Below are 286740 nucleotides of genomic sequence, written 5' to 3'. Positions count from 1 at the left end.
AATTCCCAGCCGCTGACCTGCTCTTGCAGCAACAATATTTATGTGATTAGTCCAGTTAAGTTTCTGGAAAATGGTAACCCCCAGGTTGTTGATGGTGGAGAATTCAGTGATGGAAATGATATTGAACGTCGTGATGAGATCACTAGACTCTTACTTATTGGAGATGGTAATTTCCTGGCATTTGTGCGGCACGTATGTTACTTGTCACTTGCCTGCATTGTATATTCTTTGCTAATGTCTATTTACACTGTGATTCACTTGTAACCAGGATTCTCCAGAATTTTGGGTGTACCTGCACCAGATAGACTGCAGCGGTTCAAGGCGGCAGCTCACCACCACCTTCTCATAAGCAATTAGAGGTGGAAAGCAAATGCTGGCCTTTCTGGTGATGCCCACATCCCAGCAATAAATAATAAAAAAAACAGAAGGAGTAAGGCTATAAAGTCAGCCACATTATGTCTGTTCTCCATATCATGACCAATTGTAATTGGTTTACCCAATTTATACTTTAATGGGTACACCTATCTTTCAACAATATTCATAAAACATTAATATTGGCATATAATGTTCTAATTTAAAATAACTACCTGCCTTTTCTTTCCAGCATCTCTGGAATCACTTCTCAGTCACAGGCCAAACCTATCCTGACCACAGTGAGTCTTGCAATGGTGAGTTAGTGTAAGAGCAATGAATTTCGATGGGAACGGGAGACCGTTGTGATAATTGGTATGATCGTTGAAGATTTCCATTTCTCTAGCGTTTATTGGAGTGATATTCCAGTCTACACATTCCACTTTTCAGCTCAAGTTACAATTCCGGTCTACTGTGCATTTATTTTGTTGTACTTCTACTTGTAGTGTCGGCAGCTTCAATTACTGGTTTAAACGTGGAAAAATGCAGTTTATTTTGCAGAGTATATTGACTCCCACTCTGCCTCAAATTTAAACTTGGCATCCTTGAAATGTTTCAGATACGATGTTAAACCAAAGTCCCTTCTGCTCTCTTGGGGCAAAATCAAAAAAAATTCCATCACAATATTCCGAAGAAGAGCAGGTGAGTTTTCTCTTGACCAATATGGATTCCATCAATCATCATCACGAAAACAGATGATGTTCCCATTATCACACTGCTGTTTCTGGGATCTTGTGCACATTTTGGCTGCTGTGTTTCCTATATTAAAACAGTGGCTACACTTCAAAAGTACTTCAGAACTGTTTCTCATGTTCTGAGAATTCTCACTTCTCACTGTTCTTATCTAAATAGGGCTCACCAGTGTGTCGATTAAGAGATTAGGCCAGATTTTACAGACTTTGGAAGACCAGTTACCTTTATAGTAACACTTGGTCCTTCTGATCTCTTGGGCTGGTTTCCTTTGTCTGAGGGGGTCAAAGAGGAACTTTCTACAGTATTATCTCTTATTTGTGCTGAAGTTTTCTCTGTTTTTTTTGCTTCGTCCAGCAACGTCCAGTCAGGATGTTCGTCAGCATGAGTGTGGAGCAGGTGTGATGGACCAGCACGTATTCCTGCCCATTCATTTTAGATGTTCGTATACCATGAAGGCAGTGTTCGCTTTAATTACATGCTGCTTGCTGAAAGAGTACACTGAGACAATGATGTCTCTTGGCACAGTTGCACTTGTGTTACAAGGAATGTGGCGTTAAAAGCTGAGGAAATTTATTCTCAGGCTCAAGAATTCCAGTGTATTGAGTGTCCTGCCAATAATTGACTCTGTTTCTGTTCCAGTCATATCTGAATATCATTCTGAATCCACGCAGCAAAGCTATGGAAACAATTCAATTCGTGTAAGTTATAAATTATTCCCAGTTTTGTAGCAATGTTCTTGGTAAACAACTGCAATACTCCAGATCTGGGTTGAGTTAGTTGATCTCATCAGAGCCAACTGTATTATGTTGATAGTCATTTGGCAGTACCAAACTTGAGGTATTGCTGAAAAAAGAAACATGCCTTATACCAATATAAGGGGGAACAACAATTTATACTGTATGAGAAGATAGTGCTGATTGGTTGACAAGTGGACTCTGGTTGGTAGAGGCATTGCCATGGAGAATACACCAATTGATGGTGACTGACAGCTAACTGCCAAGCACTGTTTGAAGTTTAAACCAGACAGCTTGACCTTGATTAGTTAAAGCATTGCCCTGACGAATATGTCAGCAAATGGCTGTCACTTATTTTCTTTAGATGAAACAGGAACAATATGTGGACATGTTCTTTCTCTGTGCAAAGAACAGGACCTTGTATATTAATATATTTCCAGGGCACGCAAATGCGCCATAGTGTGAGCCCAACTGACAATCTTAAATTGGTTGTCAGCGTAATTCTTAGCACACAAGATTATTTAGCAAATTTTGTCCAATTGTGGAATCACATCTCATATTGGTCACTGTGTTTTGAGTTTTGCAAGGGTGGGCTGGTTGGGTACCGCCTGCAGCTTGCCCATTGTGAACAGCAGCTGGGACATGCTGTTAAATACAATCCACCAGTCTTCGGGATGTATGGCCTACATAGCTAGCATCACACTGGAACTGAAATCCATATACCACATTACTCATTTGTGTGATAGGCAGAATGTCTTTTTGGCTTGACAACAGCATCCTGTTAGTGGCAAACACTACCCGTGTTGCTTTTTTTTTATTCATTCACGGGATGTGGACTTCACTGGCTGGGCCAGCATTTATTATCCATCCCTAGATGCCCTTGAGAAGGTGGTGGGGAGCTGTCTTCTTGAACCGCTGCAGTCCATGTGGTGTAGGTACACTCACAGTGCTGTTATGAAGGGAGTTCCAGGATTTTGACCCAGTGACAGTGAAGGAATGGCGATACATTTCCAAGTCATGATGGTGAGTGACTTGGAGGGGAACTTCCAGATAGTAGTGTTCCCATCTATCTGCTGCCCTTGCATAGTAGCAGTGTGGAACAGCTAGCTTCACCTGTTGCTCAAAGCTTTGAGATACCTTGCCCTTCCAGGGTAATATAAGGTAGACTGGGCACTTTTCAGGGCCGAAGGTGATGGTCTTAGGCCCATGAGTTTGCATGATATATAGCGTGAAATGATCTGATCAGGATAGTCATTCTCCTACAGGATGCCTTTGATGTGCCCTTTCTCAGCAGCAAGCATGCATGAGGAGCAAATGGCTTGGGCCTTATTCACAAGGTTGCCGATAAGACAAATCTTATTGTGTGTGGAACAGTAAGAATCCCAGCGCATATATTGACCAATGATGGTAGGCTTGCAGTGGACGGTGGTAGAGAATCCCCTGGCAGATTTCTCAATTAGTACATCATGGAAGGGGAGTTCATTTGACTGCTCCATTTCAAAGGTGAATTTGAATGCAAGATGGAGCCCATTAAGGCATGTAAGAAAGGAATTCACCAAGGCTCGTTAGACAGCACCTTCCAAACCCACGGCCACTTCCATTCAGAAGGACAAGGGCAGTAGGTGGATGGGAATACCACCAGCTGGAAGTTCCCCTCCAAGTCACTCACCACCATGACTTGGAAATATATCACCGCCCCTTCATTGTCGCTGGGTCAAAATCATGGAACTCCCTTCCTAAGAGTACTGAGTGTACCTACACCGCCTGCCATTAATAAACGGGCTAGTTAAGGCCCATAAATCATCAATCGATGGTGAGTTTCAGACGTCCGTGCGCTCTTCGGGTCGGCGCACGGGCGCAACGGGCAGGCAGGTAAGAGACTTTTTAATGAAACTCATCCACGGGCAGGATAAGAGGACTCAGTGGGGTTGTCAATCTGGTCTGAGAGTATTTATTGCAGAAAATTTTTTAAGCTTGCCTGTAGCAGTTCAGAACAAATTCCAGCAGCTTTCTGTGTAATTTGAACCTTCAGGTCAGCACTCTGCAGTCAGTAATCTTTATCGGGCCTGCAGCTTTCCGGAGGCCTCCCTTTAGCCTGGGTATGGGTTCTAACATGTCCACTGGAGGCAGCTCCTCTGAGGAGAAAGAGAGGGCTGGAATAAGGAGGAGGCCAGGAGTGTACAATCAGCCTCCAGGGGAGCCACCTTTGGGAGGCCAGGCACATGCACAAGGGGCGCAGCGCCAACAGGTAGTCCAAGGTGGAAGGGGCCACAGAAGACGCCACTATCCTGCTGCCAGGGTACACAGGCAGCGAAGCAGCTATCTCAATATGACTGAGGTGCAGTGCCAAACGAAGCTCCGACTGTCAAGGGAGACACTCAACTACATCTGTCAGATGATTGGCACTGATACCTCTCCTAACTGTATGGGCGGACACCCCATGCCAGTGGCACTGAAGGTCACAGCTGCCCTCAACTTCTCTGCTTCTGGTTCCATCCAGGGCTCGGTGAGTGATCTTTGCTGTGTCTCCCAATCAGCTGTCCACATGTGTGTCAAGCAGGTCACAGACACTCTGTTCAGGCGTGCATTGACCTTCATCCATTGCGGCTGGGACCAGGCAAGCCAGGCACAGCGAGCCAGAGGCTTTACAGTGATCGCTGGCTTCCTCCGTGTCCAGGGTGCAATAGACTGCACACGTGGCCAGCAAGATGCCAGCAAGTGAGCCCGGTGCCTTCGTCAACAGAAAGGGCTTCCACTCCATGAAAGTGCAGATAGTGTGTGATCACAGGATGCTGATTCTACAAGTCTGTGCAAGGTATCCAGGCAGCTCCTACGACACCCACATCCTCAGACATTCCCAGGTGCCGGGGCTCTTCAGTGCTGCGGCACAGCTTGACGGATGGCTGCTTGGTGACAAGGGCTATGCCCTCAGAAGGTGGCTCATGACACCTCTCCGCCATCCAATATCAGAAGCTGAGCAGTGGTACGATAGGAGCCACGCCTCCACAAGGGCTGTGGTGGAGAGAGCCATTAGTCTTCTCAAGATGCACTTCCGATGCCTGGACCGCTCATGGGGCGCACTCCTGTACCCCCCCGATCGTGTGTTGGTGATAGTGGTTGCATGCTGCGCTCTCCACAATCATGCACTGGAAAAGGGGGACGCACTGGACGATGAAGACATTGACACAGTGGATGCGGCTGCACACACGATGAGTCCAGCACTGATTCTAAGGATGAGGAAGCACAGAGGAATGCTGAGAGGCTAAACGATGACCCGGGACTACACCAAGGAGGCAGGGACACCTGGGAGACTTTAATCCAATGAACCTTCAGCTAGCTCCACACAAATGGATCAGCAGAACCAGCCTTGCCTGGCGCTTCCATACTCAGCACTTAAGTGCTAAATCTGCCAAGTCATCAGCTGCAACTAAAGGCTTTGGACATAAACTTCAATGTCGACAAACACTCATGAACATGTATCTAAAACATACAAATGCAGAACAAAGGAGCTACTCTCAGCCATGGTAACACATCTGGTTTTAATTTTCACCTTCAGAAGTTCTCACAAATTCAAAACAAAACATTAATCAAGCAGAAACAAATAATAAGGACCTAATCTAGGGAGAGCACAAAAGCACCAGTGAGAACTCGTGGTGTGCCTAAGGTGCTTTATGCTTACGTTTATGGGTGCTACGTCTTGGTGCCGCCCCATCGCTCGAAGTGGCATCTGAGACAGCCTGCTGACTCTGCTGTCCTGTTGGCCTCAATGACCTTGACGGTCGTCCTCTGGCCCATGAAGCTTGTGCTGGGATCGCCTGGGAGGCATCTGCCAGTTCCACAGCTGGCACCTCCCCAGTCATTGCAGCCTCACCTGATGAGGCAGACACTGGGAGAGGGGCAGAGCCGCTGGTGCCCTCATCCAGAGCGCTGTGTGAGGAGCCTGCAGATACGACAGACAGCTGCTGTGCCGACGTGAGGTCACCCCGGACCTCCCTGCTCGCCATCGATGAATGGGCATTGAGCTGGGAAGCTTGAAGCCCACACCATCTCCCATATTGGCAATGACCAGCTGTAGCCCCTGACATTGTGAGGGCTTGCAGATCCAAGCGTAACCCCAGGAGAACCTGATTGTTCTCCTGGAGGCGCCTCTCCACAAAAGTCGCCACTCTCTCCATGGAGGAAGCATGACACACTGCCACGAGGCTCATTGCATCAGTGATGCTCCGCGTGGACTCCTCCACCACAGACACCAATCAAAGCATAGTCTCATGTAACACTCCCAGATGCTCCCACGCATCCGGCCGCATTTCCTGCAGCTGCTGCATCGCCGGTGGCACCAGAGGCACATCACGACTGAGCATGTGCCTGGTCCCCTGCAGTTCTCCGACTGCTGATGCCATCAGCACTCTGTCTCTGCCAGCTCCTCCAGTGATTGTGAAGTGCCCTCTCCATTGTGCCCCAGGACACTAGCCGATGTTGCAATGCCCATCGAGGTGCTAGTATCTGCGCTGGCGCCTGCCTCGCAGAAATGATGTGATGCAGGTGACACTTGAGGGCCCTCAGGTGTGAGAGGGGGCATCTGCAATTGTTCCTGGCAGCCAGGCTCTGATGATGCTGAAAATAACAACAAGGACAGTGGATCAGTTAGCGTGCATACAGTGATACACTCCATCCCTTTCCCCCTGGCTCATTATGCGCTCAACCTTCCAGAATCTATGGAGACGAATATTGGTGGGGTGGCAAATACCAGGATAATGTGCGCCGCACCACGTCATGGGAGCTCACCTTCTCCCAGGCACATTTGGTCATGTGGTGGGGCCTCCTCCTCCCATCTAGGGGGACCAACACTTCCCACAGTGCTGCCACCTCCTCAAGGAGGGCAGCAAAGCAGTCATCAGAAAAGCGAGGGGCACATTGACCCCCCACTGGCCTACCCTGCAGCCTGCCCTGCCCTCTGCCCTTTCCTCCAACTCTGCTCAGCCGACCCCCTGCAGTGTGACCTGGGAGTGGCCATTGTGAGCAGCCTACAGGTGCCTGCCAGGCCTTCCTTTAAACAGACGTCCGGAACGCCAATGGACCCGGCAGTCTGTGCACAGCTGCTGCAGCCCGCACACTCCTGCTATTCATGGGAGTTGGGAAATGCGCTGGGCGGGCCTTAATTGGCCCACCCGTGCAAAATGGCAGCACGGACCTGATTGCAGGCGCTGATCGGGTCTGCGCCCACCTGCAGCTGCTCCTGCTCTGCCCACCCGACAGGCAGAAAATTCTACCCCATGTATGCCCAAATAGACGGTGTTGCCATGGGATCTCCTCTAAGCCCAACTCTCACAAATAATTTTGTTACGTTCCATGAGAAACATGCTTTCGATGGAATGACACCTACTTTCAATATGTGGTTGATACATTCACTATATTTAAATTCGCAGCTGCATGTAATAATTTCTTCACATGTCTTAATGGGCTCCATCTTGCGCCCAAATTCACCTTTGAAATGGAGCAGTCAAATTAACTCCCTTTCCCTGATGTACTAGTTGAGAAATTCTGCCAGGGAGTTCCCTACAACGGTCTACCACAAGCCTACCTTCATTGGTCAATATACGCATTGGGATTCTTACGTTCCACATACTGTAAGATTGGTCTTATCGGCAACCTTATGAATATGGCCCAAGCCATTTGCTCACCATACAAGCTTGATGCTGTAATAAGGGCATCAAATACATCCTGCAGGATAATGGCTATACTGATCAGATCATTTTGCGCTGTATATCACGCAAACTCATGAATGGGCCTAAGGCTGTCACTTTCGGCTCTGAAAAGTGCCCAGTCTGCATTAAATTAACCTGGAAGGGCAAGGCATCTCAAAAAATTGAGCAACTATTGAAACTAGCAACACGAGCAGTATTCGCTACTGACAGGATGCTGCCATCAAGCTAAACAGATGTTCTGCCGATCACACAAATAAGTAATGTGGTAAATGAATTTCAGTGCCAGTGTGATGCTAGGTATGTAGGCCGTGCATCCCAAAGACCAGCGGATCATATCTAACAGCATGTCCCAGCCGCTGTTCGCAACAAACAAGGACAGACCGTACCCAACCAGTCCGTGCTTGCAAAACTCAAAACACAGTGACCAACATGAGATGTGATTTCGCAATTGGACAACATTTGCTAAATAATCCTCAGTGTGCTAAGAATTACGCTGACAACCAACTTAAGATTGTCAGTCAGGCTCACTCTGTGGTGCATTTGCATGTACTGGAAGCTACATATATTAATATAGAGAGTCTTGTTCTTGGCAGACAGAAAGAACATGCACACACATTGTGCCTGTTTCAGCTAAATAAAATAAGTGATAGCCATTCACTGACTCACTCCACAGGGCAATGCCTTGACTGATCAGGGTCAAGCTGCCTGGTTTAAATTTCTAACAATGCTTGGCAGTTAATTGTCAGTCACTATCAACTGGTGCATTCCCCATGGCAACACCTCTGCCAATCATAGTCCAACTGGTAACCAATCAGCACTCTCTTCTCATACAGCATAAATTCTTGCAAAGTGTCCTGAAGAGTGCAAGGCGAAAAGCTTTGACATGTCTCTTTTTTCAGCAATATTATACTGAATTGCACAAAATTACAGAATCAAACCATTAGGCCCAATTCCAGTGTTTGCACTCCACACCAACCTTCTCCCACTGCTCTTTATCTAATTCTAACGGCAGGTCCCTCTATTTCTTTCTCCCTTATGTACTTGTCTCAATTCCCCTTAAATACATCTATATTATTTGCCTCAGCTATTCCTGGTGGCAGCGAGTTCCATATTCTCACCACAATAGGGTTACTACACTTTGCCTCACTGCTTCTGCAAGCTGAGAAGGGGCAATATCAGTCAGGGTTCCTGTTCTGGATTTGTATTCGGTTGCTCCTGTTATTGTGTGTCTACATATGTTAGTTAAGTATAAGCCAAATATTCATTGAGTGTCCAGCGTAGAGAATGGTCAGTTCAGTGAGGTACTGAAGACCTAGAGGAATGGGTTCTAGAATGAATCATGGCCTGGGGCTTGCAGTCAGTACTGGGGCAAGTGCACACCACTGAACTCGAAGAAAGTTGCCCACAAAAATCTAACGATCTCTGTGGTTTGGTTTTCCACTTTCCGGATGGCAGTTTAAATCTGGTGCCAAGTGAAAGGAATCTTTTGACATATAGTGATGTCAGCAAGCAGGGTAGGCAGCCAATCACATTGAAGCATTCTCACAGAGAGCAAACTAGGAAATTAAAACACAATGTTCTTAATTTCTAATTTAAAATTTCAGATTTTAATAATAACGGTGATATAATATAATAATAATTAATAAGAATAATATCAAGGTATAAAAAAGTACAAGAGGTTCCACATATTGAGGCCATTCTTGAGTAGAAGGAATGTGTTTTGCTAGCGAGTCAGCTGCTTACCTGTGTGGCTGCTTGTATTCCTTTAATCAATTAATGAAATACACACACTACACACCAGATTCGTTAAATCTGTCAGAATCTCTCACAAAATGGGCGACTCAGCCAGCAGCAGCAACGTGTGTAATGTATTAAGGAATGAAAAGGATGCACAGAAGTGCAGGGGTTGCAGGGTGACCTGTCAACATAAAGGATCAATCAGGGATAAGACAACTGTGACACAAACTCAGGAGTGAGAATTCCATTCTCTGATTAGGTTAAAAAGCTATTGGGGATGTCATGCCCTATCTGTCTGTGATAACGGAAAATGGGGATTCTCCTAATGGAGGGAGTGGAGTCATTTAAAAACAGTGAGAGACAGTGTGGACGGCCAGATAGAGAATAAAGAGCTCTCTTCAGGAAGTCTTGTGGCGCAGTGGGTAGCATCCCCTCCTCTGAGCCAGAAGTTCCAAATTCAGGTCCCACCCCAGGACTTGATAGCCAAGGAAGATGAGCTCGTGGCATGGCCAAATAGGTTGACTGTAAATCCTTCCAATAGACCTAGGGCAAGTGGTAAGAGTGGGAGAGTTTCCTGGCAGCCAGAACCATGTGGTAGCTGCAGCACAACAGCCTCCCCACATTAAAAGACTCCTTGTGCGAGCTTTTGCCATGGGCTCTGTTGCAAGCGTCCTCCTCGTTTTGCGGGACTGTTAGAGAGAGAGGGAGAGAGAGAGAGAGAGAGAGAAAGAAAGAGATAAAGAGCTCTCTATAGTGTAGAAAATGGGAAGCTGTTCTGAAATGCTGCTCACTGCTGAGTAGAGAGGACTGCAAATGATGTGGCTGAGGCATGATACATACTGGAAAATGAGTTGATCTGAAACAGGGTAAAATCCTATTGTAATGAGGCAGTCAATGCCTGCCACTGCCTCGGAGCATTTTTAAAAAGAGATTGTTCTTGGGAGTACAAAGTTAACATTAACCCTTTCACACTGGAGAGAAGTTCACAAAGAGATCTACAGAACTCAGGTTGAACATTTGTGGTGCAAACTAGAGAGTTAGAAAAAAGAGAAGGAAGTTTAGAAACAAAAGCTAAAAATGTTGTAGAGTTAATTGTTTTCTGCATCTTGTGTTTTTATTTTGAAAGGCTGCTGAATTGTTTTGTGTGTTTAAAGATGTGAATGTTTGCTTCTGATGTCATGACTTTGAAAGTTAACAGTGATGTTACCAACTCATAAAATAAGCCATTGCTGTTTTCTGGTTCGCACTTTCAACTGATTTGGAGCAACTAACAAACTGAGTGCTTGATTAAATTATCAAATTATGAAACTGGTTTTCTGTAAATGGCGATGACATACAGCTAGTCATGCTCATAATGTGAGTAGTCCTTAGGCATAAAACTTCAGATTATCATGGAAGCTATGGCATTTTGAGAAGTTATGACCCACAGAGATCAGTATTTTGATAATAACACCCCGGCTTCAAAATACGATCTTTTAAGTCCTCCCCACAAGGCCTTGGATTAATAGCTTATCGGAAAGACAGCACCTACAACACTTCTTCAGAGTGTCAGTCTAGATTTTGTGCTCAAGTCTCTTGGAGTGAGACTTGAACCTACAACCTTATGACTCAGAGACAAAGTGCTACCAACACAGCCATGGCTGACAGGTGCTGTGAGACAGGGAGGGGTGTCAGATTTTGTTCTCTGAAGGACGTTGGTCGAATTGTTAACAATGCTTCAACAGCCTATGTGGTCATTTTTCTAGCTCCCACATAATTAACAGCTTTGCTGAGTTCAGTATTCCAAGGTGGAATTTGAACAAGGTTTTTAGTCCAGTACTGTCAGTCACTGGGACACCATATCCTTGGTATCCATTTTGGAGTCATAGAGTTTATACATTCCCCTGCCGGTGAGTTTAAAGACAGTGGGGGAAGCATGTAAATTCCAATGGAGGCCATGCCCACAATCTACCTACCTGCCCCTGCCCCCCCATCACAATTAAACATGGGATGTAGAGGCTGTCAGGCAGTCCATCGCCCTTGGCCTATTAAAGCCTTTAAGTGGTCAATTAATGGCCATTTAAGGACCTCATCCTTTTCCAGCGGGAATTATACCCACAGTGGGAGAACACTCACGCCAGTTAGGAAGTTTGGCAGCTTTAGCTGCAAGGGTGTGAGCTGGGGTTGTTTTTTGAGGGCCCCCTGGCCCATTGGTGACATCTCCCCTGCCCCCCACTAAAGTCATCTTTCCCCCACCTTTAACCCTTCCTCCCCTTGCCTCTTGGACACAGCCCCTCATCTCCCTCGTCAGGGCCTGCCAACCTGGTCCCAGTGAGACCCAGATACCACACTTACCTGAGCACCTCTGAGCGGTGGGACTGCCTGTAGTCCCAGCAGTGGTCACTGATCCAGGTGGCTTTGCTGGGACTACAGAACTACTGGCCATCCAAGTCCTGCCTCAAACCACCTAATGCTGATCCCAGTGTCAAAGGTCTACATGGTACCTGTCAGGATCACGGGCAGGCTCCACTGTGGCTCTTAAGCCTGGGATGGAGGTGGGGGAAACTAGTCATTACCGCACAGAAGGAGGCCACAGAGCCCACCACATGCATGCCAAAGGCAACAGTTTTTCTTTTCTTACCTGTCATAATATTCTACACCTCTATCAAATCTCCTTTCAATCTTCTTTACTCCAAGGAGAAAAAATCCAGCTTCTCCGACCTAACCTTGCAGCTAAAGTCCCTCATCCGTGGAATTGTCCTGTCTCCTCTGCAACCTCTCAAGGACCCTCACAAGCTTCCTAATGTGTGGTGGCCAGAACTAGATGCGATACTCGAGTTGTGGCCACCGCATTCCAAGGTTGAGATCTTATTGTAAAATTGACTGGTTTCATAAATCAAAACGCTCTTGTGCCAACAGGACTTTGATATCATAGAAAAAATTGTAAACAACATTATATCCAAGAGGGATTTTCCCCCGGATCAGCAAGAAAAAAAATCCAATAAGTTGAGGCAGGCTTTGAAAAATATTGTGCTGAACACTTCCATCAAGCTATGCAGCAACAGAGGATCAAGAACTTATTTTGGTAAGTGAATGGAAGACATTCTTTAACGTGATTAGCAGATCAGTAGCAGTGTTCACGTGAGTCAAATGATACAATATTTCATCAGGGATGTTTAAGTGTGACAGCAAAAATGTTACAAGAGGTGTGCACTAATTACAGGAAGCATGCACTATATGCTATTCCATTAATGTAGTTCCCCAGCACTTAAAACATCTACATTAAAAATGACATACACTTCTACTAGCCTATGAGCCATTTGAAATTTTAAAGTTATAGCATCTTTGTTTGCTCATTGATACAAGCGGGATGGGAGGAGTGTAGAGTTGATCTAGCCCCACTACCCCACAGGTCGCACCATTAGTTTAAAAGTTTAATTCACTCACCAAAATGACCAATTATTTACCTTTGCTACTGTTAGAACCAGAATAAAAGAGACTTTTTTAACCAGGCCTTTTTCAATAAACTCAGAATGATTGATTTATTATAAAACAAATGTATTTGTAAAACTAGTTGTAAGAACTGATTAATACAGAATTGTAATCTGGGAGTATAACTATCTATCCATATTAAAATTCACCAGCACACACACACACAAACAAACAATGGACAAATAGATAGGGTCTCTGCAGACATGGGTGGTTGAAAAAAAGACTATAAAACAAAGGACAAAGTTTGCAGGGTTTCGTCGCTGCCGATCTGGAGCTCCCTTGTGTGAAGAGAGATTGCTAGTCCTAGTAGGTGCCTGGAGGTCTGACCAATGGAGCTTCAGCGTGGAGGAAAATAGAGCCAGGTTAATTATTTTTGTCTCAGCCTCTTGGGCTCCCAAAGACAGACAAATTCTACTGAAATGAGGGTTCCTAGTTGGATACTAATAATCACTCTATTTCAGTCAAGGAGAGTGCGAGCTGGGTAGCTTCCCCTTCTCAGTTCATTCCTGAGTTCAAAAAACAAGCTCAAAACAAAGTTCCTCCGTCAGATGATTTTCAGTAAATCACCAGGCCTTTACCTTTAAAACAGTTTTTTTTCCCAACAAATAAAATGATTGCAGTTCAAATAGCAAATTGCTCTCCCCCCTCAAGTACCATTCTGGTCAGGTGATTTCTTGGAAAAGGCATTCTTGCTCACACTCCAAGGTGAGCTTATGACCTTTTTTTGAGGAAAAAAAAATCCAAGTCAACTTCCAAGTGTCCAAATAGTGCAAAGTCCTTCCAAACCTTAAAAGAAAATATTGTTCTGGAAGATATGGCTCTATCAGTCATTAGTTGGCACCTTTCTAAAGTACACTGAATGCAAGAACAAAAATAAATAGGTAAATAACTCCTGGTTCATCTTAATTACCTTTTTGTATGGAAACCCTTCTAAAAGTGCAAGATGATGCATTTAGGGAAGGGACACAAGGCAAGGAAGGAATCAGAGGGATCTTAAAGAGTACATGTCCACAGATCCCTGAATGTGGCAGGATTGGTGGAGGGGGTGGATAGGAAGACATACAAAATATTTTCATTTATTAACTAAGTATAGGAGAGATGGTGGGGGTGGGGGGGGCTGGTGCAGAGGGGGTGAGCAATTATGCTAGGACTGTGCAGAACACTGTAAAATGCTATGTAAAATCCAGTCACCATATTGCAAGAGGAATGTCATCGCATAGGTGGGTGTAGGGTAGAGATTTACGAGATAGAGAAGCTGGAATGGGATTGACTGGATTGCTTTACAGGGAGCCATCATGGGCTGAACCAAATTATCTCCTTCTCTGTCGTAATATGACCCCACTAAGTGAATGGATTTATCGATTGAACTGACTGCAGTCTAAATAAGGCTGCAGAGGGTCAAAGTAGAACTGGAAATAACTGGGCGAAAGATAACTCTAAGGTAGGAGGATCATTATTATATAATTTCACAGGGTCAGTCACAGCTTAGTGGACAGTGCTCTTGCCTCTTCACCGGTGACCTGGACACAAAAATCTAGGCTGACACTTCAGGGCAGTACTGAGGCAATGCTGTGCAGTTGTAGGTGCTGCCTTTCAGATGAGACTTTAAACCAAGTGTACTCTCAGGTGGGCATAAAAGATCTCAGGGCAGTATTTTGAAGAGGTGCAGCAGAGTTCTCCCTACTGTCATGGCCAACATCACTAAAAACAGATTATCTGGTCATTATCACAACACTGTTTGTAGGAGCTTGCTTTGTGTAAATTTGCTACTGCATTTCCTGTGTTACAAGAACAGTGACTAGTATTTCATTGGCTGTAAAACACTTTGCAATATTGTGAATGGCGCCATGTAATTGCAAATTCTTTAGCATACTGTAATAACACTGTCCCATTACACTGGTCATCACAGAGTGGGAAAATTTCTTTGTGTGAATGCAAAACCTATAAGTGGAGTGGACATCACGATGTTGGGTGACTTATTTGTTTGTTTCTCTCTTTTGTTTTTCTTATGTCCTCATCTGTTTATTTAAAATGAGGCACAGCATTGGGAGCACCAAACATCCACTGGCACTCAGTCAAGAGGTCACTATTCATATTTGAGTCCGAGTAGTGAGTGCTGATAAATAATCCCACTGTGAAGGGCATAACGGTCATGCCTGATCACCTAGTCCAAACAAACACAATTTCCTAGGGGTCCTACTATGGTAGGGTATGGGAGTGGGGATCCCACAATAAAAGGGTATGGGGGTGAGGTTCATAAAATGATATGGTATGTAAGAATCCCACAGTGGTAAGACCTTAGGGGTCCCACAATGATAGGGTATGAAAGGGTCCCATGGTGGTAGGGTCTAGAGCATCTCACAATGTTAGAGTATGGGAGGGCCCCCACAGTGGTAGGGTCTTCAGGTTCCCACAATGATAAAGTATGGGAGGGTCTCACAGTGGTAAGGTCTTCTAGTGAGGGGGAGACAACGTAGGGTATGGAAGCATACCACAGTGATAGGGTCTAGGGCATCCCACAATGGTAAGTTATGGAAAGGTCCCACAGTGGTAAGTTATGGCAGTCTCACAATGGTAGGGTATTAGGTGAGGGTCGGGGGGCTCCCACAATCTTAGGGTTAGGGAGCTGATTCCACAGTGATAAGGTACTGGGGAAGGTGAGGGTTTCACAATGGTAAGACATTCCTGGATTCGACAACAATAAGATAGCAACATATGTTCACATCTAGTGTGAGACTCTCAGGGGGAACTTAAAGATGATGGTGCCCCCATGATTTGACTACTTTTGTTCCTTCTTGAAGGTAGAGGTAGCAAAGCCAAAGTAATCTCCTGCAATGCCCTCTGGAGATTGTTGTACACTGCAGCCACAGAGCGCTTGTGGCAAACAGGGTACATAATATCAGTAACTGTAATTTCTAGGGCATAATGTGCTGATTCCGAAATTGATAATTCTACAATTGTAGCTAACGTCCAGAATTTTGGTTGTTTTCCTATCTTAGAAATTGAAGTTCAAGTTATTAGATTCAATGCTGATTGAAACATTGCGACGGCAACACTAACTGCTCATGATAACTTCGCAGAAATTCCCTGTGAAGTGAGAAATAGACAAGGTTTGGGTAAACTTGTTTCTTTCTCTACATTTAAATCTATGTATTTAAAAGTTTTGTCTGAACTCTTCTGTAGCAAATCAACATCATCATCATCATCCTGGGGGTTACTATTGACTAGAACTTGAATTGGACCAGCCATATAAATACTGTGGCTACAAGAGCAGGTCACAGGCTCAGAATTCTGCAGTGAGTAATTCACCTCCTGACCCCCCAGAGCCTGTCCACTATTGACAAGGCACACGTCAGGAGTGTGATGGAACACTCTCCACTTGCCTGGGTGAGTGCAGCTCCAACAACGCTCAAAAAGCTTGACACCATCCAGGACAAAGCGGTCCGTTCACCATTTTAAACATTTACTGTCTACCACTGACACACTGCAGCTGCAGTGTGTACAATATAGAAGTTGCAGTGCAGCAACTCACCAAGCCGCCTTCAACAACATCTTCCAAATCCATGAACAATACCACCTAGAAGAACTAGGACAGCAGACTCAAGGGAACCATCTTCAAGGGAACACCACCACCATCCTGACTTGGAACCATACCACTGCTCCCTTACTGTCAGTAGATCAAAATCCTGGAGTTCCCTTCCAAACAGTGCTGTGGGTGTATCGACATCACACGCACTGCAGTGGTTCCAGAAGGTGGGTGGTCTGGCACCTGTGTGGTACGTATGTTACTTGCCACCTATCAATCCAAGCATTGATGAAGCAGCTGAGGATGGCTGGCCTAGTTCACTGCTCTGAGGAACTCTGCCAGCGATATCCCAGGACTGAGATGATTGACCTCCAACAATCACAATCATCTTCCTTTGTGCCAGGTATGACTACAACCAGTAGAGAGTTTTTCCTCTGATTCCCTTAACTCCAACTTTGATGCCACACTCAGTCAAATGCTGCCTTGATGTCAAGGGCTGCCACTATTACATCACCATGTTTGGGCCAAGGCTGTAATGAAGTCAGAGCCGAGCAGCCCCGGCAGAACCCAAAATGAGCATTAATGAACAGGTTATTGCTATGTAAATATAGCTTGACATCACTTTGCTGATGATCGAGAGTGGACTGATGAAGCAGTAATTGGCTGGGTTGGACTTGTCTTGCTTTATGTGGATAGGACATATCTGGGTAATTTTCCACATTGCTGGGTAAATGCCAGTGTTGTATCTGTACTGAAACAGCTTGGCTAGGGGTGTGGCTAATTCTGGGGCACAAGTCTTCAGTACTGTTGCTGGAATATTATCAAAGCCCATAGCCTTTGCAGTATCCAGTGCCTTCAGCTGTTTCTTGATATCCCATGGAGTGAATCGAATTGGCTGAAGACTGCCATTTGTGCTGAGCACCAGGAGACCACCAAGATGGAACATCCACGCAGCACTTCTGGCTGAAGATAGTTGCAAATGCTTCACTGATTTGTTGAACTCTCCCATCATTGAGGATGGGATATTTGTGGAGCCTCTTCCTCCAGTTAGTTGTTTAATTATCCACCACCATTCATGACTAGATGTGGCAGGTCTGCAGTGCTTAGATCTGATCCATTGACTGTAGGATCGCTTAGCTCTGTCTCTCACATGCTGCTTCCACTGTTTGGCTTGCAAGTAGCCCTGTTTGATAGCTTCATTAGGTCGACACCTCATTTTTAGGTATGCCTGGTGCTGTTTCTTGCATGCCCTCTTGCACTCTTCATCAAACCAGGGTTGATACCCCTCGTGGGACTTCGTCACTCCTACCAATACTGTAATGGACAGATGCATCTGACACAGGTAGGTTGGTGAGCTCAATGTCAAGTAGGTTTTTCCCTCTTGTTGGTTCCCTCACCACCTGCCGCAGACCAAGTCTAGCAGCTATGGCCTTTAGGACTCGGCCAGCTCGGTCAGTAGTGGTGCTACTGAACCACACCTGGTGACGGACATTGAAATCCCCACCCAGAGTACATTCTGAGCCCGTGCCATCCAATATTGTTTTCTAAAAAATAGTCAATGAACAAAACAATGAGAGATCAAGGAGGAGGTGCATCGAAAGTTTAGCCTGATTCTTGGGCTGAGGGGCCTGTGCTATGAGGTGAGATTGAGCAGAATGGTCCACATTTTCTGGAGTTTAGAATGAGAGGGGATCTCTTAGGCTACTTCCCCGTGGCTGGAGGGTCCAGAACTAGGGGACATAGTCTCGGGATTGGGGGCGCCCAGTTAGGACTGAGAAGATGAGAAACTTCTTCACTCAGGGTGTTGTGAACCTTTGGAATTCTCTACCCCAGAGGACTCTGGATGCACAGTCATTATGCATATTCAAGACTGAGATCAACAGATTTTTGGATCTAAAGGAGTCAAGCAAAGTGGAGATATCGGGGGAAAGAGGAGTTGATGTAGAAGTTCAGCTATGATCTTATTGAATGGTGGAACAGGCTCGATGGGTTGTATGGCCGATTCCTAGTCCTATTACTTACATTCTGTTAAATCTCTGAACTATTAACTGTCAACAGATCTTGCTGCTGTGGCCTTCATCTCATACAATGTCACTGATCTTACTGACATGAGTTTGGACATGGAAGATGGAAAGAAACTAGAGATCTCACTCATCTCTGATGTAGTCACAGCCATAAAAAGCTGAAGTTTGAAGAAACCTTCACAACCAATCCATCTTATCTTCCAAAATAATCAGGTTTGCTAAGTTACAGTTTTCCTGAAAAAGATGTTCAATTGATATTCCATCTTGATGATACAGCATACTGATAGATGATGGTAATCTATAGCAGGGATGTCAGATATAACCAGCATTCTAACAGTACTGCACTAAAGTATCGGCTTAGTTATATGATTTAAGTCTCTGGAGTAGAACATGAACCCATTACCTTCTAACTCAGAAGCACACTAAGTCATCCCCATTAAAGTTAATATTGTGTAAATGTGTAAAAAGGGCATTATACCCAAAGCAGTTTGGTTCCCCACCTTTGAGTCAGGTTAAAACTGCACCTCCAGATATCTTACAATAACCCTAACTTCCTATTGGCAACATTTGATTGGTTTGTCAACATCCTATCATCCAAAGATGCCTTGAAACTCACTACAGCCATTGTTTGCAACCAAGCACAAAAAATGTTAGTAAGGCAGGTTTTAATTCATCTTTGACAAAAAAAAGTTGAGTACCTTGATATCCTCATTTATTCAAAACACTTGGAATTGCAGTTACATCACATGGCTAGTCCTGTAATCTCTTGCAAAGAAAAGATTTTGCAGATTTACTCGTAGGCTATGGAAATTATATTCACGTTATATTCATGACTACTTTGTGATTGCTGTCCAACAAGCATTAAGAGCCACACAAAATGGGGGTTAAAGCAATAGCTCTGCCTTGTAAGACAGACGAGGTCAGTAACTCAATGAAGCAGAATCCTCTCCATCCTTATCCCATTCAAAGCCAGGATCCAGTGCCAAATGAACTGCCTCCATTGCTAAATGTATATTTATGTCCCAGTTTCCTCTGGTAGGTTTATTCTTCAGCCCCATCTTTACTCTACTGAAGAATCCTTGAAAATAGAAGACGTGGAACTGTGAGTGACATATTTCACAGATATTTCACGGGAAAATATTAATAACTGGCACTCTCTGTTAAAACTAAAGAAATTTCACCCATCAGCTTAGAATCTACAGCTTTGACAATGAGATACGGAACTATCATGGATACCCCCTTTGTAGAGTTGGCTCTATTGTTCATCATTTCCTTCTTATACTTCTACTCCTCTCCTAAAGACAATGACTCCTTGCCAAGGATATTTGAAGTTAGCAGAAAACGTTAAGAAGGCTGCTGGAAAAAAATGGATCTTTTGCTTTATAAGTAGAGGCATAGATACAAAAACAAGGAAATTGCGCTAAACTTTTTATAAATCACTGGTTAGGCCTCAACTGGAGTACTGTGGACTATGTACACTTAGGAAATATGCCAAAACCTTGGAGAGGGAGCAGCAGAAATTTAGTAGAATTATGCTAAGAATGAGAGGTTTTATTTATATGGAGAAACTAGAGAAAATGGGATTGTTCTCCTTAGAGAAGAGAAAGTTAAGAGGATATTTAATAGATGTCTCATGTTACTTTCCTCTTCTTTTAACCATACAGAAAGTAAATGGATGTGTCAAATGTGTTAACTTAAATGGTGGAATAGACAACAACACTGCATCTTCTGAAGGCTGTGACACAGAACATTCTAATGTGACCCATACTGTATGCAACTGTAAACAAGGGTCTATCTTTGCTGTCCTGGTGACACCCCAACAAATAATGGTACAGTCTACAATTTAGGACAATGAGATGAATTCAATGTCAAATATCAGATTGATTGACAACTTCTCACCATAAGTTAAAAATAACGGCTGCAATGCATCACAGTACACCTTTGATTTACTGAGCTTTTTAACATTTTGTTGCAGGGGTGCTGTTCATCATCTGTCCTAACGGACATTGGGATCTTGGTGTCATTGGCGTGCGTTGCTATCACCCTCTTCACATTGCAGTCTGTCCAGATAAAAACCCAGTCATCTTTCTGAGTCTATTGCTGGTGGAGCTATCTGTTCTGGCAGGATTCGATGTATTTGGGCATGTAGCCGGAAGCAGGGTGAGATCATTAAATTTGTAGACAGCAGTATTTGCCAAAGACAGACTGAGCCAAGATTACAGAATGCCCATTGATTAGATTGCTGGCCAGAATCCAGGTTAGGGCTCATACAGATATAAACATACACAATTTAGAGTCAGGAAACAGCCCTGCTGGTCCATCAAGCCTACCCCAACACCATTTCTAAATACTTCTTCTTTTACTCCCTTCCCTCCCAGCCAGGTAACCTCCTGCGAGAGGCAAAAAAAAAAATCCATGTACTGTAAAAGAACAAATACATTGAAAAATTCCTCTCTGACTCCCTCGGGTGATCAAAAATGGTCCAGGTGATCACATAGGCTAAGTGTGATCTACAAAGAAACTTACTTTCTACATGATGTGATCTTACAGTGTGATGCTTTGCATTTATATAAATTGGCACTACAACTGGTCCAAGATGAAATGCTATAGTTTAATATTTTTATGCTTGCATTGCAGAATCATTTTAAGGACCGTAAATCGATACTAACAAGCACAGGTTTAATTATCTCGGAGGTGTGTCTCATAGTCACGATCTTCATTTTTACAAAATGCTCCTTGGGGAAAGCACACATTACTAACTCTCACATCCACCTATGCTGAACTTGTTCATCGCAAACATGCTGTTCTTAACTCAAAGTGATAGGGTTTGTAACAAGGTAAGACAACCCTGCACACCAAGGGGCAACAAAGCAGAAATGTTACCCCATATTTGATTAAATTAATTGAAAGTAAAAGCCAAATCTCCAGTTTGTCTCCACTCAGGTAACAAATAAAAGAATTGCGTAAGAACAGTTAAACACTAATATTTAAATAGCCTTATTTAAAAACTGGATTGAACCCATTCCAAACTCAGCCTGTGAATAAATGTGATATCACTGACTAACATCTAGAACCATAGATGTTTACAGAAACATAGAAACTAGGAACAGGAATAGGCCCTTCGAACCTGCTCTGCCATTCAATATGACCATGGTTGATCCTCTATCTCAATGCCATATTCCCACTTTCCCTCCATATCCCTTGATACCCCTAATATCCAAAAAAATTATCAATTTCTTTCTTGAATATACTCAGTGACCTGGCCTCCACAGCCTACTGTGGTAGAGAATTCCACAGGTTGACCACCCTCTGAGTGAAGAAATTTTTCCTAATCTCAGTCCTAAATCGCCTGCCCCATATCCTGATACTGTGGCCCCTGGTTCTAGACTCCCCAGTCAGGGGAAACATCCTCCCTGCATCTAGCCTGTCTAGCCCCATTAGAATTTTATACGTTTCAATCAGATGCCCTCTCATTCTTCTAAACTCTAGTGAATACTAGTCCAGGGCTAACCAATTTCTCCTCATACAACAGTTCTGCCATCCCCAGTATCAGCCTAGTGAACCTTCACTGCATTCCCTCTATGGGAAGTATATCCTTTCTTAGGTAGGGAGACCAAAACTGCACACTATACTCCAGGTGTGGTCTCATCAAGACTTTGTATCACTGCAGCAATTCTTCCCTACTTCTGAACTCAAACCCTCTGGCAATGAAGGCCAACATACCATTTGCCTTCCTAATTGCTTGCTGCACCTGCCTGTTTACTTTCATTGACTAGTGTACAAGGACACCCAGATCCCTTTGCACATCCACATTTCCCAATATAACACCCTTTAAATAATACTCTGCCTTCCTGTTCTTCACATTGAAGCATATAACGTCACATTTATCCACATTATACTGCATCTGGCAGGTGTTTGCCCACAGACACAACATGTCTAAATCGCCCTGAAGTCTCCTTGCATCCTCCTCAAGTCACGACCCCGCCCTTTTCGGCCATCATATCTGAGTTGACACTTTGCTTTGGTGGTCAATCCCAAACTAATCCCATTGCCCTGCCCACTTCCCATTGTCCTGTATCTCCTTGTATCTGCTTCAACTACCTATCCCATTGTCACATCAATGATGTAATGGTCTCTGCCTCAACCACTTGCCATGGTAAAACATTTCCAATTGCAAAGAAATTCCTCTGCAAAGAAAGTTCTCCTAACCTCTCTCCACTAGTGAGTTTTAAAATTGACAAGCCCCTCCTCAACCCAAGGAAAAGGCCATTCCCTAAAAAATTAACAAAATTGCGTCAGCTATGGCTTAGTGGGTAACACTCTCACCTCTGAGTCAAAAGGTTGTGCATTCAAATCCCACTCCAAAGTCTCAAACACAAAACCCAGTGTGGAGCATTGTCAGGGTTGCTGCTTTCAAATGGGATGTTAAACTGAGGTCCTCTTAGGTGGACATAAAAGACTCCAACAGTACTATTATGCAGAAAAGCAGGGGAGTTCTTCCAGTGTTCTAGCCCATATTATTCTCTCAATAAACATCACTAAAACAGAAGCAAAATACTGTGGACACTAGAAATCTGAAATAAATAGACGATGCTTGAAATACTCAGCAGGTCAGGCAGCATCTTTGGAGAGAGAAACTGCGCTGATGTTTCCATTTGATGGCCTTTCATCAGAAACTGCATTCCCGTTTTTATTTTACATCACTAATACAGATTTGTGAGAGCTGTCTGTGTGCAAATTGGTTGCTGTATTTCCTATGATACAACAGTGACTACACTTCAAAAAATACCCAATCGGCTGTAAACGCTTTGGGATGTCTGGAGGTTGTGAAAAGATAGAAATGCAAGTCCACGTTTTTGTATTAAAAATCTGTACTAGGTTGCCACTTAGTCTGCTGCGCTCCAGGATAATTAACCCTTGTATATAAAGTTTCTCCAGCTAAGTAAACTTTCCCATTCCTAACAACATCCTCTGTTGATTAATTGTACTAAATAATCTGTTAGCAAAAAGGCAAATAATCCAGCAATGTGGAGCTGACATGTTAAGTTGCACCTTTCTTTGATTTTTAGATAGTGTGCGCAATCACTGCTGGGTGGTTACATTACTTCTATTTAACGGTGTTTGTCTGGATGTTTCTGGAAGGAGTGCAACTTTATCTCATGTCAATTAACCTAAGGAAAATGAGGGTATCCAGCTCAGCCACTGTGCAGAAATAAGATACCGTTTTGATATTTTTTCCCTGCTGTGATAATGGCAGTTTCTGCAGCAACACAGCCCAATGGATATGGGTCCCCACTTGATGAGTGAGTATTGGATTAGATTTTTCTATTCCCCCATGACTTTGCCCTAAAGGCCATATCAAAGTCTTTGAATAATAATTCCACCCCACTCCCCGCCCCATCCCAAGTTCTTTCCTCTTTTCTCCTCTCCTCTTTTGAGCATCATTAAAAGTGGGTTATTCTGGTCATTATCACATTGCTGTTTGTGGGAGCTTGCTATGTGCAAATTGGCTGCTGTGCTTCCTACACTAAAATAGTGACTACACTTCAAGAGTACTGTCTTGGCTCTGAAGCACTTTGGGATTGTCATGAAAATATAATAATTTTCATAATATAATTGTGATTTATTGTAAAGGTAGGTTAATAGTGGGGTTTGGATTAGTTTCTGTGTGTGGGAGGATTTAATTGAATTGAAGGCAGCTGGTCTGAAGCTTTTGAGATATCAAAAGGCAAGCTAGGTTTGAAATGCTAAATACTTGAAAATGGCTGAACTTTTAGAATGTGAGGTATGTGGAACATTTGCATTTTTATATAAATAAGGTTAGTTTGAATTTCAAAGGGATGGTAAGGTGTTATACCTAGCCATAAGGAGCTAAACCAAACAGTGTGTTTATTTTTCCCAAAGGTTACTGATAATATGATTACTATAAAAGATATACATGATGAGAAAAGTAAAGTTGCAAAGAGATATTGGAACAATGGAATTTACATTAAAAAGGGAGAAACATGTATAAAGGAGATGAGGTTATGTGTAAGGGAGAAGGCATTCTAAGATCGAACACGTGTGATAAGCCTCCAGCCTCTATGCATCAAGCTGCTGTCTACATGAACCAAAGCTAAGAAAACTCACTGTGAATATCACTGTCAGAGGTATTGTGGCTTTGCCTGGGTCTGCTAAATCTATTTTTGTTTTACTGTTGCCTTAATGGAGGTGTATTTGGGAGTCAGATTAATTAGGGAATTTAGGAGTTATTATAGCAGTAATTTGTACACTTATGTACATGCTTAAAATCTTTTCTTTTGTTAATTGATGTTTAATTTAGTTTTGTAAAAAAACCTCAGTCTCGGTGGACTTATTCCTACTGAATTAAAGGCACGCATCTCGAAATAAAATACAAATTGCAAAACAGTTGTGGTAGCTGTTTCAAATTTCCCTCTGGGATTTGGGCAGCTCGGCATTTACCATCTGCTGTACAGACGGATGTCCTGAGGTTATGAAAGATGCCTGTGTGAATTTAAGCTCTTTCTTTCTTTAAAAAAAAAATCAGAAGGATGTATCTTTGCGAGGACAATCAATCAGTGAGAGTTTCTTGGTCTCTGTGTCCAGGTTGCAGTTGGAAAAACCAAGATTCTGCTATAATTTATCTATGTGGTCAAAAACCATAGCAGGCAAACTTTAAGAATTGCCTTGAATCCTCCACAAAGAGCTCCCCTGGTGGTTTATCAGTTAAATGCACCAAGTTGTGTGTCAATGCACCATGCATACTGCACAGAGTATAGTCCTGCTCAACTAGCTAACTCAATTTACCTGGGACTCTGCCTGGCCTCAGTGCTCCAAAACTAGATAGATTTCAAATCAGTCACGAGTTCAGCTCTTAATATCTATCCACAGACCCCTGTTGGAAAGGAATCACCTTGGGTGCTTGGCATAGCAAGGGTTAATGTGGGACTGGAGAACAGCACTGCCCACAGTGTGATGTAAAGAGTCACATGACAAGCGACCTGGGTCAGTCGGAGAGTATGCAGAGACCTGTATAGAACTAAACATGAAGTTAGCTCATAGTCTGGGATATACCTTGTACATAAGTAAATATTTATGTGTTATCAATAAATACTACTGTTCAACCTTACAAGCCTCTAAACTTCTTAGTAAGACCTACTGAACGAACCCGTACAACAGGTATTGCGTGAGGGCGGTACCATATTCAGATCTGATGTTCGCATAACCAAGTGTTCTATTGACACTGACTATTCAGGACGTGCTTGAAAAATGACTGAGGAAGAAGCATAAGGAAGAGCCATCACCTTCAGGCAAGGAAAGGAAAAATTCTTGGGGGAAGGAGGAGTATAGAAATCTTTCTAGTCATTGAAAGGTTGAAACTAATTAATGAAATATTCTGTCCTGGCAGTTACTTAGTAGTTTATTTATAAATCTATTTTGTTGCCAATATATCACTTTCATTAGAAACAAAGGCACTTGAATTGAGCTTGTGATCATTACAGCACAGAAGGACGCCATTTGGCCACTATGCCCGAGCTGCCTCTAAGCAAGAATTATCCAATTAGTCCCACTCTCTCGGCACCGGCCTGAAGTTTGTTTTCTTTTAAGTACATGTCCAATTCCCTTTTGAAAGTTGGAACTGAAACTGCTTCCACCACCCTGTCAGGCAGTGTATTCCAGGTCATGTTTCAACTGCTGTTAAAATCTACTTATCTTGTTCCTTCCATTACAGCTGCTGGCTACGGACAGGAAATCAGTGGTACTTCTCTGGATTTGTGTTACTGATAATTCTGGTAATCCTTAAAGCCTCATTCCCATTTCTACTACTTTGGTATTGTTCTCTCTCTCTCTCTCGTTCATCTTTTACTCTTTTCACAACTGAGCTGAACATGGATACAGCTATCAAACTGCTGATCCTCTTACTGATGCTCAGGTACATCCTATGGCTATGGCTGACTAGCTCTGAAGAAGTCATACAGACTCAAAACGTTAACTGTTTTTTTCTCTCCACAGATGCTGTCAGACCTGCTAACTTTTTCCAGCATTCTCCGTTTCAGATATCCTGTGGCTCAATGGGATGTACTTTTGACTCAGAGTCCAGAAGGTTGTGAGTTCAAATCCCACTCCCGGACTTGAGGACAGAAATCAAGGCTGACACTCCAGTATAGTACTGAGGGAAGTGCTTCAATGTTGGAGATGCTGTCTCTCAGATGAGATATTAAACCAAGACCCTCTCAGATTGATGTAGAAAATCCTGTGGTTTTTATCTCAAAGGGGAGTTCTCTTTGATATCCTGGCCAATATTCATCCCTTGACCAACGATAGTAAAACAGATTGTCTGGTTATTATTACGGGACCTTGCTGCATGCTAACTGGCTGCCATGTTTCCAACATTATAACATTCAAAAATACTTCATTGGCTGTAAAGCATTCTGGGATATCCTGAGGTTATGAAAGGTGTCATATAAATGCAAGTCTTTCTTTCATTGTACGCTGTGAATGTCATGTTATGTCACCATGCATTGTAAACAAGTCTAGCTTTCAGGGATGATGGGTATGATTGCACTATATGAAAGGTGAAGATTCAGTTGTAAGGTTCTGGGTAACTTAATGTTTGATCTAGGCAGAAAAGCTGGTCAGGAGAATGCTGGATGAGTCAACCTTGAATATAATGAAAGCATGGATTAAGGGATTCAGCAGTAATGAGGGGAATGATAGGGACATAAACAAACCATGACAATGGAATGAATGTGAGGTGAAAAACTCAGCTCAGTGAAACATAATGCACTCCATCAGATACACTGCCGTTTGAAGGAGGAGAGCCAGAAACATGGAGATAATGAGGGCCAAAATAGTGGATTTTGGCTATGCTGGCGCTGAGTTGGAGGAAATTTATATCAGATGTCAGAAAACCTTCAAGACAATCTGGAAGTGGAGGGAAAGACAAAAACAGAAACAGAAACAGAAATATCTGGAAAAACTCAGCAGGTCTGGCAGCATCGGCGGAGAAGAGCACAGTTGACGTTTCGAGTCCTCATGACCCTTCAACAGAACTGTTCCCATAGTAGTTATGTTACTAGCTTAGTGAGCCAAAGGCTTGAACTAATCATCTAGGCAACATGAGTTCAAATCCTAGTGGGGAATATAAATTCAATTAATTAGATTAAACCTGGAGTTAAAATCTAGTAATAGTGACCGTGAAATTACTGGATTGTTATAAAAACCCATCTGGTTCACTAATGGCCCTTATAACGAAGGAAATCTATCGTCCCTACCATGTCAGGCCTATATGAGACTCCAGACCCACTCGCAAACCACTCAGTTGTATTTAAGAAGCTGGCTCACCATGCCCTTCTCAAGGGCAATTAAGCATGTGCAACAAATGCTGGCCTTGATAATGATGCCACAAACATGAATGGATAATAAAACAACTTGCACTCAATAGAACTAGCTTGAGACTAAATAAAATTTCACACTAATTTCAAAGTCTTTCTATTAGGCATCCTGTGCTGCTAAAATTCCCATTGTATTTTAGGAGTGCTTCACACGTCAGCTCTCGGGTTTTCCAGAATATATGTTTCATATATGTTTCTGGAAAAGCTGGCGGGTTATGTTAAAATCCAGATTTTCCAATTGCCTTGCAGGTCAATATGATCCTGTTCGCTAAAACGTTCTGGAAATTGAATGAGCAGCTTTCTGAGCGCAACACGCAAGTATCAAAAATCAAAGATACCAGGTGAGTGTTGTATTGCAAAAACAGAAATTGTCCCTAGTCTATAAAGGAAATTCATCTCTAAGGGGTGCCATTTTACACTTCATTCACTTTCTTTTCCAAAAAGTGTCTTGGTAGATTTCCTATATCAAAGCATTACTTAATTCCAAGTTGATTTTCAATGACACTTTAAATGTGCCGTATACAGAACCATACAACACAGGCGGCCACTTGGTCCATCATAACTGTGCTGGATCTGTAAAAGAAATCCAGTTAGTACTAACCCATTGCCCTTTCCCCATAGCCCTTTCCCCATAGCCCTGCAAGTTTTTTTTCCTTTTTAAGTATTTATCCAATTCCCTTTTAAAATTACTGTTGAATCTGCTTCCACAGATGTTTCAGGCAGTGCATTCCAGAGCATAGCAACTTGCTGCATTAAAGCATAAGAACTTAACATAAGAAATAGGAACAGGAGTAGGCCATTCAGCCCCTCGAGCCTGCTCCACCATTCAATAAGATCGTGGCTGATCTTCTTGTGTTTCGATTTCCACATTCCTATCTAACCTCGATAACCTTTGATTCCCTTGCCTAACAAGAATCTATCTACCTCCGCCTTAAAAATATTCAATGAGCCCGCCTCCACCACCTTGAGGCAGAGAGTTCCAAAGTCGCATAACCCTCAAAGGAAAAACTTCTCCTCATCTCTGTCCTAAAAGGGTGAACCCTAATTTTAAAACAGTGCCCCCCTAGTTCTGGACTCACCCACAAGAGGAAACATCCTTTCAATGTCCAAACGAAGGCCGTTCAGGATCTTGTATACTTCAATAAAATCACCCCTCACTCTTCCAAACTCCAGTGGAAACAAGCCCAGTCTGTCCAACTTTTCTTCATAAGACAACCCACTCATTCCAGGTATCAATCTAGTAAACTTCCTTTGAACAGCCTCCAATGCATTTACATCCTTCCTTAAATAAGGAGACCAAAACTGTACACATTATTCAAGGTGCGGTCTCACCAATGCCCTGTATAACTGAAGCATAATATCTTTACTTTTATGTTCAATCCCTCTCGTAATAAAGGATAGCATTCCATTAGCCTTCTTAATTACTTGCTGTACCTGGATACATTGCAGAATTATGCAGCTGTTCTCCATTTAAGTAATACTCTCCTTTTTTGTTCTTCCTATCAAAGTGAACAACTTCATATTTTCCCACATTTGCCAGATCTTTGCCCCCTCACTCAACCTATCTATATCCATCTGCAATCTCATGTCTTCTTCACAACATACTTTCCTACCTACCTTTGTGTCATCTGCAAATTTAGCTACAATGTTTTCACTCCCCTCATCTAAGTCATTGATGCAAATCGTTACAAGTTGAGGCCCCAGTACAGACCCCTGTAAGACTCCACTCGTCACATCTTGCCAATCAGAAAAAGACCCATTTATGCACACACTCTGCTAGCCAGCCAATCTTCTATCCAAGCTTATATGTTACACCTACACCATGCGCTTTTATTTTCTGTAATAATCTTTAACGTGGCACCTTATCAAATGCCTTCTGGAGATCCAAGTACAGTATGTCTACAGGCTATCCACTACACATGTTACTCCTTCAAAAAACTCCAATGAATTGGTTAAACATGATTTTCCTTTCACAAAATCATGCTGACTCTTGTCGATTGCCTTGAGCTCTAAGTGCCCAGCTCCTCTTTAATGATCGATTCTAATAACTTCCCCATGGCAGACATCAAGCTAATTGGCCTATAGTTTCCTGTTTTCTGCCTCCCTCCCTTCTTAAATTGAGGGATTATATTTGCTACTTTCCCATCTGATGAAACCTTTCCAGAAGGAATTTTAGAAAATTAACACCAGCGCATCAACTACCTCATTAGCCACCTCTTTTAAGACCCTAGGCTGTAGTCCATCGAGGCCCAGAGACTTGCCAGCCCGCAGCTCCATCAATTTTCCCAGTATAATTTCCCTAGTGATTTCAATTTCACCAAGTTCCTTTCTCGGGTGCCCCTCCTGATTTGCAGCTATTACTAGAATGTTTTTTGTATCCTCTATAGTGAACACAGAAGCAAAATATTTGTTCATTTCTTCCACCATTTCCTTATTACCTACTATTAACTCCCCTCTGTCACTCTCTAGAGGACCAACACTTACTTTACTTACTCTTCCTTTTTAAGTACCTGTAGAAACTCTTGCTAACCGTTTTTACATTTCTAGCTAGCTTCCTCTCATACATGAATTTCTTCCTCTTGATTAACCTTTTAGCCATTCTCTGCCAGTCTTTATACCCAATCACCTGTCCTGCCACTGAACTTTGCAGAGTTGTATGCTTTTTCCTTAAGCGTGATGGTTTTCTTAACTTCTTTAGTTAACCACGGGTGGTGCATCCTCCCACTTAGAATTTTTCTTTATAGTAGGTATGTACTTATTCTGAACACTCTGAAATATCCCCTTAAATGTCTACCACTGCTTCTCTATTGATACATCCTGTAGCCTAGTTTCCCAGTTCACTTCAGCTAGTTCAGCTTTCATCCCCAAATAGTTGCCCTCATTTAAGTTTAAGATACTAGTCTTAGACCCACTCTTCTCCCTTTCAAACTGGATGTAAAATTCAATCATATTGTGGTCGCTGCTAACTAGCGGTGCCTTTATTCTAAGGTCACTAATTAATCCTGTCACTATACACAATACCAAGTCTAATATAACTTGCTCTCTGGTTGGTTCCAGAACATGTTGCTCTAAGAAACTATCTCAAAACCATTCTAAGAATTCCTCATCCAGGTTATGACTGCTTATCTGTTTCTTCCAGATTAAAATCACCCATGACTATTGATGACCCTTTAGCACAAGCACACAAGATTTTCTCTTGAATACTTTGTTCTACACTGTGGCTACTAATAGGGGACCTGCAGACCACTCCCACTAATGACTTTTTCCCCTATTCCCCATCTCCACCCAAATAAATTCTGCATCTTGACCTCCTGAACCAAGGTCATCTCTAACTATTGCACCAATGCCTTCTTTGATTAACAGTGCTACCTCTCCACCTTTACCTAGCTTCCTATTCTTCTTGAATGTCATGTATCCCATTCAAAGAGACTTTCCACTGATCTCCCCACTGGCTTTTTTGTGCCAATTTATGTTAAATCTGTGTCCTCTGATTACCAATCCTCCTATCAGAACTCCAAGTCACTGTACAGACAGCAGGATCAAGTTAATTGAAAGTTCCATCACCAATAGTGGAGTGCGGGTAGGGTGGTGAATAGAAGGTAATATTGGAGGAGTCAACTGATGCGGCTGGAATACTGGGCAAGAAGGTTTAATTTACTGAAATCGTTCATATTTAATTACTCAAATTCATAAGCTTTTACTTATTTAACATTCCTGTTGCAACAAAATCCTTAATAGAGATGCTTTGGCTTTCTTGCAGAATGCTGACATTTAAAATCCTTCTACAGCTGTTTATCCTGGGATGTCCCTGGATTACTGGATTTTTTAATAACAGTGAAACACTGGAATACATATTCATTATATTCACACCTCTCCAGGGTTTCCTGATCTTCCTTGTCCTGTGTGTTTTCAGTCCTGAGGTACAGTATTATAAGATTTGGGTATTGTACCTGACAGTGTAATGTTATGTTAAACTTGTACAGAATCTTGGTTAAACCACACACAGGGTATTGTGCACATTACAAAATATCACATATTACAAAAAAGATATAGGGGCACTGGAAAAAGTGCAAAAAATATTTACAAGGATGTAACCACAATGGTGAAGCTAAGGCTAGGGCTCCTTCTAAAAAAAAGACTGAGAGATGATCACTTAGAGATCTTTAAAGTTATGAAGATGTAGATGTAGAGATGTTTCCACTTGTGGGGAAAACAAAACTAGGGGAAGTACGAAACGTCAACTCTTTTCTTCTCCGCCGATGCTGCCAGACCTGCTGAGTTTTTCCAGGTAATTCTGTTTTTGTTTTGGATATAAGTATGTGCAGTTGAGGGGAGGAAGGGAAGGGGTTGTTATTCTGAGTCTGAATCTCAGTGAAGCTTTACTTTAAAGGCAGCTATATTATACCTGCCATTCAAGCACTTGATGTTTACACTGGGCGCCTGAAATGGGAAGTGTTTCACTTCTATATTTACCCTAGCACTAACATCCTTTCAACTTAAAGAGCAGGAAGGTAAGCGAGGAAGAAAAATATAATTTCTGAATCAGACAAGTACTACTCACATGCAAGTGGAACTTTACTAGTCAGCAGTGGTAACATCACTTTGAAAATCTGTGCGTGCTCTTTTTTTTTAACCAAAGGTGAGGGGGTAATGCAAGAAATGGTTTGCAAGAACTATGCCAAGGCATGACACATCCAGCTCATCAGTTTACCCTACTACCAATGTAACCCAAATCAGTCATGTGGTAAGTCGGTTTAGCAGTTTTCAGTCGCTTTGGAGTTGAGTAATGGGTTAAATGCTCTACCCATCCATTAAAGGTTCTTCCTTAAACTTAGCATATTGTCAACAAGGCAGCCTTTATCTGTCGCAGAATTAAGATATACTGCCCACATATCGCAATCTTGTACAATGAAAGTCCCAGAGGCAGCAACAATTCCAGGCTGGAATTTTATGCCAGCGAGATTTTACAGTCCTGCCAAAGTCAATGGAATTTAGAATGGCTCGCTACATTTTACACACCCAACCCTGCCGCAATGGGACTATAAAATTCTGGCTCAGATGTTGAACAGTCCTGATTGTCCCTTGTCCTACTTGTACTGGCATGCCATCTGTCGCTACCTCCATGTGATATCAAGTAGACCGAAGACAGTCATACTGATTTTTTTTTCTTCCAGAACATAACCAGCACATAGACCGAAGGAGTGGTATGAGTTATTTTTAATTCAGACTCAAGCAAATTATAAGTTCTGTGAAGAAGATATTTTAAATGTTCATTTCTTAAACAGTTTATTCTGTCAAATAATATTATTGGTAGTATCTGATCTTAGGGTAAATATAGAAATGAAAAGTGTGCTCAAGGTGGTGTGAACAACACTGACACGAGATTAATTTCCTGTACTTTGCTATGATGCATTGCTGTTAAGGCAAATTACCAGAGTCTACCTTTATATATTGAAGATGTTTTCTCAGGGTCATCATTCTCTGTTTCTCTTTTTAAGAGGAGCAAGAAGAACTTGAGAAATCATCTCACCTACAGACAGCACCACAGGCAGTGTTGCAAAGGAACTGTGCAGAAAAGCTGTCAGGATTTTTAACTGCCTTTTGCTGTGTATTTTTTAATGGACAGATTATATGGCAGTGCTGTGCCAAGTTTTTGTATTTTGCTTCCTTATGTTCCAAATAAATTAGAATATGTAGTTTAGCTGTACATTGTCTTTTAATGGTGTGTTATTTTTCCACCCTCTGAGCTGATGTGACACTTTGATGGGCATCCCATGTATTTTCCAGTGAGCAATGCAGGGTTAAGCCTGGATTGCACTCACCAATACCCTTCCCAAAATAAACACCAAGCTTTTAGCAGATTGGTGACTCAAGCTGCTTATGTAATCTGGTTGTGAAAATGGAAGTTATTTGGAAATAGCCCAAACTACAACAGTATATAAAACAACTTTGTTCCTATCTATTTGGAGGTCCAGAGGTGACACATGGTCACTTTGTGGTGTAAAGAATAAAGGCAAAAAATCAAATCATCAAAACACAGGAATAGGAGGAAGTCATTCAGTCCCTCGAGGCTGTTCTACACCATTCATTACATCGTGGTTATACTATAGTTTAACTCTCTTTACCAGACCTTGATTCTGTATCCCTTAATACCCTTGCATAATATAAGCATCAACAGATTTCACACTATGAACTAGTCAAGTATGCAGCAACTGGTCTACGTTATAAATGGCCTGTTTTTGAGTTAGTGATGATGATGGTCAGAGCTTACAATGAATGATACCATCCTGAAGAATCTTCTTCTAACAAACAGCCTGGTGCATCAGCAGTTTATAAGGCATGTCTGAGAAGACCTGAAAATTATCATTTTCCATTCCGAGGTCATCCCTCTTCCTCACCACCTCAAGGAATCACCAGGAGTGTCCTTTAGGGAAGAAAATCTGCCATCCTTACCTGGTCTGGCCTACATGTGACTCCAGACCCACAGCAATGTGGTTGACTCTTAAATGCCCTCTGAACAAGGGCAATCAGGGATGGGCAATAAATGCTGGCCTAGCCAGCAATGTCCACGTCCCATGAACGAATAAAAAAAAAATTCACCTTGAAATTTATACAAAAACGGCATTCTTTTGGGTTTGGTCACTGCAATGATCCATCTTCTCAGTTAACTGCCATCTTCAGAGCCACTGATAGAGCCAGATATCCATGTAGGATGTGCTGGGGAAAGTTTATGGCATCCCTCTGCGCTATATTCTCCAGCACACCAACTAAATGATTGTTTCTGCTGAATTGATTTTCTAGGTTGTCCTCCAATCTTTCGGTCTTTCTATCTCTATTTCCTTCAAGAAGCCTCTGATCATTCTCCCTCTCCAAAAACTCTTCAATCTCAGCTCTAATCTTAGCCAATTCCTGTGTTGAGAAAGGCCACATCCTGCTAGGGCTCTTCCATTTTTGATGTTCTCTAGTTCGTTCAGGACTATGGCCCTCTTCTGATGGAGGTGTAGATTCCCCTAAACTCTAACCACTGGAAGGAGAGGAGTCCTCGTAGATTGTACTAAAATTCCCCATCTTTTGTTTCTCTTCTTGTGTCCCATTACCACCACCTTTTGTCTTACACCATCATCCATTTTGTCATTTAGCCTTCTGCCCCCTAGCTTATCACAGACCTTCCCTTTTATTCTTTACTTCATCTCCTGCCTCCCTCCCCCTTTATACTTGTTAAAATCTGTTACGTCCTTTAACTTTCTCCAGCTCTGACAGAAGGTCATCAACCTGAAAGCTTAATTCAGTTTCTCTCTATACAGATGCTGCTAGACCTGCTAGGTATTTCCAGCATTTCTAGCCTCAATTTAAAGTTTCTAGCAGCTGCAGTATTTTGCTTTTGTTCAAATATAATCCCATGTCCCTGAAGTGTTCTGGGAAATGGGGCCATCAAGAACAGCAACATTGCAAGATTCCCGAGGACTGCTATATAAATACAAGTTCTGTCTCATATTGACGGCATTACAAACTACATGTCCCTCCAACAGTGACTATGCTTGAAAAGCAAAATTACTTCCTAGGCTGAAAAGTGCTTTGGGGGCCTTCTGAAGGTCATGAACAGCTTGATGTAGTTGCAAGCTTTTTTTTAAATGGTATTTTCTTCAAGAAATACATTCGCACCAAAGACTGAACTGCAGTGTTACTTGCATCAAAATCATATATCAACTGATCGACAAAGCCATAACAGGAGCTTCCATGGAACAACTTTTACTAACAGCTGTTGGTTCAGTGGGTAGCACTCTTGCCTCTGAGATAGAAGGATGAGGGTTTAAAATCCCACTCTAGAGATTTGAGGACAAAAACCCAGGCTGACACTCCAGTACAGTACTGAGGTTGTGCTGCACTGTTGCCATCTTTGGGATGAGATATTAAACTGAGACCTAAATGCCTGTCAGGTAGACATAAAAAATCTGATGCACTAATTCAAAGGACAGGGGAGTTATCTCTGGTGTCCTGTCCAATTTTTATCCCTCAATCAATGTAACTAAAACAGATTACCTGGTCATTACCTTGTTGCTGTTTATGGGAGCTTGCCATGTGCAAATTGGCTCCTATATTCCCTACATTACAACAGTGACTACATTGCAGTTTGGCTGTAAAGCAGTTTGGTATATTCCAAGGTTGGAAGGGTGCTATAAAAATGCAAGTCTTTCTTTCTTTCCTTTAGAAGGGAGGATCACTCATACAAGGCTTACACCTTTGACAGTTGGTTATGGATGAAGCAAGGTCCTCCAACACAGTGACCCCATTTTCTGAACTTCACTAGCTGCATGCCAGTTCCCACCATTGGTAATGGGGGGTGGGGGGACTGGGGCAGGGTGGATGTTCAGTTCATCACTCAGGAAGAGAAGGGAAATCCCCAAGTCAGTTTTCAGAAGTTTTTAATGGGAAGATTTGAAATAATTTTTTTTTTTTACATACATTAGATACAAAATTAGCCTTTATGTCAATAAATTGCACATTCCCCGATATGAACAAATTGTTAATTTCCACAGGGCCCATCATTAGATGCCTGTATTTTAACATCTACAATGCTTGCAATAATCAACATTCAACACTGAAATGATCATCAAAGTCTTTGGCGCATCAAGCTGATAGATCCATCCCCTACAGGCACCCATCTATTGCAGGGATTCAGTCAAGAGGCTCCAGGTGCTGATTCCTCTATGACTACTTTGAATGATGTAAAGTTCAGATGCCAGCTTGGCAGGGGTTTGGAAAGTAACTCTGTGCCTGCTCCCAAACCACCTCACCAACCTCGCTGAGCCATCTAGACAGTAGATGAGCACAGAACGCCAACATGCATTTGTGGTTTGTGCAGTTCACATGCCGCAAGCTTACCCACCTTGGCAACATTTTGAGTGAAACATGAATGAGGAGAAGCTGTTACACAAACACTGGAACTGGGAAACTCTGTGTTCCTCCAGTCTGGCCTTTCGTGTATTCCCCACTTCCTTCATCCCTAAACTCTCTTCCTTTAAGACACTTAAAAACATACCTCTTTGATCAAGGTTTTGGTCACTGTCCCATTATCTTCTTATTTGGCTTGGTGTCAAAATTTAATGCAGCACCTTTGCATATTTTATCACAGTAAAGGCAATATATAAATAAAAGTTGTTGTTGGTAGGAGTGCTGCCTGCATTTGTGACAGAGAGCTACAAGTTGGGAAATGTACACGTGTAGACATCAGGAAAGGGCGGGGGATATACTTCTCCCTTGGGTCAATGGCCAGTCATTAGGTACACAGATAAGTGATCGGCAGAAGGAAGCTTGCATCATCAAATTGTACCTCAACTTGGTTCACTGTGTATGTCAGCTGTGGCTGAGAGGGTAGTACTCCCAACTCGGAGTCAGAATGTTGGGGGCTTGAATCTCTCTCTAAAGACTACAGTAGAAACTCTAAACTGACATTCCAGTTCAGTACTGAGGGAGTGCTGCCCTGTCAGAAGTGCTGCACTGTCCAAAATGTTACCTTTCGGATGAGATGTTAAACAGTGAACTCCATGTGCCCTCTCAAGTGGGCATAATAAATCCCATGGCTGTTTTAAAGAGCAGAGGTGTTACCTTCTTATTTCCTGGCAAATATTTATCCCTTAACAAACACTGCTTAATAAATAGTTGATCTGAGTCATAAACACATTGCTGTTTGTGGGAGTTGGCTGTGTGCAAACTCTACATCACAAAAGTGACTACATTTCAAATGCATCTCATTGGCTTTGAGGCATCTCGAGGTTGTGAAAGGTGCTATGTAAATGAAAGGTCATTTTTTCTTTAAAAAGCCAAAGGTTAGGCAACTGTAAGTGGGTGTGTATAACCAGCAGAACAGTTTAATGTGAACTTTCTTTAAGCAAGCCAAGGCAAGGGGAGAAAATAAAGAAAGGCAGCTTGAGTCCCATTCTCCTTTCCCAACCTCTAAAGATCATAAGAAATAGGAGCAGGAGTAGGCCATTCAGCCCCTCGAGCCTGCTCTGCCATTCAACAAAATCATGGCTGATCTGTTTGTGGCCTTAACTCCACTTTCCTTTCTGCCCTCCTTAACTCTCAAGTCCCTTGTCAATCAAAGATCTGTCTAACTCAGCCTTGAATATATCACAGGATCACAAAATTTTAACAGCACAGAAGGCAGCTATTTGGTCCATCGTGTGCATCGGTTCTCCAAATGAGCATTACGACCTAGTGCCATTGCCCTGCCTTTTCCCCATACCCCTGCGCATTGTTTCTATTCAAATAATCATCTAATGCCCTCTTGAATGCCTTGATTGAACCTGCCTCCACCACACTATCAAGCAGTGCATTCCAGACCTGAACCATTAGCTGTGTGAAAAAGTTTTTTCCCATGTCACATTTGCTTCTTTTGCAAACCACTTTAAATCTGTGCCCTTTCATTCTTAATCCTTTCACAAACGGGAACAGCTTCTTCCTATCTACTCTGTCCATCCCCCTCATGATATTGAACGTCTTTTTCAAATCTCCTCTTAGCCTTCTTCTCTCCAAGGAGAACAGTCCCAACCTCTCCAATCAATCCTCACAGCTGAAGTTTCTCATCCCTGGAACCATTCTTGTAAACCTCTTCAGCATTCTGACCAATGTGTTCACATCCTTCTTATAATGTGGCGCCCAGAACTGTACACAATACTCCAGCTGAAGTCAAATGAGTGTCTTATGTAAATTCAGCATAACCTCCTTGCTCTTGTACTCTATGCCCCTATTAATAAAGCCCAGGATACTATATGCTTCATTAACTGCTCTTTCCACCTGTCCTGGCATCTTCAATGATCCATGAACATATACAACCAGGTCTTTCTCCTCCTGCGCCGCCTTCAAAATTTCACCCCTTATTTTATATTGTCTGTCCATGTTTTTCCTACCAAAATCCATCACTTCACACTTCTCCACATTAAGCTTCATCTTCCACCTGTCTGTCCACTCCACCAACTTGTCTATGTCCTTTTGAAGTTCTACATTGTCCTCCTCGCAGTTTATAATACTCCCAAGCTTTGTATCATCCGCAAACTTTGAAATTGTCCCCTGCACGCCAAGATCTAGATCATTAATACATATCAGGAAAAGCAAGGGTCTGAATACCAAACCCTGGGGAACTCCACTACAAACCTTCCTCCAGCCTGAAAAATATCTATTGACCATTACTCTCTGCTTCCTATTTTTCAGCTAATTTTGTATCCACAGGTGCTACTGTCCCTTTTATCCATGAGCAATAACTTTTCTCACAAGTCTGTTGTGTGGCACTTTATCAAATGTTTTTTGGAAGTCCATGTACACCACATCAACAGCATTACCCTCAACAACCTTTTCTGTTAACTCTTCAAAAGACTCCAGCAGGTTAGTTAAACACGATTTCCCCTTTAGAAATCCATGCTGGATCTTCCTTATCAACCCATATTTTCCCATGTGACTACTAATTCTATCCTGAATAATTGTTTCTACAATCTTGCCCACCACTGAAGTTAAACTGACAAGTCTGTAATTGCTGGGCTTCTCCTTTTACAACATTTCTTTTAAAACAAGGGCATAATGTTTACAATTCTCCAGTCCTCTGGCACTTCCCCTAAGGCTAGGGAAGACTGAAAAATTATGGCCAGTGCCTCTGCAATTTCTACTCTCACTTCCTTCAATATCCTTGGATGCATCTCATCTGGTCCCGGTGCCTTGTCAACTTTAAGTACCAACAGTCTATTCAACACTTCCTCCTTATCAATTTTGAACCCTTCTAGTGACAGCGTTTCGTCTGTCACCATGGCCTGGGTAGTATCTACCTCCTTGGTAAAGATGGATGCAAAGTGTTCACTTAATACCTCAGCCATGGCCCTCATCCAAGTGTAAATTCCCTTTTAGGTCCCTAGTTTCCCTACTCTTCCTTTAACCACCCTTTTACTATTTACATGCCAATAGAAGGCTTTGGGATTCCCCTTTATGTTGGCTGACAGTCTTTTCTTACAATCCCTCTTCCCTTCTCTAATATGATTTTTCATCTTCCCTCTGAACCTTCTGTATTCCTCTTGGTTCTCAATTATATTTTCAACCTGACACCTGTCATAAGCAGACTATTTCTTCTTTATCTTAATTTCTATCTCCTTTTTCATGCAGGGAGCTCTGGATTTGTTTGTCCTACATTTCCCTTTCACTGGAATATACTTTGGCTGTGCCCGAACCAATTTTTTTTGGAGATTTTCATTGACCCAGCCTTCACTGCTCTCTATGGAAGAGAATCCCAAAGATTAATGATCCCCTGAGATAAGAAACTCCTTAACTAAAAGACACCATATTTTTGAACTGTGTCCCTAGATTCCGTCACAAGTGGCAACATCCTCCCAGCATCTACCCTGTCAAGGCCCCTCAGAGTATTATGTGTTTCAATAAGATCACCTCTCATTCTTCTAAGCTCCAATGAGTACAGGCCCAAACTGCTCAACCTTTCCTCATGATAGGAGTCAGTCTAATACACCTTCTCTGAACTGTTTCCCATGCAAAGCCATTCTGCAAGTTCAGGAAACCATTCCCAGTACAAACAATGTAGAAGTCATCACAAAAATGGACAAGTTCATCTGATGCTTGATGAAAAATAAAAGCAGAGTCATTGTTTAATAAGGCAGCAGCAAGTTCAGGTTGGAAAACCTCTGGGGCTTTTGCCTCACTGTGCAAAGATTTTAAACCTACGTTCTACTAAAGCCGCTGACATCCCAGATTTTGGTATTCTGATTTAGGATTTATCCATCAATGACTAAACCTCCAGGCTCACAAAATTTCAAAGAGGACAAACCAGTGAAAAGGAATGAAAGCACAATTAGACAAGTGTCGCTTGGGCTTTGAGTCTCTAAGCAGGAAGGATCTGGGGGCTGCAACAAGAGGGACGCCCCGCAATAGGCAAATAAATTGAAATTCAAACAAGTCAGGGCAATTGAACTGAAGCAACATTGTTCCCAACTAAATGCGTTAGTCACTGCATGTGTACTTAAGCACCATAGAGTTAAAGTCTAAACAGGGGGCTAATACTCGCACATCGCCCTGGTAACATTACTCAAATTAGGTAACATGGGGTAGACTCTAGATCTGGAGTTTCTTTGTGCTTGGCAGTGGAGGAGCAAGAAAGTGGGAAAGAGGAAAAGAGAGAGATAGAAAGAGGCGGAGAGAATAAAGAAAGAGGTAGAAACAGAGCAAAAGGGAGAAAGGTGAGAAAGAAGGAGGAAAAGAGAAAGAAAGACAAGATTTTTTTGGATCAGGAAGTTCAACATCTATGTGATGACCAAAGGGCACCAATTGCCTATCTATTCCTCTCTTAGCCCTAGATCCTGCTGAACAGGAGGAACAATGCACAGAGAGCCTCCAGACACAGTAACCAAACAATTTGGGCTAAAGTAGTTGCATAAGGTCAAATCCTACAGTTGTACCCTGGAACTTGCTGCCTTGAGAGTGGTGGAAGAGGAGAGGATCAATGCCTTCAAAATGAAACTGGATGTGCACTTGAGGGAAATAAACTTGCGGGGGTTAGAGGGGAATGGGACTAACTTGTGGCAAGTCAGATGGGCTCAATGGGCCAAATTACCTCCTTCCGTGCATGATGATACAATTTACCTGCCCCACAAAGATAAGCTAAACGTAAAAGCAAAAGTTAATGTTATGTAACTCAACATTAACACACATACTGCCTCTCCTGATCTTTAGTTAATATCACTGGTCAGCTCCAGCAGTGGACGACAAGGGATGATGTCAGTGGGTGTTAAATGGCCAGACACACACAGTGCCCACAAACTATACTCCAGCATTAGCCATTATTTCAAATCATTATCATTTCCTTAATATCTTCTGTCTTCCACACAACCATCACTCCAACCCTCAATGACCAAAACTCATTATCACCCTGTTACACTTTTTTTAAAGGCTCAGCAAATAAATATTATGTGGTGACACGCATCTTTTTGTTTTTAATTGTTCTTGTGTTGTGAGCATCGCTGGCAATGCCAGCATTCATTGCCCATCCCCAGCTGCCCTCGAGAAAGTTGTGTTGTGCTGCCTTCTTAAATCGCTGCATCTATGTAGGTACACCCACTGTGTTGTTAGGGAGGGAGTTCCAGATTCTGACCCAGTGATAATGAAGGAACAGCAATAAATTTCCAAGTTACCATGGTGTGTGACTTGGAGGGGAGCTGGCAGTTGTGGTACTCCCATCCGCCTGCCACCCTTCTCCTTCTAGGTTTTATATGTTACAGATTTGAAAGGTTGTTGAAGGAGCCCTGACGAGATGCTGCAGTGCATCTTGTAGAAGGTACACATTGCTGCCACTGTGCATTGGTGGTGGGGGGAGTTAATGTTTAAGGTGCTGTGGGTGCCAACTAAGTGGGCTGCTTTGTCCTGGATGGTGACAAGCTTCTTGAGTGTTATCGGAGCTGCATTCATCCAGGCAAATGGAGAATATTCCATCAAACTAAAGACAGGTGGGCAGGGTTTGGAGAATCAGGAGGTGAGTACGCTCAGCCTCTGACTTGCCCTTGTATCTACAGTATTTATATGGTTGGTGCAGTTAAGTTCTGATCAATGTTGACGCCCAGATTTAATGTAAGGGGATTCAGTAATGGTCATGTTGTTGAATGACAAGGGGAGACTGTTAGCTTTTCTTTTGTTGAAGATAGTCTGGCATTTGTGTGGCATGAATGCAAACCTCCCTCACGGAGGAAAAAACAGGAAGTGGAAAAGTGTTGTTTGAGAAGTTAAGGGTGATCCTATGCAGTTTAGAGACAGGGTTAAAACATTGTAACTCCCTCTCACACTCCCCTTTATTCAGTTGCTCAGTGGGTAACACTCTCACTATGGAGTCAGAAGGTCCTGGGTTCAAATCTCACTCCAGGCACTTGAACACATACCTAAGCTGATGCTCTAGTGCAGAACTGAGGGAATACTGCACTACTGGAGGTGGTATTTTTTGGGATGACACATCAACCATCTGCATTCTCAGGTGGATGCAAATGATCCTATGGAACTATTCAATGAGGGCAATATTAATCCCTCAACCAACGTTTTCTACATTATAACAGTAACTACAATTTGTTGGCTACAAAGAGATTTAGAACAACATGCGGTCTTGAAAGGCGCTATATAAATGCATTTTCCCCTAGCTTTCCTTGCCGACTGCACAAATTTCTGAATCTAACATTTTAAGCTACCTTAATCCAAATCAACATATAACAACTGCTGGCACAGATTTTAATTAAACATTCTTTGCTTCCACTATACTTCAGAAAAAATAAGCTGCCTCCAGGTTTCCTTCCTGAAATCACTGCTTCAAATCTGATCTACCTGAGACACAAAAAAAAGTGTTTGCATGTTTGCAATAAAACTCCAATTACAAAGCAGAGAAGCAGCAGAAAGCTTGCAACTGCACATCAGGCCAAATACATCATCCAACACTGAGAGATTGCACCTTCAACTCACGGCATCATCTATTTTCACCTTTCAGTGATCTGGTCACATTTAATACCATTTCTGTTTATTCCTAAGCCAATAAATGGGCAAAGTACTAGCCACCTAGTGCTCCACGCTCACAGGCACTGGCTATCAAGTTATCCAGGCAAGGTGCAGAAAACAAATGACTCTGGATCGACTAAACCATTCTTCCTGGTAGTTTATCCTATAAGCCACAGCCAACACCAAACTAGCAATGCCAGAAGGGAGCTTGTGTTAACTGACAGTCCATTAAAGGGAGGGTATAGCAGATCACTAGTCCTAGTGAAGTGTTCACCTATAACTTGAATCTAATTCTCTCTGTACACCCCCAGGGTTTGCAGTTTCTTTTCTCCCTTTCACTCAAACATTTGACAGCACTCTGCACAAATGGATAACAAGTGGCAGGGGGAACATCATGATCAAGAACTTGCTCTGCCACCCAAAGGGGTGGATAGCCATTGTGCCATTATAAACCTCAGCATTTGCTGCATTTAACAACGTTCAATCATGATACTATAAAAATTTTCAGTTATAAATTTGTGGATAGTTATTTTTCCTTATAGAGAGATTGAATATAAATTATATTTCACACACATGTAATGATGCACCATGCACATGTGTGGAATCAGGAGTCTACTTGTTGCTTTCCTTCAGGAACGTCCAGATGAGTTTGTTGACCACATCGGGTTGGTCCTGTTGGACCCAGTGACTGGCCCCAGGCACCACCTTCAACCGGAACGTGTTCTGTATGTACTGCTCCATATAGGCAGTCATGCCAACATCCAGAGCTCCGTCCTTGTCTCCCCAGATCACCAGGGTGGGCGCCATCACATCGTGGCACTTTGCCGGGAGATTGCTGCAACAGAAGTAAGCACATTCAGTCAGCGAAGGCCAGCCTAGCTCAGTTGGTAGGTCTCTCACCTCTGGGTCAGAAGGCAGTGAGTTCATGCTCCACAAGATGGCAAAAATCAAGTACTTATATAACACCTTTAATGTAGTTAAATAACCTAAAGCGCTTCACAGAAGTGTTATGAAGAAAATTTTGACACCGATCCACATAAGACATGAAATCAGGTGATCAGGTGATCAAAAGCATGGTCAAAGAGACAGGATTTACAGAATGTCTTAAAGGAGGAAAGGTAGAGAGGCAAGAAGTTTAAAGAAGGAATGCCAGAGTTTAAGGCCTGATATGCAATAGGATACATGCAGTTATACCATGGTGCAGCCAAAAGCTTTTTTTTTAAATATGTCGTTTTTTTTAACCCCAGAAGTAATAAATAATAATTATTTTCCTTTAAAAGGTATTTACTCCAGGTGTATACAAAAGTGGAATTATTGACCACCAGTTGTGGCCATTTAACTTGCACCATTGGACACTGTGCAATCCTTTCCTAAGGCAGGCAATTTCTTTATCCCAACTGTTAACTTCTTCCCTGCCTTCCATTCTACCTACGTAACAGAGACCACACTTCCTTCTCAAGTGGTCAACACTTATCCCTCAACCACATAACTAAAACAGATGATGTTTATTTTGTTCCTGTTGTGGGAGCTCACCGTGCTGACTTGTTGCATTTCCTTCACTACAACAGCAATTACAGCATAAAGTGGATTGGGACGTCCTGAAGTTGTGAAGGGAGCGAAAACAAAAGAGAGGAGGGGAGATTTAAGATTGGAAAGGGAGCAGCCATGCCTCCTCAAGTGCTTTGTACTTCCTCTATTTCTGGTTCTCATCAAGGTCACCTGCCCTCCGAATCCTGACACTTTTGTATCTGTACACCCCTCATACTGAAGATTCAACTTGCCATGCGCTCTGTCCTGGAAAGGCAATAAGTAGCACGGTGGGTCATCATGACCCTTCCACAGCTATTTAAAGCCACAAGTCCTGTAGGTGCCAGGGTCATGCTAAGTAACATTTGGCTTGGGTTTTTCCTTCTATCCCTAGTCCCAACAGTTTGATGTATCACTCGCTAAATTATTATGCCATAATAAACAGATGGTATACTACAATTAACTCTCAGCACTCCTGTGTTATCAAGTATATAAAAAGACATGCTCTTGATTGCTTACTCAGTGATTCCTACAGCTTGTGTGGGCAGGGTAAGACTGGACTATGACCTTCATTCCCCTATAACCTCTCACAAATTCCTGCTGGAAGTTGCAGTCATTCTTACATGAGGAATGACAACTAGACAGCATCTGCCACATGTGGATAACATATCTGGCCCGAATCCACCACTGCAGGCCAACATGCATCACCGCACTTGATGGGTATAACTGTTTTCCAGGCCAACCACAGTAGCTAGTAAAACACTCAGCTAAATATGTTGCAGAGGTTGATGGCATGGCTGAAACGTCTGGATTTCAGGCTTCCCCAATTAGCGTGAAGTCAGGCTCTTGAACTGCTGCTGTAGAAACCCGGTTTGCAAAGCTCGCTGGGAGCCTCTAGTGGTAGAAACAAGATGCTGCAGCAAATGCAAGCTGAAAATCTAGTTGGGCTTTGATAAAAAGAAGAAAAAAGCTTACATAGAATTTTACAGCACAGAAACAAGCCACTCCTGCCAACTGGCCTACACCAGTGGTTATGCTCAACATGATCCTCCTCTCACTCAATCAGCATAAGGTTCTTACTTCTTTCTCCCTCACGCGTTTCTCTAGTTTCCCCTTAAATGTTACTCACCTCAACTAAACGCTGTGATAGTGTGTTCCACAATCTCACCAGTCTGCATGAAGAAGTTTCTTCTGAATTCCTGAATTCAATTTATTAGTGGCTATCTTATACATATGGTCCCTAGTTTTGGTCTTCCTCACAATGGAAACATTATCTCTACATTTAGCTGATCAAATCCTTTTGTTATGTTAAAGGACATTATTAGGCTAGCTTACGAATTCTATCTTGCACACTGGCTTGCATTCATAGAGTGACTTTCATGACCTCAGGATGTCATAAAATGATTTACAACCGATGACGTATTTTGAAGTGTAGTCGTTGTTATAAAATGAGAAATGTGGCAGCCAATATTGGTAGTCATTTAAAAATATGAAGGGTTTTGACAGCATAAACAGATAATTAGCAAAAAAACTGGGGAAAGATATGGGGTTTTTTTTAATGCAGCAAGTTGTTATCTAGAATGCACAGCCTAAAAGGGCGGTGGAAGCAGATTCAATAGTAACTATTGAATAAACACTAGAAAAGGAAAAAACCTGTAGGTCTATGGGGAAAGAGCATGGAAGTAGGACTTTCAAAGGGTTAACACACACATGATGGGCTGAATAGCTTCCTTCTGTGTTGTAAGGGTCTATGATTCTATCACATGGCACTCGCAGTCCCACCTCCCAACCTCTCCAATTGTAAAAAAGGCAAAAGATCCAGAGGAGTGGAGTAATTATTCGGAGGAATAGGATAGCCAGAGCATTTGAAATCAAAAGCACCTCGCAGATAGAACTTGCTTGGGATGATGCCTTTGTTGAAATGACAGTGAAAAAAAAATCTCACTTCTGGAACATCCTGTACCTGAAGCCAATAGGAAACAATCCTAGGAAAATGGGTAAGAGACAATGGGGGGATTCCAGGGAATAAGCATCTCTGTGCCGTCGTGAGTCACTGCCATTAATGGCAACCCATGACTAAAATCCATCTGAATCACCACCTAAACAGAGTAATCTGCTCACGTACTGAGAATAGCGAGCTGGTTACACTATTGAGAAGCACATTTAAAACAGCTATCACAGGGAACCTCTATACTGAAAAGGATGTTAAACATTTAATTCCTTACTTCATTTCTTACCCTTTGTGCATTCCTCCTTCCTCCCCACTCCCCCAACCCCTTTATCTGTATTTCCATATAAAGTGTTACGCTTAACTTTTTCTAGTTCCACTGGTTCTCAGTTTGAAATGCTAACTCTCCTCTCTCCATAGATTCTGCCTGGCCGACTGAGCGTTTCCAGCATTTTCTGTTTTTACTTCATCCGCTGGCTGATTATTCCAAAGCTGCGAGAGGCATTCAAAATGCAACTGAACTTTGCGCTGGGAGGATGGACTCAGTGGGATAGGAAAGTAGCAGCAGTAGGCCATTTAGTCGCTCAAGCTATCCAATCACAACACATCTGATCTGTACCTCAATTTCTTATTCATCTTTGGTCCAGATCGCTTACTAAACTTCAATGGCCTTTTATCCTCCTTGGCTGCCTATATCTCTCAGTCTGATGTCATGTGTTCTCATTTACATAGTGAAAGGTTTGTTAGGTAAAGGTACATAGGGATAGGGAGCTCAGGTGGGTAATTGGAAGTTGGATTGTTCAGGAGAGGAAGAGTTAGGCAAGCCTGGCGAGGGCAAAGTTACAAAATGGAGTGGAAAATGGTTGAGGAGGAGGAGGAAGAGGAGAAGGAAGAGAAAAATTAAGAGGAGGAGGAAGGAAGAGGAGGAGGAAGATGAACAAGTAAGGAGGAGGAGGACATTGACAATAACAGAGGGGGGGAGGATGATGATTACAACAGGAAAAAATAGCATTAAGAGAGAAAATAAGTAACATTGAACAAAATGGATTATATATACTATATATTGAATGGAATGACATCAAAAGCACACAATAACCTACAAACTGCAATAACATGAGTCACAGAAGCCAACTCAAATCAGATTAAGCCACAAAAGATGGGTTGAATCTTGGAAAGGTTATCATTATGAGTGATCAGGTGAATTCCCTACCTGAAGATGTTCCTGTAGTAGTTGAGGGGGCCCACCAATGCTCCAGGCCTAGAGAAGTTGTAAATGTAAGCCTCTAACTCTTCCTCAGTCAACCTGCTGCTTTTATTCTGGATTCCCATCTGTTTACTCATGTATGCGCTCTTCAGGGCCTAGAAAATATGGCACAGAGATAGATTTTATGCAACATTTATATAAAGAAAAATCTAGAGAAAAATAAGGTATATTAAATTATTTTTAATTATTATAAGAATTGAGGTGCAGTGGATGAATAGACCAGCAGATAGCAGGGTCCCTGCCTCATGCTCAGTTAACTGGTCTGAGCTGGGGTAGCCAGGGGAGGGACTACAGTTAGACTCAGTGCCCTTGGACTGCGGAAAGGGGCCAAATGAATCAGCCACACTTGGCTTCTGATTGATATCCAACAACCCATGCAAGATAACACGTACCGACAGAACCTTACAATGGAAGACCCATCGTGCCTGTGCTAGCTCTTTGTCAGAGCTATCCACTTCATACCACTTGTCTCCACCCCCCCCAAAGTATTCTAGAAAATCTTGCCTTTGCAAGTCCCTTATGAAGGCTACTATTCAATCTGTCTCTTCCATGCCTTCAGGCAGTGTCAAGTTGATTGGTGACAGGATAGGGCATGGCTTTAAGCCACCTCCATGACAGAATGGCCCATCCCACACACTCTAGATGCTTAGACTTGAGGAACTATATAAGGAGTTGAGGGCAACCGGAGCCTATGGAAATTGTCACCCAGCAAGTCAGCAATGCTTTCAGCTGAGGAGGTGAGCATTTACCTTGAAATCATCCATACACATGAAAAGCTCAGGAAGCTTTGGCACCTGGAAGAAGAAAATATAGCTGGACTTCAGCAGCTGGGATAGGTTCAGGTAATCTGAAAAAAAAAAAAACAACTTCCATTTATATAGCACCTTTAAAGTAGTAAAACATCCCAAAACACTTCATGGGAGCATCATCAAACAAAATCTGACACTGCCCCACATATTAGAATTAGTACAGATGACCCAAAACTTGGTCAGATATAGGTTTGAAGGCAGGTCTTAAATTATGAAAGGGAGCTAATTTAGGAAGAGAATTCCAGAGCTTAGGATCCAGACAGCTTGACGGCATGGCCACCAATGGCAGTGTGATGAAAATCAGGGATGCGCAAGAAACCAAAACTGAAGGAGCATAGGTAAATCAGAGGATTGTAGGACTGGAGGAGTTTACAGAGGTAATGAGGGGTGAAGCTATGGAGGGATTTGATAACAAGGATAAGAATTTTAAAATTGAGGCTCTGCCACATTGAGAACCAATGTGGGTCAGTGAACACAGGGGTGATGGGTGAACAAGGCTTAGTGCAAGTTAGGATAGCGACAGCAGGGTTTTGGATGGGAATATCTGGTCAGAAGTGGTCATCATGAATGGTTTTGATAGCGTCAATACAGAGAAATGATTTGTTGCAGAAGGGTTGGTAACAAGTGGAGGCAGATTTATGCCAATTGGCAATAGAATCAAAGGCGACACAAGGAACCTTTTTTATTTAAAAACACAGCGAACTGTACGCTCGGGAATGAGCTGACTGAAAGGACAGTGGAAGCTGATTCAATAGTAACATTGAAAAGGGAAAAAAGTTATGGGGTTCTGGAAAACTGCAGTGGACTGAGATACAATGGATTTCTTTACCACAGGCATAATGGACTAAATGGCCCTGGCCTCCTTCTGTGCTGTATCGTTCCATCATTCCAGAGTATGACAACAGTGCATCCATCCAGTCATGCTTTGTTCTCCCATCATTACTGAAAATAAACAGAAGCCTTCAGCTTACCTTGGAACACATTTGGATGCGGCGCATTCAAGATTATCAATCTGTCCACCATTTCTGGATTGCAAATTGCGAAGTTCCAAGCCAGGACGCCACCCCAGTCATGCCCCACCAGAATACAGCTGCGGTGCCCTAAGAACATCACAAAACAGGACCATCATATTGGCCAGTGAGGCTATTTATAAAGCAAAGTGTCAGCCTGACCAGCATTGCATTCATTGTATTCACAGACTTTGTACCATGTCAACAGGGTTAAAGTACTGTACTGCTCAGTCACAAGACCCAATGTACTGTTTGCATTGAGTTACCTGATTTGAGCCAGAGCTGCAATAAGGGAGATAGAATTGGCCTAAGCACCCAGGGATTGAGGAAGAGGTTGTCAGCCAGAGTTCCTTCCCATCGTATGTCCCTCACGGTTCTTGGTGTGATAGTTCCATGATGCAAAAAACTTAGGAACTGTCAGTTTCCAGGCAGCATCTATCTGTATGCGTCCCTATAACCCTCCTCCCTTCCAGGATCTTTGAATCATGCACTTAGGGAAGGTGGTTGGGATTAGGGTGGGGAGAAGGTGTGAGGGGCTCAGTGTACAGCTCCTGGACTTCTGCTCGTGGATACACAGGGACAATCCAGAATGAAGCTGTACATGGCAATTCGTTAACACAGGGTATGAGATCTCTCCATATTACTAACGGATCTCCCAGGACACTGTTCACAGTAAGTTAAGCGATATAATGGTTTATACTTCGTACTGCACAATGTATTAAACTGCTGCTCAGTGAACTGAGTCTTATTCAGGCAACACTATTATTTAACGCACAATCGTGCCTTCAGTTGCACACTTGTACCATCAGATAGAAAGCCATCAGTGCCAGAGGCGGTAGATACCCCTTATCTATAGTGTCACTTATACACAGAGAAATTTGCTCTATCCTATCTTTCCATTGACAATGCCATGCAGAGCCACGAGCTTAAAAAAAATCATAGCCTCCAAAAGTAAGCTATTTTACTGTGGGGTAGAGAAATCGCTGACGAGCCAGAGTTTTCTCTATGACTCCACATCAACGCTACCATGTACAGCGGACTGAAATTGCCCGTAGTGCAGGATCTCACAGCCAGGACATTGTTTTCCTGCCTCAGAAAAATTGCACGGGCCTGAGAGGGGGAACACTGCAGATTCACCAGATTGGTAAGGGGATTAAAGGACTTAAATGAACGGCATGGCACTAGGAAGTTCTGAGGAACAAAAGGGACCTTGGCGTGTGTGTCCATAGATCTCTGAGGGGGGAGGGGCACATTAGTGGGGTGGTGAAAAAGGCATATGGGACACTTGCCTTTATCAATCGAGGCACAGATTACAAAAGTAAGGTCATGTTGGAGTTGTATAGGACCTTGGTGAGGCCACAAGCTGTAGTGCAGTTCTGGTTGCCACATAATAGGAAGGATGTGATGCAGAGGTGGTGCAGAGGAGATTCCCCAGGATGTTGCCTGGGATGCAAGATTTAAGTTACGAAGAGAGAGTGGATAGACTTGGGTTGTTTTCGTTGGAGCAGAAATGACTGAGGGGCAACCTGATCAAGATGTACAAGATTATGAGGGGCATGGACAGGGTGGATAGGGAGCAGCTGTTCCCCTTAGTTAAAGGGTCAGTCACAAGGGGGCATAAGTTCAAGGTGAGGGGCAGGAGCTTTAGGGGGCATGTGAGGAAAAACTTTTTTACCCAGAGGGTGGTGACAGTCTGGAATGCACTGCCTGGGAGGGTGGTGGAGGCGGGTTGCCTCACATCCTTTAAAAAGTACCTGGATGAGCACTTGGCACGTCATAACATTCAAAGCTATGGGCTAAGTGCTGGTAAATGGGATTAGGTAGGTAGGTCAGGCGTTTCTCACGTGTCGGTGCAGACTCGAAGGGCCTCTTCTGCACTGTGCTTCTGTGAAATAATAAAGTACAGGTTGCATAGACCAAGCTTGCAGTCACTTGAATAAAGAAGATTCACGAGCACTCTATGGTGTTTAAAATGATTAAATGGTTTGATAGGGTAGATAGAGAGAAACTATTTCTTCTGGTAGGGGGTGGAGAAGTTCTAAACAAAAGTGGATACCTTTAGTTGGACTATTCAGGGCTAATGTCAGGAAACACTTCTTCCCATAACAAGTAGAAGAAAGCTGGAACTCTCTCCCCAGAAAGCTGCTGATTCTAAGGGTCAATGGAACATTTACAACTGGGCTTAATAGATATTTTTTGTTAGGCAAGGGTAGAGAGGGTTACAGAGTTAACAGGGTAGGTGAAATTAAGGTGCAGATCAGTCTTAGTCTAATTGAATGGTGGAACAAGTTCAAGCAGTTGAATTGTCTTCGTGTGTTCCTATGTCCTACCTTTGCAAGAGACAAGGCCACGACAAACATTGGTTATAAGTCTGACATATAACCAGGGGAAGTCAGCGTACCTAGAGCTTCAATAACATCTTTGACATCAGTCAGCAAACACTCCAGCTTGTAGTCACCTCGACCTGGGGGTGCATCTGAATCCCCATAACCACGCAAATCTACAGCCACCACTCGGTACTCACTCTTGAACTCCCGCAGTTGATAACGCCATGAGTACCTGTGACACAAGGAAACATTCAATATCACAAGAAGCTACTGCTAACACAGAAGCTATAACAGAGGGTATATGCTACATATTTTAGACCAGCACAGAGCAGTTTTCACATTCTGTGACAATGTCCCTGCAGTCACATATAAAAATACAGTAAAGAACTAACTGAACTGAACAAACAAGCTAGGGAGAGGCAGTGTGATCAGATTCTATTTTGATTCTAGCTTCACCCAACTTCCAAAACTCAAGATTCCTCGGACAGGTCATTAGACAGCAAACAGGTGCAAGGGTCTTTGCTGATTCTCTCCCGCTCCTACCCCACTCAAAGATCAACTTTAATGACAGTATTTCAGCTCAAACCAATTATGTAATCAGCACAAGCTGGAGATCAGACTTTGAACTGTTGGTCTCCTTAGTTGCTCCCAGGAATGACTCAGCGACAGTCGAGAGGTCGAAGTGGAGTTTTATAGCTCCTGATTTCTCAATTTTAAAATGCACTTGATGTACTTAAGGTTTCCATTTACTTTCAATGTTATCAGCTCTTTTTCAGGAAAAAGTACAGAACAGGTTCGTTGTGCAGCATTAACACTAGCAATGGATCCATTAGGCCTATTTCTCTGCTCAAAACACTGCGATAGGCTGAAGCTTACCTAGATTGTTTTGTTTTTAAATTCAACCAATTCACCCACATAAAACAGGAAATGTTGGAAACATTCAGAGGGTCAATTTTCTTGTTCATTCATGGGATGTGGGTGTTGTTGGCTAGACCAACATTTATTGCCCATCCCTAATTGCCCTTGAGAAGGTGGTGGCGAGCTGCCTTCTTGAACCGCTGTAGTCCATGCGGTGTAGTCCAGTGCTGTTAGGGAGTGAGTTCCAGGAGTTTTTGACCCAGCCAACAGTGAAGGAACAGCAATATATTTCCAAGTCAGGATGGTGAGTGGCTTGGAGGAGAACTTCCACGTGATGGTTTTCCTATCTTTTTGCTGCCCTATCATTGCTTGCTTGTCCCTTTCACTGCTTGCTTGTCCCTACAACAAAACCCCCCCTCCACTTCTCTTCCCCCCCCTCCACTTCTCTTCCCCCACTCCCCCCCCCCATCCCCTCCCCCACAAACACCTTAAACCAGCTTATATTTCACCCCTCTCATTGTAAAGAAAAATCAGTTCTGTTGGGTCATGAGGACTCGAAACGTCAATTCTTTTCTTCTCCGCCGATGCTGCCAGACCTGCTGAGTTTTTCCAGGTAATTCTGTTTTTGTTTTGGATTTCCAGCATCCGCAGTTTTTTGTTTATACCAAAGCAAATTCATCTCTTTTGGATTACTTGTGCTACTCAGAGTAGAGGTAGACTTAAGAACATAAGAAATAGGAGTAGGCCATTCGGCCCCTCAAGCCTGCCCTGCCATTCGTTAAGATCATGGGTGATCTGCCCCAAACCCCAACTCTTCTTTCATGCCAGCTCCTCATAACCCTCAACTCCCCGATATTTCAAAAATCTACCCACCTCCTCTTAAATACTTTCAGTGATCTAGCCTCCACAACACACAGGGGTACAGAATTCCAGGCATTCATTACCTTCTGAGAAAAGAAATTCCTTCACATCTCAGTCTTAAATGAGTGCCCCCTTATTCTGTAACTATGTCCTCTAGTGCGAGATTCCCCCACTAGTGGAAACATTTACTCAACATCTACCCTGTCAAACTCCCTCAGAACCTTGTACATTTCAATGAGATCACCCCTTATTCTTCTAAACGCTAATAAAGGCCTAACCTGTTCAGCCGTTCTTGATAAATCAACCCTTTCATCCCAGGAATCAACCTATTGAATCTCTTTTGATCTTCCTCCAAAGCCAGTATATCCTTTCTTAAAGACAGGGATCAAAACTGTTCACAGAACTCCAGGTGCAGCCTCACCAACACCCTTGTAACAAGACTTTCCTATATTTAAACTCCAACCCCCTACTAATACAGGCCAAAATTCCAATTGCCTTCTTAATTGCTTGCTGCACCTGCATGCTAACTTTTTGTGTTTCATGCACAAGTCCACCCAGATCCCTCTGTGCTGCACTTTTTTGGAGTCTCTCTCCATTTAAATAATAGTCTTCCTTTTGATTTTTTCTACCAAAGTGCATGACCTCACACTTTCCTAGATTAAATTCCATCTGCCAAGTTTTTGTCCACTCACTCAACCTGTCTATATCCCCTTGCAGATTCCTTATATCCTCATCACAACATGCCCTCCCATCTATTTTTGTATAGTCAGCAAATTTGGATACATTACACTCTGCCCCCTCCTCCAAGTCATTAATATAGATCGTAAATAATTGAGGCCCTGGGTCTGATCCTTTGTGGCACTTCACCACTTACATCTTTCCAACCTGAAAAAGACCCATTAATCCCGACTCTCTGTCTTGTGTGTTAACCAATCCTCAGTCCATGCTAATACGTTAACCCCAATACCGTGAGCTCCTATCTTGTGCAATAACTTTTTATGTGGCACCTTATCGAATGCCTTCTGGAAATCCAAATACACAACATCTACCGGTTCCCTTTTATCAACTCTGCTTGTTATATCCTCAAAGAATTTTAGTAAATTTGTCAAACATGATTTCCCTTTCACAAAACCAAATTGACTCTGTTTGATTGAGTTAAGCTTTTCTAAATGTCCTATGTCTTCCTTAATAATGGACTCTAGCATTGGCCATTTATAGCCGAGTTGGTACTCCAGGGCACTGCTGATGATTGACCAGCCAGCCTGGTCCACTAACCTGGTGACTGGGGCTAGAAGCAAGAATTCTTCCCACTCAGCTGCTAGCCAGTGCCCCAACGGACAGGATGCTCGTGGCTTTGGGGCTGATATGTTGCGTCGTTTTGACTGGTCGAACACCAGTGCCACCGCACTGTGTGTACTTGGCTAAGGCTTGGCTCTTTAACAAAAGCGAAATTCTGCAGAAGCTGGGAAGTTAGAATCAAAACAGAAACACGCTGGAAATACTCAGCAGCAATTATCCCTCCAAATGTTTGTGGCTGTGCACAGCTTATTTGCTATCTCAATGCTAGATACCTTTATTTTGTTTGCACTGGATGTTAAAGGGGGTGGCATGTGAGTGGCCTGCGCAGTACCTTAGTGATTGCTGCGCGGCTGTGTATGTGAGCAGAGGGAACATTGCTGAAGAGGTCAGACAGCATCTGTAGAGAGAGAAACTGAGTTAACATTTTATCAGAAACTCTGTTCTCTGGACTTGGGTAACTGGGCTGTGTTCTCACTGAAACACTATTGAGGGAAATTACTTTGGCTAGTAGTTTAAAACGGACGATATCAGGATCAGTCCCTAGTTGTACATCTCTCTCGATTTGTATCTCCAATGAAAATGCTGTATCAGGACAGCTGACAGTACTTTCCTCATGTTCTTTTCTTGTTTATATGCAGATGTTTTTTGCTGTGCATCTCCAGCAATTTTGACTCCTGCATCGTTCATTATGTGGGGAGGATGAAAATTTCGTGCTGCCTTATTAAACTGGGACTATAGTTTGCTGCACTAGCAACAGTAGTGAAAGCAAATGCCAGTTCTCTAGACTGAATGGAATAGTAGACTGGAGTCCTGCATACATATTCCAACACTGCATTACCACGCATAGCTCCATATGAATCACATTCAACCCTCCTTCTGTGCACAAGCATCCAATATACTGACAGCGTAACCAGTCCTGCAACCAAGCAGTTACATTGTTATTACTGAATGTGACACTAACATGCGCATCATTCAATTCATTCTATTTTTATCCACCCAATTTGTTGGGCTCCTCATCAACTGAAGCCAAGAACCAGGCATCTCCAGACATAGCCTACCATTAGGGAACAGTACAACAGCCATCCAGGTGAGCAGTCATCTACAGATTTGCAACAATCCCTGACAGTGATGTGACTGAGAATGGAACTCAACATATGCATGAACGTATGAACAGAGGTGCAAGGAGGGAGGAGGTAAAAAGACTTATTTATATTGCACCCATCACAATCTCAAGATATTCCAAACCATTTTATAGGCACTTTTGAAGTGTAGTCACTGTTGTAGGAAATGAGGCAGCTAATTTGTTTCCACAAATAACAATGTGACAAAGACCAGATAAATAGCTTTGTGATGTTGGTCGAGGGAAAGATATTGGCCAGGACACCAGGTACAGCTCCCCCACTCCGCTGATAAAAGCTGTCATGAGAACTTTTATGTCCACCCAAAAGGGTCTTTTCAACTGAAAGGCACCACCTTGAGAATGCAGTACTCGCTCAGTACTGCACCGGAGTGCCAGCCTAGATTTTGTCTTCAAGAGTGGGACTTGAACCTGCTGAGTCAAGGCATGAGAGTGCTACTATTGAGCCTGGGTGGAGATGGGCAGCAGCATTGGGCAGGGATGAAACAACAACCCTCTGTGCCCCACTAATGCAAATATAGTCAAGAGAAGCTCACACAAACCCCTCTCACTCCCTTGCACGTCCTAAGAATGTGAAATGTGTTATATCAATTCAAGTTTGTTCCTTTCATTGACAGGAATACCAATAACAAGCTGAAGGGTACAGGAAGGTAAAAAAAACGCACAAGATAGTCCAGCTTAGCACTTAGCTTCAGTGTAGCTAAAGTGCAAGAGCCCACCACAGAAAGGAGAAATTGTTAAATAAAAATTGAGGGAACAGTATTTACCAAAACTCAGGAAAGCCATGGAGTAGCAACATCAGTTGTTTGTTCCTCTCCCCAGCTGCCACATAATGAAACCGCAGCCCTGAATCCTAGGGAAAGAGAGACAGAGAGAGGGGGAGAGAAAGCAGGTCAGTGACTCGCACAATACAACTTCCATTTCAGTACCATTGCTATGCTTTGCAAACAGAGGCTGCCAACTTTGACAACTTAAATTGAGATAATACCTGTAACTATAGGAAAGAAGAGACTGCAATTTTACCACGCACATTCTGTCTAGACAATAAACCTCAGGTGAACGGGAAAGATCCCATGCCACCATTTTGAAGGCAAGAACGGGAGTTCTCCCTCGTGTCTTGGTCAATATTTATACGTCAACCATCATCACTAAAACAGGACTATGTGCTCAATTGTTTTATTGCTGCTTACTTAGTGAGATCTTGCTGTGTGCAAATTGGCTGTCGAACATCATTGACAAACTTCAAAAGTACTTCATTGACTGTGAAATGCTTTGGGATGCGAGAGGCACTATAAAAATTAGGGCGGATAGAAGTGAGTAGTGTTATCCCTTAGGTTTCAGTTCTGAGACCACTTCTGTTCACTACGTATATCAATGATTTGGAGATAGGCAAAGGAGGTGCGAAAATTTGTAGATGATACCAAAACAGGATGCCTGATGAATTCTTTACAAGATCAATTTTTAAAAATGCAAAAGGATACTGATAAGTTGGAGGGAGTGGGCTAATTGAATTCAATGTCAGTAAGTGTAGGGTGATGCATTTTGGTAAAAGGAATCTCTGCAGTGTTTATATGCTGAATGGAAATAGGCTTTGTGCTGTGAGACAGCAGAGGGATTTGGAAGTACAGGTTCTCTGGTAATTTAGCTAAGGTCCACAAAGGACCATAGGCATTCCTCTCCATTATAGGTAGTTGGTTATATAGCTTGAGGAGCACAACTCCACATCAAGCATGGGGCAAGATAACATAGCAATAGGAGGGAGCCTCCATGAACTACCATAGCCAGTATAGGGATTGAACCCGTGCCACTAGTGTTATTCTTCTCCACATACTAGCCATCTAGCCAACTGAGCTAGTAAAAGTCCTCATAACATTTAAAGGACTAATAAACTTATAAACTTTATTTCAAGAAGCACAGAATATGAAGGCAAATAGGTAACAATAAGCCTAAAAGAAATTCTCAAGAGCTGAGTTAGCATTCTGTATGTGGTGTTGGGCTCCAACTACAGGAAATGTATTGAAGCTTTAGAGATGGCTCAGTGCAGATTCATTTGGATCACAGGTCACAGACCTGAAAAGTTAACTGTTTCTCTCTCCACAGATGCTGCCTGACCTGCTGAGTATTTCCTGCATTTTCTGTTTTTATTCCATTAGGATGCTGCCTGGAATGAAGAAATCCAAACAAAGACTTGATAAATTGGCTCTTTTTTAATGTTAGAACAGCAAAACCTGCATTTATATAGCAAACTTAACATAGTCAAATACGTCAAGGCACTGCACAGATTTTAAGGAATGTATTAACGGAGGGGAGAATGGTAGCAGGACAAAGAGGTTTATTGCAGAAGAAAATCCAGAGTTTATTGTACGATCTTTGTAGAGACCGATAACTGGAAGTTCAAATCTCTTAAAAGTTATCAGCTGAAAGAATGACAAGGCAAGATTTCACTTTTTAAAACTTATACTGTAAAACATTATTTCCTTTTGTTTTAGGCAACTTATATTTAAAACTAGAGAGGAAAATTCCCCTTTTATGCTTATCACACTCTCCCGCAGAATGACAGTCATCATAGCAAACAATCCACAGTTGCTCCCAGCTTTCAATGGGTTCCCACATCCCCACTTTGCCAAGTAGTAACTTCGAGTGACCGTCTCCAGCTTTCCTCAGTTTTTGGATAGTTTCTTAAATCCACTGCCAGCATCAAAGCCTGTTCCGATAATTCTTCTTCCTCCTGGCCATGCCAGAACAAATCACCTGAAATCCATAGAAGGCTGCAGGATGTGTCTCTTCTATTAGAGACCATCTCTCTCCTGCATCAGGCTGTGGTAACTCACAAAGTCAAGCAGCCTTTTCTCTCTGTTAACCACACAGAAATTCTGCTTCTGATATTCACTGATTTGTACAGAAGCCTGTAACCTGATTTTGAAAATGGCTTCCTCTGCCCTGTTCCTCATGGCAACATGAAACACATTAGCTTTGGATCCAAGTAGAAATGCTAATTAGCTACCTTTGACCTCAATTTCCTTTCATTCTATAAGTGAATGAATAGTTGACAGCACAATTGTTTACATCCCAATGCCAACACCACCTTTCTGGAACTTTGGGAGCCTCAGAGTTTACTCAAGGTAAACTCAGAGACTGCTATCATTGTCTCCAAGTTACCTTGCACCTTCTTCTCAGTAAAACAATCTAAGCCTTCCTTTATTCTCTAACAATCAAGCCACCCAGGCGTACTGTCAGGCAGACTTCAGAAGAAGTTATTTGATCCCCTTAATTTACCCTAAATTTAAAGCTACAGTCACAAAATATAATCTTATAAACTTCATAATTGTAACATTAGATACAACCATCAATGGTGGAACAATAAAAATCAGGGATGCACATGGGGTCAGATTTGGAAGAGTGCCAAAATCTTGGAGGGTTGTAGGAGGTTTCAGAGATTCGGAGAGTGATACCATAGAAGGATTTGAAAACAAGGATGAGGATTTCTAAATTGAGGTATTGCTTAGCTAGGGGCCAATGTAGGTCCGTAACATGGCATGATGGCTGAATGGCACTTGGTGCAAATTAGGATGTGGGAAGCAGAATTTTGGATGAGTTCAAGTTTACGAGTGGTGCAAGATGACAGGCCATTGGAATAGTTGAGTCTTGGGTTTAAAAAAGGCAGATTACAAGGTGATGTTATAGAAGTCTTTAAAATTACGAAAGGTTGCAACAAAATAGATAGAAGCAGATCGTTTCCAGTGGTTAAAATATCAAGGAAAAGACACCATAGATACAAAATTAAATATGAGAAAGAAAAAAAGTGTAGTTTTACCAAATCGATAGCTAGAATCCAAGGCCAGCATTTGCTGCCTACCTCTAACTGCCCTGAAACTGAATGGCTTGCTGGGCTATTCCAGAGGGTAGTTAAAAGTCAACCACACTCCTGTGGGACTGGACCAGGTAAGCACAGCAGATCACCTTCCCTGAAGGACATGAGTGAACCAGATGGGGTTTTAACGATAATCAATGAAAGTTTCATGGTGACCATGAAACTGTGGCCAGCTTTCAATTCCAGGTTTATTAACTGAATTTAAATTCCACCTGCTGCCATGGTACGATTTTAAACCCATGTCCCTAGAGCATGAGACAGGGCTTCTGACCGAGTAACATCACCACTATACCACCGTCCCCCCTAAATTATACAAACTAGAATTTATACCCTGGAATTTAGAAGGTTAAAGGGTGATTTGATCGAAGTTTTCAAGTCATTAAGGGGAAGAGATAGGGCAGATAAAGAGAAACTATTTCCACTGGTTGGAGAGTCAATGAGTAGGGATTGTAGTTTAAAATTAGAGCCAAGCCTTACAGGAGTGAAAGGTCACACAAAGGGTGGCAGAAGTCTAGAACTTTCTTCCACATATGGCATTTGATCCTAGATCGTTTATTAACTTTAAAACTGAGATTGATATATTTTTGTTAACCAAAGATATTAAGGGATATGGGGGCAAAGAAAGATATATGGAGTTAGGTTGCAGATCAGCCATGAGTACATTGAATGGTGGAACAGTTCAAGGGGCCACAGAGGGTAGGAAAAGTTCTTCACACATAGAAAAATTAGGCTGTGGAATTTACATCCAGGGTCAAGATTAGGCCAGAGATAGGGCATCATTCAAGATTAGACTGTTCACAGCAATGTACCAAAACACTACAAAGTCAAAAAGGAATGAAACCAGATGGACCATCCAGCGTCGACCTAGGTACCAGTATTTTGGCATAGCGATGGTAAATGCTGAGCTGCTCAAATTCCAAAGGGAAACTTAAAACAACTGTCACAACTGTTTTGCAGTTTGTGTAAATTTTGAGATGCGTGTCTTGAATTCAGTAGTAATAAGACCACCGTGTCTTACAGGTTTTTTACAAAACTAAATTAAACCTTTATTAATAGAAGAAATTATTTTAAGTACACATATACATCTACAAATTACTACTATGATAACTTCTAAATCCCCTAGTAAATCTAACTCGCAGTTACACTTTCATTAAAGCAACAAGTCAGGGACACATACGTTTTAAAAGACCGAGGCAAAGAAACACGATACCCTGAACAATCCAATTCAAAGTGAGTTTTCTTAACTTCAGTTCTTTGTAGACAGCAGCTTGAGGCGTAGATGCTGAAGGCTTTTTCACGCTTGTTTTAGATCTTAGAATTCCTTCTCTTACACACAACCTTCACTCCTTTATACATATTTTCCCCTTTGAATACAAATTCCCATTGTTTCACTATGTCTTTGGATATTTACATCTCTAATGCTACAAATCTCTCACAGTACCAATATTACCAGTAATCTTTGGGGAAAATAAACACACTGTTTCTTAACTTTCCCTGGCTAGGTGAAACATTTCACCCCTCTTTTGAAATCAGTCTAGTCTGGTTTATTTAAAAATGCAAGAGTTCCCTTTGCACCGTTTACCCACTTAACATTTCAAACCTAGCTTCTCTTCTGTTACATCAAAGCCTTCAGACCAGCTGCCTTTAACTCAATTAAATCACACACACAGACATGGACACAGACCCCTTACAATAAATTCCAATAACATTATGAAAATTATTATATCTTCCTGACACCAGAAATGACAAGGGAACACCCAGCACTGTTGATCCTGCAAAGTCCTCCTTACTAACATCTGGGGGCTTATTTTCCAAATTTGGAGAGCTGTCCCACAGACTATTCAAGCAACAACTTGACATAGTCGTACTTACCTAACCATAACTTACAGCCAATGTTCCAGACACCACCATTATCATCCTTGGGTATGTCCTGTGCCACCAGCAGGGCAGATCCACCAGAGGTGGTGACACAGTGATATACAGTCGGGAGGGAGTTGCCCTGGGAGTCCTCAACATTGATTTTGAACTCCGTGAAGTCTCGTGTCTTCAGATAAAACATGGGCAAGGGAACAACTTGCTGATTGCCATCTACTGCACCCTTCCCCACTCTCTTAGCTGATGAATCAATGCTTCTCCATGTTAAACACTAATTGGAAGAATTCTTCCCAGGGACAATCCCTCAATGGAACAGCCAAAGGAAACGGCCACAGCCCCACCACTGGAAATCTCCAGGACCCACCTTTAAATTATTTCCATTTAAAAGTTTTCATTGTCAGGGCTAGCATCTCAGCAGGTCATGCCTGGTTTAGCTAGCACTACCTATATAAATGTTAGCAGAATACGGATATATGCTGACACAACTAAAACAGAAGCAGAGCAATGAAGGTGGCAAGGGACCTAATGTGTGTGTGGGGGACTTCAATATCCATCACATTCCTGAACTTTTGCCTTGTAGATGGTGGACAGGCTTTGGGGAGCCAGGAGGTGAGTTACTCACCAGAGAATTCCCAACCTCTGACCTGCTCACGTAAGCACAATATTTATATGGCTGATCCAGTCCAGTTTATGGTCAATGGTAACCCCCAGGGTGTTGATAGTGAAGGATTCAGTGCTATTGAATGCCTAGGGAGATGGTTAGATTCTCTTTTGTTGAAGTTGGTCATGTCTAGCACTTGTGTGGCGTGAATGTTACTTGCCACGTATTAGCCCAAGTCTGAATGTTGTCTAGGTCTTGCTGCATATGGACAGAGACTGCAAGAGATACCTTCTGCGGGAGAGGAAGAAAGAACATGATTGGGAAGATGCTATTAAGAAGCTCAATAGACTGGACATACAAATGGTCAAATTTCACTTCTAACAACATATTTCACTTCCCTACCCTGCAACATGACAAGCTGAAATCAGGTTCCCTGGCAGCAGGGGAAAAAAAAACTGGACCAACAGAGTGGGGAAGCAACAGCCATTGTGGAGATACTGTGGATGTAACAACACCGCAATGACTGCAGAGATGCAAGAAGGTGGCTCACCATCACCTTCTCAGGGGCAGTCAGGAAAACGTTGGTATTTCCAGTGATACCCACATCCCTTGAACAAATTAATTTAAAAAAATATCAAAACAGAATTAGATATATAATTAAAAGTTGAAAAATATAGGGTTATGGGGAAAGAACAGCGTCAATGAATTGGTGTTAATTCGATAGTTCTTTGAAAGATCTAGCACAGACAGAGATGGATGGGGCAAATGGCCTCCCTGTCACGTTAGGAATCAACCACCATTAAAGTGGCACAAATCAGCCGGGAGGGGGCGATAGCTTCTGGTGCGCATGCGTAATATTCAGGCTGGCTCAAATCAAAGAGGGCAGTGCGCAATGCGCACGCGCAGACACCCTAAAAAAATGGTTGGCGGGGGGGTGGGGTAGAGAAAGAGAGTAATTGAATTGATTTTTAAACCCGGTAGGTGAGCTAACGGCCGCTGCGCGCGGTACCTTCACCCGGACGAAGCAGTGGGTCCCCAAGGACGGGTCACTGAGGCAGGCGGGCGGGCTGTCCCGAAACCGCCACTGGAAAGCTCGGCCTCGCTTCCTGACGACGACCCAGGCCATCCGCAGCAGGAATAAGCAGCTGGCCAGGGCCGTCAGCGTGTAGACGGCGATCCAGTAAGCGGCAGCGCTGGCGGCCAACGCCAGGCGGCTGGGCAACACCAACAGGCGCGAGCACACCTTCGCCATCTTGGCTTTGTTTTGAGCGGCGGTTCAAGTCCCGCCCCTTCTCTTCCCCTATTGGCTGGGCCTTCTGACAGCTCTCGCACTCTAATTGGCCTGCGCTTATGGTCAGCCAGCGCGAGGTGGTTGATGCAGGTGTGTGTCAGGTGAGGGGGCAGGGGCAGGAAAAGAGGAGGAGACTCAGGCACACAGCAGAGTAAGGGTCTTAGGGACATAGCACAGAGACACAGAGCAGGGTCAGGGTACATAGAGTTATACAGCAGAGAAACAGACCCTTCGGCCCTTTGTGTCCATGCCAGCCACAGAGTAGGGAAAGAGCATGGGTGGAGGTGGGGACAAGATTGCAGAGTCACACAGCATGTGAAGTTCAGGTAAATTCAGGAGATACTGCAACAATCGAGCAGATCAAAGGCTTTAGTGTAGAGATACTGATCCATAGAGAAAGTAGAGGGTAATGTGGAGAAATGTGAGCAATTGAGGGGAGGAAAATGCACATTCCATCCATGATCAGTTTCGATTAGCCAGGTAAACTGATATTTTCACTCTCTGCCTCTGATTTCATGTGAACCATGGATCACTCAACTTTGCCAGGTTACACTCCATCGCAGAGCCTCAAACATGCAATCTAACTGACATTTTAGTGCAGGAGTGAAGGCATGTTGCATTATTGCAGATGCAGATAGTATACACCAAAATCTTACCCCAGGTGGTCTGTTTTTGAATGAGAATTTTTAAACTGAGGCTGACCGCTCTCTCAGGTGGGCATTAAAGATTACATGGCAATATCTAAAGAGCAGTAGATTTCTCCTGGTTCCTATTTATCCCTCATAAATGACTGGACATCATGTTACATTCAACAAGTGTGATATTTTGATTGGATATATCATACATTGCTTGCCTTACTTATAACAGGCAAAAAGAAAACTGGAAAACAAAAACAGAATTACCTGGAAAAACTCAGCAGGTCTGGCAGCATCGGCGGAGAAGAAAAGAGTTGACGTTTCGAGTCCTCATGACCCTTCGACAGAACTTGAGTTCGAGTCCAGGAGACTCCTGGACTCGAACTCAAGTTCTGTCGAAGGGTCATGAGGACTCGAAACGTCAACTCTTTTCTTCTCCGCCGATGCTGCCAGACCTGCTGAGTTTTTCCAGGTAATTCTGTTTTTGTTTTGGATTTCCAGCATCCGCAGTTTTTTTGTTTTTAAAAAGAAAACTGGACTTGGTTTCTTGTTCAATATACCATAGCAATTACTGGAAAATGAGAGTATAGACCTCTAGTAAGATCAGAATCATTGCTGACTCTGTCTAGGAATAGAGACAGTGTGCCCTCTCAGGTAGATATTTAAAATAGTGCCATAGGATCTTAGATAACAGGAGAGCTAACCCGATGCCATGATCAATATTTATTCCTTAACTATCAAGATTTTTAAAAATTCTGTTCATTGTGGGAATTCACTGAATTCAAATTGGCTGCTGCACTTTCCATATTACGGTGGTGACTGCATTTCAAACATACTTCATTGTGAAGCACTTTGGGACTTTAAGCTTGTGGGCAGTATTACATATGTGCAAGTTATCACATAGAATGAAGTCAGGGAGTAATAGCACAACGGGGATCTAGTGACCGATGGTGTTCCTTTCACAGTAGAAAGATGAAATGAAATATGAAAGCTGGAATAAATCGTAAAATGGGAGGAAAGATTTGGGACAGAGAATGTGAAACGATAGTGGGAAATTTTTAAAAGCTTGTTAAAGTTCAAACTCAATTTCTCTCTGAAATAAACATTGAGCGGGAAAGAATGCGTAAAACCTTTTTGAGTCTATGTTCAGGAATGTGAGTTAGTTAAAAACAAACCAAGAAATGCAAAGAAATTGATATCTTATAGCGGATATGAGCAAAAACGTACCTGATCTCCCTTGTTGGCACTCAGCTCTGGCAACACACCACACTCAACCCTCCCAAAGCTCTGGCAGGTGCTAATATAAGAAGCAACAAAGCCTATATAAAGGTCAGAATAAAGCAATGGATGCAAAGAGGTTAGTCCACTGCATTGATTCTTCAAATTGCATCAAAATGAGAGCAAATGCTGGGTAATCAACTCCAAGAGGGAGAGAATTGTGGCTCTGGTGGTCAGAGAAGAAGCATTTAAAATGAAAATGTGCTTCGAGAGTCAAAATTGGAAACATTTTGGAGTTTTGATAGACAGGCTGTGAAAACAATTGGTACAATGTTCATGGACAGTTAGGAAATATTAGGATGTGTATTCAAAAGGGTGAAACTTAATTCTAAAATTATATCTGGCCTTTGTGAGACCACATGCACAGTAATGCATACAAAGGAGGCTGCAAAATTTGATTGCAAAACTAAAGAGACAGACCTTTGAGAAGATAGCTGCCCATGGATGAGCAGCAGATGGTACAGCTCCATGTAAAAGCACTGAGAAGCAGCTCAGTATTACAATGCAGTGGGGCACAATCACACAGACTTTCATATCTCCTTACTATTACCAAAAGCTGGTCAATGTGTCCCAGTTTTGACTTTTGATTCCTGGTCTATATTTACTAAGATAGCTCATGATATTGAGACCATTTTACTGAGCTTATGAGATGGGAAACAATATAGCAAGATTTTCTGAATTGAAACCAGGAAATGCTCATCTGGCAGCCATCTGTGGAGAGATGAGAAACATAGTTAACGTTTCAGGTCAATGTTTTATCAGAAGTTATGGAAGATGGTGCTGTTTGGAACAAATGTGATGGAGCTGGAAAAACTGGGAAGAACAGAAAGCAAGTGAGACACTGTATAATCAATGCAGTTGTAGTAGTCAGTGGGCTTATAGTAGCCATTGGGTTCCTAGTCCTCATTATCGAGAAATCACCCCTCTACTGGATTATGTAGGTAGGATGTGGTCAACCACACACCCAAGGGTGATCAACCGTCCCTTATTTTACGGGATTGTCCTGTATTCAAGTCTACTGTCCCATGACCAGGGTTGAATGCTGCCAGGACGCTGTTTTCCCTATAATTCTATCCTTTAAATCTGACGCATGCGCAGTACCTAATCTCCCTTGTTGGCACACTCAGCTCTGGCAACACACCACACACAACCTTCCCAAAGCTCTGGCAGCAACCCCCACCCCTCCCCACTGCAATGCCAACTTGCACGTTGGGTAAGAGATCTGTGCTTTCACACCTCAAAGCAGAGAATAGAGGAAAATGAAAAGGTGGAAAGAGATTGCCAGCAATGTCTAATATAATACTAAGATACATTGAATCTGGGGTCTGTTGATCAATCTTTGGTCAGAGCTCATTTTGATAATTTCATCTACAGCTATATAATTAGCCTCAGAATCCTTGAGCTGGGAGTGGATGAAAGAGATCAGCCAGAATTGCCCTTCCCAGTCTCTTTTCTGCAATTCCAGCAGTAACATGCCTGTGTAGAGATCCTACGAACACAGGTGAGGCTTGAGTTGCGATCCTGCCCATTTCTCAATAGTCCAACACATTGTTTAGTGTCACAAGTGACCACTTGGGCAAAGCTAATGCCCATGAAACCATTCCCAAGTAAGGGTAATTGCACTCCAAAGGGACAACAAAAAAAAAATTGAACTATCCTTTTTATTTCTAAAATGACAAAGTCCTCATTGTTCCTATAAGAGATCATTTCTGTATCCTTGTGTGCTATACCATATCCTGGCTGTCAGCAAATATAACTTAGTAGTACTTCTCTTTTATTCTCTTCACATCACTGACCTCTTAATGCTTATTCCTTCATCCACAAATCAAACCTCCTTGTATCTGTCAATCTCACTTATTTGCCTTGTCTGAGGATCTCAAGGTTCACAAGGAGCCTTAAAGGACACAAAGTTCATAGATACAGTCAGCAACATGGAGTCATTCTTATCAAGGACTTTCAAACACCAAAACTTTTTTTTGTTTCCATTTTGCAATCAAGGTTATGTAAGTTACAGCCTGTACAAGAAATATCAAAAAACAGCCCTTGCTAACTATTGTAACTTGCAGTCTCAAGTTCCCATTTTCCTTAAGGGAGACACACGATAGGATTTGCTGCACATAAAATATGCTATAATCAGTGTGATTAATTAACAACCAGCAAGCCAGAGCAAAGTCCCCGAGTGAGAGCGAGAACCTACAGCAGATTACATATATAGTAATTTAGTCTTCAGGGAGGAAGAGATTTTCTCAATGAGCTGTGCAAAAGCAGAACAATTTTCTTTAACACTGTGCCGAGCCGATGTTCCACATCTACAAAATTGGTCTAATGGGAAAGCGCTTGTGCCACATCCTTGATGGTTAATTAAATCTGCTTTATGTATCACTTACCTGAGAGGGATGATGGGTCTTTTCCTTGAACTACTGCAGCCCTTGTATCGATGCTGCTTGGACAATGGTATGAATTAGATTTTGAACAGTGATGAAGGAAGGGATATACGCCCAAGTCAGGATTGTGTTTTCCATGATATAAGGCCAGATAAATTCAAGTGGGAGCAGGCCAGTGTGGAACATAAACACATGTTAGGCCAAACAGCCTCTCTGTACTGTAAAACTCCTTGTAATATAGTTGTTCTTGTTCTTGGATCAAAGTATCAAAGATTACTTTCCCAATTAAACATCTTTTCTCCTCTACACATGTGATTATGCAGATTGTAGCATGTACATGGCCCAAATGGCCAGTGCTTAACATGTATGTCTAGATACTGACCATCAATGGACTATTAAACTCTGAACATCAGAGCCAAGTTGACCCTGATCACACAAGTGTACAAGCTTTAATGGTAAGAATCAACTTTGGAGAATTCAGGCTCCTTTCTCCCCATCCCAAAGCCAGGCAACCCTTCCTATCAGTACAGTGATCTCTACTGCAAACTGTATGGGCGAACGTACAATCAGGGCAGAATCTAGATTTGCTGTAAATAGTATCCCCATACTATACAGTTTGTCAAAGTTCACAAATAACCCTTGGACTGAGGGCATTTAAGGTACATTATCAGAGTTCAGTAGAGCTAGTGGAGAACAGGAAGGAGCAGAGGGTCCACATTCAAAACAATACCAAATCTTCATTTAATAATATTCATATTCAACAGAATGTAACTTCGCATTCTCAGTCCTCAGCATTTGATTTTATATATATTGTATATTAGATGATGAGGTTGGGTATTCAACCTCAGTTCATTTTTCAATGCAAGCAGCTGAAGAATTTGATTGCACTAAGATTTTTATCCATTCACAAAGATGTTAGTAATATAAATAATGAAAAATCATGAAAGACCTAACTTTATGTCAATACTTAGCAGGAAACAATTAACTTTTGTCAATGCTTTTGTGGCAATTGAAGTGCATGGTGTTCAGAAGCAGGGACGGATTTTCTGACATTGTTTCTGGCGTAAAGTGAAAGTTGTGGTTTATGAACTAAAGAACTTTTTGAAATAATCCTCATCCACATTCAAGAATCACGTTGAACAATGTCAAGCTTTCTATCCAGTAAACTAATGATTGTATAGTTGGAACAAATTAAATGTCCGCTTCCATCACTGTGTAAGATTTCCAAACGCTACTTATGAAGTGGCTAAGCTCAGACTGACATGTATTTTTTTAAAAAAGTTGTCACCATCCCAGCAATCAGCCTCTGCCAAGTTTCCATTTGATTTCCACACTAGTTGCACAATTCAGTCACATTATTCTAAACTGGAATTACATTCATTCTATATTCAGTAAAAATGTTTATTTCAACAATTACTGCACAAAAACCTTAGAAATTCAAGTGGAAAAATCTAGCAATTTCTTTCTACAAATCTGAGTTTAATACAAGCATTTTCATATTTAACATAATTAGAGAACTCGGGCACTCGAGTACATGAGTGACATTTCATTGTTTTACATTACAAAAGGCTGACCATACCATTTAATTACTAGTTTACATCAGGTTATGATGCTTTCAATCTTTGCAAGTCCAATTGTCCACAAAACAAACATTAAATAATGTCAAACGTGTCCTGCATGTAGAGCACACAAACATGAGAAAAGGACAGCAAATATCTCAGACTGGTATTCGAAAACGAAACCATTGCATTAACTGAACAATTCATTTAATCTCTTCCAAATGTGTGGGGACTGGGGGTGGAAATCACATGAGAACCGAGGAACGAGAAACAAATAACACCACATTACCAAAGAATGTACCAAAGAGAGGTGGACTGGAGTACAATCTGTAAACATTTGTGTATAGCATTAAATTTTAAATGTGTATCAGAAAAGAATGAATATATCACCCAGTGTCTCAGACTGAAATGCTAATATATAACAATGAATAATATTAAGCAAAGTTAGAATACAGTTTGAAACAAACTTAAAGCCTACTGTTTCTAATGTTTTAATACAAATATTTTCTCTGCATACATAAATTATTTTATGTACAAACTGTATATTTTTCCCAAATTACAAATGTGTATTTTTTAAACCACTTGCAACCGACTGTGTGATGTACAGAGCTAACTGGTTCAAAAACATATTTACATCAACAATACCACTGTGTGCAAAGTACCCACTGAGCAAGAGTGTAGATCTCTTGCAGAAGAGAACACTTTTTATAAAAACAGCTAACTTGCTGATTGCCCTGGAGTCCCAAATATTATTCATGACTTCTGGAAATATTTGTAACTGCTGCTCAGAGGCACTCAAAGATCAGACATCTTGAACAGCACTTCCCCCAAAGTTGTCATGAGGATTTTGCGAAATGAAGAGGCAATATTTTTGGAAATGTTTCCCAGACCTTGATGTTACTCGTTAACAATGAAATGCAACTGTGGCACTTAGTACGGTACTCAAACCATTTCCTCCTCTTGAGAAATGACCGAGACATCACAAAACATACAGGTGAATCTCCCTGTATAACATTCAGAAGTGTTGGGCAATTAAAGAATTACTATATGTATGTGCCTTTAATACACAGGGGTTAAAGAGAGTCATAGAACATTGCTGCATTTGACCAGTCCAGATTTCTAGTAAGCATAGATCTTTTACTGCGTTTTGGATGAATAAATCCACATTACTGAACAATCAGCAAAGCATGTTGCAATTATGAGCCATTTTTAATTATTAGCTACTCTTTTAAAAGCCAAATCCAAAAGGTTTTGCAGACCAAAAATATTCAGCTTAAAAACAAAAAGCAAGTCACATCTCAGTTTTGCCAATAACTGGTTAAACAGACAATGGGCAGGAATTTTTTTTTTTAACCAAACTAATTGGAAACTTAAGGTAGGATTCAGCCAGCTCCAGCAATGAGGGGTGAAGCCACTTCAAAACGTAACAGTCTAACTGCTTGCCTAATTATCCTGTGTCGTCCTAAATATTACTGGTGACTTCTGGCAACATGTGCAATTTGCTGCCCAGAGATGAGCACACAACCCCTCATTTTTTCCTCCCCATCTCTTTTCTTTTTAAAAAGGAGGATAAATCTGGCCTCAAAGTGGTGCAGATGTTAACTCTACTCACGAAATGCTCTGGGCAGATCCTGCTGCAAGTGAGGTGAAAGGTGAAGTTATATTTCCATCAAGGCCTTATCCTCAAGACATCATTCAAAGCTTCCTCTCCGCCTTCCCCCCAACCACCCAGCGCCCCCCCACCCCCCCTCTCTCTCTCAAATTGCAAGGGATAGTCAACATTTAATATCTCGGTACTAGTGGAAGCAATTCTCATTGCCAAAAACTTTCTTAAAACATAAAATAACATACTCTCTGCCATATCAAATTCAAAAGTTTGGTACAAGCACTTTCAGGGCAAGAAGGCATTTTCTAAAGCAAGATAGAACCAATATTGGGGCTGTGTAAACCAACTACAATCCCAATAAATCATCAGACACTACAAGAATGCTGGGGTACCTTCAAAAACAAAATGTTCAATTCTCATACCTTCATAGTTTGTTTAAGTGCCCGGCAGATCGCATACAAGTATAATCAATGTTTCCATTACCAATGAACCTTCAGATGCAAATATTAATAGACCTCGTTCTATTTTAGGATTTACTCACTAATGCAGCAATAGAACTATCAGTCTAATCCAAACCATCGCTTCAACAAATTCTAAATTAGCATTTGTTTTAGAGTATGTTGGCCTTTGCATAAGTATGGATGGGCACGCAGGATATTGTAAATGCTAAGTCACGGATTAGAAAATTGTACAAACTGTGTTCAGACTACAGAGGAAAATTACATCTTTATATTTACATGATGCTGTGGAAGGGGTAGCCACTTCTGAAATGTTACTAAGGTGGTGAAAACTAAAGTCAAAAAAGTCAAGTTAATGTCAAATTAAACTTCACCAAACTTGGTAATCAAATCTCACAGGTGGCCAGTGTTCAGAATCAAGTAGCTTCAAAAACTGACTATTCCACTTGGCTGCCACAGACTACTGCAAACTGCATATTTGTGTGGGGTGAGAATCAAACACTAACAGCAATCCTATTTCACACCATTAAAACTCATTTGGCCAACTGTAAAGCAAATCATTGCTCCAGTACGAGTCCACTCTCCTCCTGGAAGAGGAAGAGTGGTGGTTGAAAATCAAGGAGTAATGACAATGAAGTAATAACTTTTTTAAAAAAAATTTTAAAAAAGTACTTCAATCAAATATTGAATGCTACGTTTCAAAAATGGAGGATTTCTCTGGCTTCTGGAAACTTTTCCACCATACAAGTTAAACCCCAAAGCTACTCTCACTGGTAATGCAATTGTAAGGTGATAATTCTATTTTAAGGAAGAAGTCAAAATATGGCATGAGAGTTTGGAAAAAAGCTAGTAACTACCTCCTATATGGTCAGCTCCTAAACATGTTTTTAAAAGCCCAACAATGCTCCAAATACTCCAAAATAACCTCAGCATTGATAAAGACAGTTTAAAGCTCGCGTCAAGTTGTGCAAAGCATCTCCTGAATGCCAAAAGTGACAAGCCATCCATGTAACCATAAGCTGCATTGCAAGGACACTCAGTCCCTCAAAACAGGAGCCTCCAAATCCTGCCGATGAAAAACATCTCAGTTTAGCAATATAAAATTCCAATGCTGAATAAAAAGATGACTAGAATGATATCAGAAAGGAAAGACTTTAGTTGTATAGAGAAGCCGGGTTTGTTTTGCCGAGAGCAGAGAAGGTTAAAGGGAAATTTTGAGGTGTTCAAAATAATGAAAGGCTTTGATAAGAGTGAATAAGGAAAAGCTCTTTCCACTGGAGGCTTATAACCAGAGGACACAGATTTAAAGATAATTGGTAAAAGAACCAGAAGGGATATGGAGATTTTATTTTCTTAAACATAGTGTTTCATGATTTTTTTATCAACACATTTCCAAGCTACCTGACTCTGCAAGTTACAGAGTTAATTTATTGAAAGTCTAAATTTATGTTTCAAAGATTAAAAGTTTTCTTTCAAAAATCGCATTGTATTTTACTGCTGGGATCAATTTAAAGCAGAAAACAAAAATGTTGTCATACCATACAAGTAGTAAACATTTATAGAATCATAGTAAGTTTATGGCACAGAATGAGGCCACTTGGCCAATCGTGTCTGCAATGCTGCCTGTGACCAGTTAATGGAAGTAATGTCTAAGTTATTCAGAACAATATGAGAATTACAAAAAGCAGTTTTATAAAGGTGTGTTGTTTTCAGGAGCAACTAAAGCACACCTTTAAAGATAGGTTTCTCCACTTCAAATTCAACTATCCAGTATAACAAGATAGTTATTTTTAAACACGGCCCCTTCCTTTTAAGTAAAAAAAAGTACTCCATGATATATGCATACAGGAACCAACATTAAATTGGTGCACAGGGAGTATATAAGGTTGCTGAAGAGAGACTGCTGCAATGGTAACAGTTCAGGCAGCTTGGAAGGGTTTTGGTTCCTTCACCAGTTAAAAAAAAACACATACATTTCTCCAACTGGATACGGTCATAAATCTGTTGCGATTTTGTGAACATTCACAGACATTTCCAAAAAAATTGGGAGAGAATATAGATGAGCCAAGCCTTCATTTCACTCAATATCATCTCCTTGTTAAATGGTATAGAATCCACTGAACCATAGTTCAGAGTAGGATAATGCCATTCAGCCAACATGACTTATCTAACTTGTTATTTGAGTAATTCAAAACAAATTCTAAATGCCTCGCACTCCTTGACAAATATATCTTTGCTACTTTCCATTAATTCATTAGCATACATTTCAGACAATCTTCAGTCTGGGTACCATTTACAGCATTATCTGGAGCAGGCCATTTAAAAAAATGCACCCTTGTCTTCAAAGCCATATAAGTTCTCAAAGACCCCAATGGAAAAAAGGCATGTGCGATTTACTTTAGCCGAATAGACTCCATTACTCATTGTATGTTGCATCAGAAGCAGAGGAATCCCATAAATAATAGATCATGTTTGAAAATATTGCTAGGTCCAGCACTTTCAAGATTCAGGTTGACTGTGTTCTTGCATTTGCCAATCTGGCTTTTTTGTCCATCCAATCAAGCTATTCACAGCTGACTGTTTCCAAGGGAAGTTTCTCAAAGCCACAGCTACCAAATAAAAGGTGCGTGACCAGATTATTTGCAGGAAGTTGTGTAAAAACTATATTCTAGATAATGTATTCTTCCCAAAAGAAATGTCTTCCTGCCTTTATTAAAGATGCATCATATCTATACTAAGCAACCATCACTGCACACTCCAAAATGGTGACAATTAATCATGGAATACCATCTCCAGTTTAAAAAACAGACACCAGCGTATTGTATAAAAGGTGTGTTTATTCAATAATCGATACAGACCAAATGCAATTTTTCTGCCTCTCAGTAAAACCGACTTTAAACCGAGGTACTTGCCAACACTGGATTCGCTGGTACTGTATAGTGGGTATTTTGGCACATTAAAATGTTCATTTAAAAAAAAGGGAAAAAGTTAAAAACAGCTGAAAAAATAAAATTATATTTAAAGGCAAAGACGAGGAATGGTATATTAATTTAAATCTTGCCATATAATAATAATAAAACAATCAATCACTCGTCTAATTCTTGCTGCGGAGTTTAACTAGGAGAGCCAGCACTTCACTTGATGCTTTTAGCAAATACGAATGAGACACTTGCACAGAAACAGCTTGTATATTTTGTACACCCCTCTGAAGGAAAAAAAAAAAAACAGGAAAGCCCGGAATCGACCATTAAGATAAAACTCACGCACCTGGGCCTCCGAAGAGTATTGAAAGTCTGCTACATGAATAAAGTGAGTGTTTAATTACAGAAAACATTCAACAGGTTTAAGCATCGCACACCAACTATACCCACTATACAGCATCGGTCGAACACTATTCAAAGGCGGCTGAAACCTCTGGTTACTTGCAGAAAAGAAAGTTAGCTCTCGTATCTCAACTATTCAGAGGGACAACAGTACAAAACAGTTTCAGCAGTGCCATTCAACATTCGTATCTCCTGAGGTAACGAGACAAACAATTTCACCTACTTTGGTTGGTAGTCCAGCTTTGATCCCAAACACTGCAGAAAAGAAATTAAAACAGGAAAAAAACAAAAGTTTTAGATGGGACTGCTGTTTAAACTCATAACCTCCGACATACGATTATTTTTTCCCTTTTTTGTATTGTCATAACCATCACATGGCTTGTCAGAACACACTGAGCCTAGTAACTGGAAACTCTGTAGATAAACAAAATCCGCAGACAGCACTATGCACTGTAAAAAAAAAAGTAATGAACACAAAGTCGCACTGCTTAAATAGTCCATCCAGATTATACTGTTGTGACTTAGTGAAGGGCCCGGTTTTCCCGATTACAGGGGAATTCACCCAACCTTTTTTTTTAAATATACCATGGCATCGCCCTGTTCTCCTCTTATTAGCAGTGAAGGAGACACACTAGATTTATAGGACCAACGCAGAGAAACCGTTCAGCAAACAGGGCCCTCACACGGCAACAGTGAAACCCTGTTTGATTGGATACATCAGAATGTTACTGTATCTTTTCTTACATAGTGAAGGAGTTTGGCGAGGACAGCCTTGCAGCTAATGGGTACACACAGCGCCCCCCCCACCCCCCCCTTTACAGTAGTATCATTCGGAAAGCTGGACGCACACTTGTGCACGTGTTTTCTAAACAACATCGATAAGTTTTTTTTGTCTATTTGTTCATTCCTATATTGTGGGTTAAATGTAAGGCAGACTTCTGTCCATCTGTGTTCGTCCATCCATTCAAGGCATTGACTGAATGATTCGCTCACTCACTGGGTCACACATGCAGAAAGACCGTGCACCAAGAACCTGGCCGAAACACTACGGTGCCACGTAACTCATGGAAAACAGTTTCGTAGTACTTTCAAGAGTCAGGATATCCAGCATCAGGAGCCCTCAGAAGAGATTCTCTTCAAATATTGCCATTAAGTCGCTCTGAAAATTCATGTCAATTGTAGCCGCCATCTAAAGCACAGGAAAGAAAAGTATGCAAGACAACATTAGTTTACACTGCTTCATTCTATTCTCCTATCCTTCCCTGAAATTTCAAATTATGGCAGACTGCACTGGTACACCACAGCCAAATTTTTGTCAAATAAAAGTATGATGGTCAGAGTCACATTTATGGAGTTTTTTTAATTCATTCTGGGGATACAGGTTTTGCTGGCAAGGCCAGCATTTATTGCTTATCCCCAATTCTCGAGGTGGTGCTAGGTCAGAGCTTAACCACAATCTCACTGAATGGTGCGGGACAGGCTCAAGTGGCTAAATAACCTGTTTCTACGTTCCTAAGTAGCGCAGGAGTCGCTCAGTAATGCAGTAACTTCACAAATCTGGGGCACGTTGCTTTTGGGAGTGGTGTATGCACCAGAAACTGGGATTCAGGTTACTCCACACTGCTCTTCCAAGCTCAAGAGCACCCAATGGAAGAGACCTGCCGGAATAGTGTGGGATGCATTAAGACTGGAAAGAGGGGGAACATTTCATGACAAGAGGCAAAAAAAAATGCTTCCTAATAAAACAACCTGAGCATCGACCATTTTCTCAGCAATGCAACACTACTGATGGCTCCAGGAAAAACTGAATCATTTTGCCAACAATGAAACCAAAGAGTAATTTATTATGAAATAGTCTGAACTGTCCTGTTTCTTATGCAGAATTGTCAGTGTGACAGATTGACCAGCCTATCAAGTTGATAAATCATAGTTATAAAAAATCTCCTTAACACTTGCAAGAAAAACATTCCCACCCATTTCAATGAACACAACAAACACAAACCCTGTCAATGATTTGGAATAGAAGCACTATCCCATCCATTTTAAAAATCAGACCTCACACCCATCCCCCTACTAGTGTCACACACTCCTGGCCTACTCTTCAGATCAACTTACCAAACCATGCTCTTGGTTTGGCCATCTATTTTAATGTGACAATGCAGAGTGAACTGCTCCCACCACACAATTGCTTGGTGTGTTGTTACAACTACTGTGCAACCTGAAATTTTAAAATGAGCCTCGGAAAGATTGTTGTAATTAACGTGGTGGAAATTTGTTCCACACCTTGAAGCAAATGGTGTGCACATTGTCTGTAGCTCCTGTTTTAAGATGAAGCATTATGGGGAAATTGTGGAAATTTGAAGTCACTACAAGTGAAAGCTCGTGCGAAAATGAAATAAGAGTTGTACAAAATGCAAGACAAAGCAGCTCGCACTTGGCCCAATTCTGAAGAAACATTTCACACCTTCCTTCCCATCCACCTTGTCAAAATTTCCCAAGCTTGGTTACATTGTTCTACAAGGTTAATATTTCATTTTGAAACTCCAAAAGTGCTCCCTTAAAGGTCTTAGACATTACGCTTGGCCAAGATGAAATTCAGATTTCAATGCATTTAAAGAACAAGAAAGAGTCAGCAGCAGCCAATTTAAAAACAAACCTTGGAAGAATTATTTTCTTCATCTTTGACAGGCACTGACACACTCAAGGTTTCTATTTCATGGGTGCTGAGAGCCTTTCAGTTTCCTTTCCTCAGTGGTTAATGGTCTGGTCAGTGACTACTGAAAGGCCACTTAGCAATGGAGATGTTGGGAAAATTGAACCCTGTCCCAGACTTGTACAATGTCCAGACTCTGTATTTCACAGGAGGGGTCAATGGATAATCAGGAACAGGAACACAAGCTAATTTTTATTCTACTTCCTAGCCCAGAAGTACCCAAGTCCCAACTGCAGTTGGCTTAACTACTGCCCACTCTGAGACCAAGTCAGTACAAACTGACTTATATCAAAGAAGCTCCAAGAAGCTGAATTAAGACTGGCCCCCATTTGGAAGATACATTGGAAACTTACCGCTTCCTTCCGCCTTCGTTCCTGTTCTCTCTTCCTTGCCAGCTCTCGCTGCTGATCCAGCATTGACTGTGAGGTTGGCTGAGAGCTCTGTTGTTGTTGTTGTTGTTGCTGCTGCTGCTGCTGTTGATGTTGCTGCTGCCTTCTCACCTCTTCGTGAGCTCTCCGAGCACACTCCAAAGCATCCTCCTCATCTCGACCTCTGCAATCAGGGGCAAAACATGGTCAAAACCAGGCTAACCTCTGTTGAGTTCTCACTGTCCTCGATCGCAGTTGTTGTGGATATCAAATTATCATATACCTGACCAATAGTGTAAACAATAGCCCAGGGTTTGCTAAGCAGGGCATCTAGCAGTCTGCCATCAGACTTGCATTGCATGTTTGGGTTTTAAGTTTCCGTGGGGCAGACAACTGAAAACTTGAGCTGATAACATCAGTGAGGGAAAGCAGGCACCCAACTTTTTTATTCCTTCCTGGGATGCAAGCACCTGTGGTAAGACCAGCATTTATTGCCTACCCTCGATTGCCCTTGAGAAGGTGGTGGTGAGCCACCTTGTTGAAACGCTGCAAGTCCATCCAGTATAGGTGCTGTTAGGGAGGGACTTCCAGGATTTTGACCCAACAGCTCAACCAGATTGAAGAACTACAAAATTAACAGCACTGAAGTGTAATGAATCAGTGAATTAATTGTTAAATTAGGTATAGAGGAGAAATAAAAGATAGATTAAAAAGCAAGAAAGATTGAATTGAGGAGAAAGTAAAATGCTTTCATTTTAAATTTTTTTTTAAATCACCAACAATGAAAGCATGAAAATTTGACTCCACACATTAAGAGTAAATTTTTAGTGACAGAGAAGTTGATTGGCAGTATCTAACAAATCACATTAAAAGGGTACTCAGACTGGAACAGAAAGAAAACTTGGTAGCGAGTTTAGTTTATCTACCACACGAATGCCACAACTTCACACTATTCAATGGCAAGGCAGACAGCACAATGCTGCTTTCGGGAAGCTAACAGGAGAGTGGCACAACTCATAGAAGAACTTTTGAAATTGAGTTTAACCGCGAGTCTGACACCTTGCCTGAAGTTGCTGTACTGCTTGCACATAAAGATCGGGTGCCATTAGCCTCATCCTTGTTTTGATAGGAAAATCTGGGCCAACATATTCCAAATCTCCAGCTGCACCCTCTGATAAAGGGCTGCAGGTCAGTACTGCACTTGAAGGGGCAGCTCAAGCCATCAATGAGTACTTATTAACTCATGGCAGGAAAGGTTGCTGATGAGACAGATTTTTTTTTCACTTCGACAGCTGTTGCTTGGTGCCCTTCAGAACCAAAAACCCCTCTGATCTGCAAGTTTTCCTGGCACCAGATAGTGCGAAAGATTCATCTATTCACCGGAGAGTGCGCTCTCAGGTGACAAGTGCAAACAATGGAAATAAGCACTTGCAGCCAAATGTAGGAACTACACGTACATTATTGTTCACATTTGGCGATGTAATTGAGACAAAACACAGGTTTGATAATTCTTTGAAGCTAAGAGCTAGACTTGCCTTTGCCTCTCCTGCTCCATTCGGAGACGCTCTTTTTCAGCTGCCTCCTGTTGCATTTTACGGAACTCCTCCTGTGCTTTCAGTGCCTTTTCTCGTTCCTCCTTCTCGCGTGCTGCCCGCCGAAATTGCTCAAAGCTGTCGCTCGACGATTTTGCCGTGGATGAGGGAGTAGAAGGAGTCTTCTTAACCAGACTTGCCCAAGAGCCCATGTTCTTGATCTTGAGATCCTAAAGCACACATATTCACAAAAGAACATGGAACACCATGTAGGATTCTCAAGGTGTAACGAACTCAAAGACACTTAACAATAATGAGAAGATAGTGTTTTTATTCAATTTAAGGTTACTAAAGAGAAGAAATTTCAAAAACATAAGCTGAAGTTAAGTTTTCAAACATTTTTCTTAAAAAATCATAACATGATAATCATTCACACGGATAACTAAGCATCTCATTCATTAATGCTTAGATTTGAAAGACAACTGGTTGGGGTGGAGAAAAAACCAAAATGCAATGAGACAAGTTATAAAAATAAATACATATCAGAAGGTAAATAAAAGTTCCATAATGGCCTTAAGAGTATAAAAGGCACTTTAGTGTAATGCTATTCAAGGGCAGAAAGTCCTAGTTCTAGTCTATGTTGTAAGCTTATTGGGGTCAGGGGCCATTTGGGATACTGTAGTCAGCCCCATAGCTCCTGGGCGAGGAAAAGGAAATGGAAAAAAAAATACAGGGATTCCAATTGCTATTTGGCAAACCTTGCTGGATAGTGTGTGGGTGATAACCATCAGGCCAGACTCATATGAAGAATGGTCAATCAGTCATCACTTGCTCAACTACATTTGGGGGGGGGGAGCGGAGGAGAAAGAAAAGGCTAGCGGCACACCAGCTAATGCATGAACTCACTCACCTTTTTGGGAGCAACAGGAGTTTTGGGCGTTTGTTGTTTCTGCTTGTCTTTGTCCTGAGGAGAAGGCTGCGTGCCATGTTCTGGAGGGCGAATCACTGGCCCAGCAACTTCCATGTGTTTCATCTCTGGTCCTGGCGGAGGAAAGTACAGGGATTGTTCAAATTTGTCCTGCAGTTGAATGGCAGCTATCAACATTTGTCCAGCACAATAAGACCCAACATTACTGGTTTTAGAAAATGGCTGAAGGCGCGGATTTATTTTAAGGGCTGCACTAGAACCCTAACTCAATTTACTGGCAGAACGGAGGCATCCGAAGTACAAAATGCAAGGCCATAAAAATTCCACAAATAAAAGGCTGGGACCTTTTGAAATTTAAGTTCCAGATGGTGTAACCATTTTAAACTTGATATTGGTACACAAGATTAGCTCTAACATGTTATGTTTTGAGCAAAGACTGGATCAACGCTGTATCTTAAACCACCCTTCCTCCCCACGCCCAACGACTGGTAAAATATACATGCAAGTGAATATATAGAAGACTGAATACAAATAGTTGCTTATTAGTTCAGAACTTGAGTATTGCAGTAAAAAGACATGGTGTTGAAGCTTTTCATCTTGTACTCATCAGGACAGACGCAAGAATGCCAAAATTTTAAAGGGAGCAACAATTTACACTCCATGAGAAACAGCAATGCCTCCACCAGAACCCGACTTGTCAACCAATCGGCACCTTTTCTCTTGCAGTGTGAATTGTTACTCCCTTTGAAATGTGGCATTCTTGTGTCTGCCCTGACAACTGCAAGATGAAAATTTTCGACAGCATGTCTCTTTTTACAGCAATACTCAGGACTGGAATAGTTAGAACATTGTGTCCTGTTACAAATCTTGTGCATCCTTACATTTGCCCTTGTACTTCATTTATTCTGTCACGCCTGATGATCACGCTTTCATGTCAACATTTAAACTTCCTTAGAATGGAAATTCAATGAGAGACATCAAAGGATGATACCAGAACTGAGGGGTTCTAACTATCAGGAAAGATTGGAAAAAAATCAGACTCAGAAGTGAGACTACTACCACATGATGTGTGCTGGATCCATCTAGCCAAGACGACAAAACCCAAAAGCCCTTTCAGTTGCACTCACTCCCCAGTGGTTTAAAGTATCCTTAAATGATATGTATGCAGCTTTGAGAGATCTTGATCGGTGTGTCATTCACTGGTTGATGTCACAATTCCACAAAGCAATCTTACTACTGAAAGGTGAGTGGAAAGGGATGGCAAGTCTCCTTATTTAAGGAGGGATATACTTGCACTGGAGGCAGTTCAGAGAAGGTTCAGTGGGTTGATTCGTGGGATGAAAGGTTGGGCGTATACTCATTGGAGTTTAGAAGAATTAAGAGGTGATATTGAAACGTAAGACTCTCAGGAGGCTTGACAGGGTAGATGCTGAGAGCATGTTTTTTTTTGCAGGGGAATCTTGAACTCAGTGGTACAGTTTCAGAGTAAGGGGTCTTCTATTTAAGATGGAGATGAGGAGAAATTTCCTCTCTCAAAGTGTCATAGATGCTTGGAATTCTCTACCCAGAAAGCAATGGAGGCTGAGTCACTGAATATATCCAAGGCTAAGTTAGACAGATTTTTGATCTATAAGAGAGTCAAAGGCTATGGGAGGGCAGGCAGGAAAGTGGAGTTGAGGCCACAATCAGATCACAATCAATAATCTTGTGAATAGCGGAGCAAAGTCAAGAGGCTGAATGGCCTACTACTGCTCCTATTTCTTATTTTCTTTTGCTCTTAAATGCATGCCCAGCTGAAAGTAGTAGTCAGGTTAGCGTTTCAGGTAGGACCCTTAACCATAAAACCTTTCAGTTGCTAATTCAGCTACGCTGTAATTTCCTGCATTTTACTGCATTCTGTACTTGATGGTGAGTCTCATACCAGTCTTGCACTTGTCAGTAAATTATCTCACTCCTCCAAGGAAAGGTCAGATCAGAGTAGTACTGCATATTATAGGTGCAGAGAGCAGCACCAGAGTGACAAAACATGGCTTGTGGCACTCCATAGTGCAAGTTCTGATCTCTGCATTGCAGGGAGTTCGGATGCTTCAACAGATGGCGGGACAGTGGGTGGAGAAAGAGGGAAGTAAAGCTATTTCCCTATTAGATCTAGAAATGATATAGGTACAGGGACAAGAAAGGTGATGAAAAACAATAAGCGTCCAAGAGCACAAAGTGCAGCCTTTCTTTCATATTTCCAGAGTCATGAACACATCTGCTAGCCTTTGTTATGATCCCTGTGGAGACCGATAACTTTTAAGAAAGGAATCCCCACAATGCCAATGGAAAGAAAACTGCTGGACAAGATTTCACTTTTTAAGACTTTTACTGTAACAAATCAACTAAAATCGACACAACTCAAACATTAATTAACAGGTCAAGGATATTTCAAATAGAAAGGTAAATTTTGCTTTAAATAGTCGATACAACAAAGATACGCCTCACATAGTTACAAGAACTCGCATTACTTCCCCCACGAATGTGACATCACGTGCAATCTCAGTCTTTCCACCTCAGCCTTCGTTTGAAAGGATCTCTCTCACTTCCCATCCAATTGTTTCAGCTCAAGTCGCATTCACCAGCAGCCATATTCCATCCGAATTTTCTGCACACGGTTGCTACCGACAAGACGCGCGTCCTTGAACCCTCTCTCTTTCGGGTCACGACAGTCCTGATGACATAGCATCCTGAGAAACTTCCTTCTCCGACCCATTTAAACAGTCTGGTGTGCTCTGGTACCACTTCAACAGCAGCAGTGGGTATTGTCCAATCCACAATCCCTCACTCTTCCTGTCTTCAGTGTTCTGTCCTTTCCAACTGTATAACACACAAAGTAACACAATCTCTGCTCTGTTCTCAGAGATCTGCTTCAACACCGGGATCTGTTCGACGGCTGCCAAAATGAAAACTGTTCCATTCGGAGAGAGCCTTGCTTGTTTCTCTTTGCATGAATTCCCAGTCCTCTGAATTGGGTAATAGAACAAACAGGCTGACCCTACCCCACTACAATTAACTTTCTATTTACCCTTTGTGTCTTAGTTGCTCATCCCATAGCAACCCTAGGTCATATGTGCATTTCTTGGAACCTAAGGATACCAATTAGCCTGCTTTCAAACGCTCCCCAGCACATTTTATTCTTAAAGGGACATCACAAAAAAAAAACCCAGACCTCTCCCAGTACATGGTCATCACGCCTTTCAAAGCTGGTGTGAACACTGCAAATTTGTCCCTGACATGGTTCAAGCTTAGACTCCCTTCTGGGCTCAGTGCAAAAGCTGTAAGACAGGATTTTCGTTTATAACAGGCCAACTCACCCAAATTTCAACACAATCATTAAACATTTAAATTAATACTAAAAGGAGAGGGGGTCGCAGCAGGAGGAAGTTATGACATTTAAGATTAAAATATAGTTCTGAGTGTTCATGCGTTTTTTTTTCCCCAAAACTTTCTATTCAATATAAACATTGCTCCATAAGAAGTTTGCTTTCATAGGTATCAGAAAAATATCTGTATTGCTATAGCGCCTTTCATGACCTCAATGCCTCTAAGCACTTTACAATCAATTAAGTACTTTTGTAGTGTAGCCACCATTGTAACGTAAGAAATGCAGCAACCAATCTGTTCACAGAAAACTCCCATAAAACGCATCATGATAGATGAGCAGATCATCTGTTTTAGCAATATTGGTTGAGAAATAAATATAGCCTAGGACCAGGAAGAACACAATTGTTCAGAAAAGAGGAATCCTAGCATTTATATTGTGCCTTATCACTGCCAAACCTTTTCAAAAACAATTAATCATTTGGAAGTAGGGCAACTGCTAAGTTGACAAACATTTCACAAAGCAATGTTCCAAAAACACTGAGATGAATGACCATTCAATCAGTGATATTTGAGGGAAAAACACGAGTTAGGGCACCGAGAGAATGCACACAGGAACAAGGTATTCAGCCCTTTGAGCCTGTTCTGTCATTCAACTGGATCATGGCTGATCTGTATCTTAATTCTATTTACCTTAGCTCCACATCATGTAATACACAGCAAAAATCTAGAAATCTAGGTTTTGAAATTTCCAATTGATGTCCAGCCTCAACAATCTTTGAGGAAAGTGTTCCAGATTTCCACTACACTGTGAGAAAGTGCTTTCTGACATTACCCCTGAATTTTTTTTTCTTCATTCATGGAATGTGGGCGTCACTGGCTAGGCCAGCATTTATTGCCCATCCCTAATTGGCCTGAAAAAGGTGGTGGGTGAGCTGCCTTCTTCAACCGCTGCAGTCCATGTGGTGTAGGTACACACCCACAGTGCTGTTAGGGAGGGAGTTCCAGAATTTCCCAGACCAAGCTCTAATTTTAAGATTGCGCTTCCTTGTTCTGGAGGGAGTTTATACTTAAAGCATCTAAAGAATTTCTTGCTCCTCTGGAGAGTGCCATATGATCTCCAGTGGCTATTAATTTTCAGGAATTCCATTGTTTACTTACTGTGCCCAAGATGTGGAGGTGGTTTGCCTCCCTCCCTCTGCTTTGATGGCTCCTGGCGCATTGAAGGGCTAAACGCCTCATTTCGGATTGCCGGTGAAGAGTGACTCTTCTCTTCTTTCACATTCACCATCGGCTGCGATTGCACTATTGAGGGAGTTCGGGGCTCCTATAAGACAATAAATCTTCATTAGAGCACACCAATCCAACCCAGGCTATTGAGATCTCCACAACTATTTAACCGTAAAGCTCGTGAAATGTTTTAATGTTTAAGTGTCTTAGTGTCTCAACCTGTTCCTCATGGGCACAGTCCAATGGGCGCTCCTAAAGGCACTAAGTTGCAGTACCAACCAGAAAAGAATGGCTTTTGGAGGAAATTAGGACGGTGGAGGCCCCCCCCCCTTCTGGTTACTTTTTTCTTAATATTCAAATCAGAGTAACTATAGAAGAAACTTTGTTCTATACCCTGACAGTTTATACTTGACATGGACTGCCAGACTTGCTAAAGTGAAGCGTTTCATTACCCAGTTTTAACCTCCCTTAATATATTCCCAGAAATAGGCATCCAGTCAAACCAAAGCTCAAACACAGCATTTTTCTGAAAGACAATGATAAAGTCCCTTTCTATTGCTCACAAGGCAGGACAATGCATTTGAATAAACCACCAGGCTCCAAGCATTGGAGGTCTGTGCGACCAAGACTCTTGACTGGCAAGTTGCTCCCAGGCAAAACAGGAAGATTCAGAAGGCAAATCACACCAGGCCATCTTTTACACTGCAGTGAATGACATGGAAAGTGGTCATTTATTGACATTTACTGCACAGTAGAAGTGGAGGGGAGGGAATTAAGAGTTAAAAACAGAGATGGGCAGAGAAATTGAATGCTGCATATTCATGTAGTCAAGGCAAGTTTCTGACAATTTGTCAGGTTGCAAGTTACTCTTATCGCAACCACTCCAGATAAAAGGATAACATGTAAATTTCTCAATGAATTTTCAGTTATTGTCTACATACTATATTTACACCTGACATTCTGAATAATGTTGCATGAGAATTATCAATATTAATTTGATTATCCAGTTACAATTTAACTATAGATTTAGAACTTGAGGGTCATGACCACTAAAACCTTAACTTGTTTCAGAAAAATTTGAATTTTGTCTCACTCCCATCATTAGAATCTTACAAAATGATTAAAAGTACGCAATAAAGCATACAGTGGAAAATCCTACCAGTTAAATGAGTACATCTTTACAGCAAAACGAATAGGAACTGACTGCATTTAAATTATTTCCCTGCAGTCTAACATTTGAACTGTTCCATTCGGCTGTGGCAGAAGGCTTCATTAACATACAGCAGCTTCAGGGAAAATGCAGCAGATATCTATAGTAACAGTCCCATGGGATGATGGTTCCCAAATGCCACCCATTTCAGACATGGTAGGTTGTGTGGGGGATGGGAAGAGAGGGAGCGGAGGCATTAACAGGCTGGCTCCATTTTCAGCATAGCCATCCCTGTTGGGTGCACACAGCCTTGTTGAGTCTTACTCCCTGGAAAAGGTCCAGCAAAGCTTTTGCTACTGGTTATGTAAATTGTGATTATCACTACCAACACTGTTGCACCTGACATTCATAATGCACCAGTGTTGACAGATACTTCACAAACAAAGGCGCCCCCCCCCCACCACCCCCCCCAACCCCTGCTGATCCCCAATGCTTCAGCTGGTTAGGGCAATGAATAGATGAGCCGTATAAACCACAAATGGCCTTAGGCTTGATCCTGAGTCTGTGCTGATCTCTGAGGGGGAATTAGCAGAGGAGTAAGACTGGTTTAGGGCTTCCGCTACTAATTGCTATCCAGTGAATCCTCCCTGAAAGTGTACACGCCATTCTTGTCAGGTCATAATATGATCTAGGCTCAAGTATGGTTTTCTTGTGGTTAATTGTGAGACAATGCTCACGTGTCTAGGTGCACACAATTTAAACTGAGTGCATTTCCGCATCCCCCCAACATCCATATGTCTGCAAGGAGAAAATATATTCAGAATACTGGCAGGGAAAGGTTGGAAAAAATAAATGCTTTCAGAAATATTGATGCACTTACCAGGCTTGAGTGGAATAGACTACACACAGTCGCATGTTACATTGTACTAAAGTGACTAATTCCAGTTTTGTTTACCTGCTTCTTAGTCTGCACAGTTCTTGGTGGTGACTGGACAAGGGATGGAAATTGTGGCAGCGGTGGGGAATGCATCAAGAGCGGGGAGGGCACATCTGCCAAATGAGCTGAGAGAAAAAGAGTATCAAAAATCAAAAGAGTCAAAAACAACTTTCCATTGAAACAATCAGTTTGTATGAATTTTGACTCCCTTCTCCCTGAATTACAAGTAAAGTGTGTTTCTGCAGTTGTGTACACAAGCAAGCTTCTGCAGGGTGAACACCTTGCAACCAGACATCTTTACAACAGAATAAGCCCAACTTTCATACACAAAACCCATGTGTTAATTAATACCACACCTGCCCATGTGAACAAAATTCACTCTTCCTGCAGAAGAGCCATTGTATTTACAGCATTTTCTGTTCATGGTTCAATGAAACATACGATTTAGAGAATCATACATCAAGGAGGCATTTGGCCCATTGTGCCTGTGCCAACGCTTGAAAAGAACTTTCTAGTTAGTTCCACTTCTCCTACTCCTTTCACATAGCCCCGAATTTTTTCATTTTCAAGTATATATCCAATTCCATTTTGAAATTTGCTCAATATATTCATTAACAAACAGAACATGAAAGATGCCGACACTCCAGGCCTCCTCCCAAGTATTTCCACATCTGTCATGCACAATTGGCAGAGATATTGTAGGCTTTTGCAAAACTTCTTACCTGTGGAATAGGGGTCAGGCTTCGGCTGTCGTGGCGAGTGGTGGTGCTGGATGACTTGCTGGGGTTTCGCCTGCTGGGGAGGCTGGTGCTGTGGTTGCTGTGGCTGTGGTTGCTGAATGTGGGGTGGAAACTGCATAGATTGCATATGAAGTGGCCTGGGTTGATGCTGCTGCGGCACCTGCTGCTGTGGTAGAGGCTGAGGTTGGGGATGCGGCGGAGGCTGGGTGAGGGGCAGTGGCTGGGGTTGTGTATGAGCTGGCTGGGGTTGGCTGTGGACTGGCTGGGGTTGGGGTTGGGATGAGGTCTGGACTGTTGAGAGGAGTGGGGTTTGATTCTGGGCCTTCTGTAGCTGCTGCAGGTACAGATGCATTTGACTAGGATGTAAGGGAATCGAGAGACGAGGTGGTGGCTCCTCTTCTTCCAACATTGCTGGCGGCTGCGTCATCTGTGGTGGCTGTAGTATAGGTTGTGGGACCATGGGCGGGGACTGTGCAAGAGGCCGCGGTTGTTTCGGAGGTAGTGGTGCGGCTTTCCCGCTGGGTCTGGATGGCTGTTGAGGCAGACTACTGTGCAAAGCTATAAGGAAAGATGTCACAAAAGGGGAGACCATTATTACATTGTTCTTTTCAAAAACAAGTTCAGTATACAGTAGAATCTCAAATAGTTATGGATGCGGATCATCTAAATACATTCAAAGAACCTCATGTCACCTCACTCTTACAGTATCCAGCTGTTTCTTAAATGATGCCAGGGTATTGTAACCCACTACTCTACCTGGAATTCTACTCTATAAGTTGATCGCTCCCAATGTCAAGAATAATTTCCTATCAACTTTAAATTGCCCTCAGAAAGCCACTTTTCTAAGCTGAAGAGCCCCCCACATTTGTTCATAATTCAACCCTTTGTCATCATTTTCTACATTGCCTCCATTCCCATTCCATCCCAATCTCTTCAAGGAAGAGGAATTGAACCTTAGCAAGTAGCTTTCTTTTCACATTTCTTCTAGAGGCTCTGAGCAGCACAGGTTAATAGGAATGAGAAACAGCAGCACAGTGTGTAGAGAAAGCAAGGATAAGCAATCTATTAAAAAATCAGCAAGGTAGGTGCCAATACATTGGTTAATGTTCGTAAATATGTACCCATCAAATCATTTATTTAGCATATAGTATGGCGAAAATAACAAAGGAAAAGAAAAGCACACTTAACCCACCACACTCGTGGATGCTATTCTGGGTTCAAGTGGATATAGTACGTTTCTATCCATCCAGCATGGGGGCACGGTGGTTTCACTGAAACCTAGTGGAAGGAAGGATAACTACAGAGCAGCTTCACAAAACCTTTCAAGTTTGATGCTGCACTTTCCTGAAAGGCTAGAAACAAAAGTGTGCACAAACCTGGAGGCGACACCACCGAATGCTGGGTGAGGTGAGGGGGCGAGTGCTGCTCAGGCGGCGGCGGCAAATGTGTCTGCAGCTCACTCTGGTGGGGAAGGTGCATCATGGGCTGCCCAAAGTGTGGCATGGCGTCATAGGCATTGGTCAATATCTGTGGCTCCATGATCGGAAGGGAAGTAGGTACAAACTGCGGAGGCGACTGCTTCATTGGCTGCGGCTGTTGATGGTGGTGGTGGTGCTGTGGAGAGAGGGAAGAAATTCATCAGACAGTGTTGAGCAGTGAATGCTACAATCGATGGTATAATGTTGGTAGCTTAATTTTAAACCCTGATCAGGCACTTTAGGCTTGTACTACCTTTCAAGATGCCATGTGTATTTTTCTGGGATTTGTTTATTATTGTTGAATTTCAGTATTTGCTCTCCAGCCCTCCTGGTCACCTCATCCAACATCTAATTCCCATCAATCTGTTCCCAGGCTTCGTATGATGTCACTTTGGAACAAGCTGCTGGCATAGTTAAGTGGCCCAGACAAGACAACTCCACTCCATTCCATACACCCCTTTTTTTCGCCAAAGCAGACAGCACCAGGTCTCCAACTTGCACATGTGCACAGTGAATGGGGATTGATAGCTTCCGAGGGCAGAAAGATTAAATCTTCACCTCCCAATTTCTCAGTTATAGCAAACTAGCCACTGCATTGTACAGCTGCACCACTCCAAAGAGTCAGATTTGTAACTTCAAAAAAGCGTGCAGCACATGCTTACATTTTGAAACTTTGGCCTTGGAGGGTGTTATACTGGTTAAGCACACAATCTAAAACTCGCTTTTAACGATTACTGCAGGGGCCAGCACAACTGTCTCACCCAGACTCATAGGCTCTCTTTGAGGGCAAGGCAAGATTAGAATCAGCTGGGTTGATGCTTTTAATTGACATCCTTCAGGGAAGGAAGGGGAAAGATTAGGGCATGGCAGGGGGAATTGATGTTAGCTCCGCAGTCGAGCCAGGCTAAATGCCAGTCCAATGTGCAAACCACCAATTCCCACAATGTGCTGTAAAATCTGTTTTAATGTGTTAGAAACCCACCACAGCCACTCTGTCCCTGCCCCACTCCCCCACCTCCCATCCAAAAGCAAGGATCTTGCACAAACCAAAAGCAGAAACAAACGTTTCAGTCTTATGGAGATACAATAGCTACCAGCCTCCATCTTTGGCAGTGGTGGTGCAGCTGGCTGAGCTAGGCCCCAGCTTCAGGAGTCCACAGCACCAACACAATAATAAAACAAAACATTACCAACAGGCAACCAAGCTTAGCTGAGTCACAGTTTGAACCTATTAACTTTTGGTTTCTTATTAAATTGAATCTTTACAACAAAACTGAGCTGATGAACATTTCATAGTTTAAGTAGATTTCACAAGCATGCTGCACAAAGGCATCTATTGGAGTGATTCTCTGATCAGATTTGTATTCCAGTGTATAGAAAATTTAGGGGTGAGCCGATCCAAAATGTTAAAAGGATTCAACTGAGTAAATACAAACTATTTCCTCATCCTGAGGAAATCACAAATGAGAGGATGCAATCTTAAAATTAGAGCCAAGCCATTTAGAAGGGCATGCAAGGGTACCTTTCCCCACAAAGGTCGTAAAAATCTGGAACTCCCTTCCCCCAAAATACTGTGTATGCTGGAGGCCATTGTAAAGTTGAGATGGAAGTAGACAAATTGTTGCTAGGCAAGGGTATTAGGGAAATTAAGTTGAGGTACAGGTCAGCCATAATCTAACCGAACAGCAGAACAGGCTCGTGGGATAAGTGGCCTAACTCTCTGTGCTTAAAAGTGTTCCTAAGATAAAAGGGGATATGCATATTACAAAATGTTCCAATTTACAGATTTTTGATGTTTCGTTACCAGCAGAGTTGATAAACACTAGGGGAAAAGAGAAGTCGGCAGGTCTCAAACATCTTCATTTAAAACACTTGGAAAGTTGACATTTACTGAATTTTACCTTTCAGCATGGCACATTTATTAAAATGCTTTGAGATTTTCTACATTTTTCAAACTCATGTAACACCGAGCAATCAAAAAGCAAAGAAAAGCATTATTCCAGCATCTTACTAGGCTTTCAAGCTTTTGAATTCGTCTAAAGGAGCTAGATGGAAAGAAGTTTCTTTTTAAATGAATACTATATTACAATTTTCCCCCTTCCAAATGGGAAAAACACATTTACAACCCCTTTTCATCTTTGTTATGCCCTTCAGCATTACTTTTTCTGCACCAAACCCCTGGCCGAGGCCACAAAAACCTATTCAAGTCCTTTGATGGTGTCACTCAAGCCCAGCATTAAGAGGTGCAATGGAAATGACCAGAGAAGACCCAGGCATCAGATTTCCCTGCTGCAAAATTAGCCCAGCTCAGTGAGCTGAGCTTGTGAACAGCCTGTGGGTACAATATGTGGAGGAAGGGGGGACACAATTCTACACCTCTGAGACGCATCATATTCTAGAAGTCTGCAGTTTCCTATACATTTAGCTATATTATACCTAGCAACCATCACCAGCCCCCCCTCCAAACCCACCCACACCAATAGCAGTATCTCGAGGATAAAGCCATCGTGATGGGCCTTGCTATTATGCCTTAAGTGGAAAGGGCAAGCTGAAAGATCACGCTCACAATTGCTGAGAGCTCTCATTCTCAGGGGAACTACAAATGGACCAATTTTTAAATACATCAGGAGAGCTGACTGTCTGCCTTTTCTCTTGGCTAACAGAGTGGTAGAAACATTAAGCTGGGGCGTGGGGAGGGGAAAGCAACAGAAAATGTAGTCGGGGTCATAACAGCAGTGCAGTGTCTTATAAAGTGACTTAATTTATGCAGGTTTTCAAAGTAGCAAATGAAGAGATGCTAAAAACCCAAAACCACCCCACAAGCAAACAAAGAGCACGCAGTCTCAGCCCATCAGTTATTCCTACCTTCTTCTGCTCCCGTCCAGAGCGACTCTTGTGGCTGCCATGTTTGGCTTTAGGTGGCATCTCTGCAGAAGAGAGTTGAAATTGAGATGTGCTGGCTGACGGACAACCACATCTAATCCATACTGTACACAAAAGAGCTCCAGCTGACATTTTTTTCTTTAAACAGCTCCAACAGAGGACCTGCTCTCAGCAGATTACAGCAAGAGTTGTGTTTACATCCCAAAAAAAATGTATAGCAGCCTTTGTTGTAGAGTAGGAATTTAATTTTGAAAATAGGGCTAGGTGTTACAAATTTTTTCCCCATTTCTTTGAATTTTCACCCGATTTCATCCACCTGCAGCCGACAAGGTAGGCACATGTTGTGTCATAAACTGGCACGGTTTGCCTAGTTGAAGTTCTCCCCTCTGGATTGTCCCTCCTTCCCTTGGGGATCTGAATTATGCCTCTCTATGATGGAACAAACATCCCCAGTCCTTCCAGCGCCATACTTGGTTATACTTTTAACGGGAAATCAACTAGTATCTTATAGAAATACCTACAATAGAAACCTCTTAATCAGGACCTCTTGGTTAGTAAAATCTTATTAACCAATCACATTCTATTAAGATTTATACTGGCTGCACATTAATCCATCCCCTCTGTGCTTAAGAGTTAAACAATTTAACAGTTCTTCAAGCTTGATCTTGCACTTTGGGTGCTGTCCTCTGCTCCTCCCCAATAAATTTTGCCTTCTTTTTCCATTATAAAGGGATATAGGCAACGTGTTTCTAGGTCTTGTTGTAACTAGCTGCAAGCAGACAGCAGTGGCTGATGCCTCACTTTCTCCACCAGCAAGGAGGTGGTGTATCAGTCGACAAGTTCCCTTTCTTCAATGTCTCCCCGCTGTGGGGCAGCTGTGGTTAAGTAATCATTATGTGGGTAATTGTGAATGTAAACCCGTACCCTGCAATCCTGTAGGCTGATTGCCCCATCTCTTGCAGGGTTTACTTACTGAAACTGACAGTTTCATAACCTCTAAACCCTGTTCAAGCTGTGTCTTCTAAATTCAACAGCAGGCAGTTATGTAATAGCAACTTAGTTGTGCAAACAGTATTTTGTCTGCTCATGAAAAACAATGAGCATCGAGAGTCACTGGGTCTGGTTAACTACATGCACAAAACTGTTTTTGTCCATTGTGCCACCAGCTGTTGATCCAAGGATGAGTGAATCTCAAAATCACTGTTTCCCCCAATGTAATGCAATTGGAATGGCTGTTTTTGAACGGTTCATTTTAATTAGCATTCTCATTAACAGGATACATGTAGTACTGTCCTGTAGGTTAACAGAATCAGAATCACAATCAAATACATTAAGAATTGCTTCTGGCCCAGATAATAAGGTGATTTTTGAATGCAGGTTCAACACAATATTATAAACAAGAGTCAGGTCCACAGGGGTTAAAGAAACACTCAAATGCTTACACCTTCATGCACATGAGCTGCATTATGGAATAATGTGGGCTTTGTCTTTGTTTATTCCTCCCCCAGAGAGCATGTCTACCACATAAATCTAGGTGGAGCATCTAATTGTATTATCTTGTAGAAAGGATCTAGTAAATGATTCAAAGGCTTCTTTCAAAGCAGGTTACAGCACATTTGATTACAAGTGCTTCATACATGCTGAAAATTTACCAACAAAATGATGTCAAATATTTTCCACTATTGTTGTCCCTTAGCTGCTGTAAAAATACTGGTGGCCCAAAACATGAGTCGAAAGCAGTACATGTGGAAGGAAGCAAAATTAAATTGTTTGAGGAAGTCTCTTAGCTATCCTGGCCCCATGTGAAGTGCCTAAGTCACAATATAGTTTCTAGTCGTCTCCTCCCTCTATCCCCAAAACAACTTTGTTATCTTCTACATAAGGCAGAAAATTATAAAATCTAAAACAGGAATCATGCGCACCAATCATGATCTTAAAACATAAAATGGACAAAGTTCACATGCACAGATGACCTCAAGAGAAATGTATAGCTTGTCGGTAAATATCGCATGTACAAACGTTCAGAAGTTCACAGGTCATACAACAACTTGCATTTATATAGCACTCATCTCATGGTGCATAGAACAAATTTAATACCAAGCCAAGAGGGGAAATATTAGAAAAGGCGACCTAAAGTTTGGTTATAGTAGTAGCTTTTGAGGAGGAATTTAAAAGGAGTGTGTGTTGGATAAGTTTAGAACGGGTGGCTTTTAAGCACAATCTCACTTCAAAACAGAACATTGAGGAGGTTTTTCAGAGTTCTCAATCTGAACAACCCCCTACTTTTGCAAAGCTCTGTACGAAGCAACCCATTAATAGAAGCTGAATTCTTGATTAAACTAGTCTAAATAGGCTAAAATGATTTGTACACCAAACTTAAAGCTGGAAACTGTTGCAAAAAAAAAATAGCAACATTGAAGTAACACTTGTTAATTAGATAAAATATTTCACTGCAAATTGTTTTGCAGGATGTGAAAACCATTGGACAGGCTACAGGACATCCTTTTTAAGTTAGTCATAAGAATAAATCTGACAGGCACTTATTTATGAGATCCACTGTTTTCTCGCAGTTGTGTTTTACCTTCATTTTTCAAGCAAACAGCTGCTCAGATTTTCCTCCTTCGGGATAGCACCAATGCAGTACTAATACCACACATTTGCCCCAAACCCCATCTTTAACAATGAACTGCAAAGTAATGAAGCTTCATCAAGCACCTTTCAAACCTGTGATGTACCGTAGCTGTTAATTTTTATTCTGGTTACACATGCAATAACTGTATAACAATGACTAGTCATTTGCTGTGAATGCTATCATGAATCAGTGGTATGGAAATGTGTTGGACAGCTATCCGAAGAGCTTAGTTGATACATGCAATGTACTGCGCCAGACTGGTGAGAAGGGTCTTGGGATTAATGTGTTCTCTCAGCTGACAGCCTACAATTTGCCTCAACATTCCTGGGCTAAGGACAGCAAGAGGAGTCAAGGTTCTCCATTTCAGTTCACTCTTTCCATAAAGTCACACTGGAAAGTGCACCTGTGTGAATGTCGGGAAGATGCCAGAATCAGGCTGCCAATAATTCAAAGTAGAGATTAAACATTAAGAATGGCCACTTGGATGAATGGATTCCACACATTTGGGGCAATACACAACATCCAGTGTCTTTAGAGGAGTGAAAAAATCCGAACACATGAAACATAACTTTCATTATCCCCGATTTAGTTTCAAATCTGACTGTTCATCGAATTGTTTTTACATTTGTTTATTGGTAGCTAGTGTGATGCACAGGACTCAGGCATTTTTGTATGTTTTCTCTAAAACTGGGCATACCTCAACATCCGACTGAGAAAACCAATCAAGCTGACTTTGAAGTTGCTTGTAGCTACCTACAAGATGTAGGTGGGGAGTGATAATGGCAAGTAACCAAATATAAAAACAGCTTCAGTTGCTCAACACCAGTTATTCTGCATCAAAGGTGTCCGAGCAGAATGCGACCGTTGCAAACTTCAGCAGGTTGAGTCTTCAATTTGTCTTTATAAGCAGTTAAAGTTGCTGAGAGGCAAGCCAGCCAAAGGTGTACCCTTATTTACATTCTGAAAATGTCACCATTATATAAATTCCATTTCACAATTCCCCAGCCAGTCTCCTTTATACACATCTGATGGGGCTCCATACATTCACGAGCCAGAACTCAAGAGGATTTATTCTGTGTAGTTTAAGCAGAATTAATTAGACCAGGCTACTTTAAAACAAATCCCTTCAGGTTCATAATTTATCTTGCTCGTTGTGTCTGATCGCTTCAAGAGGGGCTGAAGATTCCACGTCATTAATTCATTGACGCTTAATAACTTCAAAAAGCAACAAGGTTTTTCCCTACATTCCCAAAGTTTCTGTGCTTTTTAATGGCTCTCTTTTTACCTGCTCCTGCTTTAGACAGATTGTGCTCTTAACTAACTTGGCAAACTGCAAGCCAGGTAGTAGTGACAGTGTAGGGGAGTTCTTAAATATTGTTTCTTGCAGTTGTTGGCCAGGTTAGGAGAACGCGAGGACAAAATGGAAATTGGAGAGACAGTCCATCGTTTCAGGCTACAATTGTTTCTCTCGCCGTCTAACTTAAGTTCTTGTTTCCCATTATTTTGACAGCTGATGGTTATGATCACATTTTATTGGGGTTCAGATGAGTGTGTGAAGAGGCAGTAGCTTTTCTCCCCATTTAACAAATTGCTCCCATGTGCACAGCCAAACTGTGTTCACACACTTACAATGCAACCAACAGCATATTGGTAGTTACTGAAGATTTGTTGGAGTAACCGGCCCATCATTTAACCTACATCCCTCGTGGAGAAACGCTCGACCATTCAGCAACATTGAAGACTGTGGGGCAATCAGGCCATCAGTGAGGGAAACATGCCTGAATATCTCCAGTAGATGAAACAAAAAACTAATCTGCACACAGCGACCAAGGTATGGAAGGAAGCACATTATAAAATGAAAATCAATGCATGTTAGTATAACGAACAAGATAACTTCCCTTATTTGCTAGAAAGAATTATGCAGATTCTTATAATTACCATATTAGGTTATAACATACAGAATTGTTTGGAAGGTTTCTACAGTTCTTGTTTTAAGGAGGAATTATCACACTTGAGAGCCCAATATAATCAGAAGGGCAATAATTCATTTCCATGGCATTAAAATGAACCAAAAGCTTTTAACATTCTGTGGACTACTCAAACAGAACCACAGAAATCTATGCCATGATCTCTAAGCGATGACTAAATTTTTGGGTTTCCCTGTTTCCCTGAACTATATAGCTCCTCTGCTATTTTCAAAAGATAACATACCCTGGCCCAGGAATTTCACAGGGTCTTCAGAGTCACCAGAAATGCAGCACGGCGGGACTTAGACAGGGACAGCATCATTTGCCTAAAGGAAGGAGGAAACCCCACCTAGTATAATATTCACAATGTTACCACCTTATGGATAGGTGGGAATATTGGGCAGCAGCTGATATGGCTTAAGAGGTGAAAGTTTTTCAAATATTCTGCCAATGCCTCGATTGCCACTGGGAATTTAGCATTAGACTCCCATTTCTTCATTTTTAAGTGTGCCTGCATCACAGATATACTTTCGCTTGGAATTTTAGGCAGTTGAATTATCGGACATTCTTGAATTATTTTTATAATTTGCATCTTTCCTCTCTCAAAGGCACCGACCCATATTGGATCCAAATGTTCTGGCAGCCCTTTAACCCAGTCCAAGCTAGGCTTTAGGCCCAGCCATGCAGCATGGCATCAGAAGGCACTCTCTTGAAATTAGAGCCAGGACATTTAGGATTGAAATCAGGGTACTTGATGCTGCAAATTGGCACCAACAACTTGGGGTGGGGGAAGGGAATGATGATGAGGAAAAGGGGATAATTGTATTGGGAGGGAACAGAATGAGGACAGGGAGGAAAGAAAAAAAAATGGGGATAAAAAATGATAAGAATGAGATGGAGGGAAAAGAATGATGACGAGACAGAAGAAAATAAAGGAAAGAAAATGAGGTAGGGGGAAAAGGAATTCAGCTGGCCGGACCATTATAGTGTGACCTGTATGCCTTGCACAGGGCTTATTAGTGTTTAACTGCTACAATCATGACTACTACCCAGTCATCTTCTATGACTTAGGAGAGGTACTCCCTGCTTTCACATACAGAAGGTATCCTCAGAGTTAGGGTACTTCTCTGACAATGTTTTTAAAAATGGCTATTTCAGCATTGTAGCAAAGACAGGATGTCATCCTCAATGAGAGGACTGAAGACTTTCGGAACACAGGGGGAAAATACAGGAGAAAATAAAGATGACTCAGATATCCATCTGAAGCTCAAATATTCCGTCATCACCTCAATGTTAACAAGGCCAAGTCTTGATCATCAAATGATAGTAATTTTAATTTACAATGGAACATTCTCAGTCTGATTAAAAAAACTTCATTTATCTTGGGTCTTTCACAACCTCCGAACACCTGAGAGTGCTTCACAACCAAGTACTTTTGAAGTGTAGTCACTGTTGTAATATAGGAAACATGGCAGCCAATGTGCACACAGCAAGGTCCCGCAAACAACAATGTGATAATGACCGGACAATCCGTTTTTAGTGATGTTGGTTGAAGGATAAATATTGGGCAAGACACGAGGGATAGATCCCTGCTCTCCTTGAAAGTCATGCCATAGGATCTTTTACATCTGAAGGGTGTAGACCCACTTTGGTTTAACATTTTGTCTGAAAGACAGCACCTCCGACAATATAGCGTCCTCTCTGTGCTGCACTGGAGCGTCAGCTTAAATTTTTGTGCTCAAATCTCTAGAGTGGGACTTGAACCCACAACCTTCTGACTCTGAGGTGAGTGCACTACCCAGAATCACTGCTACCACCATAATGAGTGTTTTCTTCATGCAATTTACAAAGTCAGCCACTGCATCTTATTGGCAACATTGTGTTAAACGGGAAGTTTAAATTAGCCTTTGCCTCAGTTTTTTAAAACTTTAGTTTTCCTTTCAACTTTATTCAAAAAGAGCTGGCTTCTTAGAATGTTGGCTTAGTCTGTTGATAGCATTACCTGAGGTTTATCATTGAGCTATGATCAAGTTCAGCATTTAATCTAGATTGACATTTGTACAATACTGACGGAGTTCTGCAGTGCTAAACATGTCAGCCTTCAGGTGAGCCATTAAATCAATGTCTGGTTTATACAGGCATTAAGGATCCCACGGTCCTTTCAAAGAACAGCAAAGTTCTCGGTTGGCTAACATCGTTCACTCAACCAACACCTCTAGAACGATTAGTTGGTCATTCATCTCATGGCTATTTGTGAGACTCAGCTTATGTAAACTGTCTGCCATGTTTGCTTACACAGCAAACTAACTCATTTTGTAAACCATTTGAGACACACTGTTTTTTTCATGGGATGAGGGTGTCACTGGCATGGCCAGCATTTGTTCCCCATCCCTAATTGCCCTTGAATTGAGAGGCTTGCTTAGCCATTTCAGGGGGCATTTACGAGTCAACCATACTGCTGTGGGTCTGGAATCACATGTAAGCCAAATCATGTAAGGATGGCAGATTTCCTTCCCTAAAGGACATTAGTGAACCAGGTGGATTTTTTTTTTTAATGTGACAATCAACACGGTCGCCATTACTGAGATGAGCTTTTAATTCCAGCTTTGTCAATTGAATTGATATTCCACCAGCTGTCATGGGGGGATTTGAACCAATGTCCCCAGAGCCTTACTCTGGACCTCTGGATTACTAGCCCACTGAAATTACCACTGGATAATTGATTTCAACTCGATCCAATTCGCCGCCCTCTCTTGGGTTCTGTAATAGTTCTAGTAATGAACCATCATACTGCTTTTGGAACGTAGGTGGACTTCTTGGGGATAGTGGTGGGAGGGTGCTACTGCAGTTCCCTCAGCACGGCAGAATCAAAAATCATGGCAGCAGCTGAGGAACAAATGGCTTGGGTCCCAAGTGCTTTCCTTTCTCCATCTCGGAAAGTGGAGAGTACTTCATCCTTGATAAATGAAAAGTTGCCATTCTCCCAGAACTGTCCATAGCATACTGCTCCACCTCATTAATATTTTTATACTAATCAAATAGGAATTCCAAAAACAATGGTTTAACGTTCAAAGTAGATATAAGCACTTCCTGCTTACAATGTTTCACTCATGCACAACATACTGACATTCCAAAACGTATAAATTTTCCTTTGTGAGTTTCCTATTTGACAATTCCAAAAATCAAGACTTATTTGCAACTTTTAGGCCGAATTTGTGGCAGGTTTCTACTGAATTAGTGGAATGTTTACCTTCGGTGTTTCTAAGCATTAGCAAACACCTTTGTCCCAACATCACATCCCCACCACCGGGGTTCTTTATAATATACTAGCTTTTCTAGTGTTATACTTGATCTATGTTGGATGCTTGAATTCAGAATTTAAATTGTCACGTCAGATGACAAATAATGGAGGTTTCAGCAATTCTAGACAAGGGGACATAGGCTGAACCTATAAGATCATGAGGAAGTTCTCCACATTCAAAGTGATCATCACTTGGCTTGGACCACTTGGTAGGGATGAAGATATTAAACTGTAGTAAACAAGATGGGCACTGAAGTGGGGATGCAGAGAAAGATCTTATGAATGAACCATCCCTCACCTCCCTCATTTTTGTCTTATATTTTGATCTCTCTATTCTTAGAATTGGACCTGCTGGACATTTTCAATAGAACTTCAGAATAAAATGCAATGGGAGATAAAATACTTATGCATACATGATGGAGCTTCTCATCTTATTATTTTTGATAAGAGACTCGGTTTCAAAGTACCTGCATTTTGGATGCATCATCAACTTACCTGTCCAGCTGGTCACCTACCCCATGAGGTACATCACATTAGGTTTAGAATACATTTTTGATTCAGGGACCTAAACAGACCTGGACAGTATACAACTCAACCCAGCAAGCAAGCATATTCTTGTTTGTAAACTTGTTTTATTTGAGAACTGATGAAAAGTAGAAAACTATACAAAGTAAAAAAAATACATATATAATTTAACCCCAAATATAGAAAGTCAACATGCATCGGATACATATTAAACTAGAAAAGTAGAAAGAGTAAAAAATATATTTTTATATATACTACAAAAGCTGCATTTCTGGTAACAACTAATATCCAGTTAATAAGTTTGTTTTGAGGGGGACAGTGATAACAGTGAAAATGGCAAATGCATAATGACAGGCCGAATGATCAGCTGAAGGTTTTGCTGAGTTCATTTAACCACTAACCACTCCCCCGCCCCATATATCCAAATAGTCACAGAGTATAATTGAAAGGCCTTCAGCCATCAGTGAATGCTTATGACTAGAGATTGCAGTTAGGAAATCTTCAAAAATGCATTCACTCAAAACATTTGTTCTGGTGCTCAATGAAATCAAGTTTTATTGCAAGCCAAGTAAACACTATATTCAAACACTTCAGAGCATTTACAAATTCAATGTTGGAAAGATTGGTTATGAAGTCACTCTGCCTCAAAACCGATCGGGACACAAATTCTGGAGACAGCTGGGGAATTGTCAGATATCTCTGGAGATCATCTGAAAGAATCCCAAATCCCAAACAGAGAATCAGACCACTTTTACAGCTGAACATGAGTACTGCACTAAACATTCATTAAGATTGACCAAAGTGATTAAAGTGTTAATCTAAGAAAATTAAAATTGTTCAAGAAAAGACCTGCTGCCGTGTTGTGTGTTCCAGGATGTAATGTTACTGTGTTTTCTGCTTATCAACAGTTGGCATCAGTCGCACTGCAGGATCATGATAAATGGAAATATTAGGACATTTAGGGTGACTCTGCCATTTGAATATCTACAAAGAAAAAACCTTAGCATCTTGTTGATGGTGGAATAAAATCAGACCAAACATGAACTGCAAGCATGCTCTTACTTTCCTAGTTTCCCAAATAAGTAAGTTATATTACAGAGTAAGTTGTGACCACACTGTAAAGCATGAGAAACTAAGTCTGACTATAATGGTTGGCTACAATGGGTAAGGGGAGGGGGGTAGGGCTCACCAAATTGCAACACAGCTCTACCCACAACAGCTTAGCTGGCATTCCTCTGCCACATTAATGAGGCTAAGCTTGCTAATTGAAAGGAAAAAATGGTTGAACTTTTGATGCCTACTGGCAGAATCAACATTCGTGATTCAAGGTACAGCATAGGCCAGATAAAATATAGCTGAATCTATTTTTCTCCAGCCTCATAGGAGCATCGCTTTCATTGTACTGGTGTGATTGTGAGCCATATTTATCATATCAAATATTCTTGTGGCCTCCAAGTGACACTGCGAGTTGAGGCATACAAGCAGTTTTGTGCTGTGAATTTGTTCCTGTTAAGAACAGGTTTGAAATTTCTGAAAATTACTCCACAGAGGACTCTTACAGCTAGCAGAGAGATTGCTTCCATCTATCAGCTCAAGAATTAAGCTCAGGTCCTACAGGTGAAAGGAATATTTTTCAACATGTTGTGTACCACCAATTTCAACTATCCCATGAATACTGGCATCACTAATAAGACAGACTTGGCAACTGAACACCCATTAACAATAATAGAAGTGCAACATCCAGAAAACAGCAAAGCTTCCTGATCAAAGCAAAAATAAAAGCAAAAAACTGCAGATGCTGGAAACCCAAAACAAAAACAAAAATACCTGGAAAAACTCAGCAGGTAAACTTCCTGATCAAATATGTTTTCAAACTCTTTCAAATGAACAGATAACTGCACCACTTTTCTTTGGAAAATGTCAAGTAACCCAATGAGAAATAGTCTACTGACATTTCATATTGGTTTTCTTTTTCTTCCCAAGATTACAACAACATCAAGAAAGAAATGGCCATTGGTCAACTGACAGCAATTTCACAAAACTGTTGGAACCTGTGAAAAAGCAGCTGAGTGGCAGCCCTAATGGAGAACTTTGCCTTACAGCTGTCTTGAGTTGTCTGGAATGGGGCTCACAACATGGACACAATGCAATGTCAAAAAAAACCTCCCAGTTTAATTATTTCTCACTTTAATGAATGCATCTTCTAACAAAAATACAACATAAACGCCTCAATTAAGCTGCAGGTAGAGAGGGCCACAAACTAAGCAACTCGGAGAAGAGTCTGAGACTTTGGCAATAAACAGGATAAGATATTCTAAGCTCCAGTTGTTTTACAGCTGTTTTTACCAGAAATACAGCTTTCTGTCTCATTTTAATAACTGCCAAATACTACGTGTAGACTTTAACTAGGGTTTTCTCTTGCATGCAATGCATATAAAAACAGCTACTCCTTGTGACCCCAAAGTCAAAAATAAAATACAAAATGTTTTAAAAGCAAAAAAAAAAAGATTTTCCCCACAATTACAAAACATGCAAAGTCAAAATAAATAAGATATACAATTGCATACAAAAACAACAGTTTTGGAACACTGAATTGTTTCATCACAATAAAATTGGTATACATAGTCCAGTTTCTTTTCCAAACAAAAAAAAATCACAAATTTCATCTTTTAGCTTACAAAAAATTTTCAAAAAGAAAAAAATGTAGCCGAGTGCTAAAGTTTTGACTGAGGGGCCAGCTATGCCATTCCAAAAACAGAAGTAAAAGCTCCTGTTCTGATCAAATTTAAAAAGGGACTTTTAAAAAAAAACAAACTTCGCTGCTTATATTTTATCTTGTCTACCTCTTCCGACTAAATTAATGCATCATTTCCAAAACCGCATAAATCTAAATTTCAACTGGGCTGCAATGAATTCTGAAATGCGCTCCAAATCAATTCCAATCAAAAAGGATTGTAATGCAATATTCTCAAACTCTCTTGAATCTTGCTCCAAAAATAGGACAGTGAAGCGCTCATTCCTTAGCTCATGCCAATTCAACTCCAAACTATACTGCAAAACAGCACCAATCTCAAATCCATACCAATCCAGATCCTAAAGACTGCACAGCGACCAACTTGCATCCACAACAATCAGGATATAAAGACGACTGCACAGCACCAATCCAGATACAAGAATGTTTACACCGCACCAATTCCAAATTCACACCAATCTAGATGCAACTGTTATCAAGGATTTATTCATTTACCCCTGAAGATATGCTGGTTACAAACTAAAGATGAAAATAGTAGATCTGACCAAAGTTTATTTTATAACTTCTCTTCTCCTTACAAGGCACCTTAGTCTTCCTCACCACACTCTTACAAGGATCTAGCCCCACAGTCAAAAGCATCATCAGTGTAAGCATATCAGCAATGAATCTAGCCATAATACCATTGCTTTTGCCTCAAAACAAAATGTGGGAGAAAATTCTAAAACCTGCAACTTACTTAAATTGATGCACAATCTTTTTCTTAAAAACAGGTCTCTGAGTGAAGCATCAGTATTTAAAAACGTACCATATCATGCAAGTCATACAAATGATGTCCAAATTGTGGGCTAGTAAGGCACTTTTTTTAAAAAAAGAGAATGATTATTTATTAATGATTAAAAGATTATTCGCTAATAAGCAACGGTGTCAAATTTACTAAAAAAAATGTCAAAGTGAATGGCATCAAGCATCACCTGACTTTAGTAAAAGATTTAAAAATCAGATTCAAGATGCCACTATAGTGGGTAGGTTCTATTATGACAAAGCAATGAAGATAAACTATTAAGAGAGTCCAGAGAAACAAAGACAAACAGAGACAACCAGACCACAAAAAACTCTAGCACACTAGACATTTTACCAGGAGATACAACTTGGAATTTGTCCTGGCTGACTTTGCCTTCCAGAGAGACAGCTAGACTCTGAATCCCAATTCGATTTAAAGAAAGTATATTTTTCTGCAACATCCTACCAAGCATCCCTTATTGCAAAGCTGGTTGGCACCTATGCACGGAACTAGAGGCTGTGGGCTTCCCAAGCGAGATCATGAAAAAGAAAATATGGATGTTAGGGTCTGGGCAAGATAGTTCCTATGCCATTTTAGATAAGGCCAGAATAGTAAAGTGCTATAGAGAATCAGTTAATAGCACTCATATTTTGTCAACTAGGACTTCAACAGAGCATAATGGAAGGTGGAAGCATTCCCCACCCCCTCTACCCCAACTAGAACTCCAATGGACAGTAATGCCAGATTGTGTACACAGAGAGCAGTTAAGTTGATTAACAAGGGTGAACTACTTGTGGATTATAGCCCTGTAACTGTTGGTAATAGTGGTAGGGATAATGAAGCAATAGATGTCTTTCCATATTAAAGCATATTGTCTTAAATACAATGAACTATTGCAGCACGGATAAAATAACATTTTGACAGTTTCTCTAAATCACTCGCCCCTGTGGCATTCAAGCCACTCAGTAACTTGTGTCCAATTATGCATACTTCCTCTTTCGAAGACAGTCAATGGGTAAAAGCAACACCATTAACTGCACAAGAAAAATACCGGGAAGAGATAGTTACGGTATGACATTTGCGATTAAATGGGTTTAATCACAACTCGCCACTAACTGGGAATCGATCTGGAGAAAAAAAAACCAAGTACTCCTCATTCCAACTCAATCAAGCAGATTTTAATTCTTAATTAAGGCTTTCCTTTCAGAGCTCTGTGGGATATGCCACAAGGAAATATTCTAAGCTTGGCACTGTCTCCAATTTACATCCCTTCAATGTGAAATCAACAGTTGATGGTTACAATGAAACTTTAGGGACAACTACAAGTAATTGCTGATGGAATCCTTAAAACTTTTAACCCTTTAATATTCCATATTTCACTATTTCTACTCCTGTGATCTGTTCACTAATTTCCAGACATAAAAAAACTCAATGTAAAGTAGACACATGGTCTAGGAACTGTGGAAGATACATTGTACATCACACTTGCCAGGAGTTAAAAGGTGGAGTAGAATATTTCCTAGTTGGCTTGAGTCAGATGGTGACAGCGTAATGAATAGACACAGTCCATTTGTATGTCTGATCTGGCTGCACTAAGCCATAAAGACTGGAAGGTTCCAGAGTTTGATATTTGACCTATGAAGTAGCTCATTTCAACCAGATGAACAGTTGCAGTGCTATTACTGACCTCGCGTTAGGGGAGAAGCCTGCAGCATTTCTATTGGAATGCTACCAGTGACAGCTGGAAATTGAACAAAAGTTTGTGTGGGAAGGGGGTGCTTTGTGAGAATGGAATCGGGCTTAGCTGTGTCACCCTCAGTAATCAAATTCATTTCTAGGATTACATGAAAACTGGCCACTTCAGTGATGTACCAAGAGGGTTGCTGTCAGCAACAAACTGTACACCATCTGGGTTAGTGGTCCTAGTTGAGGTTGAGGTTATCTTCCATGTTTTATAAATGGCACATAATAATGAATGTACACTCAGCTGGGACAATCTATGCCTAATAACGAAAGGAAGTACTAAGTGTGAAAATTTTGTACTTGGGATCTGAATTAAGCAACTTTTAATTAACAGTTTGAATATATTTTCACCAGTCTGTTCAATTCAATTAAATATAAAACTTGGGAGAATCCCCTGGCAAGATATGTTTCTCCAAAACAGAGTACACTGTACTCAGCACCAGTCTTATTCAAGGCTACACAGAGCTGGTGACTAGCTTACCAAGTTTCAGGTGACATCCAATTGAAATTGCTCCACCAATTTTGATAACTTTTTAAATGTTTAAACCAAGAACGCAGCAGATCTAATAAAAAAGTTGGCCTATACAAATGGCCTAATGGCCATCTCACAAAGCTGGCGGTGGCACGTTCTTTTCTGGGATGACTATTCCGCAGTTCAAAAATCCCAATATTTGGAATTGTGTTTCTATTTGGTACTTTTACTAAAGCCAAGGAGTTATCCAGGTAATCATAATGAGCCAAGGAAGTTTTGTAAGGAAGTTTTCAGACCTTTTGGCAGTTATGCAGTTGACACAACCTCAACCTCCAAACATGCCCAGTCCCTATGTACAATATTGCAGCTATTATTTGTATTTCACCACCATGAGAATCACAACATGTAGTATTCAGCTGGCTGACCTCTCAGTTCCAAACTCGGCACTCTTGTGGCTATTACACAAGTCAATCTATAGAAAAGTACAACTTACAACTAAAAAAAAATTCACTCGTTTGAAAGACAGCATTTGTGTAAGAAATCACAGCATCCAAAAGGCCATACATATCGTAACACATTTGCGATAATGGAGTGCATAATACAAAAATAAAATTGTTGACAGTTATCTTGGATGTATTAAATACATACAGCAAAAGCCCCTTAGAACAGTTCTGTTACCAAATGACTAGTGTATATAATGAAATTCACCTACTGTAAACTGAAGCTCCAGTTTATAAGTTGCTTAAAAATCCATTGTTCAATTTTTCAACCATCATTATATAAATAATCAATAGATGACAGATCATTTCGGTGGAATGAAATACGATTTTTTAAGGGTGCTTGGGATGTAAATGCTCCCCGGATCTAAGTTGAAAAGTTCTAAAATTTGAAATATCCCAAACAAAGCTGCAAAGTAAGCGTAAAGGAGACTTGACCACAATAACCTATACGGTAGACCAGTTAAAAATGTTGGGTTTCAAGTTGTTTTACGTGAACTATTCTCCTATGGTCAGTGCAAGTACAGAATGCAGGATAAAGAAGAATTACAAGCCTGTAATTCAGTCAAGAGACTCTAAGAGTACAGCTCTCGAGTCAAAGAACACAGACTGAATTATAGCTTTTGCAGTAAATACCATTTTTATAGGATGCAAGGTAATAGAGATGATCACTGGGTCTAATAGAAGGGCTCTTTGTCCAAATGTTGCACAACGGCTCTTTGTTATGGGTGGTCAGAATTAGTTAGGAAAGTCCGACATTGTCACAGATGCACAACAGGTATTTTTTGATGATTAGGTGCACATATCTCGGCAGGGAATTACATGATCATAATTTTGTAGACTGTCACCGATCCTTGTCAAATGACACAAGCCAAGTTTGAAATATCTGATCCCCAAGATTGAGTTCCAGCCTTGCTGCTAGCTAAGTAGTGGCCATTTTCTACAAATCAAGAATAATTTTACAAGATAACGTAGCTTACTTGCTATTCTTGTGGTGGTTTCGTTGAGGCAATGGTCGTGAAGATGAAGTGGTAGATCGCAGAACCTAGATAATTTCTGCCAATTGTGACAGTTGAAGGGATACCACAAGATCTGTAGCTCACCAGGTATTTTTTTTCCCTCTTTTTGCTGTGTTTTTACTGTTTATAGAAACTATATTTAAAAAACACACATTTATCTTATTGCGCAAGAGTCCACAGTGAACAAGGAGTTGGGGAATATCTTGAACCTGCCCAAGTGACCATAGAATACATTGTGTTAGCACCAACCATGTGAAACGCTACACGGACTGCGCACAGGTGTACACCATGTTTTGTAAACTGCATTCCGCATGTATATGTTCTGACCAGAAATCCTTCATATATTTTAGATAGGTGAAGCAAATTTCATTTGCCGGTAGTCAAACGTTGATCTTTCGTAAGATGAGAGGTAGAAAAAAAAACATAATCCTGTTTTTTTCCAAGAAGAATTTTTTTTAGATCTCTGTTGAAACTGCCTTATAATTTAAGTGCAATTCAAGCTCTTTATGGCTTTCCATGGTCATTAATGTCGGCATTATTGCACTTTTTTCTCTATGCAGCTTTAACAGACTATCGCTAAATTTCTTCCAGACATGTCGATCTTTTAACACAAGAAACTATTGGCAAAAGGCTCCAACTCCATTAATCTGGAAAACTGTATGTATTGCAGTTGTATTTAGAAGTCACTGGTTGTCGCTTGGAAACTATCGTGGGTGGTGAATGGAGAGTAGGTGGGGGCAGAGGGAAAATGGACACCGCCAGCGCCAGGCTAGCAACAGGCTCAATTACTGAAAGAATTGACGCTAACCTGTTTCAGAGTCGTTGCTCTCAGAGGAGCTGGAGTCACTGCTACTGTCTGACTCAGAAGAGCTGCTGCTGCTTCTCATCCTTGAGGGGCCTCCCACATCCATGCTTACGTCATGCTTCTCAGCTGCACAAAAAGAATTATCATATAAGTAAATAGACAGCATAATCCATTCAAACCTTAATAAAATATATTGCAACTAAACTTGCTTCATATAAGCTCTTTTAAGTGCAATTATCAACTTAGTGCTTTGCGGGTACTTTTCAAGGTTTTCATAATTGCTTGTTCTTGGGGCAATTATTTCATATTGTAGCTTATACAATCAAGTAAGTCATTGTACATGTAAAGGTTACATTCATTTTTAAAATGGGAATTTTATTGTAAAATCAAGTTCTTTACTTTGGTCTATTCAGTAACTTCATGCCTCATTAAATAATTAAGAAAAGAATCAGCCACATTTAAGTTCACCTGCTTAAGTCGTTTTTTAATATATAAAAATTAAACCATTATTTACTGCATCACATATTACACCCCATAGAGCATCATCTGTTGTAAACATGTTCATAATTGAGTGCATGGCACTTGAAGCCTGCAATTGCATCATCTCTCATTGTGCATCATAAATAACCTGTACCAGGCAACTCCTGCTTCATAAAAACAAGCAAACTAACAATTTCCTCAGTCTGGATGAAATTCCAAAACTCCAATAGAATATTTGACCCAAATGATTTTTTTCTCATTCTTTTTCAAACTTAAGATTGGGAATAAACAAAAAAGGAGATGCAGTGCCACACATCACCTACTTGTCAATTAGGGAAAACCTCCTCGGTAAATGAGTATTAATCACAAGATATGCACTTAACCTAAAATGCCAAAGAGGGCCATGCTTTGTTGGTTCTTCCCTTAGCTTCAATGCCCCAGGCTATCTGTAGGCGAAGGGTAGCAAAGAATCTTTCTTAAAAAAAATATTGCATTTATAAAGCACTTTTCACCACCAATGTTCCAAAGCACTTTACAGCCAATGAAGTGCTCTAAGTGTCCTAATAGTCAATTTGCACTGAGCAAGCGCCCATATTATCAGATAATCTGCCTTTTGATGCTAAATCAGGGATAAATATGGGCCAAGGCACCAGGGAGAATTCCTTGCTCTTACTTGGAATCATACATGGGATCTTTCATGTCCACCTGAAGGGGCAAACAGGGCCTCAGTTTAATGCCTCATCTGAACAATGAACCCTCAAATAATGTAGCACTCGCACAGTGATGCACTGGGGCATCAGCCTTGATTTTTGTGCTCAGTTCTGGAGTGGGACTTGAACGCACAACCTTCTGAATCAGAGGCAAGTGTGCTACCCAGGCCATGGCTAACACATCAAAGGCAAACTTAGTAAGAAGATTCTTAAGAAGAGTTAGTCTAAAATCAAAGTACAGATCTGTTAATTACATGAAAGTGAATGATTTAGCCAACAGTTCAGATTCCTGCTGGAATGGTGCTCGAAGCATTCATTCAGAAATCAAAGGGACAGCAGTACATTGCTCTTTAACATTCGCTCACAAGCCAGTGGGAGGGAATAAGATGCCTGCTCGTACTAAAGCTTAACGAAAATTTTATTATTAGGAAAAGTCGTCTTCTGCATTTGGGTTAAATGAACCTCCTTCCATTCTTTCTCAAGTGGTAGGTGTTTTTTCTATTCATTTATAGGACAAGGGCATTACTGGCTAGGCTAGCATATATTGCCCATCCCTAACTGCCCTCAAGAAGGTGACAGTGAGCTGTATGATGTATGAAATTCTGCTTTTTTCAAAAAAACTTTGAAATTCAAATAGTTTTGAAGTATTGCCAACAATGGGATCATCAAAGGTGGCAATATTTTCAGCTGGGTGATGCCTCCCGGACGTGCTCAATTGATGACAGCCATGGATTCGAGCTATTAGTATTTCGGAGCCCAGTCAGCATTGATGAGTATTCTTCCTTCTGGATGCTGGTCCAAAACAGCCAATCTTAAATAGTTTGGTATCAGAGATGGAGCAGTAAGCAATGCTTATTCAACACAGTATGATACAAATATACAATATAAAATACGCCCCTAAATTGCATCATAATTCTAGTTAAACTTCCCCAACCATTTAGACATTCAAATGATTCGCAATTAACAGTATTTTCTTTAAAAGATTGACGGTTTTGCTCATCACAATTCTGACGACAAAATGTAATAGCCACAAAGATATTGAAAAGGTATTCCCCCAATGTGCTTACTTAATAAGGAAGTAAAGTTAGCAGATGTAAATAAAGACCCCAGGCCCCTTTATGAATTTCATATTCCTTTACCAATTGAAGCATCCATGTTGCTGATATTTTGTTCACACTGGTGAAAAAGAGATTACATAGCTCATCCATGAAAATAAGTTGACAATTTGGAAGGCTTATCTCCATGGCAGAGGTGTCAGTTATATGTTAGATGGCTGTTGAAATAAGGTGCCAAAAGTGACACCATTTTAGGCTCTGAAGAAGTTATATGGACTCGAAACATTAACTGTTTTTCTCTCCACAGATGCTGCTAGATCTGAGTTTTTCCGGCATTTTCTGTTTTATTTTAGATTTCCAGCATCCGCAGTATTTTGCTTTTATCATTTTAGACTACTCAGCTCAGCTCCTCCTTACATGCATAAAGTAATTACAGATTTTCAAGTTTGAGACAGAACTCTCAATTCCATTCCATTGTAAATTATTAAAAGGTTCACACCTCTCTGATGGAGATTGTCGGGTATCTGGGACTAAGATCACAAGTCTGGCCTGGTTTGTACTGAGTCATTTGATCTCGACCATAGACTAAAAGGCAGTTGTGATGTTACAATTGGCCTTCATGTTCCTGGATTAATGAGGAGCTGGGGATGGGGCGGCTGCAGGGGAGGAGTTACCATGTCCCCCGCACATAGGTGTTAAAACCAGAGTTAGCCACATGAAAGAGAACTTGAATTTTCCGAAACTCCCTAGATTCGGGGAAGGTCCCATTAGATTGGAAGATAGCAAATGTAACTCCATTATTCAAAAAGGGAGGGAGACAGAAAGCGGGAAACTACAGGCCCAGCTCAGCATCTGTCATAGGGAAAACGTTAGAAGCGATTATTGAAGAAGCTATAACAGGGCACTTGGATAAATTCAAGGTAATCAGGCAGAATCAGCATGGTTTTGTGAAAGAGAAATCGTGTTCAACCAGTTTATTGGAGTTCTTTGAGGAAGTAACATATGCTGAGGATAAAGGGAAACCAGCAATGTATTTAGATTTCCAGAAGGCATTTGATAAAGTGCCACATCAAAGATTACTGTGGAAAATAAAAGCTCATGGTAATAGCATGTAATATATTGGCATGGATAGAAAATTGGCTAGTTAACAGGAAACAGAGTGGTTTGGATGAAGATATGGATGGGATGGTTGCCAAATTTGCTGATGACACAAAGATGGTTAGGAAATTAAGCTGTGAAGATGACGTAAGGAAGCTACAAAAAGATAGGTTAAGTGGGTGAGCAAAGATCTGGCAAACGGAGTGTAACATGAAAAAATGTGAAATTATCCACTTTGGCAGGAAGAATAAAAGAGAAGCATATTATCTAAATTGTGAGAGATTGCAGAGCTCTGAGATGCAGAGAGATCTGGGTGTCTTAGTGCATGAACCGCAGAAGGCTAGCATACAGGTACAGCAAGTAATTAGGAAAACTAATAGAATCTATATTGCAAGGGGAATTGAATACAAAAGGAGGGAGGTTATGCTTCAGTTAATCAGAGCACTAGTGAGACCACATCTGGAGTACTGCATCCAGTATTGGTCACATTATTTAAGGAAGGAAGTGTTGGAAGCAGTTCAAAGAAGGTTTACCAGACTAATACCTGGAAAGTGCAGGTTATCTTATGAGGAAAGGTTGTATCCGCTGGAGTTTAGAAGAGTAAGAGGTGAATTGATTGAAACATAAGATCTTGAGGGGGCTTGACAAGGTGGAGGTGGAGAGGATGTTTCCTCTTGTGGGAGAATCTAGAACTGGGGTCGCTGTTTAAAAATAATGGGTCGCCCATTTAAAACTGAGATAAGGTGAAATTTTCTCTCTCAATGGTCAAGTGTCTTTGGAACTCTTCCTGAAAAGGCAGTGGAAGCAGTCTTTGAATATTTTTGAAGCAGAGGTGGATAGATTCTTGTTAAGCAAGGGGGTGATAGGTTATCGGGGTAGGCAGGATGCAGATTTAAGTTTACTTTCAGATCAGCCATGATCTTATCAAATGGCAGAGCAGGCTCGAAGGGCTGAAAGGCCTATTCCTCTTCCTTGTTCATACAGTCATACAAGAAATTGGGAGTTCATATACAAGTTTACTTTGTTAACCAGCTATAAAGTCAGTAATGATGAGGCACGTGGGTCTCAATTCTATATTTTAAGTGAGTGCTCATGATCTAGTTACCCCTACTCAGTGTAAGTATGGACAAGAGCAGGGACAGGCTTCCCAGCACTGACCCTGTGGCACATACCATCAGAGCTCACAGAAGAACACAGGTCACTTGCATTGTTATCAAGAGATGTCCACAAGGAATCAGTGATTTCAAGAAGAGCAAAAAAAAAGTAATTGGAAGAGAACAAGCAAACTGGTATACATCTCTGCTTTTATTGCAGAGTCCTCATAAGCCAAAACAAAATAGCCAACCCTTTAATATAGGCCAATATATCATTATTGAATATCAATAATTCCATCTATATATTCTTCCTTTGTAGGACTCTATTGTGCTTTCTAAAGTTATTGTAATGAAGAAAATACAATATAGGTTAAAGTTTCCTGGTGTACTGAGGACTTCCCTTCATATTAGATGTTTGTGAAGATCTAAAGAAAAACAAGCTTAATAATAGAGACAATATTTTATATTTATGCTGTTAGAGCTGCATTTACTGCCCACCCCTAGTTCCTGGGCTATCCAATGGCATCCTAAGCAATTTCACAGACAGCATTAAAAGTGAAGACTGTAAAGTGGGACTGGAATCATGAGGCATTGTAGACAGGGGATGGGTTACATAGTCTAATGGACAATATTAAATCCGTTGAATTTTTTTTAAAACTGTCAAATGGCTTTAATAGTTCGCTTTTTCCAGTGAGAGTTCACAAATTACCAGATTTACTGAACTCAATTTCACAACCACGGAAGGATTCAAACTGAACCTCTGGGTCAGTAACCCAGGACCAGGCATTACATTACTATATCCAGTCAGTCAGAAATCATAGAACCGTAGAAAAGTTAAGGCACAGGAAGAGGCCACTCAGCCCATCACATCTGCACCGGCCAAAAAAGAGAAAAAGAAAAACTAGCCAATCATTTTAATCCCACTTTCCAGCACCTGGCCCATAGCCTTGCAGGTTATATCACGTCAGGTGCAGATCCAGGTACCTTTTAAATGAGTTGAGCATTTCAGCCTCAACCACCAATTAAGGCAGTGAATTCCAGACACCCACAAACCTCTGGGTGAAAAAGTTTTTTGTCATGCCCCCGATAATCCTTCTACCAATCACCTTAAATCTATAGCCCCTAGTAATTGACCCCTCAGCTAGGAGAAACAAGTCTTTATCCACCCTACCTAGGCCCCTCAACTTTGCCCACCTCAATTAGGTCATCCCTCAGCCCCCACTATTCTAAGGAAAATAACCCTAGTCTATCTAACCTTTCCTCATAGCTGCAATTTTCAAGGCCTGGCAACATTCTTGTAAATCTCCACTGTACTCTCTCCAGAACAATTGTGGTCTTTCCGCTAATGTGGTGACCAGAACTATACACAAAATTCCAGCAGTGGCCTAACCAGTGTTTTATACAGTTCCAGCATTACATCCCTGCTTTTGTATTCAATACCTCATCTAATGAAGGAAAGCATTCGACATGCTTTCTTTACCCCTTATCCTGCCACCAGGGTCTTGTACATATGCATAGCAAGATCTCTCACTTCCTCAACCCCTCTCAATGTCCTCCCATTTATCGAGTATTCCCTTGTTTTGTTTGCCCTTCCCAAATGCATTACCCCACATTTTTCCGGATTAAATTCTATTTGCCACTTTTTTGCCCACAACCAAACCATTGATATTCTGGAGACAACAGCTTTCCTCTTCACTATCAACTGCATGGCCAATTTTTGTGTCATCCGCAAATTTCCCGATCCTGCCTCCCCAAGTCCTCAAGTACAGGGAAAAGGCATGGCAATCGCACTGGGTCATAATGCTCATCTGGAGAGCCAGTGCAGACATGATGGGCCGAATGGCCTCCTTCTGTACCATTAAGATTCTGTGAAGTCCACATCATTAATATGTACAACAAACAGCAAGGACTCCAATACTGAGCCCTGTGGAACGCCACTAGAAACTGCTTTCCATTTGCAAAAGCATCCATCAACCATTACCCTTTGTTTCCATTCGCTGTGCTAATTTTAGATTCAACTCGCCACCTTCCCCTATGTCTCATGGGATCTCAATTCTGACTAGTCTGCCATGCAGGACCTTGTTAAGTGCCTTACTAAAATCCGAGCAAACAACATCCAATGCAATATCCTCATCAATCTTCCTTGTTACTTCCTCAAAACATTCGATTAAGTTATTAAAACATGATCTTCCCCTAACATGCTGACTACCCCTAATCAATCTGTGCCTAAGAGACAGTTTAACCTGTCGCTCAGAATGGATTCCAATAATTTGCCCACCACCAAAGTCAGATTGACAGACCTATAATTTTCTGGCTTATCCCTCACGTCCTGTTTAAATAATGTTACAACGTTTGCAGGCCTCCAATCCTCTAGTACCTCACCTGTATCTAGTGAGGATTGGAAAATGAACTTCAGAGCATCCACTATTTCCTCCCTGGCTTCTTTTAACAGCATGGGATACAATCCATCCAGCCCTGGTAATTTATCCACCTTCAAGGATATCAGTCCCTCCATTACTTCCGCTCTCATTATGCTTATTGTATCTAATATTTCATGCTCCTCCTCAAATGTCTGCATCATTCCTCTCCTTGGTGAAGAGGGAGACTAGTACAGATTAAGAACTCTGCCCACATCTTCAGCATCAACGCATAAGTTACAGCATAGTAGCCGTATTATTTATATGGCTAGCCCAGTTCAGTTTCTGGTCAATGGTAATCCCCAGGATGTTGATAGTGGGGGATTCAGCGACGGTAAATGCTACTGAATGTCAATGTCGGGGGGGGGGGGGGGGCGCGGCCGCGGGGGTGGTTAGATTCTCTCCCATTGGCGATGGTCATTGCCTGACACTTGTGTGGCGCAAATGTTACTTGACACTGGTCAGCCCAAGCATGGATATTGTCCAGATCTTACTGCATTTGGACATGGACTGCAGTAGCAAATGGTACTGAACATTGTGCAATCTTCGACAAACATCCACACTTCTGGCCTAATGATGGAAGGAAGTATCTCTCACTGTTTTCCCATCTAGTACCTGTATCCAGTCCACTTCCGCCAGTTCACCTCTCGACTTTGTAAATTTGTCTTCCCCCAATTTAGAACTTTTACTCCTGTTATTTGTCCTTTTCCATATGATGCTAAATCTAACTGTATTATGGTCACCATCTCCGAAATGATCCCCCAACTACAACTACAAACTACATACTACATCCACTTGCCCAGCTTCATTTCCTAAGGCTAAATCTAGAATTGCACCCCCTCTCATTGGGCTTGTTGCGTGCTGGCTGAAAAAGCTTTCTTGAATACAGTTCAAGAATTTTATGCCATCTGTGCCCTTCAAACTGTTCGTATCCCAATTATTAAGGCAGTTGAAGTCTCCAACTATTACTGTCCTATGTTTTTTGCACTCAAATGTGCCTAAATATTTGCTCTAACTCCCTCCCGCTATTTGGGGGTCTAAATTACACTCCTAGCAGTGTGGCTGCCCCTTTTTATTCCTGAGCTCAACCCATATGGCCTCATTTGATGCTTCATTTAGTATATCGTCCATCCTCACAGCTATAATTGTTTCATTAACCAATAATGCTACACCCCCACCCTGTTTTTTTATCCCCTTTCCTATCTTGCCTAAAAACTCTATATCCGGGAATGTTGAGCTGCCAATTTTGCACCTCTTTAAGCCAAGTTTCCATTATAGTGAGGATATCATGCTGCCATGCGTCTGTGCCCTCGGCTCATCTGCTTTATTTTCTATACTCCTTGCATTTACATATATATCTTTTAACTGCCAAGTTCCTGTGCTGCACACTTTTTAATCTGTGCTTCTTCCGTCCTTCAGAATCACTCACTAATTTTCCATCTCCCCTTTCCTGCACCGAATTTGACCCTGCCAATCTAGCTTAACCCACCACACCCCCCTACCGCCCAACATCTCACTGCGAGAATATTCGTCCCAGTCCTGTTCAGGTGTAGACCGTCCAGCTTGTACAGGTCTCACCTTCCCCAGAACCGGTCCTAATGCCTCAGAAATCTGATGCCTCCCTCCTACAGCAGCTTTCTAGCCACGTATTTAAAATCACTCAATTCTCCTATTTCTATACTCACTTGCTCATGGGACTGGGAGTAATCCTGAAATTACTGCTTTAGAGGTCCTGCTTTTCAATCTCACCTCCCTGAAATCTACTTTCAGGGCCTCATCCTCTTTCCTACCTAAGTCATTGGTGCCAACATGGACGACACGCTCTGGCTGATTACCCTCCCCAGAAGAATGTTCTGAAGCTGCTCTGTGACATCCTTGGACCCTGGCACCAGGGAAGCAACATACCATCCTGGAGTCATGAAACGGCTGTCTGTTCCCTTAACTAACAAATCGAATCCCCTATCACTACTGCTCTTCCTTTCTTCTTCCTCCCGTCCTGAACAGCAGACCTGCCCTGTGGTGGCACAAGCTTGGCTCTGACAGCATTCCTCCAAGGAACCAATGCTCTCACCAGTATCCAAACCGAGAAAACAATTGACAAGCAGGGTCTCAGGGGACTCCTGAACTGCCTGGTTCTTAAGACTGCCTGGCGGTCACCCACTCCCTTTCTGCCTCCAGATTCCTAAACTGCGGTGTGAACATCTCTACAAACGTGCCATCCACACAGTTCTCAGCCTTACAGATGCGCCACATTGACTCCAGCCACCACTCGAGCTCCGAAACCCAGGGCTCAAGTTTCTGCAGCTGGTGACACTTCCTGCATGCGGTCATCTAGGACACCAGTGGTGTCTACGACACATAATGCACATGCATACTTTCTGTTAATGACCAACATTATGTTGTCTTTAATGGGACAGCAGCATGTAAGGTACATTTTCTCCAACTCCTATTCGGTGCTATCACAAACTTCAGAGCTATCAACAGTTATAGGCCATAATGATTTCTTCACACTACCTCAGTGTTAAGGCAGCACAGGAAGCATAAATCACCAATAAAGCAGGGTGTGCAAACTCAGGTATTAAGTTACAGACATTACCATATTCACTGATGCTGCAATCCAATACTCTGATAAATGAAGGTAGGTTGTACATGGGAGTTACAAGCTTGCCCTTCGACCCAGATTAGTAATGTTTCATTGTATACGAAAATTAACTTCAGCCAGCAAAGTTTTCACCAGGCTCCATGCCGCTCGTAGATTGAGGTCGTTTGTCCTCTGCTTCCTAAAATGCTTCAACAAAGGTCAGTATAAGCTCAAGGAATAGCATTACCTTGCAATTAGGTACTTTATGGTCTTCTGGACACAATTTTAGATCAGGCATTTCTTTGTTTGTCTTCAGATGCCAGGTGTTGATAATTCTGCTTTCCCATTTACATCTCTTCTAGACCTCCTTTTTGTTACTTGACCCATTTACCATCCCTTACCCCCTTGCCTTGGATCATCCCTTTTAACATTCACGGACTTTCTCTTTTGTTCTTCCTAAACTCCTTTCCCTGCCTCTGTACTTGTTTAAAAACGGTTCCATCTCTAACTTCTTCCAATTTTGATGACAAGACAAAGCTGAAAAGTTAACTCTTTCCATAGATGGTGCTAAAGGTGTCAGAGAGGAATTTTCCAGATTTTTCCTATATTGGTACCAAAGATTTAAAATATTTGTCTCATTCATGATTGCTGATGAGCGTGGCCTGTTTATGAATCACTGTGCTTGAGGCATCACAACAATAAGATCATAAGACCATAAGACGTAGGAGAAGTAGGCCATTCAACGAGATCATGGCTGATCTGATAATCCTCAACTCCACTTTCCTAACTTTTCCCCATAACCCTTACTGATTAAAAATCTATCTCAGCCTTGAATATACTAAATGACCCAGCCTCTACGGTAAAGAATTCCAGATTCACTACCCTCAAGGGAAAAAAATCCTCATCTCTTGTCGAAAATGGGCAACCCCTTGCTCTGAGATTATACCCTCTGGTCTAACACAAGGGGAAACAACCTCTCAGCATCTGCCCTGTCAAGCTCCCTAGGAATCTTCTATGTTCCAATAAGGTCACCTCTCACTCTTCTAAACTTCGATGAGTACAGGCCCAACCTAATCAACCTCTCCTCATAAGAAAACCCCTCCATACCCAGGATCAACCTAGTGAACCTTTTCTGGACTGCCTCCAATGCCAGTATATCTTTCCTTAGATAAGGGAACCAAAACTGTTCACAGAATGGAGCAGGCTCGAAGCCCCAGCTCATCTTTTCCTATTCATATGTTCACGTCAATGTAAGATTTTAGCAATTGAAAAGGGTCATTTGACCCAACATGCCCAAGTCTTGATTGATCACAGTCCTATCTTTCCATCCTATTCATCTACCCCATTTTCCAAAGCACATCTAGATATCAAAACATAAAGCTTCACTATAATCTTTGATAATTGTGTATCTGTTACCCTTCATGAGAAATAGTTCCGAATTAATTTATACATAATCATTATATTTCATCCTTTACTTTTCCAATCCTACACTAGTGACAGTAAATCTGAATCAATTTTATTCTACTTCATAAATTTAGAACTATTAAGTCACAAAGCCTCCTGCCCTTGAACTTTCCCAACAAACAATAACCATGGAGTGAATACAAGGCATGAAGTAAGTTATGCAGAACAGCAACACTGCTGTGTGCCACAGAAGGTGCCCCTAAATCAAGGTGAACTAGGGTTGAGCACATCAATCAAGCCACCCTCCCACAGCTTCTCCAACCAGCTATTCTTAATGTTTGAGCACCAACACCATGGGTTATTCAACAGTGATCACGTTAAACCCAATCCCCTCTTCACCTAATCTCTTTGCGGCTGAAGTGGCTGAAAAACAATCTGAAGCAGGAACACTTGCTGTTTTTCAACCATATATAGCTCAGGGGCAGGAAGCCAACTGCAGCATTCTTATCGTCATTTAGGCTGGGATAAACCCAGGCCTGAAACTGAAGCTGGAAGACAAGTGAAAAGTTTACAAAAGATTGAACTAAAAGGCAAATCTCACAAAAGCAAAATCGCAAAAAGTCACAAAGTCACACAGGTCTTGAGATTTTGAGTTCTAACTCATGCTTCTGAATTACCATTTGGAAGGGGGCAAGCATAAAATGAAGATTGAGAATAAATCTCTATGCCATAACATGTAAATGTAGCACCTGGTGATTAGCTGCACCACAGTTCCCAGACTGGATTTCCAGTCCTCACTGATGTCAGTTAGGTCAACTATTAGCATACTACAATTAGCCTAATGGCCCTGTGGTTAGATGGAGGGGAAGAGGTAGGGGTGGATGTGTGTGTGCGCACGTGCGCAGGGGGTGAGAAAGTTAGCTGGGGTTTCAGCTCAGTATTGCATTCCAGTCAATGCTGATGAAACGTGAACACAAGGAAAGGGAAGTCATACTGGAGTAACCTGTCAACACTAAGTCCAAACATTTGCAAGATGTCTTGGGCCTGCCAGTGCTTAGCTTAGCGGTGCTGCATAAAGTCAAGGTATAGGAGAAAAGAGGATTAAAACATACAAACAATCTTGATGCTTGTGAAACCCAAATTATGCAACACCTCATGCTCTCGATTTCATTTCCAAAATGCCACAAATGATTCGGAATTTTGCAACATTGAAGGCTACCAGATAAGCTGTAGTTACCTAGGAAACCAGTCGTCTGATCTCACCAATTCTACATAAACAGGAGTGATTCTGCAACATGCAGCATACAGAGCTGTGTGGAATGCCTCTAACAGGTTTTAACTGGATAGCCCTATCTAGGGAGAAGATAAACCTCAACCTTCAAAATGACTCCCAAGTGTGAGTGAGTGATTCTGTATTAGAATGATAACTGGGAACAATGAAATCAGTCAGAAGTTTCATCAGCTTATGACTAGCCACCTGTAGGGAGTGAAATATCAGGAGTGGAGGATGAAAAACCTGGTGAGATACAATGCACCATAATTCACTGCTAAATACAGTGCGATTTAAATTCAATATCAAAACTTGAAGCAATGTATAGCTCATGGCAGAAACAGTCTGTAAACATTTTGAAAAGGAAAACTGGGGTAAAGGTTATATCACAAAGACTTGCAATACTTATCCTTTTAAATACCCACAATGAGAACTGAATGCTTATAAAAACCATTAGTAAGAATAAATGATTTTGCGGCCTTAGGAGGCTGTGCATAAAACATGAAATGCTTTATAAACTCAAAACATCCAACACTGGCCAAATGAAAAGAACACTTGTGCAGTATAAATGCTTCTAAAGTGCAAAATCTGAAAGGATACCATTTCAATACCATAATGACAAAAGATGCACTGTCCATACTGAGCTCAAATTATTTTTTCCTGGGATGAGGGAGAGGAAAAGAGAAAAAGGAATTTTTTTTTAACCAAGTTAAATTTGTCATACTGTTGAGACTGGGACATGAATTCTTTTGTTACCAGATGTACAATCATTTATTGCTGGCTTCTCACAAAATTCTTAGAACAGAAAAAAGGTAACTTTAATCTCATCAATCTGGTCTAAACTCAACTCAAGTTTAGTAAAAGGGCAATGCTCTGGCTCAGTGCATCATTAGTCTCCTACTTTAACATAAAATATTTAGATAAAGGTATTGCTGTATGAGCAGGGATCATTTCAATTAATTGCTTGTTTCAGGATCTACATTTTAACTCTGAGAATGATCCAATTTGTAGTAGCAGCTTTTCCTGAATGCATGCAGGTTGTTCATTATAAACAGAGACACAGGACCATGTAGACACATCGCCAATCACAACTCAGTTTCAGGAAATCAAAACATCTTACCCCCTATCTATAATTGAATTGTTGAATAAAATAATGTGCTACATTAATTCAGGTTATGCACCAAAGCTACACATATTTATATTGCTTTCAGCTCAGTAAATTAAATTGATTAGATTTACCACCATACCTCTCAACTGCACTGTTTTAAAATCACCGTGCCCCAACATGAAGCTTCACCACTGAGCAAAGTAGCAGCACAGTGCAAACAATAAAATCAGCCAACTTGCTGATTCTACAGATGCCACACTGTCACCCCAAGCATGAGCCTGAATTCTGAAATTCAACATGTTGCAGTTTGAGAGGTATGTGCACCATTAAATTCAAGGCTATTACATATATGTACAAACTGACTTTAGCCTTGGCCCCAGCCTATTTCACCTAAGGATCTACTTCACAAGGTTGCACTACACCAACCTTTTCTGCCTGGTTTCTTCCCAGAGCTCAGCTGGCCGCTAACGTCATGTAACCTGGTATCCAGCTCACTCTTCGAGTCTAGCTGGAGGTCATCGTTCGATTTCCCTGGGACTTTTTTCACTGCAAACAGCATCACACAACAAGATTTGGACCAAACACTTTGGTACCGGTACACAGGTACAACACAGTGAATAAAATTACTCTAGTTTGGCACGTGGGATCAGATGCAAGGTTTCTGCAAATTTAAAAAGAAAAGAAAGCAGCTGTAGGAAAACAAAAAAAAAACCCATTTACAGTTTGTGACTGCTCTTGAAGGCCATCAATCTGAAGAGACTTTAACAAATATTGGGAAGCATATGGATTCTGCAATAGTGAGGTCATGGTCTTTTTTAATGACAGATGAAATCAGTTTAAAATAAAAAGAGAGTAGACAAAGTACAGGGTTTAATTCATTGCTACAGTGACCTCAGTTGTGCTGCTGTAAAGAGCTGCATAGGGAAGACCAGGCCAGAGGCTAGAGTAAACCCTGGGTGCTGCTTCCAAGTAAGTTACAAAGAGCAACAATCTCAAAAGTCAGCTATAGTCAGCATAGGGATTTCTCAGGAATTCTGGAAAAAACAGAAAATTTTAACTATCTGCTTCTGCCACTTTAAAAAAAAAACTTTGACCAAACAAATCATTTCATATGTTAATAGCATTTTCCCCATGGCAAGCGGATGGACGACAAGCCGCACTTAAAGCCTCCACAGCCACCATAAACCAGCTGTCACTAAGGCCAGCGATTTCCATGCTCTCCGAGGAAGTATTCACTACTTCCCCACAGTGACATGGTTGGTATTATGGACTCAGCACAGTGAATGATTCAAGCCCCACCAAGTGGCATGACAGAAGCTGTGATTCAGTACACCACCTGACTTTTTGTTGGGCATAACATTTTCCCTGTAGGCAATCACAAATATCTTCACACACACATGGTTTTGCACAAAGACAGGTTTAATATTAAATCATGACATCACTACTCTGCAATTAACGAAATTTTGCAAAATTACAATAAAAAATTCAATTTCACAGGAAAGATTAATCAGGTTCAACATTAAAAAGGAAACAGTGTACCTCTGAAAACCAGCTGTTGCTTTGACCCCTGGGTTAAGAAGCCCAATAATTTCATCGCTCCACTCGTGCGTGCCCCTACACAAGTGAAACGATGATAGAACAGAGCAGATCATTTACCGATGATCTATAAATGATCACGCCCAGTGTAAAAGACTTTTACAAAGACTGGAAAGTTCAAATTATCTCCTAGCAGGGTAAGCACACCACATATGACACTGAAAAACAAGTTACAGAAGAACAAATCACCCAGATCATGTTGGTTTAGAAATATAACAGAACCCATTTGGGTAGAGTAATGAAAGGCATTTTGTATTAGTAATCATATACACTGTCCCAAAACCATTAATTTTGCACTAAACCCTGTATTGTTAATCTACGAGCCAATTAATAGTCTAGCTCATTTGTAAACACTCAAATTCTAAAAAATCATTTTTCTTTTTAACAGCATGAAGAGGCACATTTCCTCCAGTACCAAGTGATGTACAGAAAGTCCCTTTCCCCAACCCCATACATACAATCTCAAACGTGGATATTAACGGTCAACGACGAAGAACACAATCACAGCCTGGAAGTGCAAGAACCAAGTTTTGTGTTGAATCTTAAATGTTGAGTGTTTAAAAGTCGTCTTCAGGGAAGGAGAGAAAATACTGTGGCCTGGGAGCTGGAAGAAACCCCGAACCACAACCACTAATAGACTCACAGATGTTCAATGGTTTTGTCTGCCAAAAAAGAGCATGTGAATTCTGAGCCCAGTCACACAGCCTCCGTCAAATCATTGGCATGGAAAACACCAAATTAACAAGCAGCTGGTCAGATTTGCTCCATTTTCTCCCTACAGGGATACAATTTTTATTTTAAGCACTTGTCATGTGGACAGTACATTTCATTTGGAAACGCATATGAAAACTCAGAGCTAGAATGAGTTGTGCAAGGCTGCTGACCCACAAGAATTTTCCCAGTTCTATTTATTTCTCATTTCATATAAATGAATAAACTACATATTGTGATTTTTCAGATGGTGACTTTGCATCAGACAATGGCAAAGATGTAATATGGCATGACAGTTTCAAAGAGAAATGGGGGGAGAAAAGCGGAGGAAAAAGGTTGAGCATTTTGTTTGATTTTATTTTAGTCAAGCTTATGAAAACCAAGCCTAATTCCACAATCCAATCCTAAAGAATGAGCTCATTTTGAAAGCAGCCATCGTGTACAGATGCTACACAATTTCATACAGCAGTCATCTCAGGCCCACAACTGCAAGAGTTGCTCTCTCACTGTTCACTGACCAAGTGCCATGTACATGACTACGAATGGTGTGTATGTATACCTGCTTTGACAATATATTAGGCTTGCTGGGGCACCACCTTACAGGTCTGGTTAACATGCAGCTGAAGCCAGTTCAACTACAACTGATCTGGATGGAGGGGTTAGTGAAATAAAGTGTTTCAGCTCATATATATTACATTATGCACTTATTCTATGCACTTATGACCAACCACAATACTGAATGGAAATCCAAGAGATTTAGTAACCTCAACCTCCATTATCTTCAACAACTCCCCCTACTCGTTCCAAGTAAAATCTATGTAGTCAGCTAATGGTGCAGTGACAAAATATGTTGGTAATGTGGGGTCTCAGGTTTGGCATTGCAGCTGTATCTACCATGAGATTCCAACCTTTACCAGACAGTACAGCAAACAACACAAGTAGACAAAGAATGGGAAGAAAAAGTAATATGAATAATCATGAAAATTCATATGCCCCTCTACTAAATATTACAATAAAAGACCCAAGAGCAGGGCTGAGATTGATAGATTTTGGACAAGGGAATCAAGGGATAGGGCTGGAAAGTGGAATTCGCTGGGATCAATCATGATCTTATTGAGTGGCAGAGCAGGCTCAAGGGACAGTGTGGCCTACCCTGCTCCTATTTCTGATGTTTTGTTAACCATCAATCATAAGGAGAGGGGTTAAGTAAAGAGATTGGGAGCCACATGGAGTTATGTTCTATCATCCCTGGAATTTGGGTTCAATCCACCTCAAAATAGATGGGATTAAAGCCTCTCTTACCATGGCTCAAAGCAAAATAGCTTGTGCAGTTTTAACTCCCAGTAGAGATAGGCCAGCAAGGACAAAACTGCCTATAAATTGGTAATCTCAGAAAGGGCACAGGGATAATTCATGCAAAAAAAGGAAAAGCAGATCCTGATGCTGTAGTGGTCCAGCCTCTGATGCAGAAGTAAATGAACATTAGGGTAGAGTTTTACTCTTCACCTGGGTATACGGCACATGAATTAAGAGTAAATGATGTTGACCAGAAGTTCTTTAAATAAAGGGCCCTTTCCATTCCTCTGCACTAGCATCTCTTTACACGAGTGCAAAAAAATAAATCAAGGTGAACAGTTTAAAATTTATGTTCACCAGACGGTGAAATCTGCAATTTCTTGACAAGTTTGTGCCCAGGTATCTGAAAACTTTTGGAAAATAAAAACAAAATGGAATGTGTCTTGCAAGGACCTGCAGAAAAGCTAAATTTCGTTTTAAATTTGTATTTATCCAGAAGGAGCTTTTAGAATAGATCTCAATTGTCATTTCTCTGGACTCAATGGGTTCATAATTCATATAACCTTAAGAACTTGAGGCCAATCACCTCTAACCTGCAGTTAAACCACACCAACATTTCCATGATTTGAGATTCATTAGTTGCTTGACAGCAATAACTGATACTGCATTTGGCCCTGCGCAGTATCTTAATCTGACTTCCTGTGGAGCCAAATTCTGGGCCACAGGGGAAGCTTCCAATTCACTTCCGTGGGTTAACATTTTTCCACTGTTTAAGATGATATGAATCCCAAGGTACCAATGCTTTGTAGTGTACTGCAATAAAACATGCAACTGCATAAGCTAAACACACCACAACTCAAGGTAACCTGGCCATAGAATGGATTGCAACAGTGAGGTCTTTAGAAATTAGTTTGTCTAATTTGTGAAATGCCTGCCTTGTTCTGGAAAGTCAGACACTTGCATCTCTATTCGTGTTGATATTTGATGCTGAATTTTTCAATTAATTACTCTAGTTTGAATATTTGGTAGATGCTATTCCAATTTCCCACATAAAAGATTAGCAAAGCATTTCAGCACTACAAAACAAGCAAGTATGAAGTCAACAGTGTAAAAATTTCCCTATATCAAAAATGCAAGCCAATCGATTCATTTTGGTAGGAAAAACGCACAGAGACAAAATACAGGTATAAAGTGTACAAATCTAAACCCGATGCAGGAGCAGAGGGACCTGGTGTATGTGTGCATAAATCATGGAATGGCAGGACAGCTTGTGATAGTAGTTAATAAAGCATACAGCATCCTGGGCTTTGTCAACAGGGGCATAAGAGTACAAAAACAAGGAAGTTATGTTAAACCTGTCTAAAACACTGAGTGTCCTTAACTGGAGTATTGCATCAGTTCAGGGCACCATACTTTAGGAAGAATGCAAAGGCATTAGAGGGGGTGCAAAAAAGATCCATGAGAATGGCTCCAGGGGATGAGGAACTTTGGTTACGTAGAAAGGTTGGAGAAGTTGGGACCACTCTCCTTGGAAAACAGAAGGTTGAGAGGAGATTTGATAGGGGAATTCAAAATCATGAGGGGTCTGAACAGAGTATAGATAGGGAAAAGCTGTTCCCATTGGAAGGGCAGAAAACCAAAGAGTACAGGTTTAAGGTAACTGGAAAAAGTAGCAATGACGACATGAGGAAAAGCTTTTGCATGCAGCAAGTGTCTTGGATCTGGAATGTACTGCCTGAGAGCACGGTAGAGGCAGGGTCATTTGAGGCTTTCAAAAGGGAACTGGATCACTTTATGTAAAAGGAAAAAATTGCAGGGCTATGGGAAATAGGCAGGGTAGTGGCACTAGCATGCTATAACCACTTTATGATTCTATGAACTGTTTTCTTCCCACTCTCTCTCATATCCTTCTATTCTCAGGCTATCTGAAAGAAATCACTGACTAGCACAGACAAGGCGACAATGTTGCCTCATTAGCCACCTACCTTAATTGCAACAGGTAGTGTCTTACAGGACCAACTCTGCATGCATAAAGAAACACTCAAAGCAAAGCTTCACAGCATTGCATTTTCACCAAAGTTAGGAATTCTGGCATTATTTATGAGACAGATTTTAATAACTTTCCTACCACTGTGTTAAGTTCAATTGTTTACTGTTCCCAGGCTAAGGTATCTCTCTTTTGAACTCAGGAATTACATTTGCTGCTCAAAAGTCCTTAATCCCTTTACCTATTGAATTTGTGTATGGATCTTCTTATTTCAGATGTCAAGTTCGTACTTGAACATTTAGCGTTCTGGATGGAGAAAGATTTGCAAAAATGGGTTTAGAAACCGCTTTAATACAACATTATTTAGGCCAGGCTAAATCTTTGTGTTATCTCCTTCATAGATTTTGAGGATCTATAGATGCAATCTATTTGAACACGGGGTTTAGTTCTGAAGCTTGAGTTTTCTTATATCCTCTTACTCTCTATTTTAACTTATAATAACCCCTCTAGACTCTCACTTAGCCACTTCCCTCTTTTGGCCACAGTTTTTGTTAAGGAGGTAAATGCCTATCAAATATCCTAGCCTTTTCACTAACATCTGCTGTGGGTTTATCTAAGAGGCTCTAAGCTTACCATAATTATCCTTCTGCTACTTATGTACCGATAATTCACTATTTCTTTTTAAAATTTTTGATATTTTCATTTCTCTTTATTGTTTGCCTTCCTAAACTCATTCTCTTTTATCATTCAGTCCTTAATTATGTGATTTGTGCATGTCTTTTTCATTAGTTTATCTAACTCTATAATGTTTCCCTAATCCTAGTGGCTGGTCAGTCAAACACTCCTCTCTTCCTACATCTGTTTGGTGCACTTGAGCTCTGGAGAAAGCTATTCAGGTATACTTCTCCTTCCTTCATGGTGCTTCTATCTTGCATTCCAGCTCAACTTAAACCACAGGCATTTCCAATGGCTACGTCATCAGCAACAGTCACGCTGCAAGTTCCCACATTCTGCAGTTCAAATACAAAGGCCGCAATACCATAATCTCATTGATATATTTATTTACTGTAGAATTATCTATTTCTAGTGATAATTAATTTATTTTCCAAAGCTAAATAATTAACAGATGGATATAATTTGAAATAAAAACTGTGCAAGAAAAACAATGCCTCAGCAGGTCTGGCATCACCTTTGGAGAAAGAAACAGAGTTAACATTGCAAGTCCAATATAACTCTTCTTTGGAACCCATGAAGGCCCACTTTCTCAGCCTCACCCCTCGCTTAAGGCGTGGTGACCCTCAGGTTAAACTCACCACGAGTCGTCTCTCTCTGATGAGAGATCACCCTATGATCCTCTGGGACTGTGGTGACTTTCATTTCACTGGAACCAAAGGCTCATATTGGACACAAAACATTAACTCTGTTTCTCTCTCCACATGCTGCCAGACCTGCTGGATTTATGTTCCAGCATTTGATTTTTATTTCAGATTTCCAGCACCCACAGTATTTTGCTTTTATATGGATATAACTTGATTTCTGTTATTGCTATTGCTATAGTTAACCTAGTCCCTCTACTGGTTAGATCAGTTTCCATTTAACTATTTACTTATGGCGGACAAATTGTTTCCCCCCCCAGCTCTTATTTATCAATTCTTTTAAAAAAAACTAAAAAGTAGTCCTTTTACGTACTGAGTAGTTAAATATGGTGCATGTAAATAGTTGAACACAGCCTTTTATTGCCCAGGCTCTACCACTCTTTCCTGTGTCAGCTGTGACATAAATTTGCCAAATTCTTTTCCCCATGTTGTTTTAAATCCTCTATCCGGGCCTTGGTTTTTGGTAGTTGGCAAGGGAATGAATAAATATGGATAAGGAAACCAACCCAGTTCCGAGATGCTGGGACTTTGCTACGAAAATGTTGATGACTGAATTATCAGCCAGCAATTCAAACTTGTGATGGTGTCATAAGCAAATCTCTGGTTATGATTCACCAAGACACACCATTTGGACTTACAAAAATCCTATGGTCAGGGGAAAGTTCCAGCATCCTTCCACCTCAAAATGCCAAGCTGACACGTGAGGGGAAAAATAGCACCCTTCATTCCTGCTTCCGACTGCTAACATAGCCCACAGCTGGAAAAAAAGTGACTAGAGGTCTGGAAAGTGGGAAAACGTTTCACTGTGCCATCTCCACAATTGAACAGATAGAAAACACTCACTAGCTGCCTCACACGTGAGCAACAGTCATTCTGCTAAGACATGGGACAGTTGCTATGATGCATGATACTTGTATTTTATCTACCACTGCAGAGGATAGGGAGCAAAAGGAAAATAAAACAAAGGATTTTTGAAACAATTAAGCAGCAACTTACAGCATTATAACATGCAGCAATGCTGCTCATGTTTCACCTTCATTAATGAACACAAAGGTGATTTTGTGGGCAACGGTGGGGATGGGAGGGGCACAGTATAACGTTTGTTAAAAAAGCAAGACTGTGTTGAATTGGTTCAAACTTTCCACCATTGAGGAAGTAAACTTGCCTAGTTACCAGAAATACACACACAAGGGATTGAAACCCAGTAGAAAAAACCATTCCAAAAGGTCTGATACTACCAGCACTAATTTCTGACCAGTTAACAAGACTCCATCAAGCTTTGCTGAAGTTACTCCTAACTATCACAGTGAGAAGACAGAAAACTTCTCTTTTTCCAGGTGCTTTTCTGGTATTTTCTGTTTTTATTTGAGGTTCCAGCATTTGCAAGTTTCTTATTTTAAGCTAAGAATTGGTCACTGTTTCAACCAACCATTCTTGGCACAAATACAGTGCCTTGACAATCCACAGAATGGCACTACCATGGCTTAGGGCCAAGAAAGAAACTAGCATCCAAGAAACAGTCACCCCCACGTCTGTCTTGTATACTACCTAACAGCCGGCTTTCAGAGGTAATACTTGGAAAAGCCTAGAGGGAGGGGGGTGGGGGGGAAAGCTCCCTACACACCTTGCAGTCAGGAAATAGCATATGGCATGGTAAGTGGAGAACAGTTTTAGTAAAGAGAGGGAATGACTGATATATTAAGAATGGCTTGATTAGATTGTGCACATGAATCAAATGTACGAATTTTTAGATCAATTTTATATAGCGAGGTGACAATTTTTTTAAATCCGCGAGGGCTAACTCTCACCTTGAGGTTTCCTCGCTTTTTTCCGTAAACATGATGTAACGTATCGTTCTAGTTCTCGCAACGTGGAGGGTTTTAACGTTTCAAAGTCTATTTCAATCTCATCAGGGTTTGAGTTTCTCAGTGAGGGCTCACGGGACTGAATGATGTGAACTACTCGCCCCAATTTATCACCAGGAAGTTTGTTTATGTCCAGGCTCAGCTGTCTCTTTTCTTCATATGTCATCGGCTTGCACTTGTCCTCCTCCTCAGAGTCGTACGCAGGACCAGGTTTGATGCTCTTCAGATTCCTAAAGGAAAAGAGAGTTAAGACAAACATGGGAACATGAAGGTTTGTGGCAAGAAAAACTATACAAATATTTCTCTCTCAAGCACATGACTAGCAATATCCACACATCTGCACAGAACACTGCACATTTAGAACACACAAGAAACTGTGGGGAATCAAGATGCTACAGGACATTTGGGAAAGCTAAACAGGAGATTGATGAGGTAAATTAAGAATTTATGGTGGGAGGTTTACCTTGCCCCATTCCCTCCAAGAGCCTCTTTCATACATTATAAATTCTTGTTACAAGTAGCCTGCAGACATTTTTTTCCTCTGAGAGACCTCCCTCATTCAAAGTTCTGAACAACAATCAGGGTCTGCATCCAACAGTCCTCACCGGGGAAAATTCTTATCAAGAACATCCATTGAGTACGTTTCTAAACATCACTTCAAATATAAACGAACAAAAAGGGAGGATTCTCAGACACTGACAAGTGTAAATTTACTTTCCCTTGTAACATTTAGAGTTGTGACAATTCAATAGAGTATGCTTCCTCTGAAGATCCCACTTGTTACAGTTGCCCACCCAATTTACATTATCACTCATTGACACATATACTGTGGCCACAGGAGGTCAGAGGCTAGGTATTCTACAGCAAGTAACTCACCTCCTGACTCCCCCCTGCAAAGCATCTCCACCATCTACAATGCAGAAAGTCAGGACTGTGATGGAATTGTCTCTATTTGCCTGCAACTCCAACACTCAAATTCAACACCATTCAGGACAAAGAAGCCCACCTGACTGGCACCCCAACCAAGACATTAAACATTCACTCCCCCTGGTTGGCAAGTGGGCTGATTGGCATGGAGAGTGCACCAGTTGATGACTGACAGTTAACTGCTAAGCATGATCAGTTGCAATGTCTCTACCAGAGTCCACTTGCCAACCAATCAGCTCTCCTTTCATACAGTATAAAGCATTGCTCTTTAAACCATTTGGTATTCTTGTGAATTGTCCTGATGAGTGCATAATGAAAAGCTTCATCAACAAAAGTCTCCTTTTTTCGCAATTGCTTATCTTTACTAATGAAGTTATTTAAGACAGAACTAACCACTTAATTTGGAGATGTGAATGCTATTCGCTTATGCTCAAGGGATCCTCAAAGTTGATCAAATAGTTGGGGCAGTAAGAGAAAAGAACCTACCCATACGTTGCATTCTTGGATGTTGCCTGGCCAAAACTGCCCTTGTTATCAGCAATACCATTTCCAATGTGGATGCAGTTGTTTCAAACAGGGCTTAACTGCACATTTCAAGGTCTCCCCACTGCAACAACTTCAATTAATAATGCAACATGGCATCAAGGTGAAGTCGAGACCACACCAAGCAGTAACTGGATTTGTGATGCGAACTGTAGATAGTTCTAGCCCCAAGGGTCTGAATGTTTCCTTTGGAGACATGATTTGCCAGGCTGTATCCTCTAGTACCCATAAGCAAACTGGTGTCTCATGCCCACACCTGACTAGGGTCTAGAAGAGTGCAAATCTTAACAGTTTCAGAACACGAAAGAAATCTCAATTAGATATACTATCTCAGAATAGGCTTCCACTCTAAGACTGATGCATGAAACTCCCATGCTTAGTTTGATACTAGTTTCATCCCTTAGAGGAGCATACGTATTGGAAAGCAGCAAACGTGGCAGAACATGAACTGGAGTTCAGAACGTAAAGATCAGCATTCAACTGATGCCCCACCATTTGCCAAAACAGACAGATCATGGGCTAAAAACTGCACGTGTTAATAAACTGCACAAAATTATAGGATGACATGTAGATGTTTCTACATCAATAAGCTTCCAAAAACTTGCATCAAACCTAAAAGGTCAATATTCCTAAATGCTGCTCTCCTTGTATAAATGGGAAGAATAAACCCATTTGTAGGAAATTGAAGCAGAAAACCATTCAATTAACAAAATCATTGTTCGATGGTGATTTAACATTTGAAACTTTTCCCTAAACATCTAACTTAAGTGAAAGTAGTTACCTGGCATTTGCATTGTTCTTCTTTGATTTTTTTGGCTGTTGCTCCTTAGCTTTGCTCTTCTTCTTTTCCTCCACATCCTCTTTCTTTTTCTTTTCCTCTTTCTTGTCTTTTTCCTTCTCTTTCTTTTTCTCTTCTTTCTTGTCCTTTTCCTTTTTCTTTGGTTTTGACAGTTGTGGTTGGGAAAGGGCAGCCAGCTGCTCATGCACCGCTTTCAACTGTGTGGCACAAAACAATGCTCGTCAGACTTAATTACAGTTCACTTGAACAAAATGTTGAACCCACGTGAACAGTTTGCATGCATTTGCCATAACACACAGCTGTTATTAAGTATTTATTTGCTCGAGTCGATGGGTGCACATCCACCCAAAGTAAAGGTCAAGGGGGCTGGGAAATACTTTTTTAAAATAAAACAATTTGTACCCTGACATTATCAAGCATTCTAAAGGTCAGGTATGACACAGGCCAGATGCAGTGCAGAGCACTTCCTACAAAATTCTCAAATGCCCGCAATTGCATATTGCATTTATAGCGGCCAGGTCAAGAGAATTCAGGTACAATTTTCTCTTTGCATATTCAGCACTTTTTAGATGATAGGATGAAATCATATGATAGCAATGCTAATCTTCACAGCTCATTCCTTTGGTTCCACAATGAATGCAGGCAAGTCATTCTATACTATTACAGCAATGTTAAAAACTGCAGTTTACTTGTAAAATCAGACTGTTGCCAACCATTCTTATCTGTCGTCTGGTTAAGAGGAGAGCCAGCCTCTAACATTGTATCTGGCTTACCCCTTGGCTGCCATAACTTGCCCTTATCCCAACAGACAAATACAATTGAGGCCAGGCATCTAAATTAATGACCATCCTAGGTGGGTACATTCATGTGCTTGACTCCATTAACATATATTCAGGGTTAAGCTTGTTCAACCACTGGTATCACAAGAAACAGATTACAATTAAATGCCTCAACAAGTGGGAAGGCACTAAAATGTCAACACCCACATGGAAAATTGCAAAGTTTCAAGTCGTATTTCTACATAAGGAGAAGCATGGACTTCAGATTAAGCAGAGGATTTGACCCATGAATAAAATGATTAAAATGCAGCATTACCAGTTCACAATTTTAACCTCAAGTTACAAACACACAACTATTGGCTCAGGTCATTCTCATTAAAAACACTCGGTAGAAATTTAATCAAAAACAAAAGGCAACCGATTCAGAAAACATCTCAATCGATCCAAGTAGTATGTCAGTTTCTATACATTTCAAAAAGGGCATTTATAATTTATTCTCCAGTGGAAAGTGGATGAAATCAAGAATGTTAATTCAGAACTCAAACCAGTCCCTCAAGATTTCAATTTGTATCAGAAGGAAAAAAATGGGCCCATGTACATTGTATCACTCGTGATAGGTGCCATCAATAACACCACCAGGGCTAAAAACAGGCTGGAAAATGAATGCAAAGTCACCTGATTCTAAATGATCTTATCAAGGCAAACTCCAAACTTTTACCTTTGAGAGAAATTCACTCAATACTGACTCAACTACAAGCTTAAAAATGCTTCCCATGTAAATTCAGCCCTTTTGTTTCCATTCAACTAAACAGAGCCAATATGAAATAATTCTAAAAATACAGCATGTGACCACTCTGATGTCATTGCAACTTGACAATTTGATGAAATTTGATGACAACAAGATGGAATACACAATGACATCCCAAATGAAGTCAGACATTCTGCAAAGAGCTTGTCTTCTAGGAAAAAAGCTAAAGCAACATCTTAACCGATGTGGGTGTACTTACAACACATGGACTGCATGGGGACAAAGCTGCTGGACTGGGTCTGCGGAAGGGGGTGAGGGAGCCAAGAGGGAAAAACATACTTGACCTCATCCTTACCAATCTGCCTGCCGCAGATCCATCTGTCCAAGACAGTATCAGTAGGAGTGACCACTGCACAGCCACTGTCGAGATGAAGTCCCACCTTCACATTGAGGATACCTTCCATTGTATTGTGTGGCACCACCACCATGCTAAATGGGATACATTTCAAACAGATCTAGTAACTCAAGACTGGGCATCCATAAGGCGCTGTGGGCCATCTGCAGCAACATAACTGTACTCGAACACAATCTGTAGCCTCATGGCCCAGCATATCCCCTACTCTACCATTACCACCAAGCCAAGAGATCAACCCTGGTTCAATGAAGAGTGCAGGAGGGCATGCCAGGAGCAGCACTAGGCATACCTAAAATTGAGGTGTCAACCTGGTGAAGCTATAACACAGCACTACTTGCATACAAACAGCCTAAGCAACAAGTGATAGACAGAACTAAGCAATCCATCAACCAATGGATCAGTCTAAGCTCTGCAGTCCTGCCACATCCAGTCGTGAATGGTGGTAGGCAAATTGAACTCACTGGAGGAGTAGGCTCGACAAATATCCCCACCCTCGATGACGGAGAAGCCCAGCATATCAGTGCAAAAGATAAGGCTGAAGCATTTACTACAATCTTCAGTCAGAAGTGCCATGTGGATGATCCATCTCGGCCTCCTCCGGATGTCTCCACAGCATCACAGATACCAGTCTTCAGTCAATTCGATTCACTCCACTTGATATCAAGAAACAGCTGAAAGCGCTGGATACTGCAAAGGCTATGGATCCTGACAATATTCCAATAGTATTGAAGACTTGTGCTCCAGAACTTGCTACACTCCTAGCCAAGCTGTTCCAGTACAGCTACAACACTAGCATCTACCCAACTATGTGGAAAATTGCCCAGGTATGTCCTGTCCACAAAAAGGATAAATCCAACCCGGTCAATTATCACCCCATCAGTCTACTCTCAAACATCAGTAAAGTAACGGAAGAGGTCATCAAAGAGTGCTATCAAGCTGCACTTGCGTAGCAATAACCTGTTCACTGACGCTCAGTTTGGGTTCCGTCGAAACCACTCGGCTCCTGACCTCATTACAGCCTTGGTTCAAACATGGGCAAAAGAGCTAACTCCTGAGGTGCGGCGAGAGTGACTGCCCTTAACATCAAGGCCGTATTTGACCAAGTGCAGCATCAAAGAGCCCTAGCAACACTGCAGTCAATGGGAATCAAGGACAAAACTCTCCGCTGGGTGGAGTCAAACCTAGCACAAAGGAAGGTGGTTGTGGTTGTTGCAGGGCAGTTATCTCAGCTGCAGGACATCATTGCAGGAGCTCCCCAGGGTAATGTCCTCAGCCCAACCATCTTCAGCTGCTTCATCAATGACCTTCCTCCCATTAAAGGTCAGAAGTGGGGATGCTCGCTGATGATCCCACAATGTTCAGCATCATTCGAGACTCCTCTGATACTGAAGCAGTCCATGTCCAAATGCAGAAAGACCTGGACAATATCAAAGCTTGGGCTGACAAGTGGCAAGTAACATTCGAGCCACACAAGTGCCAGGCAATGACCATCTCCAACAAGATAATCTAGCCATTGCCCCTTCACGTTCAATAGCATTGCCATCATTGAATACCCCACTAACATCCTGGGGGGTTAACACTGACCAGAAACTGAACTGGACTAGCCATATAAATACTGTAGCCACAAGAGGAGGTCAGAGGCTAGGAATTGAGAGACAAGTAACTCACCTCCTGACTCCTCAAAGCCTGTCCACCATCGACAAGGCACAAGTCACAAGTGTGATGGAATACTACCCATTTGCCTGGATGAGTGCAGCTCCCACAACACAAGCTTAATACCATCCAGGATGAAGCAGCCCACTTGATTGGCACCATGTCTACATTCACTCCCTCCACCACTAACGCACAGTAGCAGCAGTGTGGACCATATACAAGATGCACTGTAGAAATTCACCAAGACTTCTTAGACAGCAACTTCCAAACCCATGACCACTACCATATAGAAGGACTAGGGCAGCAGATAGATGGAAACACCACCACCTGGAAGTTCCCCTCCAAGTTACTCACCATCCTGACTTGGAAATATATCGCTGCTCCTTCACTGTAGTTGGATCAAAATCCTGGAACTCCCTTCCTAACAGCACTGTGGATGTACCTACACCATATGGACTGCAGGGGTTCAAGAAGGCAGCGCACCACCACCTTCTGAAGGGCAATTCGGGATGGGCAATAAATGCTGGCCTAGCCAGCGACACCCATTTCACGTGAATGAATAAAACGTTGAGACTTTAATGTATCTGAATATCATTTAGGTGAAAAAAAACAAAAATGAATCAGGATTACAGGATTTTGGCAGTATGAAAAGAACTGAACTACTTTATAGTGCAGGTGGGAAACTTTCCAAAGCATTCCAAAACATTTCTGCAATTCTGCCGCTTCAAGATTTTGGCAAAACCTTTTTGGTCTGTGCTTAGTTGGTAGGGAGATTTCACAATTACTTGGAGTCCAGTAGGATTGAACATATAAATCAGATCAGCTCCAAACTTCTAATTCACCATCTAGCCCCACGTTCATTTTTTTTTTTTGAACCACAGTTTGAAAATTATGCTCCAGATTTCGTTACAGCCTTTGTCCAATGAGCAAGAAAGTTGCATTCCAGAGCTGAGAAGAAAGTGACTGCCCTTGTCATCAAGGCTGCATTTGATGAGTGTGGCATCAAGGAATCTTATCAAGATTGAAGTCAATGAAAATTAGTGGGGGGCTCACCCCACTGGATGGAGTCATAGCTAGCACAAAGGATGATAGCTGTGGTTGCTATTGCACGAGTTCCTAAGGGTCGTGTACTAGGCCTAATCATCTTCAGCTGCTTCAATGACATTTCAACACAAGGTCAGAAGTGGGGGTGTTTGCTAATAATTTCAGTGCTCAGGTTTACTCACAGCTCCTCAGATACTCAAGTACTCCATGCCTACACATAACAAGACCCAGACAACATTCAGACTTGGGATAAGTGGCAAGTAACATACAACCCACTTAAGTACTGGGCAACAACTAATTCCAACAAGAGAGAATCTAGCCATCTCCCTTTGATGGTCAATGGCATTAGCATTGTTGAATCCCCACCAACATCCTGGGGGTCACCACTGACCAGAAAATTAACTGGACCAGCCACATAAATACTGCATCTACAAGAGCAGGTCAAAGGCTGGAAAATTTTAGTGAGTAATCGTTTCCTGACTTTCCAAAGCCTGCCTAACAACGCAATGGAACACTCTGCCCTTGCCTGGATGGGTGCAGCTCCAACAATGCTCAAGCAGCTCGACACCATCCAGGGCAAAGCAACAACCCACTTGATCGGCATCTCATCCTCCACTCCCGCACAGGTGCAGTGGTGTGTACTGTCTACAAGATGCACTGCAACAACTCACCAAGTTGTCTTCAAAAGCACCTTCCAAACCTGTGACCTCCACCACCTCGAAGGCCAAAGACAACTTGGGACAGCATGGGAACACCACCACCTACAAGTTCCCCTCCAAGCCTCACACCATCCTGGCTTTATACTACATTGCTGCTCTTTCACTGTCGATGGATCGAAATCCTGGAACTGTCTTCCTAACAACATTGTGGGATTATCTACACCACATGTGCTACAGCGGTTCAAGGTGGCAGCCCACCAAGGCCTTAGGGGACTATTAGGGGTGGGTATAATACATGCTGGCCTTGCCAGCGACATGCAAATCCCATAAGTAAAAACTAATTACAAATAGAAAGTTTATAGGCAATAGTGGGTTATACAGAAAGCTCTTTTCTTAATATTCAAGCCCAGTGAGGGAAATTTGTCACTGGGCCTATATATGTAAGTGGATTTCAAGCTCATATAGTTATCCCAATTGTGCACTTAATCAAATTTGATATAACCCAAGAATACTTAAAGCTGTCAACAATTATATAAACGGGAATCAAGCCAAAAATTGTGTTTGGTCCTGTTTTAACATTTGTTCTTGGGCAGTTTCCCACAGTTCCAATCCAGTGTCCCACCCATCACTACAGGAGCTTCAGGCTGTTAAGGATAATGTTTTTAGTACAACCTTAAAAAAGAAAAATCAGGTGTGCATAAAGTAATGCACGAGACCAATGCAGGAATCGAAAAACGCCATCAGAACAGTCAAAAAATATTGAAGTCGTAATTATGTTTGGGTTCCAAACTTTTAAGAACCGATGAAATAGAAATTGGGATCTAAAGAGACGTGAGGACATGAAAGAAAGGAGGCCGCAAAAGGATATAAATGAAACAGAGCAGGGACAAGTGGCCAGGGATATCACTCCTGGGGGACAAACAGCAATTTTTGGTTGATCTGCATGGCCCATTAGTGTCGCAGTTTCTTTGTAAAGCTGTGCGATCCAAGCAAGTATGGGGAGTCCATACGGACATTCCAAGTTAAATCATATGAAAGTGTGTGTCACGGCACACTGGGAATACTGCACTGTAATATCAAGCCCCACTGTTCTTCGAGTCGTAGCAAATGTGACAAGTTTGACCAAACTACCAGATTGCCCCAATTCTACTTGTTTCATTTAGTTTAACAGAATCCGAGCACCAGGTTTGTAAACTTAATATGTTAATTATTGTTTATTGAACAAATTGTCTTTAACTAGTGGCAAAAGAAATATGAACTGCTAACTTCTAACTCAATAACTGAAACTCTTAAACCCCTACACATAAACACATACACACACAAGACACACGAAACATGGGTTTTAAGGGTCAGATAAAACAGTTCAATAGCACAAATCCAGAGGACAGGATTAGATAGGTTTATTTTGATTGATGTCTTCCAAATTCCTTGCAGGTGGTCACCTAGGACTTTCTGTTTGTGGTTCACTGGTTGAAAACTTGCTTTTCAATGTATCTACTGGTGATTTTTCTACTTTTGCTCTTAACAGGGGTTTTCAGAGAAAGAAGGTTACAGGGATGTGAGGGATAGCCAGCTAGCTATTATGGCAGAGTTGCTGGAATCTTACAAACACAGGCTAGGAGCTGTTCTGCCTGCACTGTTACCCTACCTGGTCACGAGCCAATTAAATTGCTGTCGTTCGGCAGTTCCCCCTAGTTCAGAACTTCTTTCCGGCAGCATCCTGTTCTCTTATGGCACCTTATATTCCAGGGTAGCAACACTGTAGATATTCTCATCCTGTTCCAGCGAACAGGTCATTCAGCTGCAACCATGGTAGTTTTTTTTTTAAAGCCACAGTCCAATTTTAAAGTCTCAGTCCAAGGAAAATAAAAAAATAGGTTCTTTACATGTGGGATGGGTAGAATTATGAAGCTGCCTCCCCAGATCTAGAGTACATTTGCTTGCAGGTGAAGACAGCATTTCACATGAACATTCTAGCAGCCGGTGCTCAAATAGGGACACAACATCTCATTCATGAACTAACCAGTGTAATCAACTAGGAAGGAAATTATAAACATGTGGAAAACAATGCAGTAACAAAGGGACAATGTTATCAATAATTTAGCTTGCAACAAAAAGAGGGCCACACTCAAATGGTTCATGAACACCATCTCAATCCCAGATGCAATGACACTTTTAATCAATGGAATTTCATTTATTAGTGTAAATGTACACATACATTTTGGCGAGGGAAGTATTCAAAATTTGAGCCTTTTACCAAAATAAGCTTGATCCAAAAACACTTGTACCGATACATTAGCAATACAATCAGGAGCAAAGTATTATATTTGCTGTTAGTATACTGACCATTGTAATTTCCAGCAATAGAAATTTTCCTAGAGTTTACATTAGGGAACGAAAATAATTGTAACATTTACCACAAAAAATTATTTCAGGGCTGTTTATTTTCTGTACATTCACTTGCCTACTACTGATATAGAAGTGCAGGTGTGATGAATGCCAGGGTATGAAAAGCAACCAGAAGCGCTTTATTTAAACAATGGCCTCAGAATCAGTACCTGTTCTTGAAGCTCAGCCAGCCTCTGTGCCCGCTCCTCCTCAGAATCATCTGTGCTACTGTCACTGTCAGAAGAGCTGTCACTGCTACTGTCACTTGAGGATGAGGATGACACCTGGTTAGTTGGAGGTGGCACAGGAGGAGGAGATGGAACAACTGGTTCAACAGGCTCATCTGGCATTTTTGCAAAACGCATCTCAAATACATCCTGGAAAAAACAAAACCCCAAAAATAAGAAAGAAAGTTTTTCCCTCCTTGACCTGTTTTGACATACAGCTTTTTATGTGCTGTGTTTTGAAGAGTGACCAAGTGATTCAACACTTTGGTACTAAGCCCTGACCAAATACCACATAGCAAGTCTGGTGCTGCTTAAAGCCCATTATTTTCCACACGACAAATGCCCTACTGAAGAAGCCAGGTTGAAGTATTTTCTCGCATGAGCATCAGAGGAATTGGAACAGCAAGTTGAGCCTGGGCTCAAAGTCACTTCTCCAAAAGGTTTGCTTATGATCAACACTGTCAGAAGTATTAGCAGAGGCACTTTCTGCTTCCGATGGTTGGGAATGCATTCTATGCCAAGAGTAAAAAAAAGCGCTATATGGAGGAAATTGCGTAAAGAGATGAACGCCCTTTTAAGCTTTACTAACTTGAGCATTAGTGAAAGGCAGCCATTCATTGCATTGTGCTCATTTCAGTGGGTTGCTCTTCAGCTGGTCTCGTGTTATAATCCCACTCCCCTTATCCCTTTCCTATATAATTTTAAATTCTTCCTTTTCAAATACACGTCACTTTATAGTTTCTATATTCCACATCACAATAACCTCAGTCAGAAAAATTCTTATTTCTCTTTCAGTTCTCAAAATAATCCTGCAGTTCAGGGAGGCAGCTTACCACCACCTTCTCAAGGGCAATTAGGGATGGGCATTAAATGATGGCCTTGCCAGCGATGCCCACATCCCATACATGAATAAGAAGAATTAAAAATTGTTACCAATTGGCAAAACAGTGGAAATAATCTTTCACTATTTGCCCTTTCATGGTTTTAATAATCTATTAGAATATTCCTCAACCTTTCGTTTCAGTTAAGACAATTTGAATCATTCTTCATGACTTCTTTGGTAGCGTGGTATTGAATCATCATTGTTCCCTTTTCACAGCTCCAATATAGGGTAACCAGAACTGAACACCATCTTCTAACTGTCCCCTGATAAATGGCAGCTAGTAATTCAATGGAATTACTAATTCAAGCTAGTAATGGAAGTAATCATTACTTCCAGTTTTATTGACAGTGATTCAATGTGTGAAGAGTACATTTGTATAGCACCTTTCACATCCTCAGAATCTCCCAAAGGCAATGTAGGCAAAAACAGCAGTTTGCACAAAGCAACGTCCCACTCACAGCAATAAGATCAATAACTTAATCTGTTTTTGAATGGTATTAGTTGAGGAGAAAGTTGGCCAGGAGCTCCAATTCTCTTTGAATAGAAACGTGAGGTTTCAAATCCAACTGAGCAGACAGGCGAATCCTCAGTGTATAATTTGAAAGATCGCACCTCCAACAATGGAAATCCCTGTCAGTACGACACTCAAAGTGTCAATCTGAATTATGTGCTTAAGTCTCTGGATTGTATCATGAACCTTCTGACTCAGCAGCAACAGCATGATCACTTAGCCTAGGCCGATTCTGCAAAACCCTTGGGCATTTTATCTTAGCTCAAGAACGTGAACTCACCATCATTGCACCAAACCACATATTTATCTTTAAGCAATTTACATTTCAAGAGCAAACATGAAGAGGGATAAAGCAGAAGGCCTTACGGGCCAATGGACAAAATTCATTGCAATATATCCCTTTTAAGAACCAGATACCAACCTGCAGTTTTCTTGCCATGGCTACCACTTCATGATCAGGGGGATTGTATTTGTAACAATTGGAGAACATCAACCGAACATCTGCTGCAAATTCTTGAGCATCACCATACTGTCTGTTGTCCATTTTTGACTAGAAGCAGAACAGAAAGAAAATGTCAAAACTCATTGCTTGCAATTCACAAAACATATTAAAGTACCTAATTGTTCCCAAATGATTGTAAGTGCCTTTTTTAAAAACTGTTGGGATTAGAGAACTAATTCCAATCGAAAGGCCTCCACAAAAAACTCTAGAGGGGGAGCCCTCCAGAATTGGGTTGACTAGAGACAAACAATTATACCAAGAGTATTAGAATCACTGTCCAACAAGAATCTACAATTCTAGAGCAACCACGTGTCAAAACTAACCACATGGTCTGAGTGAATCCTTTCAGACAGAGGCAACATAGCACAAAACAGCTTGCTGCTGACTCGATTTATTTTTTTCTGAAGGCTTTTAAGAAGCATTGCATTCCTCAGTTCAGAATATAGCTCTAATTTGAAATGTAAAATCTAATCTTTTTTATAGAAATTAGTTTTATATAAACAGCAGGCAATACGCAAAGCAAGATTCTCTCAATAATAATCCAATATCCCTCTGCTCACATATCTAGAACACATCCAAAGATGTTAAGCAGCAATTCCTTTTCCCCAAAGTTCATGCCAAGTGCATGCTCATCATTTATGTAAAGCTCTCACTTCAATGCATCTATTTTACTGCTCCAGTGCGCTTCATCGTCCTCAACAGCATTTAAGCACAGAACAAAGGCCATTAGGTCCTTCCCCTCCCCCCACACCCAACATAAAATTCTATTCTGCTCCATAAACTGCCACCCCCTACATCCACCTACTCCCAAACGAAGAACAATATTTTCTAATGACACCTACATGGATCCTAAAATGCTAATAAACGGTCTTTCCAGTTGTCTTTCAGGTATAATCTGATAAATGCAGTGTTGCATGGAACATTAATTTTCAATTTTTTAAATACCTGGATGAGAACAGATGATATTTATGCATCTCCCAGTGCTACATACAGGTCACCTCTCCCCCCCGCACACCCCCCCCACCACCCCGACTGAAGTTGTAAACACTTACCTATTCTATATCTACTCCCACCCCCCTTTTCAATGTTTGTTTCAATGCTCCTTTCTTGGTTCTCAAGTCCTGATAATGGTTTGCCTTTCCCTCCATAAAAGGCAAATGGAAACCAAGTCCAGTGAAGAAAGAACACCATTCCAGGTCTCAGGATATCCCATAGCACTTTACAACCAATTCAAAACCGTTAAAACGTAGTCATTGTTGTAATACGGTAAACGAGGCAGCCAATTTGCACATAGCAAATTAGAGAAGTGATGTAATAGCAATCTAACTCCAGAAAGTAGAAATTCCCAGCACAGAAGGTGGGCTTACATATTCCATTATAAACCCACATTACATCTAGTTTGTATTTGTGAGTAATTGGACACAGTCATCAATGTAGGCACTGAACTACTGAACATGCAGAGGCACACAGAGCTTGTGAAATAGTCACAATGAGCCAACAGGACCTCTAGAAAGTAACAATTATGTCATCATCGGCCAACAAGATTGATAGAGTAATATTTGGAACGGTCATGACATTACTAGCCACTAAGATTGCCCAAAGCAACATTTTATTTATATATAGAAAACAAATAATGTTAAAAAATACATTTAGGAAATTAAATACCTTTAGGAATGGATTGTTTGTTTCTATTGAGCTAAGAGACACAGGCTGCAACATTGGGACCTAACAGAAAATTAACATGTAAACATGAACGATTTTGTAAGCAAATTCAATCAATCCAGCTCACATTTATGAGCAGACTACATTTCAAAATCTAAAACTACTGTGGACCTACAAAATCTGACCGGGCCTCCAATGCAAAGCCTAATGCAATCAAAAAAATCTAATGGCTCATCTCACAGAATCAGTATAGGTAAATGACAGAGCATAAGTTAAGAAAACACTGCAGTCTTTTATTCCTACGTCTGCTGCAGTGAAGGCTTGTACACATTCACTTTCCTAGCATCATGTCCTTGCTCATTTTTAAATTCTTGAATCATAAAGTTTCCTCTGTTCTTGTTGGATCTCACGCATCCTGAAACTTTACAGTTTATGATGCCATTTAAAACCCTCTCCCAAGTTTCATTTCATTTCTGTACAATTCCTCTATCTGGCCTCACAGCTGGTCTGAACATCTATTGTACTCCAGGCATTTCTACATTCTCCACATGGATGAGGCTATTAGCATCACCTTCAAACTGCAACAAATTAATGCGTTTTACAAAGAGGCAGCACAGAAGTAATGGGTCGAATGGCTTCTGGATTATATGATTTGAGAACTTTTTCCAGGCTTCTCCAAGGTCCAAGTAACTGCTCCTGAAATTAACCAGTTTCAGAATTTAACCCTTACTTTCTACAGTGGGTTCAGGTCATGTAAATGAAAATGTGAAAATACGCAAGGAATGTTATTAATTCAGTTATCGTTAAGAAATCCTTTTTAATGTCTCCCTTTTTAATTCACCAGTCTTCTGATCCCACACAAGGTTTAAATGATACAGCAACATTGCCATTTCGATCACCACAAAGCCAAAAGTACCTGACAAGGGAGGAGCATTGAAAGCAGGGACATCACTAATAGGGTCAGAATAATCAAGTGGAGAGGCAGTCAGGAGAAAGAGCCAAAAACACTGAAATGGGATCAAAGATCAGAAATAAAAGCATCCCCAAGAAATATCCCAAAATATTTACTGTCTTTGCAAAACAGCTATAAATGACAAACATTTGTATTTCTTTCAAACTTGAAACTTCTAGGATTCAAAACGGGCAGGCTCACCATTAAAACATTTTTCAAAATCAACTCAGCGAAAGTTGTCTAACACTGTAATAAACTCATTCTCACACTGGCCCAGTAAGAAAATCATTCCATGTAATCAAACTAGAGCTACAAGCTAGACTAGTGATAATACTATAATGTAAGTTGCAGCTTTAAGACTTGCAACTTATGATACTGAATGAAATGGCAAATTTTCTGTGGTGTCATAGAGGTCTACAACACAGCAAAAGGCCCGAGTCTGCACTGGTAAACAAGTACCTAACTAAGTCTAATCCTATTTTCCAGCACTAGGCCCATAGCCTTGTATGCCATGGCATCGCAAGTGCACATCCATAAATGTTTAGGGTTTCTGCCTCTACCATCCTTTCAGGCAGAGAGTTCCAGATTCCCACCACCCTCTTGGTGAAAAAAATTCCTCACATCCCCTCTAAACCTCCTGCCCCTTACCTTAAATCTATTTTTTGATTTATCTGGTTATTGATCCCTCCATCATGGGGAAATGTTCCTTCCTGTCTGCCCTATCTATGCCCCTCAATCATGTACCCCCTCAATCTCCTCTGCTCCAGGAAAAATAAGCCCAGTCTATCCAATCTCTCCTCATAACTAAAACTCTCCAGCCCTGGCAACATCCTGGTAAATCTCCTCTGCACTCTATTGCAGTCACATCTTCCCTATAATGCGGATTCCAGAACTGCACGCAATATTCTAGCTGTGACCTAACCAGCGTTTTATACAGTTCCAGCATTACCTCCCTGCTCTTATATTCTAAGTCTCGGCTAATAAAGGCAAGTATCCCATATGCCTTCTGAACCACCTTATCTACCTGTCCCGCTACCTTAAGAGGCCGCTGGACATGCACACCAAGGTCTCTCTGATCCTCGGTACTTCCCAGGATCCTACCATTCATCGTGTATTCCCATGCCTTGTTTTACCTTTTCCAAGTGCATCACCTCACACTTATCCAGATTAAATTCCATTTGCCACTGATCAGCCCATCTGACCAGCCCCGTAACATCCTCCTATAATCCAAGGCTATCCTCTTCACTATTTACCACCCCACCAATTTCTGTGTCATTTGCGAACTTACTGATCAACCCTCCTACATTCAAGCCTAAATTGTTTATATATACCACAAACAGCAAGGGACCCAACACTAATCCTTGTGGAGCCCCAGCGGACACAGGCATCCAGTCACAAAAACATCCCTCGACCACTACCCTCTGCTTCCTGCCACTCAGCCAATTCTGGATCCAATTTGCCAAACTGCCTTGGATCCCATGGGGTCTTACCTTTGTTATCAGTTGCCCATGCAGGACCCTATCAAAAGCCTTGCTGAAGTCCAAGTAGACTACATCAAATGCATTGCCCTCATCTGCACACCGAGTCACCTCTTCGAAAAATTCAATCAAATTGGTCAGACATGACCTCCCCTTAACAAAACCATGCTGACTGTCCTTGATTAATCCCTGCCTCTCCAAGTGTAGATTAATTCTGTCCCTCAGAATTGCTTCCAATAGTTTCCATACCACTAAGATTAGACTGACTTGCTTGTAGTTCCCTGGTTAATCCCTTCCTCCCTTCTTGAATAATGATACCACATTGGCTGTCCTCCGGTCCTCTGGCCACAGGAGGGGTGCCGGAGAGGTATTGAAAATTATTGCCAGTGCCCCGACTACCTCCTCCCTTGCCTCACTCAACAGCCTGGGAACATTTCATCCAGGCCTAGAGATTTATCTACTTTTAAGCCTGCCAGACCACTTAGAACCTCCTCCCTTTCTATGCTAATTTTTTAAATTATATCATAGTCCTTCTGCTTAATTTCCCTACCCACGTCATCCATCTCACTTATGAACACCGACAAAGTATTAATTTAGAACCCTACCTACGTCTTCCGGCTCCACGCACAAATTACCACTACAGTCCTTAATGGGCCCTACTCTTTCCCTATTTATCCTTACTCAATGTACTTGTAAAATAACTTTGGATTTTCCTTTATTTTACCTGCCAATGCTTTTTCATGCCCCCTTTTTGCTCTCCTAATTTCCTTTTTAAGTTCTCCCCCACATATACTAACTCTAGGGCTTCCACTGTTTTGAGCCCTCAGTATCTGCCACAAGCCTCCCTTTTTCTCTTTTTCCTTCGACATCCAGGGTTCGTTCCCTGGTTTGGTTGGTCGTACCCTTTGTCTTTACTGGAATATGTTAGCCCTGTACTCTCCCTATTTCCTTCTTGAATGAGTCCCACTGTAGATTTACCTAAAAGTAAAACAAAAACAGAATTACCTGGAAAAACTCAGCAGGTCTGGCAGCATCGGCGGAGAAGAGAAGAGTTGACATTTCTAGTCCTCATGACCCTTCAACATTTACCTAAAAGTAGCTGCTCCCAGTCCGCTCTGGCCAAATCATGTCTGACCTTATTAAAATCGGCCTTTCCCCAATTTAGAACTCTGATTTCTGGCCCATCTTTGTCCTTTTCCATAACAACCTTGAATCTAACGGAGTTATGATCACTATCTGCAAAATGCTCCCCCAATGATCCCCCTACCACTTTCCCAACTTCATTCCCTAAAATTAAGTCCAGGACTGTCCCCTTTCTCGTAGGATCTTCTACGTACTGGCTTGAAAAGCTCTTCTGGATGCATTTTAAGAATTCCACTCCCTCTAAACCTATCACACTATGAATAACCCAGTTAATGTTGGGGAAGTTGAAATCCCCCACTACTAGTACACTATTATTTTTACACTTCTCTGAAATTTGCCTACATATCTGCTCTTCTATTTCTCTCTGTTTGGGGTCCTATAGTACACTCCCAGCAATGTGATCGCTCCTTTTTTGTTTTTCAGTTCTGCCCATATGGCTTCATTTGAAGAGCCTAAGGTGTTATCCCTCCTTACTGCTGTAATTGATTCCTTGATCAATATTGCAATAACCCCTCCTCTTTTACCTCCTTCCCCGTCTCACCTGAAGACCCTATTATCCTGGAATATTGAGCTGCTGATCCTGCCCCTCTCTCAACCATGTCTTTGTGACAGCAATGACATGATATTTCCATGTGTTAATTTGTGCCCTCAACTCATGATGCTCAAGTTTGAAAATAATTTGAAGCAAATAACTTTAATTGTGGAGTAAGACCAGTTACATTTCAATTACATGCACCTGATTAATACAAATACACATTTTGATGTCCGCGTATAACATACTTTGTGAGTTAAGTATTCATGCCATTGTTCATAATCTTGACATGATCTTATGAAACCAAACTCTGAAGAACCATATTAACATCATTGATTCTTACCTAGAATGCAGGAGAGAAAAAAATCTACTACACTCAATGCATTTAAGGTTATACTGGGATTTCTCTGCAACACAGGAGATAAGGCTCAAATCTTTTGATAGAGTGAGAAACATCAAAAGGGTATGTATTAAGGACAAGTAGAAGAAAGAGAAAGGAAGGAAAAAGCATAGAGAGACAAGAACTATAGATGTATCCTCTTTGCTATGTTTGGCACGGTAGCTGTTAGAATTTACAACCTGCCAAAGAACAGTAATGGTACAGATAATGTTACCATGCCACCATTAAATTATTCATAGGTGATTTGAGTTTTATGAGTACAAGTTCAGTATCTCTCTTTTCAGCAGTCTCATTGACAAACAACCATGTGCATTTTAAATTAATGATAGCAATAGTTTCAATGGTGAGCGACCTTCTCCAGCAATCTCATTGGCTAGCAATCACATTACCTTTAAAATCTTATTGAAGCTTCCAATCTCAATGACCAATATTATTCACATTCTGTTCCTGTAGCTTTGTTACAATCACTTACTGCTGGCAATCACTTCAGCCATCAGACTGTTCGATGTTTGAGGGAGCTCTAGACCAATGCCAGTAAGGCAGGTCAAGAATGTCAGGGATTCAGGTTTTATTTTATACAGTAACAGTTCATTTCTCCATTAATTATGTGGCTGTTTGTGATAGTGAAGCCTATTGGTTTTGTTCAATAATTAATCAACATGGATATTACCATGGGGAATAAATCACATTACCAATCTATAGTCACCACACCCCTGGTAGCCATATGTTTAGTGATCAGAACACAGCTGAATTTTTTTTCCCCGAATTTCTCCAAGATCATAAATATGCAGCACACAGATGGCTAATGGGTTAACAAGAAACACAAATACTTAGTATTAAAAAAATCTCAAAATCTTAGTCTGTAAGCAACTAATAGATCCAAGGATAACTGCTTCAGCTGTGACAAGGGAGTAATTGGAAAGGGAACAGGGAGCTAGTAACAATTGCCATCAAATATACTCTCAACCTGTTGAACTATTGAAAATTTACAATTTCAAACACTGTCACAGAAATAGAAGAGCCTAAGAACTAATTGATTGTTTCACAGTCACATGGTTCCAGGGATATTTCTTTGAGCACTGAATTGCATTCCAATGTGATACTCATTGCCAAATTTGTTGCTCTTGCAGGGGAATAAACTGAGGAAGTTGCTCCCTGGGACATCAGTAAAACTTCCACACGGTGAAAACAGAATTGGACTTGGTTAGTCAACCTGAATAGGTGTCCCTAATTATAAGCAGATGGAATTACAGGATGTAATATGGCCCTCAAAAACATAAGCAAAATCCAAGTAATGCCACTTTTTCCAGTTAGCATAAACCGCATTTTGTCCCCAAGCTTGCTACTTAGACAACTGCACTGCTGGGGAAATCAAGTGGATATTTTCCTATGAATTTATGCCCCATATCATCAAGTGCTTCACAAGCATTAAAACACACATACAAATTAGTTAAGGCAGTTTTCCTGCTCCAGCACTAAGTCGAGGGGCCGAATCACCACCCTCTGTGCCATATTGACTTTGACTCTGCCATCACCTGTGTCAATGACGGAAAGCTGCAATAGCTGGTTTTATGGAAAAATTTAAGGGAATCTGAACTCAGGATTCATTGGCACATATATTTTACGTTGTGATTCTTTACCAAAGCTTACAGGAACAGACCCAAAAACGAATTCCTATTCACAGACCATGCCGTTCCAAATTCATTTTTGGAGGCGTACGATGCTAGGTGTTGCACAGAATCTAAATGCAAAGGTGACCACTTAGCCACCATACACCTGCTGGCTCTTTGAAAGAGCTATCTATTCAGCTCCATTCCACAACTCTTTCCCTGCTGCCTTGCAATTTTCTCATCTTCCAAATATTTATTTAAATCCCTTTTGGAAGTTACTACTGAATTTGCTTCCACCACCATTTCAGACAACGCACCCCAGCTAAAGCTTTTTGCATAAAAATATCTAACATTTAGATCTTTTGCAAATTACCTTAAACCCATGTTCTCTGATACTGCGCATTCTGCCAGTAGAAACGATTTCTCATTTACTGTTGTCAAAACCATTCATGATTTCAAATGTCTATTAAATCGCCCTCAGCCATCTCTGCTCCAAGAACAACCCCTCTGGTGTCTCCACATAACTGAAGCCCCTCATTCCTGATACAATTCTGATAAGTTCTTGGAGGATGCAGTAGAGATTTGACATCTGTCCTAAAGTGAGGGGCCCAGGATTGCACACAACACTAAGACTGAGACCTTATCAATACTAGATAAAGATTTAGCACAAATTCCTTGCTTTCGTACTCAATTCCTCAATTTATGAAGTCAGGAATCCGAGATGCATTTTTTTCAAAAGCCTCACTAATTTATTCAGCCATCCTCAAAGATTTCTGTACACAAGCCTCCAAGTTTCTCTGTTCCTTCACCACATTTAACACTTTAATTTATATCACTTCTCCTTGTACTTCCTTCTTGCCAACCTTAAGGACCTCCTAGTTATCTATTTTGACCTTAACCAATTTGTCTATTACCTCCTCCTTTCCTGTGACATTAGCAGCATGACAGCATCCTCCTCTTTTGTGAAGACAACACGTGTGCATCAGTGGATGTTTTAACATAGAATCATAATTCTTAATGAAAGTAGTACAATGGAATTTCATGCCTCTGCTGAGTTTCCATTACGTTATTTGCCACTGAAATCAAGTGCAACCTTCAGGCTCTCCTTAATTTTGCTCATTCTCTCTCTCTCTTCACCCCCCCCCTCCCCATTCCAATTGTTTTCCAGTTCTTCCAGACTCGCCGGCCCATGCACCTCCTAGAGAGTCATAAAGACCAGTTATCTCATCCAATCACCATAGCAAAGATGCTTGACCTCAAACTAGTACTTCACCACAGCAGCACCACCCAAGATTTGGAACTCTATAGAATCAAGAGCACCGTAAAATAAATTCAACCAGTGGAGAATAAATTAAGCTGGTGCCCTGTGCTCAATAAAGCCATGCACTGACATTCAAGTTCAGTGCTCCAAATACACACATATCAAAAGGAAATATGCATTAGGTTCAGATACCAATCTGTCAGCAATTTAGTGCTTCATAACCTCAAATCAACCTATCTAAAAGAATGTCTAAGCTCTTTAATAAAGGCAAGGGGGGGGTATACATTACATTTATCAAATTGTAAATAATATGCTGTACTGACCCAGCTACTGCAAGCTTGCTATAGATTTGCACAAGTCTGATTTTCTAAAACAAACCTAGTGGGTAGTACTGGGATTAAACTATATTGTATATCTTGATTTTGAACACCAAAGGGTTCACTTAATAAAGCTGGTTTGTAACCTTAAAAACTTCAGATTCTTCACATATTTTTCATCCTAACAACGCCATTTCTAAAGGGAAGGCAGGAGAAATCAGTTAATCAACATTTGGAATCAGGGCCAAGGCTAGACTCAAGGTCATCATTGTAGGATTGTCATTGAGAAGCACAGATGAACACAATGTCAGATGCAGCTCATCATTAAACCTTAGACAATATCACGCACTATAGTTTTCTGCTTCACAAACCAGGCTGACCAGTTGCAATCAACCTCAAGAGTCGAAATAAAACCCACGCAGCAGTCGTCCGTTCAGTATTCTCTTTATAAGCACTCTTGTTTAATTGGAAGGAAATTCCTGTTTTGTTAGAAAGAGAATTAGGATGGGAAACCAAGAGTAAATCACCTTGTGACTTAATTTGTTTTGTGGACAAACTTGAAATACAAATTTAATATCCACGATGAATTGAACTTTGGATGCAGTTTTAAGGTCAACAGGGGTTTGGAGTACTTGATATGGCACTTTATACAAAGTATATAATTTACTGAAATATGCAACTTAATTCTTTTCCTGATTAATTGTCTCTTTTGCAAACAGAGATTGCATGCATGGATGAATAGGGTTAACCTGGTTATCTTTCCTATTAGACAATGGAGCTCTTGGTTTGGGTGATTACCAAAGAGTCTGTAGTTCTTTTTTTGCTTTAAATTCTTATTCTCTTCAATTTTACCTAGATCATATTATGATTTATTCAAGTAGTATTTAGATCTGCTTGTATTTATAAACCTTTGTTGACCAATATAAAGCACTAAGAAAATAATTCTAAGCATTCTTTTAATAATCTGAACAGGACCTCAGGCCAGCCGACGTCAACTCCAAAATGCAGCAGGGATTCAAAACCCTTCTGGGTCCAATTTGGTCTTTGTACAGACTGTATACATGCACTCTAGGAACCAGTGTATTGCAAGATACATCAAGGCGTCATCCCGTGCAATTTAAAACGGCTTTGCTTGGGACTGCGCCTGTATAACGTCCTGAGGCGTATGATATAAAACGTCACTCATGGTATTTCTCAAGTACTTTGTTAAAAGAACCAGTGAGATATAGCAGGCCTCATAGGATCAACACAGAACAGATTCAATGGTGCTTCACAATCCAAGCTCTAAAGTTACAGCTACAAGAGACTGTAAGGTATTGGCTTACTTTAATAGTACTGAGATCCATGGGGTGTTTAATAATGTCGTGATAATCGTGCAGTCCCAAGGCTTCTACGTCCACAGGTTTGTAGAAGGGCCAGGCATAGGCTGCGTGCTTCTTGGCGAACATTTCCTTAAGAATGCCAGTGCAGTACTTCAACTGTTCCGAAACTTTTCCACTGCCAACCACAACCCCACCACCGCCACCGCCACTACCTACAACCCCACCACCTCCACCCCCACCCTTTTCTAGATGTTGCTGCTGGGAGTCTGGCATTTCTTTCTTAGCAGGTTTTGGAGGTCTGCCACTTCGAGATGGGATCTTTGCAGGTTTGGGTTCGGTCATTAATGGAGAAGACTCTCGACTCTTCACTGCAACATTGGTTGTTGGAGTTGTAGTATCAGCTTTCCTTTTCACACCCTTTTTATGCTTGAAGAGAAAGAAAAGAGTGCATATTAGGTCCCAAGTATGCCATCGTATTGGGCAGTATTAACTCAATAATATATGGGAAATGGACAGGGAAGAAATTAATATATATATCCTTGCAACTTCAAAACATTCCTCTTTACCCACAAAATTGAAAGCTCCCAAATTCTCTCTGCTTAGGGCGACTTGAGTCAATTTTTGATCCAAGTTAAAAGCACATTACAGCCAAGAGCACATGAAAACCACAACCATACCTGGTGGCATGCATCCTCAGACACAGTTAGTCTTAAAAGCACACAATTTTCATCAACTGTTTCAAATGCTGCACCGCTAGGCCAGATACAGCAAAAGGAACTTGAGGCACAATGACACAACTTTGGAGAATTCAATGCTCTACGAAAATTACTCAGAATTATTTCACAATACACTCTGGCTTAACCAAGCACTTCGGCCTTAATTTCTTTTTGGTGCTCTCATTTTAACCAGACCTTCTCATTCAACTCAATATCCAGTCCAGAGCACTAATGAATTACACATCAGATAGTGTTCCAGTGTGGGCAATTGGGAATACTACAAAAACACCTCAGCAAAGTCCGTGGCTTAAGTCAGTTTTTAACTAGCAGCTGATCCACCACTCAAGAAATACTCCACCACACTTTATATAAGCATTGGGAATTTGCTGTGGATATTTATCAAAAGGCTGCATTGACTTCTCTATATGTTGGGACCCAGAAGATTCAAGTTTGAAAGAGAAGAAGAGGGAATAATACCAGCAGAAAAACTTCTGGAAGGTTATCTACCTTTGAAGGCTGTGATGCTGTTGTCATCACCGTCGTTGGCGTAAGGGTCGGCATTGGGGGAGCCGATGTATGAGGCGACACGGTCGTTGTCGGTGGTTGGACAATCAGGTCAGGAGTCGCAGGAGGAAATGACTGAGGTGTGGGTGCTGGAACCGATACAGAAGGAAGCTGTGGTTGTGGCGGCGGTGGCTGAGATGCCTGAGGCGCCCGCTGGGGTGGCGGCTGCTGCGTCTGTGCTGGTGCCAACGCCGGCACAGGTGTCTGTGTGACAGTCTGTACAGTTGACATGTTGGGTTTAGACTGAACTAAATGAAAACAAAATGACAATCTTTATTAAATATCTAAACTGATGGATGTTCAACTGCAACAAGAGAGATCGTGAAACAGCTCTCCACATAACCGCAGGATAACTATTCACATCTATTATATACCACTTGCCTGTACAAAATATATCAGTAAGCTAATATTTAGGGGGAAACCACTTATACTATTCCTTTAAGGATATCCTTTTAAGAATTAGGCACTGTGACACTTCTCCCACTGTAAGTGCAAGTCTCAAGTTATGGCAGGTACAGCAGTAAAGAGACAGAATTGTTGACATGTACCAATGGCTCAAATTCACTTTTGATATGACATTAAAGGAATGTTTCAATATGGAAGTTGTACTATATTTACTATATTTAGTGAAAGACAACATGTAGGTTAACATTCATGAGTTCAAATTCAAAAAAGGAATGGATTATGGAAAAGTTGTGCAGGATGAAAGATCATTCTCTGACAACCCTGGGCAGTTAAGCTGAGAGAACTGTCAAATCAAAATCAACAATTCAATAAAGATAATCTATTGCTCCATGCTGCAGGTTCTGAAATGGTTTTAAGAGAAACTGTACACGTTCAGGCTACATCAATAACCAACATTTGGAAGCAGTGAACTTTAACTTTCCATGGGATTTTTCAATTAGTCAAGGTAATGCAGTCTGTAATCCACAAATCAGTGCTGCTTTGACATATTTGCCTAATTGCCAGCTCTAATTTGATGGATCTCCTTCTCTATAGTGATCCTGATTCAGAAAATATTGCAAATAGGTGGAAATTGACAATATCAGCATGTCTCTTTCATGTGGGATGCTGAACAGTTTGCCTGTTCAGGAGGATATAAAAAGTTAGTGGCAACATTTAATAAGGGCAGAGCACTGCCTTGGTGCCACAGCCAACATTTAACTCTCAACAAACATTAACATTAACTAGCAATTTATTTTATGCTGCCTGTGGTACCTTGCTATGCAAAACACAGCTGACACTTTTCTACACAGTGACACTTCAAGTCATTTACTGGCAACAACATTCTTCAATGTCCTGAGGGTGTGAAAAGTGCTATTTATTTTCTTTAAATATTATGGTGGCCTCTTGGTTGCTTCCAACTTCTTGGAAGAACATTAGCATGGGAAACATTATGTAAACATGCTCTTGGCATGCTGTCAAATTCTGTTCAAAGAAAGAATATGGAAGCTTCCAGAACAAAAACCACATGGGAAATGCATAGATTCATCTATTATGGTCCTGATCCACCTTATTTAGGTGATTTATTATTTGTGAATGCCAACTTTTTTTTTTAAAATGTAAATTAAAGCAGTTGGTATACTACAAATGCTTTGGTATTTCAACTTGGAAAACCTCGGTATAGGTCATGTAAAGATTTTCCCTAGTGCCTCAGGAAAGCGGTTAATCTTTAATAAACACCGTCAATATAAACAAGATAGCAGCCATCCACGATGCTAGGAAATATTGTAACACTGTACCCTGTGTAGCGATCCTGTCTGCTGATGATTACATCAGCACTAGCAGATCGGATATAGCAGTAATATGATCCCACAGCACTGCCGTTAGGGAAAGTGTCTTGCATGAGTGGTTCAGTCCAGTCCATTGATGGGGCCTACTAAAGGGAGTCAGTTTGCAAATTTTCAGTGATCTAACCAGCAAATTATTTAAGGAACTTCATCCATGGCCACCTATGTATAGAAAACTAAAGTACAAGTTTAAAAAACGTTTTAACAGATTTCCATACTATGAAACTGCATAAGTTAGAAAAAGCTACTGATGGGCATTCCATTCATAAGTGGGGTTGCCTTCCAATTTTCTTTTGATTAACTAAATGGTATGCTCATTTATAGCAGTTGTCTACTTAGCCTGAATGGTTTTAGCAGCAAGATGCTGTGCTTTTTAGATTGAATTTCTGATCCATTCAAACAAACTGAAAATGGGTTGATTAATAGTCTTCCAGAATTACCATTAAATTCAGTTTACAAATTGCACTGCTGGGATTTAGTAGCATGGCAGAGATTATACCACTTGTGATCAGCCATGCTATTTACCAATTCAAGAATCTACATGCAGTGAGATTTTTGTTCATTTTCTCAGCCTTGCCTAAGAACTCACCACTTTTAACTATCTCCAAACTAAGCCACAGAAATCCTCAAGTAGGTTTTTTAGTTCCCTGGGATGCCCTTGTAGGTACACACAACCTACGTTGAGAGAGCTTACATTTACATTTAACATAAAAGAACTTCCCAGGTGTTTAACAGGAGCATTAGATAAAACATGACCCCAAGTTACATAATGAGATTAAGGGGTTTTTAAAGAGCGTTTTAAAGCGGTGGAGAGGTTTGGGAATGTAATTCCAGAAGCCAGGCATAAGTTGACAAACGTCAAGGACTAAGGACCCTCCAGAATGAGCTCAAACTATAATACAGAAATGCCAACAATTTCCCACTGTGGATACAGTTTAGATCAGTCTAATTTATTAGAGTCCTGTCTTGCAATGTTATCAACCTCAGTGGAAAGAAAATTTCAACTGATAGGTCAGTCTCTCAAATCGCAAGAGCCAGGCTGTCTGGATTCATCTAAAATTCCATGAGTTCTGTGAACTGTCTGCCACAGTCAACAGGTCCCCATTTTGTGGCAACCTGGAACCCAAAAAACCCTGTTTCTCTCCTGCACTTTAGCTTTGCTCCATTTCCTGTAGGGCAGACACTATTTGGCTGTTGGACAAGTTTCAACAATAGTTTTGGGCCCGGGCAAAGTGAATAGCAAGTCAATCTATTAACTTGTATTGGTCAGAACGCGTGGTCCCTTCCAGTCCATAATCAGGATATTTGTTATGTGAGCTGTGTGTATTTCCTCGCCCTTAGTGATATTTCCTGACTTAAAATAAATTCCAGCAGCAAGCTTTTTGGTAATTTAAAAAATAAACCAGGTTATCATCGCACACTTGCCCCGGTTATTTAAAATGCAATGTCTCAATGACCCGTCTCATTCACACCATCAGGCAGACAAAGATTAGATACAGATGAAGTTAAAGCCGTAATTATAAAAATGGAATTTATAGCTGAGTCTCTACAGCTTGATGTCTTCTTAGTTAAGTTGATAGTTCAGTTGGAGTGAAGATCTTTTGGAAACAATGATTTCTCATGAAGCTGCAAAGCCTTTTGTACACAAATAGCCAGAAGATGGGTTCTCGGGTAAATTTTGAAGCTGCAATATGTACAGTACTTTGGCTGCATTAAGAGACTTTCAGCTATTATGGTGCAGCTCTTTGACGCTTATCTCCTGGATTTACTTTGTTCGGGGCATTTTTAAACAGCAGTCCCTGATCTAGTTTTGGTCACATAACTGCAGGGTTCAGATCACAATACAATGACAGGTAACAATGATCAGTCACTCTTAGCTGTGCCCCAACTTCAGCTTAAATATTCACCTTTGTTCAAAATAGCACTGAGACCAACAGTGTAGAGATTTCATATTCCTGAAGTGCTGGTTCATCTTTAAGTAATGTGGTGCGTAAACTTCACTGGTGACTGCAAAGTGCCCTTATTCAGGCTCATGTTTAATTAAATTTTGGTCACAATCGAATACTGTCCACAGTTAAATTCCCATAGTTACATGTTGAGTCCCAGCCATCTTAGTAGGTTTTGTGCCACTTGCACGAGTATAATCTTACAATCCATAATACCCACATGCTGGTGCTGGGCTATCAGCCTCCTTTCTTCCAACCACAGCTTAGAAACACAACATACCTTTATGTTTATGCATTTGCCTACATACAGATGGGACTTCTTTTGGGAGAACTTGAGACAAATTGTGTCTATTCTGTGTCAGCCCTAGCTCAAGCCAGTGGCACACACACTTAAGTTAGAAAGTTGTGGGTTCAAATCCCACTTCAGAGACTTGAACACAAAAATCTTACACTCCAGTACTTACTGAACGAGCGGCCAGCTTACTGTTGAGACATTAAGCAAGGCCCCACCTGCTCTCAGATGAATGTAAAAGATACTGTGGCACTATTTTGAAGGGGAGCTGGGGAGTTATCTCTGGTGTCTTGGTCAATATCTATTCCTCAATCAACATTACTGAAACAAATTGCTTGGTTATCATATTGCTGTCTGTGGGAGCTTGCTGTGCGCACACTGGATACCACAATTCCTCCAGTAACTATGGTTCAAAACATACTAAATTGGCTGTAAAGTGCTTTGGGACATCCTTAGGCTGTGAAAGATGCTATATAACATGCAAAGTTTTCTTTAAATTTCTCCAATATAGAATTACAAAAAGAAAAAAATGTATATATTAAGTAACAAACACAACTAATTAGTTATGCACAACTGAAAAATATGAATTCCATGAAGTTAGAGCAGGCAAAAGATTACAAAATAAAAATTGGCAAGGCCAATGTTAAATGGTTTCTTTTAGATGCTCATTAACCTACTGTACTGTTCTATCTACGCCCTTTAGGTAACTATACTTATACAGTACTCCACAACTGTGACCAATATGCTAATGGCGTCAGCACTTTTCATCAGTTTACATCGCAAACCTGGATTTCAGGGCACCAGTTATTCACTGGTGGCATGTGGGGTAAAACACCTCTTAGTAGCTGTTATGCAATTCAAATGAAGCAAAATGTTATTAGCAGCCATCCAACACACTTTACTTGTGCAAATTAATAGCCTTAAGAAAAACAAGGCTGTTTTCATCATATTTTAACATGAATCGAGGGCAAATTTTGTTCCTGGTTGCTTAACAACAGGCTTCCTTCAAAGAAAAGATGGTTTAGACAGAATCAAGGTATATTCCCTTAAAAGAAAAAGCTAAGGCAAATAAATCCTGAATGATAAAGGAAGTCGAAATTAAGATAAATAAGAGTGCTTATGATAGGCGTCAGGTATAAAACACGTTTGAGAATCAGGCTGAAGATAGAAGGTTCAGAGGGGAAGTGAAAGAGCAAATACGAGCAGCAAAGAGGGAGTATTGGAGAGAGACTGGTAGCTAACATAAAAGGGAATCTCAGTCTTCCATGGGCACATAATTAGTAAAAAGGTGGTGAAAGGAGAAGTAGGGCTAATTATGGAACCAAAAAGGAGATTTACGCATGGAGACAGGGGACATGGCTAAGGTATTAAATGAATACTTTGCATCTGCCTTTTCCCAGGAAGATGCTATCAGGCCATGGTGAAAAGGGAGGAAATTCAGTCACTGGAAGGATTTAAAAATGATAAGGTGGTGTTGGATAGTCTGTCTGTCCAAGTTGACAAGGCACTGGGACCGGATGAGATGCATCCAAGGATATGGAGGGGAGTGTTAACCATAATTTTTCAGTCTTCCTTAGACTTGGGGGTGGTGCCAGAGAACTGGAGAATTGTAAACATTATACCCTTGTTCAAAAAAAAGATGTAAGGATAAGCCTAGCAACTACAGGCCAGTCAGTTTAACTTCAGTGGTGGGGCAACTTCTAGAAACTACAATTCGCGACAGAATTAATAGTCTCATAGACAAATGTGGGTTAATTATGCAAAGCCAACATGGATTTAAGGAAAATCGAGCTTAGCTAACTTGTGAGTTTTTCAAAAAGGCAGGAAGGGTTGAAGAGGAAAATACAGTTGATGTGGTGTACATGGGCTTCCAAAAGGCATTTGATACAGTGCCCCACAACAGGCTTGAGTGAAGTTATAGCTCATGGAATAAAAAGGAAAGTAGCAAAATGGATACAAAACTGGGTGAGTGACAGGAAACAATAATGATCAATGATGTTTTTTGGGCTAGAGGAAGGTTTGTAGCATAGTTCACCAGGGGTCAGTATTGCAACCCTTGCTTTTTCTGATATATATGAATGATCTAGACCTTGGTGTACAGGGAGCAATTTCGAAATTTGCAGACATTATAAAACTTGGAAGCATTGTGGAGGACAGTGTAGAACTTCAAATGGACATAGGCAAGTTGGTGTAATGGACGGATAGGTGGCAAATTAAGTTCAATGTGGTGAAATTTAAGGTACATTTTGATAGGAAGAACATGGACAGACGGTATGAAACAAAGGATACCACTCTAAAGGGATGCAGGAGTAGAGGGAACTGGGTGAATATTTGCTAAGTCAATAAAGGTTGAGAGAGTAGTTAATAAAGCATACAATATCCTAGGCATTATTATTAGTGGCATACAGTGCAAGAACAAGGAAATTATGTTGAAGTGGTATAATCAACTTGTACAATACACTAGTTAGACCTCAACTGGAGTACTGCATACAGTTCTGGGCACCGTATTATAGGGAGGGTGTGAAGGCATTGGAGAGAGTGCAAAAAAGGTTTATGTGAATGATTCCAAGATGAGAAACTTCAGTTATGAAGTTAGATTGGAGAAGTTAGGACTCTTTGCCTTGGAGAAAAGGCGGCTGAGAGGGGATTTGATATAAGTATTAAAAAACACAAGGGGCTTGGATAGAGCAGACATGGGGAAACTGTTCCCACTTGTGAAAGGATCGAGAACGAGGGGGCACAGATTGAAAAGAATTGACAAAAGCGATACAAGGAAACTTTTTCACACAGCGAGTGGTTAGGGTCTGGAATGCACAGAGTGTGGGGGGAGGCAGGTTCAGTCCAGACATTCAAGAGGGAATTAGATGATTATTTGAAAAGAAAATCTACACAGTTCCAGGGAGAAGGCAGGAGAATGGCACTAGGTGAAAACCTCAGAGAGCTGGTAGAGACGCGATGGGCCAAACAGCTTCTTTCTGCGCTGTAACAATCCTGCGATTCTGTGGTTGAGAGATTTGCTTTCACCACCAATGGAACTACATGCTGAGAAGATATTTTCAAAGAATATTTACAGTAGTTTTTGACAGGGTAACTCAGGAGCTAATGATCACCATCACAATTTTTTCTTCTGGTTTTACAGGTATGCTTTAAGGGTTCTTAACTACATACATCAAGCTAGCACAATTTTTGAAAATGCCCTATGTTAAATATATACATACAATTTTTAAAAAATCAAACACCAGAACGGTTATCAACCACTAAACTTCAGAAAGCTCATGCCACAGCAACATAACCAAGTGGCATGCTTTACATAAGCTAATTTGAAAAGGATTTTTCAATGTTATTCCATCAGCTTAAAAAAAGACACTTAGTGACATTATCACAAAGCTAAAACATAGCCAGCATAAAAAATAGTGGAATGTGTGCACAATCACTGAAATCTAGGTCTCATCTGCAATGCATTAAACAGAGACCAGGTGCCTCAGAGGAAAGCTCAACTTGAGTTTACCTGACAGCCATTTCAGAGCTGCACTGGAAGAGAATTTGGAGCAAATGATGCGCAATCCAGGGAAACTAGAAAATGACTAAGGAGAGAAGAATAGAAACAAGGAACTAACTATAGGTAGTTCAATAGTTAACAGCGTCTTAGAAGGTAAAAAGGAAGATTAAATTTATTCATTCATAACTCTGTGTCCAAACTGCAATGCTATCTTCAAATTTAGCAGTGCTTCAGTAATCTCAGAGAACCTAAAATGGTGCAACATGTTCAAAATGGACATCAGCTAACGTGCTTCAAGTCGGGGTCAAATGCACCTGCAAAGCAGCACCTCTTTGCTGGAGCAGACATGAGATTGATTGCAAACTCAAATATCTCAGCTCCTAATCTAAAACACACAAAGGACAAAATACGTACCTGCTTCTTTTCTGCCTCTACCCCGTGATCCTTTGGTAGGCTGTATGGGTATTTCAATCTCTTCTTGCGGCATCTCTGAAATTTTTTGAAGAAAAATCTTTTCCAAAGCTTCTGCCATTAAGACTATGTCATCCCCTTGCTATTAAAGAAAATAAAGAAAAATACATATTATCCAGTAACTATGATTTAACAATAAGGCAAAAACTGTGATAAATTTTGCCAGTGAATGTAAACTGTAGAGGAAATGTTGCAGCCAATTTAAATGTTACCTTTGCTAAATGGAAATGAAGCTAAGGACTTTGAACATAAGCTCTTAATGAAACTAGGCCTTGGTTGCCAGTGTGCCTAAAAGTTTAACAGGGGTTAGTCACCATAGCTGTAAATTTCAGCATATAGATGAGCTTTAAAAAAAGTGAAGGCCGAGTTATTAAATTCACTATCTGGTGGCACTGAGCCACAGAAATTGGGAAGGCCCAGAATTGAGTCAATGCTCTATGCCAAGTTTATTAGCCTCAATACCCTCAGTAAGGGGAACAACAAGGGTGCTATTAATGGCCTTCAGGATAAAATAAAACATTGAAGAGACAAAAAAACAACCGATTTATCTGCGTTTGAAGTTAATTGTGTGTGGACATTGTGTAGACATGATCGAGACTTCCTCTGGTAAAAGAGCCTGTTAATACCCCAAATCTAGACTCCAAAGAACGGTCACCCAGTCAAGGCACTGGATGATACTCCACACTCATGAAACTGTAGTCAGAAGGAACTGACACCTCAGTGTGGAAGGGCAAAGAAAGATGATTGTGAATTAAGCTCAACTCCTAAAACTCTTCAGCCCTTAACATGCCAGCGGTTTGGCAGCATGATAATTTCTCTCCGTTTATTTAGACAGAAAAGATGGGGACCGAAAAGTGGTGCTTTAAAGCTGAGAAAGGAGAAGCGAATGATTGTGGCAAAAATGTACTTAAAATACAACAGATACCTACTATTTACATGAGATTCAGCACAGTAAAAGCTGTTATCAATATTTTCTGTTCACATTAGAATTGAAGAGGCACATTAATACGCCATTTCAACTGAAACACAGGCCATTCACTAAGTTGCTCTGGCTGCAGTTCTTTCTTTGCTTCATTTCATTAAAAAAAACATAACATAAGAAATAGGAACAGGAGTAGACCATTCAGCCCCTCAGTCCTGCTCTGCCATTGAGATCATGACTGATCATCTTGTGTTTCGGTTTCCACATTCCCATCCAACCTCAATAATCTTTGATTCGCTTGCCTAACAAGACTCTATCTACCTCTGCCTTAAAAATATTCAATGACCCCACCTGCACCACCTTCTGAGGCAGAGTGCTCCAAAGTCTCTCAGCCCACAGAAAAGATTTCTCACCCGTGTGAAAAGGGCAACCCCTAATTTTAAAACAGTGCCCCCTAGTTCTGGACTCACCCACACGAGAAAACATCCTTTCGATGTCCACCTGGTCAAGGAAATTCAGAATCTTGTATACTTCAATCAAATCACCCCTCACTCTTCTAAACTCCAGTGGAAACAAGCTCAGTCTGCACAACCTTTCCTCATAAAACCCACTCATTCTTTGAACTGCCTCCAATGCATTTTACATCCTTCCTTAAGGAGACCAAAACTGTACACAGAATTCGAGGTGTTGTCTCACCAATGCCTTGTATAACTGAAGCATAACATCCTTACTTTTATGTTCAATCCTTCTCGTAATGAAGGATAGCATTCCATTAGCCTTCCTAATTAGTTGCTGTACCTGCATACGAACTTTTTGTGACTCGTACTAAAACACCTAGATCCCTATGCACCTCAGAATTATGCAGCCATTCTCCATTTAAGTAATACTCTGCATTTTTGTTCTTCCTGCCAAAAGTGAACAACTTCTCATTTTCCCCACATTATACACCATTTGCCAAATCTCTGCTCACTCACTCAACCTATCTATATCCATCTGCAACCTCATATCCTCTTCACAACATACTTTCCTACCTATATTTGTATCATCTGCAAATTTAGCTACCATGTCTTCACTCTCCTTAAGTCATTGATGTAAATCATAAAATGTTGAAGCCCCAGTACAGACCCGTGGGTCTCCATTCGTCACATCCTGCAAATCAGAAAAAGATTTTATGCATTCTCTCTGCTTTCCACCAGTCAGCCAATCTTCTATGCATGCTAATATGTTCTCTAATTGTCAAATCACAGCAAAGGAGTTTACCATACAGCTCACTGTGTCCAATTTGTCCCAGTCCACCTGCTCCTTCACCTTGGGCCTGCATCTCTCTCCTTTCCAGTTATGTATCCAACTCCTTTTTGGAAATTACTAGCAAATCTGCACCCTTCACATTTTCCGACAGTGCATTCCAGGTCATACCTTGCATAAAATAAAATTATCCTAACTTCCCCCATGGCTTTTTGCTTATTACCTTGCATGCATCCTCTGTTTACCAACCCTCCTGCTAGTAGAAACAGTTGCTCGCCATCTACTCTTTCAAAACTTATCATTTCAAAGCTATGTATTAATTTCACCCCTTAGCCTTTGCTGTTCTACAGAGAGCAACTCATGTTTCTCTAGACTCTCCACACATATGAAGTCCCTCAGTCCTGGTAGCAGTCCAGCAAATCTCATCTTGGCCACCCCAAGGCGCAGTTATCCTTTCATGGTACCCAGAAATGGACAAAATACTCAAGCAGGATGTGTGTGCGCACGCATGCGTGCCGAAGGGAGGATTAGGGGGGAGGGGGCTAACAGCTTACCACACTTCCTTGCCTTGTATTCAATGCCTCAATTTATAAGGCCACAGATTTCATATGATCTTTTAACAGTCTCTTCAACTTGTCTTGCCACCTTTAAAGATGTATGTGATTCCACCCGCGCCCCCCCCACACCCCAACCCCAGCCAGGATCACTGTTTTGCACCCCCTTAAAACAGTTCAAATTTATACTACATCTATTTGTTCCTTCAAAAATGTATCACTTCATACTTTTCTGCATCTGATTTCATATGTCATGTTGGCCCATTTCAACACTATGTCCTTCTGAAGTCTGCTACGATCCCCTTCATTGTTTATTACATTTCCAAACTAAGTGTCATCTGCAGATTTTTAAATTAAGTCTCCTAAACCCAAGTCCAAATCATTGATGTATATCTGAAACAGCAACAGTCCTAATGGGTGCAGCCCTTTGGCAGAAATCTGTTTCTCCCAAACAGATTGTCAGAACTTAAGGTTTACTAATCCCAGAGAGTGCCTTTACTGTACAATTCAGGGAACTTGAATACTCTGGTTTTCAGGCACTCAAGTACATTTGCCTTCATTATTAGTAATGTGTATAAACTAACCTATAGTTCTGGTCTATACTGTATTAAGAATGAGACATTTGAACCTCCACAGTTTTGCTAGTTCCCAAGTTAATTCTGGCCAAAATAATTTGATAATAAAACAAGATTTAGTTAAGTGATAAACATGCTAATTGAACTGTTGTGACAACTGCTTATAATGTATATACAGACTACAGGTACTTTTTTGCATTAACTTTACTTATCTTGCTCAGTTCAAACGATTGGATAACTTAAAGTGTCAGAGTCAGAGCATAGTCTTAAATTTGAATGATGAGATTAGTAACCTTCAATTAAGAGGACCAGACTGTTGCAATACAAGGTGTTTGTTTGATATGCAAAAACATTCAACACCTTAAGAAATAAAATACTTCTATGAATGAGCTTTAAAAATAATTTCATGAGCATGTTGAGTTTATGCTGTTCATTAATCTTCGCCCTGGAGTCTCCTGCCTACTCCAGAAGCACATCAGAGGCAGATGGCAAAGGTTTTTGCGAGAACTGCAAGGCACACTACCTTTAGCAAACAACTCTCCAAAGCAACATTGCTTATAATCTCACTAGTCAGCAGCAAGAACACCTGCAAGTGTTTAAAAGCTCCTCATTCTGCAATGTTTAAACAAACTGCAAGTGATTCCTGCTGCAGCTGCATTCTTGGCAGCTTTTCCAAATTAATTCCATTCCGTCCCTTCCAGAGAATATAGACACAAAGCCACTTCCATGACTCTTCAGAAGAGTGGAATTTAAAGATCATTAGACAGAACTGTTTTCATTTTCAGACAAGTCTCCAAACCACACATTTGAGATTTCTCTTCAAATATTAGGTCCCAACCAGCAGCACGGACAACCTTAGCAGCTGAGTTTGTATTGCCTTCCTTATTCAGGTTCAATTCTTAGTGGTCCAACCACATGCTCTCATGATGCATCTAGTTACAATACCCTTCCCACAGGCAACTTTCACAATGCAACACATATCTGCAATTACAATTGATCCAATTCTGCTCAATATATCCAACTTCACTGGCATTTATGCCTGCCAAATCTTACTTCAAGGTAATACCACAAAAACCAATGCTAAACTTCTGCATGTGCCGAGGGTCAGTGAGGTCTAAGGTCCACTTGTTCCAAAATTAACTGGCAGATAGGAAGTATTTTATCTTTTAAAAAAAAACAAAAATATTGTCACATTCATTTGCACAAGATAAAGGACACACTTGACCCTGATGCAACACCCTGAAAAATACCAAGCATTTAGACTATAGTTTACAAATGTACAAAACATGATGCCAACAAAGCTGGTCATGGGCATCCAAGATACTCCAAGAAATGGTCAGCCTCTTCTACAAGCACATTTAACTGATCACCAGCTCTCCAGTCCCAAGTATCGGTCATCTTAGCTCAACTGGCAAAAGATCCTAATTTTGAACAGTCAAGAGACTCAACTATTTTAAATAAAGGGCAACATTTTCTTTTTATATATTACTCCTCTATTTAATAGATGTACTCTAGATCTAAAATGCTGGATTTTTCAATCAACATATGTATGGGCTGACAGTTCTTCTGCAGTTTAAAAACACAAAATGACAACTTTAATCATTGGTCTGGTTTAGCATAAAGAAAAAATTATTGTAAATGAATTGGGGAACATAACTATCCAAATTCTTCTTTCACTATTATTTTGCTTTGCTATGCTAGGAATGAGGACAGATCTTGTGCAAATGTCATAATTTAGGTTAGACATATGGGCTTCACAAACAATACTGAAGCAAATACTGGAAACACTCAGGTCAGGCAGCATCTGTGGGCAGAAGAGTTGTATACATAAAACATTAGCACTGTTTGTCTCTCCACATATGCTGCCTATTCAGTAAACAGCATTTCCTGTCTGATTTCAGATTTCCAGAATCTGGATATTTTGTTTTTGGCACAGTACTGGAAAGCACACAAAGTGCACTCATCCTGAAGCATTCTTGTCTGACACAATTCCACATTATGGAACATTTAACCTTAGGGGTTTTCCATCTATCTAAGCTTACACATGAAAATGAGTGGCTTGGATGAGTACTAGATCACTGTCTGAGCCAACAGAATCATACTTCAAAAATAAACTAAATTCAGAAAAGGGGGGGAAAGGAACATTGTGGAATTTAAATTTCTCAGCCTTTTGCTTACAATAGATTTTTAAAAATGCTGCTCTCCATTTTATTTATCTCAATATATATGACAAGACCTTACCTTATTATAAATGTAACAGTTGGTAAACATGGTATTGAAGTCCTGAATACATTCTTGGGCGTTCAAGTAGTAATTGTTTTCTAAGCGCTTTTTAATTGTTCCCATGTCCATAGGATGCTTGATGATTTTATAGTAATCCTGAAAAAGATTAATTGTATTAGGACTGGCTTGTGAAGTTAAAGTTACAACCTGCAATGGAAAGGTAATTCTCGTGCCCCACACTGGATAACCAGTTTGCTATGCCAGTGTTACAGATAGTCATTTTTTTTTCAAATTGTATGAACTGTCTACATTGGCTGATGCAGTCAATGCAGAAAACTCACTACATAGCCAGTGTGAGAAAACACATTGTTAAAACCAACTGTGTGCAGGATTTCCATACTCGGCGTTGTCATAGGGAATTTCAATGTTAAATGTTAACAAAACCAAATGAAGTTATGACAATAAGTAGTACTGTAGTTAGTTAAGTACTGCGTAAATATATATTATGTATATATTGTTTTATTCATAAAACACAGACCCAATCAGAAGTTTAATGAAAGCCTATGCAGTGTTTATTAACACTCTTTTTGAAGGTTGGAGATAAAATTGTCAAATAAATGATTAAGAAAAATGTCTGTCCAAAAGCTATAGTGAATTTGGATAAGGTTTCCAAGTGTGCACCTGAGGGGTCACCTTTATTAACATAATGCCAGCATCATTTCACCCTTAGCCTCCCTCATTTTGAAGAATAGTTTCAAGCCATCACAAGGGAAATAGTGCTATTTTGTGGAAAACATTCATGGAGAGTAAGCAAGCTGTCATGCTTGTAAGTCAATACAGAATTCTACAGGCATTGCACCCAGTCCAACATAAATATGTTAAGCCTACACCCCTCTGCACAATCTGACCCCAAAGCCTGTTTGAGTAAAAAATGATTTTGATAATCACAGGAGATAGAACCATCCTTACCTGCTCTGGCTTACATGTGACACCAGGTCCACAGCAATGTGGTTTACCCTTAATATATGGTCTCTGAAATGGTCTAGCAAGCTACTCAGTTCAAGGACAATTAAGCATGAGCAACAAATGCTGGCCTTGCCAGTCAGTGACGCCCAAAACCCATGAAAAGAATTTTAAAAATTAGAACTGCAAGTTCTTAAAAAGTTTTCAAATTCTTTGCTCCCCAAGGTTAAATAGTGTTAATTATTCATGTTCAAACACCAGAAAGTTGGCACAAAATCTGGAAAAATAGAGAACTGTTTTCCTCATTAAATCGGGCCCAGCAATTGCCCAAGGCTCAAACTTACTTCTTTATTTAGCTCTAGATTTGGTTAGTTGGGAAGTAATGCAATATTAAAAACATTTGCAGGGAATAGACTGTAATAGTTCTATTCAACTTGCAGTATGGCCGGTTTAAAAGGTTAATGGCGAAAAATGAAGAAAAAATTCACCGTATTATTCTTCACTATGCATACAGGCACGTTTAATTCTTGCACTGTTGTGGAAGGTATTCTTGTATGTGAAAAAGATTACACTTCAGTGATATTAGAAATTTGAATAGTCAGCTTTTATAAGTACACCGAAGTCCATGCAACAGAAAAATTACTCTGGAGCTGTCAAGACCACCAGACAGATGTTCAAATCCACTAGTAAAATAAACCTTTAATTACCTAAATGTTGTTAAAATAGCGACAAGGAAAGTGCCTTAGACTTGATACTTCAGAGGTTCAACCGATGCAGGGCAACAAACAAAGCCAACATCGAACTATGTCGCAAAACCAAAAGAACATTGTCTGAAGGACCAGCAACCAAAATGTTAACCTATCTGTTCACTCCAGAGGTGCTGGCTGATCTACTGTACGGTTCCAGCATTTTCTGATACAGTAGAATACGAGTCAGAGGAAGTCACATTCTGGTCACCAAGACAAGTTGTAGTCTGACCAGAGCACCATAAATGTTGCTCATGATTTCTTCAGCTTTCTATTCTACCATAACAAACAAAAAATGCTGTAACACACAGATCAGAGTCTGGAGTACCAAGTAAAAAGGCTTTGCTGATGCAAAGACTTGATCAAAACTCGTGTGCAGGGTACATAAACAAAGCCTACCTTTTCTGTAATTCAGATCAGGACTCAATTAGCATCTTAATACACATTTAATAATTCTGATAAGAAAATGATAGCATAGTGTTAATGTTACTGGATTAAATCTCGGGACAAATTATCTCCAATAATAAAGGCCTGGACTAATGCTCTTGTCGCACAAGTTCAAATCCCAATACGGCAACTGGGGAATTTATATTCAATTAACAGATAAACCTGGAATAAAAAGCTAGTATCAGTAATAGTGAACATGTGATTCCTGGTTTGTCAAAAACCTACCTGGTTAACTAATATCCTTTGGGGAAGGAAATCTGCCATACTTATTTAGTCTACCTTGTGTGGCTCTAAACCCACAGTAATGTGGTTGGCTTTTGACCGCCTTCTGAAGTGGTCTAGAAAGGGATAGGCAATAAAATGTTGGCCTTGGTTTGTGAATGAATAACTGAACTTAATAAATCTGAATGTGATTTAGAATCAGAAAACTTCCAAATTGTCATAAAAAAAAGTTCATTAATGTGTTTGAGGGTGCAGATACACCTGAACTGTCTACATGTCATTCCAGTCCCATATTATGTGGTTGACTCCTAACGCCCTCTGAAGTGGAATAGTGTGAATTGGTCAGGATCAACCCAGACATTGTATCAAATCAAGTTGGGAAATCTCAATCCAGTCAGTCATGCAAGTCTTCTCACTGACATACAAGGATTGATACCCAAGTTAAAGGACGGTCCCACAGGTTAATCAAACAACAACCTGTACTCAATCACATCTATCAATCATTATCCACTCTCTCAATATATCCAGCTGAGGTGGAGAACAGTGGCACAGTTAGATGGGGTGGCCCCAATTTTTGAATGTTGACACTGGACCCCATGAAGCCTTAGGACTTCAAGTCAAATAAAATCAAGGAAACATCCTGTATCACCTACCATTCCTTTTCAACTGTCAAATCATTAGGAGGCAGCTTCAAGAGAAGCAATGGCACAAAATACACTGCATGGGGATTTCAATATCCAGGTGAGGTTTAGTCATGCTACCAATGTCCAGGTCTCTCAGAACATAGCTGCCAGACTGGATTTGTGACCAGTGTTGAGTAAACATACATGAAGAAATAACTTATTGGACTTCATCATCAAAGTCTACCAGTTACAAACATTGTTGTGTACAACACACAGTATAGGTAGATGCCCTTTGTGAAGGCCAAGTACAGTCTTCACACTGAGGGCAGCCAATGAGACTTGCCACAAAGCTTGCAGTCACACATTCTAATATCTCCTCCTTTGGTTCTATGTCAATTCTTTCTTGATTATCACCATGAAAATCAGGACAGACTAAAGACTAGTAGTATAAATCTGGGCATCTAAGGCACCATGGTCCAGCAGAATCATATGCTACTAAGCCCTATACTCATGGCCAGCCCCTTAGACCTACAAGCTATGTCTGGTCAATTCTGTTCACCAAGTGACATAATAGGCAGCCGGCTGCACAGAATGCAACACAGGTTACAATCACTAATAATACCACAGTTATGCTCCAAAGCTAGCCATTGCTCTAGCTAAGCTGTTCCAATATGGCTTCACTAGCTCCATACCACGCACTGCCAAAAACTGTGTTCCTCTGAATCCCAAAATCTCTTCTTCCCATTATTGGCAGCCATTATTTGGCTGCCGAGGCCCAAAATGTTCAATTCCCCCCTAAACATCCACATATTCACCTCCCTTTCCTTCTTGAAACTTGCCACAAAGCTTGCGGTCACACATTCTAATATCTCCTCCTTTGGTTCTATGTCAATTCTTTCTTGATTATACTTTTGCCAATTGTCTTAAGATTTACTGATCTATGCTAAGGGATATATAGCAGCAAATTTTTGTTGGATACAATACTAGAACCCACCTGCTAGTGTTAAACTGTCCAGGTGTGTATTTAAAACAAATGCAATCCAACCAATGCTTACCTGATCAGTCTTCTATCAATCTTCGGTGATGACACAAGGCAACACTGCCATCAAGGAGCACCTGATCACTGACAGCCAACTCAGGATGAGCAACAAATGATGTGCCAGCAACACCCACATTCAGAGAATCAGTAAAATCCTTCAATTCGGGTTCCACCAGAACCACTCAGTTCCAGGTCTCATCACAACCCTGATCCAGAATTAGGCTCAAGGTCTGAATACCAGAAGGAAGTGAGCAGCATTCAACTGAATAAAGCAGCAAGGAACTGTCCAAAACCCACGTCAATGGAGTATCACATCCGAAAAGAAATGCTGGATGAAATCACAACAAGCCAATCACTGCAGTCCCAGAACATCATTGTAAGACTCTTTCAAGGAAGTATCCTTGGACCAACCATTGTCCAATGATCACCCATTCATCATCATTCCAGGAAAGGGGAATATAGCAGCATTCAGCTACATTCACATTTACCTGATAACTGGGCTTATGACCAGTGCTGATCGAACCTATATAAGGAAATAACCGACTGAACCTCATCCTCAATTTAACAGTCACTTAAATTGGTCAGGATGAGGTTAACAGTCACATGCCAGCCTACAGAAAGACCTCAATATCAAAGCTTTGGACTTAAGTGCCAACTGACATCGATGAGATATTAAATACTAAAAATAGCATTACAAACAAGAGCAAGTCCAGCTAAAATCTTCCTAAACTTTGTACTGTATAACCAGTGCCAAGTCTCCTATCATGAATATCTCTGGGTCTTCACCACTCACCAGATGTTTAACTGGACTGGCCATATCAGCACCATGACCGTAACAGCAAAGTCTGACCTGTAAAGCCTCTCCATCATGTCAGAAGCATGAAGGAGTACTCACCATTCAAAAGGATGGTTACAGCTCAAACATGCAGTACAAAGCAGCTTACTTGAACCTCTGCCCTCAGCCTTCTCCATCAGTAGTGTATAATGCAGCTGTAAGTGCAATTTATGATGCACTGCAGCAATTCACCAAGGTTACTTCAAAAGCACCCCACTTTCCTGCAAACTAAGGACAGAGTATGAATGTGGTCACAAAGTCATATCTAAACTTGGACATTTAATCATTCCTCCAATGTGCTTGGATCAACATTCAAGAATTCCTACCAAACACCACTGTGGAAGTACCATCACCTCAAACACTGCAGTGGTTCAAGGGGATAGCCAATTGCCTGCTTGAGACAACTAGCAATGCCTTGCCAACCTTACTCACATTCCAAGGACAAAAAAATATTTCACCCATAGCCAAATCAGTAGGTACGCTATTCAGTAGGAAAGCAAGCTACACAGTGCAGAACTGAAAGTTGTATCAGGACATGTTCCTGGATCTGCACCTTCAAGACAGCAATGTTGAACATGAGTGCGCAAAGGTTTCATATTTGATGGTCTCACTAAAATTTGTCACAGCATGCCCTCTGATATAAAACCAGTCACTGGCTAGACTCTCTCAACTGCCCTGCTTGTCTAACTCAGATTTCAGACAATGCTCAAAATATTATATTGCACTTAATCAACAAGTCATCTAGCTGTATCGTATAGAAAATCAAATCGGAAGGAAAATCAAATCAGAAGGAAAATACAATACGATAATACATTTTGGCAGTGCATCAAAATCTAGTTAAAAACTTGTAAATTCAGATATTGTTACACTGCTTAACTTCACAAACCATTTGTTTATCTGCTGCACGATAGTTTTATAGTAACATTGCAAATGTGTCACTTATTTAGAGTCATAACACTTTCTAAAATTCATAAGTTTTGCAACACCAAATGAATTACTGAAGTATTATTTATCAAAGTATTTACTAAAAATTCAAAGAAGCTAAACACTACTAATCTGCATGGTGCTACACTAACAACATAGGCTTTTAACTGATTTAAGAAGTCGCTTTTCAAAAACAATATTACTAGAATATAGAAAAGTTAATCTGACCAGTGCAAGAATTAGCTTGTAAATAATTTCAAGGTGGCTCAGCAATAAGATCTTGTGGTGTTAAGGTGACATACCTACAAGAAAAGCAGAAACACTAGAATTTGTTGCAGAATATAAACCAGCCCAAACGTGGGCAGCTCGAAAAGATTACCTTCTTAGTCACACTATGTAGTATTTGGCAACACGAGTATCTAAAGTCCCACTTGCTCCTCTTAATAGGCAATATGAGCACCTTCAATCCAGTTTTCCTATTCGCTGCAGCACAGGTTTGCCCAGTCCACTGGTCAGTGTATCCCTCAGGCCACTGAGTAAATTTTGTTTTGCTGCTGTTTCCACTCCCAATTCTTCATCTGCTGCCTCCTTCAACCAGATACAGTTTCTATTCCTCATGTCTAATTTCTGATTTAGTGGGTAGCACCCTGCCTCCGAGTCCCACTCCAAGACTTGGATAGCCACAGAAGATGCATTCATCATGTGGCTAAACAAGTTGATTATCAGCATGTAAATCCTTCCAGTATGCCTGACGGCAAGCAGTAAGAGCAGGAGAGTCTCCTGGTTAGCCAGAACCTGAAGGCAACAGCAAAACACTGCAGTATCTTGCCAAACATAACCACAGACTAGAGTCCATGGTCGCCAATACCCTCTTAGGACCTGGTCACTGGAGAGAGAATCTTTGCTTTAGCCGCCAAACCAATGATCTTGCAAGCTCAACCTTTTTTAACTGGATGCTATGTTGTACCGTCCCATTTCATCCGGTTGTTTGTTACTACAATTGCTGGCATAATCAAACTGCAAGCTCCCGATCGTGCTCAGTATTGCAGCGGCTTTAACCACACACAAGAGTAGTGCAACATATCCCAAACTGCAAGGCTGCAACAGCTCTAATGAAAAATACCAAGGAAGTGGAAAAAAGGAGACTGAAAAATGATGTGACTAAACAAGATATATTTACAACTAGCTTGGAAAAGTTGTGCAAACAATAGGCACAGGAGGCAAGCAGCATGTTAGGCTTGTGACAACTCTGCGGCTGGAGGAACAAAATTAAGTTGAAAGACCAACAAACACATATGAAGAATGAGCCAGAGATAAATATAAGCAGGTTTGAAAAGTATAGAAATTAAGGTCTTTGTAGAACTAACTTAAACATTCCAAGTCACTTCCCAGGAGCGCAATCGGATAGGTAATGGCACAGAGCCAAGAGGGTACATCCGGAGGCCAAAAGTTTGGTTCAAGGCAGTTTTTAAGCAGGTATTTTTCTCTTTTTTTAAAAAAAGGTGGGTATTTGAGGGCAACCAATGCACTTCACTAAATCAATTTCACTAGAACAAAATGTGAAATCTACAGGTGGTATAATGAAGGCACAAATATTTTAATTGTATATTTGATAATGGTAACTGCTTTTAGTACAACTCTGAAGAAGGGTCATACAGATTCAAAACATCAACTCTATCTCTCTCCACAGATGCTGCCAGAGGTGCTGAGTTTTTCCAGCATTTTCTGTTTTTCTTCCAACTGTTTTACATCAGTGGTTTTCTTGTGGAGCAAACACCTCCAAACTTAACAGCTAAATAAATCTCTGGCCCAGAAGCATTTACCACTTTGCATTACACAATAACAAATTAAGAAATCATGTCACTTTTAATTTGCATTTATTTTGTTCTTAAGAATGTAGGCGACGCTAGATAAGAATCAACCACTCAATAGTGTTGCCAAAACTTACATATCCAGGTTGTGTTCAAATCTGTCAACAGCCCTAATAATAATTCACATTTGTGCCTAGAGTGCACACAACAGTTACTATGAGGTTTCAACACCATCTTTTGTATTTGAAAAGGTGTATGTTCTCAGCAGCTGGAAACCTCATTTCTAAAATTATATTCTTGCAAATTCCTTTTCTGCACCCACCCCTCAAAAACCTGCAGGCAAACTGTTGCAAGCTTCTCCCCTATGTGGCTTGCACAAGCAACCAGATAAAGCACAAAATAATTCATCTGAGACAGACTCACTTGCTCTGCATTTCATTGCTGCTTGCAGCTACCACAACTGAGCTCGTGAGCTTACCATGTGGTGAATCATGAGCTCAACCTGAACTCCATCAATGTGATGCAGCATATGCCACCCTACCCAGAATCACAGCCTAACTCAGTTAGTTGAGAGACTTTAGGAATGCATCTAATAGGAGGGGTTCCAAAATGGGTTAATGTTTGTACTGTTAGATGAGCTATAAAAAAACTACAAAGAATTTTGCCTTCATGTAGCACTTTTCATATCTTCAAGCTATTAAGTTACTTTTGAAGTGCAGTCACTATTGTGTAGTAGGCAAACACGGCAATCAATCTGTTAAGTCCCACAAATAGTGATGAAATAAGTGACCAGTCAACATTTCGGTGGCATTGATCAAAGGACACTGGGAAAACTCTGTTCTTTGAACTGTATTATGCAATCTTTTATGTTTAACTATCTCAACTAAAGACAGCATCGCCAGCAATGCAACATTCCCTCAATACTACACCAGAGTTAGGCTAAGTCGTAGAGAAGCTAGAACCCTTGTCTTCTGCTTCAGAAGCGAGTGTAACTGCTGAGTCAGACTGACATTTCTTATAGTAGGTTTAATTCCAATTAGCTGTGGGACCATTATAAGTAGCTGCAGAAATCTCTGGTTAATGGGTGTTGATAAAGCAGGGGCTGCTAATATTTGCTGACAATTCAGTGACTGCTGTAGAATGTGGATTTCACATGAGGACAGGAAAAGGTAACCCCCTCCCCAAGTCCCACATTCCCATATAGTGTGTGCTCTAGGTATAGATACAAAAGCACACTCAGAAAATGGCTAGTTGGGTGAGGTACCAGAGTGCAGCCATAACTCAGCACATCGCTGACCAGAAAATGCCAATCTCCACAAGAAAATTCATCAGGATCTATTTCTTAAAAAAAAAATAAAGCTTCTTAGATTGTACTTTCATCCTCTCCAAGTGAGCTCAGAATAACAGGGGAAGCTTCTACAGGTGTCAATTGTGAACTAATTGCAACAAAATGCATAAGTCACCTGGGAAACTCGCCTTGTAAAGTGAAGCACTTGGCCTCTACATGCCTCCTTCTGACAACAGTTGCAACATCAGAAAATTGTGATGCAAGTACATGTTCTTCACAGCCACTGTGGAAAGGCACTGAGCAGACACTCAGTAATTTCCTTGCAAGGCAGGAGGTATGGCGTGGATTAGTGTGGAGTGGACGGGGAATCAATGGCAGGTTAGTTTAAAGTGGTTTGTGCACAGTTTGCAAGAGGGAAAAGCCTGGAAACAGAGAACATGCAAGGATGATGGAGAGAAGAGGGAAAGGGTGCAATAAACACATATCAATTTAAATTTTGATAAATTCCTTTATCAGAGATTTTTTTTTGTGATCAATCATTGGTAAAAATAAATATTAACAGCTCATTCAAAAGAAAAGCAGGCAACTTACAGGCAGGTTTAGTTTCACAGCATCCACAGGCTGCTGGAAAGGCCATGCAAACTGATGTTTCCATATCGTCTTCAGGAGCACTTTTGACAGAAACTGCAGCTGATTCGTCAACCTTTTAGATCGGTTAGGGTTGGACGTTTCAGGAGGGGGTGGATTGCCGATAACATTGCTTGGTTGTTGGGGCTGGGCTTGTGACTGTGTTGAAGACATTTGTGTGCTTTCTAGGCCATCCCCCATCGCTGGTAATTTTCTTAGTCTCTTCCCTGGACCACTTTCACTCGACATACCATTGATCCCATTGTAGACCTCACCTGGCAACCTGCAATGAGAAAGAGGGGAATTAGAGATTTGAAATTCCATGTAGCAGCTCATAAATTTAATACCCAAGGCAAACTTTTAATGAACCTCTATGCATTTGACCTAGATTGAGGTATTAATGAATTAACCATCTAATAAGGATCCAGGAACCTAGATACATTCCCAGGCACTATAGTTTCAGGATCCAAAAACACTAAGCGACCAAAGTGTGACTTAAGTGCCCTGCTCTCATAGGTTTACACCTAAAAAAAGGTGCCAGGTTTACTTATGCAAACTTAATCTTAACGTTTTACACACATTGCCTGTAACTGAACAGTGAAATTACAACGCCTGCTTCGCCAGGATTGCTCAGGTATTCCATAAACAATCAGTATCTCATTGCTGGAGGTACCACACAGAACCTGAACTGGGGCTTCCACTGCATTGTTGAACTAAGTGCTGAGGAAGATTGAGTAAAAGATGCCTGCAGCTGTCTGCCTCAACAAAATTGTTGCTTTACTTTTCAGGTTGCTGCACAGAACTCAGTAACTGAGCTGCCAGTATTAGGATACAAACAAAAACAGCCTAGATCATTGTGGGTTGACCATTTAGCTTATATTTACATTTATGAATAAAGCTGCCAGCCCTACTTTTTAAAAAAAGGCTTACTTTGAAAAAATCCAAATATGCATTAATACAGGGTTTAATCATAAGCATGTCTGCAATTAAAAAGTCTAATGATGACCATAAAACCATTGTCAATTGTTGTAAAAACCCACCTGGTTCACTAATGTCTTTTAGAGGAGAAAATCTGCCATCCTTGCCTGGTATGGCCTACATGTGACTTCATACCCACAGCAATGTGGTTGACTCTTAAAATGTCCTCTGAACAAGGGTAATTTGGGCAATAAATGCTGACCTAGCCAGCAATGCTCATGTCCCATAAATGAATAATCTTTAAAAATGTTGATCATATTGATTTAAATTACCCAATCATTTTTCCTCCCAAATCTTCACAAACTATTATGAGCGCATTCAGCTAGCAATAAAGCTATGCTATGGACTAAACAACAATTTCCTGCTGACTGGAACTCTAATGCTTAAAGCGAGTATGACTCAGTATGATTTTGCCACAGTTCCACAATAAAACTGTTGGGAAGCTAATAGCCATCAACAAATGTTCCCCTAATTTTTCTTTATTGTGCATGGCCTATTTATTGCACTGAGTAGTGTATATTACAGATTGCTGTGTGGCCACAGACTTGTACAGCTTAAAGAAAACACTGATCACTACTTTCACAAGCCTGGCAACACTGACTCATCCACAGCGCTGCAACTATGTTATGGGTCCCTAAAGTGATTGGCTATATTTAAGACTTGTATTGCTCTTTCCACCAATTAATACTTGTACAAGGTGACCCAGCTTGGCCTAAATAGCCAAGTGGTTATGGTACTGGGTTTGTAACCCCAAGATCAAGAGTTCAAATCTCACAATGGCAAAATATGAAACAATGTCACTTCATCTGAATAGGAACAGATGGAAACGGGTTTGTACTCGAAAGAGTTACAAAGTGACCCAATGTAAACCAATGAGAATTAGGGCTCTAACACACCTCCTGATAGCTGGCAGTTGATTGAACCCACCCTGGATGAATTGGACCAGAAAATGCGAGAGGCTGAGACTGAACCTCATGAAAGGAAGAGGAAAGTAGAATCACTGTGGCCCGTCTTCAGGCTCCACCACCAGCGAACACGTTACATATTTGACCTGTTCTATAAGGGAAAGGTAATTAGCAGAGAGCTGTATGATTATTGCATAAGGGAAGGATATGCTGACAAGAATTTCACTGCTATGTGGAAGAAACAGGGCTATGAGAACCTGTGCCGTCTCCGTTGCATCCAGACCTGAGACACCAACTTTGGAACAAACTGCATCTGCAGGGTCCCCCAAGAGCAAGCTTGAAGTGGGAAGGATTACTGAGTGCACACACACTGGATGCAGAGGCTGCTTTGGTTGAATTTGTCCTTTTTGAATAAGGAGGTTTTAGTTTGTGTAATCGATTTTATTTTGAATCAATATATGGGCCATAATTAGGACAAGATGTAGCTCTCTTCTAAGCAGCTTTGTTTTTCAAAGTGGAATATATTGAATTAAAATGTATTTTAAAACTGAAAAAAAATTAGTTAATGCATGAAATAAGCAAATGAAACTCATTCTACAACTTTCATTTGTGTCACATCTTTAACACAATGAAATGTTCCAAGGTACTTTACAGGAACATTACCAGAGAAAATGCAACAGCGATACAAGGGCAGATAAATAGGTTTTATCAAGTATCTGAACAGAGATTTAGGGAAGGTATATACAGACCTTGGACTATGCAGCAGAACGAAGGGAAATCAGGAATGTGGAGGCCATATCTGAGCAATGCAGGGGAATGCAGGACTAGACGAGTTTATAGGCAAACTTTCCTAGCAGAATACACTAGTAGTACCAAAGAAAGCTAGATAGTTTAATAATCCCTAAACCAAAAATATCATCTGGTAGAGAGAGACAGTGAACACAGCTTTTGGTTAAAAAGGAGGGAGTGGAGATGATTGCTTCACTGTGCCCTATTTATTGCACTGAGTAGTGTATATTACAGATTGCTGTGTGGCCACAGACTTGTACAGCTTAAAGAAAACACTGATCACTACTTTCACAAGTCTGGCAACACTGAAAGAGAAATGGGCAAGTTTTTCATTAGTTTTCCACTAAATTAGAACAGCATGTGCCTGTACATATAAGCACACAGGCGCACACACACCACCTCCCCAACCAGCGAAAGAGCATCTAACCAGCAAGTGCCATGTTTAACATATACATGAACTCTTATTTTCACACCACTTATTAGTATTTAATGACAAAATGAAGCCACCAGTACAAAAGAAATGTCATCATGCTGTACATTAATTATCATTTTATGAAAGGTATATATCTTGTACATCTAGACAAGGCTGACAGTACAATGGTGCAATATAGTAACATGCAGCTGTCCATATTCTCGTGTACTTCCTTGAAAGTAAGGCTAGCATTTATTTAGCACCTCCCCTGACCACATGATGTCCTAAAGCCAATGAAGCACAACTGAAGTCTAGTCACTATTTTAATGTAGAAAACACAGCAGCATAAGTTGCACACAGCAAGTTCCCACAAATAGGAATGTGGTAATGACCAGATAGCTTGTTTCTGTGCATGTTGATTAAGGGGCAAAACATTGGTCCAGGATGCCAGGGATAACTCCCCCGGTCTTCAAAATAGTGTTTCAGAATATATATATATTTTTTTTTAAAACATCCACACCGAAGGGAACGTTTAACATCTCATCTTAAAGATGATACTTTTGTCAGCACAGCACTCCCTCAAGTACTGCCCTGGAGTGTCAGCCTTGATTTTTTGTGCCTCTGGGGTGGGAATTTGAACCCACAATCTTCTAACTCGGAGGCAAATGCATGATCAACTGAGCCACAGCTAATACCTAGGATAGTAGTAGGATGTTCAAAGGTTATTGCAGAAAATAAAAGCTCATGGTGTAGGGGGTAGTATATTAGCATGGATAGAAGATTGGTTGCCTGGTGGAAAACAGTATGCATAAATAGGTCTTTTTTCTGATTGGCAGGATGTGACATGTGGGTCCAACAGGGGTCTGTGCTGGGGCCTCAACTTTTTACAATTTCTCAATGACTTAAATGAGGTGAGCAAAGACATGGCAGCTAAATTTGCAAATGACACAGAGATAGGTAGGAAAGCATGTTGTGGACATAAGGAGATTGTAAACAGATATAGATAGGTTGAGGGAGTGGACAGAAATCTGGCCGAAGGAGTATATTGTGGGAAAATGTGAAATTGTTCACTTTTGCAGGAAGAATTAAAAAAAAAGTATTATTTAAAAGGAGAACAGCTGTAGGATTCAGAGGTGTAGAGGGATCTAGGTGTCCAGTGCATGAGTCACAAAAAGTTAGTATGAAGGTACAGTATGTAATCAAGGTGGCTAATGGAATGCTATCCTTGATTGATAGAGGAATTGAACATAAAAGTAAGGATGTTATACCTCAGTTATACAGGGCATTGGTGAGACCACATTTTGAATGCTGCATGCAGTTTGGGTCTCCTTATATTTAAGGAAGGATGTAAATGTGTTGGAGGCAGTTCAGAGGAGGTTTACTAGATAGATACCTGGAAAGGGGTTATCTTATTGGGAAAGATTGGACAGACTGGGCTTATTTCCAATGGAGTTAAGAGTGAGCGGTGACTTGATCACGTATTTAAAATTCTGAACAGTATCAACAAGGTGGAAGTGGAAAGGATGTTTCCCCTTGTGGGTGAATCCAGAACCGGGGGCACTGTTTTAGAATTAGGGCAAAGTTGGAGAAATTTTCTGAAGGCTGTGCTACTTTGGAACACTGCTTCAGAAGGCAGTGCAGGCAAGGTCACTGAATATTTTTTTTAAGGTGGAGGTAGATAGATTCTCGTTAGGCAAAGGAATCAAAGGTTATCAAGAGTAGATGGGGATGTGGAATTTGAAACAAACAGATCAGCCATGATCTTATTAAATGGTGGAAAAATCTCAAGGGGCCAAATGGCCTACTTCTGCTTCTATTTCGTATGTTTTTATGCAAGGGAAGTGCACCCAGATCTCCCTTGCTTGACATTACAATGATAGAAGGCCCTTTCAGAAACTGACAATAGAATTCCAGATCCATGAAAATTATGGCCCATGATTTTCCCATCTTGAAAAGGGAACTTTTGTTATATTGGTGGGGAGAAGAGAGTAAAGAGAAAAAGATTTTATGCTCATGCTTTCTCTTTAGGGCGCAAATAATTGTAAAAGCAGGAATACCAAGACACACCCAAAAACAGGAAACAAACTAACTGCCTACAAAGAGCACGAGTAGCTGCAAAAGAACAAGTCCTAACACATCTTACCAGTCCTGGAACAAACAATCAAGGAAGAGAAATGAGTAAAATTTGAAAGAAATGAAACGAAGCCTAAGTTAGAGTAATAAAGGATGGTTAGTAAGCAATGGGAATAAAATAGTATACCCATGGGACTATACCTTAATAGCATTAGTACAGAGGTGGGGTGTAATGGAGACAGGGAGAGAGAAAAAATACAGGAGTGCTGCAACACAAGATTTCAAAACATTACACAATTCTTCAAAAATAGATTGCAGCATACCAATATGACAGGACCTTAAAAATAAACTAAAAGCAGGTGGATTTGAGCAATTCCTGTTTGTCCCTTCCAGCTGTAGTGTGAAGCAAATTGTTGTTCTGATGGGTAGTAGATTTCAGCTCAAGTATTTGGAGAATTGCAGTCCCACAGTAAAGAATATGCATCGTGCAAGTTTCCAAGAGTTGTAATCTCAAGAACTTTGAACTCCCAGTTATTAACGAAAAGTAATTGCAGCACAAGATTTCATGCCCTAAGCAAAAATTTACTGCACAAGAATTAAACAAAGTGCTATAGCTTTACACCATGTTTTGTAAAACCTTATATTTGAACCCAAAAATCTCAACAGACCACTTGTCATTCTCTTTTTGATTCCAACCCAAGAGTTCCTGTATACATTACAGGATTTTAAGGATCCTCAAGATCTTCTCCCAAGTCCAAGCCATGGTGTGCCACAGGAATTCAATTTGACTCTCCTCAGTTTCCTTATCTGCCACTTAAACTTCCAGAGCTCGCTCTGTGATGATTCTAGTGATCTCTTCCACCAGCTTTAATGGGAAGGGCTGACAATATTAATTTCTCATGCATTTGGACTTTTCATTTCAAGCATGGGCTCCAGTCGCAATTCCTGCTTAGCGACTCCAACTCAAGAACATTCCTAGTTGCAATAAATGCTGGCTCAGCCAGCGAAGCCCACATCCCATGAATGAATTTTTTTAAAATTCCTTATGACCTCTATGCTCCTTGTTGTGGCTGCTGGCAGATACAGCACTGCCTTCTTACACCTTCAAAAGCTCACCCTGCTGGCAACTTTCTCTCTCTGCTTGCCCCTGTGAGAAAATCACAAAGATAAACCCAGAACAAAAGACTGCGTCCCTGCAATCTATCTTCATAACAATGTGGCAACCTGGGATGTCCCAGATAGAAACTTAAACTAATTGCATCCCATTTTAAACCTGTTCTTACAACTAAAAAGTTTATGAATATTTTAAGATCTTCCCTTGTTTACTCTTTGCTTTCAAACTTCTCTTTCATCTGGTAAATTACATGAATAATTTATCCCCCTCACGAAGACACCTGTAGACACCTCATCTACACTAAGATTATTGTTCAGCATTTTCACACTTCTATTTGACTTTATTGAATAAACACATGCCACGCTTTAAATTTCAATCACTAAGTCGGTTTACCTATCTCCCAACCAGTTGCTTCCATTATCTTATTTTTTAAAACTTTAACTCCAACCTAAAAGTTTTATTCCTAACACACATGGATCGTGAAATGTTCTTACAGTATGCTGTTGATGAAGCATTCACAGATGGTGCAAGCAAATCAGACCAATCCTGAACCCATTTACAACTTATGAGCAAGCTCATAAATTTACCGCGCACGTCAAGGAATGTACAAGATGCCCAAATTAACCTGCAAAGAACAGTCCTATTATTCCAAATTATAACTACACTACCAACCACAGTTAGGATGCACATTAGCTACTGAAAGAATCAAGAATTTCTCTAATTTTGACAACAAGAAGTTGTCAGAATGAAATCATGCATTAACATTTCCATTAGCGCACACATTACACAATAGTGACAGTCTTAATAGTAAACAGCAAATCTATGCACAGTACTTGGTTAGATATTAACTGATGTGATGTGCAATGATAAAGATAGTTCGGGTCACAGTATCTAACATCTCTGGTATAGAATATTGTGCTGTGTGAATGAGAGCTGGACCCTCAATAAAGGATGAGAAGAAGATTGCATCCTTTGAAATGTGGCACTGGCAAATGGTCCTTGGAATCAGCTGGACAGAGAAAAGAACCAATGAATTTGCTTGCAGGAAAATCAGAGCCCCAGCATCTCTCAGGCTTTTAGCTAAGTGAAATAGAAATTGAGAAGGTATGACCTCACTGGAGAAGGGGTGAGGAGGAGGGTGCTGGTGGTGAGAGCCTTGTGTTGGTAACAATAAAAAGTGAAACATCAGGAAAGAACAGGGCAGGTCAAAGGAGAATCGGATACATTGACATCACCACAAACTGGACAAGAGGGGAATGACAGTGATGCCCAGAATTGCAGTGAACAGATGCCAGCAGCCTCTCGTGGACTAAGACAATGAATTTACACCTAAAATCAGCTGATTGATCAGCTGGGCTGCACATTACAAACTGATAATGTGCTCCATGTTCTAAATTGAAAATCAGCTTATGTTAGTTTCAGATATAGAATAAATAGTAAACAATATAAAGAATTTGCATTTATATAGCACCTTCCAAGGCCCCTACTTGTCCTAAAGTGCTTCATAACCGAAGGACTAAGTGTAGTCACTGTTCTAATGTAATATTTTAAAGTCTAGTTTGTATGGTTTATTTCTGAGAAACCCACAGCTTTAGCAAAGATTTCTAGATGCTACACTCCCTAATTGTGGTCTTGCCCTGCATGGCTAAAGTATGTCGTCATTGTAGTCTTGATCTGATCTTGATCTTGGTAGAACACTAAACCTGCATCTGTTTCAGAAACTTAAGTTTAACCTGCAAGTGATGCACTAAACTATGTCCATCTCCAACTGGGACAATTCTTAATTTAAATTCTTGTAGAACTTGTATAACCTTTGGCTTCTCTCTCCTGCTTGTGTGTAAAATACATGTAATTCTCAACATAAACACCTTCAATACAATGTCAACCAGTCCATCTGATAAACCCTGCATTACTCCAAAGGATTTCCCAGTTAGGTAGGCTCAATATCTTAGGCAGGCACAAGCCAAGCATTTTATATCATCTTTTAAATTGAGTAGGTCTGCCCAGTAGTTCCAAAGCATTTTACTCTAAGTATAAATAATAATGCCAAGACAATTAAGATAAGCAATAGGTTAGTTGTAGATTTGGAGTAACTTTTTTCTTTGTTTAGCCCTGAATAATTGTACAAGACAGTATGCTAAGGGTGGCTCTCCTTGAAGTTATCCTGGGCATTTATCTTGGTCAAACAAAACCTAGAAAAGCCTAGGCCTACAGTGGTTTAGTCAGAGACAGGATCCAAAGATGGTTCAGATTCTTTGCCCTCAGTGTTGTCTTGGAATACCCACAGTTTAGCATGCTTCAGAGTTAAATGGGATTGTTATAAAAGCCATTTTTAGGTCACAATTCCTGAAGCCACTACAGTAGTGTTTTCACTGCTAAGCAAATTTATGATTCATCAACATTGGGACTATAAAACAGAAAAAAATTATAGTTTGGGTTGGGGATACATGAAATGCAAGATCTATTCTTCAAATTTGCACCCACTTCTCAGTTATTGGGATTAAACTTTTAGATGAAATTGATTAGCACCAACTAATCTGGGAACAGTGTCAAAAGAAATTTCAACAGGGAGCCTGTATGAAAACAATGTATTGAATCTAATAAGTGAGTAAAGCAGTATACAGTAGCTTCCAAAGTTCAAACATCAATTCCACGAATGCCTGGAGAAGCATGCGTTCGTGCAAAATATGTCAACTGCTCTCATCCACTCCTGGACTGCTCCATTTTAGCATCATATCAATACATTTGCCACCTGTTGCCAAGCGTCTGAACTCATATAAGCTAGATGCTTAGAGCTACCTCAACATGAGCCCGAATGACATTGTGCCAGTGCTTCCTCATTATTATTGTGCAAAGACTTTGAGATAAATAGCATCCACACTGCATTATAGAGACAGAGTTCAGAGGGGAATCAAAAACCTGCACCTTCAGAACTAAGAGCTTCTGATTTAAAGGTGCAATCCGCCTTCTTCCAAATCATCCCATGCCATTTATTTAGCAAAGTTAACAAGTATGAGACTTCCATTGTTCATCCTGTGATGAAACGCTAATTATTCCTATTCTTCAAGTATAAAATTAAATTATGTTTTAGAAATTTTGTAATACATTATCTTGATTTTCACATTCTCTAAACATTACCTGAAGGGTTCAACAATGGTCATATTGCCAAATGACTGGGGTCTCAAATTTTGCAACATTGCAATGAAAACAAATCTTGCTAAAAAGCTATCCCTGAAGGTTCATTCTACAAATTCAGTTTTTCAACCCAGGCAATAAACAAATGAGAGGAAAGGATCTGCAAACTTGGTTTCTGCTTTTAAATCAAGTTGTGACTAACCAGCTACACGTGTCAAAAAGCCTCAGGCTCCATTCCTACGAGTTAGCTGATCACAGATACAGGAGCAACTGGAGCATTCTAATTGGGCTCTACACATTTGTTCTAAAGGTGACTGTTAAGAAAAAAACAAAATCAGCCAAAGTTTCTAATCCTGGTCACTATCCACTGCTGAAAAATGTGCATGAACAATGGATGATAGTAGGACTCCACTTCAACACTTAAGGTGAAATGGCATGTAGACACTAACTTCCTAAATTCACACAAGAATTATCACTTGAACCAGGTACTGGAACACCACCTTTTGAGGAAAAGAATGGGTACTGTGGGAAAGGATGATAGAATAGAGGAAAAAACTGAGCAAAATGTAAAGAATGATAAAAGTTCTACAGAACAAGGAGGCAGGTTGGAAAAAAGATGGGGAGGAGATGCAGGAAAGTGATGAATTAAGGGGGAAACGTGCACAGTGCTATGGGTGGGTGGGTGGGTGGGTGGATAGTTAAGTGACAAAACAAATGGGGAAGGCATGAGGAAGGTGCAGAACTGGAGAGCAGGTACACAAGCAACTGATTAGAGTACAAACGTCTTATAATTTGTTTCCCCACCCAGGATCCCACTTACAAGCTACCCCTCATTGCAGCCCTATACTGGTACCTCACTAGTTACATTTTTCTGAAACATCACTATAATAATGCTGTGACAGCCTCAGTTAATTGCTCTACTTCTAAAGGGTTCAAATCCTCCAAATCAAAATGCATATTACCAACTGAGGTCAATTTGACAACATAACAGGAGATCCACTTATCCACATAGAAGTATTGCATAATATTTTCCCACAATGATCCAATTACTTAAAATTCACCGCTATGACAAAACAGAGCTTCAGCAACTCATGAAACATGATTCAAAGCCAGGGCAGATGCCCCAAATGAAATCCATACACTTTTAGATTTTTGGATTAATTCATTCTCACAATCTGAGTGTCACTAGCATGGCCCTGAATAAGATCGAAGGCTGTTTCCCAAACGGTGTTGGTCTGGGACTGGAGGCACATGTAGGCCTGGCCAGTTGGGGTGGGCAAACTTCCTTCCATAAAAGAATGTTTACGACAATCTGACAGCACAATGGTTACATTTAATAATTCTAGATTATTTCAAGGCCTTCTTTATATTAAAAAAGAAATTCAAATTGCCATGGTAGGATCTGAATTCATGTTCACTGGATTATTTAGTCTAGGCCACTTGATTACTAGTTCAGTATCATAATTATTACATTATGTACCCTAACACATTATGATTCAATATTCATAAAATTGTTCCAGTTACCGTTGTTGTCTGCTTTATTTAGAATTATAAAATTGATTCATGCACAAGCTATATTTTAAAAAATATGGGGCATTTGTAAAAAAAAATTAAGCAAAAGCTCCAACAGTTGAACCAGTGCATCATTCATTTAAAAAGCCTTCAGGGTTAACAGTTTACAGTTACAAACAACCAAACCTTTGTTCATTTCTAAACTAAACAAGGCAATAATCTAATGGACTTGTTCAATGAAGTGGAAATGTATTATACAACCATAATTCAAGTGCATGAATCACACTGTTGATTTAATCATGTGAATACATTGCACACAGCTTACACACACTGCCTATTTGTTGGTTAACCAACCTAGTTAACGACAATAGGCAGTTATCTAGTCATTGAACAAATAGGTATTTAATTGACAAATAGTCAGTCAAGGAAAGAAGTAGCTGTAACATATCTACACTATATGAGCAGTTTATTAAACTATTTGCTCGGACGGGAATGTAATCTGGTTAAATCTGAATAAAGCAAGCTTTTTAATGTCAAGCACATTTAAAAATATTTTTCACCTCAATGTTCTTAAACAATTTATGTGGTAAAGTTAGAAAGTACCTGACAGTATGAACACAGAAGTTGGGCTGCTATGTTGATATTTCACCATAAAAAGTTTTGGAATGGATAAAAACTATTATAAGGTGTCAGACAACAGAGTAGCTAATTAATTTCAGCCATCTCATCTGCAGGTCACGGTAGAAAACTTGAAATAAACGGGAAATTAAAAAGAATAAATCCATCAGATATAAATCCACAAACAAGATGTCGGAGTATACCTTCACTCCATTTAAAATGAAACTTTGTCCAGTTACTATCGACACTGGTGCCGAAGCAGCCATAAGAAAGAAAAGGAAATGTGGCATGTTTGGGCAATTGGACAAAAAAACTCACATTTGGGCCTTGATATCTCTTGGTCAAGAAGCCTGTTGCACTGGCTCATGTGAAGGACGACCAATTGGGCAGAGGATGGAAAAAAAGAGCCCCTTATTGAACTGCATGCTAGCAAGAATTAAGGTGGAAAGAGAGTGTGCAGGGAAGAAAATTAGGCCAAAATATTGAAAAACATTAACATGTTAGAAAAGAAATACAGTCTTTTTCTCCCACTCCATCTGTTATAAGTACTGTAGAGGCCTCACTGCTTCCCAGGAGAAAGAAAGCAATGTTCCTTTTAAAGCCAATAGGGAAGGTATAGACAAGGGGTAATGAAGAAAGTGAGGATGCATTCCCTAAACACAATTATCCGCCCATGGGGAATTTTTTGTTTTTAAATGATTAATATTGAACTTGTTGCATCCTGACTATAAAGAGCTCACTCCTTATACAATAGTTCAGCATATTAAATTCACTGCTACTCCATTTTCATGGCCAATTATTATGGTGGATAGCAAAAAGTTTTCCCTTCATGTTATATCACTGATTGGAGGTACAGCATGAGGGAGAAACGTACAGAAGCATAAATGAATGGTGTTGAAAGGAGAGAGGAGGAGGAGGCTCCAGTGCCACAAACACCGAAATGCACCTACTGGACCAAAGTGCCTGTTTCTGCATTGTAAATACTTTGTATCCGCAATGTTAAATTGCACTTCAGGCTTCATCACTATAATATTATCAAATACACAATATGCATTTGTGTAAAATAATTCCATATTCACCATCCCACCAGTTACATGTTTTGAGACTGTAAACAAAATCTTCACCCAAGGTGAAGGAGGGAGATTTTTTTCCCAAACACCCAACACTGATTTGCTGGCACAGATCCCACTATATATGTCAGTAGGGCAATTGGTGAACAGGATATTTGTTTCCTAGATCTCCACTCCTAATATACTCAATTCAACAGCTGCTACTCACATGGCGAAAGCTGCTCTTAACAGCCGTCTCAACTAATTACCTGGCAGAGATCCAGCACTATAGAGCTAATTCTGATTCTGTGCAGTATCCTTCAGTAAAGAAAACAATGTAAATTTGGAGAGTTATGCAAAGCTAAAATGTCTTAGAAGACTGCTTGGACAAAATTTTGCATATTTTAATTTCTATGCTAGCAGATGCATGACGGAGAGGTTAGAGGGAGCACAGGCTGCCTTTAACAATGGATTTGAAAGCCACAAAAAGAAAGCCCAGGGGAAAATAACATGCTGCAACAAGTCAAATTTAGATCCACATTAGTTAAAATAGAGCACTAACTTCACAAAAGAACTTATAAAACAATGTACCATCTTGGACAGACAGACCTTGTGTATCGATGCTCAGCACCAATGTTTGGGACAAGATCACCTTCACCCCCCCCCGCCCCAGCTGAGTTGCTGTCAAGTGCTAAGCTAAGTGGGGGAAAACAATATGCTCCCCCTTCCTCCCAACTAAAAATATAGAAATGGTCATAAGTTTTCAATCCTGCGCTTCCTTGTCATCAGATCAGAGCATCTCTGGCTAAAGCTGCAGTTACGGAATATGCCAGAGAGATCAGGAGATAAAGAGGACCACAGTGGCTTTCACAAATATGGAAAACTGATCTTGGGAGAGTAATGCAGGTAGCCCATTAGCTAGTTCTACAAGAAGCAGAACAAATGTATTCAGGCAACTTGTTTATTCTCTTTAGGTCTTCCTGACCCCATAATACAGGCTGCTCTTGGACTCTGCTGAGTGATGCACAGAAATTTTGTTAGAATCTGCCATTCAGCCCTCCATACCTATACTCAATTTAGGCCGATTTGCAGTTCTATGCAATTTGTTCCTTTCCAAGCTATGCAGAAAGTAGCCACATCAACTTTCATATATCGCCAGTAAAGCGCTTCACTTCTTTTCAGTCCACTTAGCAGGCAAAATAAACTTGGGACTTGTATAACATACTGCTGCAGGTCACAAACTTTACAAATTACTACACAACAAAACCGAGATTAAAGGCCAGTTGAGATAGTCTTATGATGTTGTTTGAGGAAAGGATATGAGTCACGATACCTCCCTGCTCTTCCAGTAATGCAATAGGAGAACAGATTCCATGCTAGCCACATGGCTCATGTTGCACTAGCACTACAGCATTTGTGTAGCCTAAAAGTAAATTTAATTACTGATACTATATTTCCAGAAATTCTCAAAACCTACTTCTCATTTTTGGCAAATTCCAACAGACAGGGAGAATCTCCACACAATTAGGGGATATAAAGAGAAAAAAAAAACAGGTAACAAACTAAAATAGGTAGAATGACAAAATTTTACAGCATAGAAATGGGCCATTCAGCCCAAAGGTTTATGACAGTGTTTATGCTCCCACCTAACTTCAACTCGCCCTATAAACATATCTTTCTATTCTTTGCTCCTTGTACTTATCTAGTTTCATTTAAAGGCATCTACTGCCATTCATCTCACAAACCAATAGCAAGTTTCACATATTCACAGGTTAAAAATAACTACAGCAATACAGCCAGAAAATGCCCCAGGTGCCAAAGCGTAGCAGCCAGCCACAATGAAAATGAAGATCACATAGCAGAGTCAACTTTGACCTATTGGTAAACCAAACAAAGCTTACTTTCCTTTACTTATTACCTAAATGGAAATCGAGTCAAGTTATATATTAAAGCAATATGTACAGTTTGAAAAAAAATTGAGTCAAATTACTAGAGACACTAGTTACTCAAACGAAGCCGCACGTTCTTTATTTTACATAAACATAAAATAGCCACAAATAAACATGTATCAGGACAGATGTTTTGCTTCACATAACCAGAAGAAATACTAATAAAGTTACAGATCCAGCCAGTTAGTATATGGTAGGGCAAGAGAAGATTTCAAGTACAAATCCATAGTGAGCCTTCATTCTTGACGTGCCAGCTGAAATAGCCTTCCACTACAGAGTGCAACTCTAAATATTAAAATTTAGATAGCAAATAATTAAACAAGCGATTCCTTGGTAAATGGTGGGTTTGCTGAGAATCCTACAAAAGTTCTCCCAAAATCTGGCAAGTGCTTCTCCTTAGGAGCGCTCTCCTAAAACTGGAGGTTAGAAGGACCTTTATTTTGTATCTAGTATGTTTTCCCCATCTGACCTGAAGTCCAGCATACTAACTGAAGCATTTTCTCCATTCACTAGTGTTAACATAATTGAAGAACAAACAGCTCCCACTGTCCTGCCCCCACATACAAATCACCCCATTATCCATTTCTGAATTTCCCAACTGAAGTTCACTATTCAAATAAATTACACTGAATCTTGAGACTTTAATCTCTCTGAAAAATGAGAATGGCATGGGAAACACAAAAAACACAAGACCCTATAGAACAGAAACAATAAGACCCCTAAGCTCAAAATTTATGATGTCCCAATAATGGAAAAATTAAATGTCCCACTCACAAAACTCAAACACTCCTCCTCCCATCATGGACTGAAACAAGTGCAACTGATGCAGCAGAATTTAATCCAATTGTTGGAATTATGACAGGGAAGTGAAACCAAAGCCTTGAAGGTAGATGCTTTCTTCATGAGTCACAGTTAAACTATATGAACTTGTATGGAGGGTGCAGTGGATGGGAATTGCAAGAATCACTGAATGGCCTGTGATATTGGAAGAATGGGAGTAGAGCATGTTGCAGGAGCCACTGTAATGAGTGGCCTACGCTCTGCATTAGTGCTGTGGCTAAAGAGATAGAAGTGGGGGACAACATCACTAGCCAGTTCTGTGAACCTGAGGAAAAGGAGCACAGGAGAAGAGCAAAGATAGAAAATACTCAGAGGAAAAGAGCACAAAGTAACAAAGCAGGGAAAAGTTTTAACTAGATTTGTTGGAATTGAGCTTGTTTCAATTTCAGATTTACCATATGCAGTGGTGCATAGTTGTATTTCTCCCATCTTCCCACAAACTGGAAATCTGGGAAGCCTCAGGTCTTTTAGGTTTCTGGGCCTGCAGGTAAAGGTTAATGCATGACATTGCAAAGAGGTTGCTCTAAAATTGGGCAAAGACCAATTTAGCAACCACCTGTCCTCTGGGCTCAAGGACTTCAAACAGCCACTGTCAAAATAAGTGCACAAGAAAAAAGAATGCCCAGATCAAAAAGCTTGCAGGTCACATTTATTCCATGGGCCCCCACCCACTGTAGAAAACAGTATACAAGTGGGAATTCCATTTGTGGAGCAGCACATGACATCACTGCAGATATACTGGGCTGAATATACAGATATACAGGAGGGAGGGAGGCATAGCATGCCACACACCACCCCCCACCCCCCTCAACCCTTTCTCTTGAAGCCTCAAAGGAAATAACATCTTTGAACAGTTTACTAGATGTGCCAATCAACTTGATGGACACCTTGAAGTCTACTTAAAAGGATGTAAGTAAGCATGTCATCTTGCGACAAAACCAAAGTCTCTAAAGCAGAGAATAGTTACCAGCAAAGCAGAAAATATCCAATTATAAAATCTGTGAAATTCTGTAAATAAACATGCACAATAATCTGTACAATCACCATTAAAGTAAAACCTGTGTTAACTATAAAACTATAGCATGATCCAATTAGTATACAAGTGTTCAACTGTTTAAACATTATCTAGCAGGATGAGAAAGGATTTCAAGTCAGGCCAATTTGCTCAGATGTCCCTTATATGAACCTTGCTACGTCTCAGGCAGATTCACTGCTAAACTGTCCCAGTCATAATAGGATGTTGATCAATACAATAAATATGCAACAGCATCAATGAGCCCTTACACATCTATTTTCAAAACTATTTGAACTTCCCTCCCACACAAACTGCTGCAATTATAGTTTATTTCCATTAAGTGTGATGATACACAACTCTCAGTTGGAGATTGGTGCATTTTACAAGGCAAAATGTTTATAGTGACTAATGTTATGAACACGTACTTACTTCTAGTGAACGAATTAAATGTGAAATTGTATATAAACTATTAAGAGAAGTATATTCTGCCACATAATCTTAAATGTTACAAGGGAATAGAACTTACCTTAATCATGGCAAAAAATTGTTGATCCACCCTGCCAGTGTTGGAATTGTGCAGTGAAAGAAAATGTTCTTCAAAGGCTTTATTAAAGCATTATAATGCGTTAAAGAGCTGCATTTAAGAAACAGGCTCAGCAAACCATTCGTTCTAGTATAATTCACAAGTTAAAACCGGTAAAGGCAATTAGATCAAAGTTACAGCAAAACAAATCAACTGAACTAAATAAAATGGCACACAAATACTGCTTTCCCACACTTCCTTGCATATTCCCACGTAGGAAGGATTGCCAGACCTAATTATACCAATGCAGATCAGGAAGATTGTCACTTAGGAATACAAATCAGTTATAATGTGAGTGAAATATCAATCTATTTAACTGGTTTAGACAAATATAATTTCTATTGAAAAAGTAAATGCAATACTCCCAGATATTAATGTACATTAAAGTTGCATTATCTTTTGTTTAGGAAGTGGCAGCCACCATAAAGGTGAACAATTATATGCAGGAAAACAATTCAAGATACTTTACAGCATGGAAAGGCCAACATGGGCTATGGGGCTAAGGGAAATATAAAAGCATGATTAACGAAAACATTGAGCGCAGAGGGAGAATGCAAGCTAAAAGAAAGCTTTTACCGAAGGATCAAAACATTAACTCTGTTTCTCTCTCCACAAATGCTGTCAGACCTGCTGACTTTTTCCATAACTTTCTGTTTTTATTTTACTGCAGGGTATTCAGTTGTGACTCAAAGTGGCAGACAGAGATGGGGTGGACTGGTACTTGCAATATGTACAGCGAGTAGAAATAACTATGGTAAATAGGAAGGGAGACATGGAGGGATTTGAAACTGAGAATAAGGATCTCAAAATTAAATCACTAAACAATGGGCCGTCAGTGGAGCTTCACAAGAACTCTCGGGGTCAAACTACGGGACTTGGTGCGGGCAATGAAGCATGCCCTGCATTCAAAAGTTGCAGCTTGTGGGAAATGGAGGTCAGCATTGAAATTGCTGACAAAATTAAGTATTGAGATAAAGATGTGGATTCAGCAGTTATGGAGGGTGCAAACGATAGCAATGTTTCAAAGGTTGCCAGAGAATAAAAGACATTCTCTCAGAACTTGCAACTTTCATCTTTTATAACTTATTTTGAGCTTTCAGAAAACAACTTACATTCTATAGTGCCTTAGTGTATTCAGAAGCACCAAGGCATTTAATAGGAGTACTGACAAATAAATTGACACCAAGTCAAAGACGACATTAGGCAGGGAACCAAAAGTTTGCTCAAAAAGATGGGTTTCATGGAAGAGAGAGATGGAAAAGTTTAAGAAGGGAACTCCAGAGCTTAGGGCCCAGACAGCTGGCAGATTCCAGGACTGGAGAAAGCTACATAGATTTGAACACAATGGTGAAGTTTTTGAACTGGAGACACTAGGCAACCAGGAGCCAAATGTAGCTCATTTAGATTTCAGATGAGCTGAAGTTTATTAAGGGTGGAAGATCAGACTGGAGACCATTGGAAAAGTCAAGGCTGCAGGTAGCTGGATGAGGTGATTTCAGCAGATGAACTGAGGAAGAAGTAAGGGCAGGTTATGTTCCAGAGGCAGAAGCGGGCAAAATCAGTGAAGACAATGAAACTATGGTTTGAAGCTCAATATCAAACAGAATACCAAGGTTGAGAACAGTAAGTTTCATTAATTACAAAACAAAAACATAATTACCTGGAAAAACTCAGCAGGTCTGGCAGCATCAGCGGAGAAGAACAAAGTTAATGTTACGAGTCCTCATGACCCATCAACAGAACTAAGTAAAAATAAGAGAGGGGTGAAATATAAGCTGGTTTAAGGTGGGGGGTGGGGGGAGAGGAAGTGGGGGGTGGGGGTTGCGGTGGTTGTAGGGACAAGCAAGCAGTGATAGAAACAGACAATCAAAAGATGTCACAGACAAAAGAACAAAGAGGTGTTGAAGGTGGTGATATTATCTAAACGAATGTGCTAATTAAGAACGGATGGCAGGACACGCAAGGTACAGCTCTAGTGGGGGTAGGGTGAAATAAGACTAAAAGGTATAGATTTAAAAATAATGGAAATAGGTGGGAAAAGAAAAATCTATATAAATTATTGGAAAAAAAAACAAAAGGGAGGGGGAAGAAACAGAAAGGGGGTGGGGATGGAGGAGGGAGTTCAAGATCTAAAGTTGTTGAACTCAATATTCAGTCCGGAAGGCTGCAAAGTGCCTAGTCGGAAGATGAGGTGCTGTTCCTCCAGTTTGCGTTGAGCTTCACTGGAACAGTGCAGCAAGCCAAGGACAGACATGTGGGCAAGAGAGCAGGGTGGAGTGTTAAAATGGCAAGCGACAGGGAGATCTGGGTCATTCTTGCAGACAGACCGAAGGTGTTCTGCAAAGCGGTCGCCCAGTCTGCGTTTGGTCTCTTCAATGTAGAGGAGACCGCATTGGGAGCAACGAATGCAGTAGACTAAGTTGGGGGAAATGCAAGTGAAATACTGCTTCACTTGAAAGGAGTGCTTGGGCCCTTGGACGGTGAGGAGAGAGGAAGTAAAGGGGCATTAATTAAGTGGTGAGTGGGAGAGGGGAGGATGTAATATGTAGCTAGGTAGTTTGTGGCAGGGCTGAAGATGGCCCTAATACAAAAGCAAAATACCACTGGTGCTGCAAAACCAGAAAATGCAGCATTTGCAGAGAGAGCAAATTAATGTTTCAGGTCGATGATCTTTCATCAGAACTGGGAAAAGATTAGAAATGTAATAGTTTAAGAAAGTGAAATGAGGGACATTGGAAAAAAGATCAAAGGGAAGGTTTTCAGTAGGGTGGAAGACTGGAGAGAGTTGCTGGCACAGGGTCAAAGGGAGGGATAAAGGGACAAGAAAATAAACAAAAAGGTGTGAGAAAGGCAGGATATGAAAGGCTGCCATCTGAAAGCATAACAAGGGGAAAAACAAGAGTAAAACTGAAACATGCAAAAAGGAAACAAAATGAGGGCAGCGATTACATTCTCTTTGACCCTGCACCACTAACTCTTTCGTCATTTAAGGTGTTTTCCAGAAGCTCAAAAGAAATTATAAAGGGGGAAGGTTACAAGTTCTGAGGCAATCCCTCTGTTGTACTCAATGTTGAGTCCAAAAGGCTGTAAAGCGCCTAATCGATAGACAAGGTGCTGGTTGAGCTTACGCTGAACCTTATTGGAACCCTACAGTAGGCCGAGGGCAGAGGTCAGCATGAGGCCAAGGTGGAGAATTAAAATAACAAGCAAATATAAGCAGTCACTTGGTAATACAGAACTTGAATATTGCTGAAAAGGGAGTCTTTTTTTCAACCATACTCAGATATAAACAAGCAGTACAGAAGGTCATTCAACTAGCCATGCAGATCTGGCTCTATGAAAGCTGTCGTGCTTAATGTACTATTCTGGAAAACCAGCTGAAGGATAATACTGGAGTCAATCTTTACTCAGTCTTATATTTGACTACAAATTGAAATATTAAAACCATACACCTTTTAACACACTCTTAAGTGTCTCTTTATATGTGCTCAAGTGAACCCCTAATTATGTTCTCCACCTGCATATAACTAAGCAATCGATGTGCAATTAACACTTAGTCCTACACCCCTGCTTTTGTGCATAACACTGCAGGTTCCTAAAATACCTATTCAACTCACCTTAAAATCAGTCACTTGGTAGTACTGAACTTGAATATTACTGAAGAGGGAGACACATTGCCAAACTTGGCAATCATCAGAACGAAGAATTTCAACCAATCACAGCAATTTACACTACAGGAGAAAAGGGTGTTGACTGGTTGGCAAGTCAACTAATTGGCCAAGGCATTGCCGTGGAGAAAGTAACAAGCCCAAATGAGCCAAGTTACGAGCTCCACTGATTGCCTTAAATTGGTTGTTCTTGATTCTGCGATTCGGTAGCATTTGCTGAACTCTCCTGAGCATGCTAACAGCTACACTAACAACCAATTTAAGCTAATCAGTTGAGCTCGTAACATGGTTCATTTACGCTTGCTAGAATGCTTGGCCTAAATAGCCAAGTGGTTATGGTACTGGGTTTGTAACCCTGAGATCAAGAGTTCAAATCTCACAATGGCAAACTATGGAACAATGTGACTTCATCTGAAACAGATGGAAACAGGTTTGTACTCGAAAGAGTATCAAGAGTTCAAATCTCACAATGGCAAACTATGAAACAATGTAACTTCATCTGAAACAGATGGAAACAGGTTTACTCAAGAGTATCAAGAGTTCAAATCTCACAATGGCAAACTATGAAACAATATAACTTCATCTGAAACAGATGGAAACAGGTTTACTCAAAAAGAGTATCAAGAGTTCAAATCTCACAATGGCAAACTATAAAACAATGTAACTTCATCTGAAACAGATGGAAACGGGTTTGTACTCGAAAGAGTTACAGATGCTGCCAGACCTGCAGGAGTTAGGAGGCTGGTAAAAAGACCTGGGTACAACATTTGCTTGGCCTAAATAGCCAAGTGGTTATGGTACTGGGTTTGTAACCCCAAGACTCAAGAGTTCAAATCTCACAATGGCAAACTATGAAACAATATAACTTCATCTGAAACAGATGGAAACAGGTTTACTCAAAAAAAAAGAGTATCATGAGTTCAAATCTCACAATGGCAAACTATGAAACAATGTAACTTCATCTGAAACAGATGGAAACGGGTTTGTACTCGAAAAGAGTTAAGCTTGCTAGAAGCAATGTACAGTCATACGCAGGACCTGTTCTCTGCAAACAAAAGGAATATGTTCAAGCCTTTTTTGAATTACCCAGGAGCTGGAGGATTATAGTTCCCTGTTGGTTTCTCCATGGCAACGCCTTGGCCAGAGTTGATCTGCCGACCATCAGCACCCTTTTCTCCTGTGGTATAAATAGTTTAAAATTTGGCACTCTTGTGTTTTGTCCCAATGAATGCAAGATAAAAAGCTTTGGTAACATATCAATCTTTTCAGCAATACCATCTTAAAATTATTTATCGCATCAGTTTCCAACATCTTTCCAGGAAGAATACTCCAGATCCTAAAAATCCAGTGAAAATCTCATTTCTCCATAGACCTTTTGCGCATGGTTTTAAATCTAAGACCTCTGGTTATCTGACCCATGTGTCAGAGGAAACAGTTTTCTCTATCAAAACCCCATACCACCTCTAAACCTCTATTAGGTCAACACTTAACTATCTCTGCTCCAAGGAGAACAATCCTAACTTTTCCAACTCTGTTCATGACTGCAGTCCCTCATCAATGCAAACATGCTGGTAAACCTCCTCTGTACATTTGGAGGCCTTTACATCTTTCCAGCAAAGGCTCAATTAGTGATTCATAAAGCTCTAGCATGATCTCCTTGCTTTTAATATTCCATGCCTCTGTAAACCCAAGTACCCACATGCATTTTAATCACCTTACCAAGTTGCCCTTGCCAACTTTTAAGAATGTGTATCTGGACCCCAAGGCATCTCTGCTCATCTACACTTTTCACAATTGCAATATTTACAATATACTAGTCTTTCCAAATTAATCCTCCAAAAGTGCAATATTTAGTTTACACTGAACGCCATCTTTAAGCCTACAACTATCCTCATCATTGCCTACTGTTACCAAGTGTTATATTACCTGCAAACCTATAATGCTGCTCCCTACACCAGAGTCCAGGTCTGAAAAACATCCAACCACATCTGCCACCCTCTGCTTCCGGTCACTAAGCCATTTCTGTATCCAGAGTGAGACTTTTTCATTTATTCCAAAGGCCTTCATTTTCTTAAGTCTCCTGTTCAGCACTGTGAATGTGTTCTGAGAAGTCAACATATATAACACTCCCGTACTATCTAGATCAACCTTCTCCGTTACCTCTAAGAATTCAATGTGAGTCAGATATGATTTGCCTTTTACAATTAGCAATGAAGTATATAGAGAGAAACCATTCCATTGGTGGAAGGGTTGGGAACCAAATTACATCGATTTATGATTTGCAAAAGGGTCAACATCATCAGGAAAAACATTTTTTTTAATGCAGAGAATGGTTAGGATCCAGAATACATTGTCCAAAAGTGTGATGAAGGCAGATTCATTCATGGTTTTCAGAAGGAAAATGAATAAACAACTGCAGAGAAAAAAAAAAGGTTACAGGTAGAGCAGGGAAGTGAAACTAATCAAGTTGCTATTGCAGAGAGCTGGTACGGACACAGTAGGCCAAGTAGCTACCTTTTGTGCTGTAACCAATGATCTATGCTGGGACTCAATTAACCAATTGCCTTTCCAAATAAAAGTTTGCTTTATCCCTGACAAATGCTTCCAATAACTTTCCCATTACCGATATTAGGCTGACTGGCCTGTACCTTCCTGGTTTATCCCTCTCCCCTTTCTTGAATAATGGTACTTAGCATTAGCAACTCCCCAATCCTCCTGCACTACTGCTTTCAGCAAGGATTGCAAGATTGTGACCAATGCCTCTGCTATTTCTACCGTTGCTTCTTTCAGCAACTTAGGATGCATTCCATCTAGATCAGGTGACTTGCCCACTTTCAGTAATGCATGTTTTTGCAGTATGTCTTCTCCAACTACTACTATACACCATAACTTCCCTCTCTTTTAGTGTAACCTTCACATGAACTATGGTGTCTGTCTTCTAAAAATTAAAATACTAATTTAATACCTCAGCCGCGTCCTCCTGACTAAGAGAAGACTCCTCTGGATGCCAAATGTTTTAAGGTTCAATTTAATATTACCAGCTAACCTTTCCTCGTAATCTCTCTTTACCTCTAATTTTAGAAGATATTTTAATTTATCTTGAACCTATATGTGTTCTCATCTCTCATTTGTAGTAACTAGTGCCTCATTTTCTTCTACCACAGCAGAAGGGAATAACCCAGAATCTCATTGACACACATTGTGGTGTAACTTCCATTTTTGTGTTCCACAAATTTCTTTTTCAGACCTCAATTATTCACATTTTAGAGAGTTCTACTATACATTTATCTTCAAAAGCCTTTTCTCTGGTTTCAGGAAATTGGATTTCCCAGTTAAGCAGGTGCAATTAGTTGGAAGGGGTGGAACAGGAAAACATGAATCTTTTTCCCCAGTACTCCAAATAGAGGGAGCAGTTTCCAGTTAAATATATTCAACGATGCAATAACTCAGCTCAAAGCCAAATTTGACTACATCAAAACTTCTACTGGCATAATGTTACCACTTTTGCCTATATAAAAAATAATTGCTTAATAGGAAAAGAGCTTTCTCACAACTCCCTCAGCTGAACGTAACTAACAAAGTAGTACAACCCAAATCTAATTTAAACACTGCCAACAGGCATTAAAATTGAATCTGCACAACCATGACCAAAATATCAAATGTTTTCTTATGGCTATTTAATAACAACCTAACCAGGACTAAGCTCAATCTCCTTCCTTCTGTTCCGGCTGTAATTTGGCTTTTACACTGGAATCTCGTAAAGACATCATTTCAATCAGTTATAGCTCAAACAAAATGCAATTTTTTTGGTTCAGGGAACATGTTAAAACTTGTAATTTTGACTAATAGCAACCATATTATAATTGTTAAAAACACAAGTTGCATTCTCAAGCTGAACAGCAACAGTTACAAGGTAAACACCTTATAATGAATGAGCTTCTAACCAATGAGGCAGTTATTCGAGTGAAAGATTTCACCAGCTCCATTACAGTTAACTGTTCTACAAATTCTCCAATTCCTAATTATCCCTCAGCTGTGAAGGGTGCTGCATTTTATTAAAAATATCACATACACAAAATACATGGTAGAAGTACTTAATGTGGTGCTACTGAATGAAAGGTTATTCCCAGTCATAAAGACAATTTATACTAGTAATTCATATAGCATGTATTCATAAAGCATTTACTCATCACTCCATTGAATACTCACTATCAGTACAGTACATTCAATGAGTTTTAGCATACACAGAGGCTAAACCTGTAATTCACACTGGTGAACAAAACTAGAAATGAATTTCAATCACAAGCAGCTGTTAATGCCAACTGATGCAACATATTAGAACCAACAGCATACCAGTAACATTCCTGATCTAGCATGCCAAAACTAACAATCCCTCCCCCACAGGATCAGAACAGTTAAGTGTGTATCGAGTTACAGATTCACTTAAAACCAAGAGCAAAATCAATGAGCCACAATCTAAGCTTCAGTAATTTCTGTAAATCGGAACACGACACAACTTTCTTAAAATTACAGGTTTACTTTTTAGTTTCACTCCTCAGCTGAGTGCAATGGAATTTCTGCAATATTTTTAAAACAGAAAAGGCAGCACATAGTTAAAGACAGTGTCCTGTTACTGTACCCTACTATATAAACTCCTCACCTTCTAATAGTAAGACTATTTTAGGTGGAAATCCCAGTAACAGGAGATCACATTTTCAAAACTATTTGGCATAAATTTAAAAAAAGACAAAGCATTTTGAGTACGTCACTTAGGAATTTGCTTAGTGATCTTTTTAACGACAAAGATCTTTCTACTTGACCTGATAAAAAAAAGCCTGAATTTCCTCAGTACATTTTAACAGTACAGCAGTTTCCAATAAACAGCTACATCTATTGCCACAATAACTAAAATCAGCCCAAAACACGTGTGCAAAGTTGCTAGCAACTTTAAAATCGCACTGAGAAACAGCACTGAAAGAAGGCCTATTTTTGCTTACTTTAAAGGTGTAGAAATCCCCCTCAGCAAGCAGCCTTCAAAATATATATATGCCCAAAATTCAAGCAAAACGTCAGACAAAATAATCATGAACTTAATTTTGATGGATTGAGTAGCTCATGCAAATACTTACCAAAAAGGATCAAAAACCAAAATCTACTCACCACTTTTAAGACTGGTCAACATTACAACTGTGCCACTGACCTATCTTCGAGATGCAAGGGTGTACTGAACAAACTTTCCAACTTTACTTTGACAACTTGTTACAATTTCAGTGGAGATCAGTAGCTTTTGAAAACAAATATGAGCTCTTAGGTATTAACTGAAATTAGATTAGAACAAGATTTCACATTTAAAACAAAAAACCTTTAGTGTATAAGAGTTAAAAAAAAGTATGAGTAATTTATTATATTTTATAAACACTTGTACATTTAAACAAAAATCTCAACAGAACTCCTCATTCTACTTTTCTTTCTACCCAAGATTTCCCTATATTTGACAAAAGATCTGAGGGTTCCTCCACTTCTCCTGGGACCAAATAAAGGTGCACCACAACTCCCAGGAATTCACTCGTTCTCAGTGTTCCTGCTATTCCCAGAGATATTAGACTTCTGGGGATCCTTCCCTAGCATCCAGCTAGACGAACACTCCAACGTGCCTTCAACACCTCTCAATTGTGGACTCCACAGCTTATGCCTCACTATTCTTGCAGACTGACTCCAAATAAGAAAACACTCTTGTTTCTGATAGCCCTCTGTTCCAGCTGATTTACAGCTCCCGGCAGATTCTCTCTCTGCCTGTCTCAAAGCTGCTCAGATAAAACCAAAAACCAAGAAAAAGCTCCCTGCAATCTATCCCCACGGCAATGTGGCGCAGCTCCATGACTAAAGAGAGATTTAAACTAATTAACTTTACCATCAAAACATCCCTTTAATTCTGGGACACAAATGAATAATTTCTCTATTGGGAAAAACTGCAATCTTACTAGACTCAATGGCTCCATCACGAAGCTGAGAACCACCACCTTGTTTATTGCTTTCACACCTCTATCTCCAACGCCTTCAGGTAAGCAAGGACCATCCTTTGAATTGTAATTACCTTAGGGCTGCTTATCAGTCTCTCAAACCCAGGTTTTTTCCATTTGTCTTGCATCTAAAAATTCAATTCCCAAAATAAAATCTATACTCCTAAAACACTGAATCATAAAATTAGATATTCGTAACAACCTTGAGAAGCCACACAAAATGGTCTCAAAGTGCAAAATTATTTTTCAATCATCTTCAAATTTTACATTCATACTTTTAACAACTTTGGCTGGTGCTAGAATTTTGCAGAACAAAAGCAACTGCAAGCAAATCCTATTCCATGCTACCAGTTCATTGGTGACGACAATGGTTATACTGAAGACCAAATGGACCTTGGAAATCTGAAATAAAACACAAAATACTGGAGATATTCAAGTTAAGCAGCATCTGTCGGGAGTTAACATTTCAAGGTCAAAAAACTTGCTACATCTCTAAATACAAAAGGGAGGGGGAGGGGGAGGGGAAGAACAAAACGGGTGGCCTATGAAAGGATAGAAGGCAGCAGAGATAAAGGGATGATGGTGCAAGGTAAAAGGAAATGGTGATGGGACAACAAAAGATGGGTCTAAAGTTGGTGCAAAATGGATTAGCAGAGTCACCAATAGCTGCCATCTGAAAAAATGGGGACAGAGGTTATGATGTGAAATTGCTGAACTCAAAGTGTTGAGTCCAATGTTAGTCAACTTTCAATTAGGCGATACAGCCTTCCAGACTCGGATCAAAAACTTCAGATCATAACCTCTTCACCCATTTTATCCTGACAACAGCTCTAGACCTCTTTTTACTTATCTAATTCCCATCTCATTTTGCCTTGCACTATTATCCTTTTGGTCATTTAAACCCTGCCTTCCATTACCTGTTCCTTTCGGCCCGCCCCATCTTTCACTGCCTCTTGCTTAAAACCTGTAATACTTTTTCCAGTTCTAAGTTATTGACCTGAAATATTCATTCTATTTCCCTCTTTCCTCAGATGCTGCCTGACCTGAGTATTTCCAACCTTTTGTTATTACAGTAAAATCTAAATTCATACAACTGAATATACAACATTGTTAAAATGATTCAGATAGGGTAACTCATTCTCTCAAGTCAACTAAACATGCTTGTGATAATCTCCCACCCGGTAACTAGTTTAGTGGTCATAGCTGGCTTGTGGATAGCTACTATACCCACATGTGGCCCTCACAGGAAATTGAGATACATTGTGTAAATTGAGTAATTCTGGCTGCATTCCCAATTTCCTAAAATCCATCACAACTCATTTTTACAGATTGGATTCTTTGGTTTTTCATAGCATTCTTGATTGCAATTTGTTGGATACTTAAAAATACTTACATTAGAAAGCAACTAAATGGGAGAAAGACGAAAAAATTAGTCTGGGTTTAACAATTTTTCATAAATGCAATTTATCTCAACTCCCAAAACAGATTCCTTATTGGTTGTTCACAGGAACAGTAAATAAGCAACATAGACTGGCAAATGAAAATGCCATATCCAGCACAATCACATCAGTGCTTTAGCAAGGTGACACAGACATGATTATTTGTGCAAGAATGATTTAGAGTTAAGGGAATGAGTGCTTGGACTCATGCAGGGACACCTATGTGAAGATGCTAATCTGGTGTTAGCAGAGTTCCCAGAGCAGGCATTAGAGTATTGTACCTTCCGATTGCACCCGCAATCTGTGAATAATCTAATCACATCAAAAGAGTGGTTGTCACGTATAGTCCAGAATCTGCACGTGGCTCTTAAAAGTGGCTATGTTCCTGCTAATCATGCACAGCAATCAGCACATTCTAAACACAATTTACATCTGGCAAACCTAATTAAACAGCTTGTGCATTGTTTATAGCATTGAAATGATCAGCCAACAGTTGGGTTACAGTTTATTCGATCAATTCTGCACAAGCAGAGTTCAGTGTGTAATATACACACTGTCCTTCTGTAGACAATATCTGGTGTCCATTTACACAAACTGAGATTGGAGATTTCTGTGACCCAATACCAAATTAAAACTCCACACGGCTGATCACATTCCAAGGTTCCACCAGTTTCCCACAGAAACCACAGCATTTCCACCTAAGGAACTACAGCTCACTTCTCCCCTCACCTCATCCTCTGCAACCATATCAATTCTGAAAATTTCCCAACTAAGAAACTGCACATCTGAAAAGTACCATACCTAGTTTTGATTAACTGGGTTATCTTGTGACTAAGAATCAATAATTTTTATTAAACACAGTTGAGTTTCCCAAGAGTCAATGAACTGAGTGGTATATTAAGCTTCAAAGACCAAAAATGATTTATGCTGAGTTAGTTTACCTCACCAAGAATGGCAGTTAGTTGGCCAACTTCAAATGGGTTACGGAAGTGAAAGCAAAACTGGATAGGGTTACTGCTCCTGATCATCCTGTGCCAGCAGGGTTCGGCTGAACTGTGGAGACCTCTATTTGCACACTAGAATGACTGGTTGGATGGGGTGCTGCAGGAATGCCTATTGAGCTGTGCATTGTCGAAAGTTCACACTTAAGATGATGGAAGAAATTTGGAAAAGAAAAATGAAAATATAGGACTGAAGGCGTGTGAGAAGTTAACTAGATGAAAAAGTCAACACAATTAAGGGTATAGATATTGAAGCAGGGAACAATGGTCACTATCTATACTTCATCTGAAGCTCGAGTTGTTACTATCTTGCATTATTCTCATGAAGTTACATGACGATGCAACACATTAGAGCTACATCAAGAGAAAAAAAAGATTGCTGATCTAAACTAAGGCTGCAAGTCAGGATATAGAGCAAGACTTTACCTCTTGAGAAGACAGGGAAAATACAGGTTTCACACCTCTTTTGGACTCAAAAGCAGCACAGGTTAGGCATGTTTGGAAGCAAGCTATCCCTAATCATGCATAGTCTAGCAAATGGGAAGATTAAGATCAACAATGTATTGTTTAGATTACAGTTCTAGTATAATTAGCCATTGACTCATGTTCCACGTTTGCCTGCATACATAAAAGTGGAACAAAATCCATATCTATCAATGTTTACATCACTCAGCAGGTTCCACTCATGATAGTAAGCATTGAGCCAAGTAACCAATCCCAGTAAGTTACCACTTAAGCAACTACCTCCTTTTCCAGGACCTAGTGGATCATGAATACCAGTTCCCCCTTCATGTCTCCACTAATGGACTACCAGGCATTATTGTAATTAAGTAGCACAGAACTCATTCTATCATTGCAACAAAGGATATTTAGAATATAACCAAGCAGTCAATGGAAAAGCTCAATGTAAATCCAGGCAAACAAGTGCAACTGAAGAAACTGAGTGCAGGCTTGGGAGTTTGTAGTGTTAATTTTGTTCTTAAAATTTTGCTCTTACAACTTAATCTAGTCTGTAATTAGCAGTAACAGGAAAGTACAATGTAAGCAGGCTAAATTATTTTTTCTTGCAGCTTAGATAGGGTAAACTCACTCTATGCTGAGAGCCAAGTAGTTAATTAGTTAACTGATTGAATCTGGTTACTCTAGCCCCAGTTCAGCTGGTTATAAATACAGGCTCTTTAGTGCAGCTAAGGAAACAGTGCAGACCTAGAGTATGTTGAGTGGGGGAATTCGGGGGTGGGGGTAAGAGAAGGTGTTTCTTTTTACTTCCTTTCTCATCCTGTAGGAATTGGTTCTTGCTCTACTACTGAGGAAGGAGCTGGCTGTTTGGTGAGTGGTTAAGGTCTATTGTATTCCTAAGGTTTAAAATAATATACAAAAATTGGTGGTAAAGTTAATAAAATATATGAAAAAACATAAGTGAAATAATAAGTAATTATTAAATAAAACACATTAAGGAGGGCAGGACAGGTAGTGGGTCAAGGATGCAGCATGTGGGAGCTCCTGGATAATACTGTGAACCAGGGCAAACAGATCTGCAGTTAAGTGCGGCTTGAGGAACTTCGGCTCACAGTCATTGAGCTGGAGGTTGAGTTGCAACACATCAGAGTGTGGGAAAGTCACCTGGATGCTTTGTACCAGGTGGCAGTCACACCGCCTAGGATAGGGTCTTCTGATTTGGTCAGTGGTCAGGGACAGGAAGGTGTGACTGTGAGTGAGGCAGGTAAGGAAGCCCAAAAGACAAGAAGGTGAGCCACTGCAATTGTCCATTAGGTCTGAGGTTCTCACAGCTTGTTTGATCGAAAGTGAGGGCTGCAGGGTGGATGAGCAAACTGACCATGACAGAAGCCATTCAAGTGGGGGAGCATAAAGGAATATAGTGGTAATAGGGGATAGTATAACGAGGGAGATTGACACTGTTCGTTGCAGCAAAGAACAAGAGTCCAGACAGCTATGTTGCCTGCCTGGTGCCAGAGACTGGGACATCTGCTCAGGGCTGGAGAAGAATTGCAGTGGGAAGATCCAGTTGTCGTGGTCCATGCAGATACCAATGACATGAAGAATTAGAAAAGAGGTCTTGCATAGAATATGAGGAGCTAGGTACTAAATTGAAAAGCAGAACCTCAAAGATTATAATCTCTGCATTATTACCTGATCCATGTTCAAATCGGAACAGGGTACATAAAATTATAGAGATGAACACATGGCTCAAAGACTGGTGTGGGAGAAGCAGGTTCTGGTTTGTGAGGCATTGGCACCAGTTCTAGGGAAAGTGGGAGCTGTAGCTGTACTGTTGAGACAGTCTACACCTGAACGGTGCTGGGACCAGTGCTTTTGTGAACCGCTTTACTAGGAAAGTAGAGAAGGTTTTAAACTAGATGTCACAAAAATAACAGAAAACTAAAGGCTTTGTATCGGAATGCAAGTGGCATTCATTAATTAATAGTACACATTGAAGTAAATAAATATGATCTGATAGCCTCTGTAACAGCTATCAAGGTGACAAGGATTGGATCTTGAATATTATGGGGTATATGACTTTCAAGAGGAATAGGAAGGGTAGAGGTGGAGGGGGAGCACTGCTAATCAAGGATGGCATTTGTACAATACTTAGAAATGACCTTGGTTCAGGTGTTCAGGATATAGAATCAGTTTGGGTGGAGCTGAGGAATAGCAGGGGAAATAAGTCATTAGTGGAAGTGACCTACAGCGCCCCCCAACAGTACCCACAATGTAGGACAAGGTATACAAGAAATATTGAGTGCTTGTGACAAAGGGACGCAATTATCATGGATGAATTTAATCTATGTATAAAGTGGGAAAAAAATCATACTAGCAGTAGTAACTTGGATGAGGAGTTCAGAGTGCTTTTGAGAGTTTCGTTGAGCAGCATGTTCTGGAACCAACCAGCAAGCATGTTATGTTAGGCTTGGTATTGTGTAATGTGGCAGGATTATTTAATAACCTCAGGGTAATGGCACCCCCTAGGTGGCAGTGACCACAATATGATTGAATTTTACATCCAGTATCAAAGGGAGAAGAGTGGGTCTAAGACTCATATTTTAAACTTAAATAAGGACAACTAATGGGCATGAAAGCTGAGCTAGCTGAAGTGTACTGGAGTACTAGGCTAGGAGATAGATCAGTGGCAGGTACTTAATGGGATTGTTCAGAATACTCAGCAAAGTATATTCCTACTATAAAGAAAATTTCTAAGGGGAGGACCCACCATCCATGGTTAACTAAATAAGTTAGGGAACACATCAAACTTAAGGAAAAAGCATATAACTGCGTAATGTTGAGTGACAATTCAGTTAATTGGTCAGAATATAAAGAACAGCAGAGAATGACTAAAAGGTTAATCAGAAAGAATTTAGAGTATGAGAAGAAGCTGGCTAGAAATGTAAAAACCAATAGCAAGAGCTTCTACAGGTACTTAAACAGGAAAAGAGTAAGTAAACTGACTGTTTGGTCCTTTAGAGAGTGAAAATGGAGAGTTAGTCAATAATAAGGAAATGACAGATGAAGTGAACAAATATTTTGCTTCAAAACAGAATTACCTGGAACTCAGGTCTGGCAGCATCAGTGGAGAAGAAAAGAGTTGACATTTCGAGTCCTCATGACCCTTCAACAGAACCCTTCTGTTGAAGGGTCATGAGGACTCGAAACGTCAACTCTTTTCTTCTCCGCCGATGCTGCCAGACCTGCTGAGTTTTTCCAGGTAATTCTGTTTTTGTTTTGGATTTCCAGCATCCGCAGTTTTTGTTTTTAAATATTTTGCTTCTGTCTTCACTATAGAGGATATAAAAAAACCTTCCAGTAATAGCTGCAATCCGGAGGTGGAAGGGAGAGAGGAACTTGAAATTACAAATCACAGGGGAAGCGGTACTGAGCAAACTGATGGAGCTGCAGGCTGACAAGTCTCCAGGTCCAGACAGACTTCATCCTAGGGTCTTACGAGGTGGCTAATGAGGTAGTAGATGCGCCGGTGTTAATGTTCCCATGTTTCTCTAGATTCTGGAAAGGTCCCATTAGACTGAAAGTAGCAAATATAACCCCTCTATTTAAGAAGGGAGAGAGGTAGAAAACCACAAACTATAGGCCAGTTAGCTTGACATCTGTCATGGGGAAGATGTTAGAGCTGATCATTAAAGAGGTTATAGCTGGGCATTTAGAAAAACACAAGTAATCAGGAAGAGTCAGCATGGTTTTGTGAAAAGGAAATTATGTTTAACCAATCAGTTCTTTTGAAGGAGTAATATGTGCGGTGGATAGTAGGGAGCCTGTAGGCATACTGTACTTGGATTTCCAGAAGGCATTTGATAAGGTACCACATCAAAGGTTGCTGTGGAAAATAAATGAGGTGGGGGTAATATATTAGCATGGATAGAAGATTGGCTGGCTGGCAGAAAACAGTATGCATAAATGGGTCTTTGTCTGATTGGCAGGATGTGAGGAGTCCCACAGGGGTCTGTGCTGCGGCCTAACTTTTTACAATTTACATCAATGACTTAGATAAGGGGAGTGAAGACGTGGCAGCTAAATTTGCAGGCGACACAAAGATAGGTAGGAAATTATGTTGTGAAGAGGACATTAGGAGGATGCAGACGGATATCAATTAGTTGAGTGAGCCTTGCAGATAACGTATAATGTGGAGAAATGTAAAGTTGTTCACTTTGGCAGGAGCAATAAAAAAGAGTATTAATTAAACAGAGAACAAATGCAAAATTCTGAGGTAGGGAGGGGCCTAGGTGTTCTAGTGCATGGTTCACAAAAAGTTAGTATGCAGGTACAGCATGTAATCAAGGCCGCTAATGGAACGCTATCCTTTATTACAAGAGGAATTGAACATAAAAGTAAGGATGTCATGCTTCAGTTATACAGGGCATTGGTGAGACCGCACCTCTAATACTGTGTGCCATTTTGGTCGTCTTTTAGGAATAATGTAAATGCGTTGGATGTAGTTCAGAGGTGATTTACTATAGTGATACCTGGAATGAGCAGGTTGTCTTATGACGGCAGGTTGGACAGACTGTGGACTTGTTTCCACTGGAGTTCAAAAAAGTGAAGGGTGACTTGATTGAAGTATATAAGATCCTGAACGGTCTTAACAAGTTTGATGTCAAAAGAATGTTTCCTCTTGTGGGAGAGTCCACTGTTTTAAAATAAGGGGTCACTTTTATAGGACAGAGATGCAAAAGAAATTTTTTCTGATGGTTGTGTGACTTTGGAACACTGCCTCAGAAGCAGTGGTCAGAATAGTTTTAAGGCAGAGGTAGATTAATTCCCTTGCCTACCAAGAATCTAAGGTTATTGGGGGTAGATGGGAATGTAGAGCTCGAAACACAATTGGATCTACCATGAACTTATTGAATGGCTGAGCAACCTTGAGGGGCCGAATAGCCTGCTTCTGCTGTTTCCTATGTTCGTGGTATCATGCAACATGATTTTTTAGTGTGATGACCAACCTTTCCAGCTCTAGAGTCACTGTTAAAGTTCAACATTCATTGATGCTTATTTCCAGAGCTTGGTTGGCTAGAAATACACTAAATATTTTTCAGCCATCAAAAGCCTTTTGTAAACCATTGCTTCACACTTCCAAAGTGACAGTGGAAGTCAGTGACAGTCTAAGCATTAGCAACAGTAGACTGCAAGGTTCTCCAGAAGCAACTAGATGAACTGCCACTTTTCAATCCCTGAATTATCAGACTAAAATAAAATGTCAGTCTCCAGGATTGCAAACTCTACTTACAACAGGAGACCTGAGCATGCCAATAAGAGTAGTGGATTTCAAGTATATCCTTTACCATGGATGTATGTGCACATTGAAAAAGTTTGAAAACCATTGGCTGAAGCATTTGAACAATAAAGGTATCCTTAACATGTGAGTAAGTTTTATTGTGGTTATTTCTTCCAGCAGAGCGTAAAAATTAATAAAATTGGTCAGCCCCAGGAGTTTCCCTGACCTACCAATACTCAAAGCATAATTCATTCTCTCAAACTGCTGTCAAAATACCACTGCCAGTCCGTTAACCATGCATTTTACAACTTAAAATGCTTTCCCCAGAGAAGGACAAATTCATAACTTTGCTATTTCACAACACAATCTGGCATTTGAAAATTTTATACACTAATTTTGGTAACATTATCAAGTAAGTCAAATTTCACTGTTCTAAAACAACACACAAAGACCGAAATGACTAGCCAGCATTGCCCAAAAAGAAATAAAACAAGTTTAATATTTCAGTAGCCGCTTGGGAGCAAGCCAATTTCCATGTGCAATACAAAGAGGAATTTTTATTTCCTTCAAGGTTCTGTTTTTGGGTCATCCAATGTCATCAAGATATGGTTTCAATTGCATTAGTCTTTAATCCTTGAAATAACTGATCGGGGACAGCTCTCAGTACCAGTGAAGACAGTAATTTTCCTGACCAATTCAATTCATGCTGTTCTACCTGCCTAGTAAAAATAATAGACTGAACAAGTACAACAATAGCTGAATGAAACTGCGATCCAATCCTTAGTACATTGATATGAATACGCTATAGGCTAAAAAGACTGAATAAAAGCAACACATTTTCACATTCTGCTGAAATGTTTAATTCTTCACGTTAGGTGATGTTTACGTTTCTGCATTTTAAATTGCTCGCACGACTTACATCTTTTCCTTAACCAATATTTGACACTCATCTAATTTCAGAGAAGACTGTCAAATAAAAATTTATTCAACCTAACAAAATATGATTAAAGCTTGATTTTAAAAAAAGTCAAGTGGCAACATCTTTTCAATCAAGTTATGGCATACAGTTCCATCTCTTCACCAGTATGATTCACTCCTGACAATAAAAACCGTAAAAACCAAATCAAATCACCTTGGACTCCTGCTACAACCCCAGAACTGCACCACCGATTCTGCCTCCCTTCCCATCACTGTCTCAAACTAAACCAGATTGCTTCTATGCAAATCATCCAATTGGACCCCAATCAGAGGTCCAATTCTGCATCCTCTTCATCACCAAGAGAGTCTTTTTCCACCACCTTAATATTGCCTGTCACTGGCCCTGACTCTGCCTGTGCACTTCTAAAGCTCTCATTCATGCCATTGTCACCTCCCAGACTCAACTATTCCAATTGTTTTCTAGCCTATCCTTCACCCTTCAACAGGCTACTGCCTGTATCCTATCCCAAACCAAGTCCCACACAGGCATCAACCATACTACCTATGCTTCTATTACCCAAAATTAACATTTCCATCTTTTTATTCCAATTCATTCAGTCTTCCCCTCCCCATTTCTGTAACTTTCTCCAATCCCTGTTCAATTCAGAACACATTTCCTTTGTTGGCTGACCAGTGATGGCTGTGCCTTAAATCATGCTGGTTGTAAACTCCAGTAATTCCTCCCCACAATTTTCCACCTCCCTCTCCTACTTTTAACTGTCTCCTTAAAATTCAGTTCTTTCACCGAGCTTTTAATATCTCCTTCGATTCAGTGCTGATTTTTGCCTGTTAAACCTCTGAAGCAACAGAAGACGTTATCCTCCTTTCAAGGGTTCTATATAAACTTGCTGTTCAGACACGTCCCTCCTCCTACGATGGGACAACTTTCCACTAAATGATGTACACGACTGAGTTCTGAAACAGCAGCTAGCTTTCAACTGTTGCTGTCCTGATACATTAGTGATGCAACATATTGTAAGCTAACCTGCAATGCTGCAAACAGCATCTTGTTGTGGAAAGAGGCATTAAAACAAACATTACAATTTAAAATGAAAGTGCACAGTTCTAGAAATAGAACAGGTCTGTGATCTTCCATGGTGTGGCTCTTTATAAGGAGGGGGCTTATAAAACGTAACATATGATTTATAGTATGCTGTTACAGTACAGCTTTAACATTACATCCCTTAGGGCACAAGGCGCATTTGCATTGCCTGGTTGCAGGCAGATTTTCAGGACAGCTACAGGTCAAAGTTTCTTTCCCTCCTACAAAATGAAAACACATTAAGTCAATTTGAAAGTAATTTTTGCTGGTGAGAATGATCCTCCAGATTGGAAATGAACATTTTTCGTCCTCTTTAAAGTAACACTTTGGAGTTCTGATAGATGCATCTCAAAAATATGGAGAACTCAAAAATCAAATGATAACGCATGTATTGCAGGAGACAGAGTATGAAAAGAATAAAAAGGTTAAAGGTAAATTAGGAATATGATACAAAAACAGAAAATGCTGGAAATCCTCAGGTCAGATAGCATCTATGCAGAGAAATAGCTAACGTTTCAAAGTTACAGGTACAGTAGCATATTTGGTTATGCTACTGGACGAGTAATCCAGAGGCCTTGACTAATAATTCAGAGACAGGGTTAATTCCCCAGCTGCAACCACGAATTTCAATTCAGTTAAGTAAATCTGGTGACTCCAAGAAAGATCTGATGAGCATGAAACTACTGGATTGTTATTAAAACCTAATTGGCTCATTAATGTCCTTCTAGGAAAAGAAATCTGTCATGCTTATCTAGTCTGGCCAATGTGGGGGGTGACTCCTCCAAAACGGCCAAACAAGCCACTCAGTTGTACCAAACCATTCCAACAAAGGACTGCAGCGATTCAAGGCAGCAGCTTATCAGTGCCTTTTATTGGGCAATTCGGGATGGACAATAAATGAGCCTTGCCAGTGACGACCACATCCTGTGAATAATTAAAACGGTCATTGACCTTTTCCTAGAACTCAGGAAATAGTGATACATGAGTATTAAATAGCCGAAGATTAAGGAAGAGAAACAGTATTTGTGTACACATGCATGGGGCATTGGGGATAAGGACTTCTAAAACTCTAAGAAGTGAGGGGGAGAAGTCAATTGCAGATCAACTCCCACCTTGAAGCTGATAACATTCTCCACCACACTGTGTAGTACTACCACTGGGCAGATTCAGAGCAGCAGAATAGTATTCCACCACAATCTGGAACCTCATGGTCTGGCATATCTTTCACAATAGCGTTATCAGAAAGCAAGTTCAATGAGGAGCACGGAAGAAGACTCAGAGCAGCACCATACATTTCTGGAAAGGGGGTGACAACCTCGTGAAGATAGGACTACATGTATGCTAAACAGTGGAAGCAGTATGCTATAGCCAGAGCTAAGCAATTGCACAACCAACAGATCAAATCAAAACTCTGCAGTCCAGCCACATGCAGTCATGAGTGGTAGACAATTAAACAACAGGAAGAGGCAGCTGCTCCATGAACATTCTCACTCTCAATGATAGCAGGACCCAAGACTAACACAAAGGACAAAAGTTCGCAAACCATCTTCAGCCAGTAGTACCAAGATCCATCTCAGTCTCATGAGATCCACTTCACAGGTGTCAATCTTCAACCAATTTTATTCACACCATGTGATATCAAGAAACAGTCAAGTGCACAGAATCCCTCCCTCCCTCCTCCACACCCACCCCCCTCCCAACCGACAAAAGACCTGCTCTCCACAACAAGCCACAATACTAGATTCTAAGAAACAAAGTGGAAAATTGCCCAGGTATGTCCTGTCCACAAGGAGGGCAAATCCAACCTGGCCACTCCCTCCCCATTAGCTGACCCTCAATCTGGTTTAAAGGTTGCAATAAAATACGAGATGCTCATAAGTTGTGATGGAAAGTCTTATTGGCAATTATCAAGCAGCATTTACTCACATATCACCACCTCACCAATGCTCAGTCCTCCAAGACCACTTGGCAATAGTGATCAAGGGAAAACTCTCCACTGGCTACATTATACCTAGCTCAAAAGGATTGGCTGTGGTTGTTAAAGGCTTATTAGTTCAGCCCAAATACATCACCGCAGAGATTCTTCAGAATAGTGTCCTAGCACCAACCATTTTCAGCACTTTCACAAAGTTACTCTCCCTCCATTGCAGATTCAGAGGTGGAAATGCTTGATATTTCCACAGTATACAATAGCATTTGCAATTCCTCAGATGATGCAGCCCATGCCCACACATACCAAGCCATGGGCAACATTTAGGTTCAAGTTGATAAGTAGCAAGTAACATACGCACCACCATACAACTGCCAGGGAATTACTCTCTCCAATGAGAGTGCCAATCACATTCAATGATACTTATTAACATTGCCAACTCCCCTCTCAATATCCTGGGGCTCAGTGACTAAAAACTTAAAACTGGACCAGCTATATAAATAGTGGCTACAAAAGAAAGTCAGAGACTGGGCATTCTGTGGTAAGTGACTAATTTGATTCCCCAAATCTTTCCACCACCTGCAAGACAGTGTGATGGGGATCTCTCCACTTGCCTCAGAGGTGGAGCTACAATACTTGGCACAAAGCAATCCACTTAACTAGTGTTCCCATCTACCACCTTAACCGTCTATTCCCTCCACCTTCAGTGCATAAGGACTGCAGTGTGTACCATCTACAAGGTGCACTCCAGCAACTCAAAGCTTCAACAGCATCTCGCAAATCTGCAACTTCTACCACCTAAAAGACAAGAGCAGCAGGCTCAAGGGAACACCACCACCCTTCAAGTCACACACCATCCTTGAAATACATTGCTCTTCCTTCATCACTGGGCCAAAATCCTGCAACTCCCTCCAGAACAACACTATAGGAGAACGATTACACAGACAGCAGCAGTTCAAAGAGACAGCTCACCACTACCTTCTCAGAGGCAATTAGAGATAGGTAATAAATGCTGGCCTTGACAGCAACACACATCAAGTGAATAATAAGAGACCTTTTTTTAAATTAGTGGGTTGCTCCTCAAAAGTGAATAGCCTGCAACACTCACTGGACAATTAAGATAGAAGCAAGAAATTGAAAATTGGAAAGAAAACCAGGTGGTGGATGGGGAAAACTGATTTGTGCCAATATTATTGCCCAGAAGTAAAACTGGCAGGAATTTCAACTATGGGGGTTGTTTTTAGAAACATGAGCTAATGTCAGGATATTATCATAAGCAATGAAACTATTATTTAACTATCTACTACAGGAGAAAGACACATATTAACCTGTTACTCCTCTTCGCAAAAGACCAATGATGGCAAAAAATGATGCACTTCTGGTACAAGGTTTTGCATGCACCACAAAGATAGACAGCAATCATTTTCACTCACTGCATTAAAACCTCAATGCCCCAAAATATTAACTGGTGATGAAAGTTTCACTGCAACCCACAATTACCGATGTAGATTTTTTCACATTGCACAAACAACTGTGAATAAACTTCAGTGTACTCTGCATCACAATACCTCAGCCACACAAAATAAAGCTTTAATTCAGAGATGAAATATTTTCACAAGTATGGGGAATTCCCAAGGTAAAATCTATTAAGTCATATTTAAAAGCAGAAAATTCTCTCTCTAAAATTAAATACATCTTTCCACTGCAAAGTTAAAATTAGAGGTATAAGCATACTGCCAGTCACTGCACAGTTCACTTCTCCTTCTGCTAATTTCCAAATTATTTTCTCCTAGCTATCAACAAGTACCAGTTGGTGCAGTTAAAGCTGTATTTCATTAACTGGCTAGCTGCTATTTAGATTAAGTTATTGAAAACTTGCCCAACTCAACTGTATTTTAACTATGGCCATTTTTATGTTGTGCACGAAGAGGAAGGAAAGTGAAGTAATTTTACTGAAAGCACACTCTATAGAGCATGCATGTTAAATTTCTGCTTATAGTCTGGGTTTCCAAAGTCATATGGCACTCAGAGCTGATTTTAAGTGCTGCCTCCCAATCCTCCCGCCACCACTGTATGCAACGGAGCTGCTCTTCATAACTGGAATAACCACAGAAGTCTCGGGATTACATACCAGCAATGTTTTAAAATTCCAGACATAATGGTACCATACCACCTCTTTAAACTGGCCACTGTTCAAAGTGTTTTATTGCATATATATGATCACAGAGCAAATGTGCTACTCATTAGACAGAGTTCCATTATTCTGGTTATACTAAAAGTTGTGTGTTTGCATTCAACTGTGTGCTAGCACAAGTTTTTAACCACATTTTCTCCCTACCACCAATATTTCAGGGTGAATAAAGGCACAGCATTCGACAGCCCACCCAACTCAATTGAAAACCCAGACCAGACATTGCTCAACAATGCTTAAAATGATTTTACCAATATGAAAAACCAATGTAAATAGAAACTATAACAAGCTGTCAGCCATCAATGTACACTACACCAAGCAAAGCACATACCCTGTAAATATGTGACATATATAATGCAAAATTGAAATAAAACTAAGTTCCAAAGTGACGAAGATGCAAGGTCTGACTAATTTATTTTTCTTCACCTGTTTTATTCCCTTAAAGGACTCGACTCTTTGCTCAAATAAAGCTCCACAGGGCACCAGGTTTCTTCTGATGGCTCACCCAGTCAATTACACATTTGGGTTTTAACAGTGTCAGCACACTAATTTATATCGGTTAACTCTAAACTCATCCTCACCAAACGTACAATTATATATTTTTTTAAAAAACACAAATTCGGCAAGTAACGCCAGATAGCTCTATTCAACATTCCCCTCTCAAACCTAGGGAGAGGCAACCAAGGGACCAAACCTGGGACTTTCCTGTACACAAGCAACTTAAAATACTCTTCGCTCATTGGAACAGTGCACATTTTTAACAACTGTCCTCAACTTGGGTTGAATTTCTGCCAGGGCAGTGAGCTGCTGTGAAATAACTTCTACTGCAGTTTAGATATTCAATATTCTGTCTGCAGCCAACACGAAGATCAGTGTTGGTCTCTCACCACTACAAACATTCCCCCTCCAAACTACAGAACTCTTTCAAACTGCCAGCTTGACTTTTTTTAAAAAACCAAGGTATTGCATGATTAAGTTAGGATGAATTTATTTTTCAATTTATATTCAAGTAAGCCAAAGGAGATATCAACATCAACACAAGGTCAACATACAAGCAAAATAAAAATGCTGTGATTTTCACATCTGTAGTTTAATCAGCTTTATTTAGCAACCTTGAGAAACTGATTTTAATTAACATAGCAAAAATAGTAAATGCTAGAAGTACAGGTTAATCAGCATCTGGGCAAGGAACAGACAAATTACCATTTCCAATATTTGCAATTTTTCTCTTGTTTCTAATTAACACAGCTATGTAAATTAATAAATATGCAGAGATGCCCTATAGCTCTAAAAAATAAAGGTAAATCACATTTCAATGTAACATGACAATAAGACACCAAATTTTCATCATGTAATATTTGGCCACTTGATACAGAATCTGTTGTGGCACCACATTCAAAATTTTCCTACTGAAAATACAATATTCTTTTCTTCTCAAACCATAAAGCCAAACTGCCAATTTTAGGTTCAACTCTGCTTCATATTAAAATTAAATTTAAAAAATATGCAAAATATGCATCAGAGACCTAAAATGTTGCATAACAGTAAACACAAAACAGTTATCATAAGAACATAACATAAGAACTAGGAGCAGGAGTAGGCAATTCAGCCCCTCGAGCCTGCTCCACCATTCATTATCATGGTTGATCTCATTTCGGCCTCAACTCCAATGTCTCCCCATAACCTTTCAACCCATTACTAATTAAAAATCTGTCTATCTCCTCCTTAAATTTATTCAGCGTCCCGGCAATCACTGCACTCTGAGGTAGTGAATTCCACAGATTCACGACCCTTTGAGAAAAGTAATTCCTCATCTCTGATTTAAATCTACCACCCCTTGGCCTAAAACTATGGCCTCTCATTCTAGAATTCCCCAGAAGGGGAAACATCCACTCCACGTCTACTTTGTCTATCCCCTTTAGCATCTTATATACCTCTATTACATCTCCTCTCATCTTTCTAAACTCTAGCGAGTCTAAACTGCTCAATCTCTCCTCATAAGACAAGCCCTGCATCTCTGGAATGAATCTAGTGAACCTCCTCTGAACCACCTCCAGTGCAACTACATCCTTCCTCAAATAAGGGGACCAAAACTGTGCACAATACTCCAGGTGCAGTTTCACTAATGCCTTGTACAGGTGCAACAACACTTCCCTATTTTTATACTCTATTCCTTGAAGCAATAAATGCTAAAATTCCATTTGCCTTCTTTATTACCTGCAGTACCTGAATACAAGCTTTCAGCAATTTATGCATGAGGACACCCAGATCCCTCTGCAGTGAAGCATTCTGAAGTTTCTCTCCATTTAAATAACTCGCCTTTTTATTCTTCCGACCAAAATGGATAACCTCACACTTATCCACGTTAAACTCCATCTACCAAATTTTGGCCCATTCACCTAACCTGTCCACATCCATTTGTAAATTTCTTATTTCTTCATTGCAACTTCCTTTCCCACCTATTCTGTCATCTGCAAATTTAGCTATAGTACCTTCTATCCCTGAATCCAAGTCATTAATATAGATTGTAAATAGTTGGGGCCCAAGGACCGAACCCTGTGGCACCCCACTAGTTACAGCTTGCCATCCAGAAAAAGACCCATTTATCCTGACTCTCTGCTTTCTGTTGGTTAGCCAATCCTCTGTCCAAGCTAACATATCACCCCTAACTCCATGTGATCTTGTGTATTAATCTTTTGTGCTGCACCTTATCAAAGTCCTTCTGGAAGTCCAGATATACTACCATCTACAGGATCCCCATTATCCACTTTGCTTGTCACATCTTCAAAGAACTCTGGCAAATTAGTCAAACATGACTTACTCCTCGTAAAACCATGCTGACTCTAATGGATTGCATTTTGACTTTCCAAATACCCCGTTACTACTTCATTAAAAATGGATTCCAACAATTTCCCAACAACAGACATTAAACTAACTGGTCTATAGTTTCCTACTTTCTGCCTCCCCCCTTTTTGAATAATTTTTCCAATCCACTGGAACCTTTCCAGAATCCAGGGAATTTTGGAATATTATGGCCAGATATTAAGCTAGATTAAATTGGAAACAGGGTGGCACATTAAGATTAATTGCATTAACATGTATTCCCAGATAAATGCTGCCCTAAACCTTAAAGCATTCAGAATTTATCAACAGTTTAGAGCTAAGTGAGCATGTTTTCCCAAACAACTTTTGGACTACTCACGACAAACTATTCATTTCAGATAAATTCCCAACATGAGTTACAGCCAGCTTCCCATTGTAATTTTCAAAATGAAACGTTTTAAATATTACACTTTATGCTTTCAAAGTCTGATACCATTTCTCTATATTTAAACTGATATGCACTATGTCCGCAACCGTTGCATTTTTTTTTTCAAAGTTAGGAGGATGTCACAAACAGGCCCAAATGCATTTAGGAAGGAACTAAGAATCCATCAATAGCACTAAATTAATGCATTTAGCATGCTTGGCACCTGGGACTGGTGGGTTTTACGTCTTTCTAAACTTTCTAAAGTTCTAATTTTGTGAAATAAATTTAATGCAAATTCAACCCAATCTGAAACAGTGTGACAACACGAGGAAATTATCTAAATACCGAATGTTAAGAAATAGACAAGTGCAGGTCCAAGTTCAAATGCTTATTCAGTAGAATAAATTAGGTAACTTCACACAAGCAGGGCCTATAACACAAACACCAAAGGTAACTTGTTGCTTGAGATCCACTGCCGTTGCGAACTTTCTACCGATTGGGCAAGCTGCCAATTCTTAATTCAATGAAGCATCCACTCACTAATTCCATAATATAGAGTCTTGTGCCATAGCTTACTGTATTCAAATGCTTTCCAAAAGTCCAAGTGGACAGCCATCTCAACCTCCAACATAGTAACAAAATTAATATAGTAAGGCATGACTTTCTTTTCCAGAGGTATATTAGGTGCCAGACAATTCCTTCATCAAAATTACCATATTGAGCATTTCATGCTTCTCCAATTAAGGAGAAACATAAGACTTAGGAAGCCATACAACCCTTCGAGTCTGCTCTGCCATTCAAGATCTGGTTGTGGTCTCAACTCCACCTTGCTGTCTTCCTCCTTCCCCCCATAACCCTCGACTCCCCTGGCCAATAAAAATGTCTAACTCTGCCTTGAATAAGTTCAACAACCCATCCTCCACTGTTTTCTGGGGAAGAGAATTCGACATAATACGATCCTCAAAAAAATTCTCCTCACCTCCATCTTAAAAGAGAAAACTCTTATTCTTAAACCGTGTCCCCTAATTCTAGTGGAAACATCCTCCTGATAACCACCCTATCAAATCTGCTCAGCAGGTTATATGTTTCAAGATCACCATCTCTCATTCTTCTAAACTCCAAGGTATATAGGCCTAACTTATTCAACGTAATAGGCTTATAATTTCCTAGCACCACCATCTTTCTTTTGTCATAAGCTCTGAACTTTACAAGACGATTATGTTTTAAAATGTCCTTTTAACTTGAGAGAGAAAGAATTCTGGAAATAAGTGTATAATTAGAATTTCAGGTAAACATCTCAATTCAGAGAAGTGCCATGTGAATTCAGGTTGCCACAAGGATAGGAAAGAAACTAGGTAGAAACCCACTGAGGTGTCAGGTGGCAGTTTTTAAGCACCATTTTCACAGCATCTAACAGAACAAAGAAAGGCTGCTGCTAGGTGGCAAGGCAAAGACTGCTGTGGAAAAGCAGGATGCTTTTAAAGGTTCAGTATTTGTTCAAAAGTAAAAAACAGAACAGATGGAGCTCTTGGAGATTTATGGAATGGGGAGTCGAAGTGTACCTTGCTGATAATTGAATTCGGAAAGCTCAGACAGAGTGGAGCGATTGTAGGAAGACACTGGAAGTTTCAACCTGGCATGGCAGGGAGGGGTGATTGCCTGGAAAGCCAGGAGTGACTGACTGTTCCTTTAATGCTACTTAACTGCCAGAAGTGTGGCTTAAAATATTTCATAAGACATATTTTGATGGCGTTAACGAAAAACTTATCTCTTTCTTTAGTTTGATGGAGCAGTGGCCTCAGCCACTATTGTTTAGTTATTTATTATTTATTGTGTGCACAATGGTAAACTCAAAAAAAAAAGTGCAATCCTATCTTTCAGTTATTTCCATTGGACATTTGGAAAATTCATCTCAAAAAGTTGTCTCCACATAAATCTCAACACTTCAAAAACGGACCTACATAAGCATCCCCTCAGTCTGAGGGATGCGTTCCTAACTGCTAGGCTGTTAAAGACAAAGGCATGAGGCTTACAAAGAATCATAGAATGGTTAAAGCACAGGAGGTGGCTATTTTGCTTTGCGTCCATGCTGGCTCTCTACTCAGCTCATCCCACTCACCTGCCTTTTCCCCATGGTCCTGTAATTTTTTTCTTTTTAAATAATTATCCAATTCCCTTTTGAAAGCCATGACTGATTCTGACTCCATCATACACTCAAGCAGTGTTTTCCAGATCCTAACCACTCACTGTGCAAAAAAAATTTTGTTTTTGGTTCTTTTGTAAACCAATTTAACTGGCGTCCTCTGGTTCTTGACCCTTCTGCCAATAGAGAACAGTTTCTCCCTATCTACCCTGTCCAGGCTACTCATGATTCTGAACACATCTATCAAATTTCCACTCAGCCACCTCGACTCAACCTTCTCTTCGAGTCCCAGCTTTGTCAACCTATCTAATAAAAAATCTCTCTTCCCCAGAACCATTCGCATAAATCTTCTTTGCACCCTCTACAATACACATCTTATCTCTTTAAAGGACTCATAGGTGACTTATCACCTGGCCATTAAGCACAATCCATTTTAAAATTTCTAATTCTAAAATAAATTAATCTATTTTAACATTTATAATATTTACTGATACCAGCATGACTTCCTGATCGGTGCTGACCCAATGCAGTCGTTATTTAATATCTTTACCACACTGCGGGATCATTTAGACCTGTCCCAAGGAATCTTTCACTGGTTCTATACAATCTTTGACAGACTTCTAAGGTACTTAAAAATGCTTCAGTAATGTTATCACATATGTCCACTGCACTCTTCTCCAGGGACCTTTTAACAAGAAACAATGTGCAGCATAACAGGGAAAAGGCAGGAGAATTGACACAGAGTCATACTGCTCATTCAGCGAGCCAGTACAGAAAACGATGGGCCAAATGGCCTCCTTCTGCACCATAACAATTGTGAGATTCTGTAGAGTGCATACTTAGTTTTCCTGAGAATTACATTCCTTTAGCTTTTATGCATGATTATTCAGCCACCTTGGCTTCATTTAAGTACTGTGGCTACAAGGGCAGGTCAGAGGCTAGGAATCTTGCAGCGAGTAACTCACCTCCTGACTCCCCAAAGCCTGTCCACTATCTACAAGGCACTTGCCTGGATGAGTGCAGCTCCAACAACACTCAAAGCTAGGCACCATCCAGTACAAGGCAGTCCACTTGATTGGCACCCCATCCACAAACATTCACTACCTCCACCATAGACACAGCGGCAGTAGTGTGTACCATCTACAAGTGGCACTGCAGAAACTCACCAAGGCTCCTTAGACAGCATCTGCCAAACCCACAACTGCCATTATCTAGAAGGACAAGGGCATAAAAAACATGGGAACACCACCACCTGCAACTTCCCCTCCAAGACAATCACCAACCTGACTTGGAAATATATCACCATTCCTTCACTGTCACTGGGTCAAAATTCTGGAACTTCCTAACAGCACCACGGGTGTACCTACACCACATGGACAGCAGCGGTTCAAGACGGCAGCTCAGTACCACCTTAAGGGCAATTAGGGATGGGCAGTAAATGCTGGCCTAGCCAACGGCACCCACATCCCATGAAGGAATAAAAAAAATGTGCAATAATTACTGTAAGTTGATAAAAATGCTTATCTAGCAGTTTTTGAAAAACACTTCAAAGCTTTTCACATCATGAAATAGTTTGACTGAATGTTATATGCAGAAATTTATGAACACATGCTGCCAAATAAAAAATGGTCTTACAACATCAAGAACGTTTGTGTAGACGAAAATATATGTAAAACAAGACAAAACCCAAAGCTCTTGTTGCATTTTGCCAAGGAACTGCTGCAAGTTTAAACACAAATTGTGATTGCACAGATGGGTGATTGTCTCATGTTGCTTGAAAGGGGTCACATTTTAAACAATATGGTATTTTTTTGAAACTTTAGCCTGTGAAACTGGAAACATTAGTCAGCACAGCACGTGGTCTGATCTAAAGGTAATTGCAATATAATACGCTGGCTGATCATCTCCCACTACAACTGGAGTTCCCCACTAATGGAAACCAAATGACCTTTTGCACAAAAAAAAGAAACCACTTAACCCATAACGATCATGGGTTCCTCTACTTTTGCTAAAAAACAAACTGTTCACCTCGCTCCTTAGTGAAAAACTGATAACTCATAACAGGTAAAAAGCACGTGCAGTAACAGTAACTGAGGCACAAACTATAAAAAACAAATATGAATAAACGACTCAGTACAATCATCTACAATTCACCCACTGACTCTAACCACAATACGAGACATCAATTTTGCCCATTAGTTCTGAAAATAGCTATCTATGCAGCAAGTTTGTGCCTTGAGAGCTACATTTCAGTTTGTTAATTTTGTAGTTTTTAAAGCATGACATGAATGTGATGGCAGCAATCTCTAATATAATAGGTGTAATGTTTGCACTCAACGCAGATCAAGTCATTTCTATGAAAAAATTACACCAATCTTAACAGAGAAAAAAAATCAGCTTTTCAAAAATAAAGTTGCTCCGAACTCCAAAATGCACAACAGGGTCAATACAAAAATAATTTTAAAAATAATACTGAAGTTAAAAGTTAAAATTGAGGAGCTCATTAATTCAGCTTGCTTTCCAACTAAAGTCAAATGAATAAGACACCATAGGAAGAGGAGAACAAAGTACACCTAAACTTGTCTGTTTAATTTTTTCAGATGCGTCATTTGGAATTTGAGGTAATAAGTAGAAGTAATATTTGATGCCCGAGTAGCTTCATTACCATAATAGGTTATTTCGTTATCAATGATTGAGCTGAAACATGCACAAACCCCTAATCCACTGCCCAACACGTTAAAACATCAAACGTTTTATATTTCTCTCTTGAACTGGTAACATGCACAGTTTCTCTGGAATTTAGTTAAACATCGACATTGGTGCTGTGGAAAGGGGGGGGTGGAGATTTGGAAGGACAGGTTCACAGGACATTAATATCAATAATTCAGGTTGATATGAGTGTAAAAAAGTTACCGAAATTCTAGTTACAATCTCAAGAGGTACAGAGTATAAAAGCTATATATATTGTAGAACAAATGACATTAGATACAAGATGGAAATGTAAGAGATTAAGAGAAAAGAAGCCTCAATTAGAGTCAAGACTGAAATTCACTTCCAGGGTTAGCAGTTGAACATACATAGCTTTTGCTTAAAGATTAGGTTGGATATATGAATAAAGGGAAAGTAGATAAAGGGATTTGCAAACAGGGTATTAGGACTTATTTACACCAATGCTAAGAGGCAACATGGACTGTTTCATCAAAAGACAAATACATTTCCAGGTACTGTATATTTAGAGTTAATTTTTATACTTTGTAAAATCTAAAATGGTAGGTGGTTTTTAACAATAATGCATTTTAAAAACAGGTTATTAAATTATCCACCCAATTTTATGATATTTACCTTTCAACAGATAGGACAGTTTCTGCTTTCTTTCCATAAACAATATCGAAGTAGGAACGTAAATCGTTATCTTGCATTTGGAGTTGGATAGGAGAGAAAAGAACTCAAATCCTTGTTCAACTTATAACTCTACCATAGCAAACATTAATAGAATATATTAACACGAGTTAACAGTTTTAAGATAGCTGCCTGTTTTTTTAAGGCCACCTTTATGTTTCTTCAAAAACACTATTCTGATCACCATCAATTAGTCTGACAGCACCTACACCTTTAACCCTACTTAGTAGGGATGGCCTCTAAAGTGCAAGTATAGTAGTGAAAACTTGTAATAAATTAACTCACGGACAGACAACCCTTTCCAGAACATGTTCGCAGCTGCTGCAACACAGTACCGTAGGATGAAGTGGTCAATGGAAATTAGAATTCCCCTTTTCAACCCATGTAATTTACATTCAATAAAATTTCTCTCCACTTGTTTTTCAAATTGAAATTTCCTAAAAACTTGATATTTTTCAATTAAAATGGAGCATTCACCCTTTTCAAACACTTTATTATAGTCTATCTTGTCTATTTATAGGAATCAGGAAATAAAAATAAATTGCCTTCTCATTCAAGCCACTGGGGGAAAAATTTATTGTGTAAAAATAGAACAAAGATTCAGAGCAATGGTATACCAGTTTTAATAAGTCTAAAACATTAGATGGCAATAATGCAACATATTGGATGCAACACCAGAAGCAGACAATTCAAGGCTATGGGATAAATCATTAATAATGTTAAGTGTGAATATACCATAACAAAATACTGGACTTAGTAACAAATTCTCTTGTAGAAATCCAGTACATTTCATAGAAGTCTAATCACTAGACATAGGCAGGAGGGAACATTTTATCTATACTTATCAGTTTTCCAAAATTAATACAACCCCCTCCCCATGCAGAGTGTACTGAGCTTATGGATAAGTTCAAAACCTGGACTTTTTTGAGAACAAATCCAGAGGCCAGATGGACTGTTAGAGATATGAGAATCAAAGAACAGATGGGGTCTGACCATGGCAGCAATTCATAGTCAGAGGTGACTAACTAGTCCTTTTTCATTTCAATTATGTTTTTGCACTCGTCACAAGTATGTTTAATTCATTTGCGCATTTAGTGAAAGTTGGATTTGATCTGCCACCAAACCACTCTGTTAGGATAAAAATTAGCATTCTATGGAAATCACTTACTCTTCTGAGACAAATACTTCCATTACATATTACACAGTACTGCACACACCATCACTATAAATCTTGACTTACAAGACTTAAAATTAAGGCAACCAAAATTAAACATTCCAGTATATCAGCCTCTACAGCTCTTCCTGTGTAAAATTACAATCTATGAGAAAGAGGTGGTATGGTCATGACCTCAAGACAGCCCAAAGCACTTCACATTCAATGAATTAATTTTGTAGCATAGTCACTTTTATACAAAAATGTAGCAACTGCCTTCTGAACACGGTTCCACAATTAGCAAACAAATGGTCAGTTAATCTGTTTTGGTGTTGGTTGAGGGACGAATGTTGGCCAAGGCCATGAGAAAACTCCATGCTCTATGAAAAATGTCATAGGTTATTTTCTTGAGTGGTAAGGTAGACAAACAGGCTTCTGCTCATCATCTGGTACACTACCTACAACATTGCAGTATTTCAGGAATGCATTACATGCTCAAGTCCTGGAGTGGGGCTTCAATTCAACTTCTTGACTCACACGTCAAAACAGAACAAAACACAATAGCCCTATATTTTTCCAATGATCCAGCAAAGACTCCACCCTATGTAGTATTAAACCAGAAGAGATATGGTAGTCCCAGATTAGATTTCTAGAAGACATGCATTACTGAGAGATCTTCTAGTCAGGGCCATTGTTATTTATCAGGTGAAACCTTTCCAGCACCTGTGAAAATAACTTTTTCGAGAAGTGGGAGAAAAATCAGGGCTAGTGCAGAGTCAAGCCATGCTAAATAAGTAGTTATGGTATAGATTGATGAGAAATGACTAAAGATACAAAACCATGCAACTTTAAAATTAATTTACTGATACAATTGCAAAAGAATTTCTAACCGCAATGGAAGAGTAGGACAAGAAATTTCCACACAAAACAATTGCTGCCATGTTCAAAGCTTTATTCCATGGCCAGAAAGATTCTTAGTAATATTGACCAATAACAATGGAGTGCACAGCTAGTTTTTACAAACACCATACCTACTGCAATGTAACATTTTACACTTGATAAGTCTTCATATTCTCTCATCTTCTCAAAGAACAGTACTTTAATGAATACAGTGCAACAAATGGATAACTTAAAATGCTCGGTATAATCACTTTACACCATCTTACTTTGGGATAGAAATATAATTTATCCAAAGCTTCTTCACTCAGTTATTAAGCAGAAACAAAACTAAACAAACACAGCTACAATTTAACTCGTTCTGAGCCAGTATTCCAGTTGTTTAAGACAAATGGGTATACTGTAAAAGAATCGTACTAAAGTCAGTATAAAAGTTATATAAGTGGCTTATTTTTAAATTACAGGAACGCCATTTATTCCTAACATTTTAAGATTACACAAAGTGAGAGGCATGACAAAAGGGAGTACTCTCTGTTCAGAGTGCTACACCAAAGTCTGCCTCAAAGGAGCATGGTCTTCCTACTTGTCAAACAAAATTCTTGCCTGGTGAATATCCAATCGAATCACTTCTCAGCCAACTCAAAACTTCAAGTTATTGTAAGAGTAACCATGTGCACCTACAACCACTGCATTAATTTTAATAGGAATCAGTAAGAAGAACTCCAACACTACCTCTTGCACAAGCACCTTTATATAATTGATGCGTTTCACCAGGATAGCTGACTCCGTATCAACTAAGACCATACCAAATATGCCTACCTACATTTAAACAGACATGGCCAATCCAAACGCAGATTTTCAGACAAGTGTGGCCTTTATTTAAAAAAAGGAATTAACAGATTTTCATTCTTTTTGCATTGAAAGAAATGTTACCTCCGTTTTTTTCAGGTCATCCTGCCCACTGATCACAACACAGGTGAGTAAAATCGCCCATGTCTATACAAAACTACTGTAGATGAAAATGCAAAACGTACACCCCAAAACAGCATCAGAAACATGCCGGCAATAAAGAATGGAACTGAACTTCACTCGCAATAAAACAACAAGCCTAATTATAAACAGACAGAATCACAGACGAATTAAAAATCCCAGAATTTCAAGAGCACAGTGACTTATTCAGTTACCATAAACCAGTTGCCTCTACTTTAATTCCTCATCAACAGATTGCTAAAATGCGAATGTAAGTAGGCCAGTATAATTCCCTTGACAATTCTCTCCCCTCACTCCAGTGAGCACGTCAAACCACTAAGCAAACATTTTTAACTGGTGACCATATACACTTGCACAGGAAACTGTACCCCACTTAACGCCAAGTGCACAGTGCTGATTTAAATAGCCTGCAATTATATACCACCTTTAACAAAAAAAATCTCAAAAGCTGTTTCACAGAGCTGTAATCAGGTGAAAATGATGCAGAGTTAAAGGAGGAAATTTTGGATGGGGGTGAGCAAAAGCTTTGACAAAGAGAACGGTTTTAAGAGAACCGTAAAGGAGGACAAAGACTTATGGGACTTTAACTGCACAGAGTACGAAAGGCAGGAAAGGAGTTGGGGTTTTTAGGACAGAGTTCATGAATGGGAAGAGGGGTCACTGGAGGTGTCTAGAGATGGACAAAGGTTGGGGGCCTCCCCTCCTGTGCCTCACAGGAAATGAGACGAAGCCAAAAAGCAAATATAGGATGATAATATTACATTTGAGCTCTCAGGGGTCCAGAAGCCAATGTCAGTCAGCGAGAATGAGGCAATGACGGAGCAGGACTTGGTGCAGGTTAGAATATGAGCTTCCACCTACAGCACTGGGTGAGCCAATGAACATGGAGGATGGAAAAAAGGCCAGGAGGGCATTGGAATAGTTCAGTCCAGAGGTGACAAAAGCATGAATGATGGTTTTACTGACAGATGGGCTGAAGCAGATGCAGGGATCAAAATAATTCCTGTATTGCCTGCCTCCCCACCACCCCCACCTCCCCTCACCTATCCCCGGCAGGGGGTCTTTTTGAAAAAAAACTGCCAAGCTTAATTCTGACAAGGGATACTTTTTGGCTTTTGTGAGCTAATTTTTCATTGAGGGTGGGGTGAATTGGGGTGATAGTCAATTTTACAAAGAGAGACAATGATAGCGGAGAACCAACTGTCAGCATGGGAGTAGATCAAATATATTCCCATGAGCTTACATTGCCTGCCTGGCTCTGCTCATCATTCAAATACAATTCCCAATTTACAATAATAAATTAAGATTGTCTCCCCACCCACCACCATCACCACAGGATTACTGGGAAATTACAATGGAATGGACCTTCTCTCTGCCAGCTGCTGCCCCTGAAGGCATTCTCAGTACATTCATCATTCACGATAACTGGTCCTTGAACTCAAGTTCCCTCCCTACCATCCTTGATGCTCCTCCAAACATAGGTTCTATTTCTAGAGGAGCAGCAACAGGAGGAGGAACCTGTGCTTGTTGAAGCTTGAACAGCAAGCATGGGAAAGACAATCTGCAATCGGAGGAGCAGCTTCTCACAGATTCTCTGTCACCCACACTTACTGGTCCTCCAATCTGCATTATTCTCCCACTCTCACTCAGACTGCGATTGTTCAGCCATAATTTAAGCTAATGGAAGGCCAAGTAGCTCAGTTGGCTGGACAACTAGCATTTTGATCAGATAAACACCAATAGCACAGGGTTGGGTCACTGTTCTGCTAGAGCAGACTCAGGGCCTGTCTCCTCAGCCTACATATAGTAAAATAAATCACAGCATAAACTTAGCCATGATTCAGCAAATAATTGACAGAGACTTGTCTTCAGGCAGAGAACTCAAGAATGTAAGCCAAAATATGTAAGGAGTTGAATTTTTTTTTTACCCATCTTTGATTTTTTTTTTTGAGTTATTTGAGAAGTTTCAAGAGCAAATTCGCCAGCTATCTCCCATGCACTTTGAACCCTGAGCAGATATGATGGACGCTGGAGTCTTTGCAGAGGAGAGCATAGGGGATCAGAAGCTCAAGTCAGAGTCAAGGGAATGATGTCTGGAACAGTAACACAGTAAAACAGACAGATGTGGTATTAAAATTAGCAGCAGGAATTGGGATTGAAGTGAGAACAGAGAAGGAATTGCCATTTAGACAGTGCACTGGAGAATGGAGCAACAGGAGGTACAAACACACTGAATTAAATAAAAAATGAAGTATTTTTGAATGCTGGACAACATGAAAATGTTAATAGTTTGCAATGTCTTCCCTCATTTTATTTACATTTTTTAGATGGACACTTTATATGCAAGTATATATGGTAAATATGGTCAGAGAAACCCATTCTTCTGGAGCACAGCAAGTAAGTTATTAGCCACAGTTCAGATAAGACGTTTGATTAGCAGCAGTGTCACAAATTAGACCTTCACTGCCAAACTGTGTAACTTGTGAAACTATTATAAAAACCACCAGGACACAATAATCATTTGTTCAAGATGGCTGACTTAATGAAATATTTGAAATGAACACAGTAGCAAATACTTCAAACCCAACACAGTCTCTCCTATACTAATATGTCGACTCAAGAATAAGTAAAAACTAAACAAAGAAAAGTAATTCTCTATGCCATTATATGCACTCTACCTCACAAGTCACAGACACTGTCCTCAACTGGCATTCTTACATACACACTTCCAAGTAAGGGTTACCAGTTAGTGATCAGGAGTAAGGAATCAGCCCACTCTTCCCTCTCTTAACCAAAGGGGCAAGAAAAGTGATTGTAGTGTCCGTACCATAGTGCTCTGAATGAATCGGCTATCTCAGTACAAAGTGGACCAAGAATCTGCAAAGTTTCGACACTGTGTGGTTCAGCTAAGTCATGAAGGAACCCTAAATATTTTGTAATTCTTGAGAGCTCAGTGACATCATCACTTTAGGCATTCAGTGGCAGGCATCGAGTATTCCAATTCCAGTATTGTTTGTTCTACATTTCATGAAGGACTTTTACAGCCAGAGACAAACTCATCTCAGAAATGCAGTCTGGCTCTGAAGTGACATTCCAGAGATCAAAGGACAGTCTGTTCAGCTATGGCACTATCTATCCAAGTCAACAATTGAAATTTCCCTATGCAGCATAAACTTTCTTTTCTGCAAACCAGGTTAATTAACTCTACATGTATCTGTAAACAGATAGGGAATGTATCCAATGTCAGCAATTAGTTGATTTCTGGACACAGACACAAAAAAATCCACATCGGCCTATTTCCAAATCACTTTTGTCAGTCTGCTTTCCAAACTTCTATACTCTCATAACCACCCATGTTTATTGCTGACTCATTCATAAGCTTGTCGCCCTTTGTGAAAATTCTCCTACACAGAATTGGTTAAGACTAAATGATATATGTAGGAAAATTTACATGGGTAAAGTGCTGCCTGCACAGCAGATTCTGCTTACTCCTCCCTTCGGCATTGGTCAGGGCATGACCTGACAGAAGGAAAACAGAAAGTGCTGGAAACAGTCAAGTCTGGCAGCATCTGTGGAGAGAGAAACAGTTATCAGACTTGAAACGTTAACTCTGTTGCTGTCTCTCGACAGATGCTGCCAGACCTGCAGAGTTTTTCCAGCATTTTGTTTTTATTTCAGATCTTCAGCATCTGCAGTATTTTGCTTTTATTTTAGTGCCCAATAAAATCCCCACTGCCTTTTATTGAAGACATCGAAGTTCCAAAAGAAGCAAATAATTTTGTATAGCACTTGCATTCAACTGAGACTTCATATGTCCAAGTGGTAATACTGCGGCCATTGGATGCATACAGAAATATGGCTTTATGAAAGCTAACTTTAGCCTGTCCTCCACAGGCCTGCATCATTCCCTTCTATTTAATTTTGACTTCCAAAATACACACTCCCCCTCTCGCTCTCTGCCTCCCCCCACCCTCAGCACAGCAACAACCATTTTTCCCTACTTTTCCTCAAGGTTCTGATTCAGTTTCTTGAGTGTTAAGGAACCCCCAGTAATTGTCATTAAATCTTTAAATCTGAACAGCACAGTGGTCAGAAGGGTATTCAATCACGATCAAAGTTAACCTCAAACATCACAACTGTTAAAAGTTCTGAGTTTTTAAAAAAATGCCAGAAGCACACCCAATAACAACCTTGTTTCAAGTACAAGCTGACTGCATGACTAGTTGCGCACACTCATATCCCAATGTCATTTCATTGGCTTCCTTCCTTTACTCGAGCTTTCTCCCAAGGCGAGAAATGCTGAATTTAGAAGCCTGCTACAGAATAGACTAGTGTCAATAGCACCCTCCAGAGAATGAAACAGTATAATATAAATTCTTCCCCTTAACCCACAATCCCAAAACATCTGTTCCAAGAGTCTGCAACATTGGGATTATTTCCTAACTTTGTGTCTCTCCCTCATAACTAATTCATTTTTCTTTCCTAACAAGTAGGCAACCAAGTGATAAGACCATAAGACGAGGGGGCAGAAGTAGGCCATTCGGCATAGAGTCTGCTCTGTCATTCAATGAGATAATGGCTGAGCTGATAATCATCAACTCCACTTTCCTGCCTTATCCCCATAACCCTTTGATTCCCTTACTGATTAAAAATCTGTCTATCTCAGCCTTCAATATACTTAACGACCCAGCCTCTACAGCCCTCTGCGGTACAGGATTCCAGACTCACCACCCTCAGAAGAAATTCCTCCTCATTTCTGTTTTAAATGGGCGACTCCCCTACCCTGTGATTATGCCCCCTGATCCTAGACTCTCCCAAAAGGAGAAACAACCTCTTAGCATCTATCTTGTCAAGCCCCCTAAGATTCTTACATGTTTCAATATGGTCACCTCTCATTCTTCTAAGCTCCATTGGGTACAGGCCCAACCTACTCCCCTCATAAAAAAATCCTTCCATAAACAGGATCAACCTAGTGAACCTTCTCTGGACTGCCTCCAACGCTAGTATATCTTTCCTTAGATAAGGGGACCAAAATAGGTATTCTAGGTGTGGTCTAATTAGTGCCTTGCATAGTTTTAGCAAGACTTCCGTATTTTTATACTTCAATCCCTTTGAAATAAAGGCCAACATTCCATTTGCCTTCCCTATTACCTGAACAGGAGCTAGAATCCCACTTTCAATCAATATGTGTCAGATGGACAGGAAGCAAGTGCACCATGTAAAAACACGGAGGCTGATCCACTGCTTATCTGCCTTGGAACCACTTTCAAATAACTAGCATTTCCGGCATGTCTGACTTACCTCATTCTCTATCTCTGCATGGCTGTTAATTTGAAAATTTGTAATGTTGGCACAGGGTACATTCACGGTGCTTTCGAATAAACAGCTACTCAATAGCAAAAACTGAAAGGAGGCCCCTCTGCTACAATAGATTCACACAGCATAATACTAAGCTGCACATCAGACGAAATTATTGGCAAATGCAAGCAACATAGCAAATTCTATGGTGCTGCTCAAAGAAAAATGACAAAAACTTGCAGATGGTAGCTAATGCAAAAACCAGCCCATTAGTCATTAATGGCTGACAACATTGCAAAGACTTGGAAAAGTTGCAAACTAGGCCCTGTAGTTTTGAACAGACGAGAACTGTAATGTTATCTGTTTCTCTCTCTCCACAGAATGCAGACTGCAATAACAATTCCCACAGATCAATGAAAACAGCAATTAGTCATGTAGTCCCCTAGACCAGACTGCAAATTCATCAGGCCAATCAACTGTAAGAGGCACATATCAATTGATTGCCGCTGCTGACTGAATGGGTAGAAGGAAAAATATGCTTTTATGTACATAATGCTCAACAATAACCCAACCAGCTCCTTGGCTATTTCAGATGACCAGGTCACCCAATTTCCTTTTCCAAAAATATATCCAGTTACCTTTATCCACTGATCAGTGGCAAATGGAATTTAATCCAAATAAGTGTGAGGTGATGCACTTGGGCAAACAAGGCACAGGAATACACAATGAATTGTAGGGCCCTGGGAAGTACAGAGGATCAGGTGTGCATATCCACTGGTCCCTGAAGGTAGTGGGACAGGTAGATATGGTGGTTAAGGCGGCATATGGGATGCTTGCCTTTATTAGCCAAGGCATAGAATATAAGAGCAGGGAGGTTATGCTGCAGCTGTATAAAACACTGGTTAGGCCACAGCTACAGTATTGCATGCAGTTCTGGAATCCGCATTATAGGAAGGATGTGATTGCACTGGAGAGAGTGCAGAGGAGATTTATCAGGATGTTGCCTGGGCTGGAGAGTTTTAGTTATAAGGAGGGATTGGATAGACTGGGCTTATTTTCCCTGGAGCACAGGAGATTGAGGTGTATAAAATTATGAGGGGCATAGATAGGATAGGCAGGAAGGAACTTTTCCCCTTGGTGGAGGGATCAATAACCAGGGGGCATAGATTTAAGGTGAGGGGCAGGAGGTAAGAATTTTTTCACGCAGAGGGTGGTGGGAATCTGGAACTCACTGCCTGAAAGGGTGGTAGAGGCAGAAACCCTCATATCATTTAAGAAGAATTTGGATGTGCACTCGCGATGCCATGGCATACAAGGCTATGGGCCTAGTGCTGGAAAATGGGACTAGAATAGTTAGGCACTTGTTTGGCCGGCGCAGACTCGATGGGCTAAAAGACCTTTTTCTGTGCTGCAGACATCTGTCACTGAGTTTATTTTGATATCTCATTCAAGTTGTCCCTTAAACTTCTCTCTAGACTGCAGGGCTAAAACTTGTCTAATCCTTCACAGTTTATGCCCTTTACACTAGCATTTTTTTTTTACCCATCTCCATACCTTTTGCGATCTATGGATGTCCCATTCAAAGTATGCGAAACTATTGGCAGAGTATTGCAAGTGAATAGGCACCATGTGTTGTACATCCCAATACCCTATTCACTAATTGTTTTCACAACATTGTATCAAAATATGCTGTCCATCACCCACAGGCCTCAGTGTCACTCAGGAAAGCTACACAGATGGGTATCCAAAAAATTGGATATTGGTGTTGCAGAGGTGCTATTCAGAGGTTTCAATGGAATCCGTGCTAATCCTCATTTAGGGATGCGCCAAGCATTCCATAACACCAGTTTCACTCATTCAAACAAAATACTGTAGATGCTGGAAATCTGAAAACAAAATAACAAATGTTGGAACCACGCAGCAAGTCTGGCAGCATCCATGGAGAGAGAAACAGATGAACGCTTCAGGTCGATGACCTTCATCAGTTCCAGAGGTCGATCTCGTTCCACAGAAATGCTGCCAGTCCTGAGTATTTCCAACATTTTCTGTTTTATAACAGTTGCTCTCACCTTAGTAAAACAAAAGTTTTGTTGAAAAAGCAACAACGTGCATGGCTTATAATTTAATATCTGCCACTAGTCTTTCAAGCATCAGAACCAAATAGGTCGGATGGGGGAAATCACCTAGAAACCAATGCCAATCACCTCAAATTATTCTAACCAATAACTTGAACCTGGATAATTAAGGAATGCCAGCATGGATTAATTAAGACAAAACCATGTTTAACTAACTTGGAGCTTTTCTAAGGCGGTAACAGAGAAGGTTGATAAGAAAAACACTGTTGATGTAGTGTATATAGGTTTTCAAAAGGTATTTGATTCAGTGCTACACAACAGAATGGAGCGCAAGATTCTAGCTCATGGGGTAAAAGGGAAAGTAGGCACTTGGATAAAAAATTGGCTGAGTGACAGGAAACAGAGTCTTGGTAATAAATGGCTGTTTTTCAAATTGGAGGAAGGTTTGTAGTGGAGTTCCCCCGAATTCAGTGTTGGGATGCTTGCTCTTCCTGATATATATCAATGACCAAGACTGTGGTGTGCAGGGCATGATTTCAAAATTTGCAGATGATACAAAGATTGGAAACATCGGCGGAGATAATATTGAACTTCAAAAGGACATAGTCATGTTGGTGAATTGGGGAGAGAAATGGCAGATGAAGCTCAATGCGGAGAAGTGTAGTGATTCATTTTGGCAGGAAGAATATGGAGACACTGTACAAAATGAAAGGAGAAACTCTAAAGGGGGTGCAGGAACAGAGGACGTCGCTGTATATGTACACAAGTCTTTGAAGATGCAGGGCACGTTGAGAGAGCAAATAATAAGTTTGGGCTTTATTGGTAGAGACATTGAGTACAGGAGTAAGGAGGCCATGTTAAACTTGTATAACGCATTAGTTCAGCCTCATCTGGAGTACTGCGCCCAGTTCTGGAGATTCACAAGAATGATTCCAGGGATAAAAAACTGTAGCTATGTGGATTGAATGGAGAGGTTGGGCCTGTTTTTCTTGGAGAAAAGGCAGCTGAGGGGACTTTTGATAAAGTTATTCAAGATCCTGAGGCGTATGGACAGGGTAAATCGTGAGAAACTTTTCCCACTCAAGGGAGCATCAAGAACTAGAGGACACAGCCTCAAAATAATTGGCAAGAGGAGCAAAAGTGATAAGGAAAATTTTTTCCACCCAGAAAATTGTTGCAGTCTGGAACAAACTTCCTGAGAGGGTGGTGGAGGCATGTTCAATCAAGATATTCAAAAGGGAATTGGATTGTTATCTAAAAAGAAAGAATGTGCAAGGTTACAGTGATAAGGTAGATGAGTGGGAATAGGTAGAACCCCCTTTCAGAGAGCCTGTGCAGATTCAATGGGCCGAATGGCCTCCTTTTGCACAGTAAAGATTCAGTGATACCCTGATGGTTCAAATTACTTTCTCCAGACAAGAACGCAAATTTGATGAGCGTTTTATCAATGCAGGTTTGAAAATGTGATTCAATTATTTGTGAAATCCTATCTGAAACAGACAGTTGCCAGAAGTATTTACACACCCACTATTAGACTCCACTAATATCTTAGTAATACTGACCAATAGAAATTAAAAATACTCAAGTGTAACATCCATACACCCAACAACTCTGCTCCTGAGGATTTACCAATGCGTCCGTGTTTAACAAAATACACTAGCTCTCTCAGTGGCTCAACTCGTTAACACAAGTAGCTAAACAATAAGCAAAGGTCGTGTTTGATTACAGTGCTCAGTTAGCCAATCTCAGCCTCAGCAAAAAGGAGGTTCTGTCGTACAGTTCAGTATTTCCAAGGTAGGAAAGGAAAATAAAATCTACCAATATCCCCACTGCCTACTTCTATCCACACCACCTAATGGAAATGCACATGGGCAGATATGACAAGTTTGAGCTTGATTATGAGCCTGCCCCATGATCAATTATCATTACCAATAGCTTAAATTTTTGCAGCGCTTGTAAAATAGCAAAACATCCTGGATGTTCTTTATCTCTTACTGGGATAAGAAAACAAGGATGAGAATTTAAAAACAGGCTCTTAACCAACCAGTTTAGAGTCAAAGAGCAACGGGTGAAGTATGAACAAAACTTGTAGTTACAAGCATATTTTGGATGAACTGAGGTTTTGTAGGGTGGGCGATGGGAGGCGAACCAGGAGTACACTAGAATAGTCCAATCTAGAGATGAAAAGCATGGATGAGAGTTCGTACAGATAAGCTAAGGCAGGGGCAGAGATGGGTAATGTCGCGGAAGTGGAAATAGGCACACTCTGATGATGTAGTTGTGCTTGGGAGGTCACCTCAGGGTCAAATGCAAACACCAAAGTTGTGGAAGCCTGGTTCAGCTTCATTTGGCACTGAGAGGGATGGAGTTGGTGGAAACACTCTCAGTAATATGACATTGTCTACAACAGGAGTGTGGCAGCATCCATGAAACAATATTAAAGAGAGTCAATGTCTCAGGAGAGGGAGTAAATCAGGAAATAAAAATATCCCAGATAAAGTCTAATCAGTCAATGTCACATTTGCAAGAGAATCAATTCATTGTGTTTTACTGAAAATGAGATGAAATTGGCAGGTTTCCCATCAGATTGTGAACAGGCACTTTCCTTCCTCCCATTCCCCAAGCGACTCAATTTTCACTCAAGAAATCTTTACCCTAGGGACTTCCTGCTTTAAATCAGGTGTTCCAGCAATGTTAACACTTATTTCCCTCGTGGAATCACCAAACAAGCACACGTGAGGAGACTGCTTCAAACTGATTGTTTTTTTAAAAAATGCATACACACATATCACATACAAAACTACATATATATATTCAGTTTTCTTTTCATCCCATGCCTTGATGGACCTATATCTTTGAAGGGAATCACATTTCATAAGCAATATAAATATTTTGTGAAGTGCAAAAAAGTTGGTAAATACAGTAAAAACTGTACCACTCAGTAACTTAGCCCAAATGCCAACTAAGTTAACCCTGCCCCCCAAATGCTTCTAGCTTCCCATCACTAAATTAGAATGAAGTGAATGAAAGGTAGTCCTGCAGCAGTCTTCAGGACAGTGATTAAGTTTAACAGCATTAGAAAGGGATTGTTTCTTCCTTACAATAATTACATCTTACTCTTCCGAACATGGTTCTAGTTAAATAGCTGTCAAAGGCGGGTACGTAACACAGGAGCAATCCATGTTTTTTTTATTTGTTCATGGGATGTAGGCATTGCTGGCAAGGCCAGCATTTATTGCCCATCCCTAATTGCAAACGTTAGCTGTCCTCAGTTTAAATGCATCATGAAATTACAAGTGAAAACGATTAACACAGGCATTAAAAACAAAGATTTCCGGTGTCATGTTTGAACAACTACTTTTCCTGAAGATAAATCCAAATAGCTAGGTATTAGAAATACAGGGCAGATCACATGTCTGTACACAAAACTCAACTTGAGCCAACAAGTGTCAACAAGAAAAGGAAACATAAACCAAAGGACACAGGGGGCTCCTAATACACATCTAAAACAGTTATCTGACGTATTTTGTTAAATAATGCTCCTGTGGAGCACCTTGGCGTATATTAAGTTCTTGTATGCTGGACAAACTCCTAATTACCCCCAAAAAACTATACCAAACTTAACTGAGGAATGATGCCTCAATATGACATAATACAATATTTCAGTCATAATTATGACTTGGGGGGGTGGGGGGAGAGGGTCGTCTAATTTAGAGAAATATGGCTATATACACTCTGCACTGTGCAGAGTAATGCTTAAATTGTCCAGTCTTCACTTCAGGCAGACAATAATAGATGTAATTTGGATCAAAATCCAAGCTATATTTATGAGGATGAAATAACAATTTACCAAACCTACTTTACCATCATGGTCATTCTCTTTCAATATATACCCTTTTGTACAATGAAGAACATCTGGCACTGGCTTAAAAGAGCAAAGATATCCACAACTTAATGGGTATAAATCAACAAGCACTCGAGTCCTCTGCAGATACAGACTGAACGCATGGAGCAAAATGTATTTTCCAACAAACAGGAAAAAGTCAGCATTTCACGCTTTTTAGTTGCATTATAATTGGCCTCCAAAACAACAGCAGCCAAGATTTTCCTAGGATCACAGTTCTCCCATTGCATAACAATGAATTGGAAAATATTTCATCTCTAAACCATTACAAAGTTATGCAATGTGTGGCTTTTCAACAAGAACTGTTCAAGCCATTTAAAATTACAATTTCCAAATGCAAAAAAGATTCCATTTGCTACAAGCAAACTGTACCAAAGACTCAGAATAAAGACTGGCCCATAACCGTTACTTCGTTAAAAAAATTACCCACACAATTCTGCTCACTAAATGTCTTGCAAGAGAAGAGTGACATATCACAGTAGATGCAACCACCTACAAACATTGCTGAATTTTCTCAGGTTTATGGAAAGAACAAAAGTTCAACATTATAGTAATTCATAAAATTTGGATAAAAGAAATAATTTAGCATACCTATTCATTATATTGTCTATGCACTTCAATTTGAGTTTGGTTATAATTTAACTACTGCATTAAATTCCTGGGAATAGTCACCAACCCAAAGATATATTATAACCACAGTCCCAATGATAAATGGATAATAATTCAAATAGTTTATGAAACAGAAATGTGTTTTCCTAAGATGCAAGATTACCTTACAACATAAAAAGGTAGTGTTTATCAATTAAGCCTTTGGCTACATAAAAATATCCTTTTATCAATATAATCACCAATAGGGTAAATGCAACATTAAGGAATGGCAAAACCAAAACAAAAATACCTCCCCCTTAAATCAGCTTATATTTCACCTCTTTTCTATTTTTCCTTAGTTCTGTTGAAGAGTCAAACAGACTCGAAACATTAACTGTGCTCCTCTCCGCAGATGCTGCCAGACCTGCTGAGTTTTTCCAGGTATTTTTGTTTTGGATTTCCAGCATCTGCAGTTTTTGCTTTTATATTAAGGAATGGCAATTTGGTGTACTGTATGTCAGTGCAAGCATTCAAACACAAGTTAATGCAACACAAACTTAAAGTGTATTTGGTGAATGCACTAATTTACCGAGGATAAACATCAATAAAATAACCTCATCTTAACCTTAGTTAGTAATGTTACATAATCAGTTACCTAACAAAGCTATAGGGTGAGGGTTGATATTGAATGAGTCAAAATCTCCTAAAATACCAGATAAGGGAGCATCAATGGATGTTGTCTTCATGGAATCCCAGAAGGCACTTGATTAGGATTGAACAAGAGATTAACAGCAAAAATGAAAGCATAGGAAATTGGAGATAAGACTGTGTCAAGACTTGCTAATTAGATGGGAGGCAGCAGAGACGAGCTTTCTGACTGACAGAAGGTGACAAGAGATGTCCCCCAGGATCTGTAGTAGCACCTCAGCTTTTCACTATGCAATTTAATGACAGATGAGAGAGGGTATTATATACCAGTTTGCAGATGACACAGTGCAGATGGGAGTAGGAAGTAAGAATGGGATAGTGATAAATATGTGTGAGCAAGCAAAGCATTGGTAGATAAAGTTCAATGCAAGGGAAGTGCAAGGTCGCCAACTTTAGATCAGAGTGAATAAATCATAATTTTTAATAGTTAGAACTATAGAGAAAGCAAGGAATTTAGGTGTGTTTGTACATAAATCAAAAAACTAGCCCACAAATATGAAACGTATTCAAAAGGAGTAATGCAATATTGGTCTTTATCTCAAGGGCATTGAAATGTAAAAGTGAAAACGAACTGATGTTTCTGTTGTCCAAAGTCTCAGCCTAGATCCAAAACCGATAGATTTGTGTTATGCAAGAGCAAAGCTATGGCACATGAATCAAGTTGAGATATAGCTGAGGCATGATTTAATTGAAAATAAAACAGAATGGAGGGCCTGAATGGCCTACCCCTGTTCCTATGGTTGATCAGCCGCATTCCTGTTTGACTGTCATGTTCTGGAGCGACTATTCCACTAATGCGGCCTGCAACTGCACAACTGCCTAGCTTTGTGACGAGAAAAAGATTCTACTGCTGCAGCATGGATCAAAGAAAACGAGATACAGCCCAAAAAGTTCACACTTCCGCACACATTCACTTATACTTGTCGAAATGGCCGGCACCTGAACTACATCCTCCAAGTAAACAAAACGCAGCAATTTCTCCACAGACTTGGACAACTAAAAGCAACTTCCCATAAAGACGAAATGTCAGGACACAATCAACATTTGATATTTTGCTACACTTCACACTTGGTCTTAGCTGCGAATTTTGCTCTTACCCAAACTATATAAGTTTTAAGGGGAGACGTTGAGGAATACATTTGCATCTCTACAGCGGCTTTCACTTAAGTACACAGAGGGAATCAAACAAACATCGTGGCTGGCCCTCTTTGATTTGTCAATAGCCTCCAGCTCAGTGGAAAAGCTAAGGTTGCACCTTCGGATTTTTATAGGGGGATGGCGGCATTTCAGCCCTGCAACCATTGCAGCACAAAAGGGCCAAGGCACTAAGGACCGGGGCGGGGGGGGGGGGGGGGGGGGGGGGGGAGCGGAGAGAGAAATAGGGAGATGGGGGGTAGAGAAAGAGCGAAAACAGCATTCAAAGCAGGCAGGCAGGCTCCGCTCCTCCTTGGCTATGTTCAAATAACCCACACTGCCAAATCCGGCCGCACACCATTTTGAAACAACGGGCAAAGCAGGCGTCTCTCTTTCATTTTATGCAACGTATAAAGTGGCGCCCAGTTCCGAGGCTTTGGGCCTCACACGCACAAAATGGCGTCAGGAAGCCGTTTCCCGCTCAGCGCCGACAACAATAAAAGCTGCTTCCCAGCCACCTCCCCTCCCCACCCCAAACCCTGGCCTCCCCCTCCCTTTAATCAACACCACCCACCCTCCACCACCACCCCCCCCCACCACCCCCAACACTCACCGTGTGGTCGGGCCTGCAGGGGCCGAGGAACCGCTCTCGCGATCCATGCTGCCGCTTACAAATCCACCCTTGCTGTCGGAAACGGCAACCGGCGACTTTGGGGAAGGGGAGAGAGAGAGAGAGTGTGTGTGTGTGTGTGTCTTTCCCCTGCTCCCACCCCCCCCAACACACACACACACACACACACACCCTGTCGAAACCTTTCCCCTGCCTCCCTCCTCCCCAGCTTTCCCCGTCTCCAAGAATTTTTCCCTGTGTTCTCTCTCTCCCCCCAACCCCCCCCCCCGCCCGCCTCCCTCGCTCCGCTTTAAAAATCCGACACGCAGAGACTCCCCTGAACAGAAGCCTCCGCTCCGCAAATGGCACCCCCCCTCGACGACACCTTATATACCGCCCGCCATGTTGAAGGCGCCCATTGGCCGGGCCGGCCCACGTGAGCCGCGGCCGCCCGTCCCCATTGGCAGCCTCCCGCCACGTGACTCCACATCGCGTCCCCATTGGCTGCCACCCTCCGTGTGAGTCATAGCAGCGTCCCCCCCCCCCTTAATTTTTTTTTGAAAAAAACGGTGACGTCGAAAAGCCGGCGGAGGAGCCGGGGGGGCGGGTGTAAAAAGATAATAAAAACCGCTCGAAAACACTGGGATAATTTCTTAAGGCGTTTCGTGGGAAAGTGGGAGGAGGGAAGCGGCAAACGTTACGACTCCCCCCCCTTCCACCATGTCGGAGGAGTGTATTGGTGGGAAGTCCATCACGTGACACCCGCCTCGCTCCGTCACTGGCCGCGACGGATCACGTGACAAAGGAGACCCTTCGACCGCCTGAAATTTTCACCCACATCACCCCCCCCCCTCCCCGCCCCATTTTTCCTTCCCCTCCCCCCGCCAACGAAACCTACACCGGGCCCGGATTTGGAGGCCGCCACCTACCCTCCCTGCTGCCAACTACAAAGCAACAGTGGGTCTGAGACAAGGCAGTCGCATCTCTCCAAATTCACAGGCCGGCCTGGGGCGCTGCTGGGCCGCTTCCACAACTCCTGTGTGTGTGTGTTTCTTCAACCCCCCTCTTGCGCCGAGGTTTGACCCCATTTTGTTTCAACCACCCCCCCCCCCCCCCTCATCTTTCGTTGAGTGAACCCGAGCGGCCCGACTGCTTCGCTATGGACGGTGCGTTCGATTTCGATCGCTTTCTCGGCTCTTGTTTGTTTGTTTGTTTGTTTGTATAAATTTTTTTTTACCTTAATGTTTGTGCGCGCGCGGCGTCCCGATTCCACACAACCTTTTCGGCCTCTGTGTGACGTCAGACGCACCGTGCGTAACCGCACGTCAATCAAAGGCGATGGGACGCCCCCCCCCCCCCCCCATCTTAACCCCTGGTGGGACCTCTTTCGCTGCACGTTAACCCCTTCAGGCAAGGTAAAGAAAGCCCTGCGTCTGTGCAGTGCCTCTCACGATTTAAGGACCTGCCGGAGCGCTTTACAGCCAATGAAGTACTTTTTGAAGTGTAACTGTTGTAATGAAGGCTTCGCAGCAGCCAAAATAACAACATGATGATAGCCACCATATAATCTGTTTTTGGTGATAAATATTGGCCAGGACACTGGGAGACGATCATAAAATAAAATCGAAATACTGTGGATGCTGGTAATCTGAAATAAAAACAGAAAATGCTGGAAAAAAACTCAGCCGGTCTAGCAACATCTGTGGAGAGAGAAACAGACTTAACGTTTTGATTCTGTATGACTTCTTCAGAGACTTCTTCCACTTTGACATTTTACATCCATTTAGAAAGGCAGATGGAGCCTCTGTTAACATCTCATCTGAAAGATGGTACCTCCAACGGTGCAGCATTCCTTCAGTACTGCACCAAATGTCAGTCTAGATTTTTGTGCTTAATTCTCTGGAGTTGGACTTGAACCCACAACTTTCTGATTCATGTAAGAGTGCACCCACTGAGCTGTAGCTGGCACACTTTCTTCTGTTGCATCCTTCCCTGTTTAAATATTGTATTTCCATATCACAGATGATTTACCACAAATATTTAAACCATCCAGCATTCCGCAGATCTGAAAATTGAGACTTCTGTAATGTTTGGTCTTTCATGCTGCTGAAGATGTGCTGAAATTAATTCAGCAAGAATGACTTGAAGTAGCAAGCGATGAGCTAAAACAAATCTCAGGGCTTATTCAGAAATTGCAAGTTGATGTTGTCATGGCCTAGAAAATATGGTAACACAAAGGTAATACAAGCATAGAATATGCTATAATTCATAGTCTCTGTAGTAGGGAAAGTACATGGAGATTGGTGCTTAAATGTTAAAACTGGCATTTTATTTTTTCAATGTGGTGTTGTTCACTCAAGCTCTGCATTAGACAGCAATGTTTGCCTTGTAGGATCAACGATTGAGAAATTCCTAATCCTTCTTCAAGAAGTCTTCTGGAATGTTCTAATGAAATGCTCTCTAGCCTATCTAAAACTTTAATCTATATCAAGTCAGTCGTCTCCAGGTTGGGCCTGTTGTAGAGATGTGTAGTGCTCACCCGGCGCACAAAATCTTACAGCACAGGAGGGTACCATTTGGCCCGTTGTGCCTGTGGGGACTCTCTGAAAGTAATATCCGATTAGTCTCCATCGCTTGTTCTTTCTGCATAGCCCTGCAATATTTTTTTCCTTTCCAATTCCCATAACAGCGCAATCAAAATGGATCTTACAAGCTCATGCTTCATGGTTAGGCATTCATGTGCCACTCTAAATGTGACCAAGCAGGCAGAGACACCACCCTCAGTGATTTCAACCATCTTTTGTGGGGTTCTTCTTATCATGTCCACAGACGGTTTATACATGGCCCAGCCGGAACTGGACACATTTTTGCGCCTTGTTGTTAAATTCGGCAAGATCTGCAACAGTGCAGGGTTCCTCTAGTGATAGACATTGCAGGAGATGTTGCATAGTCTGTGGCTCAGTTCCACATTCACTAGTTGTCGGGCAGGTTGTATATCCCCATTTGTTTAGGGACACCTTTGAATGACCTACACCAGTCCTAAGTCTGTTAAGGCACTTCCAGGTTGCCCAGTTGCAATTAGCTCCTGAGGGAAGGCCTTCATCCAGTAGAATTTCCATCACTGGGGGTTGTTCGAGACTGGCGAGCCGGTCTTTCCACAAGGCAATATGGGCTTCAGATGGGGTTGAGTGTAATGGAACAACACTGTTCATGAAGCTCTTCCTTGACTTTAGGCAGCTGGGTGTAGGTGTATGACCATGTAGAGAGTGCCTCTCATCTGATGTTTGACGGAGTTGCTCTTTCTTGCTGGCTACCGTTATTCTTACATCAGGGGGAGTGATACCCGCTAGGATGTATAGGCTGTTGGTGTTTGTTGGTTTTAAACAACCTGTGATAAGTCGGCAGCTTGCATTCAGAACGGCATCCATCTTCTTAGCATGAGTAGATCTTTCCCATGCAGGGCAAGCGTATTCGGCAGTGGAATAGCAAAGAGCAAGTGTCGCAATGTTTTCGAGCTTGCTCCCCATTTTGTGTTAGTGAGCTTATTCAGGATGTTGTTTCATGCGCTCACTTTTGCCTTTGTCTTTTCGATGTGGTTCTTGAAGGTGAGGCATCTGTCAAGGGTGACTCCTAAGTAGATAGGGTGCTCACAATGCGTCACTGTTGCTCCACACCAGGTTGCTTTAAGCTGGCGTTTGGCTTCACAGTTTCTGAGGTGGAATGCACAAACTTGCGTCTTTGATGGGTTTGCGCGAAGGTGATTTTCTTCATAGTAGGATGTTAGTCCCTCCAAGGCCTCAGAAAGCGTTTTCTCCACGGTGTTAAGATCAGTGCTTTGGGCAGTGACACAAGTTATCAGCATATATAAAACAGTGTGGGTTAGGGAAAGCATACCTAGTATGGTCCTGAGCCATTTGGAAGAGTAAAGTTTAGTTCAATCTCTGATATGTACAAAATCAGGAGTTTTAAAATTGCTTTGTTCTCCCTCCCCACCCTTTAGTGCAGGGACAAATATCAGGCAAAGTTTCAGATACTGGTATTCAGTAACCCCAACTGAAAATTACTTATATAAATGTAAGGATTAGACTCTGCTATAATGGTCTCCACAATCAAACAGCTTGCCAACGTAACATTAGAAGAGCAATGAGTTGAAGACACTGGAGAACTGTGAAAGGAACAATGTCTGAAAGGATCTAGGGCAAAAAATTAATACAAACAAATGGAAGAAGAACCTCTATCGACCCTGTATAGATGCTGCGAGTGAATATTTTAATGAATTCAGTGCAGTCACCTACCTCTAGTAAAACAAAAGGATCTTTTGAGAAGCTGACGTACGAGCATGGGAAATGAAAGGCTATTCAGCCCACCCAGTTATTATTGGTTGCATATGTAGTCTTGACTTGTGTTCCAAACAGACATTTCTCTCACCATGTCTGCTAAGATTCATGCCTGTACCCCTCTCTCCTCATGCAGGAACCCATTCCATTTTCCTCTTAAAGATGCCCACTGCACTTAGTGGCAATTCATCTCAGAAGGTCAATACTGATTTAAGTGTGCAGAAAATTTCTGTTGCAACACATATTCTGTTCAAGCTTTATACACTGTTCACAGATTAAATGTCTTCATTCTTGCCTGCAGCAATGCCAATATTTTAGCCAGCTTGCATTGGCTCTCACTTTCAAAGTTCCTGTTTATTGCTAATGTAAACAATTAGTGAAACCACGGTTACGGAAGCTTCTGAAGCTAAATGCAGAATCATACAATTGTTGACACCATGGTGATCCAGTGTTCTATAATTACTTGTGTTTCGGGTTTTCCAGTCGAGACCTCTTTCTTTTGATATATCCATCAGTTACAATAAACAAATACACGCTTTCTCTCCCTTGCTTCATTCCTTGTTTATTTTTTTTTTTTGTTTTTGAATGTTTTCCTCAAAGCTGATTTTATCGGTGAACTGTTTGGGAAGAATTAAATAGGGTTCAGGGAGTTAACACAGTTGGCCATAGTTAATAACTAATGGTGCAGATATATTCAATATCTGAGGTCATTTCCAATGGATAATTGTGGAAATAGTCAGTGTAATTTGGTGAGGACAAGGTAATGGTGAGCAGGGTCTTAGTGCAGAATAAGGTGTGAATCATGAAGGCTGGGTGCATTGAGTTAGCATTCAAGAAATAACTTAGTACAACTATAACCATGATAAAAGCAAGCATGAGAGTTTCAGTCCTAATGATATAGGGACAAAGGTAAGTGATATGTAGAGGAACCTTGGCAAAGAATTGGTGGAGGGGTTGAAGCTCAGCTCAGAGGAAGTGTGAAAAAAGCACTTCACTAACCAAAAGGTGGCAGGCTTTTGTTTCTTTTCTCTGAGGTTGGAAGGAGATTTAATTGAGAAATTTGTTCACCCACAGGGTGCTAGGGATCTGGAGCTCACTGCCTGAAGGGGTGGGAGAGAAGGAAGCCCTCATTGCATTTAGAAAATACTTGAATATGCACTTGAACTGCGATAACTTACAGACCAGGAGCTGGGAAGTGAGATTAGCTCTTTCTTGGCTCAGACTAACACAATGGGTCAAATGGCCTCCTTCTGTGGCACAAATTTTCTACATTTGATTTGCTGCTCTCTACAACGACCTGACTCTTGATGGGCTACGTACACCTGCTGTCTCCATTACCTCACCTGATCAGCCATTCATCACACGTGACTTGAACAGTGAAATTTGGCAGGCTATTCACATTCATAGGAGTCCTAATCCTGGCATCCATACAGGTGCAGTTCCCTGAAGAACTTAAGGAATAACAGTACAAACTCTGGCTAAATAGTTTTCCCTTCTCCAGTTCAGGAGCTCTGATGCCAATTGTGTCATCTCGAAAAGCTACCCACAGTGAGCAAAGAGCAGAGAAAGCTCCTCAGTCAGCCATAATCAGGAGGTGTACATGGAAGTGAGCATAGAATTGATTCCAAATCTTGGGTGTTGCAAAGATGACAAATCAATTCTTCTGTATATGAATGAAGGAAGTGCAGTACGAACTGAATTAAAACTTTCTGGGGCTAAGGTTGAATTCTGTCATATGGGAGGAGATTGGCATCTACTGTGGCAACATCTTGTGCCAGCTTTGCCCCATGAAAATTCTGGCAAGATATTCAGGAGGGCAGACAACTACAATATAGTTATTGAAGGATCTACTGGAAAGAATAGAATGGTTCAATTACTACAGTTACCAGTCCAGTAAGAACTAAGCTCCACTTTCTCAACTATGCCACAGTAGATGGGTGTTCTTTCTTGGAATAAACCCCGTTACATTTTTTAGCAATTTCAAGGTTCTGCAGGACCATACATGCTCATAAACATTTTCTTGTGTAGTTTTGTTTATTTTGCTCCAAAAGTTTTATTTTACAACAAATGGGTTGACCAGTCACAGCCTTTGGGACTGAAATATATTGGAGCAATGATAAGGAGGAGAAGTTGCAGGTAACAGGCAGTGTGTTTGTTGGAATCCCATAATTAGCTTCAATGTTCTGGGATTTAAGGAGGGAAGATTTAAGTGGGTAAGAAATCTGCTAAGTTTCTCATTCCTGATCTCACCAGCAAGCCTTACTAAGAAATGAACATCTACACTCAATCAGCAACAGAATAATGGAAGGGGCTATCAATAGTGCTGTCAAGTGACACTTACCAGTAACTTGCTCACCAAGCCAGGACAGCTTGGCTCTAGGTATCATTCTAGCCTTAGACCAAGCATGGATAATAGAGCTTAATTCCCAAGGTGAGGTGAGAGTGACTGCTCATGACATAAAGGTAGCATTTGACTGAATGCAGTATCAAGGAGCCATAATAGAAATGAAGTTAATGGGGATCAAGGGATTCTAGTGTCCTGAGGACAATTCGCTTCAGCCGCTTCCTCAATTAACTTCTCTCCATCATAAGAATGTGAGTGGGGCTGTTCATTAATGACTGCAGTATTCAGTTCCATTTCCAATTCTTCAAATAATGAAGAAGTCCATTCCTAAATGTGGCGAAACCTGAACAACGCACAATTTTGGGCTGATAAGTTGCAAGTAACATTCATGACAAACCTAACTGCCCTTGAGAAGGTGGTGGTGAGCTAACTTCATGTACAGTGGTATTCCCACAGGGCTGTTCCAGATTTTTGACCCAGCGAAGATGAAAACAAAGAAATGATATATTTTGAAGTCCTGGGAGCTTAAGTGAAACCTGGTGGATCTAAGAATGAGATGTTGTCCAAAGTTTGCGAAGTATAGCCAGGTAACACAGCTTAGTACAAAGTACTGATAACCCTATACTGTTTTCCCAACAAGGAACACTCTACCAGTTCAACCATTGGTTTACAAGAGCTATCTGGAACCGAATAAGTAAAATCTAGTTCTGCTGCCGATCTCAAGGAATTTTTCCATCATTATCAATAAGCAAGGCTAAATAATCAATCAGTATTACCTTGGAACAGTCTGGTCCTGTCTGTTTCAGTTTACCAGCAAAGAATGTTTAGTTCCGTACTTCAATCAGCAGACTTTTCCAGTTGGAGCTGCCTCATCCCCAAACTGACCTTTCTCCCGCTCCTCTATGATAGTAACAACTTCTATTTATAAAGCACCTGTAACATAGTAAAACATCCTAAGGCACTACAGAGGAGCAATATCAAACAGAATTTGACATCAAGGCACTTAAGGAGATATTAGGGCAGATGACCAAACACTTGATCAAAGAGGTAAGTTTAAAGGAGGACAGCCAGAGAGGTTCAGGGACAGAATTCCAGAGCTTAGGGCATTCGTAGCTGAAGCCACGGCTGCCAATGGTGGAGCAATTAAAATTGGGGATGCACAAGATGCCAGAGCTAGATGAATCTCAAAGGGTTGTAGTGCTGGAGGAGATTTCAGAAATAGGGAGAATTTTTAAATTGAAGCATTGCTTAACAAACCAATGTAGGTAATTGAAAACAGGAATGATGGGTGAATGGGACTTGGTTTGAGAACTCACTAGCAAATAGCAAGTGGCCCATGTGAGCCTGAGTGATTCACTGCCTCTTTTCCCCTTAAATCACAGCATGGACATAGACTATATCCATCAAAGTGGTCACACCATGTTGGAGCTGTGGAACCTCAACAGCAGCTGATTCTAAGCCAATCATGATAGAAAACCTCAGTGGAATAAGCAAATATTGCACATAGAAAACCATGAGAAATAGGAAAATCAAGCATCCTACTGCTCTTTGCCACAAGAACAAGAAGACCCTTCATATTTTAGATCCACCCATGATTAAAGATATTTCCAGGATATTTAGCGTTCTTCAAACCACTGCTCTTGCCACTTCATAAGCTCAACTCCACATGGTGCCACTTGCACATTCTCAACCTCTTTCTTCAGACTATTTCAGAATTGTCCTAGTCTGCAGTTCCATTTCATTCTACACCTTATCTGGCACTTTAACAAAATGCATTCTTTCAATAACTGCAACCTTCAATGACTCTTAGATACCAAAGCCATTCTAGATCCTTCTTCTCCTTTGATTTTGTGTGGCCCCTTCCAATATCTTTCAATATCACTGTGCCCCATTATTGAGTTCTGATAAAAGGTCATCAACCTAAAATGTCAACTCTGCCTCTCTCAGCACATTTGTTGCCAGACGTGCTGAATCATTCCAGCAATTTCTGTTTTTATTTCAGATTTCTAGCATCCATAGTATTTTGCTTTTGTAAGTGTTCACTAGAGTTAGATGTATATCAAAGAAAAGTGACCAGCAATGAATGCAGTATAGATGAGTAGAGATCATGACTTGTTAAATTCTTACACCCAGCCACCCTGTAACAGATTTCAATAGCTGTCATCTCACAGGTAAAAGTAGCAATTTGACAATACTGGATATCTGCTAGCATCCTTGAAGTGGACTGTAAAGGGCTATTGGTTATAATCAACAAACTCCAAGGAAGGAAGACACAGAACAGTCTGTGTCCACAGAATAATGTACTTACCAAGAGGTCTTAAATATAAATAGTTGTAAATAAATAGTTTTAAGAAAAACTTAATAAAACTTAAAACAAGTGACTCATAGAGTAAGAGAACCCTCATCCAGCTGGAAGACAACACAAGCAAAGGACAACAATTCAAACCATGGTGGCTGTGCTGGAGGCCGCAGTTTGAGAGAACTAAGACCACAGAGTGGTAACCTATGGGTGAAGACCTAGGAACAGTTCAACTTCACAAGAAGAACAAAAGTAAGACGTACCTTGGAATGGGACAGTCGTGAACTGCTGAAAATGTCTGCATCAATTGAACAGCCACTACCCCTTCCACAACTCTTCAAACACATCAAGGATCCGCAGTGAGGACAGTAATGAGAGCTCTGGAGATGAAAGTTTGGAAAGTACCAAACAGCTTCAGGCTTGCAAGAGAAGGCACCAAAACATCTGGTCTAATATATATGCCTTTAAAGGCTATCAGCAGGACATCACCATAAGGAAAATGTGTCATGTGATCCAGTCTTAGTTTCACTTTTGCTTTGAGCAGAGCACACAAAAGCTCCGATGCCTTCAAGCTTTATACCTATGTATAAATAGCTGTGCTTAGTCTTAATAAATGAAACCTAATCCCTTATGAGTGATTGGTGCCTTGTGTCTTGTACAGTAAATAAGCCCAAGGTATCACCATTATAACAATACATGGTGATCAGCAGTGGTCAGACAGATGGCAGAAAGATTAAGTACAGGTACAATATGGCAAACAGCCTTAGATCATCTAAATGATATGAGAAGACCCTCAACATTTTGGTCAGACCGCAACAAAGTCACAGCATCAGAGAATGCTGAAAAAACAATGTCATGACTGCAAAGAAAAGCTTTGAAGGCAGAGCATTGAACTAGTGCTCAAGTAAAGAGCTGTTAAACAGACGGATCCCTCATGGTGAGATTGCAGCACATACCCTGCCAGTTCCATGGCTGGGACAGTGCTTCAAGAGGACCAGCCCCGGTTTAGCTCAGTCCGAAAAGGCGAGTGACCAGGGTGTGGGCTGGATCAATAGCGAGCAAGGGAGAGTCAAACAATAATTCATAATAATCGGGTCAGAGAAGGTTGCAATTTATAAAACTTAAAACAAGTGATTCATGGAAGGTGGCTTCAGGAGTTGCTGAACAATAAAGTGAGTAAAAAGCAAAGACACATTACTCTGTGGTGCATTCCCACCAACACTCGTATTCGTGGGCAGAGTTTCAGAAAAGTGCGCAAAAGCGGCTACAACGTCCCTCATCCCAGGTACTATGGAAGGAGGAAGATCAAAGGGATATTGTCAGAATGTCCACAAAATTCCCCAGTTTGAACTGGGATGCAGCTGACCTACTCTCTGAATTCAAAATGTTTAAGCAACATACAGAGCTATGGTTTCTTGATTCAGGAGTGTCTGAACCAGACAAGTAAGCATAAAAATTCACTTGGCAATTGGGAATTAAGGTCTACACAGGTTGAACATGTCAGAATTAACAGAAGAAAAGCCAAAAGATCCCCAAAAGATATGGAGTACATTGGAAGACCAGTTCAGAATCCATTTAAACTTCTGTCTTCATCGTCTAGAATTCACATCATTTCAACAACAGCCTACAGAATCCATAGACCACTTTGTCAGCAGGTGGAGAGAAAAGTGTATGTATTGTGATTTTTCAAATACAGAGCTAGCAGACATAATTGTTCAGTTGGTGATCACATCCACTCCCATGGAAGCACTCCAGAAAGATCTGCTAGACAAGCTCAAAACATATAGCATTGAAAAGCTACTCAAGGATGGGTGGAAGTACGAAGCGATCCTCGCAGGTCAACAAAGTTTACAGGTCCTAAATACAACCCCAATTGTTTATGCACTCACTAGAACCTAGCATAACATGTAGCAGGTGTGGTCTTCTGCATATACCAAGAAAATGCGCACTTTTCGTCAATTCTGCAAGTCATGTGGCAGAAAGGGCCATTGGTAGTGGCAGTGCACTCAAGAGTAGGTTGATGCAGTTTTAATGAGTCATGCACTGTATCATGACAGCGGATCACAGCCCAAATTACTTATGGGCATTTTGAATTTTTTGAAGAAGACGTGTTTTTTAAAAAGGACATACAAGCAAAAGTTGGCTGAGACTGTAAAGTAACCACTTTCTGGAAAATTCCTATGTGGATTATACTTGACTGACTAGTCCAGAGAGGCCCTGGAATGTCGCACCTAAAAAGGTGTCAAGGCCCACAAGAAACACTTGAAAGGGAGAGCTGCAATGCAAAAGACTGAACTTTAATGCCCTGTGGATGCGGAGACAATGGAGATTGATTACCATATTTCAGCAGAAACCATCTCCAGTTGAGTTATGTCTCAGAATGTGCACATGATCTTAGTTGAAAGAAAACAAGTTTTGGGCAAAAGACATGTTTGTTTTTCCTTTCCAGGAATACATAAGAAAAGGGGTTAAATGCCAACTGGAAACCTGATCTGTGTGTTCATGTTCTGGCGTGTTAATGTGTGCTGTGAAGATCACAGCAGAAGAACAGCAACTTGGCATCCCTGCTTTCAGATAAAAGTCTCTCTCCTCTCTCTCTGCTGCTGGAGGCAAGTCACAAGTCAGCAAAGCCACAGTCAAAAAGGAAACAGGACAATTCCTTCAGCTAATTTGCAGAACCAAGTGTCTCCAAGCCAACTGGTCAACTGCCAAAGTCAGCTCTACCAGAATCACCCAATTTAACAGCCACAGCATTTCACCATCTACTCCTCACAGACAAGCCAAAGACTGATTCATATATCTGTTTTTAACTTTTACTTTTGGACTCAACTTCTCATTTCTGATCTGTGTGTATGTGTGGTGCATTTTTATTGTTTTTTTTCCTCAGGTTTACTCCTTCTTTGACTCAAGAAAGCCTGGTTAAATTGGCTTATTCTAAAACATAAATACATTTGGATTGGGAAAAGGTATCCCTGAGGGAATGGATCCTTTTTTTTAAAATAACCTTGTTGTGACTAATAGAGGTGGTTGATTAAAGAACAGGAACCAGTTCATTCCTCCTCACTTGGGAGCATAACAAAATTGGGGTCTCATTCAGGAATTAACAATTTGATGTCTCTCGTCTGGGATCATAACAAATTGGGGGGGACCTCGCCCGGGGATCGGTCATAAAAACTAAACCAAACAGATCATACACAATAGGTACCTTCAAGTTATAAGAATGACCAGCCGGTATCCCATCAGCAAAATATACATGAAGTGATTGAGAAACCAGAAAATGACAATGATGTGCATAACGAGATGAAGAGCAGTAAACACATTTCACTCCATCAATGCAAATGACAGCAGCTACAAGAAGAAACGCCAGCAGCTACAAAAGATTCTACACAACAGAAACTGTGAGAAACCAACGTTGAAGGATGGCCTGATTTAAAATTCAGCATGTCCAAAAACATGCAAGACCATTTTGGCCTTATAGGGACAAGCTAGGCATCCCCTGGGGAGTCGTTTTTAAAGGAAGGTAAGTCATTATACCGGAATCTTTACAATCTGATATTCCTAGACGACTTCATTACTCGCACATGGACATAGTTCGAAGGAGAAGACTTGCAAGAGAGACAGTCTATCAACCGGGTATGAACAATGACATTGGGCCGTCGCTTCCGGTGGAGAGGCAATTGAGTCGGATTGCCACTCCACTCTAAAGTTCTTACCTTAAAATCCAGGCAATCCTATCTCACCCGGCCTTCTGACTCAGACCGGGCAAGATCTGTGTAATGCAGTGTGTCTGCGGGGCCCAGCGTCGAAGGGCAGTAGAGTCGAAGGGAAGGAATCCACGCCCCTTTTTTTACGGCACTAGCTGTCGTAAACCAGTTAAGCTTAAACGTCCAGCCAGGTTTAAAGGTCAAGGTAAGTGTATAAGGTAGGATCCTTTGGGGTGAGGTGGGGGGGATGTCGGGTCGGGTCTTGATGGGGGGGACGGGGACGTTGGGCTTTGGGAAGGGTGGGGTTGTGTCAGGTCAGACCTTGTGGGGGAGAGGGGATGGGTCAGGTCAAGCCTTGGCAGGGGGAGGCTGGTCGGATTGGGTCAGGCCTTGGGGGGGTGTGTTGGGCCTGGCCTCAGGGGAGGGGAGGGGGGTGGGTTGGGTCAGCTTGGGCCCTGGGTGGGGTCAGGTCAGATCGAGTCGGGTCTTGGGTGGGAGGGAGGTCAGGATGGTCCTTGGGGGCGTGGGGGCAAGAGTCGGGCCTGGCAGGGAAGAAGGAGGAGGTGAGATTTGAGCCTGGTGGTGGGGAAGACTTCCTATAGGGGTGGGAGCAATTCTGTGGATCGGGGAGTTCCCATCCGGGGGGGTGTAGTCCCTTAGGGGTGGAGGACTTCCATGTTGGGGGGAGTAATTGGGGGGTGAGGGAGATTCCTTGGGGGGGGTGGTCAGGGTATGTGCGAGTCCCATGGGGAGATAGTCCGGGTTGGGACGAGTCCCCCAGGGGTTCATTGTGGGTCTGTACAATAGTTATCTAGAAGTTAGAGGAGGTTTTAAGTCTTCTAACTTTTTCTGGATAAATACTGATATAACACAGTCAGAAGCATCCGAAGTTTGTGATTTAAATCTCATTTTTAGATGGTTCCCAGTGCAGGACAATTGCCCAGGGGAAGTTTGCACTTCCGGGCAATGGCCATGCAAACCTTACCTGTTATCTGCCAGGGTGCGGGCAGGGCAGGGGGGCAGCAGGGTAGGGGGAACTTTTCCCAGCACATCTTTGGTATACCTTCAAATGCAACGGCCTGGAGTTTGGAGGTTATGGCCCAATGAAGTCGTCGCCAACAAGTCTGAGACATGTCAAGAACAAATCAGCACAAAGCTCCATTGATTCCACATGAAGTTCCTACCCATCCTTGGTCCAAAACAACACCTAAACTCTTTCATGTCCATGGTACTGACTTCATCATCAATGTCAACTACTTTACCAAGTACTCCATTATTCAACATTTGCACAACACGTCAAGTACGCTAAGTGTTATTTTCAGTTTATTCGGCGTGCCTAGAGAGGTCATTACAGATAACTCCACAATTTATTGGTAAGCTATTTCAGGATTTTTTTCATTCATTCACTTGCGGGTTCATTCACATTGTGGGTGTCGCTGGCTAGGCCCTAATTGCCTTTGAAAAGGTGCTGGTGATTTGCCTTCTTGTGTAGGTACACCTAAAGTGCTATTAGGGAGGGAGTTCCAGGATTTTGACCCAGCGACATTGAAGTAACGGCAATATATCTCCAAGTCAGGATGGTGAGTGGATTGGAGGGGATCTTCCAGGTGGTAATGTTCCCATGTATCTGCTGCCCTTGTCTTTCTAGATAGTAGTGATCGTGAGTTTGGAAGATGCTGATGAAGGAGCGTTGGTGAGTTCCTGCAGTTCATCCTGTAGATGGTACACACTGCTGCCACTGTGCGTTGGTGGTGGAGGGAGTGAATGTTTGTGAATGGGGTGCCAATCAAGCGGGCTGTTCTGAAATGGATGGTGTCAAGCTTTTTGAGTGTTGTTGGAACCGCATTCATCCAGGCAAGTGGAGAGTATTCCATCACACTCCTGACCTGCACCTTGTAGATGGTGCATAGGCTTTGGGGAGTCAGGAGGTGAGTTACTTGCCGCAGGACAATATTGGAGACAATAGTTCCTTGGTGCATTCTCCAAGGGAATGCCTCAACCAATTAGAGTTGACTTGCCAACCAATCAGCATCTTTTCTCATGCAGTAAAAAAATGTTTTTCTTCATGTTGGTTCTAGTTTTTTTGCCAATCACCTTAAATCTGTATCCTTCTCTTGTTGACCCTTCAGTCACTGGAAATATTTTATCTTTATTTACTATGCCTAAACTCTTAATGGTTATTAAAAAAAACTCCATAAAATCAACTACTGGCCTTCTCTGCTCCAAGGAGAACAAATTCAGCTTCTCCAGTCTTTGCACTCAAGTAGTGCAGCACCCCCTTGGTTTAGCAATGCAGTGTCAGCCCAAACCTCTGTGGTCAAGTCACTGGATTGGGACTTCTGACAGAGGTGGTGAATAAAAGAGTACAAGGCATACATATTACAGGGTCAAAACTGTAAACCTTGGTTCATCTGCCATCATTTATTAGATAATAACATGTTGTAACATTGCATTTATGCAGAAGGTATAAGCATAAAAGAAACCATTAAAACAAAAAAGAAAAGGGAAAATTAGCATTGAATGTAAATTATGGCCTGCAAATTCATCTTCAAAGCCACTGGGGAAAATTAGCACTGCAGCCCCATCCATGTCATAATGAAGTTTTATTTCGCAATTTAACTAAAATAAACTTAGCAGATCCGTCTCTGTAATTTTACAGCTTTCTCCACTAATGCTAAAATACAACAATTGATTGGGTAGTCCAATTTTTTTTAGAAGGTTTTCTGGGCTTTTGGAATAAAAACTTGATTTAAAAACTCTCCATAAGATTTGAAGCATGTATCTTCCTTTGACTCCACAGCCAATTCAATCCTGGTGCTTAAAGCTTTTAAAGGGAGGAAGAAGATGTGGCCGGGAGCTGAGGGAAGTTGTGCCTTCATGTCACCTTCTCTGCTGAGCTATCTTGTATGAAGGAATTAGAGACCAGGAAGACCTCTGCTCTTCATGTATGAATTGTCGAACTGTGTAATACAGTGATTTTTTTTGTCTATATGGGGTTTTGATTCAAAAACATGTAAGTCAGCTTACTTTGCTAATGTTTTATTTGTTTTAAATAAATGTTGAAAATGTACTTCCGTATACCTGCCTGTAATGTTTCTGGGTTCTCGTTCCTGCTCTGTAATTTCCAGTTTTTCATAAACTCAGATTTTTGCTTTTCTTCGCCATTTTTTCACTGGTAACCCCGTTTGTAAATATTTATCCCTCCCGATGGTTGTCTTGGCCATTCAATTCGGTTTCCATAAGTCCTGTATGGTTCATTGTGTCGCTCAATGATGACTATTTCGGGCCACCCACTATATCCTTAGATTAGCACCATGCCAAAAGTACTTCTTGCCTGTAACTCACTGGAACAATCTGAAGTTCAGAAAAGCAGTTTACAAATGCAAGTCCATCTTTTCTTACATTCAACCTAGGTAGCCAGCTAAAGCACTGATTTCCCTGGACACCTCCATCAACTATTGCATATCCTGATTTTTTAAATGGATGATAAATCCCAGTAATTTATTTATTTCCAATGCTGGCATTTCTGCCTACATCACCAAAACTATAGTACAGAAGGGAAATTTGGGTTCATGCAATTTTTGCTGGTTCTTCATCTGGAGCTAGCTAATTTGATCCAATTTTTCCATAAATATGATTCTAAGGTGGATATAACATCTCTTACATTTTAACTGGAACCTATTCCCTCCCCACTATCTCCTGCCTCTTATTTGCTCAGAGGGTGAGGACGGGAGCTCAAAAACTACAAATCCCAAGAGGCACAGCTCCATTCCGACCCCACCCGCCACGTGCTCCAGTGATTGACGGTAAAGCAGCCCAATGGTAGAGCCAGGTGTGCAGGCGTTGGCCAATCAACGAGGAGAGGAGGCGGGGTTCATTGCTCCCCGGCGGTTGCTGGACGAAGCGCGAGCCGCGATTTGAAAGAAAAAAGGCGGGAGCCGGCGGGAAGGTGTCGTAGCAATTTTAATTGGAGCATCCCTCACCATTAGCTTCTGGAAATAGATTGCTGTACTACCCTCTTTTAAAAGAAACGTTCTAGCTCGGCATCTAATTGTGAGGTTTACGAATGGTTTCAGTAAGTCTCCTCACGATTTGAATTAATTTTTCTGGAGCATGTTTGCAAGCACTGAGTGACTTAGAAAAGACCCATTCCTATTTTGAGTTGTATTTCAGAGATTGAATGAATGCATATTCTTTGTGGAGTTGCTGGCTAAATGCCAAGCTGCGGGTACTTGGATCTGGAGGGGCGCATATTATCGTGAGGTACCTTGTCCCATGCTGAACCATTGGAGAGCAGACGCCGAACACTTGATCAAAATTAAGCAATCACCCTGGGCTGTCAGTCTGCGGGTATGGTTGGTATTTTAGAATAGCACATGAGCTGCCAGAGTTCGCCATCAATACCACTCTGAATCTGACCACAACTTCAGGATTTAGTGCAAGCACAGATTAATGTGAAAATGCCGAAGTGTTGGTCTGTCGTTCATTCCTCGCCACATTGCACCGTCAGTGAAATCAATTCAACTGGTGAGAATTTCGCCTTCTCTCTCTCTCTCTCACGTCGCCCTTGGAAGCCCCATGAAAAGATAAGCCTCCTTCAAAGAGGTGTAACTGGGGTTCTAATGGTGATGTGAGTAATAACTACTGTTGAACAACCAATCTGGCCCTGTTGTTAAAAGACTATGTTATGTTTAATTTTTTTAACCAGAATTTTTAAAATAATTATTTTTTTAAATTGTTCACAATATTTCAGCTTCCGCCTTCACCCTATGTGTATGTCACAACCTTTATTTCACTCTGTGAAATTTATAAAAGGTGATATGGTTGTTAGTGCTTTTCATTTCCTGGTTGGCTGTCTGTGAGAATTCTTTAATGTGATTGGTTGCTTGGACAGCTTGATGACATCGCTGTAGCTGGATGCTGCGAATCTCAAACAATGTTAGTCAATTGCACATCAGAAAGGGAAAGTTCTCGCCACCAAGAGAATGAGAACCCTCGGTGTAGCTCTCTTCGCGGTCAGCAGCGAGCCACTCAGCTTGCAATCTCAGCTGTCTTATTGGGAGGCACTAAGCAGGAAGTTAATGTGGTGCGCTGTTTTTGCAAACCACGTGTCACCTAGTTATTGAACAGCGTTGGTAGAGACCGCAGCAGGTCTTTAACCTGTCATATTGTTAAGATTTTTTTTCCAATGGTATTCACAATTTTTTCTGTCCCCTTGTGCTACTGTGTTTGCTTGCCCACTGTTCATTGGCACACAACCAGCTGTGTGTAGAGAAGAAGAGCATTTATGTCATTAACCTGCGTTACTACAGAAGATAGAATGGTATACACTCTATTAGGCAATGCCTCATGCTATAAATCAACAGATGAATTTATTTAACATTAAATTGTGGATGAACTGCACTCAGGGACAAACAGTACATAGTACTTAGAAGCTTTTACATGAAGTATCAAAATAACAAACATGTTTTGCCTGCCCTAATCCTCAACATGAAATTGATCCTGGAATCTCACTTCTTTGGCAAAATGCTAAGATGAAAACACTGATAACACCGAATCTCTGCTGGCTTCAGACTGACAGACTATCTGCCTGCAATTCCACCTAGATCTACCACAGGTTACTCTAAATTAATCCTGGAATGAAGAACATTAAAACCATGCATCTCTCCACCTCAAAAATCTACCAAATAAACTGATACTTCAAAACCATCCCAATGTGGAATTAAGTGAAATTGGTAGACCCATTGATATGTTCCAAACACTTGTGACTGCGGGAAACTACTGTATTTCTAGTCAATTACTTTGGACAAAATAGCATTAATACCTCTCCATATCTGACAGTAGCATATTTAATTAATCTTTGTCTCACAGGACTAAGCAACAAACACATATTAATGCTTTCAACACACCATACCATAATATATACATTGGCTACAGCTTGCCGGGACAGTTAGCACTACTGAAATAACCCTTTAAATATTGTGACCAGCAAGAAAAAAATCTAATAAACAATTCTTTATGAACAAAGAAAAGTGGTCAGGAAGAAAAAAACACACATTCCAATAAATGGACAGTGTCACTTCTATCATGGACACAATTAAGCTGCATGAATTGTAATCTATTTTGGGCTTTATAACATTGTGATGGCCCAAGTGCTTTGGTAGGGGAAAATATATATTTTATATGGGGTAGTGGCCCCTTTAAAAACTAGAATCTGATTCCTGGTTTAAAAAAAGCTGAGTTCCAGTAAATGATCATTGGACCAGGTTGCCTGGGAGAGAAACAGTAGAAAAGAAAGGGGTCAACAAGTTAATTATAGGGGTGAATAGGTTCTATGGGGTGGTTCTGAGTTCATGCAATTTAGTTTGAGAGTTAGAACAAACTAGTGAAGTGAAGCAAGCTTCTGTTTCAGCAGAATTCGGTTGAAATTCTGGGTGTTTGCAAAAAGAGCTAAGACTCTTGTTAATTGAAGGACTCCATTAACAGTGAGTTGAATTTCTGATATAACCAAGCTAAGGAGAGAAAGCACGAGCTTAAGATACAAAACTCCATAATTAAAGAATATTAGAACCAGGAGAGTTCTGACCCAAGGTGGTTATGCTTCAGAAGTCAGAGATGCCTATGTTCAACAGGGAGTTTGCAACCTTAGGATGATTGGAAGAGATTTGAAAGGACAATCTTGCCGGAAGTAAACGGAAGGCCCAAGAAATCTCAGCCCATATATGAATCATTGACATAGTGCCCAGGCTAAGTGGTTAATCTTCCAAGTTTTGCTAAGTATCTGACTTGAGGGTTTGGGGGTGTCACAAATGTATAATTGTGATATTATAGATTTTTGTTAAAAAAAAACCTAATCTTCCTTTTAGACAGGCACAGGAAAGCTTAAAGTTGGCTGCCAGAAATCACCTGTCCTTTTTCAACTGCAACGTGGTCAAGTTCTAGAAGGCTCCAAGTGGATTGCAGATAGACCGATCCGGACATGTGAAGATATTTGAAATTCAATTCACATTTCCACAAGGGTAAACAGAAACTCATTGTGCCTTCCCTGGAGGTGTGAATAGCTCTTTCCTATATCCTCAAACCTGGGAGAATGGGAACTATTCAACTTAATGGCTGATACATTTAGAAAGTTAGTTACCTCAGCTAAAAAGACAGTGGATGAGACATTGCCACCCCATCCACACTCCCCCAACCCATCCAGACCAGGCCTAACCCCATATCTAATATGGAAGCGTGATTTGACAGTTTGGGATAGCAGCCATTTTAAGTTTTGGAACTGTATAAGAACAGCAATTTTATAGAAGAACTCTGAGAAACATCTTCAGGTAGGGTCTTTGGCCAAGGGAGGACAAAGGGGGCAGTAGTAAGAAGCTATTCAGCTGATAGAGTGCATGCAATTTGCAAGTGCCGTAAACGCTGTTAGTGAGGAAAAGGAAACCGCCTCTCTTTCCCAAAAACCTGCTGAATCCACCTGAAAAGGAAAAACGCCTGAATAATCGGTTGCAGAAACCATCGCAGCTGCTAACCCAAACTCAAGCTTTATTTTGGAAAGAAGGAATTCAAGCAATGGGCACGCTATATCTCACAGATATGAAATCTCATCTTTAAGTACGTTTTTACCTTTACTTTGTTTAAGACTAAAGTTTGTCTGCTGGGTGGGTGTATGTCTAATGAGTGAAGAAGAAAAATGAAGTTAAGACATTTGATTTAGAGTGCAAGTAATTGTGTTTATTGTATTTTTATTATCTTTAACGTAACTGACTTTTTAAAAAAATTGTTTGTTCACGGAATGTGGGCATCTCTTGCTAGGCCAGCACTTATTGCCCATCCCTAATTGAGAAAATGGTGGTGAGACAGAGTATGATTATTATAGCTCATGTTTTTGATTTATGTGGCATAAAATTCTTTTATTTAACCCATGAACCTTATGGTTTCATTCTCTTGGTAAATACCTGCGTTTTCCTATTATAAAAAAACATGTTACTGGTCCCTACTGAGATCATAACAATATGTTATCTTTTCATCTTAGAAATGATTCCCATGACAGAATTATCATATTTTGGAGAACAAGACCCAGCATTCAAAATCCTGAAGCCCTGGTGGGATGTGTTTGCAGAGTATCTGACCCTTCTAATGGTTTTGGTGTCAATGTTTGGAGGAGCACTGCAGGTAAAAAGAGGGGAGAAAACGCCTTTGTAAGGGTAGAATGTAATTAAGCTGTGTTTTTGAACAATCTGCCCCATCAGGTGGATGTAAAAAATCCCATGGCACTATTAAAAGAAGAACAGGGGAGTTATAAGGGGAGTTTCCTGACCAGTATCTATCAACATCACAAAATCAAAAATCTAGTCATTATCACATTGCTGTTTGTGGGAGCTTTCTGTGCACAAATTGGCAGCTACATTTCCCACATTATAACATGTCAAAAGTACTTAATTGTAAAGCTTTTTGGGACCTCCAGTGGTTATGGAAAGCTGTATGTAAATGCATGTCTTTTTTTAATTGGCCTAATGTTCCTGGGCCAGCGATGAGGAAAATTAACTTCCACTTGTGATCGTTATCCAGTGACACCCACCCTACTAGTGCGTGCAGTCCCTTGGACAAGGACAGTATCACTTAATCCGGAGGCCCCAATTGGCAATTATCCTGCCTGCCACACACTATGCAGCTTTTTTTATGAAGGGCTAATTCTGGAAGTTGTGCATGTTTTGGAGACACTATGCATAAGAGTTCTAATGCATAATAGAGTATAGTAATTGATTTTGCACAATCCACTTGTTGAATTCCTGACCTGTCATGGTAAAATCCTAAGTGCGACTTAAAAACATAAAGAACTTATATTCAAATAGCATCTTATCCTGATCTCAGGACATTTCAAACACATTTAAAATCACAGTATTACTTTTAAAGGAAATGTAGCACTGTTGTCATGGAGACAAAAGTCATGCCCAGTTTATATACAGTGAAGTACTACAATAACAACTGGCATTTACAAAGCACCTTTAATATGGAAAAGAATGCTTCGCAGAGGGAAAAGTTATAAACAAAAGGCATGGATGTCAACTCATGGTAGAGGAGGTGACCGTAAACCTGGGGCAGAATTTTATGCCTTGTGGGCGGGCACACGTCCGACCTGATCGGGTGTAAAATAGCGCGAGAAGACATTGGACGAGCATCCCAACATCCTCCCGCATATGCGCAATCTTCAAGTTGGCGGGTGTGCATGGGTGTTGGAGCCACGCCCGTCCAAGGACAGGATAAAAAGGGTCAGCAGCATTGCTATTGTGAGTAATGAGGAGTTTAGGAGATAGTTTGCTGCTGGCTGCTTATTTGAACTTGCCAGCTTCATCTCAGATCTGAGCTTCATTCTTAACATTTCTAGGCTTGATTTCAAAACTCATTGGTGTCTCCAAGGCCCCCAGAGGATTTTGGCCATGTGGACCTTTCCAGGTATCAGACAGCCTTCTGTAACTCTCGTAATGGGGATTGTGCTCAATGCTGGAGGCATCTCCTTTGAGGAGGAAGAGAGGGGCATAAGGGAGAGGAGGCCAGGTGCCCCAATGCAGCTCCTAGGGGAGCGACCTGTGGGAGGAGAGTTGCAGGCACAAGGGTTGCAGGACCAGTAGGTAGTTCAAGGCAGAAGACGTCACTGTCCTACTGCCAAGGTTTATAGACAGCAATGCAGCTACCTCAATTTTTCCGATGTGCAATGCCAAAGGAGGCTCTGCCTCTCCAGGAAGACTGTGACCTCCATTTGTCATATGATTGGGCCTGAGATCACCTCAAATTATGTGGGTGGGAACCCCATGCCAGTGGCTCTGAAGGTCACTGTGGCTCTCAACTTCTATGCCTATGGCTCTTCCCAGAGATCAATGGGGGATCTTTGTGGAGTGTCCCAATCAGCTGTCCACAGTTGTGTCAAGCTGGTGACAGAAGCTCTGTTCAGACGAGGCCAGCCAGGCTGAGTGAGCCAGAGGGTTTTCAGTGAATGCTGGGTTCCCCTGCATCCAGGATGCAAGTGACTGCACACATGTGGCCATCAAGGCGCCAGCGGGTCAGCCAGGTGCCCTTGTCATCAGGAAGGGATTCCACTCAATGAACATTGTTATGACGCAGCAGATGATGTGTGCCAGGCAGATCAAATCCATGAGGGAAACTTGATCACGCAGTCACAACAATTTTGCAATTTGTATTTTATTTCGAGATGCATGCCCTGAATTCGGTAGTAATAAGTCCATCAAGACTCTAGAGATTTTTTTACAAAACTAATTTAAATAGTTATGAACAAAGGAGAAGATTTCAAGCACTTAGGTCTACAAATTACTACTAAAATAACTCCTAAAACTCCTAATTAATTTGGCTTCCAGTTACACCCCTATTAAGGCAACAGTAAGAAAATAGATTTAAACAGATCCAGGTAGTCAAACACAATACCCTGGGCTGAAGAATTCAAAGCGGCTTTTCTCAGTTTTGGTTTCTGTAGATAGCAGCTTAATGTATAAATACTGGGAACTTTTCACACTTTGGTAGATCTTGCAATGCCTTTCCCTCTGACACATAACCTCTTCTTCTTTATACATGTTTCTCCCTTTTAATGCAAATTCCATTGTTCCCATATGTGTTTGGAACTTTACCTTTCTCATAATATAAATCTTTTCATGGTGCTAATACTATCAGTAACCTTTGGGAAAAGTAAACACACAGCTTGGCCTTGCTTCTCTGGCTAAGTGTAACTTCCTACCATTTCTTTGAAAATCAGGTGACCCTGATTTATCTAAAAATGCAAATTCTCCTCACCTCACATTCTAGAACTGGTCCCGGGCCCATTGATTGCGTATGCCCGCCAAGGGTAAAATTCAGACCTTGGTTGCAAAGATAGGGCAGAATTTAGCCCTTGGCTGGCGGGCGGGCCCCACCGGCTCAGCGGTGAGCGGGCAGCTGAACCCCGCCGCTGAAATGGGGCCTGCCGCCATTTTGAGTGGGCAGGCCAATTAAGGCCCGCCCAACAGGAAGCGCTATGCACTTCCTGTGCGGCAGGTGGAGGGAATCCCCATCTGTCAAAGTGCGCTCTTTCGCGCGTGCCGCAAAAGAGTGCACTGTTCCCTGATGCAAAGTCCTGTCTCAGGGAGATTCGTGAGAGGTAAGTAAACTCTAAAAATAGATAAATATTAAAATTATTGACATGTCCCCCTCATGTGACAATGTCACACAAGATGGGACATGTTAATAATAAACACATAAAGTTTATTAAATTTTTAAAAATCGGACATGAAACTTCATCCCGCCAATGGATGAAGTTTTATTAATAATCTGCAGCCCACTGGGGCTCCGGGCCTGCCCGCCAGCCTTAAGGTTGGCCGGGCAGAGTGTTTAATAATGTTAATTAGCCTGTCAATGGCCTTAATTGGGCGGGCTGATTTCACTGTCCGCCCACCTTCATGGCTATTTAAAGGGACCGGGATGACGTCGAGGGTTCCTCCTGATTCATCCCGCGTCATTTTCCCCTTGGCGAGCGGGCCCCGCTCCCAAATCACTGAGGGAAAAATTCTGGCCAAAGGCTCTGAAATAATACTTAAAGATGAGGAGAAAAGAAGAAAGGTTCCCAAACACCAGAACTAAAGCTGCTGCTGCCACTAGTGGGGAAAAGGGACAAATAGTAAACAAGATAAATTAGTAGTTAATGTCATTTTGGTTATCAGAGAAATGAGAAGTACATCAGTAGAATTTCCTGCTCCTTTTCAAATAGTGCCATGGGATCTTTTGTATCCACCTTATGTTATGAGATGGTATCTGCACTGGAGTGTAAGCCTAAATTATGCTCAATCATTGAATGAGACATAAACTGATAACCTTCCTACTCAGAGATGAGTACGTTTCCAAAGGTATTCAATCACAGGAAGAAAGTTAAAATGAGTAATTCTTGACCATTCTCCTACGTCGCAGAGTAGCTAATTCCTGAGTCGCATTAATGAAGGCCCAAAAATGCATTCTGTCATTTTGCACAAAAATCTAAGATAAGGGAAAAAGTATCTGAAACTAGGATATGTGAACTATAACATAAATGCTAAAGGAGGCACCATTTGTTTTCCTGTCATTCAAACTACAGTTGCTGTCTCGGCAATATTTGTAAACCAGAAATACAACTAGACTTGGATAATTTTCTCTTGGTCTTTGACCACTACAGTAGGATGGCATCAAACACAGCCTTTTCAGTAGTCCTGCAGAGCCAGAACACTTATTACTAGGGATCCAGATGCTTGAGGCCAGGATGTGAACAAACCTCCCAATCTTTTTAGTCACTAATCCTAATCATCCCAACATTCATGTCACCTTTGCTACTTGCTATATATCATGCTTTACTTTTTGTGGTATGTTGGAACCCTAATAGGCATCCAAGCCAGGGATACTGTACAGAGGTTTACAGTTGGGATTGTCATAATTTATTGGAGAACATCAGAAAAGTTAGGAAAGACTAACAGACTAATAATCAAAGCTCAGCCCTCTAGTACACTAATTCCCCCCATTGTGGTATTTAATTGTATTTGAATAACTCATATATGTTTTTAGCTCTTTATTTGGTAGATTATGACAAATGTTGCTCTAAGTAAGTAACTTGTTCCTGTTTTATATTAATTTTATATTTCTATTCATATGTTCTAATGCTTTTTCCAGTGTACTTTAAACTTAAAATTTCCTTTTGCTTTATCTATACTATTTTAAAATCTATACTTTTAATATTTTATATACTGCAATGAGATTTCCTTTTATCCATTTGGATCACATAGCATTAGTATTATTGTACCTGGCTGGCTACACTGTAGACAACTGAAGCAAGCATTCTGCTTCAATTTGACTTAATAGAGAAGACCGGGAAACAGAGCAATTTTATTCCAATTATATCATAGTCTCCAAAAATGAAAGTTATTCTCTTGGTTCTGTGGCCAGTTCTCCTGATGGTCCAGAGTGTAAGTTTCCTTCATATGTGGGATTATAGATCCTTGCAGGACACTCATTGTTCTCAGAGATAAAAACAAAAAAACTGCGGATGCTGGAAATCCAAAACAAAAACAAAAACAGAATTACCTGGAAAAACTCAGCAGGTCTGGCAGCATCGGCGGAGAAGAAAAGAGTTGACGTTTCGAGTCCTCATGACCCTTCGACAGAACTTGAGTTCGAGTCCAAGAAAGAGTTGAATTATAAGCTGGTTTAAGGTGTGTGTGTGGGGGGCGGAGAGAGAGAGGTGGAGTGGGGGTGTGGTTGTAGGGACAAACAAGCAGTGATAGAAGCAGATCATCAAAAGATGTCAACAACAATAATACAAAAGAATACATAGGTGTTAAAGTTGGTGATATTATCTAAACGAATGTGCTAATTAAGAATGGATGGTAGGGCACTCAAGGTATAGCTCTAGTGGGGGTGGGGAGGGCATAAAAGATGTAAAAAATAAATAAATAAATAATTTTTCCTTTTTTTTCCTTTTTCTCTTTTTATAATGGAAATAGGTGGGAAAAGGAAAATCTATATAATTTATTGGAAAAAAAAGAAAAGGAAGGGGGAAACAGAAAGGGGGTGGGGATGGGGGAGGGAGCTCACAACTTAAAGTTGTTGAATTCAATATTCAGTCCGGATGGCTGTAAAGTGCCTAGTCGGAAGATGAGGTGTTGTTCCTCCAGTTTGCGTTGGGCTTCACTGGAACAATGCAGCAAGCCAAGGACAGACATGTGGGCAAGAGAGCAGGGTGGAGTGTTAAAATGGCAAGTGACAGGGAGGTTTGGGTCATTCTTGCGGACAGACTGCAGGTGTTCTGCAAAGTGGTCGCCCAGTTTACGTTTGGTCTACATTGGAGAGACCAAACGTAAACTGGACGACCGCTTTGCAGAACACCTGCGGTCTGTCCGCAAGAATGACTCAAACCTCCCTGTCGCTTGCCATTGTAACACTCCACCCTGCTCTCTTGCCCACATGTCTGTCCTTGGCTTGCTGCATTGTTCCAGTGAAGCCCAACGCAAACTGGAGGAACAACACCTCATCTTCCGACTAGGCACTTTACAGCCATCCGGACTGAATATTGAATTCAACAACTTTAGGTCGTGAGCTCCCTCCCCCATCCCCACCCCCTTTCTGTTTCCCCCTTCCTTTTCTTTTTTTTCCAATAAATTATATAGATTTTCCTTTTCCCACCTATTTCCATTATAAAAAGAAAAAAAAGAAAAATTATTTATTTATTTGTTACATCTTTTATGCTCTCCCCAACCCCACTAGAGCTATACCTTGAGTGCCCTACCATCCATTCTTAATTAGCACATTCGTTTAGATAATATCACCAACTTTAACTTTAACACCTATGTGTTCTTTTGTATTATTGTTGTTGACATCTTTTGATGATCTGCTTCTATCACTGCTTGTTTGTCCCTACAACCACACCCCCACTCCACCTCTCTCTCTCTCTCTCTCTCTCCGCCCCCCACACACACACCTTAAACCAGCTTATATTTCAACTCTTTCTTGGACTCGAACTCAAGTTCTGTCGAAGGGTCATGAGGACTCGAAACGTCAACTCTTTTCTTCTCCGCCGATGCTGCCAGACCTGCTGAGTTTTTCCAGGTAATTCAGTTTTTGTTTTTGTTCTCATTGTTCTCAGTTCAGTATCAGTGGCTATGTTGATGGTTCTGAATTTGAGACTGTTTGAGATGTGGCAACTAAACTTTCACACCCAGCAGTGTCTGAATTGTTTACCTGTGTAACAGTTGCTAAGAATAGATCAGGCATCCTCTCCAGTTAGAGAGTCCACATGTAGGTCACATAGACCTAATGGCTCATAAACAAGCTTCAGTAGAGATGAGAGGATTGCTCTGTGTCCCCCAGCAAGACACAGCATACAATACATCAAGAACACTTTCATGTTCTTTGTTTTAAAAGTTATATATCTATAAAAGAGATGTATTATTTGTAAAATTTAATTCAGGAACTACAGATTATTCAACAGGGAAGCAAAAGAGTGACAGCTCACATACAATCCATAATCAGACATACAACCCATAAAAGGGGAGGACAGTTTACCAGTCCTGAATTGGACAAATTAACGATGGAATGAAATTGCTTGATCTTGGTGATCTACAGCAATGGCTTCCTCTACTTTGATAGTCTCTGAAACTGGCTGAGGTGTTAACCCAAAAGTAGGATGGATCAATTTCTCAGAGTTAGACTGACCAAGATATTAAGCCAGAGCTAGCATCACCCACCTATGACATTAATGTCCAGAAGTAGGGAGGAAATAGTGCAATGCAAGTATACCTTCAGAAGGGAAAATACTGTGTTACGACCCTGCTGAGGAATGACATAGGACAAGTTTTAAATCCCATCCAAATAGATAGGAAGTCATGTGCTGCTCCCTGTCTAACAACATAATATCATGGAAATGAGAATCAACATTTCAATTGCGCTTCGCCGTATTCTTAATAACTTTGTCAGTCGTTTTCTTTATTTGCTGGAATACCTTTACCTCATCCCTAAATACCAGGGCAGTTCCTGAATCACATTCTGTCCTTTTCTGTTTATCCCATACAGGATCCCTTTTAGTTGTTTCCTCATTGTCTCATCATGTTCCCTAAGCCTAGTTCCAGGCAGCAGTTCCCTCTGATGTTCCTATTCCAATCCCCTTTTCTGCCTTTGTTAATTTTCAGTCCCTGTTTTGTTTACCTTTCCTTGCATGTACTTCTCATCCAGGATCCCTAATTGTCCCATGCCTAATATTTTTCTAGAAAATCCTCTGGAACAAGGGAGCATTCCCTGTGGGACACTAGGTCTCTGCCAACAGAGGTCATTGGTCCAGGCCAGACAATCATTTGGCCCTGGGGGCCCCCTTGGGACTAGAGGCAAAGTCCTCAGCAGGCTAGGTCCGGAGCATAGCGAATGGTCACATGGTGGGGGTGGTCACGGAACCAGACATAACAGCTGGTGCAGTTAAAGGGAGCAGGCAGGGTGGGCATGCGGACAGTAATGAGTGTAGGCTCAAAGGGGAGAAAAAGTAATGTGGAGGATGATGGTTATAGGCTCAAGGGTAATGTGGGGAGATTGAAGGGGCTAACAGTGGAGAGAGGAATGGTTATATTGGGTCAATCAAGGGTAAAGGGGGAAGTTGGTGGATGACAAGGGGAGGGTGGAATGGGTCTGAAATGTGACACACGCATCATTTTTTAAAATGTTTGTTAAAGTGCAGTCATACTGAAAGTGCAATCCTTTGAAGTGGGAGGAGGGTCGTTTTGGGTGGGTGGAGGTAATGGTGAGCACAATTGGCCGACTAAAGGAACAAACTAATAATTATGAGTCAACTGGATGAGAACCATGCTCAACTGTGTTCTCCTGTCTATGGTGTTCTCCTCACATGGCAGCAAGTTTGCTCCCTGACTCATGGGTCTCATAACATCAAGATCCCAGCAAGGTCAGGAGTTGCAGTAAACCCTCTAAAGGCCACTCAAGTTGACCAAGAATTGTAGGGGGGTGGCAGGGGGCCGGGTGGTGTTGGGTTGGGGGACACTGAGGGAGGCAGGCTGGGGTTGGGGGGAGTGAACACAACAATGTTCCAGTTTATATTCTCAAGGGCTCAGGGTCTTTCGCTACAAATCTATCAATCCACTAGTTGAGCATACTGAATGATAGAGCCTCTACTGCGCTATGGGGGTGGAGACTTCCAAACACTCACCACTCTCTGAGTGTTGAAATTCCTACATATCTCAATCCTAGATAGCTTACCTCCTACTCTGTACTGTGTCCCCTTGTTCTGGACACTCCAGCTACGGGATATATCCTTCCTGCATCCATCCTGCAGAGTCCTGTAAAAAATCTTTATGCTTCACATAGATAGCCTCTCAGACCTCTGCTCTCAAGAATACAGGCCCATTCTCCTCACTCTCACCTCATAGAACAATCCCACAGTCCCTGGAATCAGTATGGTGAACCTTGGTTGTAATCCCTTGATGGGAGGGCTATCCTTCCTTCGGTAAGGCGATAAACAGGATACACAGTGCTCTGGGTGAGGCCTTACCAAATCTATAGTCAACTGCAGCCAGTCAGTCACTTGCCAGTTACCTTCTTACTTGCCTCCTGCACCTGTTTAGCTTACAGTTACTTTTGAACAAGGACATCTAGGTCAGTTTGGCCATCCACATTTCTCAGTATCTCAACATCTAGGAAAGTCTCCGATATTCAATTCCTCTGGTATTCTGTTCCTCATGATGGGAAGAATGTGTGCAGTTGATCTAGCCCCATTACTCCACAGGTCGTACCATTAGTTTAAAAGTTTAGTTTACTCACCAACGTGGCCACTTGTTTACCTTCACTACTGGTATGCAGAATAAAAGGGACTTTAACCAGGTTTCTTTCAATAAACAACACACTTATTCATTTATTATAAAACCAGTCTTGTCAAATAGAAAGCCAAAGCTTATCAGCATACAGTATGGAATGTGAAATTATACTAATTACTCTTTAAAGATACCCTAAGTCTCTCACACACACACTATGGGGAGGTGATGGCATAGTGGTATTGTCGCTGGACTAGTAATCCAGAGATGCAGGCCAATGGTCTCGAGACCTGGGTTCAAATGCCATGGCAGATGGTGGAATTTGAATTTAATAAAAATCTAGAATTAAAATTTTAATGATGACCAAACCCCCTTATTCCTTCCTCCACAATCCCTCCTTATTCACCTCCTCCCCAACCCCCCCTTATTTCCCTCCACCCCCATCCCCACATTCCCTTTCTCCAAAACGCCCATTCCTCTCCTCCCCCAATTTCCCCCATTAGTCCCCTTCCCCCACCCGTCCTCTTTTTCCCCTTCCCTCTTCTCATTCCACTGAGGCCCTCCCTCCCAAAACGGCGACATCGTTTTTTTAAAATATACTTTATTCATAAAATATCTGGAAGAACATTCCAAAACATTTCAAAATCACCATCACAAAAGTACAGTCAGATTCAACTTTTACACCTGGATCATGAGGTGCACTAATACAATCAATGAATATTACAATCATTTCAATATGGTCATTACAGACAATCAGACAATGGTATACATTATGTTGCACTCTGAGATGCTTCAATACAATTATAATACAATTAGTATTCAATGCATACTTTCATTTTGAGCTGTACAGCCCGAGGGGCTCTCAACAGTTCCCAGCCCCTCGTGCACTATGGCAGAAAGGTCTTAGACAGCGACCTTTCCCCATTGCGCCTTTGCGGCGGCTGAGTTATTGCTCATGCTTGAGGAAGAATGTAGATTCTGTAATTTGGTGTACATTTCAAGGACAGCAGCAGATTTAGTGGATCACCAGTAAAGAAATAGGTCTGCTCTGTCCAGCAATTTAGAAAAAGGGAAGAAAAAGGATGCAGGATTACAATGATTTTCAGGTGAGCACAAGGATGTAGCTAGTTAAGAATTAATCCCCTCAATTCTTTCCAAACAACTTGATTACTTTCACTGACATGACATTCCCAGCACATGATATGACTTGACATTCCCAGCACATGACATGACATGGCATTCCCAGCACATGACATGACATAACATGACATGACACTCCCAGCACATGACATGACATGACATTCCCAGCAGGTGTCCACACCCCTGCTCTGCACATAGGTAATTGTATCCATGAGCAGCACGAGGCTGTCAGAGATCTTCCTGCCCGGCACAGCGCAGGTCTGGTCAGGGTGGATCACCAATTCCAGAGCGGACTTGACCCGAATGGCAATGACCTTGGACAAAATCTTATAGTCCACATTCAACAGTGAAATGGGTCGCCAATTTCTAATTTCCTCTCTTTACCCCTTGTGCTTGTAGATGAGGGTGATGAAGCCTTTCCTCGTGGATTCTGACATGCTGCCGGCCAGAAGCATACTCTCATACACTTCTAGTAGGTCTGGGCTGATCCAGTCCCACAAAGCCGAATAGAACTCCGCCGGCAAGCCGTCGCTTCTGGGAGTTTTACTCTTCTCGAAGGACTCAAGGGTCTTAGTCAGGAGTTAGCGGTTTGTCCAGGCTCTCCTGTGTACTGTCATCTAAGACCTCCGTGATAGAGGACAGGATGGACTGGGAGGCCGTGCTGTCTGTGGACTTCATGTCATACAATCCGGCATAGAAGGATTTGCTGATCCTCAAAATGTCGGACTGCGATGACTTTACTGAGCCGTGTTCTTCCTTCAGGCTACTGATCACAGAGCTCTCTCTGTATACGTCTCATCCCGCTCCATGGAGCGGACTCTGGAACGGAAGATGAACTTGGAGGCCTCCAAGGCAAAGAGCGAGGCTTGCTGGCTCTTCACTTCTTGGAGTCCCTCCTTGACATTGACCCCCATCGCCTCCAGCTGCAGCAGGTTCTGCATGTTTTTCTGGAGTCGGGACATTTCCCTCTGTTCCTTTCTAGCTTTCTGGGCACCTTTGAGGATGAAAAACCTCTTGATGTTTCCCTTGATCGCTTCCCACCAGTTTGTCAGGGACTCAAAGAGGGGTTTCACGGTTCTCCAGCCTTTGTAATCCCTCTTGAGTCCTCAATGTTATCTGGGGTCAGCGGTTGCATGTTTAGCTTCCATACCCCTCTGCCCACCCTCTGGTCTTCCTCTAAGTGACAGTCAGCCAGTAGGAGGCAGTGGTCAGAGAAGAACACCAGCTTGACGTCAGTGGATCTGACTGCGAACGTACGGGACACAAGCAGGAAGTCTATCCTGGAACGGATGGACCTCTGGCCGCAACCAGGTGTATCTACGCTGCACGCCGTCTGCAGGGTTGCTGAAGACGTCGTGCAGCTTGGCATCCTTAACTGTTTCCATCAGGAATCTGGATGTAGCATCCAATCTGCTGTCGGCCCTGCCGGATCGTCCAGCCACATTGATGATGCAGTTGAAGTCACCGCCCAGAATGACCAGCCTGGAGATCGCCAGCAGTAGTTGGAACTGCTGAAAGACCGCCAGCCGCTCGCTCTTTTGTGCCGGGGCGTACGCGTTAATTAACCGGAGTGGAGCATTCTTGTACATTACATCTGCTATGAGGAGGCACCCGCTCACCACCTCCTTAACCTTGGAGATGGTGAAGTTGCCTCCCCGTAGCAGAATACCCAAGCCGGAGAAACGAGAGTCGTTTCCTCCTGACCAGATCGATGGCCCATGGGACCACCATCGTGACCATTGCCTGTAGGAGCTGAGATAGGGTATCGCACATTCCTGCAGAAACAACAGGTCAGCTTTGACCTTGGCAAGGTAGTCCAAGGTCGCAACACATCGCGTAGTAGATTTAATGCTGCGCATGTTTATGGATACAATCTTTACACCCATTTTAAAGCATCTAGTCTCATACCAAACCTGTTGCCTTTGAGAGTTCCAGACCTTTGGTCTGCTCCTGCATACCCATAGTGTTCACAAATTGCCTCACTTTGGATGGGCTGAGGAAACTGTCCTGAACCACCCCATTGGAGATGTTTCGCTCAGGTGGCATCTGGGGGTTCGTGCAAGGATCGAGATTTGAAATGTCCTCTGTTGGAGAAGTCTCTCCGATCCTCTCCCCCTCTAGGGCGTTGCTGCTCCCGGCTTCCCAGAGCTGGGGTGTGCTGAGCGCCTCACTGCTCCAAGATTCCTGGGGCTGGGGTACGCTGGCCTTTTCGGGTTGTGGGCAAAGTTGGGGTGCGCTGCTCTCCTCATTGTCTCCAATGTTCTGGAGCTCTGGTGTCTCATCCTCCAACTCCCTAGAGCTTTGCCGCTTCTTCTGTAGGTGCCACCCTTTCCCTTCTTTGTCCAAAGAGCAGCTGCCCTTGTCATCCGTGTCAGATGGGAGACGCCTCTTGCCACTTGTCTGGGAAGTGGCTTGGTCCCTTCTTAGCCCGTTCTTCCTTTTGGCTCTCTTCACCAGCTGCCACTTCCCCTGATGATTTTCTGCTGCTTCCTCCTCCATTGATTCGCTCTCCTGAGGAGTGGGAGGTTCAGGGGGCAGTGCAGTTGATTGGCTGTCTGCTGCCTCAATCTTTTCCTCCACCTTGTCTCTCTCTGTGCCCTCCTTTGTCCCGTTGTTCTCACTGGGGACCTTGGTGGTTGGAGGGTTGCAAGTGTCCTTGGTATAGTGACACGAAGCATTTCATCTGCTGCCCCCTTGTTGGCTTTGGCTGCCTGCGCATAAGTGAGGCAGCGTTTGGGGCAGTTCCTGTAGAGGTGGCCTGCCTCGCCACACAGGTTGCAGCATTTAGTCTGTTTGCAGTCCTTTGTCTGGTGCCCTTCCTGCTTGCAGTTCTTGCAGAGGGTGGCGCTGCAATTGGCCGCCACATGACCAGACTTGCCGCAGGAGCGACAAAGTTTGGACTGTCCAGCGTAGACAAGGTAGCCACGGCTTTCCCCCGATAGTGAAGCTAGAAGGAGGGTGGATGATGGCTCCCTTACCATCGGTCTTGAACATGACCTTGACCTGGCGTTTGCTTGTCCAAATCCCAAAGGCGTCTCTAACCTCAGTGCAGCTCCCAACCTTGTCGACGTACCTGGCGAGGAAGGTGAACATGTCGGCGGCAGGGACGTGAGGGTTGTAGAGATGCACCGTCACCACATGGTCCCGTTGCAACGGCAGAGCAAAAAGCGACTCCACCATCAGGATCTTCCTCTCCGGCTGGTCTCCCTTCTCCTCGAACACCTTCAGGAACTGATGCAAGCCACCAAACTCCTGAAAGTCACGTTGAAAAATCCAGCGCTGGGGAAGTCTTGCAGGAAGTAGATCTCCTCCGCTTCAAATCCACACGCCTTCAACAGGATCCCCTTGATGAACAAGGCCCGATCCATGGGTCCTCCTCCTTCACTGTCACTCGAATGGTGTTACGTACTCCATGGTATGGGGCTCGACTGGTTATAGCCATCGTTTCACAACTACACTTGATCTTAGCCAAAAGGCCAAGAGAACAGATACTACACTTGATCTTGCCAAAAGGCCAAGAGAACAGATACTACACTTGATCTTGCCAAAAGGCCGAGAAGCGACGGGCCATGTTAAACTTACAAGAGAAGGCCTCAATCAATTTTGTAAATTTGTCAATCAGTGCTAGACAGTATTTGTAGCCTGAGGGTACCATGGTGAGAGGACCTATAAAATCCACCAGAATGCATGTCCAGAGCCCACCTGGCAGGAGATTTTTTTTTGCAAAAATATACTTTATTCATAAAACATCTGGAAGAACATTACAAAACATTTCAAAATGGTCATCACAGAAAGTGCAATGATATTCAAATTTTCGACATAGATCATGTTGCACTTTGAGGTGCTTCAATACAATTGCGATACATGTAATATTTACTGTCTACATTCAATGTGAGTCATGCAGCCCAATGGGTTCTATACAGTTTCCAGCTCCTCAATGCACTACAGCTGTAAGGCCTTAGACAGCGACCTTTCCCCATTGCGCCTCTGCGGTGGCTGCCCCAAGCTTTAGTGCGTCCCTCAGCACATAGTCCTGGACCTTAGAATGTGCCAGTCTGCAACACTCGGTTGAGGACAACTCTTTGCACTGGAAGACCAACAAGCTTCAGACAGACCAAAGAGCATCTTTTACCGAGCTGATGATCCTCCAGCTGCAGTTGATGTTTGTCTCAGTGTGAATCCCTGGGAACAGCATGAAAAGTCCTGCATCACGGAGCTGTTCGGGATGAAACTCGACAAAAATTACTCTCCTAACCTTTGCAAAGGCACATTCTAGAAAGGAGGTGGACAACAGTCTCTTCCCCACCACAGTCAGATCGAGGACTGCGTGCGGAGGGGGCAAGACTCTGGGCATGTAGGAAGGATCTGATGGGGAGGGCCTTTCTCACCGCCAGCCAAGCTACGTTTTGGTGCTCGTTTGAAAGTTCTAGCGATGAGGCATTCTGTCAAATGACAGACTTTGAGAGTCTGCTCAGGAAGCCAATCAATAGAATTTACCATCGCTTTCTCACAGGGCCTCTAGGATGTTATGTGCAGACCATTGATAGACTTGTGATAAAAGGTGTTTTTCTGCATACATTTTTCCACAAGGGATAGGTGGTACAGTGTGGTCCAACTACTTGGAGCATTCCACGGCAGTGTAGCCAGACCCATCCTTCGCAACACTGGGAGCTGGTAGAATGTCAGCACGTAGTGACACTTGGTGTTTGCGAGGGTCCACGCACAGTGGTGGCCATCAGGATGAGGATGATGTTTGGCACATTTTTTTCCACCATATCTAAAGGTTTTTTGTTGCAACAGTATACTTTATTCATAAAATATCTGAAAGAACATTACAAAACATTTCAAAATGGCAATCACAGAAAGTGCAATGATATTCAAATTATCTACATAGATCATGTTGCACTCTGAGGCGCTTCATTACAGTTGTGGTATATGTGATATTAACTGTAGATCTTCAATGTGAGTCATACAGCCCAAGGAATTTTATACAATTTCCAGCCCCTCGGTGCTCTATGGCTGAAAGGCCTTAGATAGCGACTATCCCTCATTGCGCCTCTGCAGCAGCTGTCCCAAGCTTTAGTCCCTCAGCATGTAGTCCTGGATGTTGGAATATGCCAGTCTCCAACACTCGGTTGAAGACAACTTCTTGAACTGGAAGACCAACAAGTTTCAGGCAGACCAAAGAGTGTCTTTCACCGAGCTGATGATCCTCCAGCTGCAGCTGATGTTTGTCTCAGTGTGCATCCCTGGGAACAGCATGAAAAGTCCTGCGTCATGGAGCTGTTTGGGATGAAACTCGACAAAAATCACTCTCCTAACCTTTGCAAAGGCACATTCTAGAAGGAGGTGGACAATGGTCTCTTCCCCACCACAGTCAGATCGAGGACTGCGTGCGGAGGGGGCGAGACTCCGGGCGTGTAGGAAGGATCTGATGGGGAGGGCCTTTCTCACCGCCAGCCAAGCTACGTCTTGGTGCTCGTTTGAAAGTTCTAGCAATAAGGCATTCTGTCAAATAACAGACTTTGAGAGTCTGCTCAGGAAGCCAACCAATAGTATCTACCATCGCTTTCTCACAGGGCCTCTAGGATGTTACGTGCAGACCATTGCCTGATGGACTTGTGATAAAAGGTGTTTTTCTGCATACATTTTTCCACAAGGGACAGGTGGTACAGTATGGTCCAACTACTTGGAGTGTTCCGCGGCAGCGGAGCCAGACCCATCCTTCGCAACACTGGGAGCTGGTAGAACCTCAGCACGTAGTGACACTTGGTGTTTGCGTACCAAGGGTCTACGCACAATGGTGGCCATCAGGATGAGGATGATGTTTGGCACATTTTTTTCCACCATATCTAAAGGTTTTTTGTTGCAAAAGTATACTTTATTCATAAAATATCTGAAAGAACATTGCAAAATATTTCAAAATGGTAATCACAGAAAGTGCAATGATATTCAAATTATCTACATAGATCATGTTGCACTCTGAGGCGCTTCATTACAGTTGTGGTATATGTAATATTAACTGTAGATGTTCAATGTGAGTCATACAGCCCAAGGAATTTTATACAATTTCCAGCCCCTCGGTTCACTATGGCTGAAAGGCCTTAGATAGCGACTGCCCCTTATTCCGCCTCTGCAGCAGCTGTCCCAAGCTTTAGTGCATCCCTCAGCATGTAGTCCTGGATGTTGGAATATGCCAGTCTCCAACACTCGGTTCAGGACAACTCCTTGAACTGGAAGACCAACAAGTTTCAGGCAGACCAAAGAGCATCTTTCACCAAGTGTTGATGATCCTCCAGCTGCAGCTGATGTTTGTCTCGGTGTTCATCCCTGGGAACAGCCTGTTGAGTTTCTGCAATCGTGCAAAAAAGTGCACAGGTTATGCAAGAGGCACAGAAAACATCTTTGAGCCCTCAAATACCTCTTCATAGCTGGGGTACCGTAACATGGTGGATAGTTTCTCCAGGCTGGATGGGTTTTGTTGTCCCTTACTGGATAATCATGCAGTAATTCAGATCATTTGTTTCCCAGGGGCTGGAGTAGTGCAGGCAACACAAAATCCAGGGGCGACAATGGCATTCTGGTAGGGGGAAGCAAATTGGGCCCATGGAGCCAGAACTGGCAGAGATTACCCCATGCAATCACAATAGGATAGGGATCGTATGTGGCCTACAATGAGGCTAGATCATTTACAGGCTTAATAGATGAAATAATGTTTAATTTTTATTTCTCAGGTGTCAAGTGGGCAGATTCTATGTATCCCAGTTCCAGAGGGTCTCTCCATTCAAGAGCGTCAGTGGAACCACTCTGTTTTGGAGGAGCTGAACCTTAATGTGTTTGCCACTGGATTCCAGACCGGCCTAGATGTCCAGCAGTACTATCTTATTAATCAGTGGTGCTATGATAATGCAGTTATATGGTTTTCCAAATATTTCCCATATCTGGTCCTTCTGCATTCTCTGATATTTTTAATCAGTAGCAACTTTTGGTTCAAATTTCCTGGCACAAGTTCTAAGATAGAACATTTTATTACTGTCCTTGGAAAATGTCTAGACTCTCCATGGACTACCAAAGCACTGTCAGAAACTGTATATGAGGAGTCTACACCTAGAATGCCTGTAGTTTCTGAATCAAATATAGATCAATCGTTATCTTCTATTCACAGTCCAATGAAAGTGGATTCTTCTGAGTCATTGTCACAAGAGATGGCTTTCAGTAGTGATGTCCATAAAGCAGATAAGGCTTCTCTTTCGTCTAAAGGTTCCTCACAAGTTTTGAAGGCTACTGGTGGAATAATGGTAGACAATTCCTCAGTGAAAATTCTGGATAAAAAAGAAGGCGAACAGGCCAAATCCTTATTTGAAAAGGTGAAGAAATTCCGCCTTCATACAGAAGAGGGAGACATTCTCTATACAATGTATTTGAATCAGACCGTTGTCCGAACTGTGCAAAGCGTGGTTATTCTTGTCTACATCAGCATTTTCATCCCTCAAATGTGTAACAACATCCACTGCATTGATGCACTGCATATCACTGGGTTCACTGACTTCTTCTGTATTCATGGCTTATGGAGGATGTTTCGAATGTTATCCTTAGTGTACATAACTGCAATAGTCTTATACAGTTGCACTTGTCTGTACACACTGCACTGGATACTCTATTATAAATTGAAAGAGTACTCATTTGAAAATGTGAGGGTTGAAACTGGGATGGATGATATTCCTGATGTGAGAAATGACTTTGCATTCTTGCTTCATCTCATCGATCAGTATGACAAACTTTATGCCCGAAAGTTTGCAGTGTTCCTGTCAGATGTGAGTGAAAACAAACTTCTTCAACTCAATTTGAATCATGAGTGGAGTCAAGAACGACTAAAGCAGCGCCTCATCACAAACATGGAGAACAAAGTTGAGATGCACCTCTTCATGATGCCTGGAATTCCAATCCAGGTTTATGACCTCACAGAGATTGAGGTGTTAAAGCTGGAGCTCATCAAAGGTGTCGCCATTTCTGCTGCTATTTCCAATCTGAAAATGATGAAAGAAATGTGGCTATACAATTGTTCAGTTAAGGTGGAAAGGCAGGCACTGTTATTCTTGAAGGAGAATTTGATAACTTTACGTGTACGATTTGGTATTGCTGATGAAATACCTCCATGGATATTCACCTTGAAAAGTTTGCGTGAACTCTATATTGAAGGACAACAGCAGACAGACAGCAAAATCTCCACAGCTCTGCAGATGTTTCGTGAGCTGCCAAAGATAGACACTTTACATCTGAAAACCAACATAACCAAGCTGCCAACTGCAATTTTAGACATGGCTCCTCACCTTCTGTGCCTGATAATCCACAATGAAGGAGTAAAAATATCATCAATTGCAAACATTAAGAAGCTCTTCTGTCTGACTCTGCTGAGGCTGCTCCATTGTAATTTGGAAAGAATTCCTAGTGCCATCTTCAGCCTGACCAACTTACAGGAGCTTGACCTCAAAGACAACAACCTGAGTTCAACAGAAGAACTTGCCAGTTGCCAAAACCTTCGTAAACTTATCTGCCTCAGGTTGTGGCATAACAACATCACTACCATTCCTGTTCACATTGCCAAAATTGCCAAACTTGAAATGCTTTATCTCAATAAGAACAAGATTGAATTCTTGCCCCCAAGTCTGTTTAAACTTACAAAGCTGCTGTTCCTGGATGTTTCCCACAATCACATTTCCAAGATCCCTCCTGATATAGACCAGCTTGTAGAGCTGCAGCATTTTGCTATAGAGTGCAATAAGGTGTCCGAACTGCCTGAAAACCTTTTCTCTTGTACTAAACTCCGGGTTCTGAACATCTCACATAATAATCTAATTTACCTCTCTCCTTCTATTGGGCGTCTGAGGCAACTGCATCTCCTGGACATTAAAGTCAACAAACTGGATAAACTTCCAATTGAATTGGGGCAATGTGCTTCCCTCCGGAAGAACCAACTGATTGTAGAAGATGATATTTTTAAAACTCTGCCTCTGGAAGTCAGAGAGGAGATTACAAATAGCACATCAAGCTGAAATGTGAATGTAGAAAATCTAATATTATTAGTATCAAATCTAAACATAGCTAACATTTGGTTCCACGGGATGTTTTGCTCAGTAGGATGTTTTAAAAGATATAGCATCCCATTGTTCCACTACAGTCCAACTACATGGAGATAACAGTAAGATTGTGGTATTTTGGTATTTGGAATAATTTAGGCACTTGTACTTAAGTCTACATGTAGTGGTACAATATGTTGATGTTGTAAGGCTTAGGTCAGCGTGCCATTTCTGCAACTGTGCTAACATGGGGAGATATGGAATGGGAACTTTTGTTAACAAAACATAAAAGGAAAGGAAGAAAAAGAAAGCCTCCACCCCAACCCTAAAGCAGCCATCTATACTCCAGTATTGTTTTCCACGTGGGAGCAGTTTCTTGCTTTAGAAATTGAGTGAAAACATTTTTCCAAGTCCATTTGTTTATCTTACTATAGTGACCAGTTCAACAGAAAGTGTCCATATTGTAAATTCCAATTGACTTCCAATCTAAGCAATAGCACAAAGTATAGGACGTTAGTGCACTGATGACTTGCACCACAGAGTGTTAGTGTTATGATGTGGCAGATGATGTGTGCCAGGTGGACCAAATGCACAAGGGAAACTTGGTCACACTATCACAACAGTTTTACAATTTGTATTTATTGCGAGATATATGCACTGAATTTAGAAGTAGTAAGATTTTAAAAATTAAATTAAAACCTTTATTAACAAAATAAAAGATTTCAAGCACATACATAAGACTGCAATTACTTACTACAATAATGACTCCTAAAATTCCTAATTAACCTGACCCCCAGTTACACCTCCTTTAAGGCAAAAGTCCGAAATAGATTTTAGATTTAAAATAGAACCAGCAAGTTAACACAATACCCACTTGACTGTGGAATTCCAAATGGCTTTTCTCCAATTTCAGTTTCGTAATGTAGCAGACTTATGCCCAAGTGGCTAGAGGCTCCATTAAGGCTATTACATGACAGATCTTACATGGCCTTCTCCCACATAGTCTTTCATTCTCCTTTATATATGTTTCTCTCTTTTTAATATGTAAATTCTGTTGTTCCATATGTCTTTGAAACTGTATCTTCCTCATAATATAAAAATTTTCATGTTGCCAATGTTGTCAGTAACCTTTGCGAAAAATAAACACACTTCTTAGTCTTGTTTACCTGGCTAGCTGTAAACAGACTAAGATCCTGTTGAAATCCAAATCTCATCGTTTATCTAAAAATGCAAATTCACTTCACACCTTACATGCTAAGCCAGCATCCATGTTTACTCATCAGCATGTCAAGCACCTAGCTTCTTTGGATGATTTCAAGCTTGCAGTCTAC

General features: G+C 41.1%; 3 protein-coding genes, 1 long non-coding RNA gene and 2 pseudogenes across 9 annotated transcripts; 3 read left to right on the top strand and 3 right to left on the bottom strand.

The window, feature by feature from the left end:
- Positions 1–26032: 26032 nt before the first annotated feature.
- LOC121271293 lies at positions 26033–33403 on the top strand. The gene is made up of 4 exons (XR_005941700.1): positions 26033–26094; positions 27946–28037; positions 31457–31616; positions 32871–33403. It is a non-coding gene; the product is annotated as an uncharacterized LOC121271293 (long non-coding RNA).
- Positions 33404–39759: 6356 nt separating this feature from the next.
- On the bottom strand, positions 39760–63861 carry LOC121271292 (epoxide hydrolase 4-like). The gene is made up of 7 exons (XM_041177176.1): positions 63613–63861; positions 57024–57109; positions 52175–52332; positions 49735–49863; positions 48704–48801; positions 47901–48049; positions 39760–44050 (listed from the first exon to the last, which is right to left on the bottom strand). Exons 1-7 carry the CDS (start codon positions 63853–63855, stop codon positions 43828–43830), a joined length of 1086 nt encoding a protein of 361 aa, XP_041033110.1. The 5' UTR covers positions 63856–63861; the 3' UTR covers positions 39760–43827.
- A 10772-nt stretch (positions 63862–74633) lies between these two features.
- On the bottom strand, positions 74634–246498 carry brd4 (bromodomain containing 4). Of its 6 annotated transcripts, XM_041177091.1 has the most exons (22): positions 246443–246460; positions 245209–245303; positions 178040–178358; positions 168569–168706; positions 162975–163113; positions 154977–155281; positions 153757–154179; positions 142996–143124; positions 141124–141330; positions 133250–133464; positions 130942–131228; positions 122594–122713; positions 108954–109076; positions 92439–92500; positions 89472–89709; positions 88078–88653; positions 87374–87480; positions 85200–85365; positions 80661–80791; positions 79754–79980; positions 78204–78402; positions 74634–76326 (listed from the first exon to the last, which is right to left on the bottom strand). In XM_041177091.1, exons 2-22 carry the CDS (start codon positions 245253–245255, stop codon positions 76258–76260), a joined length of 4227 nt encoding a protein of 1408 aa, XP_041033025.1. In that variant the 5' UTR covers positions 245256–245303; positions 246443–246460; the 3' UTR covers positions 74634–76257. The 6 variants fall into 6 exon arrangements, with proteins under 6 accessions (XP_041033025.1, XP_041033026.1, XP_041033024.1 ...); XM_041177092.1 differs by lacking the exon at positions 245209–245303 and having other exon boundaries at positions 246443–246498; XM_041177090.1 differs by lacking the exon at positions 246443–246460 and having other exon boundaries at positions 245209–245355.
- Positions 178817–180354, top strand: LOC121271301 (annotated as a pseudogene).
- Positions 246499–261858: 15360 nt separating the features above from the next.
- Positions 261859–285385, top strand: LOC121271369 (volume-regulated anion channel subunit LRRC8C-like). The gene is made up of 3 exons (XM_041177338.1): positions 261859–261964; positions 265919–266058; positions 283067–285385. Exons 2-3 carry the CDS (start codon positions 265921–265923, stop codon positions 285383–285385), a joined length of 2457 nt encoding a protein of 818 aa, XP_041033272.1. The 5' UTR covers positions 261859–261964; positions 265919–265920.
- Positions 279760–279896, bottom strand: LOC121271452 (annotated as a pseudogene).
- Positions 285386–286740: the final 1355 nt, after the last annotated feature.

This window comes from Carcharodon carcharias, chromosome 30 (assembly GCF_017639515.1).
Source record: "Carcharodon carcharias isolate sCarCar2 chromosome 30, sCarCar2.pri, whole genome shotgun sequence".
NCBI lineage: Eukaryota > Metazoa > Chordata > Chondrichthyes > Lamniformes > Lamnidae > Carcharodon > Carcharodon carcharias.
Note: the sequence above shows the minus strand (reverse complement) of the source record. Positions and strands in the feature narration are given on the sequence as shown.

What these genes read in the sequence shown, in the direction of transcription:
- LOC121271292 (XM_041177176.1), bottom strand. Translation starts at nt 63,855, where the DNA reads ATGGCGAAGGTGTGCTCGCGCCTGTTGGTGTTGCCCAGCCGCCTGGCG. An exon ending in AGATGTTATTGAAGCTCTAG is followed by an intron (nt 49,864 to 52,174) that starts GTACGCTGACTT and finishes TGATGTTCTTAG; the next exon opens with GGCACCGCAGCTGTATTCTG. An exon ending in TACTACAGGAACATCTTCAG is followed by an intron (nt 44,051 to 47,900) that starts GTAGGGAATTCA and finishes CTTCTGTTGCAG; the next exon opens with CAATCTCCCGGCAAAGTGCC.
- brd4 (XM_041177091.1), bottom strand. Translation starts at nt 245,255, where the DNA reads ATGGATCGCGAGAGCGGTTCCTCGGCCCCTGCAGGCCCGACCACACG. An exon ending in CCATGGCAAGAAAACTGCAG is followed by an intron (nt 141,331 to 142,995) that starts GTTGGTATCTGG and finishes TGTTTTTTCCAG; the next exon opens with GATGTATTTGAGATGCGTTT. An exon ending in GAGCAACGACTCTGAAACAG is followed by an intron (nt 92,501 to 108,953) that starts GTTAGCGTCAAT and finishes TCTCTTCTGCAG; the next exon opens with AGATGCCACCTAAAGCCAAA.
- LOC121271369 (XM_041177338.1), top strand. Translation starts at nt 265,921, where the DNA reads ATGATTCCCATGACAGAATTATCATATTTTGGAGAACAAGACCCAGCA. An exon ending in TGTTTGGAGGAGCACTGCAG is followed by an intron (nt 266,059 to 283,066) that starts GTAAAAAGAGGG and finishes TTTATTTCTCAG; the next exon opens with GTGTCAAGTGGGCAGATTCT.